General features: G+C 45.9%; 1 protein-coding gene, 1 long non-coding RNA gene and 1 pseudogene across 8 annotated transcripts; 2 read left to right on the top strand and 1 right to left on the bottom strand.

Annotated features, from left to right (window-relative positions):
- Positions 1–57,532: 57,532 nt before the first annotated feature.
- On the top strand, positions 57,533–172,168 carry NRP2 (neuropilin 2). Of its 6 annotated transcripts, none has more exons than XM_082657738.1 (17): positions 57,533–58,116; positions 71,819–71,996; positions 91,825–92,006; positions 97,805–98,035; positions 99,104–99,259; positions 101,122–101,291; positions 103,148–103,303; positions 116,544–116,688; positions 117,806–118,155; positions 120,227–120,371; positions 124,111–124,227; positions 127,130–127,270; positions 138,759–139,021; positions 140,582–140,678; positions 141,795–141,815; positions 166,603–166,653; positions 168,681–172,168. In XM_082657738.1, exons 1-17 carry the CDS (start codon positions 58,044–58,046, stop codon positions 168,983–168,985), a joined length of 2,781 nt encoding a protein of 926 aa, XP_082513864.1. In that variant the 5' UTR covers positions 57,533–58,043; the 3' UTR covers positions 168,986–172,168. The 6 variants fall into 6 exon arrangements, with proteins under 6 accessions (XP_082513864.1, XP_082513863.1, XP_082513866.1 ...); XM_082657737.1 differs by having other exon boundaries at positions 141,795–141,830; XM_082657740.1 differs by lacking the exon at positions 166,603–166,653.
- Positions 128,313–130,040, bottom strand: LOC309824689. Its single transcript, XR_014296963.1, has 3 exons — positions 129,914–130,040; positions 128,556–128,655; positions 128,313–128,424 (listed from the first exon to the last, which is right to left on the bottom strand). It is a non-coding gene; the product is annotated as an uncharacterized lncRNA (long non-coding RNA).
- A 1,707-nt stretch (positions 172,169–173,875) lies between the features above and the next one.
- LOC309825346 (mitochondrial import inner membrane translocase subunit TIM14-like) lies at positions 173,876–208,962 on the top strand (annotated as a pseudogene). The gene is made up of 3 exons: positions 173,876–173,927; positions 174,753–174,823; positions 208,437–208,962. The product of its transcript is annotated as a mitochondrial import inner membrane translocase subunit TIM14-like (transcript).
- Positions 208,963–224,757: the final 15,795 nt, after the last annotated feature.

Raw genomic sequence — 224,757 nt, 5'->3', positions numbered from 1 at the left:
TTGCCATGCATAGGGCTGGTATACACAGTGATCAAGACTTCAAAGAGTGTTCATTCCCTAACCTGTATCCACAGCGTTCATTTTCTTTGGAGGAACATCTTAGCATTTCAGAGGGATACAGAGATCTGGAGAGTTTGGTGTGGACAGCAATATGTGTCTCTAAAATTTTCATTGGCATTAAACTCTGAAATCCACAATGAATGGCCTTCAAATTGGTGCTAAATTGGGTAGACACCCTACTGCTTCGAGTCCAGGAGCAACAGAAAGTCCAGATTTAGCGCAATTAGGCAGGAGGGAGTTGGAGTCAGAAACAGCCCGCGACAGTATTTCTCTGCACTCCCGGTTCACGCCGACTTAAGTGGAAATGATGCCACAATGAGACCAGAAAAAGGAGTCTCCATAAGATATCGCTACAAAGTCACCTTTCTGATAAAAAGGAAAATGAAAGTTAGATATCTAAAATAAGCCTAGAATCTCATATGAAGCTACAACTTCTAAGGGAAACTCTCCCCCACGTCCTTAAATCGTAATAGAATCCCACACAGCCTGACTTTTAAAGGTGGGCTTCACTATCAACCCAGAGTGGAGCGCGAACTAACCCCCACGACTGTCTCCTGACTCAGCTCTTTCAGACAGTGTTATGTTCCATCCACGCTGACTGCAGTGCTATTTACTACTGGAACATAAAAACAAAACCTGCTGTTTATACAGTCACTTTTTCTAGGGTTTTCCTGTGCTTATATGATACCAAGTCTGTTCATAAGTTCTGAAGATAAATTATGTGAAATCATATTTTGGCGTAGGGGGTGGAGAATGAATTCTTTACAGACTTTTTAGGATGATCCCATTTTTACCACAGAAAGATTTTGGATATTGTTATATATGAATATATAAATTTTTCTTGTTTATTTTGCATCAAAATAAAGCTTTATTCAGTCAGTAAAAGTCAAATCTTGGTTTTTACCCACCACCGGCTTGTTTTAGGGTTTGATGAATGAATAGGTAGGGAGGTGTGGCCCTGCTCACCCTTGAATAGCAACCTCACAGGGCAGAGGACACAGGGAAAGAGCATCCGTCACATGCTGGGCTCCCCCAAAAGCAGATGCCGAGATGGGAATGAACAAGCGGGATGTTTATTTGGGCGTGCACTTGGGTTCAGTTCACATAGAAGGCAGGGGAAGAAGACAGGATGGGGCCGAGAGGGAAAGACTGAGCTGCCATGTGCTCCCAACTTGGGCTCAGCCAACTCCACAGGGAAACCTGGAGCTGCAGTGGCCCCATAGAGTCATCCCAAGTGGGGACAAGGGAGATGGGCCTTTATCCCACTATCTTGGTCAGGGGATACGGGCTACTTCTGGAAGTAGGGGAGACCCAGAACCAGGCAGTTTTCTTCAGGTGAGGCAATTCCCAAAAGGGCTGACAGCTGGGGTCATCTTGGGGCGATATTCACAGCAGCTGAGAAAATAGCTCTTCACTCCTGAAGTGGGATCTGGGCAATGCCTCACAGCACCCACAAATGCATCCATCACTGTTGACCCCTCTCTCCTGTTAGAAACGCTCTTACCTTGTCTAAAGAAACAGGATTCTAAGTTGGTTTTCCTTGAGACCATCCCTATGTTTCGCAAGCAACTTCACTGGCTCTTCTCAGCCCTCTCCACACTCTCCAAGTTCATCCGCAGCCTTTTAGCTACCACCCTGGACTGCTTTGCTCACAGTTTCCAGCTCTGATCTCCCTCCTGAGTACATGCATTTCCACTTTCCTACTGGACATCCCCACTGGGACTTTCCATAAGCCCTTTGCACGCAACATCTCCAAATTGAACACAAGCTTTCTCCAAAGAAACCTGCTTCTCATGACTCTATGCTGGCCAATCGCACCACCGTGTTCACGGTTACAAACCAGAAATCTGGAAATGATCCTTGACTTTCCATTTATAACCCTGCTCCTTCCCCACAACCATATCCATCTAAAGAAATGGAAGGCCAGCAATTCCATCCTGCAATTCTATCAAATATGTCCATGATTGCTGACATCCTACCATCACCTCAGTTCAGCGCCATCACCTCTCACCCACCCTCCTCAGTAACCTTCTACGTGATCTGCCTCTTACTGTGCTTCCTTCTGACCCGCTCTGTACTGTACACACCCCACCGCCTTTGGTAAATAAAATTGTACTGGAACACATACACACTGATCCACTGATATACTGTCTAGTACTCTTTCACACTACAGTCTCAACCTCTGCTCTATACTGCCAGGGGGACTCTTCTGAAATGGACAGCTTACCATGTTACTCTTCTGGAGGCAACATGATCTTGTTGAAAGAACACTGGCTTTGAAAACAGGCAGACCTGGATCTAAAATTAGGTTCAGCCACTAACTAGCTACATAACCTTGGGTAAAATATTTCTCTCTCTAGGCCTTAGTTTTACCATTTGTGAAATGAAACCCCTATACATCTTATGGGATTGTTTTAAGAATTAACTCACATGACAAACATAGGAGCTCTGGAGCGAGTTTGCACCAGCTCCCAGGAGCCAGTTGTCTCCATCTCTTCCCAACCCCGTGTTCAGTGGTAGCTTGAAATAGGTCATGTTGGAAGCATTCACAACACAGAAATTAGCATACCCTACAAATCAGGACTTTTTCCCCTCTAGAGAGCCAGTTGTTAAGGATTACCCGCCCACCACTGTATATAATATACCATTAGATGTTTACTAGAACACTGCTATGTATACTATATATAGTTGCCCAGCAGTCGAGGAAAATTAATCTTTGCCTCCATACACACACACACACACACACACACACACACACACACACACACACACACACACACACACACACACACACACACACACACATCCTCACTCCTCAAAGCCTTTCTGTGGCTCCCTAATACTTGCAGCTTAAAGTCTAAAGTCCAAAGCCCTCCAAAATCAGTCCACTGGGCCTCTCCCTCCTCATGTCTTGTCATTTACGTAAGACATAAGTTTTACATCTTATACCGTTGTTGTTTCCAATACTTTGTTTATTTGAACCAGGCGTGCATTTCACAGCTCTGTTCTGTGCCAATACGCCATAAACTCAGTAAGCACAGCCTCCCCTGCTCAAAATACCCTTTGTCCTGTGGATCCTCACTCCTCCTTCAGGTCCCAGGCCAACTGGCTCTTTCTTTCTCCATGAAGACTTAGATGCAGAAACAGGAGGTTGGCTCCCTCACATCCACCCCACCCTCTTGGAGCAGGACTTACTGAAGGCCAGAGACACAAGAGCTGGAGGCCACATTTCCCAGATTTCCTCACAGCTTGGGTGCCACATGAGGCCCAGCTTCTATCCATCCCACCGAACACTCTGGAAGACGGAACTGAGGCCCAGGCACGCTTCCGCCGGCAAACACAGTACTAGAGGCATTTGGCTTTACTCTAAGGGCGTCTGGTCTCTAGCTTCCTGGGGGTCAGGAGGCCCTGCGAGGGTCATCCACTGTGTTAGCAAGGATCACAGCTGAGGCAACAGGATTCTGTTGCCCACAGTTGCGGCAGTGGCTTTCCAGGGCCCTGACTTCCTGGTCGCTGAAGGGCAGCAGCTCCCTCAGTGGGCCAGTTCTGCAACATTCTGAGATTTATTCCCGGAAACCCTGCCTGCAGCCTGCTCCTCCACTCGTTCCAACACGTTTGCAAACAACCTAACTCCCTACCTTAAATCCCTTTCTGTTTAGCCAGAAGGGAGTCAGTTATCTGCAACGAAACCAACCAAGATACCTGCCACAGCCTCCTCCCAAGGCAGAGCTGGCAATGCTATCCTGTGTGTTACTGAGATCCTTTCTGCAGATCCTCAATAAAAATTTTATTACCTCTATTACAGTGATTGGTTTCCATGTCTGTGTGGCCTTCTGAGGCGTATTGTATTTGTGACACATTGCTTGGCTCTGATTATACCCTCAAGAAAAATTTGTTGAATTCATTTGAATGAAGAAATGAGGTGTGAGGATTCTTTTCCTGAACTGCTGCACTGCTGATGTTCAACCTCACAGCCCAAACCATAAATCTCAAAGTCTTTTTGTTAAAGATCGCCGGGTATTATTCTTGAGGTGAAAGGTGTTAGCTCACCTGGGCAGGCCAGGTTCCAATTTAAAGCACAAAGCAGACTAGGAGATTGTAAATGAAATGGGTAGTGCATTATCTAGAGAGTAAAGAGAGACTTAAGCAGAGAGAAAATGTATTACTCACAACCTACTAAGATGAAAATACTTTTAGTGACAGATGATTACTATTATTATTGTATAATTCCTTGGATTTTAGGCAAGTGCTTTGCAATCACTTGCATTACTTGTTCCTTTCAACAACTTTAGTAAGTGGTGAGTTGGATGGTTCCCTGACTTTCCATAAGGAAACTGATTCTTGCATACAATGGTACTAAAATAGATGTTTAATGAACACTGCTTAGGCATATCCAAAGCAACTAGAGATTACTTCCATAAGTGTCTTGACAATTGAGATTTCTTTTTTAGCGGCCATGTTTATACTAATTATTGTTTACAACATATGCTGAATGTTTCATGACCACAGTAATTTTTGCTTCTCATTCTCTGTTCACAGAGAACATCAGGTTCATTCTTATTTTACGACTGAAGAAACTGAGGCATTAAAAAGCCACCCAGGTACTCCAGGGCCACACGGGGGAGAGAAAGTGGAACTTCCTTTCTTCATTAAGTATTTTTCAAGAACCTACTATGTTCCTGGCATGCTTGCCAACTCCTGAGCAGGCTCTTTGCCATGTGGGTGGGCACCTCACCAGCTGGCATCGGAAGTTCCTTCCTCTACATGTGGCTAATGGGCCTCATCCCTGTACCTTCCAAATCACTGGGATCTCAGAGGTCATCGGTCATGGTTAAAGATGGCCCACGTCCTCTGGAAGAGGAGGAGAGCTGTCAACATTTAATGTTCAACTACCATCCTTTTGACTTGAACCTTTATTTGGGTGGTTGTTACTGACTCTCCCCACACAATCCCAAATACTGACTCTCCCCACACAATCCCAAATACCTAAGTTTGCCACATAATCATGAATGTGCACCACCATAAAAAATGGTTTAACTGGACCCTAACAACCCTTGACCATGTAGCTCTTCTGCCTAGCCAATCTAATAAGAAGTTCAAAAATAAAAAAGTGATTCAACTGTGGCCCAACAGATACTTCATATAAAATGCAGCAGAGGACCCCAGACATGGAAGAGCCATGGATTTTACCCTCAAGGACCTAAGAGTCAAGGAGGAGAGAAAAACAAGTACACAAAGAACCGAAACTCAAAGCTGAATGTAGAGAGTGCTTGAGGGAGGTATACCCTGCCAGGGAAGCCTGACTTTTCACTGTGGGTGTAGACAGAATCAGGGTAGGTCTTATGGAATATATAACGTCTGAAATAACCTTAAAGGATGGGAAGAATGCATACAGGCCGAGCAAAGGAGGATATTGGCTTTCCAGATGAAGAACAGAACACAAGCATCTACACAGAGACAGGAAACTTCCAAATACGTTTGATTGGGGGGAATGGAGAGGACAGACTGTGTGATGGAGGTGGGAAGGTTGTAGGTTAATAATTATAATAGCTAATATGATTCAGTGCTTAGCAAGTGCTAGATACTGGCCTAAATGTTTTCCATAGTTTAGCCCATTTAACCCTCAAACTCTATGAGAAAACAGAGCCTTAAATGAATTAAGTAACTTGCCCTTGGAATTTCAGACTCAACAAGAATAATTACTTAGGGGCTCTAGGGATTTGGGTACTTGAGAGAATTGCTCACCCAAATGGGTAAATAAAACTGGCCCAGATGAAAGCACTATGTGAGTTGAACTGGAAAAATTCATCAAATCATCAGCCCTTACTAAAAAGGGGAGGGCTAATATCTACTGAGTGTACAGGAGCCATGCTAGTTGCTTTCCTTACATACATCTCACTTTCTCTCCACATCTATTAAGATGGGCATTACCTCCATTTTACAGGTAAGAAAACTGAGGATCTAAAAGCATAAGAATCAGCTCTGGCTAGTAAAGTGGCAGCTCTGATCTCGCCTCCAGCTCTGAGTCCACAACGTTCCTTGCTACACCAGTGAAGAGTGGGGATTAAAAGTAAATCTCAGTGTAATTTCTTTTAATTCTTCATAGCTTACATTGTGATTACTATTTAAAGTGTGTGCAATGCTGAAGAAAATTCAGAACGTGTAAATGCAGATTTTGACATTTCAGACTCAAGAAACAAGCAGCCTCGTGTTAGTTCCACTATATATTAAATTATAATCTGTGTAGGCAGCAGTTTTGAAAGGTATCCAGGCAAGTAAGTTGTACTTTTGACTGAAGTCAGACAGGTAGATGAAACTTTGATGACTTAATTCCCCCAACTATTAAAGGTATAAGCAGACCAGGACCCTAAGTTGGAGAGAGGCTGCCAGAAGATTTATTGAGAGCAGTAAAGTGCAGGGCCACAATTTCAACAGGTTATCTTGCTTCTCTAGCTAATTGTTTTCCAAGGTTTCTCAGCTCAGAACCATTCAGCATTCTTAGCACCTGGGAAATGTGATGCTCCTTAGGATATTCTCCAGCGTGCAGCCACCTTTGTCCTCCAGTCACGGCTATATTTTTGCTCAAAGACCCGCTGATTAGATTTAAGAGCCGTCCCAGCCGCACAATGCTCAGTTTTGCTGATCTTCAGAGAGACGGTGGCATCACCTTTGATTCACAGAGAGTGCAGCTCAAACCCAGCCCTGTGCTTTATTAAAGCAGCTTTTAGTCATATTATACCTTCCCAGTTTCGAGCTCCAAAAGCCTCCACCACCTAGGAGTCAAAATCCCCTCGATAAACAGCATTTGGGGTGATTGGAAAGGGGGGCCTTTGCCTTGTACCCTCCCAGCATCTGCCTCCCGACCCGCCAGGTGTGAGATGGCAGGCGGGGAGGAGGTGATGGAGACCCAGGCAGAGCCCTGCTCTCCAGGTGGCCTTTCAATATCCCTCTCTCTCCTGACCCTCTCTTGACCTTCTCAGTGTGACAGTGTTTGGCCTGGGGCTGTGCCTCTTCATGGTGATTTTTTCCATTCAGGCTTTAAAGGGGAAGCCTCATAGAGGTGCAGCCACACTGCTTTGGGACCCACTTTCAAAGGATCCTGTTCTCTGGACTGTGTGCTGCAAAATCAAGCAACAGGATGCAAGCCCTCAGCAGAGAACACAGTAGAGCAACTAGCATATGGGTACCTGCAGGTAAATCAACTGTCTTATAGGTGTCAGATGTGTGCAACCTGGCTTTGTCCCAGAGCACAGAACTTTGCCTCTACTGTTATATCAGCCCCCTCCCCTAACACACAAACCAGGCCTGTGCCACGAAAAGCTGAGGGTGGGAAAACCTGAGTATTCTTGGCCGCGAGTGCCAGCATGCTCTATGGAAAAGCATGAGGCCCTTCCCAGGGACCTGGCATCAGGATATCCCCATCCTTCCTTAGAGGTGTCCCCAACTCCCTCCGGGGTCTTCGCTAAGACTTTACTGCTCTCTGCCACTCGGATCCTACACCATCACCCTGCCCCAGCCAACTCACCGGAGTGGGGTTGATGAGCAGAGTCACATTGGGCCAGGGTTGGGGTGTACTACCCGGCAGGTGCACCCTCCCCCCTCCCCCACTTCTCAGTCGGGGGATAGGCCATCCTAGAGGCAGGCACAGTGGTGGGTGTGTTGCGAGTGGCCCTTGTATTGACAAGCTGGGGGACCCAGCTAGTTACTGACCATCTCTTGGCTTCAGCTACCTGTTTCTAAAGTGGTGATGATCATGCTGACCTCATAGGATGACGTGGAGAGTACACGAAACAATGCACATGAGGCATTTATTATATCAGCCAATAGAAGCTCGATGTTATTTACCATTATTAGCCCTGATTTTTGCAAAGACTCTGACTCTAGTTAGAACTTAAATAGCACACCACCACCATGAGAAAGTATTCCTTTCCAATTCTCTGCTTCCTACAAGAAGCAAGACTGGGTCAGGTGCTTGTTTGTCTTCAAAACCCCTTTACAACTTGTTAAGCTCTTCTATTAACAGAGGGCCCGCCTCAGACTTCTGCGGGCTCCAGTTTGAACTTTATAACTTTGTTTTGTTTTTACTGTATTTATTATATAATTATCTTGTATTTAGTAAAAAATGATCCTGGGTTTTTTCCACTTACAGTAGTGAAGTAAGTTTTCATTAAAAGCAAAACGATTTAGGTAAATATTAAGTAGATAATGGCACAAATGTGTACAGTAACAATCACGGAATGTTTAAAAAAAAAAATAGTGATGTTCAGAAACACTGTGCTAAGCCAGTGGCGGTGCCCCAGGGGCCTCGGAGCTTCCAGAAGACAGGGCAACTTCTGTAGGATGCAAGCTGTTGGGCTGCATCCTAGGACCCCACGGTAAGTTACAGAGGAATAACAGGAAGCCAGAATGTTCTGAGATAGGGATTGTGCTGACCAGGTTGGTTTCCCTCAAGGGGGATCTTCCTCAGCCTTCAGCCCCTCCTTGTTCCTGGCTGGAACAAGGGACCCACCACGCCCCTATGGGTCCTTTCCTTTCTCTCCCTTTCCAGCAGTGGTGACAGCAGGGGCGTTCGGATGATTCTTCTCCTAGACCCAGAAACAAACCAGACTGCACCCAGAAAAGTTTTCTTCTCCCCAAACATCAGTGTTAGTGTAGACATCAATCCCTGCCTCCGTCATTACATGGCATCCTACCTGTGTGCCTTTGTGCCCAAATTTCACTCTTCTTATAAGTATGCCAAGCATTGAATTAGGGCCTACCCTAATCCAATATGACCCCATTTTAACTTGACTATACTGCAAAGACCCTATTTCCAAAGAAGATCCCATTCACAGGTACTGGAGTTCAGGACTCAGACATACCTTTTGGAGAGGCACAATTTAATCCACACACTATCCCATGTATAGAGGCTCTCCCCCTATCTCTGCACCTCCCACGAGCCTCCCATCAAAATCTTCGTCCAATGTGCGGCTAAGACTCATGCACACTGAAGTACCAATGACAGACTGCACAGACCCTGCTGGTACCTTCCTATGTTCCTTTTTCCCCCTTTTTCCTGAAGAGGTCACCATTTTCTTGGGACTGGGAATAAGTCAGCAAGAGATGGGGATGACGTGTGTCTGCCCATCCAGATTCCATAGACATTTCTCCAAAGAAGATATACAGACTGCCAACAAACACATGAAAGAATGCTCAACATCATTAATCATTAGAGAAATGCAAATCAAAACTACAATGAGATATCATCTCACACCAGTCAGAATGGCCATCATCAAAAAATCTAGAAACAATAAATGCTGGAGAGGGTGTGGAGAAAAGGGAACACTCTTGCACTGCTGGTGGGAATGTGAATTGGTTCAGCCACTATGGAGAACAGTATGGAGGTTCCTTAAAAAGCTACAAATAGAACTACCATATGACCCAGCAATCCCACTACTGGGCATATACCCTGAGAAAACCGAAATTCAAAAAGAGTCATGTACCAAAATGTTCATTGCAGCTCTATTTACAATAGCCCGGAGATGGAAACAACCTAAGTGCCCGTCATCGGATGAATGGATAAAGAAGATGTGGCACATATATACAATGGAATATTACTCAGCCATAAAAAGAAACGAAATTGAGCTATTTGTAATGAGGTGGATAGACCTAGAGTCTGTCATACAGAGTGAAGTAAGTCAGAAAGAAAAAGACAAATACCGTATGCTAACACATATATATGGAATTTAAGAAAAAAAAAAGTCATGAAGAACCTAGGGGTAAGGCAGGAATAAAGACGCAGACCTCCTAGAGAATGGACTTGAGGTTATGGGGAGGGGGAAGGGTGAGCTGTGACAGGGCGAGAGAGAGTCATGGACATATACACACTAACAAACGTAGTAAGGTAGATAGCTAGTGGGAAGCAGCCGCATGGCACAGGGAGACTGGCTCGGTGCTTTGTGACAGCCCGGAGGGGTGGGATAGGGAGGGTGGGAGGGAGGGAGACGCAAGAGGGAAGAGATATGGGAACATATGTATATGTATAACTGATTCACTTTGTTATAAAGCAGAAACTAACACACCATTGTAAAGCAATTATACCCCAATAAAGATGTTAAAAATAAATAAATAAATAAATAAATAACACTGTTATCTGCTTAAAAAAAAAAAAAAACTTGCTTTCCTACACTCTTCTTCAACATAGGGGAGGTCACAGACCACTGTTCCAGCCAATGAGAAGTAAGCAGAAGTAACTGAATGTACTTTGGGAAGTGTTTGATTTCCATATACAAATAGCACTCCTGCCTCCTTCTCCCTTACTTGTCTCTTCTCTTTCCTGCCCGGCAACTGAATGTGATGACTAGAAGCCCAACAGTGATCTTGCAACCATGAGGTGATAAGCATGAAGATATCAGATCAAAACCCAACATGTTAAGGATGGTGATGCAGAAATAATGTTTAAAAGAGCCAACAGTTACTGAGCATTTAATACCTACCAGGCATAGTTCTGGGCACATTAAATGTATTAACTCATTTACTCCATCAACCCCATGGGCTAAGTACGTTATTACCCCTATTTGCAGAGGATGAAACTTGTAAAAACCACACAATGGGCCACAGGGTCTATGCGATTAACTACCGTTGTATTCTCAGTCTCAGCAAAGGTAGAAAGAGTCTAGGATCCTGACGGCATCACTGAGCTGCTCTGTAGATCATTTCCTTTTAAAATAATAAGCCAGTGTTGGTTGGGGTTTATGTTACTTGCAGCTGATTGCATTCTTGACTGACACTGATATTACCTCATAGGGTCATCGAAAGGATTAAATGAGAAAATATGTCTGTGGTTGGAGAAAAAAACACCTACAGATAGTTAATATTGTCTAAAACACAATTCTCGACCAAGGTTCTCCATAAGTAGTTGGTTTCAACGTTTAACCATTATTTTAACAAATAATTAAGTCAATAACGTGGTAGGCAGAAGAATGTCCTCCCAAAGACGCCCTCATCCTCATCCCAGGAAACTGTAAATACCTCACATTATTTGGCAAAAAGGAATTTGCAGATGTGATTAAGGTTAAGGACCCTGAGCTGGGGAAATGATTTTGGGATCATCCAGGTGGGTCCAATCCAATCAATCGCATGAATCCTAAAAGCAGAGAACCTTCCCCAGCTGGAGCGAGAGCGAGAGCTTCAGATGTTGCTGCTCTGAGGTGTGAGTCTACACAGAGAGAGGCCTCCAGGAGCCACGAAACAGAGACCTCAGTCCTACAACACTTGGAACTGAAGTCTGCCAACAGCTGAGTGAGCCAATACACGGATTCTCCCCTAGAGCTGACAGAAAGGGACACAGCCCTGCCAGCCTCTAGATTGTGGCCTGGGAAGACCCATACTGGACTTCTGATGTACGGGACTGTAAGATAATAAATTTGCATTACACCATTGTTTGTGATCATTTGTTATAGCAGCAACAGAAAACTAACACAGAAAACAACGGAACTTCAGGCAACATCCAAAGCGTTAGCTTAGGGGCTTTAGAGAAGAAGCCGAGGAACTGCTCGCCAGGTCAGTGAGAATCTCTCCACAGCGTGGAATTAATCACCACGGTTTTTTTTTTAACATCTTTATTGGAGTATAATTGCTTTACAATGATGTGTTAGTTTCAGCTGTATAACAAAGTGAATGAGCTATATGTATACATATATCCCCATATCCCCTCCCTCTTGCGTCTCCCTCCCACCCTCCCTATCCCACCCCTCCAAAGGTCACAAAGCACCGAGCTGATCTCCGTGTGCTATGCGGCTGCTTCCCACTAGCCATCTATTTTACATTTGGTAATGTATATATGTCCATGCCACTCTCTCACTTTCACCACGATTTTTGTATGAAGTCTTCTGGCCTGGTGGTGTGACTGAGCCTGTTTTAATGCAGCCTGCAGGGTTCTTCCGATAAAAGATTCAAGGGGCACCACTCACATAGCCCTGGGGGTGGCACTCATACAGAACACAGTGTAAACAGTGCCTCCTACAGCTGTGCAGTGCGACAGTTCTGCTAGTGAGAGGGGCCGTGTGGGATCACAGTGAGAATAAAGCTAGAGCTGGGTGGGCCAGGGATAACCAGGGCAGTGTCTGTACAAGGCTTTGTACAGCGGCCTCTCTGAAAAACACCTGCTAGCCGTCCAGTGATTTTGGTATTTGATAATGAGTGTAAAATGCCACCTTGTAATGTCAAAAACTCCATTTAAAAAGGGAACAAAAAGGAACGCTTTGGGGTTTTCTCCTCTCAGCTGAGCCTCTGCAGTCAGGTGAGCTGGTCAGTGTGGGCCTTGTGTGGCCCCATTACTCTCTCAGTCACAGCTAATGAGGGGCATGCCTTGAGAGGAAGCCAGTTCGTTTTAAACCTGAAGGTTAAGTTGAGGACAAATTTGACCGTCCGATGACAAGAGTCTGCATTTTGAATAAAAATTTGGTGAAAGAAATATTCAAGATCTTGAGAAGCACCTGTCCAATTTAACCTTCTTCCCAGGGAAGGTGTGTCCTCCTAGTCAGAGATGCGGAAACGCAGCGGGGCCCACTTCCGGCAAGGATGCAGATTCCAGGGCTGCTGTATCAGATACAGTTCTATCTGCTGACAGGAAACCAGTCATGTAAAGACGCGAGAAATGGAAATGCTGCACCAATTTTCCGGAACAAAATCTGCCTCTAAAAAGGTGTAACTTCATGCAAAATACGCTTCATCATCTGAATAACAAAGTAAGATATGCAAGGAAATAAGACTTCTCAAAGAGCTACTGCATCCAGGTTACAGCGAGTACAAGGGATACGAGGAATATTTCTTGTACTATATTTTAAATGTCTTCTGAGAAAATAATGTGCTTTAGAAATGGAGCTGAGATAATGCCACAGACTTTGCTTTAGTGACTATCAAATAAGTTTCCAGGCTGTTTTTTTTTTTGTTTCTTATGGATTCCTAGAGGTAATGGTGAAAGCTGCCCATTAAAATTCATTAGATGAAAAGTAAACATGTTACAATTGATGACATTCTCCTCTAAATTGTTAGCCCTATTAGTGAGAAAACCTCTTGCCTGCCAAACTCTATCTATGGTGTCGGCTTCTCTCTAAACAGTTCTCTTGCGTTTTAATCTCAGGAATGTTCCTTCAATGTTAAATTTCTTCCATGCGCCATATACCACCCAGGGCGTTCCATGAACTGTCCTGAGATGCTCCCCAACTTTTAGAAACAGGATGCTGCGGTTGCAAGGAATTCTTCTAGCCTAGGCATCAAGGTTGGAAAAATTACTTAAGGATGACAGGAAGAGATTTTTTTATAGGTCCAGTTACTAAGGTCTGAAACAGCAATCCATTCAGCTGAAAAAATATTCCCGTGAGCTTCCCTCAAGGCACACTGAAGAGCCATTTGCAAGGCCGTTCTTTGGGTTCAAAGCAATTCGAGAGCAGCGGAAGTAGAGGGGAGGCTCTGCCTCTGCCTGCTTGATCCTCACTCCTGTTCTTTTGCAGTCAGACCCCTCCCTGCCACGCCTGCCATGGGTCAGATCAGGAGGAGACTAGAAAGTGACCAGAACTCACTGATGCAGTGACCCCCTGTTATAGACTGAATGTGTTTCCCCCAACTACCCACCTCCAAAATCAAATGTTGAAGCCCTAACGCCCAGCGTGATGGTATTTGGAGGTGAGGCCTTGGGAACTAATTAGGTTTCAATGAGGTCACGAGGGTAGGACCCTCACAATGCAATTAGTGTCCTTATAAGAAGAAGACAGACAAGAGCTCTCTCCCCCTCCCCCTCCCTCCCTCTCTCTCTCCCCGCCTCCCTCCCTCCCTCCCTCTTTCTCTGCAACGTGAAAAGGCAGCTATCTCCAAGCTAGGGAGAGGCGCTTTGCCAGAATCCTAATACGCCAGCACCTTGATCTGGGACTTCCCAGCCAAAACTCTGAGACACAAATGCCTTTTCTTTAAGCTGCCCAGCCTATGGTATTTTGTTATCACAGCCCGAGCTAAGACACCTCTCACCCACAAAATGTGGCATGATCATTTCTTCTATGGTCATTTTGTTTAGATGCTTGTGCTATGACAATCTGAAGAGTGATTTTCAAATCTGCAGAGTGCAGTTTGGCGAGAGAAATATTCTATGGGTCAACACTTTTCTCTAAAACATAACGCTGGCTCACAAAAATGCATCATTCGGCTTGGCAAGCCCTAAACTAACCGGCTCTCCTCATGGAAAAGCCAATTTCAAACTATCTTAGGAGAGGCAGGTGACACCAAGCTCCTTCTCTGTCCCCAAACCTGGCTGCACCAAGAACTGTAGGCACAGAAATGGAACAGAAAGGCTCTTCCCTGTTCTTCCATCTGCCTCCTGGCTTCACCACGGTGACTGGAGGGAATCGCCCAGCAGGCTCCAGCGGGGCAGAAAAGGTGGCGCATCAAGTCAGATGGGCGCGGGTTGAATCCCTGCTCCACCGCCAACTCACTGTATGACCTTGAGTAGATTATAAAAACTCTCTGAGACACAGAGTCTTCATTAATGAGGTGGTAGCCTCACAGGATGTTTAAGAAGATGAATAAGATACCTGTGTAAACATACCTAGCACAGCAGCCAGCCAGCTTTCTTCCCACTGCCCCTCCCTCCTTGCCTCTCTCAACATGGATTAGGAACTCCCAGAGTTGGTGTGGAATCTTATCCTGTACTACCAGCCCTCACTCTTTCCCAGACTGTATCTGAATGGCTCAGGGTTTGAGGCTATGTTGCAGAAGTTCACAGAGGCAAAACTAAACACCTGGATAGCCAGCCTCCCTCGAGGAAGAACCTAATGTTCATGGTGGGGCATTCATAGAAGACGTACCGGTCTCCATGGACCTGAAGTTTCGTTGTGGAGAAAGTGGCATGAATCTATACTACACTAAAGGGAACAAGAGTTGGCCAAACCAACTGACAACAACAACAAAAAAAACTCAAGCTCAGTTTTTTTCTAGCTTCAGAAAACAGAAAATTAAATATAGGTGAATCATTTCTGCAAATTAGAGCTTAAAGATAGTACTTTGCTTTCTCCCCACTGAAACTGATGAGCAGAAGTTTGGGCCCTTGGTATCAGCTTCATACTGGCAATAAACCTAGCATAATCTATTAATAACCCAGCTCTGAATCTCTTCCCCTCAGAACTTACAGCAATAAAATAATAATAATAATAAAACCAGGGAGGGAAGGGTGAAGCAATCCAACTTATTTCATTATCTTGGATTTTACACATCTTGTTTGCTAGCTTATTAAGGGATGCTATAATCTTCTATGATACCAACATCCCTTTTTTTTTGTGCTAGATGGTAGGGGAACTGCCCCCAAATTAATAAAAACCATATGCTGCGTTTTGATTAGAGATCACTTTGGAATAAGGATTGATCTGGTTTGGGAATGAGAATAAGTTTCTCTCGCTCCTTTTCTTTTTTAATCATATGGCCTTTCACAGTCCCTCTTGTCTCCTTCCCACCCCCACCTTTGCCTTTATCTGCAAAACCAGGGTAAGAAAATGGTCTTCTAAATCTCTGGTGTATATATTTGTTACCAAAACTTGCATTGTCATCTGAGCTATTGGCCCATCCAAGCCTGTCTCTGTTGCACTGGGGATAGTAATAACAGCACTTCCTGGTTGTGTCTGAATGTGCTGGGACAGCGATATATGTGATGTGATTGGTCCTCTGAGCATGTGATGTGTGGCGCTGGCAGGGACCCATCCCTCGAATCTCTAGAGAAAATGGGAAAATTCTTCATACAGCAGTAGAACGTAGAAAGTCTCCCAATTTGCTAGCCGCAACCCACCTAAGAGGATGTTCTCAAATTTTACGATGTTTCTTTTCAACAACACGAGTAATTGAAACCTACCAACAGCCAAGATGGTCCACTTTTGAAAATTCTTTCCTTTAGTCTCCACTTCAGAGTATGGGACTACTATGGAATACATAAAAATACCTGGGAAACTTGTTAAAACTGATGGATCCTGTCTCTAAAAATGTACTTTCACTAGGTTTGTGGTTGGGCCCAGGGATCTGCATTTTTAACCTGTGCAGAAGGTAGTTCTGATATAGATGGTCTCCAGACCACCCATGAAGAAACACTACCCTTACAAGGGACCTTCAAAATAGCTCAGCTGTGGGACTTCCCTGGCGGTCCAGTGGTTAAGACTCACTGCAGGGGCAAGGGTTCGATCCCTGGTCAGGGAACTAAGATCCCACATACCACACAGACAAAAAAAAAAAAAAAAAGACAAAATATCTTAGTTGTGTTTAAGAGCTTTCTCTCTGGAATAAAAAGGCACTAGGTACAAATCCCAGCTGTGCCATTTACTAACTATATGATATTGGCTATATATTTAGCTAACCACTCTTAACCCAGTCTCCTCTCCTAGAGGATAAAGATAATACCTACATCATAGTGTTGGTGTAAGGATTAAGTGAAATACTATATAAACAACGCTAAGCACTGGGCCTGGTGATTGTAAGCATTCTGTATAGAAAGCTATTCCTAAGGAAAAATGTTCCAAGGGGAGCATCAAAGAGTTAGCTGCTGTCCTGCTGTTAAGTTGATTTTATATCACAAAAACTATGGGAATAAACCAAGAGGAATATTGGTCTTACAGAGATTAGTGGTAGAGATTTGAAGAAAGTGAAGGTTAACAAATTATAAAAGAATGACAGTAAGATTGTGAAAGGTGATACAGGGAGTCAAGTTGTACAGATTTCACAACTGTGTTCCGTTGTCCGCTGGTGAGTTATATCGTGTTGGGTGGGAGCGTGACTTAGCTGATGTCTTGCTTTGGAGATTAAGTGTGATTTAAGGAGATGTGTATGGGTGCCACGTTGACAAGAAGTGGACTGTGAGAGCTTTCTGATGCATCAGCTTAGCTAAGCTACAGCCCCCACTTATTCAATCAAACGCTAATCTGGGGCTGCTGCAAAGGGATTTTATAAATGTAATTAAAGGCCCCAATCAGCTGACCTTCAATGAGAGAGGCTGTCCTGGTAGGCCTGGATTAATCAGTTGAAAGGCCTTAAAAGCAGGCTGAGGCTTTTCTTAGAGACAGAAGAGATTCTCGCCTACAGACAACAGTTTCAGCCTGTGGAGTTCTAGGTTATCTGTGATCTTCCCCTCCCGAGAGCCTGCCCTATAGATTTTTGGATTTGTTTAGTCATATCCGTTATGTAAGCCAATACCTTGTACTAAATCAATATCTGTATATCTATACATACACACATATTACACATAAATATACATACATATATAGTCCATCCATCTAAATCAATCCGTATGTATAAAACCTGTCCTTCTATCTATCTACCTCCCTACCTATCATCTCCTACTGGCTCTGTTTCTCTGAGTGGACCTGACTGATACAACTCTTTACCTGGTCCATGTTGCAGAAACTGGATTTAAAGTAGAATCAAATTATATGACTTATAAATAGACACTCTCCCCTGCCCCTCTGCCAGTGTCTAACAGGAGAGATGAGAAATGTCTCTTTTGCCTTTAAAGTGGTTTATTTTTTTCAAATGGTTTTCTAGAACCACAGCTGGGAATCCTGTCATAAGTACTAAGGAAATAACAAGTGCCTTGGATTTTTTTAATCACTCTGTCTCTCAGTAATCTAAAGATATTTGCAGATTTTATCCTAACACAACTCCGGAAATATCTCCGTGAGTGTGTTAAGGGCAAGCATTATTAGTTTCATCCTAGAGATAAAGAAACTAGAGAGTAGAGAAGGGACCAGCCTTTCTCAAGTTGACTCAGCAAGTCAGCAGGTGAGACCCAACAAAACCGGGGAAATTAATTGCCAAACCTGGTTTGTCACTGATTTATGAAGGCAAATTAGAAAAAGGAAGAAGCGGGGGGAGGGAGGACAAAAAGGTACCTCACTTTGCTTGAGGAAGCAAGGTTAAAAAGAAGTCACTCACAGACAATGGATTTTAAGGAGAGAAATCCAACAGGTTATCATGAAAATGTACACTACTGGAGAAATGTAGTTGCTTGAAGAGAATTTTCCAGTGCACTGTGGAGTTCTTTTTTTCTTCAAAATGTTAACATCTTATTAAAATTATGCTTCTGTCTTTTTCCCCTAAAATGCATAGGGGAAAACATCTGAAAGGGCCTACACCGAAATTGTAGGTGAATTTCATCTTGGTTTTGTTCCTCTGTCTTTTCTCAATTTCTCTATTGAATATATATATATGTGTGTTACTTGTATTTTTAAAGATTTGTTAAACAAATGTTCTATTTTCTTGTGATGCTTATTACTCTACTGCAATTCAAAGAAGGAGCAATTGGACATAGGGACCTAATACTTCAGCTGCTTCAACGTGCCCTGAGCATCAGCTGTAAGCTTGATAGATGCCAATTCCTGGGTTCCCCACCACTACCCCTCCAGAGCTTCTGATTGAAGAGGCCTGGGAAAAGCCGCAGAATCAACAGTTCTAACAAGCTCTCATGGTGATTCCATTATAGCCAATCCAGGGATACTTTGAGAAACGCTCTGATATCCATTACTCCTTATTGAGAGGACGTCTCTTCTAAGGTTACAAAACGCTCTATGTATTGAATATGGGTAAATGTGGGAAAACCAAGTGTCACCTTGGTCTGCCTCCAAATAACTGAAAGCATTTTTAAGAGTCCTGAATAAAACATGCCCTCACAGCTGTAGCCTCAGGCCCCAGCACCTCACTTCTGCATCTCTACATTTGTGCCAAGCACATTTTGCCATCCAAGGAGTGGTCCACAACCAGCAGCATCTTATTACCTGGGAGTCTGTTAGAAATGCAGAATCTCAGATCCAACCCCAAACCTACATTTTAACAGAATTCAGAAGCACTGGACTGGAAGACCTAGAGCCACCAGAAATGAGGGTCACAGTCCCCAGTTACAGACTCTCCAGACAGCCCCCTACTCAGAATCCCTGTGGACAGATTCTCAACGGGCACAGCAAATGCTCCTTGACCACCAAAGGGCGTGCTTGCAGGAGCCTGACCTTGGTCTGGGGTTCAGAGGCCAGGTCAAGGACATCCTTCCTGTGTTAGATGTGCCTGTTTTCTTTGTCTCAGGCCAGCCAACTTCCTCCAGTGGCCTCCCTCATTCAACCAGCCGGAGAGCCGAAGGACGCCCTTCAGAGCAAGGCCCTGTGACTAAGCAGGCTCAGTCCATTCATTTCCTCAGCCCCCTCCTTCCCGCCTTCTAGAAAAACTCAGACAGTTTAAGTCATCCTTACCATCACATGAATAAATGTGGCAGTGGGAGGGCAGAAACACAGGAAAAGACCAAGACAGAAAGAAAAAAACAAAACCCAACACCACACACACACATAGACACACACACACAGCACACACACACAGCACACACACAGTACGTACACGTACACACACACACACACACACACACACACACACGCACGCACACTCTAGTCTCTGCAAAGCCGGGTGTTTCTTTTTCTTGCCTAGCAGGATATGGCATCTCCGGCATATTTTTTTCCCCCTATTTGTGCTCTTTTCTCTTTTCCTTTTTAAATAGACACATTTCAAATGTCAGGGGGTGATAGGAGGGCCAAGTCAAATTGGATTCAGGAGACCGAATAGCTAAAGGGTTTGATCTTTGCAGCTGCCTCTTCAAGGGAGGCTCCGGGAGACCGGCCGATGGGGGAGAGCGGCCGATAAGCTCAAGTGGGCATTTATTGTGGTCACTCGGGCTCCCTCTCCGTTTAACCTTTATTTACAGACTTGAGCTGAAATGGTTAGACTTGAAAAGAAAAGTAGTCTTTCCCCCTCTTCCCCCTCGCCCCTTCCTCTATCCCCAGAGGGGATGGAAAAGAATCAAGGCAGAGGTTAAGTGAGGGAGACAATAAAAAAGGGAGTCCTTATCTAAAATCGGAGTGACTGACAGTGAGTGGCAGCTCTGTGGCCAGTTTTCGTTTTTTTACACCTTCCTCCAAAGATCCCAAGAGAGGGACTTATCCATATTGGTCCCTACCTTTCCAGGTCAGCCAAATGGAAATTAGACTCCAAACATGTCCCGGCCTCCAGAGGGGCCAAGGCTAATCAGATATCCTCTCAGAGGGACTGAGTGTCCAGGGACATCTCATATTTTAGCCACATAATTCAGACTTACTTGCCTAAAGCCTTACTGAATCTTGTCATCACAGGAGCCAAGTAAAAATTATATCTGCATGCCATGTGGAGCTGTAAATCCTGGGGCTGTATTCTCAGTCATTCCATATTTCAAAACAGGGAAGCTTATTTCTACAAGGCCATTAATAACCGAAGTGACTGGATAAGTAAGGGAAAAGTCTGTGTCTACCGTTGGTGCCCTCACAGATCCGTTCTGGGGACGGGAGGGAGCTTGTGAGGTACAATGTTTTCATGGGACTTGCAGCTGGGGCAGTGCTGCGATCCAACAGAATGTCCGCGGAAGGAGGCTCCAGCGTCCATGTCTGCACGGAAACAGGAGGTGCTTCTTCGTTTTTCAGAAGAGACTGAATGGCCTTTCAGTTTTAAAATGACCCTGGGAATCATCAAAGTTTGCCTGAGGGCAAAGGGAGCTGGAGGAAGGGAAGAGGACCACCAGGCCAGAGCATGTAACAAGGACGGAGTTGAAGATGTTAGGATCTGAAGAAAAGGCTAAGACTTCTTGGGTAGATCAGTAAGGCCAGGTGAGCCAGGCCAGAATACCGGACAAAAAGAAAGGTCTGTGTGACTCCGCCCAGCCTTCCCCAGACCCCGCATGGAGACTGGAAACCGAGACAGGCTCTCCCAAGGTCAGTCCCACACCCTCCTTGCCCCGCCCCCTCAAGACTCACAATGCTGAAGCCTCAGGAACGGCCAGATGTTAAGGAGAGGGTAAGAAAGAACAGAAGACAAAAGAAAGGCAGAAGGGAAAGAGGGGGAGAGGGAGAGAGAGAAGCAACAGAGGAAAAAAAAGAGAAAAAGATCTATTTAACTCGCCTAACCTGGGGCTTCCAGCTTTATTAGACTAGGAAATCATTTTCCCCTCGTAACATCTGTGATCATTACGCTGATTTACATGGATTTCACGTGAGTATCCCTAAGGAACCCACTTTGGGGAATTAATTCTGCATCTTATCAACATTTTTTCTAACATTTATTCTAAAAAGTATAGTGGAATATATCAATTTTATTTTAAGCAGGATGTGCACACTTATGTGTGTACCTTTAGGTCACTTAGCTCAAATTCTCACACAGTGTGTTAAATTTCCCCGTAACAACTGCTCAGTTAAATATCAAGTACTAACCAGTTTACATTAAAGTGTGAAATACATAATTTACATTAAGCTATAAAACACATTAATTAATGTTTCTGCATGCCCCATTTATTCTGTGTGTGGGCTATTTTCAAGGTTAAATGTTTAATTAAAGCTCTCTGCATTGACCAGAGGTGTTTCCCCTGAAAATGTTTGCTTAGCCAGGGATAGCAGACCCTGGCAGCTCTGGCCTAGCTTCTCCCACTCTCAAGCTGTGTGACCTCTGACAAGTCCGTTAGCGTCTCTGGGCCTCGGTTCCTTCAGTGGCAGGATGAGAGTATTGAACCACATAATCTCCAAGACCTATACAGCATCAACATTTATATTTCAAAACCCTCACCATAGCAAACCTCACTAACCATTACGGCCTCCCTATGATCGAAATATTAGACTTGTAAAATGTGAGCAGATTTAATTTACTGAAAGCCTCTAATCAAGACCAAAACCTTTTACTTAAACAATTACCAAACAATTAGCTGGGGAAATAAAAACAATTTTAATTTGCTAAATGGGCTTCCTCCCTCCTAATAGATATGGATAAGACCCTAACTAATGCTTCTGACCACATGGAAGCCATACGGGCATCGCTGAGTCTATGGGCAGAGGCGAGGGCTGGCTCGATTTTCTATTAGGGAAGTGAAAGGCTCTCACATTAACCTCAGTCTTTTTGCAGTGATTCATGTTTAAACATACGCCTAATGTTCTCGGGCCTTAGTGCTCCCTAATCATTGATCTATCCTGATGCCTACACACAGATGGATCCTGCACAAGCCCAAGACCATGCACACCTTTGTCATCATGCCTCTCGAACCACTGTGAACTTCTGTGCCTCTCCGCAAGACCAAACCCCCTGAACGTGCTTCTACGTACATTGCGATACCCGACAAGAGCCTTTTTAATTAATGCAATGTGCGAGCATCTGGCCCCAAATTCCAGAAAATTTCAGCTAGAAAATTGCTTGATTACATGGCGCTCAAAGGGATCAATCAATAGGCAAACCTTCCCTTTTCACCATTACACAATAGCAGTAATAGAGACTACACTTCATAAACTGTGTTTATTTAATAGAAAGTAATTTTTCTTTCAAGTTGGAACACAAAATGGAGTATTCTCCATTTTAGAAGTTCATTCAGGCAAGTTCCTCTCATTGTTTTCGTTCCTTTACCTCATCCTCTTTGAAGTACACATATTTTAATCTTGGGCAAGTCATTCCATCCCTCTCAGGGGCCGTACAGCAAAACAAAGATTTGCACCATCTCCATTTTAGAAGCTCTTTTAGTTTTCATTTTGCCTTCACTTATTCTCTCAAAATACACATATTTTCATCTTGGGCAAGTTTCTCACTGCTCTTGGCCTCAGCTTTCTCCTTGGTGAAATGAGAAGCCAGATTCTCTGGGACCCCTCAAGCTCTATGGAATAGAGTATGATAGAGTGATTTATCGTGCAAACATTGGGAGCTGGGAACTGGCTTGTTTTTCTTTTGTCTCCCTTTTTATATTACTTTTCTGCCCATTTCCAACTTTTCTTAAATTTTCCTCTCCTTTTTCTTCCTCTCTGTCCTATATCACAGATTGAGCTCAAGGAAGGCTAAGAGGGTTAACTTTGAATTGAGGCCACTCGTATGTGAAGAGCGGCTCTATAACTCACCATGCGTAGGGCCTGGAGCAAATCTCTGAGGCCCTTTGAGCCAGTTTCCAAGTCCATAAGAAGTAGTAATGATAGGAGGAGCACCTGTCTCCCAGAACCATTGGGAGGATTCAGTGGCTTAGCTCATACGAAGTAGTTAAAACAGTGTCTGGCTCAATAAATGTTGGCTTTTGTCATTCAGTTGGGACAAGACTGTTGGGTTGGCCATTGAGAAGTTAACTTGCATGAGTAGGAGTTCAGGAGAACTTCTTGTGGAGAGAGAAGGTTTGAGGGAGCCAGGGATGCATGCGTGGGAGACCCTCAGGTGGGGAGGTCAGCCAAGCGTCTGTTTCAGGAGTGGGCCCCTCAGTCAACCTCACAGAGGCCCATGGAGAGAGAGGATGCAGCCAGCAATGGGATGTGAGGACACACAGAGCTACTTTGAGGCTAGACAAAGCATGACACAGAGTGGAAGAAAAGGAAGTCTTCCTGATACTTCTGCACAGAACATGAAATTACTCTTGTGCAGTGAGGCCTGAAGAGAACCCAAGAAGGATGGACACCACAAGGATGGGAACTTGAGGGGCACCCTGAGAAAATTCCACCAGGACAGATATCAGCTCTCCCAGGGAGGACTCCACCCCGCCAGGGGCACTGAGGAACTACATAAGCAGGGACATCATGGCAGGCAGAAGCTGTATGTACATGAGCCAAGGGTGAGAGCAAGAGAAATGCTCCCTAAGGTCTCTCTGATTTTCAGGGAGGGGGGTTTTGCACAGGGCTGAAGTCCTCACATATTGGTGAGGGAGCACGGGTCCGTGAAACTGGGGCCCACGGGTGTGCATGCATCCATGAGGATGGGAGAATCTCAGGCAGCACTCGGGGTAAGAAGTTTGCTGTTCCTAAGCTAGACACACATCAGCTCATAAACTGCATACTAACTGTAGCCTTCACCACTGGAATCACAGCTCTCACTTTTTCTGAACTAAGTATCAGGATACCTGATGGAAATGTCAGCTTGCCAACTGAATAAAGCCAACTGAAAAACGTGACTTGAAACTGCAGCCAAGTCAGCTTGCTAACCTTTCACCCCTGAATTAGGCCAACATGACCTCCTGGGTGCAGGCAACCTCAGTGGTCTCCTACAGAGAGAACCCTCACCTTTGGGTGAGAGCAGAGCCATTAGGGATCCTCCTGTAGGCAGGCAGGTCTGAAGATGGAGGGGCTGAGCTGGGCATGCCTGGGTCCTTCTTCCAAACGTACTAATTCAGGGGAAGGAGAGAAACCAGGAGTGTCACTCAGAACTTTCTCCATGTAGAAACACGAAAGTAGGGAGGTGATGTGCTCCCCTTTTCTACCTGGGGTCACAAACTCAAATGCTTCCAGTGTGATAGTGTGACTATGTGAATGTACAAGAGTGTAAGAAGATCAAGACCGGCAGTGGGCAGAGGTAGGGTCTGGGAGAAGATGGGGCAAGGGCAGAGGTCATGTTTAGGGAACAGGAGTACCCAAGCCCCACCCAAGGTGGCACCCCTCCTCGACTCTGACCAACTGTAGGACCAGGTGTGGTTGAGCTTCTTAAACAGTGAAACTTCCCGATGGTTACATGATGACACAGAATTCAACCTCACACAGCCCATCCGAGAGCTGCCAGCTTGTGGCCTATTTTATAGCAACCAGGTAATGGCCTGGGAAGGGATGGATCTCAGGGATAATGGAAAACCAAGCCTGAAGGCATTTGCTCTCTCATATAAGGGCAGGAGAGAAAGGAGGGAGATTTCCTGAACAATAAACAGGAGGAGCCCAGGGCACTGGGGCCCAAAAACAGGGTCTCATAGGGACTACCAAGACCAGGGCATCTGAGAGACTGTTTTGTGGCCCCAGTGGGGGGATTATAGCCCTCGAACCATAATTATAGGAGGATGAAAGGGCTCCCATACAGGAAAGAGGGAGACCCTGCCAGAATCTGCCTTGCTCTCCAAGCCCACGCCCTCCACTGTTCTCAGTCCCTTCAAATGCCTACGGAGAGGCAAACCCAGCAGCCAAGTGAGTCACCCGGTCTGGAAGGACTTTTCTTCCATCCTTGCTTCCCTTTGGCTCCCTTCCCCTCACTAGTTGTTTCCAGGGCTGGTGCTGGGGGCAGACACCATCCAAAGACCTGCTCTGTCCCTCCCTCCCCCTCCTGAACGGGCCTCACAAGCTGCCCTGTGTTGCTAGTGCCCATTCATCTGGAACTAGCTGTTCACAGCCCCAGCTAAAAAGGCCTTTCATCCACTCATTATCCCTCCACCACAACCTCAAAGAGGAGGAGACTTCAAAGTATCAGGGCCGAGTTTGATTTCCAGTCTGCAGCAGCTCTCCCACAAGCAAAGGCAGGAGGGAAAAGCAGCCCCACTGTCCTCAGGTTCTACCTCGGCCGGCGGAGTTGTCATCTGTCCGTAGTAACACCCAGTGTGCTGTGTCCTTTCCCTTTTTGGATCCTTCCATGATTGTGTCTATTAGAGAAACAAAGGCTTCAAAGGAAGGCTCTCCCACAGTTCTGAACAGCCCCCTTGCTCTGTTGAGAATCCCCTTCTAGCAGCACGAGCTGAAATGTTCTGTCTTGGAGCTCCCAGCGAGCTGGGTCTTGAAACGAAGAGGCCCCCGGCACAGCTCCTGGATTTCTCCATCTTATCCTCCTCTTCCCCCTCTGATTTCATTTCTGATCAGAACCATATTTCTAAGAGCAGATCTAAAACAGGGCTCTGAACAGCAAGTAGAATGGCAAAGTGGTCATTTCCCCATCGTGATCTTAAGGGTCATGCCAAAGCCACCTGGTCTTTTTTTTTCCTGGTTTTTAAATTGAGGTTGGGATGTACTTTGTAATTTATGGATCTTTGAACATCTGTCGTATGGTCCTCAAGTCCCAGTAGAACCAAACATACACCAGGGTTTCTTCCTTACTCCTCATCACCACCTCACTTTCTTTAGTGAGAGATGCCCAAGTTGGTTAGCAATATTCCTAGACAGAAACGTATTCTCAGTTTGCCAACTGTCTAGACCAAACATTAATGAAAAGTCTTGAGAAGTTTTGAGCAGGTGCGTACAAGCTGTCCACAGGATGACCTTAGGCCTCTGGAATCTTAAGCAACCAATGTATGAGCTGTTTGGTAAACTGAGACTTGAAGGTAGCCAGTCACTAAGAGGAATTTACTATGTGCCCCACGAGCCAACTAGAGACTAGAACACAGACTTCTGACTTATTTAGTGTATTTATCCCCACTCCAACCCCACCCCATCCCCCATCCTAAATCTAGCCCTTACAATTTCTGCTTGGGAATACCCACTGAACGTGAATTGAATTATGTGGCTCTCTTTTGCCACAAAACAGTTGCTATTTACTTCTAGCACAAGCTAGAAATGCCTTGAATCCTTAGGGCATTCAGCACTATTACTCTCTGCCCATGGCTTCAAACCACTGGTGCTTCTCCATTAAAGATAGCCATTCTGTCCCTAGGAGTCCAGCCAGGCCCAAGGTGAAGGGAAGGTCTCCGTGTCCCCATCTACTGCTATTGCCTTTTCTCTCATACCAGCTTGGGTGATTTGACATAAGGTGACTCTAGAAGCCCTTAGCTCCAAGACTTAGATTGACAAGAGTGCCTCATTCATTTCATGAGCTGGCAATCAGTCCCCTTTCTCAGCAAATGTGTCCAAGCCAGGTCTAAACCATCATTTGATAAGTTTAGAGCTTAGACTTATGAGTGGGTGGGACTAGAGTCTATGTTCTCAAATAGGTGTGGAAATTGGGTGTTCAGCTCAGCGGTGGGTCTGGGGGGACACTCAAAATCACCAGATATACAGTGCACAATGTTCTGATAATTTTATTCAAAGACTTATTCTTGGAAGAAGAGTTCATTACAAGTTTAGAATGAAAAATGCTTCATGAATTTTTAAGCTAGAATCTGAGCCTTGACCAAAAAAGAAAACTACAGGCCAATATCTTTGATGAAGATAGATGCAAAAATTCCCAACAAAATATTAGCAAACCAAATCCAATAACACATAAAAAAGATCATACACTACAACCAAGTGGGATTCACCCCAAGTTCACAAGGATGGTTCAACATATGCAAAGCAATCAATGTGATATACCACATCAACAAAAGACAAAAACCACATGATCATCTCAATAAATGCAGAAAAAGCATTTGACAAGATTCAACATCCATTCATATAAAAACTCTTACCAAAGTAGGTATAGAGGGAACATATCTCAACATAAAAAAAGCTATTTATGACAAACCCACAGTCAATATAATACTGAACAGTGAAAAGCTGAAAGACTTCCTGCTAAAATCTGGAACAAGACAAGGATGCCCACTCTCACCTCTTCTATTCAACATAGTATTGGAAGTCCTAGCGACAGCAATCAGACAAGAAATAAAAGGTATCCAGATTGGAAGGGAAGAGGTAAAATTGTCATTATATGCAGATGGCTTAAAACTATATATAGAAAACCCTAAAGACTCCACGCAAAAACTACTAGAACTGATAAATTCAGCAAGGCAGCAGGATACAAGATTAACATACAGAAATCGCTTGCATTTCTTTACACTAACAATGAAATATCAGAAAGGGAATGTAAAAAAACAATACCTTTTAAAATCTCACCCCCCAAAAATAAAATAATTAGGAATAGAGCTGACCAAGAAGGTGAAAGACTTATGCGCTGAGAACTATAAAACATTAATAAGGGAAACGGAAGATGATTCAAAGAAATGGAAAGATATCCCATGCTCTTGGATTGGAAGAATTAATATGACAAAAGTGGCCATACTACTCAAAGCAATCTTCAAATTTAGTGCGATTCCTATCAAATTAACCATGATATTTTTAACAGAACTAGAACAAATAATCCTAAAATTTATACGGAACCATAGAAGACCCAAAAGTGCCAAAGCAATCCTGAAGAAAAGGAACAAAACAGGAGGCATGACCTTCCCAGACTTCAGACAATGCTATAAAGCTACAGCAACCCAAACAGCGTGGTACTGGCACAAAAACAGACATATGGATCAATGTAACAGAATAGAGAGCCCAGAAATAAACCCACACACCTGTGGTCAATTAATCTTCAACAAAGGTGGCAAGAATATACAATGGGAAAAAGACCCTCCCTTCAGCAAGTGGTGTTCAGAAAGCTGGACAGCCACATGTAAATTAGAACACACCCTCTCACCATAATAAACTCAACCAAAATAAACTCACAATGGCTTAACGACAAACATAAGACATGACACCATAAAACTATGAAGAGATCATAGACAAAACATTCTCTGACATAAATTGTACCAATGTTTTCTTAGGTCAGTCTCACAAGGCAATGGAAATAAAAATAAACAAATGGGACCTAATCAAATTTACAAGCTTTTGCACAGCAAAGGATACCATAAACAAAATGAAAAGACAATTCACAGAATGGGAGCAAATATTTGCAAATGATGTGATCAACAAGGGCTTAATTTCCAAAACATACAAACAGCTCACACAGCTCAATATCAAAAAAAGACAACCCAATCAAAAAATAGGCAGAAGATCTAAACAGACATTTCTCCAGAGAAGACATACAGGTGGCCAAAAAGTAAATGAAAAGATGCTCAACATTGCTAATTATTAGAGAAATGCAAATCAAACCTACAGTGAGGTATCACCTCACACCAGTTAGAATGGGCATCATCAGAAAATCTACAAACAACAAATGCTGGAGAGGGTGTGGAGAAAAGGGAACCCTCTTGCACTGTTGGTGGGAATGTAAGTTGGTACAGCCACTATGGAAAACAGTATGGAGGTTCTTCAGAAAACTAAAAATAGAATTACCATATGATCCAGCAATCCTACTCCTGGGCATATATCTAGACAAAACTCTAATTCAAAAAGATACATGCACCCCCATGTTCATAGCAGCACTATTCACAGCAGCCAAGACATGGAAACAACCTAAATATCCATTGACAGAGGAATGGATAAAGAAGATGTGGTACCTATATACAATGGAATATTACTCGGCCATAAAAAAGAATGAAATAATGCCATTTGCAGCAACATGGAGGCAACCAGAGATTATAATACTAAATGAAGTAAGTCAGAAGGAGAAAGACAAATACCAAATGCTATGACTTATATGTGGAATCTAAAATATGACACAAATGAACCTATCTGCAAAACAGAAACAGATTCACAGACCTGGAGAACAGACTTGTGGTTGCCAAGAGGAAGGGGATTGGGGGAGGGATGGAGTGGGAGACTGGGGTTAGCAGATGTAAGCTATTATATATAGAATGGATAAAGAACAAGGTTCTACTGTATAGCACAGGGAACTGTATTCAGTATCTTGTGATAAACCATAATGGAAAAGAATATATATAAAAAAAGAATGTATATATAACTATAACTGAATCACTTTGTTGTAGAGCAGAAATTAACACATTGTCAATCAACTATATTTCAATAAAAAATAATTAATTATTTTTTTAGAAAAGAATTTGAGTCCTGAAAGATGTTTTCTTGCCTGAAGCTGAAGACCCAAGCCAAACACTTCCACCTCGAGGCCAGCTCAGCTACTTTGCTTTGCCCCAGGGTTAGAAGTCTGGGAAACCTTGATAATCAGGATGAACATTAAAATCTGTTCCAGCTCTTGGATTCTAAATGTACCTTCTCCTTTCTTTCCTGGGGCACTTATTTTTTCAGAGATGAGGCAAAGATATTCCATTAGGTGAAAACTACTTCTCCCCATGTTCATGCTGGACCATCTAAACCAAAAGCCACCCTGATGAGACACTGTGAGAACTGTGGATTCAAGGACACATAAAGTCCTGGGTGGTGAGTGCCCAAGGCCACTGGAACCCGGGGTTCATTCAGTTCACCATCATCAGATACCGCTTCACGCAGAGCCACCACTTCCAGCTGTGTGACCTCAGGCACAACCCTTAACCTTGGCTGATCTCAGCTTCCTCATCTGTAGAATGGAGATAATGATAATAGAATGCACCTCATGTGGCTGTTAGAGGACTGCATGACTCTGTAAGAAGTGCTCAGAACAGTGCATACATCAAGTTCTATAAAAGTGTTTTGATGAGTAAATAAAATTTATTTTGGACCAGCTCCTTTCTCAAGATATTTTCAAATCTTTAGTTCTAATAAAAAGCCTGCCCTTATTTACTGCTCCCACCAGAATTCCCACAGCAATTATTATATGCATGAGTGGTAGGACAGAGTTCTTTCTCCCCGCTCACCATCTGCATTTTTTCCTCTCCTTACAGGTGGTGGGGTGGGGAATTTGCATATCAGCTTCTGCTAGTTATCCTAAGCAAGGCTGCCCATATTAGCAAGAGAAGGATGTGTTTTACTTATAGATGCTTGTGACAGGCCTGAGTAATGGCCTCCTAAAGATGTCTACATCCTAATCCCCAGAACCTGTGAATATGTAACTTTATACGGCAGATGTGATTAAGTTAAGGAATTTGAGATGGGGAGATTATCCTGGACGATCCTGGTGGGCCCAGAGTAATCACCAGGATCTTTATAAGAGGAAGGCAGGAGGTCAGGGAGGAGAGAAGATGCTATATTGCTGGCTTTGAAGATGAAGGGAGGGGCCACAAATCAAAGAATGGAGGCAGACTTTAGAAGCTGGTAAATGCAAGGAAACGGATTCTCCCCTGAAGCCTCTAGAAAAAGTGTAGCCCTGATTTTAGACTCCTGACCTCAGAACTATAAGATAATAAATTCGTGTTGCTTTAATACGCTAACTTTGCATTAATTTGTTACAGTAGCAACAGGAAAATAATACAATGCTCTATACTAAAGTTTTTATCCAGATGGAACCTGGAAAGTTCAGAGGCCCTGACCTTGCAGCAAGATGCCCAGAGTGAACCACAGCACAAGTGCAGAAAAACTCAAGAAGACAACTTTTTTTCAAAGAAAGATTCGGCATCATCCTCTGGACTCCGTTTCGTGACCAACTAAGAAAGAGATCATTTGCCCTCTGGTCACGGATTGTACCTGCAGGAGTTTCCAAACATAGCAGGAAATGTTTTCCTTAGAACATACTTGAGAACGTCTCATTTTTCCTTTGTGCCATTTCTTCCACTGTTTTTGTTGACTGTTACCTAAATCTTTTATTTACATTTTTACATATTTATATAACAGTACTGACAACTATCATGTATCACAGGCCTTCTATGTCTCAGGAACTGGCCAAAGCATGTACATGAATTCATTCATTTAATCTCCACAATAACCTTGGAAGTATGTACTGCAATTATGCCCATGTTACAGATGAGGAAACTGAGGCATTGACAGAATCAGTAACTTTCCCAAAATGGCACAGCTAGGAAGAGTGGGAGCCATCCTTCAAAACCAGGTCACGTGGCTCCAGAGTCCATGAGCCTAACTGCTGTGCTACCTTGTCCCTCATAACAACGAGCTTCCTCAGGGCCAAGACCCAGTCTTATCTTCGCAGTGTTTTTACCTCCCCAACTTCCACCCTGCCATGCCTAGCACACTTATTGAGCTCCTGTTATTGCTAACGCTGTGGCAGACACGTCCACTTATATTACTTCACCTAATCTCTACTATAACTTCAAGTGCCTTGTCCAAGGCCCTACAAATACTAAAGTGGAAGAACACCAACTCCATGCTCTTTCCAAACCACCATGCTGAATTAGAGAAACGAGAGCACGTGAGTGCTCTCTCTGATTGGAGCCTTAGCTCTTCCACTTATTACCAGCTGTGCAACTTGTGCCAATCACTTCACCATTTGGGCCTCTTACTTCACCTCAAAAAAATGGAGGTGATAAACCCTACCATTTCAAGCTCCTCCCAATGGGGCTTGTGGCACATCACAGCTGGGAGACAGAGCTGGCTCCCCCCAAGGCAGCAACAGGTGTCTGAGGCTGGCTGATGGACCAGAGCTCTGGAGGGCACTCTACCCTTTTCCCAGTGAAGCCCAGCTCCGGTCCTCCTTCCTTGCCTTCTCCAAAAGAAGCCACCATCCGGTTGGAGAGATTAGAGATTACTTCCTCCCTGGGAGCAGCACTGCATCACCCACCCCAACTCCCATAGCATTCATTTGATGCAAATGCTGTTTCTCCCTCCCTCCACCCCCCAACCAGGGTCTCACTGACACAGGCATCGGCAGCAATGCAGAGAGCCTCACTGTCAAGTGGGTATGGGGCAGGAGGCTAATGCCCTACGCGACCCTTTCCTTCACCATGGTTCCAGACACCTATCGAGGCACTGAAGGAAATTCGAAAATGAAAGCTCTATAGGACCTTCTAGTTTGAAATGAGGGAGAGGGTCCCAGTGCCTGGGAAACAGACATGCCACCAGTTTCTACTGCTTCTCCAACTCAATGACTAGGGAGAAAGGAAGCAGCCCAGAGCAACCTCCAACCTCAACTCCAGGAACCACGAAAGATTCTCAGCTACCTACCAAATTACTTAAAACATAATTCAGGAGAGATGAGCCAAAATGGCGGGGAGAAAGACCTAACCTCACCTCCTCTCACGGGCACATCAAAATCACAACGCAGAACCACCATCGATGAAAAAGACCAGAGCCGGGGCTTCCCTGGTGGCGCAGTGGTTGAGAGTCCACCTGCCGATGCAGGGGACACGGGTTCGTGCCCCGGTCTGGGAAGATCCCACATGCCGCGGAGCGGCTGGGCCCGTGAGCCATGGCCGTTGAGCCTGCGCGTCCGGAGCCTGTGCTCCGCAACGGGAGAGGCCACAACAGTGAGAGGCCCGCGTACCGCAAAAAAAAAAAAAAGACCAGAGCCTACCAGAAAAGATCTTCTACAACTAAAAACATAAAGAAGAAACCACAACGAGACAGGCAGGAGGGGTGGACTCATAATCAAATCCCTTTACCCCCTGGGGCGGGCGACACACAAACTGGATAATATATTGCAGAGGTTCTCCCACAGGAGAGTTCTGAGCCCCACATCGAACTCCCCAGCCCAGGGCTCCTGCCCTGAGAAGACGGGGCCCCCAGAGCATTTGGCTTTGAAGAGCAGCAGGGCTTACTTGCAGGAGCCCCACGAGACTTGGGGAAACAGAGACTTCACTCTCACGGGTGCACACAAAATCTCATGTGCACCGGGACCCAGGACGAAAACAGTAATTTGACAGGAGCCAGACCTACCTGCTGGTCTTGGAGAGTCTCCCGGAGAGGAAGGGCGGCTGTGGTTCACACTGGGGGCACTGGCGGCAGCCATATTTGGGAGCGCGTTCTTCCACGCGGATGCTGCCGCAAGCCAGGTGGGTTCCTCCTTCTCACTCATTAACACCAAATTAACGCCAAGACCTGGCGCTGCTCAACAGCCTGCAGGTGCTGGGATGCCTCGGGCCAAACAACTAGCTGGGTAGGGCAACAGCCACAGACACCTGCACACAGGTTGCCTAAAGACTTCCTGAGCCCACAGTCGCCTCTAGATATGGGCCTGCCAATGAGAGGGCCTAGGACCCAGCTCCACCCACCCGTGGGCCCGCAGCAGTCCCAGAATCCCCTGCGTCCCGGCCCTGCCCACTGGCAGGCGAACGCAAGCTTCAGGACACTGTCAACCCTGTACCCAGATGTGTCAGGAACCACACCCCACTCCACCCCCCCACCCCGCCCCCCACCCACCAGCGATCTGACATCAGCTCTGGGATCCCTGGGCCCTGCAGCCAGACTCCAGGAACCAGCTTGGCCGGCCAGTAGTGCGGCACCAACCCCAGGAGGGAGGGGGCAACAGCCCCAGAGTCTTCGGGACCCTGACTCCACCCACCAGTGAGCCAGCACTAGCCCCGGGGCCCGCTAGGGTTCTACAACCAGCCTCCTCGTGATCAGGCCCCACTAAACAGCTGCCAGCAGCATCCACACAGGGCAGGGCCTGGCAACCAACCAGACTAGGGGCCAACCAAGCCCACCAGACCACCCACATGGTCAGCCCACTACAACAGAAGGAGCCACGCAGACCTCTTAGGGGAAATCCCTAGAGCGCATAGCTTGAGAGATGAGAGGGGAGGGCACTGCTAGGATGCATAGCACATCTCCTACAGAAGGCCGCTTCTCCAAGGTTGAGAAACATAACTAACGTACCACATACATAAAAATACAAATAGCAACTTAGGCAACATGAGGCAGCAGAGGAACACATTCCAGATGAAGCAACAAGATAAAATCCCAAGAGAACTAAGTGAAGTGGAGATAGGCAATCTACCTGAGAAAGGATTCAGACTAATGATCAGAAAGATGATCAAAGAACTCGGGAGGAGAACGGATGCACAGAGCGAGAAGTTAGAAGTTTTTAACAAAGAGTTAGAAAATACAAATAACCAAACAAAGATGAAGAATAGAATAACTGAAATGAAAAATACACTAGATGGAATCCACAGTAGATGAAATGATACAGAGGAATGGATCGGTGAGCTGGAAGACACAGTGGTAGAAATCATGCCACAGAACAGAAAAAGAAAAAAAAATTTTTTTAACGAGGACAATTTGATACCTCTGGGACAACATCAAGTGCACTAATATTTGCATTACAGGGGTCCCAGAAGGAGAAGAGAGAGAGAAAGGGGCTGAGACCATATTTGAAAACATAAGAGCTGAAAATGTCCCTTAACCTGGGAAAGGAAACATTCGTCCAAGTCCAGGAAGCACAGAGAGTCCCGTACAGGATTAACCCGAAGAAGAACACACCACGATGCATTGTAGTTTTAAAATGACAAAAATTAGAGAATATTAAAAGCAGCAAGGGAAAAGCAACAAATAACGTACAAGGGCGCTCCCATAAAGCAATCAGCTGATTTCTCAGCAGAAACTCCACAGGTCAGAAGGGAGTGGCACAGTGTATTTAAAGTGATGAAATGGAAAACCCTGCAGCCAAGAATACTCTACCCAGCAAGGCTCTTGTTCAGATTTGATGCAGATCAAAAGATTTACAGACATAATTCAGGATTTAAAATTGTTTAGCTCTCTGGACATTATAATATGAAATCCTATGGCTTGCTTTTTGGACATTTTCCTTTTAAACACATTTTCAGTTCTCATTATATGTGAATTAAAATAGAAGACTGCCTCTACCATATCAGGTAGGTGATTCGTAGCTACTCGTGGACTTTACGAGGGCAGACTACAACCCCTTGGTTAAAACTGCTATAGCAGGAGCAATATCGTCTGGCTCAGTGTTTCTCAGTGCTGGCTGCGTATAGAATCACTTGGAGAGACTAAAGGAGGTATCAATGCCCAGATCCCACCCTGACTAGGAAAATCAGAAAGTCTGAGGCCAGGCGCGAGTATTTTTTAAAATTCCTCCACTGGTATTAATGGGCAGCCAGGATTGGAATTCCTGCTTAAGAGCTCAGTTTTTGGAATCAGAAAGACCCACATTATTACTCACTAGCTGTTTAGTAACAGGCAAGTCACCTGAGCATTCCTTGCCTTAGTTTATTCATCTGTGGGCCAATAAGTAGAGCAGCACTTCCCAATTTTTTTCATGTCATGGAAAACAGAGAAAATACAAATATTTGTAAGAGCATCCCAGGAACTCTAGGAACCAGTAAGCAAATAAGGGGAGGCGACCTTCTCAGGTGCTTCGACTCTCTCAAGGGCTGAGGGGATCAATAGGCTGAGTACCTATCCACACTCCGTCCCCTTCGAGGCATGCTGGTTGGGAGGCTTTGCAGAGAAGAGGAAGTAGGGGGATTTTTACCCAGTCATCCTACCACAGACTATTCAAGCTAAAAGGGGACCTAAGAAAATGATCTGTTCTAACTCCTTCATTTCAAAGAGGAGGAAACTGAGGCTACAGAAGTGGGGTGACTCACTCCAAGAGTATGCCAGATCTGTATTGGGGATTGCCCTTGGTCCAAATCCAACCCCAGCCAGGAGGTGCTTACCCTCCCTTTGATCCCAGGGCAGCCATGAAACAACGCTTCCATGTCTTGTCAGGGGCTCTGACTTGCATCACCCTGGCTGACTCACCACATCGATTCCTCAGTCCCACGCTCTCCTTGCAGCCCAGGAGGCCAGCTGAGAGACAACTGTCTTAAAGTGTGGGTGCCCGTGCAGAATGACAGCAAGCAAGTTTCTTTGCTCTTTGCTTTTTCCTTTTCGATCTGAAAAGCTGCAGTCAATGAATGTGTGCAGAATTAAAGCCAGGAGTACGGGAACAGAGGTATAATCAGAGAGCCACTCAAGACTGACAAGTCCACAGCTCGGCATGTTGAAATCATTTGTCTAGCTGGAGGACTGTCTTCCCCCTTCAGGTTTACTTCAGTGGCGGGATGGTTGGGGTTTGGGGGAGCTGTTTGGGACCTGACACTTGAGCTGCTTCTGCACTGCTGATTTGTAACAGATGCTTGATTCTGGAAACGCTGGTTGCCCGGTTTACATGCAACTCAGAATTCCATCCCCCGCCCACCCCCCTCAATTCCATTTCCCCATGCTGCATGGAGATGAAAACCCCGAATGCAGAATAGAAAATGTGCTGGTGACAAAGAAAGGCCAAGAAGCCACGGGTTACACAGGTTTGGAAGTGGAAGCCAGGTGCACCTCTCCAGTATGGCTGCAGACTGCCTTTGAAACAGATGTCACCCGCTCCTCTGCCATTCTCTCTGCGTAAGGGAGATGCCGAGCTCCAGAATGGGAGACAATAGGCATTAATATCCATTGGAATGACAGCTGTTTATGACTCGCTTTGCTCAGGACACGTGTCCCCCAAGCAGAATGATTAGCGCTCCGGCAGAATACGATATTTGTGGGTAATCAAAAGCGAATGGCAAATCGTTTGGACTAATGGGAAGCAGGGTCCTCATCAGCCTTTCTGGAAGTTCTCACCAAGAATAAATAATAACGTGAGCTCATAGCAGTAGCCTCCTTCCCACTTATAACACGGTGGATTTGTTTAGTATATCCTGGGGAAACTTGCCTACCTCGCCAGGGTGTTATGAGAATTAATTAATGTTTATAAAGTGCCTGGAATTCCACTGAAGAAATGTACCTTGTCGATGCAGATTATTATCATTCTATAGTGCCTTTCATCCCAGAATCTCAAAGTGCTTCCCCAACAATTAATTAAGCCTCGCTACACCCCTGTGAGGAAGGAGAGCGTCCTTCTGCCCTCGCTAATACAGCAGAGTTTCTGCACCTGAGTCACAGAGTCTAATGTTCAAGTCTCCCTCCAGGAGGGAGAGAGACCCCATTAGCAAGCATCCCTAAGTGCTTCATAATACATGACTTGCTAACAAAGCAAGGCAAAGCACTACGCCCGATTCTCATGGCCATAAAGACTTGTTTAATTTTATTTGGTCCCTAATCGTCTGGGCTGCTTGTTTTATTTTTTTCTCCCTCCCCTGTAAAGCAGTAAGGTGCTTTTCAGATGAGAGCCCAATTAGCAGCTGTAACGAGTTACAGTGTTCTGACTATACCACTTAACCCTGTTCCTTAGCCTCTGTAATTCCAGTAACAGTTTGTACCTGTCTCTCACCGTGCATATCCCAGAAGTTGACTTACCTTTTGCAAAAGATTTAATGGGATTATTAACAGGATGGACAGTCAGACGCCATGTTAGCAATCTAGAAGCCGCAGCCTTGTCTAACATATGAGCAGCTCAAGCATGTTCTGTGATTCCTTCTTCATTACAAGTGCAGTAATTCGTAAGCACAAATCTCTTGTATTGGCTCCTTTTAAAAGGGGCCTGGAAATCAAGTAAGCATGGGTAGCATTCCAGTGAGTGCTGGAGACAAATGAGCCTGCGGAGTCCTCACCAAATGTGTTTTGAAACAGAACTTCTGGCATCAGATCTGGACAGGTTTTAAGTCAGGAATTTCCTTAGGAGACCAACGTTCTAGTCATGAAAACCTGGGAGGAAAATCATGGTTTCCAACTCTAATCCTCTCTAAGGGGTTGAGTCGCTGTGTGATGTCAGAAACATTCCCTGAGCTCACATAAAACTCCCAATTTCTCTGATGTTCATCTCGGAGCTGTAAGACCTGGGTGTTCAGATGAGTTGACCACTTGCCAGGTATGTTACTCTGGATAAGCCACTAACCTCCCTGAGGCCCCGTTTCCTCATCTATAAAATGGGAATAATTATGGCCGTTCTATGTACTTTTCATGTTGTTGCGTGGATGAGATCATTTTTATGTGGAAGTGCTTTGTAAACCATGAAAACTGCACAAATGTAAGTGGCTGCTAAGAGCGGAAAGCACGTCATCATAAGAAACCCACAGCTATATGAGGACAAACGTGTTCATCATCATAATCACACAGAGGTAGCCATCTCCAGGTGTGGCACACTAACTATTATCCATGCTAAGCAGCCCTGATAAGGGAAATGGAAGAGCTCTAAGACTTGAAATCCTCAGGCATTGTCAGATGGATCGTAGCAGTTATGGTTCTGTTGATCTAGCTTCTTTCCTGCTACCCCACACCAACCGCCCTCATCTCCTAGTCTCCTAATTCTGTTGAGAATTCCTTCCCAGCACTGTGTCGTCATGGTGGGGCTTTCATGTATGGAGTCTCATCCTCACCCTCCTATGAGAGTGAGCACGTGACACAGGCTGGCCAATCAGAATGCTCCATCCTCTGGCCCAAGAAATGAGCATCAACTCAGGCATGGCTAATTAGAGCCTTTTCGACGATTGGTGTTCAGATGTTAGGAAAGAGAAGTCCTATTTCCATTGAGATTGCAAAGCTGGAAGGATGTGGGTTGCCTGCCACCTGAACAAAGCCTGTTTGGGAATGTTACCAAGCAGAAACAAGCTGAGGCAAGAGAGGAACGTTACACATAGTACATGTGTGTACTGCGGGGCAATGACAGTGCTTTGACCACATTAGCTGGGTCCTGGCCCAGGTGCACAGGGAGACTCCTGGTTTCCTGATTATATGAGCCAACGAATTCCCATTTTACTTGAGCTAGTTTGGGTTGGAGTGAACTTACCAATGAAGAACAGACAAGGACTTCCCTGGTGGCGCAGTGGTTGAGAGTCCACCTGCTGATGCAGGGGACACGGGTTCGTGCCCCGGTCCGGGAAGATCCCACGTGCCATGGAGCGGCTGGGCCCGTGAACCATGGCCGCTGAGCCTGCACGTCCGGAGCCTGTGCTCCACAACAGGAGAGGCCACAACAGTGAGAGGCCCACGTACCGCAAAAAAAAAAAAAAAAAAGAATAGACAAGATTTATCAGTTCACCCTTGGAAGGGAGGTGAGCCGCATAACCCCAACCTCTATGATTGGTGGAAGCAGGTGCTTTGTGAATCTTTTCACAGTACCTATAAAGTAGATAGAAAAGCGATTTGAAATGACCTTTTCATTTAAGAGAAGTTAACCTCCTCACAGGTCGGTTGCGCATCATGAGAAGTTTGGGGTCCACTCTCTTTGCCTGCTTCTTGCAATTGAAGCCATATTGTCAACCAGTAACTATTCTCCTGATATGAGGTCCTCTGTTTGGGCCTCCCCGTCTCTTCTGCTCTTACCCCGTCAGAAGTCTTTGTTCTCTCTGTTCTGCCATTTGCATCATATAATTCTCAATAGGGTTTGGTGCTGTCTCGTGACTAGATTGAAAGCTCTTTGGGAACAAGGTTGTTGCCCCTAAAAGTATACCATGCTGCCTGATACGTAGTGGGATTTTGCATTTATTAAATTGACATTGGCTGTGACATACTGCTCACTAGATTTAAGGGAAAGCTAAGGCACAAAAGAATGACTTGTTTATTCTGAGATTAATCTGATTGGTTAGACCAGTCAAGATATCTAAGGGTAACTGCAGTGTGTGTGTGTGTGTGTGTGTGTGTGTGTGTGTGTGTGTGTGTTTTAACTCACAGGCTTTTTGGTGACTGGATTGGGGTATATGTATACTGCATGGGTGCATGGTTATAAGCTCCATCTCTGGTTCCAGATGGCCTGAGTTCGAATCCTGCCATGCTGTATCATTTAGGGCTAATTATTGCCTCTCTGCATCCCACTCTCCTTATCTGTAAAACTAGGCAAAAAAATAAACCCACCTCATTATTGTGAAAATTAAATTGATTTGCACCAGTAAAGTAGTCGGAACAGTGCCAGGTCATAGCAAATATTTAATAAATGGAAGCTAGTATGAAGAGTGCAATCTGACCTGTAATACTCATTCAACTGTGGGAGGGTGTGTAGAGACAGAATCGATCAGCACCTCACTGCTACATACAGCGCACTGAATAGTTTCTGTGACTGCTTTGCCTGTGAAATCAGGTGCTTGTTTCTCCACACTGAATCACTGTCCTTTGGGGTTGGGCAGCAGGTGGCAGGCTCATGACAGCCTACAATGGTGTGTCACCACCATGGCGAGTCACAGATGGTGTCTGAGACGCGGTTCTGAAAACCAGCAAGAGGAGACGCATCAGGTTTCGGTTAAGAATCACAGAGCTCTTCTTTTCGTGCTTGTCAATGTTTTTCTGGCTTGTTCCCTTCGTGAACGTTTATTTTTCTTTATCATGTCCCAATGGTAAGTGTTCACTCTCTGTTTTGGACATACCACGTTTACTTTTTCGCCAGTTTCCCTCCTCACTAACACTCATCTGATCTGCATTCGCATCCCCTTGCTTGCACGAGAAACAGTTGTTCACGAGTGTCAAACAGACGAAACGATTCACAGGGAAAGTTTATGTGTCCTCGGAGGCCTCCCACAGGGTAACTTCTGACCCCCGTGCACTCTATTCACAGAGCTGTGAAATTTGTTCAGCTTGCTAACAAGTCAGACAGTATTTACAGAGGAGGGATAAGTCAAATGGGGACCATGAACAGATGAAGAAGAGCCAGTTGTTATGCTTCAAGTACATTTCCCACATTGGAACGCATGCGTCAAAGCCTAGCGGTATATACTGCATGCAAGGCACCCACGTAGGATAAAACTTGGTTAATTTACTACCAAGCGCTTTGTTTCTCCTTTGCATAATCACTAATGTGCCCCCAAAGAGACAGCTCCTTCCACTTTCCTGCCAACGCTCAGGGTCCATTCTGATCTGTGATAGGGACATACCTGATGCCACTCTTGTCTGTTGACTTGTCTTCCATGTACCTCACTGGTGAGGTGTGTGTGTTACTAGCCAGATTCCAGAGCAAGCTGGAGACATACAAAGGGTAACTGACCTGATGCCTTTGGGTGTGGAAGCGACTTCCAGCCCCGCCGCCCCATATTCTGCCTTCTCCCTTGCGAAAATCTCTGCTCTGAAAACAGAACTCAGTGCAGCTTGAGAAGGGCCTGGAGAGGACGACCCTTGCCGCATTTCCCTCCAAGGCCTTGCTGTTAAATCTCCCGTAAGCTCTAGGAGCCGATTATCAGCGATCCACTTAGCTGGGCCTAAACACCTCAGCTGCCTCTACTGGATGAGGGAAATTGCTTTCAGGGATAGATGCATCTCAACAAAGTTGGCTACCAAATGGATTTCTATGAAGAGAATTCCATTTTCTCCCGGCTTCCATTACAAAATTGGAAAATTTGTCACACTGGGGGGAAAACCCTCTCAGGAGACTAAAATGAACTTTGGGGGTGAAAAAAATTCATGTAAAGCCACAGCAATGGCATGTCTCTCGTTGCAATGCACCGGGGCCTGCTGTGAACCACCTAATGGTTCCCTGTTCCTTTGAATCATTGCCAGCATGTTGTAGAAGTGTTGGAACTCATGAACCACACACACACACACACACACACACACACACACACATCAATCTTTTTCCCTCCTCGCCCAAATCTATTAGAATTGTCCCCATGACTGAAGGTCCCATTTCCATGTTCTCGCACCTCTCAAAACTTGGACTGTTTGCTCAAATTAGTCTGAATGTGGCATTAGGCTGCAACATAAGATTTTATTCATTCATTCACTTATTTATACCCTGCTTCATTCCTATAAACAATTTGAGGTGGCTTGCAGGGATAAAGATGATAAAATTGTATGTTTGCATTTCAGATTTACTTCTACTTGTTTGCCCTAATTAAGTCAATTTTGACATTTTATTGTCACAAGTTATAGCATTAAATAATAAATATTAATCTATTTGAGTTGCAAGAGTTTGTGAGGTTATCTGGCCCTTCCTCCCTCCCAATAGAGCTCCTACCATAACTTGTCCAGTGAAATGGGGAGATATTTCTACCTACACTCTGTAATAGATGACTAAGAAACTGCACAATACTTTTCTCATGAAATGATCTATGAGAAGCCCTCATTTAGGACACGAAGCTTGGTGGGTTTCCTAGTGAGTGAAGAAAAGTTTGAGTCTATCTGGGAAGACTCTGTCACAAATAACCCAGATCATTTCCCACTGCCACTATCAGACGATATAGCATTGTTTTCTCTCGATAGCAACACCTGAGGCATTTCTAACTCCTCTTTCAGGTTTTCTTTCTTTTAAGAAAGTTTCCTGGAAAAGCAAATCTTTGCTCTCTGAACCCCAGCTCCACCACCATCCCCTGACGCCTGACAAAAACTGCTTCTCTCGTTGTCACCCACTCTCTGATTCAGTAGAATTTCCTGGACTCTGGCCACAGAATCCCCCTGCCCCAAAAACTTCCCCTTTTCTGGGTCAATTCTCCCAGTTATTTGAAGACTTTGTAACTATGAATAAGGTCCTTCTCTTACCACCTCCTGATTTCCCTGCCCGCTCTGTGGGCCAAGGACACCTCCTTCTGGCAAGGACACATCCTCCCTCAGAACTGTAGTAAAGCCCATCCTATCATGTTGTTCCAGGATCACAGGGGCAACCTCACAATGTACAGTGGATTTATATAATCCGAGTTCACTAGATTATGCTGTTGTCACCCCAAGATCTCCGTGACTTACAGCGCAAAGGTTTGCGTTCTGCTCACAGCATGCGCCAGCTCGTATCACCTGCGGCTCAGCTGTGCTTCTTGTGTCCTCTTCGTGCTGGGATGCAGGCTAACAGGCAGCCCTTCGCCGGTACCTGCCATTCTCGCTCATGGCAGAGGCAAAGGGCAGTGGCTGAACCTCACGATGGATCTCCAAGTGTCTGCTTGCAGGTGACATAGGTCACTTCCACTCTTGTTCCAATGGCCAAGGCACATTCATGGCTGAGTCTGATATCCAAGGGGCGGAGACATAACCACACCTTAGAGAAGGCACTGCACACCACAGAACAAAGAGGGATGTAACCCTTTCGCAGCAAACGAGGTGGATAATTGGGACCAATAATATAATGTCTCAGCTGGTGACATTAAAGCTTGGGGAAGGCTCCCACAGGGGCGCTAACTTGTTTATTCCAACTATAAAGTATCATGGAGTTTCACTGTCTAGCTTTTGGGGGCATCAGCTCACTGCTATTTCTTCAGGCAGCATCGCGTGTCCTCCACAGAATTTCTCGTCCCTTCTTTATGCCACACTCTTCACTCCCTCCCTCCTCACCACACACACACACACACACACACACACACACACACACACATGCTCCCTCCCCTTCATTCCCAGGATCTAGTCCTTCCTCAAGCCTCCTCCTGTGCCTTGGAAATCTTTAGGGGTACAAGGCACAGATGCTCTTGCCTGACCCCATTTCCTCTGTTGGATGAGGTAAGAAGAAAGCCTCAGGTCCTTCTGGTGAAGGAAGGAAGGACACAGTGTAGGCTGGACTCTAGGAGACAGCTTAGACAGCTTGCTGTCCTTCACACACTCCCTCTGAATGTCTTTGGTTATGGTCACTTTTTAAATAAATCAGATATCTCCCGCTGCAAGACTTTATCTTCTGCCAAAGGGTTTCCCTGAGTTTATAGATGAGACTCATATTCTCCCTGCTAGCAAAGCTTTTGTACCTTCTTAGGCTAAAAGGATACCTGTCTCCTTCACAACTTTGGTTACATAGAAATTACTTTTCTGTTAATTTATCCTTGAGAGATGTGCCCAGTAGTTGCACTTTTAAGATTTCTCAGTGTGTGTATGTGCATGTGTTCCTTTTTTTTTGCTCTTTGTACATTTTTTTTCAGCAGTAAATGAAATCCCTTCTGCCTCTTGGTCAAATGGGAGCCCAATGCAGGGACTCTTCCACATCCGTTGAACTGTCTCACCCCTCCACCACCATCACATTTTCTCCTCTCTGCCAAGAGTGCCACTATTTCTTTATACTCTTCAGGATCTTTCTCCTGCCCAGAAGGTGCAGGTACAGGTGAGTATCTTCAAAGTCCTGTGCCCACGGGTGCTTCTCACAGCATTGCACTGTTCCCTGTCATTCAACCATGACCTCACATCACTGGTTAAGACCCCACATAGTTTAGGCAAATAAATAGCGTGGGATTGTTACCACCCTCTGACACTTCTAAATCATCTCCAAAACAATGCATGTGTGCACCAGGACTTTCCCTTTTCAGTCTGCCAAATTATATTTCTAAAGTCACGTAAAGAACTCCAGCCTGAACACTGCTTACACCACCCAGTCTCCCCTGGTGCAGAGCCCTCTGTACCCGGAGTGGAAAGGGACCTTGAGACTGGCCCAGAGCAAGACCCTAGGACCACTCAGGTATGCGGTTGTCTCAGTTTCCATCCAGAAAGATCATGATCTTTGACCTTCATGATGTTTGCAGTCCTGCCCCTGTGTCTAATCCTGCTGCTTTGGGACAAAGAGTGCTAACCTATGAATTGCCAGGCTTTTTCTTTTAAAGGATGAACGACCATGTGAAATAATGTAAAGCCAACCACCTAGTGAAAGAACACACATGGAGAGAGGGCTGTTTATACAAATGTCCATTGGGCTCACGCTTTATGGACTCATAGAGGAGAAGGAAGGCGAATCTTCTAGGGAGACCAGTCTATTCCAATCCCCTCGTTTTATAGAGGAAGATACAGATACAGATGCACAGATAAAGCATTGAGTAAAACTCTGCTTGCAAGGCTGATGAATGACAGAAAGACTTCTCATCCCTTAAAGCAGCACTTTCTGCTTTACCATGCCTCCTCCTTGGGCTAATTTTTTCCAGTAATTTTTTTCAGCAGCAGGAAACCAACAAAAAGATATTTGAGATATTTCTATTTCTGAGACTGTTACGTGATAAATAATGGCAACTTGTTCCCATTTAGATAGGAGTCGGTTTATTTAACCTAGTTCCCAATGGAGCTAGTAGAAAAAGACATTCAGTGGTTCCCCTCACCCAAGCACACCCTATCTGCTTGTTCCTGGAGAGATCTGCCGCACCAACAGTAGGCAAGTTATCACTCGGGTAGGCGTGTGTATCTTACTATCTGGCAGGCCTGGGTCTTTCTCCGTCTTGCTCAATCTAACTCTGTGTCACGGATACCCTGAAGGACAAGCCGTCTCTTAGCATGGCCCCAACCAGGGAGCAATTAGGTGCTTAGTAAATGCTATTGCTTGGCAACATATTTTTACTACAGTGGTGATACTGTCTTTTTTAAAAAAATCAGCATCCTGGTGACAGACCCCGTTTGGCCAGCTGATGCTGATTTGCGGTATGTTGCAAGATTTCTTTTGGCATCTATCCCCAAGTTCTTTTGCAGGCGTGTGGGTAAACAGACCACGTGGAGAGAGATGGGGAGAGCCGGAGCTTGGACTCTGAGTGTTGCCCTGTGGTGAAAGTACAGAACTTGGTGTCAGAAGTTTAGAGCTTAATTTCCTGCTCAGCCAACAAGTCTTTGTGTGATAAATAGACTGGCGTCCCGTACCCATAGGCAGGCAGAAAGACTGTCTACACAGCTCTGGAGCAGGGGGATCTGTTGATTTTGCAATTAGCGAAAGGTAAAGAGTCTTGTCTGAAACATTTAGTAAGGATCCCAGACTTGACACTCCTTCCACTGACTGTAAGCATTGTCTTCCTCTTTAAACAACCCTCCCGCCACCACATTTTAAGAGAGCCTTAGAATTTTTTTTTTAATCAACTCTAACGAATATCACAGCAGCGTGTGCACACATTGACTTTTTAAAAATTGTTTTCATTGGATCTGGGTTTTCTCTGAACATGTTCCCCTTGAACAGAAAGGATCAAAATACAAAAGCGATGATAACCGTATTTCTGATGGAATTGGCCGGGTGAGTATTTTAAAAATAGTAGCAGAGGGCTTTCCTGGTGGCACAGTGGTTGAGAGTCCGCCTGCCGAGGCAGGGGACACAGGTTCGTGCCCCAGTCCAGGAAGATCCCTACATGCCGCAGAGCGGCTGGGCCTGTGAGCCATGGCCACTGAGCCTGCGCGTCCAGAGCCTGTGCTCCGCAACGGGAGAGGCCACAACAGTGAGAAGCCCATGTACCACAAAAAAAAAAATAAAAAATAGTAGCAGAAGAGGCTTTGATTCTTCCCATCACGATGTTGCAAAAGAGTTTAAATACAGCTTTACATTCGTTTAACTGAAAGCTGCCATTTCTCAGTGTTGGTTGGGTGTTGCATCTCAAAATGATGAGCACAGTTAACTTCAGTTACCAAAAAATATATATATATGAGTCTTAGCATATTTATGCGAGACTGTCATTGTTAAAATGATCCTATGAAAGATTCCACAAGGAGAAGATCTGCAAAAACTGGAATTTCATAGAGAAATGTATGGGATGGGTTTGCATTTGATATGACTTATATTTGGCAAAAACAAGAAACATGAATACATTGAATTTTCCCGACCTGGGAAAAATCTGTCATTAATAATGGGGGTAATAACAACAATAACAATACAAATAAAGATTGCCATAAAATGACGCAAAAGCCCTTCATGATTTTTACACCTTTTGATCTAAAAAGTAGTAGTTTCGGAGCTGATTCCAAGCAAATAGTTCCAGGTCAATCTATACTTATTGCACTGGGGTCCTTACTCACTTAAAAATATGGACTCCCTTCAAACAGTGTCTTCTTTTAGAATATTTATAATATACTTCGATTCACAAAAATGTGATTTCCTAAGTTCTAGCTCAAGAGCACGTTTTTGCATGAGGCAAGGTACCCCATGATAGAAACACAACCCCATGGCTGTTGCATTGGGCTGCCCTGGGTAAGCAGCTGAAATGTGACTGGGATGTCTGGGCGCTGATGTTTCTTCTAGGTATATGTGTGTCTGCTCTGCTTTGGGAAGGCGGGAGGGGATGGACACAAAAGGTTGGGTATAGCAATACTAAACTCAGAGTCAGCTTGCCTGGCCACGGATTCTCAGGCGATTAAGTAAATGGACTTGAAAATTAACTCATGGGCATGTGCAATGGGCCCTGTGCGGGTCCACTGGCGCTTGCCTTTCTTAAGGATGATGTATCATTGATTCCTCAATGGGATTGCCTCGGTCTGGTTCTCTCATCTCAAAGGATGTCAACTCGGGTTCCAGGCAAGGAAGGATGGAAGACTTGGGTCATCTATTTCCAATCAAATGCATAATTTTAAAAAATTATTCTGAGACAGAGAAGCCTACTACTTAAGCCACAACTAAGGAAAAAATAATGTGTGTAAAAGTAAGATTACTGCTGCTTAGAAAAATGTGACTTAAATGAAAACTCACAAGACTAGTTTTAGGAAGCCAGAATTATCTGGATCCCCAGGGACAAAAAATAGAAAAATTTCCCCACTAATTCTTTTCTTTCTGTAAACATCCTAAAGGTTTATTGAATTACAGTTATAAGTTGAAAGAAGGCAGTTTGCCCTACTTGGAAGAAGAACATGTTAAGCTTTTTTTTTTAAATTGTAACAGAGTTTCCGAGAATTCTAAGAAAAAGCAATTCCTAACACTGTAAGGGCAATATAAGTTTGAATTTGGTTTACAAGGTTGACATTTTGGAAAAATATAATAAATTATGTTGATACTCTGGTAAGTTATTTGGTAATTCATGTTGCTGTAGTTATTTTAAGACCTAGTGCATAAATATCATGTTTCCATTCATTCAAAAAGCATTTACCCAGCACCAATCATGTGCCTGAAACTGGGTTAAACCCTGGGATTCTCTGATGAGCAATACTACTATTTATTTGATAGAAAGTAAAATCAAGCAACAACTATGCTCCATTGGGCCCCTGCTATAAAAATTGAATAGAATCACAGAATTTGAGGGCTTGAAAATATTTTAGAGATCACCTAATCCACTGCAACCCACAGAAAGAAATATATTTTACACGTGACCTAGAACACATGTGTTTATGTGTGTATGAAATATATGTATATAAATGGAAACAGGTTTCATGAAACAATAAATGCTCTTATTTCATTCTGATCTATTGCATTTTTTAAAAAGTGTTGATCACAAATTTATAAGTTGATTTCATAACCCACTGATGGATCTCAAACTGGACTTTGAAAAACACCAGTGTAACAAAACTCCTTATCTTAAAGATGAGAGATTAAGCCTGAGCTAGGTTCCTTGCTTATTATAGAGTCTTGGTTAATGGAAAGACTAACCCACATTCCCTGTCTGCTGTTTATTGGTCTCTATCACATTATCTTGTTTTGTTTTCCTCTTAGAACTCACTATCACCATCTGAAATGACCCAGCTCATGTTGACTTGGGTGTTATCTATCACTCGTACTAGGAGGTAAATCTCCTGAGAACAGTCATCTTCACTGAGGTGCTCACCATTATTCCACCCATGCAGAAGTTGGCATATAGTACCTGCTCAATAAATATTTTTTGAGAGCTCTAAACTGGACCCTGCTTTAGATTCACCTGAATAGTTTGATAAGGCCATCACTTTGGAATAACAACATGTCTCTGATGAGTAAGGAAACAGAATCACTGAGAAATGAAACGATTTGACATAAAACACACATGGCATTAACAGAAAAGCAAGAACCAGAAACTAGGTCTCCTGACCCAGTTCAGAGCCCTGAGTTTCCTCTGACATGTCTGTCATCTTACATTGTTAATTCAATTATTAATGTTATTAGTCTGACTTGCCCTAGAATACTCCTCACCCCCAAAGCGCAACTTTTCTATTTTCCAAGGGCTAGGGTAGCTCAGTGTCGGAGAAGATGAGGCCTGTGTATAGGGTATAGCAACATGAAAACATGCTTCCAAATGTGTTGAAAGGTCAAAAATTACATTTCCTTCTTCTAAATTATGATCAAATCAAATGGGAAATCAAATGGGAAGTGTTTTTACATCCTAGATCCTAGTCAAATTCTAACAAAGAGACAAACTTGCTTTGTAATTTAACTTTGGGGGCTTGTTTAAAGGGAAGTAAATTGCTTCTGGTCAGAGAGGTTTTTGTTTGGCCAAGTTTCCAGTATGACTTTTAAAACTTGTTAGAAACTAAACTCCAGGACTCCATGTCAAAGAAAAAGAGAATGAGAGAGAGAGAGAGAGAGGGTTGGAGAGTCTGACTTTAGGCTACAGATGAAAGCCCAAATTCTGCCGAACGACCACTTTTGAAATAACTCACATGGCAACTTACCCCAACTCACCAAACCTCCAGTGCCCACTTGAGAAAACCCAGCTTCATCTGGCATAGGGTTAAAGGGCTCCTCATGTCAAGTGCACCCCAGGCTTTTTCTGAGTAACCCCAGCAAGCCCAAAGGGTCCCCTGCCCATCCTGGGTCTTCAGTAATTCAATGAGTCTAACATCAGAGGCGAGTGATTGAGAACAAGTGCCTTTGATCCTAAAAGGAAAGTTTCCACTGGATTTTGATGAGTGACATTGGGTGTAGGGTTTGGGACAGGCTGGGAATATTCTGTCTTCTGAATCAGACTCAGAAAATAATAAATACAAGATGCCAGGCATGCCATGTTTTATACAGTGACCCTAGACCAGGGTTTCCTCAAGTTTTTGTTGCCTATTTCAAAGTTGGGGAGGGGAAGTTTGGAGACTAAATGAAAAGTGATCATATTAATTGTGCTCTAGAAGCAATTTTCCATTTCATATTATCCCAGCATAAATGTGGCCCCTGCATTCCATTCACAATGAAAAACATCAGGGTACAGAGCTCCCAAGAGGGCTGGTTTCTGACTAATGTACCCAGGGGGAAAGCCTAGAAAACATTAAAGTGGTAGCTAGGAGTTTTAATGAAGTTAACCTGCTGAAACCAGGGGAGGTTTGCCTGAACAACACCTGAAAGCACTTTGATTATGGCATCGGCTTCAAAAGAAACGTGGTCCCTCATTTCTGAGCTCTGCTGCACTGAGAAATAGAATTGCACCTTTATGTTCAGGCTAATTTCGCTGCCTTGCTGAGGGCCAAAAGCATTCTTAAGCATTCTGAAGGGATGGGGGCTGGTCCTCTGTCCCCACCGGCCACGTCGTCACAAGCCCAAATGGACAGAGGGTGCTCTGAACCCCTCAGTTTGGAACAGGTCCTAAGAATGTAAAGTCCAGCATGATAAATGCCTTCCGGTTCAGAAGAAAATAACCTCCCACTTTCTGCTAACATTGAACCAATTCAGGTTCTACAGGTTGGCTTAAAAAAAAAAATTCAAATAATCCCTAGCCTTTATAAATTTCCCCTCTCTTAACACATAAACTCCCCTTAGCTTTTTAATATTACAACTTCCTGCTCCATTTCCTTTTATTTTGTGATGTGTTGCATTTGTTCAGTTCGGCTTTCTTTTCCATTTTTCTCTTCTGCTGGTCTCTCTCCTAAATTCCTTTCCTTTCACATCTCTTCCTCTTGGATTTTAGCTCTGCATTTGCTCCTATTGTTTTCTTTTCTGGTCACAGCTGCCCCCTAATGGTTTGGGCTGGAGAAGGGAAGCTGGGGAAAAATATAAAATGTGCTTTTGCTTTTAACTTGGAATGTAGTCTCGGTATCTCTGGAAGGATCCCCCAAACGTGTATCAATGGGGAGGTGAACTGTAGAGGTGAACTGCAAAACTGAGAGACAGGGTGGGAGGAAAGTTTAAGTTTTCATTGAATACAGTTGGCTTTAACTTTTTTTTTTTTTTTTTGCGATATGCGGGCCTCTCATTTCTGTAGCCTCTCCCGTTGTGGAGCACAGCCTCCGGACACGCAAGCTCAGCGGCCATGGCTCACGGGCCCAGCCGTTCCGTGGCATGTGGGATCCTCCCGCACCGGGGCACGAACCTGTATCCCCTGCATCGTCAGGCGGACTCTCAACCACTGCGCCACCAGGGAAGCCCTTGAAAAATTTTAAATGATGTACATGTATTAATTATTCTCTTTTTTAAGTTTAGAAAATAAATAGAATCCAAGTCTGGAGATGGAAACGGAGACCGCCTCTACAAATCATTTCTTGGTCCCTGCAGAAAGCAAGCATCATTCCAATCCCCCTCCCCATCAGGGATCTCATCCGGAAACTAAGAGTTGATTGGCAGCTCAGTAAACTGCATAAGAGTGAATATGAAGTAGGAGAGTGGGAACTAATGACTATGGTGGGTGTGAATTAACCCACCCTGGAGTATCCTCAATAGCAAAAGGTCAGCTCCCTGACACTTGCCTTTCTGTCAGGACTTTCACGCTCAAATTAGCAACTATTGCCATCATAATGTAACAATCACCTGACATGTAGATGTCCAATTAAGGCACCTTAAGTCACAAGCTTACAAATCTGAAAACAGCAATAACCAAAAAACCAAAACCAAAAACACCAAAAAAAAACCTTACAAATCAGTGGGACTTTTAAGAGTGTAGGTATGCATGTGAAGGAAGGAAAAGGAATGCACACTCATGGAGGCAGGATGCACGTTTCCAGGAATTTTAGTCTATGAATTTAGTGAGAGAATGGGAATCCTCAGCTCAAAATATGATTCTCCTTACTGGTAACACATTTCAGATCATAACCCTAAAATTTCCCATCCTATCACCTATAAATGCCACGAAGTTACAAATAAGTTATTGGCCTATGTTGGTGATTGTCAAGAAGAATCTGTATTTTTTTAGGGGCTAGGAAAGGCCTTTGTCCAAAAATCCAAAAATATCTCCTCTGAAAACCCTGCCAAGATGCCTAACATACTTACTTTCTCTTTGTGAAAAGATACCCAATATAAATACTATGAAAACAGAATATCCAGTTAAGCCCCATCCATGCATTTACATCTTCTTGGGGGAAAAAAGGTTATCAGTTTCAACTACTGATCTGTCTATGAAATTAAGACTAAAACTAGCTTTAAATTCATGAATGAGGATGAAGTGCAGGAAGGTCCCAAGCCAGAATACAAGACTGAAAAGGGGTGGAAGTCATTCAAACCAACCCTTTCATTCCACATGTGAGGAAACTGGTTCCAAATTGGTTATCAGATTTTTCAAGGGTGGGGGAGACCTAAGGCCCATCTGCCCTGCCCTCAGGTTTCTGCTGCCCCAACCTGCTTCTCTCCACTGTGGGCTGGAGCTGAGGCCAAGAGCCTGGAACACCGTGAAGGCGCTGATCCCTGGTGAGTGCTCTGGAAAAGCTGTCCAAGAGAGCAGAGAAGGGGCGCGTATAATACAAGCCAGCCCTTCTCTTCCACGCCAAACAGACACCATACATTTTCAAATGATACGTCTGCTAATACTGGGGTTCCCTTTTGGGTGAACAAGTGAGGTAGTCTCAGAGACTAACAAGGGTATGAAATTCTAGGGCTTCTGTGGGTAATCTCCTGCTCTGGTCTTTTGATTATCTAAACCCGAGCTGTCCAATACGTTCAATAGCCCTTAAACTCATGTGGAATCCTCTTTTTTTTTTTTTTTTGAGAGGGTAGGAAATTAAAATTGTTTAATAAAATTAAATACAATTTAAAATTCAGTTATCAGTCACACCAGGCATATTTCAAATGCCTAATAGCCAGACGAAGAGCACAGATACCTCCTTCATTGCAGAAAGTTGTACTGGAGAAAGCTGCTTTAAAGTGAAGGGTGGGGGCTTCCCTGGTGGCGCAGTGGTTGAGAGTCTGCCTGCCAATGCAGGGGACATGGGTTCGTGCCCTGGTCCGGGAAGATCCCACGTGCCGCGGGATCCATGCCCGTGAGCCATGGCCGCTGAGCCTGCGCGTCCGGAGCCTGCGCTCCGCAACGGGAGAGACCACAACAGTGGGAGGCCCGTGCACCGAAAAAAGAGTAATAAAGTGAAGGGTTGACAGGCTCCATTTTGAAGCACTGGTGCCTCAAATTGTATAAAAATGAGTGTAGCAGAGGAAGAGCTGCCTCATGCTTAAACCAGAGTAGCGAGAGCATTATGACTTCTATAGTTTTCTTTGCCAAGGATTTCAGGGACGTTTGAATGAATTTTGCACGTTTCACACGTTTTGGGGTTTTTTCCTTCTTTTTTCATTCACAAGTCTCCCTTCTACCTGATCTAGTGTCTGTGTCGGAGAAAGAGATGAGAGACACACACAGTTTAGAGTGAAGGAGATCTCAGCACTTTATGGAAATCTGCCAGGATTCTGGAAACCCACCAAAAATAATATCAAATAGAAACTATGAGGTGGTGTTGATCGTTTAAAGAGTGAGTAGGAAAAAAGCCTATTGACCAGAAACCTGGTCTTCAGCTTCAAACAAAAGAGAATAAAAAATGAAGACCTATTACATTTTAACTGAAGCTTTGCCTCTGAGACAGATGCAGCTAAACATTAACTAGGGCAGTGTAGTGAATTATAGATTAAGATGCAATTATGTCTCTTATCTCCCTCTTTCGGGGTGAGAGCTTGTCAATGTCAGGGCTCAGATAAGGGGAAGCACCATGTGACAGGTGGTATCTATTGTAGAAGTATGAAACTTCTGGAACTCTTAGATCTTGTGTTCCCAGGAGGCAAGACCCCAATGTCTTGCTTGCATACCTCCTGCATAGTCATGCTTCCACGAGCATTTAATAAGCACGCTGCAATAAACACAGATGGAAAACCACACCTGAAACAAACCTCTAGTAACAACCAATGGTTGAGTGGGTGGGTGGTGAAAGGGCTGGATCCGGCTCCATAAACCCCGCCAGTTGGTAATTTGAACATGTTTTTGCAAACCTCTCGCACCCATGAGGTGAGGTTCTTGGTGTTTTCCAAAGGCTCTTTGCTGTCACTTCTAAATAAATGTTACAAGGTAAACCTGGAAACACCACCACTCTGGCATTTTAAGGGACATGTTCTTAGGGGCTTTTCCCAGATACTTGAAACATCTGCTCCCTATCTGAAAAGTTCCTGGAGTGGAAAAGTGAAGAAATACTTGTCCCGGGGTCCTTCAATGGAAGGGCATATATCAAAGGTTATGTGAAAACACAGTGTCTCAGAACAGAGGTTCTCAATTCTGGCCTGATGAGCATTTACATCAGAATCACCTAAAACATGTGTTAAAAATACAGATTCCCAAACCCAAGGAATCTGATCTGCAGGAGGATGCTGCCCAGGGATCTGAATTTTTACCACTTTCCCTAGGTGATTCTGATGTAACCTTGGGTTGGGACTGTCGAGCTGGAAATGCCCATCTTTCCACTGGGGTGTGGCTAGGTTACAGCTTTCTCTTAGCATCTTTTACAAACCTGTTTTATGTTCCCCACGTCCCTTCTTGTCAAAGGAATGGAATATAGGATGGGATTATCTATTATTATTTCACAATGAAGGATAATGACGTAAAACGTCCTAGGTGAGTCAGTGATTCTGCCAGGAATCTCGACTTCACTAGTTAGCTGTTTTCTAGTCAGTTCAGTGTTTCTGTCAACTAGCCCATTGTTTCTGTCAATGCTACTAGTCTTTAGTAGGCAGGCTTCTCCATGGGACTCACACGAGTGAAAGATATGGACTCACAAAATAATGAAAAGTATGGTGCCTGGCTCCTCACCCCTGCACCTCTGGTCGAAACCAAACCAATTGTAGCCAAACCCCTGAGATTCCAGTCTAGACAAAAACTGGGGCTGGCAGGTCTGAGCCAGTCCCATTCTGGAGAATTTCCCTAAAGATTCGTTTTCCATAGGGCACAGGTGGGATTTGCGTTTAGTCCCCAGAGTTCTTGGAAGTCCTGAATTAAAGCAATTCTAAGTCCCCCTGAGTCCATGGGCTCTTGTTCAGAGTGGGCTGGGGGAGATCTGGTCTCAGTCTAAATCTTCCCTGGTCTGGTCTTAAAGGGCTGTGAGCTCCTGGAAGTAAAAGCAACGCCAGAAGTGCTACTTCAGGTACTGTTACCATTATTTATTGAGTGCTGCCCCCTAGAGGATTCAAAATGGTCTGGCCGCTGGGAGTCCCCAGGGCTCTGAACCAAAGACTCACCCTCTACCCAACTGCAGGAAATCAGGACTTGACTCAAGTGGACTGATTAGAACTCTTGCAACAGTCCTACTGAGGACTCCCAGGAAGTAAGTTAGCTCCTTCTTAATGACTCCTCTGAAAAATTAAAATCCATGATGCTGGGAATCAGGTCCAGGAACGGAACACTGAGACTGACCCTTCTCCCTACCAGACCAAAGACCCTTGAAGCATCCTGATAGGGACCTCCAACCCTGAGAACCTGAGGGCAGAAGTCCAGAGTTTCCTTCTTATGGTTTCCCAATGGGCTTCAGTTTACTTTTTCTTTGTCTCCCCGTCACCTGAACTCTGACTATAATGTTCTCAGAAACAGAATTCTTCCATGTTCGGCACTTGCTAGATGGGTTGGTGGTGGGGAGGTGATCCTAAATGACTCTCTTTATGAAACCTGTGTCACTGTAGATAATGTTATTTGTCCTTAAGTTAGTACCTTGGCAATGATAGAAGCCGAGATCACCATGTAAGTTTCAAAATCCAGACTGCCTCTTTACTCCATTAAATATTAGGGAGCAGTGGTCTTTCTTTACAACTGACATTTAAACAGGAAAAAAAGTAAACTTGGAGTTTTTAATAATACGGATGTGCTCTCAAGGCCAGGAAGGAAGGGGGGAAAGAAGGACAGGAGAGAGAGAGAGAAAATGAAAGGAGTGAGAGGTAGTCTTTAGGCCCGCCAGGGAACATGCTCACTGGAAAAACTCACCAGGCCTCGGTTAAATGCCCTTTAAAACCAGGCATCTAAGATTAACAGTGTGATATGCAGCCAGTGGATGTACACAGCACTGTAAAATCCTTGCACGGCTTGGCTCAACTATTTGCAAATGGCTTCTGATTCAATTTTGTTTTGGTTATCTCAGTGTAAATAACAGTTAAGTGGGAGTTACAGATTTTTCAAACACTAAAAGTGATAAACAAAGCTAATGGCAAGTCCAGATAAGGAGGAAAACCACCCAGAAGAATCCACAAGCACAAGCAAAGAAATAAATGGGAGAGTCAGATGCGTGTGTGTTTCTTGTCACCGAAACTTTATTTTTCTTAATCTGCAGAGTGGCAGAAAAGGTATCCGCAAAGTGTTATTTAGACTGTTCCTGTTAAGAGTCTGTATGATAATGTAGTAATAGGTGCCTAGTGAAGCGAGACAGTTTGAATCCACAAAGCCATCCCTAGAAACAAAGATACAAGTGTCTTCCCAACTGTTAGCTCGAGGCTCCCTCTAAACAGGCTTCACGCCTCCATTTAAAAATAGTTGGCATAATGCTGTTTTCCTTCTCTCGGCGTTGTGTCCACATCTCCGTGGGGAAGTGTGAATAGAAGTAGTTACAGTAGCATTTCGAGAAACCTTCATGTACCTGGACTTTTTTTGGAGAGTTGGGGGAATCCAATTTATTTACCTGAAAAATTTCTTTGAAGAACGTCTTTCCTCTTCTTCTGATAGTTACAAGTTAGGAGCGCAGGAGAAACTACATCCTCACCCAGCGAGGAGAGGAGTATGTTTGGGACACAACAAAGGATCCGAGTAGTAAACGCAGGCAGTGTTTGGGGTTTTATTCAGCCGGGGCTGACCGTGTGTGTCGCCGCCACGCACTGCTGCCTGTGCGAACGCATGGCTGAGCTGCCGCCTGGCTCCCTACTCCAAACACCGTACGCCACCCAACTCCTCTTGTAACGCCATTGCGCGTGGCATGGTGTTGGGTTCTACGTGTGTGGCACGGGAGTCGGGGAATCGGGGGAGAACAAGAATTTCCTCCGTTTCCCGCGGAGTCTTCCTCGGGCGGGGGCCAGGCGGCCAAAGGCAGCGCGCCCTGGAGGTGCCCGGGGGCTCTCCTTCTCCTGGGCATTACGCACGGGCGGCCCGGCACAGCCAGGCGCGGAGGTGCCCAGGGTGGGAGAGTGGTGGCCGGGTGGGAGCTGCCTTAACTTTGATCCGGCCGCGGCCGAGGGGGAAACCGCCGCCGCCCCGCCCGAGCCGGGTGCCGCCGCGCTCTGCTCTTCGCCGCGCGTCTCCGCGGCTGCCTCTTTAATCAGGAACACAGAAGGGGCGGGCCCTGAGCCGGCGCGTAATCGGATAGCTCTGCCGCGGCTCTGACATCCACCCGCTGCTCGGCCTGAAAAGGCAGGGGGGAGACGGAGGGGAAGCAGAGAACGCGAGCGAGGCAGCAGCCCGCAGCCCGCCCCCAGCACATCCTCAGACGCGCAGACACTCGGCAAGGCGCTAGGCGAGGTGGAGGTGAGGGCGGGCGCGAGCGAACTCGGAGAGGGGCTCGCTCGCTCCCAGGCGATCCCAGCCGGCGCCGCCGCCGCCGCCGCAGCAGCAGCCGCCGCAGCAGCAGCTTCCTTCCTCAGACTCCCCTCTTGAGGCTGGCCAAGCGGGTGTAGCCTTTGGGGGAGGCTCCCGCTAGAGGAACCCGGTGAGGGCAAGAGCTGGGCGGCCGCCTCCCGCTCGGGCCGTCGGGTGGTCTGTGCCTCCACCAGCGTGTCGGTCCCGAGTGCCGGGGGATGTGTGTCAGTTTACGCCTCTGAGATCACACAGCTGCCTGGGGGCCGTGTGATGCCCAAGGCAAGTCTTGGCTTTTATTTTTATTATATTTTCCTTTTTTTTTTTTACGCTTGGCTTACGGGAAATACTCGTGATGTTGTAGGATAAAGGAAATGATACTTTGAGGAACTGGAGAGGGCATAGATGCGTTTTGTTTTTAAGAGAGGAAACCCGTCCTCTCTTCCCGGCTTGCTCCCTCTTTGCTGATTTGAAGAGCTACCCTCCTCCTGGTGAGGTGGGGATCCAGCAAGGATAAAGGTGAAGACGGGCCGCCAGGACCCAGGAGGGAAACACTGACCAGTAGAAACCTTTGCAGAGGACACTGTAAGGAAGAACATAAGAGCGAGAAAAATACAAAGACTTGTAATTAAACAAGAAATCTACAAAAACAGCTCTGGAGAAAGCTTCCTTCTCCAAAATGGATATGTTTCCTCTCACCTGGATTTTCTTAGCTCTCTACTTTTCAGGACATGAAGTGAGAGGCCAACCAGGTAAGCCCCTGAAAGTTGTCGTTTTTTGTTTTTTCTATTCATTTCAATATGCCTTTACCTTTAAAAGCAACTGCTAATGCAGGGGGCCACACGCAATGGCAAAGAAGGAAGATCTCTCAATACTGAATAATTGAGAGAGAGATCCCAGCCGGCCCTCCCTACACCACCACCGCTGCTAAAACCCAACTTTTCTCTCCTGCTAGGAGTGTGTGTGTGTGTGTGTGTGTTTTGAAACATAGACAGAATTTGGCGGTGTTCAGATGTCACATATGGACTGAATCAAAGGTTTAAAAATACTACAAAGCTTTTGCATTACAGTTTTGGGGAATTTTTTCCCCCTGTCTTGAAGCAGAACACATCTCCCTTGAGTTTCTTCAACCTAGCCAGTGAAATATAAATCATTTGCGTTCCCTCCCCTTAGCCACATTGAGCAATGTTAACTGAAGGGCTTGGGAACTGCAAGAGTCTAGTTTGGGTTTTCCAGTGCTGTAGCTTGTTTGCAGAATGTGTGGATGGGTCTCAGGATCACTGGCCTTACGCTGATGGAGCAAGTGGTCTTGTGGCTGAGCTCGGGGCTTGGGGCTGGGCGCTTCTGGCAACCGAGGCGTTTGGTCATTCAACTCTCTTTCCTGCTGTATTTTCTGGGGAAGAAAATCATGTGTTCTTTTAAAAATTATTATTAGATAACACAAAGTATGTGGCCCTCAAAGGTCTCTCATTCTTGTGAAGTGGTCAGAAACTTTTGAGTGGAATTTGTTCTCACCACTGCCAAAAAGGGTGCGTGGACAGACTGCAGAGATAAGTACTGCAAGGCCCAGAACAGTGTGGGGCCAGTACTTGTGAGCTAGGGGCACACTCTCGGAGAAGGGCTGGTTCCAGGGAATCCAGTGGGGCATGTTCTTGCTTCCGCATACCACTCTCCCGGGTGAGCCTCTCTCCCCTCTGACAACAGTGTCGCAGTCTGACAAAACTCTTAAAAGCTGCTACAGGTGATTGAGAGTGGGGAAACCATGCCGGGAGGAAATGGGGAAAAGAAAGAGGAGAAAAAGCCTTCCTGAAGTGCCCTTACCCGCAGGCACTTCGAAGTCTGCCACTGCAGCGATAGCACCAACCCCTTGCAGCCTCCCGGGCCCTCCCCCATCACAGCGGGCTAGTGGGAGCCCGCTGTGGGGGCCCGGGACTCTGATTCTCACTCCCCAGCACTGGCACGCACCCCACTCGAAGCTTGGGTGATTATTTTAGGGGGAGAAAGATTCGCGAATGCCCTTGTTATCCAAATCCACACGTTTGCTGCGTCTTCTCGGCCATAACTGGTCTTCAAAGCAGTTGAAAATCGTATCAAAGAGGTGGGTGCAGGTCCCACTTGGGGAGATTTCCTGTGGCTCCCCATTCCCTGTTGCCTTAATTCTAAGTTCCCAGCTTGAAGCGAAGTTAAATTACCTCCCACAGACCTGAAAGCTGCATAAATTATGTATGTTTGTGTGATTCGCTGTGTGTATATATATGTGTGTGTGTGTGTGTGTGTGTGCGTGTGTGCCCGCGCGCGCGCGCGGTGAGGATGCCCACGGTACATTATGTATTCAGGCATGGACTCTGGTAGGCCCCGGCGCGCGAGCGCGCGCGCGCGCACACACACACACACAACTTCAGGTTCCGTGTGCTCTGAGGGGCGGGAGGGGTAGTAAAGACTCGGGGGCCATCTCCTACCCCAGATGTTCTGACATCTGTCCCCGAGCACTGCGCGGAGTGTGTACGTGTGTGTGCGACGTCCGCTCAAACCCACTCCCGCTCTGCCACCTGCCTTCCGCGCTCTCTGCAGAGCCCCCTCCCACCCCAGCCCCGGGCCGCGCTGCGTCACTTCTAGAGAAGCCCAGAGGCGCGGAGCACAGGGCTGGTCGCCCTCTGTGAGGCCTCAGGCAGCCTCGGACCCAGGGTGGGACCTCCTGATGGGACGCGGAGCTGGGACCCGCCCGGGGTGGGTATTCTCACCCGAAAAGGCGATCGCAAGCCGCGGGCCGTTCCGGCTTTCCGTCGGAGCAGCGGACTGGCACCGGGGGAGCCGGCAGCGGGTGGCAAAGGGCGAGGCCCAGCTAGACCTCTGACTCACCCGGTGCGCGCCGGCCGGGAGGGGGCCGTGCCGGGGAGCAAGTGAGCAAATAACCTCGTGGCCAAGGCGGGCAGCCTCTTGCACTGGCGGGCGGCTGGGAGGCCCAGTGGGCGTCGCGCACCAGGCTCCCCCTGTCCTTGCCACGCCGGCCGCCTTGCCAGCTCGCAGCGCCGCCGCCCGCCTGTCTCCCTCCTGCCCCGGCTCGGGGGCTCGGGGACTCGGGGCCGCTCGGAGGGCCCTTCCCGGAGCGCCCCCTCCTGCCTCGCGCACTCCACTTTGCGCTGCATTACCCCTGCTGCCCCCAGAGAGCCGGCTTTGAGGGGCTGGGGGCCCGAGCGCTGGACGAGCTGGGTGGCGGGAAGACTGGGTGGGATTCGGAGCGGAGGTTGGAGGCGCAAAGGAGGCAGCTTGAGCCGCGGGAATGAGAGCAACTTGCGCGGCCTCTAGTAGCGCTGCGCGCCGGGCGCTCGCGGGTGCGCGCGAACAGGTGAAGCGCACGCGGCGCGCGGGCATTCCACGTGGTGGGGACGTGGTGGCCCCCCAGCCTCCCCCCTACCCCGCGCTGTCTCTAACGCCGCATCGATTTGTTTGGGCTACGCAGCAGAAACAGAGCCGAGCGATCCATAAACATTCTATTAGGCAAAAATATTCCCAGCGAAAGCAAAACCGAAGCTCAAGCCTGGGCTAAGTGGGCCGCCTCCAGCTCCTGCAGCCTTGTCCCCTCCCCCTCCTGACTAAGGACACCTCCAGGGAGAAGCTTGCGGCATTTCCTCAACGCTGCCCATTGCCAGAAAGTTAAGTCGCCGCTGCGGTTCTCCGCCTGGGAGAAACCTCTGCAGTCGCCGGCGAGTTCTGCCTCCCCTCCCCCACCATCTCGCTCTTTGCTTTTCCGCTAGGGAAAAAGAAATATTCACGGCCAGTGCTTCATTTTCACTGATTGATTTCTCTTTAATATCAACAGAAGTTAATGGAGGCGGGGCACGCTGTGACTAAACGGCTGCCTCCAGCCTTCGCCTCGGGCTAGCGCACCTCCGTTTTTCCCACCAGGTCCCCGGCGCCCGGCGGCTGGATGGGGGGGCATCCACAAAGCTAATGTCCAGGGGCTGGCGGGGGTGGTGGGGTGGCATGAACCGCTCGCCCCTCCGGGAACCTCTGCGGTATGGGGGTGGGAATCAGCTTTCCGGGCCAAGCTTAGGGGATCTGGCTCAACCGTGTCACCGCTTCTGCGGCTCCGGTTGAATTTCTCTGGAATGGGAGGAGATCGGCGCTCTGGTTTACTGGCGTGTGCTCACCACTCGCCTCCCTCCCACCACCTCCCTTCCTTTCGGTTTCAGACGGAGAGGAGAGCCCCCTGGCGCTAGCCATTCCCCGGTCAGAGCCTGGCCGCGAAACTCCCCTTTGCTGGACTTAATCTCGTGGTCAGCGGGGGGACGGGCTTTTGCTCAGGAAATCATCAGGCCCTGACAATGGGTTTCTTCAGATAGTGGCAACTCCCAGCCCTAACGTTTCCGCACCTCCGGGACACACTGCTTGGGGCCAAAAGAGCCCGGACCCTGTAACCAAAAACCGCCCCTCCCTTACCCGCCCCCCAGCCCGCCCCTTGCCTGGAGAGCTTTGATCTGTGCTTGAGTTTAACACCATTGCCACGGACACTGGCAAACGCAGTCAATTCAACCTTCCGTCTGGACTGGATGATCAGATAAGAGGTGTAAATTAGCTGTGGGAGACAGGTCTGGTTCAAACAAATGCTGAAAGAGAAGCAACGGCAGTCTAGGCTCCGGATAAGAGTTTGAAGAGGGTTCCCTTTTTAGCCTGTCTCCACGAATGGCGGGATGGCTGTGGGCAGGCATAAAAATTTGCCAGCAGATCTATAAACTCCTGGATTCGGCACAGACAGCCTGCTCTAGGCTCTTGGGGACTGGTCCCGTGCCCTCATTCAGTGGGTACCCGGTCAACTTTATCCCATAAGCAGCCACTGGAGGTAGTGAAGCTAGCGTCAGTTGCCAACAGAGCACACAGTGCAAAACAGTGGAAAGAGAAGAGCTCCCCATGAGGGCTCCAGGGCAAGCTCCTTCTTGTCCAAGTTGTGCCTGGTAGAATTGTGTATGCCCAGGCAGCACCGCAGGTCTGGACTTTTCATGTCATGCCGTGGAGCCCTCAGATTAAGCCACAGAGCACCCAACTGGCAAAATGCAATGTTGGAAGGCTGCAGTGACTGAGAACCCCAGGCTATCCAGACAGGACTCCTGCTGTCTACTAAATGGCTCTCCTCTCCTGCTGTTGAGTGTATAGTTCATATTCTGCACCCAAAAGGTCAGTTCCTATCTTCACAGTGTAGTCGAGTCTAGGGGTTGAAATGCCAGTTCATATGCAATGAGGCATGAAAGCAAATAACAGCTGGGGAGAGGCCCCCGGGGGTCAGTGGGGAGAGACACCATAGACTGGATGGTCCTGAGGACCCTGTCTGGTGTTTTTCATTTGACTCAACTGCTTATTGAAGGAGCTGACTTTGGGTGACCCAAGTGTGAGACAGTTCTGAGTAGACACAATTCAGAGCCAGGTTCATCGGTAAAGAGTTTTCAGAATATATTCCCCCGAAGTCCAGTTTGGGAAGACTTTAGGAGCAGAAGCATAATATCTTTTTAATTTCTTGCACTGATGAGAAAAGACTTGAAAAGTGACATCTGGGCAGTAGTTTGTAGTATCATTAACATATTTGAGGTATTTTATCATCTGACCATCATTTGCCACTGGATAAGCTGTGAGGCACCCTCTTTGAGTGTCAGATTTGTGTTTGATCCCCGGAAGTTAGTCTTTGTATGGTTCCTTCCAGGTAAGGCATTCACTTTTTTTTTTTTTTAATTAACCCATTCCTGGTATTGCGGAAGTTTGTCCTAGAGAGCCTACAGCCTTTTCCAAAGCTTTATCTGCTTCGATGAGAAATGGCTGAAGGCTTAATGGTCTCATTACCTAACAGGATTCAGTGGGGTTGGATTCCAGGACACAGTGGCCTTGTAGCATGGCTGGCCCTCCAGGAGAAAGCATCTTCTAAAGGTTTAGGAAGCTGTCAAGTTTAGATAAGGCTGAGCTCTGATCCTAGGGGACCTTGGTTGTATTAATAAGGAGAAATTAATTTTTAACCACTGGGAACATTGCCAAATTATGTGACCTTTGGCAGACCAGCTGTGCGGTAAAAATAAATCCCCCATCTTTGAAAACGCTGCTCCTCTCCAGTAGAACAATACCAACGTGGAATTTAGGATGGGGAAGAATGGGGTTGAGGAGACAGGAGAGAAATGGCAGCTGCGGAGGAAAAAACCCTCTGATGTTGTGACACATAGTTTCAGACTTGAGCCATCTAGTCACACCCCTACCACACCCTCCCCCCAGACACACACCCTGGTTTCCAGGACCCAGGAAAGAGGGCCAGGATGACAAGCACCTGAGGTGCCGGGAGTGGAAACTGTGTTAAGTGCCTGCAGCTCGCTCACACCCCAGCCTCAAACACATCTCTCATTGTTCACACACAGATTCCTGGCACGGGGGAGAAAAAGGAATTTTCAAACAGGCAAAACATTTTTCTTGCCCTAAATGCCACTAAATAAGTTTGTCACTGAAATGTTTTGGGGAGACCTTCATCGGACTTCCCAGCATCTGAAGCATTGGAGCCAGACCACCTGGATTAAAATCCAGCTCAGCCACTTGACAGCTCGGCGATCCAGAATCCTTAATCTCTCTGTACTTAAGTGTCTTCATCTGTAAAATGTATTTGATGATAATAGCTGATTTCTAGGGCTGTTGGGCTATGTCAGATTACATAGAGTACTGTTTAGTACATGTTAAGCTGTCTAGGCAGAAGTCATTTAATCTTCAAAACAGCTTCAGTGGGGTTAACAGTATCTGGTGATCATAGAAAGATAGAAAGGACACTAACACCCATGTGGTAAGTTGATGTTACTTTTATGAGTTTTTTTAAAAAATAAATAGATAATTTACGCATTCTCAGCTCTTACCCCACTAAACCTTTGTCTGGTTTCATAAGCGTCAGATGATCTCTCGGCACACTGTTCTTCAGAGACGGATGTTCTCTGCTGGATTCTCATCTTAGATTTATGTCTGTTCTTTGCATTTTTTTTTCTCACCTGGGTTTTCTACTTTCAGTGTTCTCACCTCTACTGATTTTTTAAATCTCTCTCTTTCCCTTCCCTCCTCTTCCATTCTTCATCCCTGAAAGGGTGCTCAGCAGGGAGTGCTGCGTGGAAGGGGCTCCCTGAATGTGTAATAACTTCTACTCTGGCATTAAGGCCCCTCACCAGCTGAACTCAAAAAAGTCGTCATAAAGACAAAATAGCTTTTACCCAGCAAGATTCTTGATAATCCCATTTCCCTCTGGGTCTTCATAAAGGAGTCATGATCTAATCCAGAAAGAAAAGGGAGGAGGCTGGGAATAACAAAAGGAAGGCGTGCAGTGGGTAGGGCTACTGGCCAGCTGAATGCACACAGCCAGTGATACCCTGCTCACCGCCTCTCGAGATCCCGTGATAGCCAGGGATCCGGGTTCTGGCCAATCTTTCAGCGAAGAAGATAAAGGGAATTGCAAATTACTGGACCAAGCGACGATAATAATTGTTTTGATAAAGGGGAAAAATAAAACAGATGTGCCTAAAAGGCATATTGGGGGCCAGGGAGGGGAAGGGAGCCGGGGAGGGATGGGTAGAGAACTAAACTGACACCCAGCAAGAGTCTAGTGATGAAGCAGTAGTTTGAATCTTCTTGGCACTACTGAAAACAAATATCTAGAGCTTGCCTTTGGGAGGGTAGGGGATGGAGTGAGGGGGCAAGAAAACCCTCAGATAAATTAATTTTACCATTATTCGAATTAAAATGTAATCGCTTTTGAACTTCATCATTATTATCTGAGGTTATTGTGTCCTATGAGATATAGTTCACACTAGCTCTACCCTGATCTGTGACTAGGTATTATCCCAGACAAGTCCTCTAAACTCTCGGTTCACCAATAAAAAAACATTTGCATTTACTAGGAGCTGTGGGTTGGGAAGGAAGGGTAGTAGCTGGATAAGCAGAACAATTTGTGACGAGGCTTTCTTAGAATTTGTGATACCTACGGATACTTTTGGTGTTACGCCAGTCAGTTATTAATTCATCAAGCCTCATTGCGTCTGACTTTTGGGAAAGACTCTGGATTTGATGCTGTGTGGTTTGCCAAAGATGAACAGGTGGTCCAGCAGCATGGATAAGGCTCTCTCACACCTTAGAAGATGCTAAAGAGCTTCAGCCTCAGAGGTTGGGAAAGGTCACTCGTGGTGTGGGGAGATCAGGGAGGGCAGAGGTGCCGTGGGAGCCTGGATTGAGAGGATAGACGATTTAGAGCTGGGAAAGGCATACCAGGGGAAGGGGAACTGGGAGCAGAGAAGGGAACACTTCTTGTCTGGGGAATACGCAGAAACTGCAGTTTAGACGGTGTGGAGGCAAATAATTGCAAATCAGGTTGGATATAGTAGCTTGTGCCAAATGCAAGGCCCAAATTGCTGGGCCAGGGGGGTTGGATTTCATTTACTAACCAATGGGGAGCCATGAAAGTTTCAACAGAAGCCTTTAGTTAATCAAAATACATGAAAAAAATTATATTACCTTTTGGAGAGGCCCTAAAATTATTCTGCTTCTATTTCCTTCCCCAAATGTCTGTTGAAAGGGTCAGGAATTGTAATCCCAGATCTCTCATGATTGGCATCAAAATTGCATTTGCAGTGAGGGCTGGGAAAGAGTGGACATAAATATAAACTAATGATATTATATTGGCTGCCCTATTGGAATTGTGTTTGCTTATGATATAAGATGACAAATAACGAGGTTACCACAGGTGGCATGATTTGAGGTCAGGGAAGGTAATCACCTCAAACTACATTTTAACGATTAAATGAAGGTTCATTTTTCGCATCCAGACTGAGGGGAAGAGACTTCCCAAAGGCCCTATTTCCAGACCCAACTTCCAGTTCTCTCCTTGGTGAATTCATCGGAGGTGTTTCAGAAGAGGAAGTTTGCCTCATTCCCCACTTCTTTTTCCATGCTCATCTGCTGGCTTTCTGTCCCCCTCTCTGATTCCCTCCATCCTGCCCTCCCAGACGCTTCTTTTATTCAGATTTTGAACCTTATCATTGCAGAAGTTCATAGGGATTTGCATTTGCTGCGCCTTCAGGAGTGGATCGCTCACTGCCACCCAGCCCCATAAATTGAATAGATTGCATCCCTTCCCAGTTGCCTTAGGAAGTGGTCAAACAGCCGCATTCCTGGGCTGATGGATTGGCTCATTTCTTCCCAGCTTAAGCCAAGATACAGATTTTATGAGACTGTCTTGTGACAGGCTGAAGTCGCTTTGAATAAAACAAAATCCAGCCTCAGCCCACAGAAATCACTCTTTAAAAGCAGCTTATCCAAGGTTAGTGAGCAAAATTTGGTTCAAACCCTGAGCACAGGACTTAGATGATTTGAGTGAGAGATTGGAAGAAACTCTTTTTTTCTGTCTTTCTTTTCATGCATCACTGTTGTTGAGATGCTCACACACAGAACTGTGTATCCCTAATATTTATAAATATACAGCCACAGCCTCAGTTAAGAAAAGAAACCCAGGTCCGTAGAGCTAATGTGATTGAAAGAGACATTTGAACTCTCCATAATGCAGGACAGATACTTTCATCTGAAGAACCCTGGAGTTTTGTTTCAGGCTTACTAAGCAAATGAAACAGAAATTAACACCTTGCATAAATATCTTATTGTCTAGGAAGGTAGAGAATCTTTTAAATTTCGGGTTCATCTATGGGTTACAGGATTTTTGCCCCCTCCTCATTATACAGGCTTTGAACTTTAGAACTGCAGCTGACCTTTAGAACTACTCCCCTCAGTTTATAGATGAGAAGACAAAGGCTCAGAGTTGTTTACTAACTTACCCAAGGTCACACAGCTTGCCAGTGGGGAGACCATACTTGAATAGCAAGGCTTCTTATTAGTTAAGTGGCAAGACTTCTCTTTTGAAATCATAGAAAGAGCTGCTTCTTTTCCTTGCTACCAATAATTAAATAAAAACAATGCTGTGGAAATAGGAACAGGATGGGATTGTGTTGTGAACAAAGGATAAATTATAAAGTAAATAAAGCGTATTATTTTGGGGGGAAATGAGACTGCTTTTCTCCACCAAGTGCCCTCAGGTATATATATGAAATTGATGTCTTCTCATCCTTCTACTCTTTCTCTTTTCTGTGGCATTTTAAAGTAACAAGGAAACTGAGATTTAGTGGGTTTCAAACCCAGTTCCAGGAAGTCCTGATGTTCTTACAGAGAAGCCCCATCAGAGAGGAGGGGAGGGACTTCATGGCGGGGATACTGCACTGATTCTGGTCACCCTCCGTCCCCACACCCAAGAAGAGCTCCACTTTTAGCTGCTTTGCCCATTGGAGTTCTGGATAGAGTTCTGATCAAGGAAAACACAAACACTTCTAAAAATAACTTTGAAAACTACACACTTAATTCAATCCTCTCAATGAATTACAGTTTAGGAAGCTGAGACACAGGAAGGTCACAGGGAGTTGAGAGTCCACGTGCTGCATCCCCTCTTCTTGCTAATGTCAGCCCCCCTCCCCTCCTAGTAATCTGGTCCCCTTACCCCAGACCCACCTTTGACATCACCTGACTCTCCAGTCCCCTATCCAGCCAGCCTAAGTTTCCTGTTTTTGCCAAGGACTTTTACTTTCAGTTCAGCTAAAATGAGTGATCTGATTCTTCTCCTGTGGGACAGCCCACAGCCTGTTGCCTGGTGTCACCTGGTGTCTCTGGCCATGACGAAGTAAGCCATTGTAATCTGTTTATTTTCAAGTCCTGGCCATCCAGTGTTTCTTTAAAACAACTCCAGCTGAATTTACTTAGGAGGCAGACCAGATTTTTAAAGAAGATCTGTTACTCCTTCTTAATAACTACTTCCCAAATATCATATATTACGAAGGAACCAGTGCTTCCTCTTAAATTGGGTTCTATGGGAGGGTGAGTTCTTTCTGAAACTGGCCTTAGAATTGTAAGTGGATGGGTCCTGAATCCCTTTACCTGATCCCGGGCCAGGTTACCCCTAGGCAGCATCAGATGGTGCGTAGCTCACCAGCAAACAAGGGCATGTGAGAAATACAAACAAAAAAAGAGAAAGATAGGAAGGTCAGAAATAATCTGACCTTTTATATGTCAAATTAAAACACCTAAGTAGTCATTATGGGGGAAAAATCAAACCTTTGTGACTTTAGAACTTAGCATCCCCTTGATTTCAAATTATGTCTAGAGGTGTCACTTGAATCCTTTCATCCCTGGGCCTCTTTATCTGACCTGACCTGGCCCATCCCTTACGTTTCCTTCCCAGATGTAGGAGAAAACCCACTCTGAACCGTCCAGGCCTGGGTTTGCCTACTTCTGTTTGGGAAGTGAATTTGCCCCAGGTGAAAGGCTTTCACAAAATAGAGAAAGAAGTCAGTCGCTTGTCCACTTGCCAAACAGGCTCAGTAGCTAAAAATTCAACAGGGTCAGCTTCCCTTCTGTACGTGGAGATTGGCCTAAAGGCGTTTGCCCTTGAGTTCAGCCCCCTTTTGGCTGGGCTGGACTCCTCTGAAACACGATAGAGAGCACTTAGGCTGTTCCTTTTGGAACGCCACAGAGACCTCCCAAGCCCTGGATGGTGTAGCTCTTCAGAAAAAAGTCTAGCTCATTTCTATTGGGAGCATGTTTGTATTTCAGAAATGGAAGGGTTCCCAAACCTGGAAATGAAAGATCAGTGATTAAGAGGAAGTGTAGAAGGATCAAGCGTGTTTTCCTTACAATTTTTACTGATGAGAGATTTCAAGAATTCAGTTCTCTCCAAGCAAAATAGAGACAGAAATTCTAGTATTTATCTTGGTGGATATATGTCTGTGCAAATGATGTGTGATATTTTATGAGAGGGTGTGAAAGTGTGTACAGGACTAAAGTGTGAATTTCTAATATGTATACGTACCGGATATATGCTCGATATCTATGTTTGTGTGTGTTTCTGAGTGTGAGTGCCATCCAAACACGAGTGAGTTTATAAATGTTTGGATATTGAAAAGGTTAACAACACGCAAGCAAAGCAGATGTTTTAATGAGTTCTTAAATATTTTAATAAGTGCCTTGATTTTCTTCAGATAAAGAAAGAGCAGGAAAAAAGAAAGGGGTTACTCCTTTTTCCTTTGGCTAAGTGAGTTTTAACAGCCGAAAATGCAGACTGTCCGCTATGGGATATATATAGTTTAATTTTTTTTTAAGTGAGGAAATGATGACTCCTGGTGTGGGTGAGAAATGAAACCTTCCTATGAGGAAGTTTCCTGTCTTTATTGCTGATTATGTGTGCCTGGTCTAATGACTAAACGCTTAAACTTGGGGGGGTGGGGTGGAGGGGGCAGGGAACTGAGGGAGAGAAGTTCTTTCAAGAGTAATTGGAGGGAAGCAGGGAAGGGATAAAGAAGGAGGGAAGGAGTTTGGATGACTTGGTTACAAGAGGAGCTCAGCTCAGATTCCATCTGCTGAGTTCCAAGGTGAAAAATATGGTTTGGGGTGAGTTGGTGGCAAGGCTGCAGTTTTCAGCAAAACAGCTGGCAGAGGAGCTGTACCCAGCAGAAAGTTTCCTCTCCCGTTAGCTTGGTCCGAGCAGCTGGTGATGGGGAGGGGTGATCCCCACACCTCCACCTTTTCAGAGGGCCACCACTCTCAGCCCTATTTCGCGCCCACGAACCAGGAGCAACGGGCCACAGTTTGACTTGCTGGAAGTCGTTGGGTGCCCAGCATGGCGGAGTGGTGTGGACACCTGGAAAGACTGCGGGACTAGCCGCAGAGGAACGGGCGGCACCCGGCTCAACTGCTGGCCTCATCTCTGTCTGGGCGGGGAGGCTGGGCCCATTGTCCTCCTGGACTGGGGAGGGTGCGGGGTCATTAGTTAGAGGATGATGTGGTCTCTGCAAACCAGAGGAAATGGCCTGCTTTTGTTTTCCACCCAGTAGGAAATGGAACCTGAATCCATTAGATTCTGGGCAGTTCAACGCGGCACAGTTTGAGCTCTTAGAGGCGTGATGCCTAAAAGGCTACTTGTGTGGATTTGTGTGTCCCAACCATCACTGCGCAGTGTGCCCATCTTTTATGCGTTTAAAGCCTGTCAGGCTGGTAATCTAAAGCAGAGGTCTGGACGACAGTAATGCCAACAGACACGGGGAATAGGAGAGTGCACCTGTAGAGTTAAAAAATGCATGACCCTTTCCCTCAAAGAGCGAGCACAGGAGAAAGCCCCGTCCTGTGGGGTAGCTGCTGAGCCCGAATGCATAATTCACGGACCCCGTGCTGCTCCATGCAGATGGCGATATTAAATCGTGATTGATGCTAAGAGAGGCACACATCTTAGGAAGTTCTCCTAGAGGCTTCTGAATATTTCCAGGTCTCTTGTGCCTTCCCATCTTCTGTTCTACCGTGGTATTGAGCCAAACCCCTCCATTTCCCAGGAACCCCTCCTGGGGATGACAGAGCTTCACTCCCAAATATGAGATGCTTCAAATGTCATCACCCACCTCTTCTGCCTTTGAAGATCGCCCCCTTCCCTCCTGGCCCACATGAAGCTGTTTACCTCCAGCTGGGCACTGCTGAGGGGGAGGGGAGCAGCTACTCCCCTGCAGCCTCCTTTCCAAGGCTGGTCACCACTGGACAAAGCAGCAGCACACTCTGGTGGTGGTGACCAGGCAGGAGGGACAGCGGCAAAAAGCTTGCAGAAAACACAGGCGTCCACTCAACACAAAGCACTTTTGTCAAAACTCTGAGGTCAGAGCCAGTGGATTCTCTAATGCAGATTTTTCCACTCAGTGTATAATGAAATAATAAATCAAATTTGTGGTGTATTTGGAATTAAGTGTTTGGGGGCTTTTGCTTTTTCTTTCTTAAAAAAAAAAAAAAAAAGCTGAAATCACCCTCCAGGGTCTGTTCTGGCCCAAAACTGAAAATGCTTCCTCCGCATCACATATAATTGTTACCAGGCTCACTTGTGGGTCGGCACCACAAAACCACTATTGTCAGTTCCCGGAGTCTTTACTTCTGGCTCCCTGGACTGGGCTGGGGAACACCAAATAACATGAAGGATTTATGAGATAAAGATAGAGATGCGAGGTTTGAACGAGGAGAAGAAGATGGGCCAAGCAGGGGAGACAGGAACAGGCAGGGAGGCACGTTAAGTTTTCAGCTTTGTTGTTTTTTTAAAAATCTCAGACCATGTAATTGGGAATATTTATGAGCATTTTCTGGAATATTTTCGTTTGGCAAGAGTGTGTGTGCGTGCGCGCGCGTGTGTGTGGTTGGGTGAGTGGGGGTAGGATGAGCTGAAATAATCTCTTCCACTGAATGAGTAAGTAGGTTAGTCTTCTGGACTGCCATAAAAGGTCTGTAAAACTGTTTTAATCAGCCACTGGTAGAGAGGAGAAACAAGGAAAGGAAAAAAAAAAAACAGACTGTAACATATTTGAAGTTCTTTGCTTCGTGTGTCTTCTCTTCCAGACCAACCCTGTGGAGGTCGTTTGAATTCCAAAGACGCTGGCTATATCACCTCCCCGGGGTACCCCCAGGATTATCCATCCCACCAGAACTGTGAGTGGATTGTTTATGCCCCCGAACCCAACCAGAAGATTGTCCTCAACTTCAACCCTCACTTCGAAATCGAGAAGCACGACTGCAAGTAAGCACCATCCTGTGCCATGTACATCCACGAGACACACACCCCCCACCCGCTCCCCAGGCGTCTGCCATACCTGCCGCCTCGTGGCAGCTGCCCTGGCCCTAGGACCTGCTGAACAGTGGTGATCCTGGCCCCAGAGGGAAACCTCAAGAGATTTCTTTCTTTCAGTGGAAATAAAAGCCTAGTTGATCCCATAGTATGGAGGAAAGCGCCTTCCTGAGTGAAGAGTGTAAAGAATACACCCTAAATTCAAAGGCTGGCAGTGGAGGAGAATTCCACGTAGGGGCGGGGGGGGTGGTGGAATACACAACGCCAGCTCTTGACTTTAAGATTGACTTTCCCCTTGGAGATCTCCCCATTTCCACTGCCTCTCCCACATGTAGGAACCCCAGCAGCTTCCTTCAATAAAACAGTAGCCAGATTCCCCAAGTGGAGACTTCCTGTGTATCCAGCCGTGGAGGATCAGGCTGTTATTTTAGGAAGCAGCGGCAGGTTTCCTTATAGAGAGAGAGCTAAACAGCTGAGTCTATACCGGTAGGTCTAGATTCGCATTGATTCTTGGTATCGTGCTGTACAGGTTAGAGTCTCAAAGCAGGTGCTATGGATTTATTTAACAAACACTCTTCTAATTGCTTTGTAAATATCAATCCATTCAGTTCTCACAATGGCCCTGGGAAGTTGGTGCCTCCATGTTGCAGATGAGAAAACCAAAGCCCAGAGAAGTTAAGTCACCCGAGGTGACTCAGCTGGGCTCACAACATTGGCCCTGCCATCTTGGAAATGTGTGGCTTAGGAGAGACCAAGCAGACGTTTAGACACCTGTGAGTGCTTTAGAAACGCCATGTTGGGACTTCCCTGGTAGTCCAGTGGCTAAGACTCTGCGCTCCCAATTCAGGGAACCCGTGTTCCATCCTGGTCAGGGAACTAGATCCCACAGGCCACAACTAAGAGTTTACATGCCGCCACGAAGACCCAGCACGGCCAAATAAATAAATAAATAATTTTTTTTAGAAGAAAAAAGAAACACCATGTTAACACCAAGGTCCCTATAAGTTAAGGTGAGGGAGGAAGCAGCATTGCAATGTCAAGAGTGTGAATGCCCTTTGTACTGTCTAGTGGGCTCCATCGTAAAGTCTTTCCTCGCTGAAACCAAAGTGAGAGTTTTCTATACAGGATAGAATGCGCCAACGATCGTGTCCTGCTCCAGACGAGTGCCTAGAACATGCCCCTGCTCTGATGGGTGTTCAGTGGCCCCTTATGATGAATAAATAGTCTGAGCATTCCTTGTGAGCAAAGCATTGTGAAGGCTGAAAAATTAATAAAGGGATGAGCTAGCAGGAGACGTACAAGGGAGCAGGTCTAGGTCTGGGCCTGGCTACCTTGTGGAGGAGAACAAGGCTCCTCTTTAACCAGAGTTCGATCGGGAGGCACAGTGAATCGATGTCATTGTTATCCTCCTAGGACTCCTTTGCACCTTCATAATGGTTTGTTCCTAACAAGAGGTAGTCTTTGTTGAAAACCGAAGGGTTTCCCGGGTGGACGCCTCATGTGACAAACAGTCATAAGACGGAGTTATAATCCCAGATCCACTCTTGGCTCCGTGGATGACATAGGGTAACTCATCAGTTCCTCTTTGTCTCAGTGAAATGCACAGCCTGTGTATATGTGCACAGCGCCTCAAGGCTGCCAATTCCCTGCCAGTGAACTTGACCAAAAATTTCTGTTAGAAGAGCTTCTTTATAAGGTATAAGGCTTCTGGTGCCTCTGGCTGGGTTACAGAAGGTTGGCACAGACTGAAGCGTGATGTACTGAGAGCTTGGGTCTGAGCTCAGAGAACTTTGACTAATCACCTGTCTCAACAGAGGGCCAAAATCTGTTATGCTTATGCCAGCAAATCTCCCAGGAAAATTGCTGAGAGGTCATCTCATGTATATTCATAGTGGCAGAGAGAGAAGGCATGGCTTTGGGAAGGGAAAACTTAGGAACTGGTGAGCATGACTTAAAACATGTTGGAAGCACACAAGGCCAGGGAAGCATGTTCCTGCCCAGTTTGGGGCTGTGGCGTACCCCTTGCCCTCAGGACTCAGCCCCAGGGATGGAGCGAGCGCAAGGTCTCTGAAGCCACTGGGAACAGAGGAACCAAGACGTTGCCTCTGGCTGGAGTTGGAGTAGGGGAAGCAGGTAAGTTACAAGGTTATGCTGAAGCTTCTGGTGCTTACCGTCAGTACCAAGAAGCTTCCTGTTTTTCTCCCCACTCCCCCAATTCCATGCTTCCAGCGTGAACTGAAAAGTTCAGGGAGGTCAGAAAAAGATCTTTCTGGAGTCTCCTTGCCCCAGTGCCAAAGTGTCAGCAAGACGCTGTTGGGGTCACGCCTCTGCTACTTAACCTCATCCTTAGTTCTCTTAGCCTCCCCCATTTCTCCTCCACTCCCCATTTCTCTCTCATCCTCATTAATTTCTCTACTTAGAAAGACACATCCGGTTCTCTCCATCTCTCACCCTGCAAGGTATTTTTAACAGTCTTCACTGCCACCTGCATTCAGGGTTAAATGGGTTCCTCCTCCCCCACTGCCTTGTTTCACTTTCTTGTGAAGGGGACAGTCCTGAAGATTCTGTCCTGTTTCTCTTCTCTCCCGCTCTCATTTTCCTTCCAAGGGAGCTCCCGGGTTGGAAAGCACTTACTATCAGAGGAAATTAGCATCCTTTCTCTTTTCATTTCGGTGCGTGTTTCCAATTGGGTTTGGCTCTCAAGGCCCGCAGGGTAGACACGTACCAAGAGAAAACGGCCCAAAGGACCTTCCGAGGAGAGCATGCAGCAGCAACATTCCCTGCAAAACGAAATATGAGTAAGAACGTCAGGGAAAAAAAAAACAACCAGCCCCGCTGTGCAAAAAGGGCAGTGGTCAGCATGCCTGCCCTTTTCTGTTTTCCCCTCTTCTTCCTTTGTGCAGGATTAACTGCAAAGATGGCCCCATGACCTGGGCATGGGCCCTGCTATGAGAGGATTAGCCTGGCTGGTGGCCCCTAAGCCTTTGGCGGCTTGTCCCTCGAAATCCACATCCTAAAGGTGGAGCCCGTGGGTGAATAAACCCCAGACAGACAGACCTTTTCCCCTAACCGTCGCTTGCTAATTTTGTTCCATTTAAGTCTGCCGTCTGCTTGGAAACTTTCACTCACCAGCCCCGGTTTTGCCTGAGTCAGTACAGTCCAAGGCCACCATCTGCAGTGAGCTCCCAACTCCTCCCTCTGGCCGTCCGCAGGAATCCAAGCCCCAGCACCCACCGGCTGCTCTGAGGCCTAGTCACCGACTGCAGGCAGAAACCAGAAACCCCTGTGGACAAAAGGGCAGGACTCAGGGCCATCTGAGCAAACAGGGAGAAGCCACTTCATTCCCCGCGGTGGGCAGGAGGACCGTGCTACTGCCTTTCACTTGAGTCATCAGACAAGTGCCTGAACCTTAGGGCTTTAGAAGCACATGCATGCAAACCTGAGTATTCTTTTTTCCCTTTCTGAGATCTAAAGTATATGTATTCTTGAAAACACCCACCTGTGTAGGATACACAGCTTATTCACGAGCCCTCGCACAAGCCTAGCATCCCAGCCCATCCCGGAGGCCCAAAGAAAACCAGAATCAAGAGTCTAGGTCCTTTTAAGAACTGGTTATTTCCAGATGGATATCTTGAAAAACATGCTTCAGAAAGTGCGAAAACCACTAGGAAGACTTGACAGAACATTTCTTAGGCTGAAAAACCCACACAGAGACCTATACTGATAATTTGATGTGTACGTTCAGCACAACGAATCTCATTTACCATGCCTCATTGAAATTTCCAGATTCTCAAACATACTCCTCTAAAGTTGCAAAAGTTCCTCTTTAGAAAGACTTCTGATTAAGAACATTCTAAGTCATGTGCCGTGCTTCCTTGTCTTCTTCAACAAAATTAATGCTAAGGTGAGTCAACTCTTCCTCGACGATTCAGGCTTCTAATTCTAAACTTGACAGAGGCTGGGTAATTTCATGTTTGGGTCAGATAGATCTAGATATGAGTTTCTGTTGACATTTTAAACTTCCCAGGCCTCAGTGTCGTCATCTGCAAACCTTTGACAATGGTAACTGCTTTGCAAGATTTCAGTCTCTTGTTTACGTAGATACACAATAAATTCGCAACTGGGTTAGCGTCTTTGTACGTCGGGGGAATGTGTGACTTTTTTCTATCGATACTCTTGCTGTCATCTTCTGTTATGAGTATACCCCTCTGACCTCTTTTTACCCTTTTATTGTGGGTATGGATTTTGCTTCAGGAGGTTTCGGTGTCTGTTGGGAAGTGTTTAGTCCTGGGGTCTAAGCTATTGTCCCAGGCCAGTGCAGTCCCAGGGCCAGCATGTCTGGTTTGCTTTAGTCAGCCACGCTCATAGCAGAGTGCGTACTAGGGTGGTCTCCCGGGGACAGAGTGTGAGAGCATCAGTGCGTGGAGTCCTCGGCATTAGTTGAGCTGCTCACCATCTTTTCTTCTGAAACTATCCCCCCACCCCGCCCCACCCACATTCTGAATATTTGAGGTTTGGGGGGATATTGGGCCTCTAGCTAAGTGTGCTGGATAAACAAAGTGCCCTTGTGTTTATTTACGGCCAGAGGAGCTCTCTAAATCTTAGAAGATGCGTGTGCTTCTCCCAAAGTAGGGGATGCTGTCTTAGGAAGGGGGCACTTTCCCGGGTTGATAAGTTGACTACGGGCAACAGAGGGAACATACCAGACCTCAGTAATCTGGCCCTTCCCCAGCGGGCCAGCGAAGATTCCCTGTGCTCAATAAACGTCCTCCACATACAACCACATACAACCTTACTACATCTGCAGGAGACCCTGTGAGGGCCAGGGGTCAGACTCTCCTCCCTCGCCCCTCCAGTGCCCCACGGCACGCTCCCCTCCATTCCCCCTTGGAGTCCTTGATTCCTCCAGCTCTCTTTCAGGGCCCCCTACTCGGAACTCCCCAAGCGTTGCCTATTGCCCTGATTCGCTTGCTGTTTGTTCGTGCGTGGTCATCCTGTGTTCTGAGCACGTAAGTTCTCTAAGGGCACGGGCCACGTGTGTCTCACCTCTACCCTCTAAGGTGCCTAGTCCTAGAGGGGGCTGAGCAGGGGCATGCAGATGATTGTGTCAGTGAGATTTTTACATCTGGGTTGCCAGGATGTAAGTCAGCATGGCATGATCCCGCATTGGAAGGTCAACAGAGGTGTCTTCCCTAGTCGTCCATCTTGTGATGTGACATAATGACAGCAGGAAGGTAAGACACGGGATCACAGAAGTTACTAAGCTCTCTGTGACTTGGTCTTTCATCGGCAAAGTGGCAATAGACCTTTCATTCGTTCCTAGTTATTAAACATCTGCTGTGTGCCAAGCATGATGATAGCCTTGGGAATTCAGTGATGAGTAAGTAAATTGTACTCTTTTTTTTTTTTTTTTTTAAATTGTACTCTTTGACCCTATGAAATTTAGAGTTTGGAAGGAGGAAGCAAGTAAAAAAATACGTGGTTACTGATGATAAAGTTGCCACATGTGAGCCTGACACTGCCAAGTGCTTTACATACATCATCTCATTAGATCCTTGCAACAAACCGTGAAATGGAAAGTGGTTGCTACTCTTCCCATTTTACAAATGAAGAACCTTGGGCTCAAAGAAGGTAAGCAACTGGCCCAAGTTTGCACTCTTGAAGGTGGCAGAGAATGGGACGAAGTGAGAGAGTGGCATGGACATATATAAACTACCAAATGTAAAACAGATAGCTAGTGGGAAGCAGCCTCATAGCACAGGGAGATCAGCTCGGTGCTTTGTGACCACCTAAAGGGGTGGGATAGGGAGGGTGGAGGGAGATGCAAGAGGGAGGAGATATGGGGATATATGTATATGTATAGCTGATTCACTCTGTTATAAAGCAGAAACTAACACACCATTGTAAAGCAATTATACTCCAATAAAGATGTTAAAAAAAAAAAGTGCAGAGAAGGGATTTGAAACCAGAACACACTACTTTGCAACCTGAGCTCTTTACTCTCATGCTCTATTGCCTCCGCCAACACCATGCATTCTGACCGGGGACGTGATATGAGCCCTGGGATCTACCCTTGGCTGAGGAGATCAGGGAAGGCTCCCTGGAGGAGGCAATGCCTGCACTGATCCTGAAGAAGTTAGCCAGGCAAAGGGGATGGCGGTAGCGCTGGTGGCCCAGGCAGAGAGCATCATGTCAAAGGCAAGAAGGGGAGAGACTTTGATGTCTTCAGGAACCACAGTAATGTAGGGCCATCCTAGTGGCTTGTTGATACAAACCCCCTTCTCAGTGAAGAGATGACTGGGCAATGCTATTTAATTTTATTGCCTGGCCAGACAACTTCCAGCATCTCAGCGAGGGGCTGTGGTCAGGAAGCAGGAAAGAGTGAGATGATGGGGACTCTCTGCTGTCCCGCTCTCCCTGGTCAGAGAGTTTCTGCAGTTTCATACCCTATATCCAGGGACCATCCCCCCCTGCAATTTAATGCCTAAAAGTGGGGTATGGCCTGGGAAAGTCCGGGTAACACTCTGCATTAAGCTCCGCTCGTCAGTTTACTCCTACGCAAGACTCCCTGTGTACACACGTCTCTTTCCTACGAATAGAGGGCAGGAGGGCACAATGCCCAATTAGACGCGTGGCTTCAGCTGGTCTCTGGAACTCAGAGCAGAGTGAGAGTTCTCTGTGGTTCAAGAGGGTGTCTTGCACTCGGGAGAGATCCTAGGTTGATTACTCATGACATTGTTACAGATTTACTGCCCGCTTAGCCACAGAAATATTCTGATTCCCCCAAGGAACCAATGAGCAGCAATACTTTTCTGTATCACAGCAACCCTGCTAATGACAGAAACAGATCCCCTCCAGGTACGCGGTGCAATAAACGGGAACAGCCCTGCCGCCTCGAGCTCAGCTGGCAGCCAACCCCACACTCACCAGCCTTGACCAGGGACTCCACCCAGCAGCTTAGCTCGCTGAAGAAGTGGGGGAAAACACCGCAGATTGTTCTCCGCCTACCAAGGTTAAAGAGCAGTTGGGACAACGGTTATTTTGGGCAGTTTGTTTTTAAATATGCTGTGTTGCAATCGCAACTCTCCAAATGCAAGCTTCACTGTGGATGTCCTTCCTAACAATGCATTTTTATCTTCTCATTGAGAAAATGACTTGAGGTTTTCTAGTACACAATCCCACTTGTTCTGGCTCTCAAGCCTGGCACCTTCTCTGAACCCAGAGGTCCCAGAAGCCCAGCATCTCACCCCATGTAGCTCCATGTAATTCTCCCATCTAATTACACCGGGTGAGAGTCTGTCTTAAGAAATTCATTGGGAGCTCTGGGTGTGGAGGGGTAAACAGGAGAAGGAAATAGATGAAGTAGAGAAATTAGATTTTTCTAAAAAGGGATTTGTGTGTTTTCCGGTAGTCATGAGTCGTTTAGAAAAAAAAAAGTATTCTCTTTGTTTTGTCCTTTTTAGTGGCGGGGCAGTTGAAACCTTTGGATCAAGAGAAACTCAACAGAATATTTAATTCCATTCTACTTTTGCCTGGATAAATCATCCCAGAAAAAAAAAAAAATTAGCTGCCCTTGTCTTTCCTTCTAGAAAAGAGCTTCCATAATCGTCCTTCATTATGAGACCTGCGCCTCACACCTCATCTCAGCTGATTGCAGAGTAGATGGTTGTATTTAATTTACATAATCAAAACTTTTTTTCCTAGAAGGAAAATCCGTGAAAAATGTTAGCTGGTTCAAAGTAAAACTTGAAAAAGAAGAAGAAAGAAGAAGTGTGAGTTGGGCTTAAGTTTAGGAGGGCAGCAAAAAACTCCACGTTATAAAGGAAAATTCGCATGATTTTTTATGCTTTTTCCCTGGCTTTGTAGCCAAGCATCTTGGCAGTCTCTATAAATGTTTCTGCTCTGCCCCATTAGGGGCTCCATCGTATGTTTGTAGGTGGTATGGAGGGATTGTCAGTTGGACAATAATAGCAAATATTTATTCAGCTACTGACAGGTGTCAGGTGCTACTACACCAAGAACTTTCCATGTGTTACTCTCATAACAATGCTTTGGGGCTGGTACTGCTGTTATTCCCATTTAACAGATGGGGACACTGAGGCCCAGAGAAATCACACAGATAATAATGGTAGGGCTGGGATTTGAAGCCTGCTGCCCAAAGCTGCCTTCGTATACCTGTGTCCTTGTGCCTAGAGCTGTCATCTGCTGTCCCAAGGCTTAGGTATTTGGGGCCTCTCTGATTTCCTTAGATATACTTGACAAGTCTTTTCTTTTCCTTTTCTCTTTCTTCCTTTTCTTTACCTCTTCCTGCCACGTGGTCACCTCCGGGTGCCGACAGGGCAGTCAAGGAGGGAGAGAGAGCTTTCTGTGTCTTTAAATGTGAGCTGGAGGCCTTCCTCTCAGTCAGTTGTCTCTTTCTGCCTCTCTGTCATCCACCTCCGCCCCTGTCCCGCACAGCCCCCCTCGCCGTCTTCTTCAAATTCCCTGTCATTCCCCCATCACCTCACTCTCCGTCTGGAATCCGAAGATGTGAGGGCTAGTAATAGAGTGTCAGCGGAAGTAATTGATTCCTCACACAGAGAGAATTCTCCTGCCTTTAGTGTCAGTGGAGCTGCACCGGAGTCGTGGAGGGTGAGTGAAGCCTGTAAACAGCCCACGGCTGAGCTGTCAGGGTGAAGCCAGACACACTGGGGAGTGAGTGAGAGGGAAAACGGTGGAACAAATCATTGTTTCGTTGGAAAGGAAAGGAGTCAATAATACTTCAGCCCAGGAACTGGTAGTTTGAAAGAGATGGTTGAGACCGAGGAGCAGAGGGAATCCATGCGGCGGGTTTTAACGGGAGGATTTTTCTTGGTCTCAAGGCAGGAGGTTTTGTTCCCGCCCCATACCCCCTCCACCCCGTTATCATCATTATTATCATTAAAATAATTACCGTAACAATTACAGTTGATGAGACCTCGGGTTTATAGAGCACCTTTCATCTAAATGTTCAAAGTGATTTATCCCTGTGTCATCCCTTTGAGAGCAGTAGGAGGGTAAGAAAGTATCGTTATTGTTTTGGTCTTATCTGCTGGGAAACTGAGGTCCAAGCAGATACAGGATTTAGTCCCAGCCCCCGGGCAGGCCGCTGGGTTAAACGTCGGGGTACTGACTCCTCTTCTGGGGTGGGTAGGGGGTCGGTCTCTACTGCCCTACTGCCCGCAAGGGCTCTTCTCCTTGTGCAGCCCCCAGAGCTCTTCCCTGGCGCTGATGCTGCCTCCCCACGCTGTGAGGACCCTGCCGGCCACCGCAAGGAGGTGGCCTTCGCGCCAGCCAACGGCTCTGCACGCAGAGCAAAGGGCGCGCTCTGGCTGTGGGATAAATAGAAGTGCTTTAAGGTCTGACTCACACCGTTCCCATCCCGTGAGGAGACTTCCTGCAATCTGGTTCGCTTTCCTGCAGGAGCTGGTTCCTTTCTAGGCATCTTTCTTTCTGGTCTGACTGAGCCTTCAGCCAAGAGCATCCAACATTCTGCACCTTCACAGCTTCTACTCCACCCCACCAAACGGCAGCTGCTTCTTTCGGAACAGAGGGGCGTTTCCATGGTGGGGAGAGGCGAGCGCTTTCATGCGTCCTGCGTGGACAGGCCTGCTTTTGCTCTGACAGCCCCGGGGCCTTCAGAACACAGCCATCAGCGAAAGCTTACCAAGCGGCCGTTTGGAGAGGTGGAAGCAGTCCCAGCTGTCTGGCCCGCGAGCACTGGCCTCAGTCTCCACCCTGGCGTGGCAGCAGCCCCTTCCTGCTTGGATGTTAGTGCAGACCCATCATTTCCACACCACCGTGCTTTTTGCATTTGCACAGTAGTGACAAGTTTGCCCCTGGAGCCGGGGCGAACCTCTGAGCTCTGTAACCTGAAGCTCAGGGTGAATGAAATGCAAGGACAGGGCCCGTCGCACCTGCCACCTACTCCCCAAGCTGTCCCCTGCTTGCATTTCCGCATGGCACGTTTTTCAGACAAGTTTTGTACTTTCTGACTTTTGTTATGGAGGCTGGATGCCAGCAAAGGGGGATAGAAAAACGACTGGGAGCCTTGATCCCAGGAAAACACATAGAAGACTTTTTCGATGCTGTGATTGATTCCCTAGGCTCCCATTTTTCAGACAGATGGAGAGGTTATGATTCACTCCCACAATCAGACCCTCTGGGAGCCAGGGTTGGTGAGCACCTGTCCCAGAGGGAACTGTTCACCTGGCCAAGTTCAGGGACGCTGCCGGCACACCAGGCCGAGGAATGGTGTACTCTGATTTCCCCTCAGTGGCTTACCCATCAGCCCTGAGAGGCACAGAGGCATGGTCCCTGTAGCCATTTATGAGACGAGGCAAACTGAGGCATGTTCGATTGACCCAGGCCAGCTTAGAACAATTCAGCAAGTCTCTGGCCCTGCTGCAGTTCACCTTCCCATCTGAGCACCAGCCTAGTGGTGAAGGGACACAAATTGTGGGCTACTCTTATCTGCTTTCTACCCTATATTGTTACAGAATGCTAGCATGGGGTCCTCTGAGCTGACTGCAGAGGGTGAGGATTTTATAGATGCACAGAGCAGACAGAAAGAAACACTCAACAGTCCTGCTGAAAACAGCCTGCCCAAAAGCCTTAAACTTCACGTTAGCACCGGTTGCTTCGAAAATCCTTCCTTGCATAAGCAAATACGTCCCATCCAAGCCTGTCTGCAGGAGCAGAGGAGGTCTGTGGCCACAGGACCTGAGGAACGTGCTTGCTGGGGAGCCGGTCAGTGGAGGGAGTGGTGTTTGGCCAGAGGGTCAGGGAGAAGTGACGCCGGCCTTGCTGTGTGCCCTTGATTCTCTGAAAGTTCACCTACAGTGAGACTTATCAGACGCGGTGTCTGGAGCGGCCTCCTTCCTTACATTGCGAGGCGTTCTTGGCAGCCTGCTCTGCAGGAACAGTGAGACCGGCGGGCCCTCTCCATCATCCCAGGGCTTCTGCGGAAAAACCACCAGCAATTATAAATAGATGTTGTTTGTAGTTTCCATTTTCTTGCCTTCAAGGTTTTTTGGAATAACTCCTTCAGTTTGTTTTGGGTTGTTCTCTTTGCATACTTCCTTTGCTGGGTGGTCAGATTTCCTCACTTCTAAAGAGCCCTGGTGACCCTGGCTGTGAGGGGATTGCTAATAAGCTCAAAATATCAGAGATTCGGGATGGGAAGAAATAAAGGAAGCAAATGAAAGTGCTAACAGCTGCTATTAAAAAGGCACTCGGCACCACGCAAATACACAGACCGATGCGGTGTGTGAGTCCTTGGAGTTAGAGAGCAAATAATGGTAATAAGTTAGGTAAGACATAATAATGATATGGAGTCAGACAACACAACAAATGATGATAGCAGCAGCAGCAATAACAACTGACATTTATTTATTGAGCATTTACTATGTGCCTGGCCCCGTGCTGAGCTGTTGACATGCATTAACTCACCAAATCTAGGGAGGTTGAGTGCCTAGCTCTTCAAGACCCAGCAAATGGGAGTGGAGGTGGTTTTGAACCCAGCCTGGCTGGCTGGTTCCATAGCCTGGGTTCGGAAACATGAGACTGAAACGAATTCTCAAAAACTCAAGTGATGAAGCACTGTTGATGGGTTTGTACAGGAGGAGGATTTTTCGAAACCACCCTCTATAGCACTGAGGTTGGGGAACACTGAGACTGTCTGTAAATTTATTACTTTTCATTTCATCTTCACCTGTTCAGTTTCCAAAGCATCGTGTGTATGTAACTCTTCTCTCCCCCAAGTCTGCCATCCTATTTTGTAGAACCCAGGTAAGAATCAAAATGGCCAGTGCCTTGCAGGCACTCTCTAAGGCACCCAGTGCTGTGCTGGGCCTGTATATACCTTCACGAACCTTTCAACAATCCCACAAGGTGGGGCGTATTATTTCCATTTTATAGATGAAGAAACTGAGGCTCAGAGAAGATCAATGCCTTGCCTGAAATCATACCACTAGCATGTGCCAGGAACCAGCTGGGTCTGTCCACAAAACCCATGCACTGCATTTCCCAGAGTACGCACAGCCCTGTAGACAGATATGTTTCTGTGCAATTAAAAAAAATTTTTTTTTGGTCCCAGACCCCTTCCCTAGGAAAATGTGTGTACACACAAACACACAAAATTTCTGCGTAGGATTGTAGGGGTTCCCCAACCTACTGAGACTCATCTGTGGACCCTACTGGAAATCCATGGGCTGAAAAATATCTGCTCTAGATGATACTATAAGAGCGTATAAACACACAGGATACTGTTTTCTCACCCAATGGACCATATGTTCGCCTATGGGTATATATGTACTTATAAAAATACTTCAGTTACAAAAATTAATATGTTATCCCATCTGAACACTTACAAGCTGGATTTCTACTGGATGAGTCTTGAAACCGTGAATTCCAAATCGGTTCACTGCATCTATGGGTGATTTGTCTATTAAATTTGGCGAGTCCTACAGGCTTTGTTTAAACAAAACAGCTAGATAAAACGAGTGAGATTCTGTTAAGTCTCTAACTGAGACGGAGAGGTGTCTTTGCACCTGGCACCTTCTAATGTTACAGTGTTCTGGCAATCTGGCATTCCCACTGCTCTCCAATCTTCATGCAACAACGAGGCCAGAGGACAGAGGCGAGGTCCGTGTGCCCTGGAGTGAAACCGCCTGGGCAAAGCCTGCCTCTGGCCTTTCCTTGTCTTGTGACTTTGGGCAGGTCGCTTAATCTCCCTGAGCCTCAGCCTCTACATCTGCAAATGGATGGTAATCATATCAGGGCCTGGTGTGTATTAAGTGAGGATTGAATGAAATACTGTCTACATGGAGTGAGGATCTAGCCCACTGTGAATGCTCAGTAAATGGGAGCTCTTCTCATTGATATACCAGCTTCTTATAAAAGTGGTACCAGTGAAAGGGAAAAATTCAAGGCTATAAAAATGGCTTCTTAAAAAACCCGACCTGACAGCTAGCTGATTTCTCCATAAGAGCTGGATGTCCCTACTAAGCTGGAGACCAGGCGACCTGGCTTTGGGCCTGAATGGACCAGAAACTTCGGCATCATGCAGACCTACCTCACAGCCTCTTAGGCTCTCAGGCAGCTTCTTTGTTGAGAAAGTTGTGCATGACAGTGTTGTCTTTTCCTCCTGTTGTCCCTGCAGGTTTTAATGCAAGGATTAATAAGACAGTGTTTGTAGATGTCTTTGAGATTCCTGTAAGAAAGGCACTCCAGGAGGTGGTAAATTCTCTGGCCTGGATAATCTACTCATGAAATATGGAACTTTGAAAGTGTGAGAAAAATCTCAAATCACTTTGACAGCATTTTAATTATAGTTGATTTGTTTGCCGCTAATAGAGAAAACGCTGTCAGCACGATTTGAGATATTTCTTCCACTCAGAATGTTATATTTCATGTTTTCAAGTCACAAGGCAACATTTTGGTTTCCAGATACAACCAGAATAGCTGAGTGAGTGTGTTGGTGCCCAAATGCAGAGTGTAAAACGGACCGAACCCCTCAAAAGCAGAGTTCGTTCTTCTTAACATGTAACGTCAACCTCAGGTCCCTCAATCATTTATTCACTCCACAAAAAGTTAGTGAGCCCTCCTATGTGCTGGGCACCGTGCAAGTATTATAAATTCATCCGTGAAAAGGTGAGGTTCTTACCCTCGTGGTGCTTATTGTCTAGTGAAGGACACAGATTCTAAACAAAGAAAGTATATTGACAAAACCTTACAGATTATGGTAACAGCCAGAAAGGCAATGAGACGGTGGTGAGGTAGAAAATAAGGGCATGCCCGATGAAATGAGGTAACTAGGGCAGGCTTCTCAGAGGAGGTGACATTCGCACTCAGAAGAATGAGAAGTTACCAGACAGAGCAAAGGCTAACAAAGAGTATTGCAGGCAGAGGGAAGAGAAAGTGCAAAGCCCAGGGGCTGGAAAGAACTTGCCATGCCCAGAACGTGATGGCTTAAACATTCATGATGCAAATAGCATGAGAGGAGGCATTGCCTGGTTGGCAAAGTTTACGGCTTCAGGACTTGGTTGCAGAGGTGCTTAGATGTGTAGACAAATCCCATAGAATGGGCACAGCGTTCTTCCTTGGAGCAGCTAAGTACTCTGCCTACGATATAGAAATCCCCTCACAAGCAGTTCTATGTGACATCCGTAAAGGTAGACTCTGGATGGGGCTAGACATTATCCAGCCCTGGGAGAAGAGGCCTCCACGTGGTAAATCTTCCAGCACAGCCTCGGTTGGCTGACCCAGCCTTTGGTGGCCTGCTGGGCAGCATCAAGTGTGGATAGAGTTATGGAAAGTAGAAAGCTTCTTTTCATGTCTGTCTAGTGATGAGAAGAAGAGATGAGACTGTTGCTTTTTCATATCTCTCCTGTGGACTCTTATAATTAATTCCACCATCAAGATTCCCACGCCCAAAATGTGGATTTGGGGAGAGAAATTAAGACTTTGAAGTCAAGAAAGAAAGTACAGAAAGCATTCATTAGACAAATGCTCAACATACAGGTGTCGGAATCTGTGAAAAGTAAAAAGGTACTTGGGGAACCATTTTAGAGAGAAAAAAAGAACTGGAGTAGAGATGGCTACTTCAGCTTAGGAAAGTAAATAAATAAAATAAGAAAAGGTAGTGTTAAAGCTTTGAAAGGAATTTTTTCATCTGAGGGAGATTAGGAACAATGAAATGCAAACACAATAGTTAATATGTCTGTTAGCTGGTTTCTGTCTCCTTCCAGAAGATGAATAAGACGAATGGCTTTTCAGGTTATCCTGCATGACTATCGTTGGGGTGAGCTCTGAGTTTGCAGCCCAGATTCCTTTACCAAACAAATGCTGGTTATTAGATGCTAGATGCAAAGTCAGATCTATTCCAAGGCCACAAAGTTCCTAAGTCTCCGCTAGGTCTTCACAAATGAACCTGACAACACTGAAATTTCTAAGGAGATTTACTCCAGCTGTAGCAAATCCCCGATAAGAAAAAATTTCCCCAAATGAGTCAGTCACACAGGAGGTAAATGAGACATTCTGTGTGGAGTCAGCATGTCAGTTGGAATATGCCCTTCATACAAAAACGCCAGCCAGAAGACCTGGTGGTTAGCTGGGGCTTGTCTACAGGGCAGAACCCCGGCACTGAAGGGAAGGGCAGGTGTTAGCTGCCTAACTGTGACTGGTCGCTTTCCCCTCAAGCAAACTGGATAGGAAAATCCAGCTTTTCTAAGAAGTTGAAGTAAGGACTGATTATTTACTTCACAAAGAACTCACCAGAGGGGTCCTTTAAATAACAAGCTCAGAGGGCTTCCCTGGTGGCGCAGTGGTTGAGAGTCCGCCTGCCGATGCAGAGGACATGGGTTCGTGCCCCGGTCTGGGAGGATCCCACATGCTGCGGAGCGGCTGGGCCCCTGAGCCATGGCCCCTGAGCCATGGCCACTGAGCCTGAGCGTCCGGAGCCTGTGCTCCGCTAATGGGAGAGGCCACAACAGTGAGAGGCCCGCATACCGGAAAAAAAAAAAAAAAAAAAAACAAGCTCAGAGAGAAACTGTATGATATGATTAATTTATATAAACCTTTTCCAAAAATGCCTCTCTTCACTATATGTGTACGTAGTTATGTAAGGATGTATTTGCAGCTGGCCGCATTACCCAAAAGGATTTGGGTGGTATATCCGTTGAGTAAATTGAGGCAAGTTTATAGCTATGACATGTGCTGGGTAGCCTTGCTTCATCTCTGATTCTGTTAATCCCCTAGATTACTCCACAGGTGTTTAGGCAACCAGATAAAACCCTCCGCTTCTGATGAACAAGCCAGTGGGATGTCAGGGCCTTTTTTTGTCCTTCCTATAGAAATTGGCAACACAAACACTGGAGCTATCTGGTAGTCTGTAAAAACATTTTTTTAAAGTATTCACTGAGTGTGGGCCATGTCCCTGGTATTATTCTAGGTGCTCCAACAAGCTATGTCTTATTTAGTCCTTACGGTGATTCTGTGAGATGGGTGATGATTGTCATGATGATGATGGCATTTTTTGTCTGCAAAATTTTGAGAGCTGGATTATTTTTCTCAGCTCTTCTACTTTGGAAAAAATTCTTTATGGAAGTATCGTTATTTTACATATTTTAAAGAAATGCAGGCTCGCTGTAAACAATTCAGATAATAGAAGAAAGTAAAAATTACAAATTATCCCACCATCCATATATATATTTCACCACTGTTAATATTTTAGTCTATATTCTTTTTTTTCAATTTCTTTCTTTCTTTTTGGCTGCGTTGGGTCTTCGTTGCTGCACGCAGGCTTTCTCTAGTTGTGGCGAGCGGGGCCTGCTCTTCCTTGCGGTGTGCGGGCTTCTCGTTGCGGTGGCTTCTCTTCTTGCGGAGCACGGGCTCTAGGCACACAGGCTCAGTAGTTGTGGCTCACGGGCTTAGTTGCTCCGCGGCATGTGGGATCTTCCTGGACCAGGGCTCAAACCCGTGTCCCCTGCATTGACGGGCGGATTCCTAACCACTGCGCCACCAGGGAAGTCCCTATTTTAGTCTGTATGCTTTCAGACTTTTTCTGTATGTATATGCAAGGAAATATATATACCTATATATATTTTAAAGCATACTTTTTAAAAAATCTACTGTTTTTCAATGTAACAATATATCGTGGACATTTTTCCTTAAAAGCAAAAAAAAAAACAAAAACTAGACCTATAGCACTTTTACTATATCCAAAATTCATCTACCCACCACTGCTGTTGGACATTTAGACACAATGCTGTTTATAAACAGAGCATCTTTTCACTTTTCACATGCTTTTTTTTTTTTTTTTTGCGGTACGCGGGCCTCTCACTGCTGTGGCCTCTCCCGTTGCGGAGCACAGACCGGGATGCGCAGGCGCAGCGGCCATGGCTCACGGGCTCAGCCGCTCCGCGGCATGTGGGATCTTCCCGGACCGGGGCACGAACCCGTGTCCCCTGTATCGACAGGCGGACTCTCAACCCCTGTGCCACCAGGGAAGCCCGTTTTCACATGCTTTTTAAAATATATACACACAAAGATGCATATACATCTTTGCACAATTGTCTGATTATTTTCCTAGGAAAAAATCCTAGCAGTGGGATTGCTAGGATCAAAGGATGTGTACATATTAACTCTTTTCACATTTTTGCCAAAATGCCTTCCAAAATGTTTGAACAGATGTACATTCCCTCTTATACTGCATCTCTGCTCACTTGCTCTGTCTCTTAGAGAAAGTCGTTTCTGCACTACGGCTCAGCTGCTTGTCCTCTGAAATGTGAAAATACAAGAAATTCCCATGAACACTCATGAGGCACGTGCTGGGACACTTTATATAGATGATGTGGGTCACTTAAATTTCAGAAAAAACCCTAGGAGAAAAATTCTAGTAGCCCTATTTTGCTCTTATTTTCCCCATTTCTGAGGCTCAAAAAGGTTGAGTGACTTGCCTGAGGGGACCCAGCTAATAAGTCTGAGCTGGGATCCAAACCCTGTTCTGTCTAATTCAGGGATGAGGGTGGGCTAGAGGGACACTGGCTCCTCCAGGCAAGCTGGGTAATGTCTGCTCCATGGATATAGGTGCTTCTCCACCGTTGTGCACCCTGGTGAAGAAGGCATCACCAATACTCAGCTGAGAGTGACTGTCCAACAGTTCTTACCTCATCGTGGAAATACAAAGGAGGGGTTTTCCAGAAGGTTTGGGGGAATTTCCTTTGAGAACAAGCTAAGTGTCTTTTCACTGTTGTTTTGAAAGTGAGGAAGCACATTTTCAAAGTCAGCACCATCTCCCACACTGAAATCACAAGACCTAAACAGATTCCCCCACCCACCCCCGCCTTTCCCAATCTGTGTCCATCTCTTCAGAGCTCCTGGGGGAAAACCCTGCCATCTCCTCTTCTCTGGACTCTAACCAGCTTCTGCGATTCTTTGGACTGTAGGATTCCAGCCCTCTGGGGTTTAAGAATGAACTAACCCTGGTCTGCTCCATATACTCCCTTCGAAGGCCTATTTATTGGGAAGCGGCTGAGCCATCTGAAACATGGCTCCCAGGGGCGGTGGTGAGGCCTCAGGCCACTCCAGCTCAAACAAGCCACTTCTGCAGACCGCCGGCTCCCACAGACCCTGTGTGTGTGGCACATCCCAGGGAGGGTAGCCTTCCCGGTCCCTCTCTTTACCCCAAAAGAAGAGATTTCCGACATGTTGTTTTAACAGGTTGATGCAAAATAAATAAACAGGGAGAGAGAGGTAGATGGATGGTTTTCAGTAAATAATGGTACAGTGGCCAGCAATTTGAGGGAGCTGGTGGGGAAGAAATGTTCCACGTCAGCAGTTGTGACAGGAGTACTCCCTGGGAGCCCAGACAAGGAGCACAGACGCCGGACAGTGAGGATTGCCAGACCACACATTGAAGCTGAAAATGTGCCTCTGTACTGATGAAATGGCACAGTAGGTGCGCCGTCCCGTGGACCTAGCCAAGGGTGTCTTTGAGGTGTCTTCCCCAACCCGGGCCAGTTTGGTTCTCTTTGAAATGAACTCAGGCCTCAGGGTGGGGAAGGCAGCCCGCTCTGCCTCTTGCTGAGGCTAATAGTTATATGCTCAGAGATGCTGGGTCCCCAGGGACTCACCCCCTGCTTTTGGAAAAAGGTTTTTTAAAATTTTTATTTATTTATTTATTTTTGGCTGCATTTGGGTCTTCGTTGCTGCGCACGGGCTTTCTCTACTTGCCGGGAACGGGGGCTAGTCTTCGTTGCGGTGCGCAGGCTTCTCATTGCGGTGGCTTCTCGTGTTGTGGAGCACGGGCTCTAGGTGCACGGGCTTCAGTAGTTGTGGCACATGGGCTCAGTAGTTGTGGCTCACAGGCCCTAGAGCTCAGGCTCAGTAGTTGTGGCTCACGGGCTTAGTTGCTCCACAGCATGTGGGATCTTCCCGGACCAGGGCTGGAACCTGTGTCCTCTGCACTGGCAGGCGGATTCATAACCACTGTGCCACCAGGGAAGCCCCTGGAGAAAGGTTTTTATTGCCTTATCTAATGTGGTGCTGACTCCTTTTAAAAACATGTTGTTAACTAGATAGACACTGCTGTTGTGAACTTCGCAGAGTCATCTCAGGGAGGCAGGTGGCCCACGGTTGGGGAGTCTTTGTCACTAAACGTTAAAGAGAAGAGCAAATGACCCAGGAGAGAACTGAACTTGGGGAAGAGGCAGGAAAATAAACAAATCTCTCTGAAACAGCCCCCATGTGCCTGACTCGGTGCCTAGCACCTTCCTTACGTTTTTTCATTCCATCTCCATCCCAATCCCCTGAAGTGGATATTTTTATCCTCATCTTACAGATGAAGAAATTGACGCTCAAAGGGGTTAAGTAACATGCAGAGACACAGAGCTAAGAAGAAAAGACTAAGATTCAGAGAGATCATAATGGAAATAAAAATGGTGCTACGGCACAAAGAAAAAAATATTTGAGACATTTGATAGAATGACGCTACTGCTCTTATGTAAGCAAGAGACAAGGCCTTAAAGTCTAGCCATCCACTGAGGTGCTCGTTCTGTGTGGCTTTCAGAAAGCAATGCAACTTCCTATATCTATGTTTGCCAGTCTCTACAAGCAAACGTAAGTGCCCTTTGATGAATACGAAACACCTGAATGTCTAGAAGTGGATGGAGGTACCTGAGCTGGAGGGAGAAAATAGTCCTTTTCATCTCCTAAAACTGGTCTTTTCTCATATGTGCCCCTTTGTGCCATCCGTACCTAGGTATGACTTCATTGAGATTCGGGACGGGGACAGCGAATCCGCAGACCTCCTGGGAAAACACTGTGGGAACATCGCCCCACCCACCATTATCTCTTCGGGCTCGGTCCTCTACATCAAGTTCACCTCCGACTACGCCCGGCAGGGGGCAGGCTTCTCCCTCCGCTATGAGATCTTCAAGACAGGTCAGTGTGGTCATGGTGGAGAGAAGATGGGACTCCGCCCTCTGTGTCTGGCTACGGGGCGCTGTGTGCGGGAACTACGTAATAGTTATGTGCTCATAGATGGAGCCCAGTGGGTTGACACAGGTGGTAAGGGTTCTAATTTTATCCAGCCTAAGTAAGTTGATGGAGGGAAGAGAGGTTCAAGGTGAACCTGGAGACAGCCTGAGATGAAAAGCCAGTTTAAGTTACCAGCCAGTTTAAGAGGGCGAGCTGCCAGGTTAGTGCTTGGGTGCAGCATGTTGGGCAGATAAACATTGTTTGTGGCAACGAAAGAATAGGAGAACCTGTTACACAGAAAAACGCTTTTGGAAAGAATTTGATTTTTGTGTGTCTTTTTAAAAAAAGCACAATAATCTTCATGGTAAAAACAAAACTTGGTTAAACGTCCTCCTAATTACTTCATGATTTAACACAGCCTTTCTTTGGAATTACATGGGACGGAAGGACATCATCTTTTCAGTGTTAGGAGTCTAAAAATCTTACTATGACCCACCACCACCACTACCACCAACAAAGTCACACAGTTGCTTTTACACCCAAATATGGCTCCTAGGAATTCCCGTTGCTGTTCCACTGCATCACGTCTACCCATTGAACCCACACTTCCTAAATGCCGATGAAGCCAACACCCTGATAAAGATAGCAGAAAGAGAGGAGAAGCACATTGCCTTTCTTTTAAGTTGACCACTTGCTTTCCATTAGGTCCCCCTTAGATTACTTTAGATCCTGAGAATATGGGCCAGTGCTTAATATCCATAACTGGGTAGAGACAACTTTGATTCACAAGTCGCTGGTTCAGCATCTCCATGGAAGCACTCCAAGCAGCGTGCCCTTCCCTCCCATGTGTGAGCTCATTATCTTGAGGCTAAGTGAAGTTTATCCTCAGTTCTCCCTTCACCCCTGCCCATCCCCCCACCTCAGGGGCTCCCACCCCATCTACAACTGTGTTTCCCTCGCCAGCAGCCCAAGTTTTACAACTCATGGACAGAGTCTGCTGAAAGGGGAGGCTGTCAGCCTTGTCATCAAGGGGCCCAAGTCCGGCGCCTGTTGAGTTCAGTGTGAGGGGAACTATTCATATATATTTTCTTTTTCGCCAAACAATTCTTGAAAGGAAGTGGTAGCTGCTGAAAGCACTTTTTATATCCACTCTGTCTAAATATTTGCCAGATTTGTCTGCCTGAGAACAAGATCGTAGAATCCAGTGAAAGGTTGGAGCCAGAGTGGGAGCCGGGAGCGTCCCAGGGCACGAGTCCCAGGAAAGACCGTCTGCCCCGGGTCGTCATGCAGCTGACTACATGAGGTCACAGGGACTGACAGTCTGTGTGTCCAGTGGCTCGGGCTGGTGTGAGGCACCCAAATCGCCTCATCCACATTCCCCTGAGTCCTGTGTGAGATTCAGATCAGTCAGTGCCACTGGCACTGATGGACCCCTCATTATGCCATCCTCTGCTGGGGACTAGTGGGGAGAGAGAAGAGAGAAGGAAGGAAACGGGGTGTTTGCCCTCTTCTGATTGGGGAGACAGTGTGTAAACCCACAGCACAGAACAGATGCACAGTCTATGTTATTGGATGAATGTGTAAATTGATAGGTAACTTGCAAGGTAAACTATTGTTACAATATGAGGCAGAGTGAATAACTGTGAAGGTATGATTAACATGCTGTGGATGCGAAAATGAGGGAGCTGCTGAGTGGCTTGCCGGTAGGTTACCTGGGAAGTCTATTAGGTAGCTAGGTCCCCAGTGCTAAAGCTGCCATTCGGCTCCACTGTGCTGACCACGAAAGGAAAACAGCTCCAAGCAAGGGCATCCAGGGAGCTAGCCACCGGAAGTCAGAACAAGGGTGCGGAGGACCATTCCAGCTCATCTCTGTTTCATGTTTCCCAACTTAGTATTTCACAAAGGATGGTGCCACATCCTCCAGAAATCGACACAAAAACGTGAATGTTAGCTCTATCCATCACGCAAATGTGAAGAGTCGATCTTAAAAGCCAAAACACACAGAAGGTATCATAACTCAGCATTGCTCTTTTGAGGACAGGCTGACGTAGGGTTTTGAATGAGGCAGCAAGCCTAGAAACAAAGGAGCCAGCCAAGGAAGGTGGCTTGGGCATGGAGAAGTGGGGCAGTCTACTTTAAGGCCTGGGATTGCCTACAGAAGGAAGAAAAAGATTACTGCAGCAGCGGGAGGTAACAGACCGCCGACAACAGCCATTCTTCTGGGGAATGTAAGAAAGAGGTGAGAGCCCAGTGGCCTCGGCGCTGTTCACACATGCCATCATGCCCATTGGAAAGAATAGCTCTCAGCCTGAAAGTCAACCCTCGTAAAGCACGTATATGTGCAGGGGGCGGGGTGTGCCAAGTTCAAAACTGAGAAGTTTAGGAAGATGAGTATTCTTCCAGGTGCCACGTCCCACACCTAGATCTCCACTGTTGGAGCCCTGAGAGAAAACACGCCAAGTTATGTCATCCACAGAACATGAAAGAAACGCATGAACATCCTGAAGAAATCTAAACAGCACACAGTTGTGTTTGCTAGTCAGATTCATAAAGAGAGAGAAGGGGGAACTGTAAACAGATACACAACTGTACAGAGGACTCTGGAAGCCTTCGACAGCACATCGCCCAGGCGGGGCTCTGCTGCAGAGTTATACTGACAGAAATAAACTCACAATTCAGTACAGATGGGGGTGAGTGGCTGGAGAGGGAGGTTCGTGTCTGCCCTGAATGAAGTGGTTTATGAAAGAGTCTGTGTATGACCAGACGGTCCACATAGAAAAGGGTAAACCAAACAACTCGCTGACTTAAGTGATCCCAAGTCACAAATCATAAGCAGAACAGAGAAAGAAATTTTAAAATAACTTAAAAAGTAACATTGAAACTGAATCACTGGAAAATGTGGGGGGTTTTGTGTGTTTGTTTCCTGTCTTCTGACCAAAGCTCAAGATCAAGTTTTCTTTTGTGGTGCCCAGTGACATTTTGGAAACTGAAATGTCGGGTTCTTCACAGACAGAGAAAACCTGGGGTGCCCCCTACTCCCACTTCCTAAATTGAAGAACTGGATTTACCCTTGTGGTCAGCCTCAACTCATCTTTGGATAAATCCACCATGTTTTCAATAGCCTTATGTGTGCAGATTCTCCTTCTGCTTGCAGAGTTATCGTACAATTTACAGTGAAAAACCACGGAGTGGGCATTTTTCATACCAGAGTCCTTTGGTATGAAATCATTCACTGCAGCCAAAATCCCCCAGCTTCTATGGACAATTTTAGCATTGCATAAACTTGAGTATTTATTGACTGAGCTATTTTTTTAACCTTTACTCCTTTTAACACATTGCAGAAAAGCCTCTTGGATTAGGTAGATAACTGCAAGGCTCAACCCTTGTCCCAGGGATGGTCACCCTTTCCTGAGATCTCTTCTCCACATTTGATATTCAGCTGCCTGCCTTCTGACACTGACCATAGTCCAAACAGCAAGATGGTGCAATTATAGATGGATGCACGATTGTAATGGACAGGCTTGACTTTTCTGCATGAAAAGGATAAAACTGTTTTTCTACTTCATTCAAAATAAGCCACAGGATACACCCGTGTATAGCCATATGTCAGAAGATAGATACACACTTTTTTTTTTCTTTTTGCCTTAAGGACGTCAGATTGAAAAAAGTCTCTCCAGTCTATTACAGGACCACAGAACCTTGGAAACTGTGGGTACTTTAGAATCTCACATTCTCCAGGCCTCTCTTGGGCTTTCTAAGTGTCTTTGCGGAAGCGCCTGTCCCCCATGGATGACAAGGACTAAAGAAAGATTCCACTATAAATTCCCCACTCCAGGGGGTGGGGGTGGGGGGTGATTCCCCTTGCCTTGGAAAGGAATGACAATAGGGCAAACGCTAGGAGGGAGTGTCAGGATGCCTTTTCTAGAAGCAACTTGTGAATAGGGTTAATTTCCTCTGGCAAAGTAGCCGGGCAGCCATAAATGCTAACCTTTTCAAAATCCCTCTCAGCCACCTGAAGACCTGCCAGCTGGCTTGGCTTTGCTAAACTGCCTCATCCTGGACCATGGAGGAGGCTTTCAGAAGCTGGGGTTCTGATAGTAAAAACAAACTGGGGGAGAGGTCATCTCATCTCCTGCCTCCAGGCCTGGCTGCCCACTGGGCCACCTGGCCTCAGAATGATGGAACGCAGAGCCTCTGGGATGCAGCATTAGAGAACCTCTGAAGAAGAATCCTGAAAAGATTAGCTCTCGCCCCAGGTGTCCCAGGTTCCCACCCTGCCAAGGCTCTGCTGGCTGGAAGGGCGGAGGTGATGGAAGGGTGAGCAGGGATATTGGAACTTCCTGTCTGATGCTAAAAAAAAGTTTCCATCCCCTCCCCCACTTATTTGCATGGCACCTTTTCCAAGTCAGACATTTGCCACTTTCCAGAAAGCCATCATCAATAAAGAGACCCGTCCAGGGGCTGCTGCGGGAGCCACGGATAAAGACATTGCTGTGGGCTAAGATCACTGTATTGACATCACGCAGTTATATTTCAGTGGGATCCCCAGAGGACACTTCCTGCCAGTAAACACCTAGTTTATCTAGTATTTCTGTGTTTTTTCTTCATGCTTAGCGTGCCTATTATTCCGCTCATAAATCCTGCTCCCTTTTTCAATTTTAAAATCAGAACGTAGCGAGATCAATGCTAATTGGGCAGCATTTACATTCATCGCGTTAACTTGCAAAACTTCTGACTCCGTGCAGCTCCCTGGGCCCATGGTCTGGGCTGCAGTGTCCTGGGACCGTCCCAGGCGACCCTGGCAAATGGTGGCTGGGTTACAGCACACGAGGGCCCTTTTAATGTGACTCCACCTTGAGGCATTAGGGGAGACAGTGGCTGTAATCCTTTTACGAGCTCCCTCCCGCTGCGGTCCAAGCCTGCACCAGGATGCGAATGTGCGCAGCGTTTAATAAGACGCCTCCGTGAGCCCCAAGAAAGCAGACACAAGAGCTTAGGAGAGAAAAAAGGCCGTCCCCACCACAAAAGAACCAGAAGCCTTCCAAATGTCAATGCACTGCCACATTTTTTCCAAACTTGCTGCTGGAGCGGCCTTTAACATCCCCAAACCCTGCTGTGATCCACCAGCTACAAACCTCAATTGTTAATTGTCTGGCCACTACAGAGCCGCTAGTTTTAATATAGTCATGACATGAATGAGACCCGAGCTCCCCTTTGCCCCTCCCCTGAGGCACCTTGGATCTTGGAGGGAGTTGGGGGCACCAAGTTGGCTCTGGTACAATGGGGGCCAGTGTTGAGGTCAGCAATAAATAAGGGGTAACATTGTTTTCCCTGCTGGCAATCAGCAAGCCTTCCTTGAGGATTGAAATAACTTACATTTCTGGAGCAAGCAGCTGAGTAATTGAGAAAGAAGACTCTGTTCCTCTTTTCAAGAGAATCCATCTCTCTCTCTCCCTCCCTGTATCTCACACACACTTCTTTCTACACCACCCCCCTCCCAAATCCTCCACTGCTGCTGTTACTCTAATATGCAGAGCAAGCCTGCTCTACTCCCTAATTTCTCTCCTAAAGATGGTCTAGGCTTTATGGCTTGAAACGTTGATGTGAAAAGTATGTTGCTTCAAGGGCCACTCCAGTGGAAACAAAAACTTTGTGAGGAGGGAAATTTGGGCCCAAACATTTAAATAACCCATGTGACAGAGGCAACAGAGAAAGGCATCCTCTTCCGCTCTCTTAATGCTATGGTTCTCATTTACATACAGGCTCCGAAGATTGTTCAAAGAACTTCACCAGCCCCAACGGGACCATCGAGTCCCCCGGGTTTCCCGAGAAGTACCCACACAACTTGGACTGCACCTTCACCATCCTGGCCAAACCCAAGATGGAGATCATCCTGCAGTTCCTGACCTTTGACCTGGAGCACGACCCTTTGCAGGTGGGAGAGGGAGACTGCAAGTACGATTGGCTGGACATCTGGGATGGCATCCCCCATGGTGAGTGATGGCGCCGTCACCAGGCACTTCTCAGTAGCTTCGCCTTTGCCTGCTAATTGCTTTAGGAGCAATAAAAAAAAGAGAGAGAACAAAGACTTTAAAGTTCCTCAGGGTTTATCCATGACCCATGATGACTTTCTCTTCTTATCCTTCGCCAAGGATGACTTCAGAGACATTGTAGAAAGACAGTTTTCTCTCTTGGAGATATTTCTTTGGAGAAGGATAGGAGGAGACTGAGTAGATACTTGGATGAGGATGAGAAAACCTATAGGTAATGTTCTTTTCTGCTCCGAGTCATCAGGCTTGCCACAGAGAGTGACTCAGTGACCACCCTCTATGCCCAAATAGGACTCTAGAGCCAGACTGACTAAGTTTGAATCCTGGCTCTGATATTAGCAGCTCTGCAACCTTGGGCAAGTTCCTTAACCTCTCTGTGTCTTATCTGTATAAATAAGCTGCTATTATCATCACTGTAATTACTGTCATTTTATTATCATTTATATAGTCATAGATGCATAAAAGGTGCATCCCCCAAGGCCAAGAGGAACCTGTGCTTCTCAGGTGGAGACCAGCATAAGTCTGGGGTATATTTGGGATCAGCAAGGAAACCAATCTTTCACTTTCGTAGTCTTTCTAAGTATTTTGCACTGTAAGGAAGACTTGATGGCTAAGCAATTTCATTTCCTGAGAAAATCATAAGATTTAGTCAGGAAACTTGGGTTGGAGTCCCAGCTCTGCTATTCCCTAGCTGTATGAACAAAGAAAAGTCACGTGCCCTCTCCAAACCTCAATTTCTTCTTCTGTAGAACAGGCATTATAATGATACCTTTCCAGTCCATCTCCCAGGGCTGTGAAAACAGAATGAGGCCAGGTCAGTGAAAATACTTTCTAATGTGCAGGAAAAACATTAGCCATTGCTCTTAAAACAAATCTCTCGTTGCTCTTTTATGCCAAGGCTTCCAAAGCGGTGCTCCATTGAATGACTTGTGATTGTGGGAAGGGAGAATGTATGGCCAATGGGGTTTGGCATGTCCATTTCTGTGACCTCTCTTTGTCCTGCATGTCCAGTCGGACCCCTGATTGGCAAGTACTGTGGGACCAAAACACCTTCTGAACTCCGTTCGGCCACTGGGATCCTCTCTCTGACCTTTCACACGGACATGGCAGTGGCCAAGGATGGCTTCTCTGCACGTTACTACCTGGTTCACCAAGAGCCGCTAGAGAGTGAGTTGGGAACCTCTGTCCTGTCCTCCTATCAGGGCTGTGAGGGTGTGTGGGGAAGAGAGGCTGACCTGCAAGAGAAGGAGATGGGAATTCTCCAGAATTTGCAGTGACATCTGAGCTCAGGGGATGGGAGCTGTGTCCTCTTGCTAGGCAGAGATTAATGAAAATAGGATAAATGTCAATCTGGCTACTCATTTCTTTAAAGAAAAGGTATGGGGACTTCCCTGGTGGCACAGTGGTTGAGAGTCCGCCTGCTGATGCAGGGGACGTGGGTTCATGCCCCGGTCTGGGAGGATCCCACGTGCCGCAGAGCGGCTGGGCCCGTGAGCCATGGCCGCTGGGCCTGCGCGTCTGGAGCCTGTGCTCCGCAACGGGAGAGGCCACAGCAGTGGGGGGCCCGCATACCGAAGAAAAAAAAAAGAAAAGAAAAAGTATGTATACCAAGAATCAGTTATTCCCGTGGAATGTCGCAGGACCATCTCAAGGTTCAGAATGAAAGGGAGGTTAGTTAGGATATTTATATCGAGCCCCCTCCTGTGCTAACATTGTTTGAATCTGGGGCCATTTTCTTCCCTCTTCAAGCCTCAGTGACCATTGTCAAAAAACTGAGCAATTTTCAACCTCTCTCTATATACGTATGTTTTGACGTTAAACATCTCTCGCCCTGGCTAGAGTTTCTCTCACTAGGCTGGTACACTGCTTGGACTTTCAGTTCATTCTTCTAATAAACACAGTTTTTTGAGCTTCTACTATGTGCAAACAGAGAAAGTATAACCCTGACCCCAGTGGTCATGGAACCTGCTGTCTTTGAACCCAGACCATCACTCTCTTGCCCTGAGCTACGTCTTTAAATCAGCTCCTCTTGGACATGTGCTTAAGATGTGCTGCCATTTTCACCAAGCAGCCCAAATGATAACTTGAAGGACTAAAGGAACATTTTCAGGATGATTGGAGCTGGGCAAATCCTGCTATGGCTGTAGACAGCTTACCACATACATACCTGCAGACACGGCAGCCTGGCCGACTGATGGGTTTTGTTCTGAGTTTTGCTTTTGTTTTTTTCCTCAAAGAGCTCATGAAGATTGAGTGACAAGAAAACAGTATTGTGAGTTGCACCAAGTTCTGCAAATGGCCCGTGTGGTCACAGAGCTACAGAGTAGGTTTGATACCTGAAAAAGATTGCTGGTCCTTATCTGACACATGCACACACAAATATTGACCAGTGTCTGTGGAATCCATAGGAAGGACAGCAATTAAACTGACAGCGCAAGCCCAGGGGAAGTGACTCCTGGGTCCATTTGCCCAGACAGGTGGTGCAGGATAATACAGAGTGACACACTTCTGCTTACAGAGAGGTCTCCCAAAGACAGGTATTTATTGCTTTGTAACGTCTGTCTTCTGTGCCAGAACTCATGAGACAGTTGAGTGAAACAAAGAAAGAAACAAAAGTGCCTCCTGGGTGTTTATTAATAAAGCAGGCTTCCCACGATGTATCAGCCCACCCAAGTCTATCACGCGTTTACCTGTATTTCAATAAGAGTGCATCTGGGAACTGTGAGCATCCGTAGCCTGTAGCACTAACAGTTCTTGTGCTTTAGTTTGTATTTTTAATTTGTATGATGATTCTTATTTATCCAGAGCCTGATTTCTTTTAGGTCAAATTTAGTTCCTTTCAGACCCAGAGGGGGTGTCAATCTCTGTGACTTGGCGTAGTTGTTTTTAAAATGTGAGTGTATAATTAGGTCTTTAAGATGAGGGAGTGCCTGCAAGGACTCATCCCTAGAAGGGAGCAGCGTTCTGGGGGTCCCAGGGGTTTAAGATGGAGAGACCTAACTCTGCCCTTGACCATTTCCATCCCCCAGACTTTCAGTGCAATGTCCCTCTGGGAATGGAGTCTGGCCGGATTGCTAATGAACAGATCAGTGCCTCGTCTACCTACTCTGATGGGAGGTGGACACCTCACCAAAGCCGGCTCCATGGCGATGACAACGGCTGGACACCCAACTTGGATTCCAGCAAGGAGTATCTCCAGGTACTGACTCAGATACCAGAGGGTGTGCAGAGTGTGTGTGCATTGGTGGGCAAGGGGGCTGGCTCCTTCGCTAGAGTGGACAAAGAAACACAACATACTTGAGAACTTCTTTCATCCATCCATCCATCCACCCATCCATCCATCCATCCGTCCAAAGAAATCCATATTCCAGCCACAAATAGACTATACCAGGCACTGTGCTAAGTGCTGGGATAAAATAGCAAGTCAGATGGACACTGCCTCTGCCCTTGTGAAGATTACCAGGCCTTGGAGAAGTTGCTTGGCTGGGAAGCTGTTTGCACTGTCACTATAGTTATCCAAGGAACTTCCATAAACAGTTACAGAGCGTCCTCATTCTCAGCATAGGGAGGCATCAGAGACTTAGGGGGCATTTTTCCTAAGGGCAGGCATGAGAAGCACGGCAGCTTCTCATGATCTTTGCTGTTCGGAGGGAGCCCTCCCAGGAAGGTTTTGCCTATAGCTATCAGGAGAACACACGGGAAAATGTCACTGCCAGGAGTGAAACTCCAGTTGCTCCGATGCCCTGCAGCATCTTTTCAGACTATTGTTTGCTTTCCTTCTTTCAAGACTTGCAGCTCCTGTTGAGTAATCCTCCCTTGCACTACACACTGGTCCAGCTCTCATCCCCAGGGAAGAGCAAGCTGCTAGTTCCATGCTAGAGCAATGACTGCTTTCATGACACACGGCAGACAGCCTCGTGACCCACTGACAAGCCTGTCCTAGCTCTGATGCGACACGGCGACCTCTGCTCTGAGAAGGACGTCACAGAGCAGACAACAGGAAAGGGAGAATGACCACTTAGAAACTTCCAGGGAGTCCACAGAGGTTCTAACGCCCAACCCTAAGGCCATCTGTCACTATCTCTCCTCTGCTTCTCCAATAATGCTTCTCACCTTGCAGAGCTTCCAGAAAGTTCTCCTTTCTAGCCCGCATCCTGTTGATTGTAGTCCTCGTTTTGGGTCCTAATCATATACTTTCTCTGATTGCTCTCCACCTGTTTATGATACACATACACAGCATTGTGTACTCCTTTCGAATGCTTAATGGTGCTGAGCACATACTAAGTAGCCAATAAATGCTTACTGAATCAAATTTTACCGGTGTGTGCTGGCTAAATTTTGATCACGCAGAGATTGCCACTAAGAAACACTGTGGTCAGCAAAGGAATAACATCCAGCAATTTCCAAATGTGCTTGGTGTGGTGGGAGGGGAAGTGCCTCAAAATGTTGGCCCTCCTCATCGGGCAAAAGGTCAGGACGCGGTGCATAAGCTTAATTGCTTGGGCAGACTCTGCATGCCCTCTGACCCCTTGGTGACCTGAACCACTAAATACACAATGGAGTGAGGAACTGAGGGGAGGGGAAACAGCTCCGAGCTGAGACTTTGGCAACTAGGGCATCGAAAGTGAATTGGCTTGAATTGGACTGGAGCAGAGCGGAGTGGATTGGATTGGATTTAGCCGTTGTTCCTTTAAACCAGCATCCACTTTCACTATCCGAGGCAGGTCGTGGTTGAGTAAGAAGGGGTCGTGGTTCTAGATGTTCAGTCATTCCTTTAAGATAAACATAATCCTGTCTGTTCAGATTTGCAAAAAAAAAGAGAAAAGAAGAAAAAAAATCAAGTTCCAATTTCTAAAGGTGTCCAATGTAGTTCAAATATGTTGAGTTCAACTGTCCAGGGGACGCAAACAGATACTGATCACCAACACCTGTGAGCGAATCACAGACACGGGTTGTGAGCTGAGGATTACACGTGTGTCCTTTGAAGAAAAAGCCAGATGCAGCCCTGTGTCAAGAGAGTCAAGGCCCCCTTCCTTCTCCGCCTGTCTTCCTCAGGTGGACCTACGTTTTCTAACCGTGCTCACGGCCATTGCGACGCAGGGAGCGATTTCCAGGGAAACCCAGAATGGCTACTATGTCAAATCCTACAAGCTGGAAGTGAGCACTAATGGTGAAGACTGGATGGTGTACCGGCACGGCAAGAACCACAAGGTAAACCCGTTTCCCCGCTGCCTGGGCACGCTGGGGTGGGGCAGGAGGGCTGGCACAAGAAGGGCTGCAGAGCCAGCCCACGTGGCCAAGGAGGCCTTGTTCCCTGAGGCTCCAGTAATTGATGGAGGCATCGGAATGCTGGCCCTGCAAATATTCTTTCTTATGCTAAAGTGATTGGAAAACACCTTTGTCTCTCCGACAGCCTGGCTGCTGTCACATTGCACAGCAGAGAGAGAAAGAGAGCTTGCAGGGTGCTCTCTGACGGCAAATGAAGGAGAACATGTGTTCCCCGTCTGAGTCTCCCCATACAGGATTCATTGAGCATTTATGGCCTGAGTCCCTTCCACGTGCTGGGTTAAGAATCACAAAACGTCATGAAACTGCCGTTCGGGAGTTACCGAGGTCTGGGAGTAAAAGGGCACAGATCCTGAGAGGGAATCACAATGTCCCGAAGAAGAAAGAGGATAATAAGTAATGAGGGGAAATTCGGTGTGTCGGGGATGGGATCTGAACTGGCAGTCGTGTGGCAGCGAGGCCTTGAGTTCGCTCGGCTGGTGCCTTCAGGGTCTGGGGCTCTCGGAGGTGTGTCCGCACGGGCGATGTGGGGCTTTTGTTGTACATGTGGACGAATGTCTGGCACTCCGCTTTCCTAAGACACGTGGCACTCTGGCGGTGATCAGGCCCGCAGCTGGCGCCCGCGAGGTGCATACTGGGTGTTAGACTCAGCATATGGGGGGCTTATTGGAAACGGCTGGTTGTCTCACGTGGGCAGGGCAAGAACTCCGTTCGTTGTGGGTTGGCTCTCGGGTCTCAAAGGAGAGCGCTCATCCTTCCCAGTGGAATCGGGAACTGAGGGAAAGGGTCTCTCCTCTTACTGCCACAGTCCCAGCAGCCCCCTGGTCGGTCAGGTGTGAATTATCAAAAGGCGACACAGGTGGTCCAACCTGGAGAAGCCAAAGGTCTTTTCCAAACAGGGACCCCTTGGCTCCTGTCACTGCCCCAAGGCAGCTTGCTCTTGCTGGTGTAACTGGAAACTTTGGACCCAGAAAATCCTAAACTATAACATTGGCACTGTTTCACTTGGGAAATTTGAGTTTTTAAAGGAGTGGATTTTAAAAAATTAAGATCGCCATAGTAACATGGCACAATTCATCTGAAATCATGGCTTCTAGATATTACCAGGTGTCTCTCTCTCTCTCTCTTTCTGTCTCTCTCTCTCTCTCTCTCACACACACACACACACACACACATCCCATTTCACAGATAAAGTGAGAGACTTAGCAATTGAAAGACTTCCCCATCTTGACGAGTTGAGCCAGGGCTGGTTTCTCATTGCCTGCCTTTGTTTCAGGAAGAGTTACCAAATGTCACTTGGACATGGCAGGCTAGAGTCTGGCATGGGCTGCTGGGAGCACCCTGGACTGAGTCCTCATCCCAGCCTGCTCTGTTTCATACCCTTTCTCTCCAGCCTCCCTTTTCAGTAAGAAACTGGTAGAACCCAGAAGGTCAGCCAGGCGGGCGAGGGCCAGCAGCTGGGTCGGGGTGGGTACGGGGGAGGGGGAAGAGATTCCCCCAACCGTCTCCCTGTCTAGGCTCAATGACTAAGCACCACTGGCCGGAGGGATACTGTAGCATAAGCCAATTTTAAAAGCGTGCAGATGGACCGGGATGCTATTTAAAACACCATTTGCTGGAAATCTGCTTTTGGAAATACCTTAGCACTGCACATTTGGATAGAATGCTGTCCTCCCTGGCTTTATCCCTGGTATTCGTTCTGCAGGGAAGATATCCCTGAGGATGGAATTTAGCGCTCTGGGCTCCTTTAGAACCATTCTTCTCAACTTCTTCATATCAGTTACATCCTCCTCTCCCTCTCTCTCTTTTTTTTTTTAAATACATGTTACATGTTATTTTATTTTTTAATTAAATTAAATTAATTTATTTATATTTTTGGCTGCGTCGGGTCTTAGTTGCGGTATGTGGGATCTTAGTTCCCTTACCAGGGATCGAACCCAAGTCCCTGCATTGGAAGGTGGATTCTTAACCACTGGACCACCAGGGAAGTCCCCCTCTCTATTGTCTCTCTCTCTCTCTCCTTTGCCTCCTCTTCTCACCCGTGGCTAGATTTCTTTCCCTAGGAGCCAAGGGGTAATTTCATTTTTATTTTGTTGTTGTTGTTGTTTGGCTTTTTAGCGAATCAGTCCTGTGCACATAAAGGACGCCTGGGCAGAGGAAAAGCCCTTTCTGTCCCCATTAGAAATTCATTCTCTTGGTCCCTAGAAGGAGGCCGGAGAATGGAAAGCCTGACAATTAAGCATCGCGCCCGCTCCCCCCCTCCAGCCCCACATGCTCCCTCGTCCTCCCTCGGGTGTGGCAGGCGAGCTAGGAGACCTGCCAGGTTCTCGCCCCCGGGGGTGATCTCTGCTGCTCCTTCATTAGCAGATCTACTCCCAGCCGACTGTATTTCATGTGCAGATTCCGCACCGTTCATGGCGCGTCAGCGCGGCTCTCTGGCTGTTCGGGTTGAAATAGTTGAGTGAACCGTGCCAAATAGATTTGTCAAGTCTGCTGCAGTTTGATTCGATGCCATGAACGGGAGGCGGGGTGAGGAGGGGACTTGGGGGCAGTGCGGGGAGAGGCTTCGTCTATGCCCCGGGCACTACCACTGAGCTTCTCTTTGTAGCTGCGGGATGGTGGGCGCTGTGCTCGTGGTGCTCAGTGGTGGGCTTGAAAGCAGAATTCAGCCAGCAGGACCTGTGAGCAAAGCCCAGCAGAGGTGGAGGCAACAGGCTGCTCTACTCCGTGGGGCAGGGGGAGGGTTTGCAGACACGAACCAGGGCACAGGGCGTGAGGAGGGGATGGTGATGTTTGGGGCAGAAATGTCGGAACTTGATTTCAATCCCCTGGTCACTGTCAACACCAGTGCAGTATACCAAAGACCAGGGAATTGGGGAAGTCAGAGAAAAACACGATTAATGAGCACTCAGGGTAGTGGAGGATGGCTGTGCTATTCCCTTGCAAAACAGTATTTACAGTTTGGACCCAGACTGGGCTGAGGCAAGGCCTGAGCCTATGGGGGGAAGACTTCCTCGTGGCCGGGAAGCAAGGATGACCGAGGAACTCTTTTGCAGCCTCCCACAGCCTGTGAGCAGCCTCTTCTTAGTCTCTTTCCATCCAACAGGTAACGATGAGGCTGCCGATGAGAAAGGCATTACGCTGTGGCCGGAAGTGTTGCAGATGTCCTCCTGGCAAAACACAGCCCAGTTACGCAGGCCACATGTACAGCACATCTCCAAATCCTCATCCAACTCCACATGCCATAGAAAACAGAACCTATGGGCTTCCCTGGTGGCGCAGTGGTTGAGAGTCCGCCTGCCGATGCAGGGGACACGGGTTCGTGCCCCGGTCCGGGAAGATCCCACATGCCGCGGAGCGGCTGGGCCCGTGAGCCATGGCCGCTCAGCCTGCGCGTTCGGAGCCTGTGCTCCGCAACGGGAGAGGCCACAGCAGTGAGAGGCCCGCGTACCGCAAAAAAAAAAAAAAAAAAAAAGGAACCTATGATTTTCATTTGGGGGGATCCTCCTTACACGTATTTATGGAGTAACCACAGGCAGAGAGCTCTTCTGCCTGTTAGAGCCCATGTCCAGTCCACGTGCCCCCTTACATTATACAAATTGCTTCACATATATTTCTTCAGAAACCACAAGCATAAACTACTGCTTTGGTTTCGCCAGCTGTATTAATAACACCCCAAACATAGACATAGTGTTGTAAATACAGTAGTAGAAGGTTCGTGTGTGTGTCTGTAATTACAGGCACAATTATGAACACACGGACCAAGGGCGGGGTGTGGAGAAAGATGGGCGGAGCTGGAAGGCAGGAGGCCTTGGCCGAGGTCCTGCTCACCTCTGAGATGCTGCTTCCGTGAGTCTGCACTGGAGGCAGTGAGACTGAGGCTGGTGTCAGGGCAGGAGGATAGAGGCCATGCCCTTATATGTCTAAGCAAAAGCCCTTGATTTCGGTTCTCCTTTATTCGGTAGGCATGGGCATCTTTCTTGCTGACACTGCTCTGGTCACCTTGCTCTTAGTCACAGTGTTGCTAGGCTGTTCTGACGTATTTGGAAGAAATCCCGACTAAAAGAAAGGGTCTGTCGGATGCTACCTGTGTCCTGATGGCCAGATTGAGGATGGGAGGGTGAGGACGGAGATCAGGTAAGGTTTGGGTCCAAGAGTTTTCAGAATTACCCTGTAATGAGTAACAGAAATGCACTAAGGTCATCATATTAATGTAATGATGACTTCCAAGGGGCTTGGAGAACCCTCAGGCACTGGCCCATTTGCTTCAGAATTTAACAGCGTTTCAGACTGTGGAATTGAAGCTCTCAAGGCAAAGTAATTTGCCCCAGGGACATGGGGAACCGTGGAGTCCCTTGGAAGGCACCGGTCACCAGGCTTTGACTTCAGGCCGGTGTTTCCATAATCTGATCCAGGTCTGGCTCACCATCTTGCCTCCAGAGGGAAATTGGCTTCCTCCATGTTCCGTCCACGGGTCGAGAGGTGTGCATATTCATGGAGATCTGAAGTCAAGTCGGTTTGGTGGGCATGGCTCCTAGCACGGGCTCAGCATTTTGGATTTGGGGCCCCATCATAGAATCCTGAGATGTAGCGTTGAACGAAGCTGCTTTGCATTTGATTTGGCCACGTCCCTTCAGAACAAATAAACCCCCGCTTCAAAAATCCTCTGTACTACATTTATTTTCCAAATTAAAATGAATTGTTGTGAAAGCCATTTGAGAATTTAAAACCCTCTGTGAAATGATCAGAGACTTAAGAGGAGAGAGAGTGGTGTCATAAAACCACACCCCCAAACCAGTCGGCTAACAGTTAGAGCCACGTGGCCAGACCTTCCAGGATGACGCACTATGCGACCTTGGAAATTTCTCTTCCCAGCTCTGTGCCTCAGTGTTTCCGCCTGCCCTAATGGAATGGTGCTGTAGCTACTGTTGGCAGAGCACTTTGGGATCCATGGCTGGAAGGCTCTCTGCAGATATAACTAATGTATTAGACCCGCAGAGCTCTTCTTGAACAGAAGGAAGTTATCAATTTAAAAAGTAACAAGGGATCTCCCATGGGATATTTGCTGCCTCCTTTAAAGTCATAGGTCTGGAAAGGACCTGGTGAGTCATCCAGACTTCTCCCTGCATCTGATGGGGCCTGTGCTTGGGCTGCCTCAGATTAACGGTACCCCTCATTCTTCAGTTAGGAGTGCAATTATTCCTCCAATAGAAAATTTTTAGGTTTTCAAAAAATACCTTTTTTTTAAGCTTCCTGGTGGATGACTGGTTTTTCCTTTTCCTTTTTTTTTTTTTTTTTTTTTGCGATACGCGGGCCTCTCACTGTTGTGGCCTCTCCCGTTGCGGAGCACAGGCTCCGGACGCGCAGGCTCAGCGGCCATGGCTCACGGGCCCAGCCGCTCTGCGGCATGTGGGATCTTCCTGGATCGGGGCACGAACCCGTGTCCCCTGCGTCGGCAGACGGACTCAACCACTGCGCCACCAGAGAAGCCCCCTTTTCCTTTTTATTGTAATAATTTTGTTTACTGTCTATAAGATTAAGACAATGACTCAAACCATCAGCTAGCAGTGGGCATCAGACTTTAGAAGTCATGGATGTGATTGCATCGTCTAGGGTTATATATGTTTAGAAGAGGGCTGATGACCTTTTCAAATTCAAGTCCCCCCAGTTTATCTGTTCCCCTCAGTTATAACCAAGAATAATCCAGGGCCCTCGGTAATTAAGTTTGTCCCTTATCCATTTGCCATGGGATGAGCTCAGACCTTTAGCCTTTCCACTTAGGAAGCTCCAGGGAAATTTTCATTATACACAAGCTTGGAACCTTTTCTCCATCAGGCCCCCATGGCTGGCTTCACCCAACTCCCATGGGTGCTGAATCGTCTCCGGGAGCTGAGGCCAGCCTCCCTGGTGCTTACAGCCTTGATGCTAAATTCCTCGTGCTTCCCAGGCCAGTGGGGCAGAGCAGATAGCAGGGGATGTGGAACGGCGCCGTGATTTTGCTTGGGCTGTGAAAACACGCGCTTTGCCCTAACCTCAGCATCCCTAGATGAGCAGTGGGGTGAACACCTCTGCAGGTGGATTGTCAGGTTCTTTGCCATCACCGGTTCCCTGCTCTGTGCTTTCCTGAGATTTCACCCGGAAAAGGAGTGCAGGTGGCAGGTAGACTCAGCAACCTCATTCCCCGTAGCTTTTCTGCTCTCTTTTCCCCACCTGGAAGTTAAAGGTGCCTCCTTAAATAATGTGGTGGTGTCTTTGTAGGAGGTTTTCAGTGTGGAGACCCTTCCCACCCAGGTAGAATGTGTGTTTCTGCCCCACCTTCACAGGAGGACTTCCGGCCCCTCGTTGCTCTGATGCTCCACTCTCTCCCATACCATCTCTCCTCCAGCCCCAAATCCCTGAGCTGCCCTCCTCGCCTCTCCTCCCTCATGCTTTCCTGTCTCAAATCCTGAAACCCTGATCCTGTTAGTATGCTGTGTTCCAGGGCTCAGTGTCTCGTGGGGGTAACGTAATCCCACAGTAAATCTAACGGGCCCCGCCAGGCACACACAGAGGGGGATGTGCACATCCCAGCACCTCAGCCCCCACCCCCAGAAAGAAAGCGGTCTCCCTGCCCTACAGCCCCCGACCAGCTCCTGCTTGCTTCTCTATCACCTCCCTCACATCAGCAAAACTGCTTGATGACGAAAGCAGCCCTGAAGTGAAGGAGGAGGAGACAGGAGGGCATCATGGTCATAAACGAGCATTTGGTGGCTAGGGAATTTCTCTGCCCTACCCGCATCCCTTCCCTCCCTTAAATTCTCTCTCTCTCTCTCTGTCTCTCATATGTGTGTGTGTGTGTGTATATATATATATATATATATATATATATATATATATATATATACACACATACATGAGAGAGACATCCTTTCTGATTCTGTATCTGGCTAAGTTCCCACATTCACTCGAATAAGAGCAGCTTTAAAAAATTTTTATAGTCTTTAAGGAAGAGTTTTAAGAGAGAAATATCAGGACCATGATTTACAAACAGGAAAAAAAAGGTCCATTACCTTAGCATCATTTCCCGAGTGCAGCATTCACCCTCACCCACACCTGTTTGGTGCAACAAATTAATTAAACAGGATGGCATTCATTGATTAACAATTTATTTCTACGTGTAGACCCAATGGCTAGCTTTAGAGAAAATGCAAGGGGAGGAGGTGGGAGTGGGAGGGCTGGGACTAGGTTCTGCAGTGAGGATGAGTCGGTACCATTGTTTCTGAGACAGATTTTTTAAATGCGCTCCTGCTTTCCCCCGTCTCTGCCCTCGACTCCTGTCATCTCCCTTCTCTGCCTGCTTTGTTCTCCTCCTTCAGTGTCTGTGCCAGGGAGATTGAAAAGGAGAACTTTGGATGCGATGCAACATGTATTAGTGGAGAGAAATATTTATTCTTTAAAAAAGGAAGAAGAAGGTCTCCTGCACAATATCTACCTCAGGGCTCCAACACTATGCTGTCTTTGAAAAATTTCCTGCTTCTGTGCAATCCCTGGAGCTGGCCACGTTCAGATATTTACAGCAAAATAGAAATAAACTATAGGTCACAGCATAGGGAATGAAGAGACAGGCATGCGCAGGTGCAATACTGAAGCCCTATCAGGAGGGAGGCTGTGCACAGAATGAGGGCCTGCCTCGTGGCGGGAGGTTAAACAGCCGGGAACACTGTGAGGCTGCACCGTGTCCTTCCGCCAAGGAGCTCAAAGACTGACGGACATGGAGCATCTATACCGGCCTGGGCACCCGGATGTTGATGGCAGAGATGAACGGTGTATGGGAGAGGGATGTAGGGCTGGCAGAGAATTCCCCCACCTAGAGGCCTCCAAGGTAGGCCGTGAAACACTCACTGTTCTCAGCAGTGCCTGAGTCACTGCATACTCTTCAAAGAGGACTTTGGGAGGGGTCAGCAGGGAGAGGTGGTGTGACTAGAAATGGGGTGAAAGAGAAAAGATGCCCTCAGGGATGCTTTCTGGCTAGATGTTTCTTCTTAGAGTTTATATATTATTTTCTTTAATGTGTTTTTTACATAGTATTAGAGTCCATGCCTTACGAGCTCACAGGAGTGGTCACAACATGTTGATTTTCTTTTCCTGGGGGGAGAAGATGGCGGAGGGGGGTGAAGTTGTAGATAATAACCAAATTGGGATATTGGAAAGCAGCCAATTTAACTGGCAGATGCCCCCCTCCCCCCTGAGGTGCAAATCAGAAAATGCATGACGTGCTGCTGGTTTCTGATTCTGTCTTACTGAAAATAAACCAAAGGTCTCTGAAATCAATTGGAAAGTGTTGGATTATGTTCAGAATTCAGCAAGGCACCAAATGGATTATCCAAACCACTTCTTGTCCTGAATTGTTTTTTAAACTTGGTTTATAGAAGTGCACTTGAAGAAATCTTTATGTTCAACATAGCTTCATATATATATATATATATATATTAGTCATTACAACATTATCAACGCTATCCCCACCTCTTAAGAAGGTTAGGGTCACTTTGAGCACACCTCTGGTTTTCCTTTGGGCAGGAAAGCAACCATATTAACATTTCTCTTTTAAAGTTAACAAAACTGTATACCATGTGTGACATCCAGCTTTTAAAGCAGATGTTAAAATGTGATCACCACGTTTGATATACGTCTATCTGGGGACGCCATACGCTGACAGGCCGCTGAGTTTTCTCAGCAATATGGACTCCTCACTGCAAAGTCATGGCCTGAAAATTCCTCGCCTCGAGGTGGGACTTGAGAGTCAGTGGCTTTCAGAACTTGAACTTCCCCAGTTGAACAAAGACCTATTTATTGCTTGTGACGTGGCTTCCAGTCCAATATCTGTCCTTGGTATCGTGCAGGCACTGGAGCCAGCAGGGAGGGCTGGTAGAGTTTAGTGTCTACCTGCAAGCGTGTTATCGACTTTATTTTCCTGAAGGAGAAATCAAGGTATCTAAGGTTTATTGATTGGCCTATAGTGATTCAGTGAGTCGGAAGGGGATAGGGAGTAAAACCAATTCCCTGGCATCATCTCCCAAGCACACAACCCCTTACCTTGCAACGGCAGGACTGGAAGTCAAGGTTCCATCTCAGAGAATTTGATCAGAAAATATATGAAGGGTGATTCTGAAACCACAGAAGCATTGAAAAAGTCATAAAGATGTATAATGTATGATAGCATTTACCAGCTATAAATAGGGCAGTGCAAGGAGGAAAAAAGAGAGACCTTGGAAATCCATTGGGTCAGGAGAAATAGAAACTGCTTAATATTTCATTAAAAATGGATCTTCTTAAATTGCACTTTGATATCTTTGGGCGAAAGACGATATGTAAGAACTAAGGTGTTGTTATGTATGACTCTTCGTTATTAATCATTTGGACTGTTATTGAACTAAAACATCAACAAGATATTTTCTCCCTCTGAGTGGGGCAGTCACCATGTGTTTTGGGCACTGTTTGAAGTATATGAAAATCCACTTCCCTTGTCCACAAAAGCACTTAGGCTACAAGGGACAATGGTAACTAAAATGCCATGCTAGAAAGTGGACACTTCCGGGGCAGTTCTAAATGAGAAACTCTTGTGAAGAAAGCCTTAGAGTCTGGGGGCCAGAGCGGACCTTGCAAATCAGCTCATGCAATCCCCTCATTTAATGGAGGAGGAAATTGGGGCCTGGGGGAGGTACAGATATTTGCCCACACCTAGGAGCTAATTAACAGCAGAGTCTGGTTCCTGGTTCAGTGGTGTTTGGACTTTTTTTTCCCACTACACCCACCTCAGAGTGAGAGATATACAAAAAGTTTATTAAAATAAGATGGTATTCCTTCAGCCAAGGGTCCAGAGAGCAGAAGGCAGATATGAGCCCAAGGTCAAGAGCAAACAAGACACCAAGAAGGACCTAGGCTTGGAAACGGGAAGGATAATTTGAGGTCACATTGAAAGAGGCTTCATTGGGTTCCAGGGGTGGGAGAAGAGTGAGCAAAACTGAATAGCAGAATGAAGGTCAATTTGAGCACCAGGTGGATGTCCTCAGGGACATCAACCACGTGCCTGCCTCCCTTTCTGGCTGAGGCCATTGTAGACAGAGATCCAGGGGCTCACCCAAGCCTGTGGCCACACGCATCCGTGGGAAGACCAGCCCCTCCCCAGGTGTATACCCACACGTGTGTGCCCCCCGTGCCCACGGGCAGCCGGCCTTCCCAAGGCAGTCCACAGGCAAAGTCGTTTCCTTACTGAGGCAGGAGAGGAAAGGTTTCTTGGTGTTGTCCGCCAAGGCTGAGAAATGAAGGGGTCAGATAAGATAAAACTGGATATTAAAAACACGAGACGTGCTGTGTTTCTAAACGGCACCAGCGTGGTGTGTACGCTGTGGATTAGCAGCTGTGTTAAAGTTCAGAGCCACTCAACACTCCAATTATATATTCACGTGGAAAATCAAGCCCCCGCCCCTGCCCCCTCGCTTACGGACTCCTCAGCATCTCCTGTTGGAGGTCACACACAGCCACCGTCACCATCCTCAGGGAGTAGGCCGGTGGGGACCCACCGCTGCTCACAGCAGCCGTCTGAAATGAGCAGAGGGCTGCATTTGCTGCTTCCCTGCCAAAGCAAAACAAAACAAAACAAAGCAAAGAGCCTCTGCCTCACGCTGAATTCTCGCAGAACTGATTAATCTCTTTCCCTTGGATTCAGTTCCTCCATCCCTCTCCTCAGAGCTTCAGAGGAAGCCAAGGAACGGGCATGGCGAGGCTGAGGCTGAGATCGTGCTGGGCCCTGGGCCCTCCTGCCGGTGGCCCCTCCCCAGATTAGATCACAGAGGTTCAGGCGCCTCTCTCTTCCCTTAGGCCTTCTCCCAGGTGTCTGGAACTAACCCTCTTTCCTTCTGCTTTCGTGGCCCTTCTTCTTCCTCCGCTTTGTCTTCTCGCCCCTCTGTGTCCTCAATCACTATGCAGGAAGCAGCCAGACCGAAGCTGGGAGGGGTGGGTGGGCACACAGTCCCGCCTTGGTTCTCCGTGCGGTCCGCAGGGAGCAGAGGAGGAAACTGGTGGACTGGGACCAGGGCAGAGGCTCCCCAGGGGAGGAGAAGGAGCGGCAAGGCTGGTGCGGGAGCTCCCCTGGAATAAGTGGGCTCAACACCAGGAACGAGGGGTTGCAACTGAATACCGTGGTCCAGGGAAAACTTGTTTCCTCCTCTCCTTCCCTCTGTTTCTCTTAAACAGACCACTTCCCCTCATTTGGCAAAAGGTGTGATGGCTCTGAGCCTTCACCCCCACCATCAGTGGGGTGCTCTTAACAACTCTAACTTTTGACCTTAGTAAGTGGGAAATACAGAAGGTTCAAGGTTGCCAAATGGCCGAGTTCCTGGTTACAGTTCCTGAGGAAGCAAGGACCACGTTGTTCATTAGCTCTAAGCTTCTGTGCTGCTCTTTGCTGTTACTCGGGTCATTCTACGTTGGGATTATGAACACCCTGGGAGCAAGCACATGACTGAACAGCAACTCTACTTCCATTCCACACATGCTTGGGGACCTTAAGGGCTCCACGACTCCTAGCCACCAACATAAACGCTGCAGATGTAGACGAGACGAGAGTCAAGGGAGAAAACCACAAGCCTGAAATCTAAAAACGTGGCAAGGGCTTGAGATCTGGACAGACATCTCTGAGCCTCAGTTTTTTCATCAATAAAGTGGAAATAATAGTACTTACTTCCCGGAATGTTGTAGGCCTAATTATGTTTACACAGTGTCTGGCTCAATGAGATTCCAATATACCATTTTCCCCATTCCCCTTATCCCAGATCTGTCAGTGCCTAAACAGCTCGCATGTTATAGGTGCCAGGAGCTGAAGGAGCTTGTCCCCCTACCCAGGAGAAATTGCTAGTTGTTGCAGAGTTGCCTGTGAGTGGACTTACGGTCACATGGTTGTTAGAGCTATGACAGGTATGATCTAGAAGCGATGGTTAGTTGGTCTTTCCCTTCACTCTTATCCAGGGAAACCAAGAGAAACTTACATATACTTGTTGCAGCTACTCTTTCCTTTTTTAATGGAGAACACAAAAAAGCCCAAGGCCGTTATTGATTTGGGCCATCTGGTAAGCTAGGACTTGCTCCTACCATGTTGGATTAGAAGCTACTCTGGAAAGCCTTTCCTCCCATAAGAGGTGCAGTGGTCAGATGGGGACAGGGATGGATTTCATTACAGGGCAGGGTCTACAGTGAGAGAAAGCCAGAGCAGGGCTCCAGCGGCCTGTCTGCAACCCTGACCCTACAACAAAGACCAGAAAGAACCAAGCAAGTGTTGACTGACACGGGGGCACCGGGGGTGGACAGCTCCCACCCTCTCACCCCTCCACGGAGCAGGGAGACCTCTAGGGAACTAACAGAAACAACTGTGAAGCACTTTCTGATTATAAAATACCCGGAACTCTTCCTCTAGGCCTGAAACCTGAGGAAAAGGGAGAGTCAAGTTCAAGCTAGTGAGAGAGGTCCACAACCCTAAAAGATGACATTGTCGCTCCATTTTTTGTTTGTTTGTTTTTTGTTTTGCGGTACGCGGGCCTCTCACTGTTGCGGCCTCTCCCGTTGCGGAGCACAGGCTCTGGACGCGCAGGCTCAGCAGCCACGGCTCAGGGGCCCAGCTGCTCCGCGGCATATGGGATCTTCCCGGACCGGGGCACAAACCCGTGTCCCCTGCGTCGGCAGGCGGACTCTCAACCAATGCGCCACCAGGGAAGCCCTGTCGCTCCATTTTTAAAGGATATTCTACTTTCTTTTCTCTCTCTCTCTCTCTCTCTCTCTCTCTCTCCCTCTCCCTCCCTCCCTCCCTCCCTCCCTCCCTCTCTCTCTCTCGACTTCTGAAAGTGTTTTCCTTTCATGGTGCCTTCCTCTGCTGGCCCTCAGGCCCAGAGGCAAAATTTTCCTTCCCTCCAAAAGTTTTTGTGAAGACCATGTATTGCTTTCAACTTAGAGCAGTGTGAGAAATTACATTTTTTTCATGGTGTTTCTAAAACAGCACCAAACAACAAACCCACTGATTATTTCTAAGCTTAAGGGAAATAAAATTGAACAGACCTTTCCCTCTCCGTCAGAGGCTGCGTGGCTCACCTGCATATGGGGATTTTGCTATAACATGGATTCGTGTGTGATGTTACAGGTCTTCCAAGCCAACAACGATGCCACGGAGGTGGTTCTGAACAAGTTGCACTCACCGCTGCTGACACGCTTCGTCAGGGTCCGTCCACAGACCTGGCACTCGGGCATCGCCCTCCGCCTGGAGCTCTTCGGCTGCCGGGTCACAGGTGAAGTGGGGCTCCTGTGAGGTCGGGGGGCTCTGCGCCCCCTCCCAGCACTCTGCAAACGGCTTGATTGTACCACGTGACCTTACCAGAAGGCTGGCTTTTACCTGTAACTCCCTGTATGGGTACTGAATGCACACTGACTCTAGACCCTGCCTTGCCGGCTACCATTTCTTCACGCACACTCCACTCACTCATTCGCTGCACAAATACTTATGGAAGGCCCGCTGTGTGCCAGGCCACACATTGGGAGCTGGAAGTGAATAAGAGGAGGGAACGAGCAGATGGGGTCTCTGACATGCTGGAACTTTCAGGCAGGTAGGCAAGATAGATAATAAACAAATGTAAGTACAGGGGTAATTATACACTAAAATGCGTGTGTGAAGGAAAAGGACAGGATGCTCTGAGAGTGAGTGAGGGGACCTCACTGAGTGTTGATTGAAAGTGTGGGGACAGCCTTTCTGAGGATGTGACACTTAAACTCGGGGATGAGTAAAGAGTAGTCTGATGGTGACTGAGGGGAAGAGCATTTTGGGTAGAGGGAACAGCATGTTCCGGGATGCTGGCAGGACGCAAGGCAGTAAAGAGCTGTGGTAACACATGTGAAATTAAGATCTGGTCCCAGGAACGGTTCCATGTAGTTCGGGAAATAATCCCCTGAGCTCAGCCTAGCTGAGCTCCCCTGCACTCACTGCCCCTAGGAGGATCAGTAGGGACTGTGTCACCAAGGATGTGAGAGTCCTTGGCTAACAACATGAGACACTCGGCCATGCCAGGCACCACGCTGAGATCTTTTATATTGTAACTAACAGAACCCATGCAACAACCCCCAAGAGGTAAGTACTGCTGTTAGCCCTCCTTTAGGCCTGGGGAAACTGAGGCACAGAGCACTTCGATTATTTTCCCAAAGTCAAGCAGCTAGTAAGTGACAAAGCAAATGTGAATCCAGCTAGCCCAGCTGGGCTCTTAACCACAGCGCTATCCCACCTTGAAATGCAGAGAAATCAGTGCTGACTTCAAAGTGTTGATAGTCAGGTTCTTCGACAGTTCCCTACTGGTTGGGGGTACCCAGTTAGCAGGGTGCCAGCATGACCTCTTGTACCTTCCTCCCTCTCCGCAGACGCCCCCTGCTCCGACATGCTGGGGATGCTCTCGGGCCTCATTGCCGACTCCCAGATCTCTGCTTCCTCTACCCGCGAGTACCTCTGGAGCCCCAGTGCTGCCCGCCTGGTCAGCAGCCGCTCAGGCTGGTTCCCTCGGATCCCTCAGGCCCAGCCGGGCGAGGAGTGGCTCCAGGTAGACCTGGGAGCGCCCAAGACCGTGAAAGGCGTCATCATCCAGGGAGCCCGCGGAGGAGACAGCATCACCGCCGTGGAAGCCAGGGCGTTTGTGCGCAAGTTCAAAGTCGCCTACAGCCTAAATGGCAAAGACTGGGAGCACATCCAGGACCCCAGGACCCAGCAGCCGAAGGTAGGATGTTCCCGGAGGACTCCCTAACCTTGCCCCAAACAGGGAGGTTGATTTGGGGGATGTTGATTTCCCATCTAGATGGTCATCACCAACCCCTGCCCGTCAAACAAATATTAACTGAGAGATTACTTTGTGCCAAGCCCTCTGCTAAATGCCTTATTTTAGCCTTTACGACATCTCTAGAAGGTAGGTCCTTTCGTCCCTCCCATTTTAGAGGTAACAAAACTGAGGCTTGATGTCATGCCAGGGTCATACAGTACCTGTGGTAGAGCCATGATTCAGACCCAAGTCTCACTCCAGAGCCCAAATGCCTAACCACTACTCAACACTGCCTTTCTACTGTCTTGGACACTCTTTCTACCCTGTTTCAGATAAAGTGTCCTTGGAACTGGCCAGACATCCAAAGGGGATGTGGTTTTTGGAGGCTCAACTGTAGAAACTAGTGAATTACTTCCAAAAACAACTGTGTTTTTCTGAGTGTTGCTGCACTCCTTTGTATTTTCCTGGGCTTGACTACTTAGATCTTTCTTGCCTCTCACATGGAGGCTGGGAAGAGGCAAGAGAAACTAACTCCAGTCCAGAAGCGCAGGCCAGTGTAACACCCCCTTCTTGAGGTCAGCCCTCAACGAGGGGCACCGAGGAGCCCCAGGAAAGGGAGAGGACATCACAGCCCTGTCCCCCTCCAGGTTAATTGCCCAGTCAGCCAGGCGTTCCGATCCTCATTGCTAAGTTACTCCTCATTTTCCTCAGAAGAGCAGGGCCCCTAATAAGGAAGGGGTATCACATGTCTCTGTTTAGCAAATGTTTTCCACTCTTAATGCAGAGGCAAGGTCTGGGTTGGAGGTTTTGCAGTGCTGATGTAAACTCCCAGCTTATAATTCCAGCGGCTTGGAAAGGCTCAGTGCTTGGTAACTGGAACCTTCAGTGGATGGAGCAGAAGTCGGACCACTGGCTCCCCCAGGGACAGCTGACCCTGGCGCTTCTTTTTTTTTTTTTTTTTTTGCGGTATGCGGGCCTCTCCCTGTTGTGGCCTCTCCCGTCACAGGCTCCGGACGCGCCGGCTCAGCGGCCATGGCTCACAGGCCCAGCTGCTCCGTGGCATGTGGGATCTTCCCGGACCGGGGCACGAACCCGTGTCCCCTGCGTCGGCAGGTGGACTCGCAACCACTGCGCCACCAGGGAAGCCCCACCCTGGCTCTTCTTGACTATTCTGGGGGCCTTGGAAAGGAGATGATCTTAGCCAGGGTCAGAGCCTGCCCTCCCCGTGACAGTGCCCCCCTTTTGGAATTGTGGGCATCCTGCAAAATGAGTTGGCTCTGCCTCATTCCTAGATGCTAATCAGCTACAGCCCCTGGCACACCTGCACACCAACAGTCCCCTAAGTCACTGGTTCACAGGTACGCTCTGGGTTGGGTCCCCCACCCGGCTTCAGCCAGGGCAGCCCCACTGTCATCCATTTTATGAGGTGTGGCTTTAGGTGAGGTTTCTTTTGACAGAATTTCTTCCACTAAACCAAGGTTGGGAGAACACAGTCTTAGATTATCAGGGTGTGACCAGTGGAAATTGTCATTAGCCTAGAAAAGGGATGGTCACTTTCCCTTCAGCCTCTCAGTGACCTGGCATTTTCTAAACCTAGACTTTCAAGCTGGGACTTTCTAAATCTAGACTTTTAAGCATCTGGGAAAGAACTTCTTTTTCTAGTAAACCGAGAACTTCAGAACAGGCAAGACAGCCTAAATGCCCTTCACTCCTCTCCAGCCAAATCCAGCTTAAGACTCACGCAGAGCCGAATTCTGAGTCCTCAGTTTCACTCCAAGGATAGAGAACAGAACCCAGCAATTGCCACTTTCATCTGCTCCCCATCTGCCGTGTTTCTCCCAAATGAATAAAAACCTTGGTCTGAGAATGGGGCTCCCACGGACCAAAACGGGCAGTGACCATGAATTAACTCTGAAGCTGCCTTCCGGTTGGATGTGAAGGGTGAGGTGGGAAGGGGGGGAGGAAGGAGCAGAAGGGAGGAGTGAGGAGGGCTCCCACCTAAGAAGGGCTGAGCAGCCTGTCTCCCCTGCAGCTGTTTGAAGGGAACATGCACTACGACACCCCTGACATCCGGAGGTTTGACCCTGTCCTGGCGCAGTACGTGCGGGTGTACCCTGAGAGGTGGTCCCCTGCGGGCATTGGGATGCGACTGGAGGTGCTGGGCTGTGACTGGACAGGTAAGGCCCTCTTTCCACTGTGGGTCTCACTCACATGGTCTCATGACCCCGGCTTCCTGGGATGGCCTGGAGGAGGTCAGACCACGACGGGGATGGGGCAGAGGGGCAGCCATCCCTGAGGTGAAGCCCCATCAGTTCAAAACGCTGCTGCCTCCTGCCTGCCCTGGGCTGCACTTTGTTCTGCCTCAAACCACCGGCACTGCGGCCTCTGGACTCAGGACAGCTCCTCGAGGGATGTGCTTTGTCATTTTTAAAGGATCATTTCAGTCCTCCAACCCCAGTCTCTCAAAAACAAATCATAGCCACACACTGCCCACCCAAATTCAATTAGACCCTGACTCTTCAGGCCAGAGGGCTGTGGCTGTTGATTTAGGGAAGAAAAAAAAATGCTCATGATAATAAAGTAATCGGTTTATGTCTGAATCTGGCCTCCAGATGTCTGTGGCTAAGAGACTTCATTTTCATTTCGAAGCCACATCTGTAAAAGGCATTTATTTGCTCAGGAGGGACCCTGTTGCAGGGGAGCTGCCGAGAGCCCGACTTCTTCCCCGTGTGCCGCAGGAGGCTCGCTGGGCTCCACCCTGCGTCGCAGGCCCTGGGAGCACCTCCGAGTCTCCTGAACGAAGATGAGGCCCGCTGATCCTGGCCACCCTCCAGGTTTTCCGGGAAGCACCCCATCCACCCTTCCGAGTCGGGTCCGCCTCCCCTCCAGGCCCCGCCCTCCTCCCCGGGGCAGGGCTGGGACAGATCCCAGCTCAAGCGGGAGCCGGGGCCGGAGCCGGAGCTCGCTCGCTGCCTGCCAAACGGAGCTGGGGGTGGGGTGGGGTGAGGCAGCAGGCAGGACCCCAGCCCCAGGTATCTCCATTTTCCTGTCTGTGCCGTACCTGTCAGCAGCTCACCCAGCAGGGGATCGTGGAGGATTAGTAAGAGCATGTCGGAGAAGTGCTTTCGGCTCCCGGGGAGAAAAGTGCTGCCTGTGTGCCGTTATGATGGCGCCGAGGAAGTGTCCCGTTGAGGCACGAAGGCTGGAAATCGGGCCCAAATTAGCCTTTCTCACCTTTCAATGGAAGGCAGCCCCAGTGAACATATTTTAGTGGGAAGACACTTTACTCCCCATCACGGAGTGAGGCAAGGTTCCCTGCAGCCTGCTGAGTGTTCCTCACCTGTCCTCTTGCAGGCGCTGAAAACTGCCCTCCAACAGTGACACAAGCTGGCTTCTTCTGGCCAGAATCAGAGGCTTAGAGTTGCAGGGGACCCGAGGGCTTCTAGGCCAGTGGCTTTCAAACGTTTCTGACCACCATCCACAATTTAAAATAAATTTATATCACGAGCCACTCGACTTACAAGCATGCGTGCACACACACACGTGTGTGCTTATGGGATATAGTATATCATGAAGCACCTGGACTCGGGGGACAGATTGCCAAGTTCAAGTCCTGTCTCTGCCGATCTCGGTTATCCTAGCTGAAGAAGGGGGGGTGACCATAGTATATCTATACCCCCCAGGGTTATCATGAGGATTCAATCAAATAATGGATATAAAATACTTAGCCTGCTGCTTGGCACCTAATAAACTTGTTACAGTAAGTAAGTGTGACTGAAACAAAAGGTTCCCAAAGCGGTGCTCATCCTTGCCGCGTGAGTATACTCTGAAATATTATAGCCCCTATTTTAAAATGCTAGTCCTGACTCATGAAATTGATCTACAACCTGTTGACAAGGGTGACATACAGTTTGAAAAAAAAAATCACCGATCTAGGCCAATGCCTCCTTCACAGAGAGGGAAACTGAGTCCCAGAGAGAGCAGCCACTTGCCAGAGGCCGATAGCTACTGACTCATACTTCCCCCCTGTCCATGGTCCTCTGTGCCACGCCTCTTCCCAGGCTGGCCCTGCTTTATGACCGGCTGGACAATTGCTATTGGCCTTTTCCTCCTATTGCCCCCTGCCAAGCTGGCCCAAATTACACGGGTGATGGTCAGCAACAGGTTTCTCATTTCAAAGTCCTCCTGGCTGTTCCTTGGAAGATCAGAGTAGGGGCTCGATACCCTCCGCCCAGCCTCCTTCCCTTTGAAGTCTCTGACATCTGTTTTCAATTGCCGGGGAGCGTAGTTTGATGGGCAGTTAGCTCTAAGTGTCCAGTACAAACACAGTGGACACAGAGGCCGGCTACCGTTTCCTCACTTTCATTCACACGGCCTGCCCTCTCATTGCCTCACCCGCCCCCTGTGCCCCTGGATTTAACGTTATCTCTCTGCCACCCAGCTCACCCACTCCGCTACCTAACATTTCCAGGAACCTCTCTCCAGGCCACGTGGCTTTCTGCTTGTCAAATTTCCATTCATTTCTGTGACTCATCCTTGTTCCCTTCATTCCTACCCCAAAAGGATAACAGGGAAAATAATGGGCTGGGTTGAGTTACTGCAGCTAAATAATTTGACAGGGCTGCTGCACCTGTTCATTTGTTTGTATTTCAAATGATGACTTCTTGCCTTGCTGACCACGGTTTGCTTTACAACGGAGTTTGAGATTCTGTGGCACAGTAACAAATATGAACTTACAAGTTAGGACGCTTTGAGGTTATTTGCCCAGCCACGTTTGGTCACCTGCTACTTGTATTTTGAATAAGTTGCCAACATTGACAGGGCTGGAGATTTTCCCTGGAGATTTTGTTTGTTTGTTTGTTTCATGCGAGGGGAAAAAAAAGATCTTTTTGCAAGATCTGGCCACACTGGGCCACCTTGCCTCGGTTCCTCAACCTGCTGGAACCAGTCACGTGGTGGCCTCCTTTAAACCAGGTGTGCAGGACCCTTCTGCCATCTCCTGTCCCAGCCTTTACTCTCCCAGCCCCCAGCAGGCCATCCTCCCTTACAGTAGCAGTTAGCCTCCTAGAAGCATTTGAATTTGCCACACCCTGACCTAAAGGCACAGCCCCAAATTATTTCCACTGAATGGAGTCTGAGTCACTTTGAACCCGTATTCTTTTCCATCCGGTTTTGGGCAAACGCGAACAGCGATGTCTGGGGTCGCACCTCCCAGGCTGTCTGGCTTGGCTGTGACTTCAGCCGTTGTGCTTCTGGTTATCTTGTAATAGGTGGGCCCCCAGATCGGGTTAGCTTTGGTTCCGTCTGACTCAGAGAAGGCAGAGAAGAGAAGGCCCGTGCCACGCGCAAACAGGGCCCGTTCCACACGCAAGCAGGGCTGAGCCCGAGACGCGACAGCAGTCACCCAAGGGGCTGTGCTCAGACAGGTGTTTTCCACAGGACGGAAGCTCACTGCATTAACCCCGATTGTTTTCAGACCATTTTTGATGGGTGTCCTTCATTGCTTATGTGTGTGTGTCACCCACATCTGTGTCTGAAACAGGACACCCAGAGCACGTTGAGCCCTGCCTGTGGTCAGTGTCGCCCACATTCATTACTGCCTGGTGCGCATGGCCTTTTGAGCCGGCCTCAGGGCCTCTGCTGTGGAGTAGAGTGTGGGTTTGTGTTCTTGCCTCCCTTACGGCTATTTCTACAGCTTGGGACCGTTCTCCTTAACACAGGCCATGGTCCTGACGTCATCACAGCACACAGAAGTGACGTCATGGGTGTGTGTGTGTCCATCTTGGATTTCCTTTTTTCTTTCTTCTTGAAAGGCCCACCCTTGGAGAGGAGACTTAGTATTTGGCATCCTCCTGCTGGGTTTTGACACAGGCTGCTGCATGTGGTCTTCACTCCCCTTCCTTTGCCTTTCTGCAGACTCAAAGCCAACGGTTGAGACACTGGGACCCACCGTGAAGGGCGAAGAGACCACCACCCCGTACCCCATTGACGAGGAGGCCACGGAGTGTGGGGAGAACTGCAGCTTTGAGGATGGTGAGGATGGGGCCAGAGCCGTATTTCATCCAGGATGGTATGGGTGCCGACCAGTCGCAGTGGAGGCTGGCCCATGGCTGGGTCCGGGACCTGGAGGCCCCCTAGGTCAGAGGTCAGGGAAGTGTGGCACTTAGGGGCTTGGGGCAGTGGCTATTTCCAACCAATCTAGAAGCATTCAGATATTGGCACAACCAGTACAGCCCTACATCAGCTGAGACAAGGGGCCATCCAAAGAGGAGGCCTCCCTTGAGTAGTCTCCTTTCCTAGCCCTCACTTCGTATCTTTAGAATGCACAACTGTGATCGCCCCTCCTGCTAAGCTTGTCTCCGGGGCACAGTCAAGGGAAGATCTGGCTGTCATCTGGGTGACTTGGTCAGTGGAGCACGATAGGTTAACTCAGCAGTTAACCATGATTTAATTGCGTTGCCCTGTGTCTTTTACCACCACCGGCTGAGAACGCCTGACAATTAGGATTATAAAATAGGGCACCGCCTCCTCCACGAGGCGAGCACAGGTCAGTGACAAAGACAGAAGTATGAAAAGGCACCTCACCCCTTCCTCAAAACTCAGGGCCACCTATTTGCGATTAGTCTCTTCACATGGGAAATCGACTGCATTTTCATTTTATCTTCTAAGCATATCCAAGTTAGAGAAAAATAATAATTGGAAGAGCCCAAAAGGACATCACATTTTCAATCTTCCTGCTAAGGTCGCAGAATATGAGGACATTCCTTAACAAACTACAAAGTTTGGAACACCTGGCATTTGGGGCTAGAATTTAATGCTTGACAGCCTCAATTTACAGTAAATTACCGATCGTTATTAAACGTTCATTAAACCAAATGAGGGAAGATTGGTGAAGAGGCTTGGGAAGTGATGGAGACATAAAGACGTAGCGCCGAGTCGGTAGGTAGATGGTGAAATCTGTGGGTCCGCACCCTTAGCCACTTGACAGTATGAGAAACTGCAAGGATGCAGTGGACGTCTCCCCAACATGGCTACAAAGAAGAATGGGAGGGGAGCCAAAAGTAAATGCTGAAGTTGTGTGACTGCAAAATGGTAATTTAATGCATATGCTCTCAGGAATGTGCTTTTGTACATTGTGTGGGCCGGGGGACACTCTTGGTCAGGGATAGTTGAATACAGAATTCTGACATTTTAATGAACTTGTTTTTGTTTTATGAAGAGGAGAAAGAGACTTGGAGAATCTTCCAAGACATGTTGGAAAGAGTTGGAGAGCCAAAAGTGGGGCGCTCTCATTTACTGTGTGCTGTTGGATCAGCAGGGTTTGCTCGGTGCAGGGCAAAAGGAGGGGGTTTTGTCTAAATGGCAATCCAAAGGAAAATGTAAGGACTTTCAGAAGTTTAATATAATTTTCCCTTCTATAGTGGTTTGTTTCATTTGGGGTTTCTTTGGTGGTTCCTCCCCTCTCGCTTTTTTTTTTTTTTTTTGCCAAAGATCTCTTTGTGGAATTGGGTTCCTGAGATACAGTATGCGTATAAACATTAGAGAGGAATTATGGTATATTGAATTACTCCATATTTTTGAACGGAAAAATAGAAACTTAGAAGTTGTCGGGAAAAGGGGATGGGGAGGGCTAAGGGCTGACTTTTCCAAGCCACAGGTTGATGCTTCTGTAATAGATTCCATGTGTTTCTTCTCAGCTCAAGCTGACTTTGGCCAAGGGTGGGCAAGTATTAAATATTCTTTCTTGGGAAGGGGAGACACGAGCAGGACCCGGTGGCAACCTGCTGCCACGGCCAGCAGTGCCCTTCCCCTCAGAGGTGATCCGTCCTCGCCCCCCGGGGCGGGAGCAGTGTGTTTCCACCAGTCAACTGTTCCCTTTAGACTTCCTAACCTGCCTTCCCCACGGAAATTCCTCTCTGGGAACCCTGAGAAGGGAAGTGAAAAGGCCAAAGACCCCACTTCCTCCCTCCTACCAGCGTTAGCCAACACTTTTCCGCTGTCTCCGCAGCTACTGAGGACAAGAGTCCAAATCTGGGTTCCCGTTTCCTCTCTTTCCCCACCTCCACCCCACCCCGAGTTAATCACGTGTTCGGCACCAGCTCAGACTGGATTTGTAGAGCTGAGTGGAACCTCCAAAGAAACCCTTTGGGTTCGGTCTGTTCGCTTAGAGGTGAACAGCCGAGCAGACGGGGGCGAGCCATCGTGTGGTCTCTTAGATTTCCATTCTCTGCCGTCCCTGGAATCCTGGCGTTCAGGCACTCGGAGCCATGTAAAATTATTTTTCCTCCTGGTCAGCGCTGAGCTGGGCGGCAGGCTGGTCTGGTGCCCTCAATTTGCCCTAACATGCCAAATCGCCCGCCTGGCAGTGCCTCCCCCGGCGATGCTGAACTGACCCGGTCTTCTGAAACAAGAGGCCTGGCACAGGGAGGTGAAGGGCAAACAAGCCTCCCTTGTTTCCAAGATCACTTTCTCCTCCCTGGCCAGCACCTCCCGCATTTTGAATTTCAGCCTCTCCGGATGCCAACGGGCTGTCCATCACTGCTGACAGCCAGGTTGGCAGGATCCTGCCTTCCACTGAGGCAAGGGGGAGACATTCTTCTCTGGCATTTTAGGGAACAGCAGTTTCCACATTTGTCTGCTCTCCAGAGTGGACAGAAGAGGCCGATTAGAGCCTGAAGCCGTTTGGTGGCCTCATTTATAATCGCTTACTATGGGAACCGCTGGCAGCCTTGGCTTTCATGCCTGGGAAGGATGAGACCAAAGGCTGACCCTAAAGCCAGCCATCGCCAAGATGAGTTAAATGAATAAGCAAAGGGAGCCTCTTCTTTCTCTGCTCTCCCCTTAGGCCCTGCCAGCCGTTTAAATAGCACCACGGTGGCTGTTCTCCGAACCCATTTCATTTGCCTTGTTTCGGGGTTTATGTTTTCCCTTTTAGACAAAGATTTGCAGCTCCCTTCAGGATTCAACTGCAACTTTGATTTCCCCGAGGAGCCCTGTGGTTGGATGTACGACCGTGCCAAGTGGCTCCAAAGCACCTGGACCGGCAGCTCCGGGCCCAGCGACCGGACGTTTCCAGGTAAGCCAGCCTCGAGTTAAGCGATGAGAGAGTTAAGGCCAGCCTGCGCCATGTTTTTCAGCTCCACATTCCCTGACAGGCTTCATAACTTCACAGAACAATCCTCTGCTCTTTGCCTGCAAACCACCGGCCTTTACTGACAGTGTCACCCGACAGAATAGCTGGCTGGCGGTTCCTGGCCCTCTCTTGTGATCACAGAGCAGCCTGGAAGCTGGGAGGGAGCGAGAGAGGCCAAGATCAAAGAAGAGGAAAGAAAGAGCAATTAGGAGGTCCTAGGAGAGGGGATGAGTCAATGTCCCTTTGTTGCCGTAGCCAGCTCTCGATGCCACCATCACAGAGCCCCTTGTGACTCCAAGCTGGACATTGTTCCTAAAATGGCTCATTGGGAAACTCCTGGCCCCAAGTCTGACTGATACTTTCTGGAGGGTATCATCACTTCTGTTGAAAACCAAGTCGAGGGCCTGAAATGCTGCCACACCCATGGGTGTCTAGCAGAGCTGCCTGGCACTTGGCCTCCTGAAGAGTGTTGCTGCCAGTCGTTGGAATATTGTGAAGCCGCCCTCTTGGTGTCAGAGAGCCCGATTTCAGAGGCTCTCCTGGCACTGTTGGTAGAGAGGGGCTGCCTTTAGCCCTTCTAAGCAGGAGTTGTCCACTCTTTCCATTGTGGCATGCTTTTACAGTGATGTTCTGGTAAATGTTTCACGACCGGCTCTCCAGGTTTAAAAAAAAAAATCTGCTTTGTAATTAATGTTCGCCACTGTCCGTGGTGTAAATCCTCCCACTGTGGTTGAATGCAAGCTACCAACATGACATCATCGGAGGTGGAGTTGAGAAGTACAGCAGCACAGCCTTAGATAGTTTTTTTCCCTCACACAGATAACAGAGATATAAATAACTTCTGAATCACGCATACCAGTAAAATGTATTAAAATAATTAGGAAGTATTGCATTTTGAGAATTTATTTCCTTTCTTTTTTAATATACTTTATTTCATTGCAACTTTATAGAATTCAATTGTTAACAATGCTTGAATTTCACAGTAGGCTTGCAAACTTCCAGAAAACTCCACAATCGGCTCTCACAAGCCAGTACGTAGCATACGTTGCTCTAGCATGTCACGTGTTAGCTTTCAGTGTTCCTGGATCTTGGGCCCCCTGTAAGCGTTTGAGAGGGAAGGGCTTAATTCTGGAAATTAGTAGATCATATGTTGCCTGCCTAGAGAATGAAAGGGGGGAGGGACCTCCCCTTCTTCAGAGTCCCCCAGAGCCGCTCTGCTGCCCCTCACCCCAAGGACTGGCCGTGTCCCCTGTCTCCAGGGACGGCAGTGGGATGGACGCTCTCCGCGGGCTGCCTCCTGCGCTTGCTTTCCCGGAGGGTCACAGCATCTGCTCCGGAGAAAAACATTTTCATATTTCAAGTGTTTATCTCTTCAGGATTTGAGTGCTCAGAGAGATTAATATCTGAAGATCACCACGGCCTCAGGCAACAGGAGAGAACACTTACCCTCATCCCAGCGTTAATCACCCTCCCCCCTCGCTCACTGCAATAATGTTTAATTAATATAATGAGCCTCCTGCACGTTGGAAAAAAAATACTTATTTTTATAACCCAGCCTGGATTTTTCATTTCATTTCCTCTCCTTTGAGACTTGGCCCAATTAATTGGTTGTTTTCCCAACCTCCACTTTTTATCCAAACGTAAAGAAAATTTGCCGTGGGGGTGGGGTGGTGTACGTGTGATGTTTATGTGTGTTCATTTGTGTGCTGTGTGTGTGCGTGTGATGTTTATACGTGTGCATTTGTGCGCTGTGTGTGTACGTGTGATGTTTATGCGTGTGCATTTGTGCGCTGTGTGTGTGCGTGTGATGTTTATACGTGTGCATTTGTGCGCTGTGTGTGCATGTGTGATGTTTATGTGTGTGCATGTGTGATGTTTATGCGTGTGCATTTGTGCACTGTGTGTGTACGTGTGATGTTTATGTGTGTGCATGTGTGATGTTTATGTGTGCATTTATGCACTGTGTGTACATGTGATGTTTATACGTGTGCATTTGTGCGCTGTGTGTATATGTGTGATGTTTATACGTGTGCGTTTGTGCGCTGTATGTATGTCTTTCTTTCTCAAGGTATTTGTGGGTTTTGTGTGTACGTGCATATGTTGTTTTTATGTGTAGATCTTGTGTGTTTGTAGATATGTATATGCATGCGTTTAGTTTGTGTGCATGTATGAATCTGTGTGTGTGTCTGTATGTTTATGTTTGAGTGTGTCTGTGGTTTATATGCATGTGTATGTGTGTGTACATTTATGTTTGAGTGTGTTTGTGGTTTATATGCGTGTGTGTGTGTGTGAGGTGTTTGTATAAGGGGGCAGCTTGGCAAAGGCACGTTGAATAAAGGGATGCAGGTGATACAGCAAGGGGAGATTTACTGGCTCTTATTCAGCATCCATCCTCAGGTTCTTTCTAATTATTCCACTTCCTCCCTTGCACTCTTCTGAGCAGATTTTCTCTAAGAATGCCTGAGGTCAGCCCTGTCCAGACTCCAAGGCCACCAGTTAGCAAGTGACACTTCGGGGAGAGCTTAAGCTACTCTCCATTTGACGCGGTTCCCCTCTGCCCCCTCTTCGCCCAGCCCTCACCCTCACCTGATGCCCCGTGGGTTGACCCCGGCTACTGGCTGGGAATCCTCGTCCTGCCCGCGTTCCACTTGATTCATTACACCCTGCGGTTTGGGAAGGCTCTTCAGAGCAATCTTGTAGAGCGGGCAGAAGTCCAACCTTTAGCTGGCTGGCTGGGGACAGAAAGAAAATTAGGGCCATGAGGAACTGCTAGATCTAATGTTGTTTCTCCCTTAAGAAATCGAAAAAGAAAATAATTACTTTCCTGTTCCAAAGGAATCCCTGAAGTTAGGAAAAGTGGCCCTTGGATGTTGCCTCCAGAAAACAGAATCATAATGTTGTCTTCAGAGTCCTTCTGTCCATCCTCTGATGATTTAAAAATCATTTGCTGTATTTCCCATTGTCCTTCCCCTTACAAAACATGATACTGGACTCTAAGCAGGAGAAGATAGAGAGCCCTTTCTGTTCAGGGTGGTCCTTTCTTCTTCTTCAAAAAAATTGGAGCCCCGAGGAGAGCAGTTGGGAGAAAGGAAACAGCTGTGCTTGGTTAGGGGCAGGGCAAATGCTAACGGGTTCAGAGTCCCGGGACCTTCCAAGTCAAGCCTGAAAGTGCTGTGTCACCCGCACTTCGCCCCTCCACAAAGAGGAGACCACTCCACTCTTTAAGAAAAGTGTGCCATGTGTTTTATCTCCTTGTTAGGTAGGTAAACAAAAGTAATTACACAAGAAAGGAGGTGTCCTCACCCAGTGCAGAGGGAGAAGGGAGGAAAACAGGCAACAGCCATGTTGAAATATCCTACACAGCCTACTTGATTAGAAGTGCCTGTGGAAACTACTTACATTCCTTAGATGTTTTCTGATTTAGTTCTTTTCTCATGTTTTGTTTTGTTTTGTTTCTTTTCCTTTTAAGTAAGCAATTAGTTCTGTTCTTTTGGCTAGTGGTAATAGTTGCTTAAGGCTGACAAGACACCCACTGGTTTTATTCCACTGTTTTTGTTTTTCAAGATAGTCTTTCAAGACATTCAGAATTTCTTTTTTTAGCTCTTTGCTTGTGGCTTAGAAGCCTGGAGTGTGTTCGTACCAGCCCCTGGGGACCCTGTTCCGAATTCAGTGACCCCTGGTGGTTGCAGAGGAGCTAGTACCTTGTTCTCTGAGAAAGCACTTTGCCTTTGCTCTGTAACTACAATGACACAGAAAATGTCTCCCCTAGTGGAAGCAGCTGTATCTCCCACAGATATTCTTAAGTGCGTTGATCAGAAACAGAATTTTGAGGAAGATCGGATTCAGCTCTTTAAGGAACAGGCAAAAATGCCTTGAGATGCTATGGTGAGCCCGTGTGTCTAGACCTGCCCTGTGTAATACGGTAGCTGCTAGCCACACGTGACTACTTTAATTTTAATTAAAATTAAATACAGATAAAACTTCAGTTCCTCCATCACATCAGCCACATTTCGAGAGCTCAGTACCCACTCTGTGTGGGACGGTGCAGATAGAGAACACGTCCATCATCACAGGATGCTGTCTTGGTCAGCACAGCTGGAGCACCTTTTGGCGTGAAGAGTAACTTCCAGGGTGCTTGCTGACTCTGTTGCTCCTTGGTTTGGTGTAAACCAAGAGAAAATAATTAGGGAGATGTGCCTTCTCCATGATCCCTTGGTGGGAGTGTTCAGTGCCTGGCATTTTTTGTCACTGTCATTGTACGTCAGTGAGTAACATCATAAAGTAACATCCTATTAGACAGTATAGGAACTATTTCATTCAATCAAAAAGAGTAAATACGGGGCTTCCCTGGTGGCGCAGTGGTTGAGAGTCCACCTGCCGATGCAGGGGACACGGGTTCGTGCCCCGGTCCGGGAAGATCCCACATGCCGGAGCGGCTGGGCCCGTGAGCCATGGCCGCTGAGCCTGCGCGTCCAGAGCCTGTACTCCGCAACGGGAGAGGCCACAACAGTGAGAGGCCTGCATACCTCAAAAAAAAAAAAAAAAGAGTAAATACTAAGTAATAGCAATAATAGTAATAATTGTTGTATTTTTATTGTTGTTCTTGTTGTTGTTGTTGTTGTTGTTATCTTCAGGAAAGAGACAAGACTAGGGATAAAGGGTACTGTTCCAGGTCAGCTTCAGAATCCTCAAGTGTGTGGTCACCCTAAATGTGCGTTCTTTTATATATTTGTTGACCTAACGAAGTATGGCTACAATATTACTTCATTTCAGTAACTTCAAATCATGGAAGTGACATAAAGAAAACAGGCAAAGGCTATTTGGAATAGTATGCCTTTATAAAAGGACAGAGCTTTGGCTACCTAGCATTTATATGCTTATTGGGTTGAGAGACCAGAACCTTTACTCTGGGTTCAAAAACAAGTGAGAGTAAGTCAAGAATACAAGGTTCTGGAATATTCAAATTTTACAAATGGCGGCTCTTCCATCAGACGTAAGTGGTAGTCCTGTTGACTTTTCGTAGGGCTGTTTTGATGCGGATTGGGCCACTGAATAAACCCCATGAGAGTGGAGGACCAGAACTGTGGTTCACTATGGGACATACACACAAAAGGATTAAGTGTGAGTGGGTATGGTCAGTAGACAGTCACAAAGAAATCAGTGAAAGTGACTCATGAGTCAACTTGCTTACAGTGGGCTTGATTTTGGGCGGTGAGTTAGCAGGGACTCTGTGAATTAAAAAGCAACTCTCTGAACTCAAAAGACCTTCCTCATAGGTGGGACCGATGGCAGCAAACAATCCAGACACGGGATTGGCTTCAGCTTGAACTGCCTTCAGAAAGAGGGTGCTGTGGCGTGTCTGGGGCACAGCCACTACAGATAGGGAGACGGGAACTTCTCAGGCTTAGAGCAGGCTAGATAATTAAAGACCAGGAACAGCTGGGCTAAAAGAAAGCCATATTTAAGGAATAACTTCAACTGGAAAAGGAAAGCATAGAGGCCCTTCTTTAAGGAGCATAGGAAGGAAGACATCTCTGACTTTGTAGAAAAGACAGCAGTAGAGAGGAGAAGCTCTTCCTTTTATTCTGAAAGTCATGATTGGTTGAGTGTGTAAGATTGATAATGAAGGGGCAGAGTGATAAGAAGACTGAGTTGATTGCAAACCTTCATGAAAGCCGACATACCAAAAAAGCAGCTCAAGATAGACTCCTGCAAAGCCCAGGCCTGAAACCTCAAATGTCCACAAGATGGTCAGTCGCAAACCTTGAGCACATCCTGCCGAGTTCATCCAAAGCCAGTGTTTCCCTTAGCCGGTTGTTAATTTGAGGACCTTAGCAGAGATGGTCTGACCTTGGGAGGCCAGCTGAGGGGCTGACTCATGTCTTAAGCATGACCTATACAAAGAGACTCCATCTCCTGCAGCACTAAATATTCTTTCAGATGGTTGTTCTAGTAGGAGGGCAAGATGCTAGCCAGGAGATGCGTGTGTTGGACAGATGGTGTGTTTGGCTTTGCGATAGCCTGGAGGATCAGACTGGTGATTTATCTCAGGCTTTGGTAAGGTGTCGGCACCACTGATTCCATGGCTGTGGGGCCAGAAGTGGTCACGTGATCCGCTGAAGCCAGATGTGGTCATAAATCGCCAGGTGAAATGTCAGGAGACCCTTTCTAGAGACAGCAGCAGGTTAAGACGCTGAATGACCTTGTCCTCTGCACTTCCTCTCTGCCCTTTTGAACTGTTGTTCATTCCCATGTGATTGTTTTCCCTGCGTCATGGGCAACAACAGATGTTTTGAGTCAAGAACCTAGCAAAACGCCTCCCAAACAGGTCAGGTCTGGGGGGGAGACGGATTGTATCTCTGGAACATTTTTTCTTCATTCTCTTTCTACTGCTAAATGTATCTCCTCTGCATTGTTTCCCATTGGAAGCTATCCATTGCCGACATCACTGCCATCAGCTACAGAAACAAGAAGACAGCCTCCAGCAGGTAGAGCTGACGCTTAGCTGGCCATGTTTGGGGACCTCTTAACAATCCAAAGGGCTTTTCCCCTAAAGTCTAAGTAAATCAATAAAGTAGCCCACCCATGCCAGGCCAACCCTTTGCTCTATCAAGTCACCAACAGCCACTGTCTGTTAAAACTTCCTCTGTGTTTGGCAGTGGTAAGCCATACATTAGAATGTTCTAGAAGAACAAACTCCACTGATAGCACACGTGCTTCGCTCACAGCACGTATATGGGTGCCATAACTTCAAAGAACTGAAGCACTTAGCTTGGCGAAGGGTCAACGTGGAGACCTGCCACAACCAAAGCCCTGGATAGCGGCCATTTAAAGAGGCAAGGGTTGTGTTTCCTGAGGAAGTGAAGACCAGGGTCTTAATTCTTCACGAGTGAAAATGTTTCTAAGTCAGAGGACAGAAATTGGCTGCGCTCCGTCGGGAATAGAAGGAGGACATGTGTCTAAATGACAGTAGGAAAACTTAAAAATGAAGTTAAGAAGTTACTGACAGTTAGGGCTGTGACCCAGAAGACACATTGCCAGCATGGCCTATGGAAACTCCTCCTCTGGAGAATTTAAAGCGAAGGGTGGACAGCTGTTCTGTGGATGTTTTCAGCATGGTTCCTCTGGGCAGCAGGGCTGGCCCCATCTAAATGGTCTTTTGAGGTCCCGCTCTCATTCCAGAATCATGTATTATTTTATTTCATCTACTGTAGATTGACCCAAAAGCATGTGGTAAACAGTGTCTGATGTACAACTTGAGGCTGGCTGGTTTCTGGAGTTAGGATGGATCTGGGAACCATCTTATTCCAGAGAATATCTTTACTGTCCTTGAGCCAAATCTTCCTTCCTTTGAGTCTTGGATCGGTCCTCCCAGGTTATTGGTGCTCTTTGGACCCTTTTTCTTTCTAAAAGAAACAAAAAGGCCAGCACAGGAGGCAGTGGGTGTAGTGATGGCAGTGGAAATGAAGGACAGAGCATTTATGGAACGTTGTTCGTAGGCAGAGCACCTTACAAGGCTCTTTCCATTTCCTCCTCCTCACGACCCTATGCAGTATTGCTGTTATTATATCCATTTCACAGATGGGAAGGCTGAGGCTTTGAAAGACTAGCGAACATTAGGATTCCAGCCCAGATGAGAGGCGAGTTTCTGGCGATTTTTCTCAGTCCAGTCAGGGCTCAGATCTTACTTCCATCACTCTCTAGCAGTGGTCTGGGACACATGACTTCAATTCTCTGAGCCTCTGTTTCCTTTTTGGTAAAAATGGAGAACGTAATACTTAATTCACAGGGAAGATTACGGAAGGCAGCAAAGCCACCAGTGTGATATCTGGCACACAGAGGTGCTCAGGTCACAACAATTCTCTTGCCCCTACTCTTCCTCTCCCCGTCTCTGGGCTTTTCCTGGCCGAAGCCATTCCTTCATGATGTCCTGCTTCTAATCAGTCCCCTGTCAGTGACAGACAGGGACGTTTTGCAGCTCAGCGTCCCTCTGACTGATGTCTGCTGCTAATTCCTTAAATTTACATATCATCTTTCTTCCCTCGAGCTCATAGCACTTAACAGACAAGTGGGGAACAAATGATTTCACTAAGTGAAATTCAGAGGCCTGCTTGTCTTGAGATTCTGCAAACTAGTGGATTAGCTCAGATGTCAGCACTGAATTATGATCCTTCAGCTGCTCGTGCTTAGCATGCCACCAGCATTAACTCCCTGGTCTTCCAGTGGTCCTTTAAATCATGCACAGTGATTATCATCTTATTGTGAGAGAGAGAGAGAAGAGAGGAGAGGAAAGGGAGGGAGAGAGGAGGGGGCCAGCTCAGGTCCCCGGGAGAGGCAGTCTGCGAAACCTTTGGCCTCATCGTGCCTGAAGTTTTAGCAACAGGATGGGTAAATAAAACAGACCGGATAAAACCCAGCCAGCCCAGCTCTTTATACCTCCACACACATTTTACTTACTAAATTCTAACCATTATGCTATGATTCCCCTGCTGCTTAGGAATGTAAATTCACACAAGTGACAGTATTTCTGCCAAAGCAATTTTCAGGCAGCCAGTGGGTCTTATTTGTGAAACTGTGAAGGAAGAAGGCTGAATGATAAGTCTCTGAAATCTGGTTTCCTTTATATACGAGTGGAAACAGTAAAGGCTTGGAAATGCCTGGAGCCTGGGAGCGTTTGGGGGGTTCGCGCTGGTGGCTCAGTGGACTGGATGCTTCCACAGGTCACCCTGTTTTGGGATCTACCTATTGACTGTAGGTATATTCACTTTGCAAAAGCTATTGTACCTTTTTCTTTATACGTACTCATACTGCAGTATAAATGTTCCGTAATAAGAAGCAGAGCATCTCAAAAAAAAATCCCCTCACCTTTGAAAAAGGCTGTTGGCTCAGTAGACTGGGAGGGAACTGTGAGAGAAGATTATATGAACCTGAGGGCTTACCAGAGGCCAGGTGGTTCCCCCTCTGTTCTTGTTTCCAATGGGCAGCCTCACTGCATTCTTTATCCATGTGTTTGTCATTCATTCATTCATGGGAACAAAATTTTCCTGAGTGGTGGCACATATTTGTCACTGTCTGGGGACAGGGAGAAGAAGCATTATTAACCTTTCTATGTGTAAGGCCAGGACCTTACATCTAACCAGGGCAATAGGAAAGACACACACCAAACAGTTAAATTACAGTACAAGGCAGTGGGTGTTTACCCGCTGAAACACATGAAAAATGGTCTCCAGTCTTTTTTAAAGCAAGGTAAAATCAGTGGTGTGGTCAGTAGATGCTCGAGTTGTTGAGAGAAGAGAGGAATTAATGTTGAAATGTGCCAGAATGGTTAGGAGAAGAACTGGCAAAAGGGGTGGGATGGGGGTCGGGGAGCAGAGAATTACAGGTAAATGGAGAAAAGGCAACAGCGCTCAGCAGAGAAGCCAGTTTGCCTTGAATAGCATGTGATTGATTACACGGACTTGGGACAAGGTACTGGGGTCACAGCTGAAGTGAAGGGCCTACTGCGTGAATGTGGGGAAACCTGGAGTCAAGTCCAGCTGTGCTACTCACTAGCTTCTCTCCCTTGGAAAGTCACTTGAGCCTCTCTGAGCCTCAGTTTCTACATCTTGTGCAAAATAAGATTAGTAAGACCTAGCTCGCAAGCATATAGCAGTGATTAAATTATGAATGCATATCAGCGTGCTTTGTAACCTGTAAAGCATTATGCAAATAGGACTTAGAATTATTACCCTCAATAGTGGCAGTAGTGAGATCTGATAGGAGAAGCGTAGGTTCAGGAGTTGTTTGCGTGTCTGCTTGTGGCACCAGTGTCTCCTCCCTCAGCAGATCGCCATCATTAAAATGCTCTGCTCCAGACAGCTGCCTACTCATCTGTGCTGACTTTGGCCTTGAAGAGGTCCCGTGTTGTGGGATATTAGACCAACGTGGTTCTGGATGGTTAAGGAGTCCCAAACTGGAATCCCGACTCTGCATCCTAAGCTGGTCTAATTTGACTTCAGGGGAGGGTAGCTTCTAGAGCAATAACCCTGGAGAATCTAACCAGAAGGGACTTAGGGGAGACAGGGAGGAGGGAGAGACGTGGCCAGGAGGAGGAGAGTTGAAAGAGCTGTTTCTGGGCCACTGATGACTGTCACAGGCTCTGCTCTCACTAGAAAGATGATGTCAGCAGGAAGAGCAACAGCAAACCGGTGGTCCAGGAGCACCCTGTTGATTTAGCGCTCTGGAGTGCCCGCCTGTCCTCCCCTGATAAGCCCGGGAGGTTCACAGTCCCTGTTGAGTAAGAGAGCTCTGTGCCCGAGTCTCAGATTAACCTGATCCTGAGGTGTCTGATGTGCTGGGTACGTGGTGCAAAAGTGCCCCCGCCATCTTGCAGAAGTGTTCAGCATAAGATGTTTCAGGGCCCAAAGGAGGCTGTGAGACTTTCTTCTCAGATGCCATCCTGTTCTCCGTGCAAGTGGCCGGAATGCTCCTCCACGAGCTGGATTTGCTAGTGCGGGTCCCCAGACCTGTGTCTGCAAGGCATGGGGTCTGCCAGCAGGAACGGGAACTCGGCCTCCCACACAGTGCCTGATGTATCTAAAAGCTAATCGGCCAAAAGACACGCTCTTCAAACATTTGGATGGGTGAAACCTTCATTTCCCAATATGTGTATGTTCTCTGCTAAACACTTAGCCTTTGTTAGTGATGATGACAGCACTTGTTTTCATTGGGGCTGCGTTTGCCTGGCTCTCTAAGGAAGGCCAAGTTCAGGCCTCCCCAGGCTGGTCAGGGAAGGGATTGGGGTCTCAGGCCCCCTGAATCACCCCTGTGCTGCCACCATTCCCTGTTCTGCTTGAACAGGGATGTGAGTCTTCCGAGTTGCAGTTACTAGAGCCCAGGCACCATCCAGTAGCACCGTCGGAGACAGAAGCTTTTAAATGTCTTCCATTTGGACAGTGCCCAGCCAAGATGATAAAGGCTTGAATCATAAACCACCTGGCCAGAAACATCCTCTAGTCTAGCAGCCATGTCACCACTTTATTATCCAGTTCATTAGAGTGCACTGGCCCTTTGGGTAAGCCGATGATGCGTAAAACGTAGGTCTGGCCTCTCGGAATCTAGGGGGGGAAAGACAAGTACAGATACAACCAGCCACGATCTACGGCCAGCGGCGCCGGGCGCCGTATGTAAAAGGCACAAAAGAAGTGATGCAGGGAAATAGGCAGGAGGGACCTTCTTGACGGAAAGACCCAAGAAAGGGCTTCAAGAGGATGCAGCATTTGAGTCCGGGTTCCAGAGCCCTAAGAAAGGGACACAGGGCCTGGAGAACTAGTTCATAAGTAAAAGACACCCAAACTCTGCCCCAGCTTCCCCCCGGAGGGACCACAACTGCCAACTGGTGTCTTTCCCAATTATTTACTAGGAACCCCTGTTTGGGTTTGTTTCCCCCCAGATGACAGGAGTTTCTTGCGGCTGCAGAGTGATGGCGGGAGAGAGGGCCAGTACGCGCGGCTCATCAGCCCACCCGTCCACCTGCCGCGGAGCCCCGTGTGCATGGAGTTCCAGTACCAAGCCACGGGAGGCCGCGGGGTGGCGCTGCAGGTAGTGCGCGAAGCCAGCCAGGAGAGCAAGCTCCTCTGGGTCATCCGCGAGGACCAGGGCGGCGAGTGGAAACACGGGCGGATCATCTTGCCCAGCTATGACATGGAGTACCAGGTGGGGTGGCGACGGGAGACCGTTGCGGAGATCCGAGGGAATCGTTGTGATCTGTGTTTCAATATTTCAAAGGGCCGTGCCCATTCATCTTTAGGGAACGCGGTTAAGCGCCGCTGTTTTCATTGTGTTTCTCACGTTGCCATGGCAACTAAATGACACTCTTATTTATTATTCAGAATGTGCCTATCTCTACACCCAGACTTGGTTCTTTGTTCCTCCTATCACCTTTTATATTGCTGAAACCTTCTCCGACAAATGTTTCTTCTCTCCATTTTATTTTAGATTGCTATCAGGTAGGCTGACAAAGGGACGCAGAAGCCAGGGAAATAAACACAAACAAACCCTCCACACACAAGGGAAAGAAGCCTGTGGAGCCCCTCAGACTCCGAGGAGGAGAGGGAAACAGCCTCCCACCCCTGTCCCAGCAAGTGTAAACACGGGAAGGGGAGGGTCGCTGTTGGTGCTTAGTGGCCAGCAGAGCAGAGAGACTCCTAAGTGAGTGGTATCTCTCCCAGCAGCTCCAGGAGTTGAGTCCTATTATCTCTGCCCCACAGAGCAAGCGCCGAGGCACAGATGGGTATGCACAGCTGGGGCTGAAACTTGGGTAGGAGTAGGCATACTGTGGAAGAGGTGACTGAGAACCAGCCATAGCGTTAACCTGCTCCTCCCCAGACGAGAAACAGCAACAGATGGCTGGTGAGGCAGCCAACTGCTCGCTCAGCTTGCCAGAGGACATGTGCTCGTTTGCAGAGAGAACCTGGGGAGGGCGAGAATGAGGGCGGGCGGCATGGAGACCACAGAGCAGAGGCGCTCCTGTGTGCTGCCTGCAGTCACTCTCGAGCTTGTTAGGCAGCCTGAGTCCCTCCCCACCGCCCCCCCGCACCTGCCTTCCCACTTATAAACCTCAGTGCACGGTGTTGCGAGTACCTGTTGGCATTTTTGTGTCGCCCACTAAACGGTGAGATTTCCTGGTCAGAGGGTCTTCTCTTATTAGGCTTTGTAACTGTCATGGTGCCTGGCACGTAGTAGGTGCTCAGTAAACTAGTGGTGAAGGAAAATCACTTCCCTACTCTTGTAATAATGGAGCCATATGACAGTGTTACCCCCAAGGCGACACAAACCTGTATACTACATTTCTCACCTTACCCCCACCTGCTCGTGTCCTCTGAGTTTCCAAATACCTGGATCGGGCATTTGAAAGATTTATGAGAAAAAATATCAAAAATGGCTAGGGAAAGTTCGATTCTCCATTAAACGTGCTCTGATTGTGGTCCTTTTAGTCAGTACATTCTGGTTACTGGACAACAATATCCATCACTTTGTTATATATGTATTCTTTAATTACCTCAAATATGCATTTGATTTGAACCAACTCTTTTTAAATTAAGATTTCAAGCACCATAGCCATGTGGTCAACAGATGTGTACCAGGTGCAGTAACGCACACGCACACGCACACACACATACATTTTAAGCTGCAGTTAACAGAAAATTGGAAATCTTTGCACTGTTTGGACAAGGAAGCTCAGTTAACCGTGGCTCTTTTTCTTCCGGCTTCTAGATCGTGTTCGAGGGAGTTATAGGAAAAGGACGTTCGGGAGAAATTGCCATTGATGACATTCGGATAAGCACCGATGTCCCGCTGGAGAACTGTATGGGTACGTGAATATCTGTCTCTTTGTGGCTCTTCCAAGGGCTGGGATGTACAAGAAGAGACAGCACATCGTTTTCAAACACAGCTCTTACCCAGTGGGTGGGGCAGCTCCAGTCTGTGCGGGAGGCGAGGTGTGAGTGCAGTTATAGCTTGGGCTGCGTTCAGGACGGGAGAGGGGTGAGATGAGGTGAAGTCTTATATCCCCGTTCCCATTCAGAAATAGACACGCACTAAGTATATGAAGATTCAGGGTGCCAAGACCCCATCATCAGACTCCAGCTTTTAGCAAAGAAAATGCTAGAGGGCGAGAGCAACTGTCAGTCAGAATTACATGATGGAAAGGTTTGATGGATTTAATGGAAGCCTTCACTGGTGAGCGAAAATAGTACATATGTTATACCAGAGTGATAACACAATTACCCAAGTAGCTCTTTTACATGAATGAATTTCAGGGCAAGGTATGGCATGTGGAGTAAGAGTTTAGATTTTGCTTTGAGGCTAATATCTCTAATGCTTAAGATGCCAAAGTTGTAAGATTAAACATTGCATGCCAGGTGACCAGCATAGGAAGGACACTGTCACCTTGGACAGAAGTGCTGAGCACACCTAGTAAAATGTGTGCATCTCAGAGCCTTGGACATTCCCCAAAGCAAGAGGAAATCCTGACAAGGAACGAGACCTACTTTCAGTCTGCAGAGTAACGATAATAACTCACCAAGTGCTTTTCTTGGCACGTGGGTCCCAGGTGTGTGTGGGCCTGATGATGTCAGAGCACCTGGGACCACCCTAGTCTCTTCAGGCAATTCTCGGGGCCCCAGGCAACTAAAAGTAATCCAGGCTCTGAGAAAGTGATCTGTGGTAAGTGACTGATTACAATGCTTCAGGGACCCATTACTCTATAAAGGACTTTTTGTTCCAAAGCAACTTTGAGAATCTTTTCCCCACCTACCCGGCCCCCATGATGATGATGTGTTAGACATGGGCTAGAGCATGTGGAGGACATGGGATACTTTCCGTGGGATAGTATAAAAACCTTGATGAAATTCATCTTCATCATACCCTTTGTTCACCCTATTTCTTCCCCTTATCTAACTCAAACTTTTTTCTGTTTTTTTTCCAGAACCCATCTCAGCTTTTGCAGGTGAGAATTTTAAAGGTAAAAAAAGTTCTTTTTAAATTTCTGCATGCCTTTTCCTTCCCCACATGTGATACGAATTTGGTGGAGGCAATAAGCCTCCAAATTTGACAACGCTCACAAGAGAAAATAGATGCCACACCTTCTCACCGCTAGGTGGCGCCAACAACACCTGTAGATGCAGGGAAAGGGGGATTGAGATCCTCACTGTCTCTTCTTTAATTAAAGTTTAGAAACCTGTAATAGAGACAAATAGGTTACAGATAAACCTTTCAGCCTTGCACTGTCCAACAGAGAGCAATGAGGCTGAACATGCATGAGTGGTGAGAAACGAGAGGCTGTGGGGAGACTGAACAACAAAAAAAGTCAGTAGTAAATTAAAAGTGAAATGAGGTGGCCATGATTTATTTTCGCCTGAAGATGGTTTCTTTCCAGTCACAGGGTACCAAGGCAGCGGTCTCAATTAAACCCTCAGTGAGGTACACTGGTGGACAGTTTTGTGAGGGAAGAAAGTTAGGGGAAACACACAAGGAATGAAAATCCAAAGGGGGGAAAGTTGCAAAACTCAGGAGCTGGTGTCTGATTAAGGGAAGAAGGACTCTCATTCGGTGACTGGAGTTAGAGCACTTGAAATACAAGACGGAAGAACAGAAAAGGGCATTTTATCCCTAATAAGGTAAATAGAGAGCAGGGCAAAGAAAGAGGAATGTGGGATGCTTGCCTTATCCAGGGAGGGAAGGAAGAGCTCCAAACTTGGGAATGCTAATGTCTGTGCTGCTTACTGCAGTGCGTTTCACATTTCGCCCTCTTTGCAGTCCTCCTGGTTGACACTGCTAGCGTGTCCACCCGGCTTCCCATGCGAAGCATTTAGAAGCCATTCTATAAATGCTTCCCGTGAGTTGGCTGCGGGGGAAAGCGCACTCAGAGACACTCACCCTCACCTAAGGACGGAACCCGTTTTATGCAAATCATTGTGAGGGTTTCGGTGCCCTGTTTGTATTGGCTGGCCTTAACCCCACAGGTGACAGCATTTCACAGGTAAGGGAGGTCATTTTCGTGTCTGAAGTCCAGACTCATTGTCTTCACTCTCAGTAACCTGTCCAGCTCCTGGCTGGAGAGAGATGACTTCCTGGGTTGCCACCTAGATGTGCTCTGTGACTCCAGATCATCTCACCCAGTTTGCCACTCCTCAGCCACAGCCCTGAGACAGCAGCTGAGGAAGAGGGCAGCAGCACGGGGAACGGCAGACCTACCTATGTAGAATATCTTTTCTTTCCTTTTCACCTTCCCTTGCCTCCTAAACCCCATCCTCACTCCCCCCGGTACACATTTTAAAGTATTAAGAGTATTCATGTGCATTTGTTGGTGCTCCTTGGGTGTGAGATTTATGTTAATGTGAATCTAAAAGTATTGGAAGGAAAGCTGAGATCAAAACTGAACGGCTTGGAGTACAGTTGAATTCAAGTTCTAACTTTCGGGACCCAAGGTAACATGGACGCTCGGGCACATGACTTTGACTGACTGTTGAGACTCAAAGCTCCCAGGAAAGGCTGGTTACAGACTTACAGCCCGTGCTGCAGACACTGTGCTGTGTGAGCACACATGTCTGGGTCCGTGAATGACACGTACGGTGGCTAAGCACTTTGCTTCTGTAAAAGAATAAACAAACCAGGGCACATGTGCTGTCCCGGAGGCTGTGTTTACCATGTGCGTCACAGGCCAGTCATGTTCTCTTGTAAAAAATATATATATATATAAATAAAACAGCCTCAGAGCCGCAGTGCTCATTTAGCCAAAATAAACACAGGACTTAGGGACTCGAAGGTAAGAATTTCCAGTGCACTCCCGATGGGCTGCTTTGGGGGTTAAGCAAAGGCAGCCCACGAGTGGCATGGATTGGCCCACGGCTGTTGTCTTGAGAAATAACGAACATCTTTGGAAGGAGGAAACCAAGCTGTGGGGAGCAGAGACTCGGCTAAGGAGTCAAGAGCAGGATAGGAGTTGACGATGGACAGTTTCAATTACATCGGCAAGTTTTATGTGGAACTCTGACTTGGTAGCCAGATGAACCCAGGGCCAGGGAGGATTCTATTGGGTTGAGGCACCTCTGACCTCAGCAGGCACCTCTGGATTTTGACTTGAGCGAAGCCTTCCATTTGGGCGAGGAAAGCGGACCATTCGCTCTATCTAACCTACTCACCTCTCCTGGTCAGGGCGGCAGCAGCCCTCTCTCGCGGGGGGTGTGGATTCCTTGGGGCTTAAACCAGGCTTTCACTCAAAAAGAGAAACAGAGAAATCAGGTTTGGGCAAGCAGGATATGGAAAGTTGATGGTGAAACAATATTATCAACAGGCGTATATATTGTTAGTATGTTTTTTTGAATTGGAGTTGTTTTTCTTTTCCATTATATATTAACCACGAGACAGAAGCACTCTTATTCTTTAGGAGAGATCTATGTGTACCAGGTAAATCTTTAAGGAAATGCAACAAAAGTGGCCTCTGGACCAGGGCTTATTAGATAGTCTTAATCTTTTATATTTTGAAGTGTCTTTCATTTTCTGCCTCTTACTCATTTCTTGCCATAGAACATTTTCTTTTAATTCAAATCGCCTTGTGTCTTCTGCTTGGGGTGTATACTTTGATTGCATACTGAGGTATGAGTCAGTAGTGAGGAGAAACAAGCCACGGAGAAAAAGAGAGCCATGTAGAGAAGGGGCGAGGAGGAGAGAGTGAATAAGCTGTGTTGTCATGTGATGTCTAAAGAGACGTTTTTTTTGCTGTTGTTCTAAACAATGTAGCCTGGGTGTGCTTTTCTTTTTTCTTTCTTTCTTTTCTCTTTTAAATCACTGACTATAGACAAAGTGCCGTCATGTATCTTGTTCTAGAATTTGAGCTTTTAGAAATGAAAAACTGTGTGTAAGGGTCAGGGGATGGGGGAAAACCAAAAAGGGGTGTAATTAAGGTGATGGATTATTTTTTCTTAACCAACACTTTCTTCTTTCAATAAAAGTAAAAAGAGTAATGAGGAAGCCAGTAAAAATATATAAAGCCCATAATCAGAGTTCTGTCGTTGTTAACTAGCCAGTTATTTTTAGCAGGTCGCAGTGGAAGCAAGAGTTCTTATTCATGTTAGGGGCTGTGGGCTTTGAACAAAGCAGGAGCAGAGAGACAGAGTCTGATACCCTACCCGTCAGAGACCCATGGAAATCCCAGTCCCCGGGTGGGGGGGGCGCGGGGGCGGCGGCAGTGAGAGTGAAGGATTCAGAAGTGCTGCGTCTACCACTGATAGATGCTAAAAGGAACATCAGTAGCTCCTGTTCAAGCCTGTGAACATGGGTTTTATGCCTCAGACCAGCTCTGAGGGCTGTCGGGCCCATCTCTTGGGTCTCACCTTGTGCAGTCCTCGGCAGTTTTCAACCAGGTAAAACCAGGAGAAAGTGGACAGCACAGGCTATCTCCTGGGCATAGAGGGGGCCCATTTTGAGCTAATGACAGAGCTGGCTTGGGGTTGACCCTATGCATCAGGTTTTTCAGTTCTGTTTACTTGGTACCAACCGGCCCATCTCCGCCATTTCCCACCCCCATCTCTCTGTCCCCACCCTCATCCCCGGTCAATCTACCAGTGGGCTGCCTCCCAAGGCTTTGTCCCCCAGTGTGATGAGCCACATCCCAGGGTACAGGACGTGGGGTTGGCCTCAAATTCCCTCTTTCTCTGGCGTCCCTCCCTCCCACGGCTCTCTCCACTAGAAGCAGTTGCGAAACACATTGAGGGTTAATGGCGTTCCTGCAGTAATCCTCTGATGAGAGGCGGAGTATTCCTAAACCCTGCCAGGGCTCCAGATAGGCAGCTGTGGGGTGTGACTCCTTCTCCTTGGCCCCCTCCCCCTGATGCGCCCAGCTGCCAGATCAGGGCTGGGTATTGCTGAGCCGGGAAACCTGGAGATGAGAAGTGTGGGACCCGCTCACTGCCTAGCTGTGGCTGCTGGCCTGAGGGGACGCCGAGGCATCCTTTGTGAGGTTCAAGGCACAGAGGCCTGACGCGCTCCCTCCCCCGCACGTTTACCATTCATCTAAACAGCCGCAACGTCAGTTTCTCTAAGGGGAGAAGGAATTTCTTTTCGCTGGCTTTTCCTCTCTCCAGGAGCCGGAAGGACAAGCCTTAGTTTAAAAGAAGTAGCCTAGGCGTGTGCTTTGTGACCACCTAGAGGGTGGGATAGGGAGGGTGGGAGGGAGCCGCAAGAGGGAGGGGATATGGGGGTGTATGTATACGTACAGCTGATTCACTTCGTTATACAGCAGAAACTAACACACCATTATAAAGCGATTCTACTCCAATAAAGATGTTAAAAATAAATAAATAAAAGAAGTAGCCTAAGTGCCACCAAAGAGAGGACAAGCGTCTGAGACTTCAGCCAGCCACAGATCTGAGTTCAGGGGGTTAGACAGATGTGGGAGACCACCAGGTCTCCTGCTAACCGAGTGGAAACCTTCCGGCGATCCCCACACACACCGAGTGCAAGGCAACCCAGAAGGGTCATTTCACAGGGAAATTTTGCACTCTGCATTCTTCTTCCCAACAGATCAGTGGGTGTGACCACATTCTTCGACTCTCTTCTGTAAACTTGTCTAGAGGAGCCAGCCTTCCCTTTTGTTTGTTTAATCTCACAAATTACATAAGTCTTTCATCTGAAATGCCCCTTCACCAGCTCTTCGTTTTCAACCTGTGCATAAAAGACCGCAGACAGGCCGGGCCTGAAACAGTTCCGATTTGCAACGAGCCTTTTTGTTTGTTCCCCTCTGAGAGAGATGATTTACCTTTGGTGTCTTTCGAAACATTTCTTTTGGAAACTGGGTGACTCCTCCAGGTCCGGAGGACATGTCATAAACTTAGCTGTAGGAGATGCTGTCTCTTTCCGGTGATTCAGTGAGAACTCGACTGAGACAGTCCTCAGACAGCTTCCAACAGACGTAAGAGGCAGAAAGGGGGAGGGCTGCTTCGTGTTCCATCCCTACGTGGTTAGAACAGGGGTCTGCACACTTTTTCTATAAAAGGACAGATCGTGAATATGTTGGGCTTTGTGACACTCTGTGTCACCACTACTCGCGGCCACTGTAGCACAGAAGCAGCCAGAAGCCATATGTAATGAGGGTGGCCGTGTTCCAAGACGTGCGGAAATAGGCAGTGGGCCAGATTTGGTTATCTGACCTCTGGGCTCCAGCACAGGCGGAGGATTTGGTCCACGTGCTTCCCGTCCTGACCCTGCCACTTCCCAGTGGTGTGAGCTTCCTCTGAGGGCTCTGGGCCATCTCTAGGGTGTCACTGTGTGCTGCCCGCCCCCCTCAGTTTTCCTACAAGTAGAACTGGGAGAAAAATCACTTATCCTCTCAGGTTCTCAGCTCTCCCATCTGAAAGTCATGAAGAATAAAGATGATTCACCGTATAGCCCAATGCCCAGCACCCCGGAAGTGTCCGTTCATTATAGTTGTAGTTATGGTCACATTTCCCAATTGCTTATTCATTCTGTAACTCTATTTGCACAATAGGAATGGAAGAAAGCTACCGACAGTGTCATTTTTTCCCCATATTTTCCTTCCATGCATGGCTTCTTAGAATTTGTTTCTCAAACTTCAAATTCTCCACCTTCACATTACCGCTTTCTCCAGGTGACTCAGAACTTTGCAGGTGGAAGCCTGCTCAACCTTGCAAATACACTTGGAGTTACTATTTAAATTTCTGTTTCTCATTATCTCACACGATGAGAAAACTTCATGGAAAATTAGAAGGTAGAAATTAATGGAAAATAGAAGAGGCGTTGAAAGCAGTTTTCAGTTGGGGGGAAAACAAGGTATGTGAGTAAGTGGGGGACGTTAGAACAATCAGAGGGGACGTTCAGGTCCACACGTCACCGGTGCTGGGCAAGGTTGAAGTCACCTGCATTCTTTCTGCCATCCTGGGGGACGTGGCCCTGGCTCCTGTGTTGTGAAGCAAAGGCCCAGCCATCCCATAGGGCTGAGGGGGGCAAGTGGGGCTAAAATGCAGCCACTCACCAACCTGGGTACCTGGTGCAGGCAGCATCTGCCCAAAGGGGGCACCTTTTTGCAATTTGACACAGAGGCATGGTATGAGCTAACAGGATCTAACACTTTCCAAGAATAGCTATTCTATGAAGTACCATTAGGTCATCAACATTTTTTCCAGGGAGTCTGAATGTAGGTCCAAAGTTCATTCCTCCACTCATCTGTCCACTCATTCATCTAATCATCCACCCATCCATCCATCCACCCATCCACCCATCCATCCATCCATCCATCCATCCATCCATCCACCCATCAGACATTCCTGGGATCGCTGCTGTTATCTGCAAAGGCACTTTGAACGGGGATTTAACCCCTATTGATCTATCACCTTCCTTTTCTCTGGCTAGCAAACCACAGCCTCGTTAGCACACAGACCCTGAAGACTGCCACAGAGCCAGGTTCCAAACCAGCGAACCACCAGCCTGTGGGAGCTGAGTCTCTTTAGCTGGAGAATGTCCTAAGAAGCTCTGGCCCCGAACTGCAGGTCATCAAAAATTGCCTGAGGGGGGTGAGAGGAGGGCTGTTAGGTGTATCCTCTCTTTTCTGACTCCTTTAACAATAAAAGCACAAATTCATATAGTATGTTTTCTCATTTCTCCAAACAACTGTCCAAGGAAAAAGTTTAAGGAACCAATGTGACGTCCACCAAATGGCTTTTGTCTCTAAAATTTTCTACATGGCAATCATTTCTGGGGAGGCGAGTGTTAGCGGGAAAGGGGAAAAGGGCTTTATAATAAAGTGGGGTTTGTCTTCCAAAGCAGAGCAGAACTTGAGGCGAGGGGTCTATCTCTGATTCTGAACCTGGAATCCACAGAATGAGATTTCTTCTTCTCCAGCGGGTCCCCTAGATCCTCCCCACCGTGCCCCAACTTTGTCTCTATCATAAGCCACACTTTAGGAGTCACGTGAAGGCCCCAGCCCCGGCGCGTTGAGCCCTAGGGGATGTATTTAATGTTGAGAACCAGCATTTTGGCTGAGGGAAAGCAAACCTTTGAACCGAGACTATGCGGTGTTGGTGGGAAGGTGAGCAGTTGTGACAGTTTTCTGCTTGACAAAAATTTGTGCTCCTGCTTTGTGGTCTAGTCAGGCGCTTCTGAGGGGAAAGTTAATCCCTGCGGATTTACCGCCTGCCTTTCCTCTCACGGTGAGCTGCAGCCTCATTAGAGAATGGGTTTCACCGTGGAGAGGCGGTGGCACAGAGGAACTTGGAGCCCATCCCTGCACACTTTGCTGTTGCTCGTGCATTCTTCTGAGCCCACATGAAAATCCAATGGCAGGATGGTTGCCAGGCAGCAGATACTCTTGGTGACCTGAATAATGAGTTGACACCAGTTCCTTGTGACTCACGAGCTGGCCATTTCAAGGAGCCATTTTCAGTGCCTTGCTTTCTCTTTCAGTTTCTGTGCATAATTTTCAATATGGTCACAGAGAGAGAGAGGGAAGGAGGGAAGGAGGAAGGGAGCTTTCACAGATACAGTAATGAAATGATTAAAAGATGGAGGGCTTCCCTGGTGGCGCAGTGGTTGAGAGTCCGCCTGAGGATGCAGGGGACGCGGGTTCGTGCCCCGGTCCGGGAAGATCCCACATGCCGCGGAGTGGCTGGGCCCGTGAGCCATGGCCGCTGAGCCTGCGCGTCCGGAGCCTGTGCTCCGCAACGGGAGAGGCCACAACAGTGAGAGGCCCGCGGACCGAAAAAAAAAAAAAAGAGAGAAAGGAATCTTCACCTCAGTTCAGTCTTTTCATCACGAGCATTTATGGAGGGCCTTCTTGGTGCATACCCTGAGGTAGAAACCAAGACGAGAGCGAGTTCTTCTGCTTGAGAGCTCCGCGTCTCGTGAGGGAGGCGTGAAAATATAAATGAGGCTTGTCTGCATCTTGAGCAGAGATCCACCCACAGAGTAGGACCAACAGCGCACGGAGAGGGCAGCAGCAGCTCCCGCCCGTGGCTCCCACCTGGGGTATCACATGGATGGAGGCGATACATCTTTCTGGACCCCTACTTGACGGAGGCAGCTAGGAGGAATTTTTCATAGGTTAAGCATACACCATTTTTCAGAAGTAAGGATCACGTCTGGTTTTGGCAAGCTCAAAATCTAGTCCCACTCTGGGCCAGATTCTCATCTGATGTGAATGGTTGGGGGAATCAAGCTGTGGCACCGTTTTACATCAAATGGGACTCTAGCCAGTCGTTCCCCAGAGTTACCCTGGGCTTAAATCTACAACGTCATCTCCATGGCAACCAGAGGCTAGCCGGTGAATGTGGTTGCCTTCTAAATCCTCGGCTAGCTTCTCTTCCGTCCTCTGTCTTTTCCGTGATTAGAATGTGCTCTCACTTACTCTCGCTCTCACATACCTACTATCATTTTGCATTCACATTTCTTCGTTGCAACTTCCCTCCAATCAGTTTTTTAAATCCTCCATTCAATTAAAAAAAATGAAGATGCACTACTCATTGCTTGACAGTGGTAATTGACCTGTTTAGACAAGACCAGGCTGATTTTCAGTGGGCATGGAAGCCTTGGCAAACCAAAGTGGAATTCGCCTTCAAGTCTAGCCAGCCTAATTAATACATTGTTTGAGAATGCTGGCCAGCCAGACCAAATATTGTATTTCCGTGCATTCGGAGAATCACGGAATCCCAGAAGTCATATCAGCATCACTTACTTGCATGTATTCCTCTGTGTGTGTGTGCGTGTGCGTGTGTGTGCGTGCATGTGCGCGTGTGTGTGAATCATAATGCTTCTATATATTATACAGTAATTGTGGTTTAACAGAAAGAAGAAAAGAGTTTGGGAATCACACAGCTCTTGGTTGAATATCGAACTTCCCACTTACTTGCTGTATAACCATTCATTTAACCTCTCTGAGCCTCTATTTCCTCACCTGTAAAATGGGTCTGACAGTACCTACCTCATAGGGTTGTAAGTAGGAAATAATATCAATCATTGAGAAGTGCTTGGCACACACTACTCAGGACCATCTTATTCCCCTGTCCCCTTCCCTCTCCACTCCAAAGCATGTGTGTGTTTCTTTTCTTTTCTTTTCTTTTCTTTTTTTTAATTAAATTTGGATTAGTCTGCATGCTCTCAGCCTAGCAACACTCTTCTGTGTCTCTCCACCAGGGGGCACCCTCCTACCGGGGACCGAGCCCACAGTGGACACGGTGCCCGTGCAGCCCATCCCAGCCTACTGGTATTACGTTATGGCCGCCGGGGGCGCCGTGCTGGTGCTGGTCTCCGTCGCGCTGGCCCTGGTGCTCCACTACCACCGGTTCCGCTATGCGGCCAAGAAGACCGATCACTCCATCACCTACAAAACCTCCCACTACACCAACGGGGCCCCTCTGGCGGTGGAGCCCACCCTAACCATTAAACTAGAGCAAGACCGCAGCTCGCACTGCTGAGGGCCGAAGCAAGGACGGCACCCAAAACAAACAAGAAAGACTGCAAACACGTTGCCTCGATTTTGCACTTTTTTCTCCTCGCCTAGTCTCTGTGTGAACGCTCAGACATCTCTCTCTCGGGGCCCAAACCCTGTGCGCTCGTATCCATCCCGACCATTCTCCTTGGGTTCTTTTGTTTGTTTGTTTTCCTTTTGTTGATTCCAATGCTGCATCTTGGAATACGAGAAGAGATCCACCCCTAAGCACTTCACCACTCAAGGCTCAGCTGGTTTCCTTCCAGAGACTGGTTCCCTGTTTCTTCCCCTTGCCTTATCCCATCCCTCCTCTCAGTGGGCAGTCAGTCTGCCAGGAGACTTGAGGGGAGACCCGGATCTGTGTGTTTGTACATGGTATACATTTGCGCGTGTGACTAGCTCTGTGTGTGCATGGGTGTGAGAGAGAGACTGGCTCATTGCAAGGGGGGAGTGTGTGGGTGTGTTCAGAGAGGGCCCCCATTAACTCGTGTTACTTCTCCGGGGGTACATGTTCCAGAAAATAATATACTGAACTAGTTTTGTTTACTTGGAGAAGAGATTGAAGCTTTTTGTTGCCTTATCTAGCTCTGGCTGGGTTTCTGTTGGCTACCATTATCATCTCCAGGTACCTAAAAAACTAGAGGCCATGTGAAAAGAAGTGTGGCCCTTCTCATTCCTATCCCCATGCCCAACCCACCTGACCCAAGAGGAAGGTTCCCCCACTGCACTCAGACATGACCCCTTGTCCTGTCTCGGGCGTCTTTGAAGTCACATGACAACAGCCATTGGGTGCGTGTGGAACCATCTCTACTTCCAGCACTGAAGCAAATCTGTCTCATGTTGCCTTATAAAAGAGAAGCTCATAATGAATGTTTAGCTTTTATTGGTTAAGTCCAATCTTGGAATAAGTCATAGAGAATAACAAATCTGAGACTGATGTAGGAAAAGCAGTAGCCTGTTGAGAGCACGAGGAGATGGGGGAGAAGGAAGGATGAAATGTTGTCTTTAAAAAACGTCCTCACCCCTGGGCATTCATTGTGCCCTGCTTAGGATGGGATAGAGTAAGAAGGTTAAAAAACGTATTCTTTGGTGTCTTATTGATCATTGTAATAGCGTTTGTAAAATGTGGGGGGAAAGGGGTCATTTGCTTTCCTTTCATGGTGTAAATGGGTGCCTGAATGTATAGCCACTAAAATATATGGCTGTTCACCTGACTTATTTGAATATTATGAGAGAATAAAAAGTTATCAGTTTTCTAAAATGTACCAGTGTACTACCCCTTAAAGCGTTCATGGCATCTGGCAAATACACCCTTAGAGGCTGGCCTGGCATTTCCAGATGTTGCTGCATCGTCAGGAGAAGGTATAATGAAGATAAATCCTTTGCTGCCCATTCGTCCTCTCTAAACAGCGCAGGGAGAGGGATATTAGAGATAAATTGCCTAGTGATATTTACGAAGGATAGATTCGATAATGAAGTCAATTTCATTGATAGAAAATGTGTATTTTAACGAGATTCTCAGTGTACTGGGCTCAGCCTTGGGGGTGTTTATTTCTCACCTTCCTGCTAGGAATCCACTGAGGAAGTGTAAGATTCTCTCCAAAGATGGTTGCCTGGGCTGAAAGCCTCCAGGTACCTTCTGAGAACAAAATACTAATGATTATTTTTTTTTGGGGGGGCTGCTTGGGAGAGAGAGACTCTTAGCATTCTTTCGGAATATCCACATAGATCCCTCCAACACACACACACTCACTTTTGCATCTGCTTTGTTTCATCCTCCTGAAAGAATGGTGCTCTCCCACTCTTATTCTATTTCAAAGAGCTGGTCTGTCTCAACCACAGCAGCCCTGCCAGGAAAAAAGATGAAAGGCTAGAGCATGAGCTACCTTGAGATTTCAAGAAGTGTCTTACCCCAGCTGAAGATGGAGAAAGAAAGACGGAGTGAGGGAGGAGGGGTGGCAGGATACCATGGATACCTTGTGATGACTTCCATGCCAATCACTAAGGGCTTTTTGTCTCAGGTATCTGTATCCAGTGATGCATTTGGGGTCAGGCATCCCTTGAAATGATTGACATCCCTATAGGCACCCCATGGAGGCGTGGTGTCAGGATATTCCGAAATTACACCTGGAAAGTCTAGCCAGTGTAGGAACTGTCTGAGTTACCATACACCCTTGAGGATTTCCCTTCTTTAAAAGAAGATGACAACAACTTTGTGAAATTTGCTGTATCTTTATCTGATGCCCCATGTGGCATCATCTTTATGTACATGCTGTCGTTGAGAATATGAGACTGCTCAAATCTCTGTGACTCCCATGATGCACTTCAGCTGGGGATGTCACACTTCTCTCTCTGTCTCTCCCTCTCTCTGCTCTTGCAGCCCAAGTGACTTTCATAGTATTATCCAGGTACTATGCTAAAAGGGAAGCTCTTCTATTAAATGTCATGCCTTGCAGCTTTAAAAAGCAAAATCTGTATTTCATGGAGGGAGGGAAGGGTCCCTCTCTTCCAAGAAAAATAGACCGGACAGGTGAATGCATGCATGCATGTTTAGAGCTGCTTCTCAGAAGACAAAGAGGTGATGGCAACTATTAAAAAATTACGGAATGAATGAATTGAAGGTCTAGCTCAGGCTGGTACAGTATTTGCCTTAGTAGAGCTTTCGTGTTAACAGCTCCAGGAGGGGAAACCCTTACCTCCGGGTTAAAAATCCCTTCCTTAGTATTACGCTAGCAATTGCTATCCCCTAATTGCCAGTGAAGGCAGAAGAAAGAATAAAAAGGATCATAGCATTGCCATTGACAAAACAGAATGCTGAAAATAAATTGTCTTTTCCTTTGTCCCACATTTTTGGGATTAAAGCCAGGATAGGATAGGAAATCCAGTAATATTTCTGAGGTTGATACCCCATCTTTAAGAAGACCCTGTCTTTAAAAATGAAACTAGCAGGCAAGTAAACACCTGAATAATCGAAAATTACCAAAGAACAACAACAAAACAAGAAAACTTAAAGATTTTTACTTCCTATTCTTATCCCCTCGCCCTATAACTGTGACATCTCTTGCATTGCTCAGTTGCCTGTGTGTCAAAATAACTTGTGGACGTTGGAAACTATTTGAATGTGTATTGTGTGGAATGTAATAAAGTGATGATATTTTTATACAAACATCTGGGGTTTTTTTTCACCTTGGCTTGAGAGAACAAAGTTGAAATGTAGGCTGTGAAAGAACTGATGTTTCCACCGTTTATACATCGCCTTCTGAGCCACAGGCCATTTCTATGGGAGGTAGGTTCTCCTTGAGGCTGAATGCCAGCTTCTCCTTCTTTTATTTTTTATTACTGCTTGTTAGGAGTTTTATCCAATTTGTGCAGCTGAGCCAATTTTTATGATTGGTGTGGGATTTTGCAAAAGTTGCTAAGTGCTAAATTACTCAATGTGATTCCACAAAATTTCTCTTGATGGTAAATCCCCGGAGATTGGACTCTACTTTCAAAGGGCCCCCGGGGGGGCAGGTGGGATGAGAGAAGCTGAATCATGTACTCATCTCTGCAGAGACAGATAGCTTCCTTTGGAGAAGAAGTAGTGACGTCTCACGCCTTGCCTACCAAATGATTACTTCCACGGGGACGTCGATGTCCAATTTATGAGCACTTTCCCAGACAAAATGGGAACTTGTAGCGTGTTCAGGCTCGAAGATATTCCAGACTTTGGAGCAAGTAAGGAAGATAATAATATGATTACTGTGAACCTGGAAATAGCATGGCAGAACATTTTATAAAAGGAACAATTCTATGACAACTTTGAGGAGGGGGACTTGGGGAAACTTACTCAAAAGCCAGAGCTTACTGACGAGTATTTTTCTTTTCGGTCTCTTTCTTGAGTAGTTAGTGATATAGTTATATAAAATAGTTCTCTCTGAGGGTATTAGGGGCAAAAAATCTAGGAAAGACAGCCTCCCAGCTATTCAGTGTTTCTAGGTGGTGGTCAAAAGAGGTGGTGGAAGAATTTTCCATCACTCCCTATTCGTGGGGTGTATTAGAAGCATTCCATCAACCCAGGAGCCTTCCTCGGAGTCTGAGAACATCCCTAAAGGTCCCAAGAAAAGGGGCTTGTCCAGGAGATCCTATTTCTGTCAGAATCCTGCTTTTCTTCCTTTCTAAACCTAGATCCAGGAAGGAGTACTTCTTACAGCTATAAACCTGCCCAAGTGGTGGTAAAGGAAACAGGCTTCTGGGTTTTCAGATCTTACAGGAAGTGTTGCCAGTACAGATGGCTCAGTCTAGATGTCACTGTCTGTCCTCTGCAGGAGAAAAGAGCAGAATGTCCATGTTTAGAGCATTGTTTGTTCCTCTAATGACGAGCATCATTACCCATTTTGTCTACATAACATTTGGCCATTCTTAAAGCCATTTGTTCCCATTAGCAAAAGATGAAATGAAAGCATCTCAGAAGCGTTTATTTCCGGCAAAGAGCCAGGCTCAGTCAACATTTTCATGAGCTGTCCTGGGACCACACTTGCCCGAGTGAATGAGATTAGCCATCGCTTATGCTTCGTTAGCAATACTGCCTTGGGAGCCACCTTTGAGAATTTCATCATTGCTTTTCCCACCTTGGTTCTGATCCCAAGGCTTATTCTACGTGCACTCTCTCTTCCCCAAAATAGCAGACTGTTACGATTCTGATCTTAGGTGTCAAACACAGCGCTGTTATCAGTATGGTATTTCAGACCTAACCCAAGCATAAATGTTACAGAAATTGTATTTCCATGGGTCATAAACACCAGATGTCAAGGCCCAGGATCGTCTGTCTTGGCTCCTACCTGGCCTTATGATAGTTTAAATGTGCGTTCTTGCGGTTGAAGCAAGACTCTGCCCTCCTAAGCCCAGATACCTGCAGCCTGGCCAGTCGGCTGTGTCCCTGTGTTTGTTTTCATCACCTCTCTTCACTGACTCTGCAGTTGTTTTGCACGAACATTGTTGGCCTTTCTGTAATCTCTGATGAAAAGAGCTTCATTTTTAAGTTTTAATTTGTCCGTGTTATGGGCTCCACATCTGAGCCGAACTGCAGATCTGTAGGTGCGGCTTGTTTTCTCTCTTTGATTGTGTGCATCGCTGGGGCTCTTGCAGCTGTAATTTGCCTTTCATCCACTTCAATGACGGCCCAAAGAAAACACAAAAGAAATCCAACCAGAGGAAAAGGAGGGGAGAGGGAAACACCAGCCAATGGTCTTATAATCAGCAGGGGAAAGATCGGCTTATATAAATAAATTAACAGCTAGGAACAGTGTAGGATTTAATGAAGCCTGACACAGATCAGGTGCACTGGAGTATGTCTCGAGGTTCGATATAATCAGAAACCTGCGCCTTTAGAAGGCGTCAGGCCACAGGCCTCAGCCAGACGACATTTGCACTGTGTGGAGGAGTTCCTTTTGGCCCCAAACTTAAGCATGGAAGAGATGCAAGATTTGGGGACTTGCCAAACAGAAAACCCCCTTTTAGCATGGTTTCTACATGGCACAGGGCAGAATCTTGGTGTTTCAGGGCAGACAGCAGAAACCATTCTTGCCCCAAGCCCAGTGGACAGGACACCCAGAATCCTTCTGTTCTCTTTCCAGTAAAGTAATTGTTCTTGGGCTTTGCTGTCACTGACTTCCAAGCTCCCAATAAAACTGAAGTCCCACAGCATCGGACCAAGAAATAGGAAAGGCCATTTGAAGAGTCAGCAACAGACGTGCTGGAGGCAAGACTGGCCCCGGGTGGGGAAAACACCTATTCTTGGAAGCTCATGACCGGAGTCATTATGATACTGAAAAAGGCCGTTGGGGAAAATTTTAAGATGGTCTCTGGTTAGGTTTCTTTTCATTTCTTTTTAACTTACAAGTTATACGTGACTATATCCTCAAAAAGTGCAAATAATTTTTCTAAAAAGAAGTTCATTTCATTGCTAACCAGTCCCAACCCCCTCCCCAGAGGGAACCATGAGAAATTGTTCGAGGTATATATTTCCAGACCTTGGTTTATACCTTTACAAATGTATATGTTCATGTCTAAGTACGCAGTTTGCTTTCGTTGGGGTTAGTTTGGTTTTGTGTAAATAGTATCAACATTTGCTCACTGTGCTGGATAACCTGCTTCTTTCCATTTGATAAAGGTCTTGAGGATACTTTGTTGCACACTGACAGGTTTACCCCATCCTTTTCAGATATTGTCTAGCATTTCGTATCATGTCGCTGTACCGCAGTTTATTAACTGTTCCCCTACTGGTGGTCATTCAGGTTGTGTCTAGGTTTTCTTTCTATGATAAACAATACTGCAGTGAACATCCTTGAGGTTGCCTCTTTGTGCAAGTTTCTCTGGGATAGAATATCTGGGTCAAATGGTGTGCCTGTTTACATTTTAATAGATGCTTCAGGTGGCTGAGTTTTACCTTTAAAATGAACCTGCCCCCATTTGAGAGGGTAACAAACCAGCGGACACCCTGCATTATATCCCCTGTCATGTGCAGAAGCCACATAATCTCTGTGACTATCTCTCTCTCTTTCTCTAAAGTGGGCGGAGCGCTTGCAAGGGAAGACTGAGGACAATTTTAGTTGAAGGGAATTTTAATCACAGGGACTTCTTTTAATGCTGATTTGCGGAGAATGTGAGCCTGGCTATAAGATGCAGCTCGCTGGAGCTGTGGCCACCGTAGCCCGGGAGTTAATTCTATCCCTGGTTCAGCAGGCAGAGCCCTGTTCTCCATGATTAATGAGTTCCACTTGGTTTCTTCAAAGAGTGACTGTGCTGTGCCTTGCTGTTATTTATTTATGTTTTCTACTAAAAAATTTGTGTCAAAAACATCCTTTAAGGTCAGTGCACGTTATTGTGCTGCAGACAAAAATATTCCAACAGCCACAAGGAGGCCCACGTGCCAACAGAAAGTCCCTAATCCTGTGGCCTTGTGCCCAAGGGCCCCATAACGGCCCTGAGAAGAGCAGGCCTTCCTGGCTGAAAGGAGGCACCCAGCTTCTTTCTGAGGAGGGTCAGGGCTAATGCGACCCGAGGAAAGGTAGTAGGAAGTGCGGTGGCTTTCCAGTGGGAGGTTTCGATGTGCAGGCAAAGCTGCTAGCCCCAAGTGGCTCCAGAGAGGAAGGACAAGTAGAAGAGAAGCCAAGGGAGCCATTAGTTCAAAACACCGTTTCTTCTAAGAGTTGCTACCCTTGTTTCTACTGTGCGTTTAGACCAAGGGGTCAAAGTAGTGTGACTTTGACGCTGAGCGTAGTGGATAGTGTGACGGCCATATATGAGCTTTGCCAGCTTTCTCCAACCTGCCAGAAATCCAGGACTGCTGCCTCTAGGGCTTGAGACTTGGGTATAACTCTTGGTGGCTCAGGGGAAAAAGCACAAGAGTGAGGTGTGGGTGAGAGACACGGGCGTGCACACACACACAAGCTTGTTTTGTCTTCTATGTGTAATTGTGCGAAATTGAACGCTTTTAGTATCATTGACTGACACACCCAAAGGCAAAGGCTCTGATCCAGAACGGGAATGGTAGGGACCACGTCTTGGCTTTCAGCAGCAGCAGTTTCTTTCTCAGGCGTCAGGACTCATTAACCGGATGCTGGACTGGATTTCGGAACTCGCTAGAGAGCAGCCAACTCCAGTAATGAAGGGAATGCGGAGAACGCTTTGAGCCTGAGGTGGCCTTGACCGAAGTCCTATTCTCAGTCGGCCTGCTGGTTACTGAGGCTCCTTTCAGCACAGTCTGTTACGAATCTTTTCCTCTCTTTGCATCTCCCTGCTGCCACCAAGGGGCTGGGAGAAGGGATACAAGGACCCCGAGGGCCGTGTGGTCTTCCGTATCGCTTCTCTGGGCCACCTCCGACAGCTGGTACCGAGGTGGCAAGATAGTCACTAGGACGGAGACTGGGGCTGACGTGGGTTGTCAAAGGAGCCCCCAAGGTGCCTCATCACCTCGGCCAACTGCACACCAGGATCGCGAGCTCGGGAATGGCGTCCACGGGAAGCCCTGAGCTCTCACCGCCGTCATCATTTCCGGGCTCTGAACTCCTCGCAGGGCCACCGTCCCCTCCTCTTTCCCCAAGAAGGACCTGTTTCCACCTACCTGTCTACCTCTGGGTCGGGTGTGGTTCATCTTCAACCTCCACCCTCCCCTTTCTGCAGCTGCCCCCTCTCTCGGTGGCTCCTTTTCTTCTCTCTGGCATTCCTGCACTTTCTCCACCTCCCTGCACCACGGCCTCCTGCCAGAAGAGCCCGTCAGATTCCCAACACAGAGGCTTCATTGCTTGCTTCCTCCAAGTAGTTGCATTTTTACAGGAGACCAAACCTAAGGTCGGAGGAATTACTCTCTTGTGTTATAACCGCAGTTCTCAGCCACCAGCAAACTTTTGGGGGAAATCATCTCTTGAATGGGCAGAGAGAGGTACCTCTTTGGAAGCCCTAAAATCTCATCACAAGGTCATGGATCCTTGTGTTCAGAAGAGCCCAACTTTTAAGTAAAGCAAACTCTCTTGGTGAGATACATGTGTGTAGAGAGTTTTTTCCCAAAGACCTACAACATAGAGGGACAATCTTTAAGAAGACATTGCTTTTCACATTGGAAGTGCATGCAGTTTTGTTTCTCCTCCATCCTTCCACTGGTCCCAGGTAATACCACACCTCTCCACCTGTGCAGTGTTTCCATTTATGCACTTCTTGAGCCTTGGGACTGGAGGAGAGGAGAAATGTGAACGCCTATTGGCAAACGCCCTGAGATGTGAAGATACGAGACTTTTTTCCTAACATCTCAGGAAAAACATCAAGAACGCAGTGGAAGGGGGACACTTTTCTCCGAACTTTTCTTTTTCCCACCTTCATACCCTCAGAGAAGGTAGCCAACAAAAGAAGGCCCTCTTTCTTGTGGACATACCCACTTACAGTAATGGAGACTATCTCTGATTTCTCAAAGACCTAGAGCAAAGCAAAGATTCCAGAACTTTCCTCCCTCAGCCTTACTGGTTTTTTCCAGCCTGCACAATCATGAAGCCTATGTTTATAACTACACACTTCTGTGGCGTCTCCTTTTTCTTATTTTCACGCCATCGTTGGGGCTCAGTGGAGCCATTCTGGCCTCAGCTGCTCATCTGCCTCTGCACTTGGAAGTATTATTAGGTCATTTCACGGCCTTCTCATTTGCAGTCAGTATTTCCAATTCTTTTTAGTGTTTCCTCCTGATTCTTCAACTAAAAATAATAGAAAATCATGTTCAAAGTCTTCTGGTATCACAAACCGAGCCCCCTTTTCTTTTCCAGCTTGAAACCATTTGAAAACTTAAAAAAATATATACTTTTTTCCATGACTTTGCATAGATTTGGCTATAGCCCAAGAGATAAAAAACCCACGATAAAGGATCTTCTGGTGGTGTTTCTAAACTCAAGCCAAACCCAGCACGGGATGAATGGCTCTCATGTAGCCTGACTCTAATGGAGGAGCTTTGGCAAACGTTCGATCTACATCTGAACTTTTGGCTCCTTCTAGCAACAGGGGATGAACAAACTGAATTAGGGAAATTAAGTGTGGTAGGGAGTAGGAACCTTCAGCCAATACTAAATATTAAACTGAATTAAACACGTTGAAGGGCCAAGAAATATCTGCTAGTCCTTCATGCGTTCTCATTTATTGAGATCACAGTGTTGTGTCTCCTGCTGGGATCAGAACAAAGTGACTGAGAGAATTTTCTGAAGGCTACTCCCCTCTGAAAGGTCCAGTGTGATTTAGTTGGCTCGGGGGGTTCGGGAACTTGGAATCAAACTCAACAAGGGCTCTAAGTGGCCAAGAGCTAATCCCAAATAAATCACAGCCCCAAACAAGGTGTCGAAAAGGTGGCTGACTCTCAGTTCTACTGCCGAGCTCTTCAATGACTTACTGCATTTTTCTACCCTCCTTCCTCAATTTCTTCCTCCTTGAAGAAGACGCGATGACCCCTGGTATCCTTGAAAGTGAATGGTTTCAGTGATTTCCTCTGTAGGCATCTCTTCAATCCTTGCTTTAAAGGCTGGTTGCAGTTTGGTGGGTTGAGTGGACGTGTGGGTTAACTGGCTTCTCACCAGGTCTTGTCAGCCCTGCCTCAGCTAAGGTGGAGGCTTCAAACTTGGCGAACCATTTACTAGCTCTGTCAGTTCCTCAGTTGCCCCTTAGCAGGACTGGTTCCTAAGCTAAATGAGCAAGTATGGAAAACATGGAACCTCAGGGCTTCCTTTCACCTGTCCTTTGCATGGTCTTCTCCTTCCATGGGCACCTTAAGGTGGATGCCTTCAGGTGTGACCACCTCCAAGTGAGGACAGACCCGGGGTGAAGACGAGTGGCGAGCCCTTTTCTGTTGAAGTTGCCTTGTCTACAGCCAGCCGCCCTTTTCAGGCAAGCCTCAGCAGAAAGGCCATCAGAGCTTTCTCATTTTCTTCCTGTAAAGATGAGTTCTCAAGCAGGAAGGAACATCAGTGCTTACTTTACAGAGGAGCAAGCTGAGACCCAGGGAGGGTCAGAGACTCGTCCCGGCTCTCACACCTGGGCGAAGTGGCAGAGCTCAGGGGAGAAGAGGAAGCCTGCTCCCAGTCTAGCGCTCCTCCATATTCCGTGCTGCTCCCCTTCGGGTACCGGCCTTAGAGTGTGTCCGCTACACATTCTGGATGGCCAGCCTGTCATCAGCTTCCACCGGGCCTCTTAAGCCACTGCTCGGAGTTGGCCTGGATGGGACTCTTCAGAGAAAGCCAGCATGCGTTGGTGTCCTGATGGGTGTGCCAGCGATCCAGGGACGGATGGTCTTAAATCATTTATCTAAAAGTAGCCAGTGGTTTGGGGTACACTCCTCACTCTCTTAACTATCTTGTGAGGCTCTTTTTTTTTTTTGATGTAGAAAGTAAACAGAACAATGTCAATGAAAATATACTCACAGCAGCCACGGCATAGGAGATGTGGTGAAAGGGAAGGTCGAAATTTTTCTGTAACTGCAGAAAAGCAAACTAACCCCAAAGGACCCTAATTTAAGAGAAAAAAAGAGAAGAAAATAAGGGAGAGAGAAAAGATAAAGTGTGTGTGTGTGTGTGTGTGTGTGTGTGTGTGTGTGTGTGTAAAGAGAGAGAGAGGGTGGGAAGGAAACTCTAAATGAGAGAGGGCATTCTTGTTTTAGACCTAAACCACACTCGGGGAATTTTCCGTTTACAGGTTGGAGTGTCTGGGGCATTTGTCTTGCATGGCATGTGTGATCTTACAGTGCCAGGCAGTGCTCCAGACCCTTCTGGGAGAATCACATCTTTTTAGAGTAGGCAGAGCTCATGGCTGGGTATGGCTGTTCCCCATTTGTACTGTAGGGTTGCAATGTACTGACAAGGGTGCTGGAGAATATTTGACTTGTGAGCGGGCAGGGCAATCTCTGAATGCCTCAGTGGATCTGATAAAAATGAATACAAGCCCCAAACCAAGAGATCAGTGTGCGAGTAAACAGGCTCGGGTGCCGGGCTTGAGGCCATCGCCATCCCTCGCAGCAGCCTCCATTCCAAAGCTGTCTCCTCCTCCCTCCCACATTTTTTCCCTGCCTTGGCACAGCCTCATCTGCCCAATCCCTGCCCCAGACTCGTCAGCACTTAGAGTCCCCTCCACAGCACCCCGCTTTTTTTTTTTTTTTTTTTTTTTGCGGTACGCGGGCCTCTCACTGCTGTGGCCTCTCCCGCCGTGGAGCACAGGCTCCGGACACGCAGGCTCAGCGGCCATGGCTCACGGGCCCAGCCGCTCCACGGCATGTGGGATCTTCCCGGACCGGGGCACGAACCCGTGTCCCCTGCATCGGCAGGCGGACTCTCAACCACTGCGCCACCAGGGAAGCCCCACCCCCACTTTCTTTTATGCTATTTTGGCATGGGTGAGTCCTTGCTTCCCAATCACACTGAAGGGCCTCGATCGTGGACACCGGGTCCCGTACATCTTCCTTTCCCAAACTCCTCCGTGTGGTTTCTGGGCACGTAGTCAACCCTCTTAATAAGTGAGGGTTGGTTGATCGGTTGGTTAGTCAGTAAGTGAAAACTGCCATTTGGAGAACAATGCAAATCAGCCTTCCCTGTCTGGGGATCATGGAAAAATGTGAAGTCCCAAATTTCAGATCACGGCATCCTCACGTTCGTGAGAAGTCTCCGTGAGTTCCCATCCAAGTGGTGAGCCAGCAACGCAGGCAAACAGCCAGGGGCTGTGTATCCAGCCCACTAGGATGGAGACAGGGCGCACCCTTGGGATGGGTTAGGGATGATAATGGGGGTTTGCCTGAGTGCACACCTGCGGGAGTCGAGGGGAGAGGGTGTCCTCTGGCCCTGATACAATACTGAGTGTCGGAATTCAGATTTTGGAGTCAGACGGATCTGAGTTGAAATCCGAGCAGGTGCCCAGAAGGAAACAGGGTCATGTGAGGACGAAGGTTGAAAGTGGAAGTCTGTGTGGGTGGGAAGATCCATATTCCTGATCTGTATTCTCTTAAAGGTGGGGCTCCTTCCATTCTCCCTCACCCGTCTCCCGTTCACAAACACACCCACCTACTAAAACAGAGTCCTGGAAGGTCCTCTCCAAGTTTTTCCTCATTAAAAAAAAAAATTTAATTCCACGTCCCTGGTCTCCACAGTCTTTTGCCATCTACCTCACTTCCCCAGCCAGGTCTCCATCCTGTGGCTGTCATGTCCCCTTCCCAGGGAGGTGCTGCCTCCTCCACTCTTTGCCTTGAGCTCCTGGGTCACCCCTTCTCCGTCCAACCCGCCCTTGCCTTTTTTTCACTAGAACTACAGGGACCCGGTGGACATCCACCCTCCCTGCCAGCATCCTGAGGAAACAGGCTGAGGCTTACCTCCTGGGCTCAACAGAAAAGGAAAGTGACCCGTGCAGGGCAAAGAGGCTTCTGAGAAAGAAAGCTCTTAATCAAACACAGATATCAAGAATATTAGCAAGGGGACTAGAGAAAATTGCTATCAAAGTAAATTGCTTTTTGTACAAATGTTCCCTTTACTGGGGTTTTCCCCAGTGTGTCATTCTTTCTTTAAGGCTTCGTGAACAGATGCTCTTTTGAAAATGTTGATTAACTTATCCTTCTTTTGATCCCTTCCCACTCACCCAAACTCCTGGGAGCAGTGATTATGCAAAAAGCCAAGTCGAGCCTCTAAAGTGTTCTTCACCTGAAGTAGGCTTTGATCCTCCAGGGGCAGAAATCTCAGCCACATCTGGGCAATCAATTTCATAGAACCTTAAAAATGGACCTATTCTTGGGAGGTCATCTCATCCAGTCCTCTGCTCACAGAGCCAAGAGGCTGTGATCTCCTGGGACAAAATGTTCTCATAGTCATTACCATCCTCTTACCCGTTTTCCACTGAGATCAATGCCACATCTACTCCTTTCCAGCCCATGATCAATAGTGTCTTGAGTTCTTCCCTGAGGGTGTGAGATGGAGCAAGGTGGCGTTCTAGCCTCCAAGAATTTGTCACATCCTTGGCAAAGACTGAATCCCTAAAAGCAAGAACAGGATTAGGCCCAAAAGTCACTGGCAGGAGCCCCGCAGTTTTCGTCCTGGGCTAATCCACATATTCTTATCCAATGTTCTGCATCTTTTAACCGTGAAGCTGTTGACATATGAGCATCCCATAAAAATGATTAATTGTTGGAAATGTGATGGTTTTCTTCTGTGTTTTTTTTTTGTCATAAGGTTAAAAAAAAAAAACAACTCCAGGTTGATTTCCACAAGCCAGATTTGATCCCTGTGACAGACACCACCTGCCTCTTGATTCATTTTTACATCTTCATTCCAAGGACACAGCCTGCGTTGTAGAGTCCTGGAGAATAACACAGGGGCTGGGCATTGAGGTGGGGAAGCTGTCATGGCCTGCAGGTACCAGTTGTTGTGCTATAAACATGCCAGGAACAGGCTGGATTTTTGGAGGATTGGTGCCACGTGGCAACCATCTTTTCAAGTAGGGTCTTAGCAAGTGGTTTTCCGCATCCCTTACTGGCGACCAAAAGGATGAGAATGTGCTTTAGCACTTTGGCCAGGAATGAAGAAGACTTCGAACATGATGAAAACCACTGTCTGCAGGGCAAGACTGAATGTCAGGTATGGCAGTGATGGATTGGTCCTCAGTTCAGGTCATAGTCAAGTAGATCTTCCCCGAGGTGTTGTGCAGACGAGGGAGAAGTTCAGGCTGGTCTGAAGTTCTTGTATTCCTCTTGTTTGATACTCTAGCGGTTTGGAATTTGAGGTTTGTGTTAAGCCTTGATTTTTTAAATATAAATTTATAGTGCTGACATTGAGGTAGTTCACCTGACTTGGGGTTGAAACTCCTGAAGGGCCACATACATTCACTGGAGGCATTTTGACCTGACAGCAGACACAGGTATAATTAACTTGTGAGACAGGAAGAAATGATAAGACCCTTTTCTTCACCACATATTTGATTTTCTTTTTTAGTGTTTTACCATTTTAGGCAGGTAGTTTCCATTGGCTCTGATTTCTGTAAGATGGACAACATGGTGAATAGAGACCTGAATTATCCTCCCCATTCCCCAAAAGATTATCATAAAAAAAGAAAAAGATAGACAGTGATAATACTGGAGAAAATTCAGAGTAAATTAACTTAGCTCTGTTCAAGCCTGGGCGAGTCAGATTGGATGCCCATGTTTGATCTATTCTACACCGTGAAGAAAGCCAATGGGAAAAATAGACTGGGCAGAAAAGAGAAGGGATATTAGCACAGACGTGGAGGTGGACAGGCGTTATAACATTCTTTCCAGTTCTAGTTCTACATTAAAGAATGTAATGATGAAATGTGATTTCCTTAAATTACTTTACATTTATTTGAAATCCAGAGGAGAAAGACTCATACTTTGTGCCCACTTAGATGCATGCACATGAGGAGGGGCAGTTTGCTATCTCAGATGAACGTCGCAGTCATGGCAACTGATGACGGACATGAGAGGCCACTGAAGGTCCCTTAGATAAAACTCAGACCTACGTCGGTTGTAAACAACAGTCACTATAAAGACGCACGGGAGCATTTACTTGGCGCTAGAGGCCTTTCTTATTGTTTCTGTTCTTCTGGTTATCATTGGAAGTAAAGACAAATCATTTGAAGGGGAAAGAATCCAGCAATGTACATGATAACTGACCTGGAAGCAGAAAGTGACTCTAGCTGCCTGCAGTGCTGGGGAGTCATCTCAGCAAGGTAACATCTCTGCCTTTTAGCCACGGCAATAGAACTTGTTATAACTTGATTTGTTTTGTTTTCTCTTCTCTTACAGTGGACATCCCAGAAATACATGGGAGGGAGGGCTACGAGGATGAAATTGATGGTGAGTTGCTGTGATTTAGAAGATAATCATGACAGTCAAGTTTGGCTATAAAGACAAAAACAAAAATAATGTCCGGGGTATTGGAGGGCCAGAATTTAGAACTATCGGCCAGGAATATAAGTGAAAATGAATCCAGAGAGGAGTGAAGAAACTATCAATTGCTCTCTCAAGGTCAGATTTAGCGATTTAGAAAGTTTATTGAGTTCCCTCTGCCTAATCGGAAACAGGTCTCCTACTTTGGGCAACTTTCGACACTGATGAGCTTCAAATCTGAATAAGCCCTTTAGAAGTGAAAGCCGGGCTTCTCTACACATGTCTCTGCTTGAACCCACTGACCTCCTTCCAAAAAGGGCCGAGTGAATGAGCGTCACTGTGAATATTCTCTCAGGCCTGCTGTGGTTTCCAATTCCATGGCTTTCAGGAACCCTTCTCACACTGTCCATGACTCCGAGTTGGGGCTTGTTGCAGGATTTAGGTTTCTTGTCCACACTGCCCGTCTCATGTTATCATATTTATTCCAAGCTCGATTTTCCTACTTCAAATACACGTACTTCATAAGGCTGAAGCAAGAGTCCTGACTGGAAGGGCACTGAGCAAACACGCAGATGTGATACCTTCCCTCGACTCAGAGCAACGCAGGTCTCTCTGGGAGTCTCTGAGTGCCAGAGTTGATCCCCAAGAGAGATCACCAAGGTTCCCCTCAAAGAACAGCTTTAGACCAAGATTGATGCCTTTAAGAAGGGCAGTTTATAGAGCAGCTGTTTTAAACCTGACCTTAATCAAACACTTCAAGTGTAGCTATAGAAACAGAGTGACTAACCCAAACAGCACCTTGTTAACTGATTGCAGACTCTCCCTGCAAAGCCCGGTCTAACGTTCCTATTATGGGCAAAACTGCACAACTGGCCTTCACAGAGAGGCTGCAATAGATCAAGCAGCAGAAGCCCTAAGATGGGGTGGAAAGAGTGAAGGATGTGGATGGAGAAAGCCTGATTTATACTCCTAGTTTAACTGCTCGTTAACTCTGGGAACTCGTGGTACCTACTCACTTCATCTCTTAAAACCTCTGTTTCCTCATCTATTTTTTAAAATTATAATATCACCCTGCCTTCTTCATAGGATTATTAAGAAATCCCACAAAATTCTCCATGAATATGGTCATGCCTTGGCCACACTATAGAACTATAAGTATATTAGTTTGCTGGGGTGGCCATAACAAAGTACCACAAACTGGGTGACTTCAACAACAGAAATCTATGTCTCCAAATTTCCCTTTTTTATAAGGACACCAGTCATACTGGATTAGGGCCCACGCTAAGGACCTCATTTTAACTTGATTCCTTCCATAAAACCCCTATCTCCAAATAAGATCACATTCTGAAGTAAGGGGTTAGAATTCCACATCTGATTCTGGGGTGGGGGTAGGTACATAGCAGTAAGGTTAAGATTTAGGTCGAGAGGTCTGGTGGCTCAAAAAAACCTGCTGCTTGGATGGCCAGGAATGCTAGCTTGGGAAACTCTCTGTGTGAAAATAGCCTCAGCCTGTTCTTTGATTTAAACTGAAGCAGTTGGAAGTCGGGACGAGGAGGCAGAGAAAGAAGGGTGCCCAGAACACAGGGCCGCCCCAGGCGCTCCAAGGGCTCCCTGAAGCTTCTGTGAAAATCTGAGCTTACCTAATGTGAATCAGATTCTTTAAGTATCTAATCCTTAGACCATACTTACTATGTGCTGGTCACCGAGCACTTTGCAAATATTAATTCATTTAAACCTCCTAACAAGCCAGTGAGGTTATTAGTAACGCTATTTCGCAGACGAGAGAACTGAGGCAAAGAGAAGTTAAATAACTTGCCCAAGGTTACAGAGCTAGGATGAGGCAGGCCTGGGCTTTGAAGCCAAGCCATGTTGCTCCAAGAGTCTACAGCTTAGTGCTGGGCTCTGAAGAACCTCTGAGCCAGGCTGGGGGAGCCTCAGTTATTTCACCCTGAAAGAAACAGTGCATGCAGTCTCTCGTGTCCTTTATGTCCTAGATGAGTACGAGGTGGACTGGAGCAACTCTTCTTCCCCTACCTCCGGGTCTGGGGCTCCTCTGGCTGACAAAGAAAAGAGCTGGCTCTACACCCTGGATCCCATCCTCATTACCATCATCGCCATGAGTTCGCTGGGCGTCCTCCTGGGGGCCACGTGTGCAGGGCTGCTGCTCTACTGCACGTGTTCCTATTCAGGCCTGAGCTCCCGCAGCTGCACCACGCTGGAGAACTACAACTTTGAGCTCTACGATGGCCTCAAGCACAAGGTCAAGATGAACCACCAGAAATGCTGCTCAGAGGCCTGACGGATTTGCACCCAAATCGCATCTGACGTCTCATTCCAGCAAGAGGGACTAGTGAAGATGACAATTTTTTTTCCTTTGGAAACTGAATGCCATAATCTTGATCCAACCGATCCAGAATACTGAAGGTGTGGACAGAACAGACAGGCAAGTCGAGGGAGGAGGGGAGATGCAGCCTTTCAGGGGGTTGTGACCCACCTAGGACCACGTGGCTGAATCATTGCTGGGATAAAGACAGGAGCTCATCTCTTTGGGGGTCACAGTTCTATTTTGTTTGTGAGTTTGTTATTATTATATTTCTTTGGTCTATGAGCAACTCAAGAGGCAGAAGAGAATGACTTTTCCGGTATAGAGCAGAGCAGGGATCAATAGTCTCTGCTTTCTCTTTCTAATCAACACTTGGAAAGCAAAGGGTCTTTTCAGACTTTCCATCTCTAGAAAAACAAATTCCAAAACAAAGCCGTTCAGTTTAGCCCATCCTCTGATCGTCTTATGACTTCCGGGATTTGCTGTGGTATAGCTTCTGCCAGCCAACTTGACAAGCTGCCGTTTCCAGTCCTAGCATTTCAGTAGGATGTTGTTGCCTTTAACTTTTTTTATCCAGGGGAAAATTGCCATTTGAGGGTCAGCATGAACAGCTCTTTCTTACATGAGATTTAAAACAAACCAGAAAGGAAACTTCACACGTCAAAATCCATAGACGCGCCTCCGTGTTAGAAGCGGACAAGCCTTAACGTGCTTTGTGAATAGGAGCCATTCATTCAATCTAGACCCAGAATTTGTGGCTGTGAGGCTACTTTGTGGGGCCTCTGGGGGTGGTTTTGCTTTTCCTTTTCCTTCCTCCTTGTTCTTCTAAACATACACACATGCACACATACACACATGCACCATACGCACACACACACAAGCACGCACACATATACACACATGCACTCATGTGTCAGGTCTCTAAGCCCCAGGAAACAGCATTATCTGATATTCTCTGAGATGGGGCTGGGGAAATATAGGCTACTAGTATGTTTCTCCATCAGTGAGATGTAACTGGCGACCACTGGCCGGAAAGGAGAACAGTGGAAAGAGCAAAACAAGTCCATCCTCTGGGATTATGCAAAGGCTGAGAGGACCGTAAGAGACGTTGTGATAAATCCGTCTCTCCGACAGGCTGGTAAACACTGACTTCTCCTTGGGATGACAGCCACCACCTCAACCTTTCAGAAGCATCAGAACTAGGATGTCCGTGAGCTGGTTGTGACCAGAAGTCTGCAAGCACTACGGACCAAAATGCTAATTCTGCTTCAACCCCAGAGAGACCTATGTTCTTACACACACACACACACACACACACACACACACACACACATTTATGTATTTTTTTATTAAGTGCCTTGAAAGAAAATGAAGAAAACGTATTTTCCTTCTACGTAGAAATCAGTGAATACCATACAAGCTAAGGCATTCCTCTGTTCCTCCTCCCTGACCCAGCGGCTCCACGCCCAGTTTCCCCCGCATAGCTGATCCTCCTGATGGAGTAAGCCCTGCCACCCGAGTGCTAGTCATAGCCCTAGATGACTCTCAACTGCTCTAGAAGGGGAGGCATCCGGAATTGCATGAAACCGTGTGAAGGATAAGATTGTCCATGTCAGGATCCAAATCTTGACTTTGTAGTAACGCCTAAGGATTGCCTGCGTGCTGGAAGTACATTTGAAACCCAGACAGTGTGCCCAGCCTATTGCTTATCAGTGGTTAAACTGTCGGACCATTTTTGCTGCTATGGTCACCCACAATTTCATTTGTCTCATACCCGGGTGAAAGGGGAAGGTTCACCTGGCTGGTTCCTTTACATGATAACTTATGGAAATGCTAGTTCAGGTGGTAATGTCACAGTGTTCTGTATGCAGAGAGGGAGAGTTCATGCCGACAGCTATTTATTCATATGTGTGTGTGTCTTTGCCAGCCCTTGAGTTCTCTGTATCTACTGTGTATGTGAATGGTCACGTGGGACTCAGTGATGTTGTTGTGACATTGACCTAGGGCCCGAGAGTCACCGCTGATCTCGGCACTCATTGGCACAGTGGTAGTTAGAGGTGAAAAGTAAAGCTGTCAAGCCCAAGGACTTAGCTTCAGGGCCCCCCTGAGCTGGGCGTGCGGCAGAAGCAAGTTCTTAATTAGCCCACCTTCCTCTTCGGCTTTCCGTGTAACTCAGTGTTCAGGAAGCTAGCAAGCCCAGGGGGTTCCGGAGTTAGCCTGCAGAAGAAGAGAGTTCAAAAGCTAACACGGGGTGGGGTGAGGGGTACTTCCCTTGTGGTCCAGTGGTTAAGACTCGGCACTTCCACAGCAGGGGGCGCGGATTCAACCCCTGGTCGGGGAACTCAGATCCCACATGCGGCGTGGAGCAGTCACACACACACACGCACACACACACACACACGCACACACACAAAGCCGACGCCGGAGGTCCTGGCCCTCTCATGTCCCTTGGGCCATTGTACAACTCCCCAAAGACCAGCCCCGCCTCTGGCCTGCAGTTCACCTGTAAGTTATGTACAACTCGACCTGCATTCGTCTAAAGTCCTGTCTCCATACTCACCATTGGCTGGTTTGAGGCCCCGCGTGGGCTCTAAATGCTGAACAAAAGCAGGGCATCCAGGGCTACGTGTAGATACCTCACCAGCACTGGAGGCTGGTCTGCTGGAAGACAGAAGGACAGTGGGGCCTGATTATAACCTGACCAGGGGACACCCCGGTGCATTTGTTGTCTCTATCTGCAAGTAGGCTAGCTGACCCCTCTCCTTGAGTCCTTCCCTTTGGGAAACCTACTCACAGTACTGATCTCCTTTTTTGCCTTGTACTGAATGACACATTACCTCCACGCTCTTCCGGACTAGGCGGTCAGCAGGGCCACAGGGCTGCTTCCTCTCTTAGGTGGAAGTGGGGAGTTGACAGGGATGAGAGTCCGAGGAATGAGCATGAATGGCAAGAAAACAAGGGAAAAAGTTAAACTGTCACACAGAAGGTTAACTTTTCCAAGGTCTGCAGTTAAAGGTATTTGACCGTTCACTGGCTGAGCCAGACCAAGGGAACTTGAGAGCTTCTACTGTGATTCGTCAATGTAAGAAATAAACAACCATGTCAAACTGTGTTTATATGATTTGTATAAAGCCTTTTTAAGATTACTATTTAAATAAACATTATACCAGAGATATTTTTCTGCGTGTTTCTTTATTGGAGACAAAGAGACTTGGGTTCTGGGTGACCAAATCATCCCAGTTTGCCTGAGACGTTCCTGGGTTTTAGCACTGAAAGTCCCGTGTCCCGGGAAACCCCTCAGTCCCAGCCATATCAGGATGGTTGGTCATTCTCTTGGGACAATGTTTCTCAGCACTTTTATGTGAAGTTAGTAGGTAGATTGGCTAGCTGGCTTTTTTTTTTTTTTTTTTTTTTTGCGGTACGCGCGCCTCTCACCGCCGTGACCTCTCCCGTTGCGGAGCACAGGCTCCGGACGCGCAGGCTCAGCGGCCATGGCTCACGGGCCCAGCCGCTCCGCGGCATGTGGGATCTTCCCGGACCGGGGCACGAACCTGTGTCCCCTGCATCGGCAGGCGGACTCTCAACCACTGCGCCACCAGCGAAGCCCTAGTGGCTTTTTATAAGGTGAAAATATGATGTAGATGGGTAACGGACTACCTGGCCAGGTGGGCTACTTTAGCTCAAAGCCTTGCCTGGTAGGTTTCCGAGACTGTGATCCCTACAAACATTCCTCCTCCGTAGACATCGCCAGTCCCTTGCAATTTTTGACTCTGCTGCTGCCTTCCTGCTCAAACGTTTGCTTGTCAATATCTCTGGTAATTTCAAGGTCTATAACATTGCTTCTCAAAGTGTGGTCCCTGGACTTGCAGCATCAACCTCACTTGGGAACTTGTCAGAGGTGTACATTCTCGGACTCCACATCTACTGAATCAAAGACTCTGGGAGGAGGACCTAGACATTTACATTTTAACAAGCCCTCCAAGGGGGTTCTTATGCACCTTCAAGTTTAAGAACCTCTGGTCTAGGAGAAAGGAGAAGTAGCCTGGCTTCACAAAATGATTAGGGACCTTCTCACCTATGGGTTGTTGAATGCAAAACAAACTAGACTTTGGCCAGAGAAAACTAAAGGAGGTCAAGTACACTCTTAGGTCGTACAAGTTTCCAGAGGATGAGGAAGGAAAAGCCTTACTGTGAACTTCCCACTACCGCACACACGGGAGACTCAAAGCTGTGAACCAGAGCGGAATTCGCCCCCATCCGGAAGTTCTGTTCACATTTGGTTCAATCGTGTATTCAAAAAATGTTTTTGAGCACTTCCCGATTTTGTAAGCTCTTGGAGCTTATACTCCAGTGAAGTGGACGGAAAGCAGACAGCCAAGCACAAAAGGTAAGGATTGCTTATGGTAAATTCAATGAAGGCAATAAACACGTAGCTCTGACAGAGAATTACTAGATATTAAAGGTATAATATTTGTGTCACTTGAGTTCATATTTGCAAAACATGGCTATTTATTACTGATGTTACAGGATTTGGGTTAATAAATTAAATACAACTTACCCGTTTTATAGTCGACAACACTTATCATAATGAAACCTAATGAATCTGATATAATATCAATACAATATATCTCTTGGAAACTTTTTTAAAAAAGAATTACCAGGGTCACTCCCTGTAAACGATTGATCAAGGAAGACCTCCCTGAGTAGGTGATGTTTAAGCTAAAACCTGAAAAGATAAGGAAGTCAGCTAAGCAAAGTAGCTGGGACAACTTTTCCCAATTGAAGGGACAGCATATAGAGATCCCGCTTTGGGAAAGAGTCTGTGGTGTCCCTATGACCACAAAGGAGAGCAATGAAAGAGGAAGCATGATCAACGGCGGGGGGGGGGGGGGGAAGGGTGTCGAGATCGGAGAGGCAGGTAAGATTCTCTAAGGCAGTGAGGACGTGCTACCTTGCATCACTCGTTGGCCTTCCTTAATTTACAGAAAAGGCAGCCCTCAAGTGCACCCCGTCCCCATTCCTCACTGGCCAGTAAGGTCACCCCATTCATATGGGGCTTCCCTCTCAGCCCCTCTTGTGATCTTTATGCTATCACGTGTCTCCTGAGTTGCCTGCTTCTATCGTTTTACTGACCCTCACGACAATTACAGAGGTGAAAATGAAAGCAAATTCCTACTTTCCTTTAGTTGAGTTTGTGGATATTTTTAAAGCCCTCATAATCTAAGATCTCCTGGTCTCTAGCCATCTAAGGTTTACATACGATCTTTTTTTTCCCCCCCTTATCTGCATCCTTCTGGAAATGTTTATAGAATCCTCAGGGAAGGCAGTGAAATGAAGCTGGAACAGGCCCATCCTTGAGGGAAACAGGACCCATCTGGATGCCGAGGCGCTTTTGCCCCTGCAGCGTTAGTGGTGGTGATGGAGGTGGGGAGCGGGGCGTGAAGAAGACATGAAAAGATGAGTCCATTCCAGTCCTCACAGGCTTCAGCATCCAGTCGCAGGCTGAGCTAAACAAAACTCCTAAGGAAATGTTTCTGCAGTTTATCCAGAGAATGATGCCTGTGTCCCCTCTCTTCCCAGCCAGAAAACCCCATAGGACAATTTTGTGTGCGGGGAGCGCTGTTTCGGTCACAGCCGGCTTCCAAGTGCAGCCAGAGAAAGAGACCCTTGGCCGCAGGTGAGCGGTCCCGCATCCCTCCTCCTGCACACTGGCGCCAGGTGAGCAGGGCCCCTCTCTCCACAGAGGTACCGCCCGAGTCGGCCTCGCCCACGTGCACACAGAGGTGCCCGGAAAAGTCCTGCACCAGCAGAGAGGTAAAGCCCAGGCCCCTTGCCAAACCAGCAGGCCCAGGCCGCTGTGGTCAGGCGTGGCCCCTCCTCTACCCTAATTCAAACAAACCTCCCCTGGAAACCCGGGCAGTTCTGTTTGCAAAGCGCTGGCTGCAGCCTCCGCGGCTGCCCAGGCCTCTCAGAACCGTCAAGAGCCAGGTTGCCGTGGTTTGGAGCACAGCTCTGCTAATAAATTCCCATCCCCAAGCCCTTGACTGCCTCCACTGGGAGCTGAAGCCCAGCCTTGCCGAGCGCCCCCCGGCAGCCCTGCTGCATCGCCAAGCCTTGACTCCAGGGCCCTGGCAGGCGGCCTTTCTGGATGTGCCTTTTTTCTTCACCTTTCTCCCTCCTCCACTCCCTCATCTCACCTCTACTTGAGCATTCACATTTCTATTTCCAGTCAACTGATTTTAGAACCTATGGGAGTTCAGAGAAACCTTTAGAGGGTTTTGCAATCCACCGGTGCTCCTCTCCCCTTGAACTTGGACATGCTGAGGAGGTGGGAGAACACTGGTCCCAGAGCTTGGCACCCAGGGTTCTCAGTTCTGCCTCTAGCTCTGTGAACTTGGGAAAGTCATGCACATCTGGCGTTTTCCAGGTGTGATGACCTATATATACTATCAAAAGTAAAATGGATGGCTAGTGGGAAGCTGCTGCAGAGCACAGGGAGATCAGCTCGGGGCTTTGTGTCCACCTAGAGGGGTGGGATAGGGAGGGTGGGAGGGAGACGCAAGAGGGAGGAGATATGGGGATATATGTATATGTATAGCTGATGCACTTTGTTATACAGCAGCAACTAACACACCATTGTAAAGCAATTATACTCCAATAAAGATGTTAAAAAAATAAACAATAATAATAAAAAAAAAAGTGAACATTTGAGTTAAATGAATTTTGAGCCCCAAACTCTACCATCCTAGCCGATGGAGTAGTTCTTTTTGGTCGTCTGAATCTGTGCTGTACAAAGCAGTGAGGATAAAGCTTTGCAGATGCCTCCCCTGTGCAGAGAGGCTGGGAGCGCATCTTCGGGCTTGATCCTACTGTGGAGCTGGCTCAAGTCCAATCCCTCGCAGCAGAATTGCTCTTTGTCCCATAGCCCTTCACTAATAGCTCTTTACATAGAAACTGACATGCTGACTTGTCTATCTCCCACTAACTCTTATGGGAAGGATACATGCATGCATTCATTCATATAATCAACGTGTTTTATATTAAATGCCCCCTATGTGCCTTGCTAGGTGCCAGGAGACAATGATATGCATAACAGATGTGGTCCTTGCCTTCAGGGAGCTTACAATCTAGAGAGAGAGACATAGGTAAAGCCAATAAGCACACAAATCTGTCATGACAATCACGGCGGGAGCTATAAATTGAAGTTTAGAGAGCTGTGAGTGTGTGAGAGGCTCCGAGAAGCTGCCCCTGAGCATCGCGACTGATGGGAACTGAAATCCCAGGGTGAGTCGGAGGAGTAAAGAAGAGCAGAGGCTGGGCTTCCCTGGTGGCGCAGTGGTTGAGAGTCCGCCTGCCGATGCAGGGGACACGGGTTCGTGCCCCGGTCCGCGAAGATCCTACATGCCGCAGAGCGGCTGGGCCCGTGAGCCATGGCCGCTGAGCCTGTGCGTCCGGAGCCTGTGCTCCGCAACGGGAGAGGCCACAAGAGTGAGAGGTCCGTGTACCGCAAAAAAAAAAAAAAAAAAAAAAAAAGGGCAGAGGGAAGAGCGTGTCGAGCAGAAGGGCCAGCAGGTGCAAAGATTCAGAGGCAGAGGGAAATCTGGCGGCAGCAAAAATGAGGGACAAGGGGAAGCATCTCACTCACCTTTGCATCAGGACCCCCAACTCATACCTGACTCTTACTGTGCAAGCTCAAAAAATGTTTGTTGAATGCATGAATGAGTGAATGACTTGTATAAACTCCCCTTTCTGACAGACGTCAAGCTGCCTATTTTGTACAGACTAAAAGATAAATGCATCAGTTTTTCCTTATTGCTATTGTGCTTCACCATAGTGGAAGTAAGTTTCCTAGAGTCTGAACGACAGATTATGCCCACAAGTTCCATGTGGAGATGGGTACTACTTGTTTCAATGTGATAATTTAGGTTAAATATATACAGATTAAAATACTGTTGGAAGGTTGGAGAATCGCCAGATATAACAAATAAAAATATTCCATGAGCCACTGTGGAAAACGGTACGGCAGGTCCTCAAAATGTTAAACACAGAATTACCATGTGATCCAGCAATTCCACATCCAGGAACATAGACTCAAAAGAATTGAAAGCAGGCAATCAAATAGATACTTGCTCACCCACATTCATAGCAGCATTATTCACAGTAGCCAAAAGGTAGAAACAATCCAAATGTCTATCAGCAGATGAATGGAAAGATAAAAAGTGGTACGTACATACAATGGAATATTATGCAGCCTTAAAAAGGAATGACATTCTGATACATGTTACAACATAGATGAGCTTTGAAAATATTATGCCAAACACAAAAGGAACACTAATATGAGATACCAAGAGTAGGCAAATTCAAAGAGAAAGTAAATTAGAGGTTATCAAGGGCTGGGGCAGGGGGGTGTTATTATTTAATGGGTACAGAATTTGGCACATTGAATAAGATCTTGAAGTGGAGGGTGGTGGTGACGGTTGCACAGCATGTGCACGAACTTAACTCTACTGAATCGTACTTAGGGTTGAAATAGTCAATTTTATATTATATAAATTTACCACAATTTTTTAAAAGCACTTTTCCTTCAAAGAAAAAAACCCATGTAATACTTGGGACATGCGTAAACTGAAAATGTATTTATTGTTTATCCAAAATTTGAATGTAGTTGGGCATCCTGTATTTTCTCTGGCAACCCTAATTGAGAAGCTTCCTGTTCACCATGGGCTTCCTAGAACATTTCCAGGTTTCAGGAACCATCCTTTCAAAAGCAAAAATCAGTGCTTGTGGTCTGATAAGAATGAGAGTACAAGCCAGGTGCAGAAAATCAGGGGGGTGCCTGCCCTAATCATAGACTCAGCCCTAGACACAGGCCATGAAGCGACTCCCTCAGCCCTCGCTCACTCCATCAGTGAAGAAGTGAAGATTAGAAATCTTTGTTGGGTTTCCCATCTGTTGTTTAATCACCGTGATCCACAAATGCAGTAAAAGCTGGTTATAAAGCCCTCTTACGATTGACCACGTGGCTAGAATTACAGTTGCAGATGGCGACGCTCACATGATAGCCTTGTCCCCCACCATCAATGCATCTTCACACCAGAGTTGGTAAGAACCCATGGGGTGCCCAGATGCCTAATTGTACAATCATTTGCACCCATGCCTTCTCAATGAAAGAAACAGCTCATCGTGCAGCAAGAAACAACAGGTGTAAAAGGCAAAGGCCACTTTGGAACCATTTGGACCAAAGAACATGGCTCAGCGTAACAAGAGCACCCACAGACTTGGCACGCCTGCGCTCATCTGCCTGCGAGACGGGCCTGAAATCAGACCACAGCGCGGAGTCTACGGCTGCTGTTCCAGGTGGTCCCACCCACTCCTGCTCTCAACTGAGACTAAAGGCAGCTGGGGAGGGCACGGCATGAAGAGATGGGTCGTGTCCAAGTCATTTTTACTAGGTGCTGACGAGTCACCGCGAACGTCTGGAAATGGCGTCGCACGGCAGAAGCACACAGGTCACGACGCACTGCTGAATGATTACTAGAGGAGAAATTCATTACAGGCTGCTCTCAGCTCCCGTCACATAAGGAAGTGTTACATTAACAAGATGGAAGGTCCCTGCAGTCCCCTCCCCAACACAGCCCCCCACCGCCACCGCCTGCCACCCCACTATTTCAGTTTGTGTTGCATGGAGGGAGGGGAGCCCAAAGGCAGGGGGGAGTTAATTCAGCTACACTCATCAAAAAGGGGGTCACGGTGGCAGCCGAAGCCAACGGAAGCAGATTCGAGCTGCATGCCCCAAGAGGTTCTTTCCTTGCCGCCTGCACCAGCTCTGACCACTGCAGTCTGGCAACGATCTATGACATTAAAACAGAATGTCTTTTTTTTTTTTTTTTTAGCTGTTCATGTCACTTGCTTTCCATCCTGGATGTGTGTGTTTCCCCGTCCATGTACCTGGCCTTGTCTCTGTTGGCCCCGAGGTTGCCTGGTATTTCTAATCTTTCCTGGTGAATGACTATCAGAGGAGAAATTCCTTAGAGGCTGCTCTCAGCTAGACACAGGCAGATGTAAACACAGACAGATGTAGGACGTGGTGGGCGCCAGCCTAGAACCCGCACTGGAGACTGCGGAAGACTGGGATGAAAAGACATGCTGGCTTTGGAGCCTCTCTGGATCAACACGATCTGGGGCGATGGGCACAAGAAGTCTCCCTTTTGTGGCAGCCAAGAGGACATTATAGATGGAGTGGCCTTCGAGTCCTTGGTAGTCAGTGTCACAGGCCGTCATTGTCTCGTTCCTCTTTCTAATCTCTTCTCCAATGACCACTTCCCACGTTAAAGAATCACAGGGCACAAACGGAAGGTCAGCAGAGAGTCAAAAGCATGCAGACAGTGGGGTCAGTAGTTCTTCTTTAATGAGATTTCTGCTCCTTCAAAATGCCATTCACATGCAGAGGGGCCAGCCAGCTGAACCTGCTTTTTTTTTTTTTTTTTTTGCGGTACGCTGGGCCTCTCACTGTTGTGGCCTCTCCCGTTGCGGAGCACAGGCTCCGGACGCGCAGGCTCAGCGGCCATGGCTCACGGGCCCAGCCGCTCCGCGGCCTGTGGGATCTTCCCGGACCGGAGCATGAACCCATGTCCCCTGCATCGGCAGGCGGACTCTCAACCACTGCGCCACCAGAGAAGCCCCGAATCTGCTTTTAAAGTCAAATGCAGAGCCAGGCCCGGAACAAACAGTCTCCACCGGTGCCCTCCCTAGGAGGCCAGAAAACTCAGCACCTTGGCCTCGCCCCCGTGCCAAGCCCCTCACCACTCAGAGGCCCTGCCCGGTTCCTGTTGCAAATGTTAACCTAAAGCGGGAGAGGAGCCCCAGCGCGCCCGCCAGCCCATACGATGTTAAATATTACACCTCCCTGCCTGGGCCTGGGCTGAAAGCCGCCATCTCGTTATGCAGCTTCCTCTGGGTTAAGGAAAAAAGAGCACGCCTCTCCCAGATGCGCCCCACGGAGACCCGCCCTCAGTCTCCCCAGCGCTCGGCAAACCTTCAAAACTGTTCAATTTGTCTAAGCCCCATCCATCTTTAATGTCAGAGTCAACATTTTCTCCTCTCCTCCTTTTTCAAAGCAGCCAAAAAAGAAAATGTCACTGCATTTGGGGCCCATTCAAAAGTCAGGCTTAGACGGATGTTCTGTTTCATTCTCCCCGTGTCTTTATCTCCCACGGAGTCTTTAGGGGCTGCGTCTCGATCCCCCCCTCCATTCCTGTGTTCATTTGGTGTCTTGATGTCTCCCCTCTCTCATATGCTCACTTGCCTTCTTCTAAAGCATCAGCGTTAGAACTCACAAAACTCTCTGTGACTGCAGCCCCTGCTAAGAGGACATCATGTTGATTTGGGGGGGGGGGCTGTCACCACCCCTATCAACATCCTGCCAGGGATTTGGAGGTCGAACAGCTGATGTAGGTAAGTGTCCTCAGTGCTGCCTTTTAGAAACCGGATTCTCCAAATTTGTGCAAAACACATGGAATCACCCCAAGCTGTGACAGTTTGGCTGGGAACGGTGTCTGCGCCTCCTCTCCCTGTATGCCTTAGAAAGACCCTTTAAGCCATGAAGGGCAGGCGGCAGTTCTGATGAAGATGCCTGTCGGAATGCATCTCTGACAGCCCCGGGCTCACCCAGGAGTGGGGAGCTGATGCGCTGATTGATACCTGGGGGCGAGGCTGTCAGCTGGGAGGGCACAGGAAGGAGATAAGGGACTCAGTCAGTGTCAGACCATCCTGACACACGTCGCTGTAAATCACTTTGGGGAAACATTCTAACCTGCCAAGAGCAGAGAAGGGCGAGTAGGTAATAAAGAAACAGGGTGAGAAGCAGCTGTGTGGGCTGCTGGCTCCGGGATGGACCCTGGCCTTGGCTCTAGATGGAAATGCACAAAACTCACAGAACTCCATCCAGCCATCCTCAGCCCAAGCGGAGGTACAGCCCTTAGTTCATTGCAGTGGGTTAAAATAGAATGCAGGGCGAATTTTAGAGTATATAAATTATGCCTCAGTAACACTGCTATAAATATAGATATTCCAACCAGTAGCCCAGGATGACTGCAGTAAAAATCCTCCGTCCCCACCCCTGCCCCCTGCCACCATCCACCGCCTGCAGGAAGGCAGTGGAGACCACTGTTGACTGTTCTCACCCTGCCTTTGCCCACTGATACCTGGAGTGAGAAGTAGCCCATGGTGAGCTCTGAGGAAAACAGGCCTTAAAGGTGCAGCGTTTTGATGAGAAAATGTTCCTCCAATTCCAGAAAGCCCCAAGACTGCACTTCAGCGTCCCCCAACCATGCTGCAGACGTGATTAGCACTGGCCAAACCCATTTAAGAGATTGTCTTTCAATGTGTTTTAACTAGACATTTAAAAATAATAACCTTATTATTTCGTCCAGGGGACAGAGTTGAAAATAATGAATGGATTAGTGATTAATTAATTGCTGGCAGGTGTGGGGAGAAACCATCTATGGCTTCTTAGCATTTTCTCCCTTTCTCTCTTAAGATCATTCTTTCTTATTTTAATTAATTTTTGCCACTGCAGCACTTCTCTTATCAAATTTTCAAATAAACTAAGCAAATAGAGTGTACTGAGACCAAAGTACTCAGTGTGACGTTTAATTGGAATTGCAGCCTTGCTTTCTCCCGGTGGAATCTCAGGGCACCTGGAAGCTTGCCCTGGCAGTGGAATTGGACTCCAAAAGCGCATTGTTAGCATCTAGTTCATCTTCCTTTCAGGTGCCAAGGGCATGGCTTGATTGAAGCAAGGAGCCGTAAGACGCTGGGTGTTTGTGGTACTCTGGTGAGGAACAGAGGCAGGAATTTAACAAGGCTGTGGACCTTCTCCCACCCACCTGCCTCACCATTCACTTCTGTGTGTCTGCGCTGCATGAGTACACACCCGTGGGTGCACCTTCCAGCTGCTGGAAGGGTCAGGGCCCAGTGGCAACCACGTGCTTCTGTTTGCAGCATCTCTCTGGGCTCTGCAGGAGGGTTCCCATCATTTATCACTCACACGGGAACAACTAGGTCTGATGCAATGATGCTGAACCCAAGCCAAGGGCAGAGGACGGGTGACAGGCAGGACCTGTGCTTGTGTACAAGGCCCCGAGCACTAGACTCTCAAGGAATGTGGGCTTCATATGAAGCTCTGTTCTTTCCAAAGGGACAGCTGCTCAGAAAGGCTACGGCGAAGTACACTTCCGACTCTGCAGAGCTGTTTCCTGAAAGAGTGAACAGGCACCTCTAACTACCAGAGGGGATTTTGGGGATGTAGGTCTGTAATGGAGACTGAGCTACTGGCTGCTTCAAAATAAGTTATGAGTTTCAGGACATTACTCTGGTGCCTTCTCACCATTGGGAGATTCCTGAGGACCAAGGGCCTAGGCTGTCTTCTCAAAAGCAGGCAAATTGTTGAGCCATGACCATAGATTTATCCAGAAATGATGATTAGGAGAAATAGAGAAGGAATGGAAGGGGAGTTTTAAAAGTGGGTCTCTGGGACTTCCCTAGTGGTGCAGTGGTTAAGAATCCGCCTGCCAATGCAGGGGACACGGGTTCGAGCCTTGGTCTGGGAAGATCCCACATGCTGTAGAGCAACTAAGTCCATGCGCCACAACTACTGAGCCCGTGTGCCACAACTACTGAAGCCTTTGTACCTACAGCCCGTGCTCCGCAACAAGAGAAGCCACCGCAACGGGAAGCCCGCACACCGCGACAAAGAGTAGCCCCCCCTTGCCCCAACTAGAGGAAGCCCAAGTTCAGCAATGAAGACCCAACTCGGCCAAAAAAAAAAAAAAGGGGGTCTCTGATGGCCACTATGTCCTTCAGCCCAAAGTATTTGTCTCCAGATAGAGGCAAAGATAGAAGTAGTTTGCTTTGACTGATGGAGCCCAGATGATGCCTTGTCATCAAGCATTTCAGTAACTGGAAGTTGAAAGGTAAAGTAGGGAGGGGGTCACAGGGAAGGAGCCATGGGGGTGGGGACACTGCTGGCCGGGAAACTGGTAAAGAAATGAGAGGTGCTTCTGAGGGCTTCTAAACCATGCAGGCGGAGTGAGGGACCCAGCCAGAGGGAAGATTCTCTGGTACTTCTCTCAACACATCTTTTTCTCTCTCCCAAGTTTGGAAGCATCGAAGAACTGGAAAATTGGGATTGGGATCCCTAAGGGGTTTTCTAAAGTAACCAGGTATATAGTCTTTTAAATCCTCACAGATAGACCACTGGGCAACCATAAGAAAAAGGAGGTGGAGGAAGAGGAAAATTCTTTATATATAAATGTGAAAAGATCTTTAAGATCTTAGGAGTTCCCTGGCAGTTCAGTGGTTAGGACTCTGCACTTTCACTGCCGAGGGCCCGGGTTCAATCCCTGGTCAGGGAACTAAGATCCTGCAAGCCGGGGAAGAAAAAAAAAAAAAAAAGATCTATAGTTAAGCAAAAAAGCAAAGTGAAGAACCATGTCTAGCACGTGGGACAGGCTCTATAAGTTGCAGGGTCCAGTGAAAAATGAAATTGAGGGGGTTCAAAATTTAAGAATTTCAACAGCGCAAGAGCAGACATTAGCCAAGCGCAGGGCCCTCCTACCCCTGGGGCCCTGTGTGACGGCGGCACATTCGCTCTCCACACCCATGAAGCCAGTCGTGCTGGGATGCTACCATGCAGTAAACCTGAAATGTTGCATAAGAAATAAATAATGAGGTTTACTTATGGAGGTGGTGAGAACTAGTAGGAATGAAGAAGGAGGAAGGAGAATTTCCACTCTATGCCTATTTATACTTTTTAATGTGTGAGCCAAGTTACCAAGTCAAAAAATGAGGGCTTCCCTGGTGGCACAGTGGTTGAGAGTCCGCCTGCCGATGCAGGGGACACGGGTTCGTGCCCCGGTCCAGGAGGATCCCACATGCCGCGGAGCGGCTAGGCCCGTGAACCATGGCCGCTGAGCCCGCGCGTCCAGAGCCTGTGCTCCGCAATGGGAGAGGCCACAACAGTGAGAGGCCCGCGTACGGCAAAAAAATAATAAAAAATAAAAATAAAATTTAAAAAAATGAAATAATTTATAAAAGTCCTCAGGGCTGTAAAGAACCGCACGCAGACTAAGCAATACATGGGTTCCCATTCGCATTTCTCAGTGATTCCATGTTGCTACGTGGAGGTCCTGGGGATGGGAAGAAGCTCAGAGAACAGAGGCATCTGACGGAAGCCACAACTGTCCTCTTTCTCACCATTCACGCGCTTGCCACTGGACTTAGATTTCTAAGAAGCCAAATAAAGTGAAACATGTTATCTCCCTCTGTGATCTGTGAGGCTCTCTTCAGCCTCCTGAATGTCACTAGGCCTCAGGCACATGAGCCGGTGGCTACTTTCACAGCTGCCTTGTAGGGTAATAAGTGCTATTCTTGTGAGCAGAGGGACTCCAGATCTCTTTAAATGCACGGTTGCATGAATGTATCAGTAATAATGGTAGTCATCAGTAATAACAACATGTTCCAAGTTTAAAAAGACACCTTATGTAAAATAGATAGCTAGCGGGAAGCAGCCGCAGAGCACAGGGAGATCAGCTCGGTGCTTTGTGACCACCTAGAGGGGTGGGATAGGGAGGGTGGGAGGGAGATGCAAGAGGGAGGGATATGGGGATATAGGTATACATATAGCTGATTCACTTTGTTATACAACAGAAACTAAACACAACATTGTAAAGCAATTATACTCCGATAAAGATGTTAAAAAAAAAAAAAAAAGACACCTTCATGTGTCTCCAGAATGGTGCAACCCGGAGAAATGGAAGCAGAATGTGAAATACTCCCGAACTACAGACAATCATAATCGTTTGCACATACTGGGTATCTACAATGTACTGAAGGAATTATTCATTTAATCCTCATGATTCCCCTAGAGGCAGGTCCTACTATTTTTCTCATTCTATGGATAAGGAAACTGAAGTCCGAAGAGGAAAAGTAACTTGCCCAATATTACCCTGTGAAGAAAGGATGGAGCCAGACTGGAACAAGGACATTCTGGCCCCAAAGCCCACACTCTTCATCATTAACCACATAGGAGGAAGCCCCAATTTTAATGTCAGTGATCTATATAATATTGAAATAAAATGGAATAATTCTTCTCAGCTGTTTTACCAACAGAATCTTCCTCTGTCCAGAACACAATAGAGCCAATTTGGAAGTAAGGGCTACCTACTAGGTTCACCATTGTTTAAGGCCCACAGTAGTGCTCGGTATGGACTGCACCCCCTTTTTCTTGGAAACATTTCTTAAATTTTGACAACTTGACAGCTCTTGGGAACAACTCTCTCAAGACTTTCCACAAGCTCTCCAAGTGATGTAAGAGGTTGAGGTAGTTAAGAGGAGTGATGAGGAATTACTTCCAAGAGTACCAATAAATCAATAACCCAGAGTCACAGAAGGTCAAGACCAGAGGCAGATGTGGGCATTCCTCAACTGAGAAAAGAAGACTCCAGGACTCAATTCAAATTGGCTGGAGAAGTAGTATGAAAGTCAGACCAAACCCCAACATTCCCTTGGGAACTTTTCCCCTTCTGAATTGCCTAGGACACCAGGAACCAAGTATCTCTGTGAGAGAAGTGTATCGATATATACATGTGTACCTTCTATCTTGTTTTGCATTTATCTTCCACTAAATCATGGTGATTACTTTCATGGAAAAGCCAATTTCAGACATATCTTTCTTTCCCAGAACCTAAAACACTACAAAGAAAAATAAATCCTTGATATACGTTTGTTGAAATGATGAATGAATGAATGAATGACTCATCAGTCAGCTGAGGTACTTCCATATTCCTTAATGGCCAGGTTATATAAGTAATATCTCATCATGACAATCCAACCCCTCCCTGCAGCCAACCAATGATTTCAAAATCATATGAAATATTCATATGATTTTTATTTTGTTGACACTTTGTGATAATTACTAGAAATTCTTTTCCCAGTAGGCAGAAGCTGGAGATGAAACAAAACCAATATTAAATTTCTTCATCAAGAATTGGAAAGTGCTGGGCTTCCCTGGTGGCGCAGTGGTTGAGAGTCTGCCTGCTAATGCAGGGGACACGGGTTCGAGCCCTGGTCTGGGAGGATCCCACATGCCGCGGGGCAACTAGGCCCGTGAGCCACAACTACTGAGCCTGCGCGTCTGGAGCCTGTGCTCGGCAACAAGAGAGGCCGCGATAGTGAGAGGCCCGCGCACCGCAATGAAGTGTGGCCCCCGCTTGCCACAACTAGAGAAAGCCCTCGCACAGAAATGAAGACCCAACACGGCAAAAAATAAATTAATTAATTAATAAACTCCTACCCCCAACATCTTCAAAAAAAAAAAAAAAGAATTGGAAAGTGAAAACAAAATGTCTTGAATATAGTAAAAGAGGGACATTTTGCAGAGCTGCTTAATATATTGCCCTGGAATGCCTGAAAGTATTTGTGTGATATTGTCAAGTAACTACTCAATAAATGCTTTAAAGCTTGTTTGGCTTGTTCAAATTTAAAATACTAAGAGTGGGACTTCCCTGGTGGTCCAGTGGTTAAGACTCCATACTCCCATTGCAGGGGTCCCAGGTTCGATCCCTGGTCAGGGAACTAGTTCCCTCGTGCCACAAGGAAGATCACACATGCCGCAACTAAAGACCCAGCACAGCCAAATAAATAAATAAATATTTAAAATACTAACAGAGAGAAAAGAGGTTTGGTTGATTTTTACAAATTCAATATCCAAAGTAGTATGGAAGGAAATAAAACAGCTGGGATTTGTGTAGTTGCTAATTTAGCTGAAGAATAATCATCCAGCTAAGCAAAAATAATTCCTCTGCCACGTCTGGAGGAACCAGTTGCAGAAGGGAAGGTGTGGTTTGGTTGCCAAAAGGACATTTTCCTTCCTGGAAAAAAAATTCTTAATTTTATGCAAATTACTGTTTGGTCTTATCCTTATTTATTTATGTATTTCTTTTTCTGCTTCAAAGTGATGAAACATAAGAAGTGGGAAGGTGGTCTCAGGACTTTTATGAGATTAATAAAGCCAGGATTTCTTGGGAAAGAGACTGGCTGAATCTTGGCCAGGTGATGAGATACTATAAGGAGGTCAATGTCCTCAAGTTTTCCAGTAAAAGCTGCAGGATGAGAAAGACTGCCAGTAGCTTGTGAGGAGAGGCCAAGGGATTTGTCTACAATCTAAGAGTAATTGAAAATCGGGAAGTTTTGCTTAAAGGGAAAAAAGGAAAAGTCAAGTTACAAATAAACAATGATTGATAATAATCAAAGTCTAGTGGGACAAAGAACTTAACCCGAACATAGATTTTTTTACAGTAGTTCTGTGGATGTTGTTCTAAGTTCTCTACAGAGTATCACTTTCTATATTGCCTTCACTATTTTAAGAGTTATATTTAGATTTTCTTATTTGCATTTCTGTTTTTCTCAAAACGAGTGATTCTTTTTTTTTTTTTTTTTTGCGGTACGCGGGCCTCTCACTGTTGTGGCCTCTCCCGTTGCGGAGCACAGGCTCCGGACGCGCAGGCTCAGCGGCTATGGCTCACAGGCCCAGCCGCTCCGCGGCATGCGGGATCTTCCCGGACCGGGGCACAAACCCGTGTCCCCTGCGTCGGCAGGCGGACTCTCAACCACTGCGCCACCAGGGAAGCCCAAAACGAGTGATTCTTGAAACTTATCTGCGTCAGAATCACCAAGGAAGCTTTTTAAAAATGGAGATTCCTGAACTCAAGGTCCCAAAGAGTCTAATTAGGTGGATATAGGGTTGGGGCTCAGGACTCTGTGTTTTAACAAGGAAATAGGCCCTAGGTAATTTGATGCAAGGAATTCACATCTCACTTTTGAGAAACTACTCTTATGATTTATGAAGCAGGTAATGTCCTGGGTCTATGCATCTGGAGCAAGGAATTACCACCAGATGGAAATTTATCAAAATTACAAGCATAATGGAAAGGAGAACTCTAAGAGGTCAGAGGGTAGTGATTTTATCATTTAAACATGATGTCGTCAAATAACTACTCAATAAATGTTTCAAAACTTAGTTTATTCAAATTTAAAATATTATGAGTTTAGAGATTTGGATGAATTTTACACATTCAGTACCAAAAGTAATGTGGAAGAAATATAAGCAGTGGATTTGTATAATGGCTAATTTATTAGAGTTTGAAGTCCAGGACACATAGAAACAGAACCCAGAGAGAAGGCTGGAGAGCTACAGAAACTCATTTTACCTACTTTTCAATTCTGCCAGGCTCTCTCTAGAAGTAATGACTTGATAATAAACTTCAAACTAATTTTTAATGCCCACAATTTAGAAATCACCATGTGGTTGCGAATTCACCTTCCTCTCCAGGTGAGGCATGCCCAAATCTGCCTTACAAGTTCAAAGCATGTTCTTCTGATTTCATTGCAACCCCTCCCTCAACTGAAAAGACAGGGGAAGAAAACTGAATTGAATGAAAAGGAACCTAGCCCTGGACAGCATTTTGCCTCCTCCCAAATATGCACATGCCTCCTTCTCTCCCTCCTTCTATGAGTATGAGAGTTCCATGTAACAGTACAGTCCCAATACCAGGAATCTTTGTAATTTTCCTTTGTGGAATACCTGGGCTACTGTAGGTCAATAGAAAAGTAGGAAGAGTGGCTTCTTACCTAGATTCTGCAGAGGAAGATCTATTTTTCACTGACCCATCAGGATACCCATTCACCCAGAGAAGTAACATGAGCTGAGACATACTAAGACACATCCCTTCTTAGAGAAGTTCAGCCTGCACTGGCTCTGTAGAATCAAAGGTTTCTCAGAGGGCCCGTTTCCTAAAGCTTTTGTCATTTCAGAGGCTCTTCTGGCCCCTCTCTCCAAGGTCTCCACCTCGGTCATGCAGCTGTTAGCACCATGACAGCCATCAAAGAGTACATGCTTTGGGCAACGCAACCTCCTGCAGTGGGGAAGTGTTTGACTCAGAAAGTCACAGTCTTCCATACGGATCTCTCGTCTTCCCGTTTGTCAGTGACAGCAGATGGTACAAGGCATCAAACCCTTGCAGGAAGCCGCTGCCCTACAGCATGGTACGAGAAAGCATGGAGTGTCGGGCTTCAGACACGAATTGCCTGACCAACAGCAAATCACTTAGCCTCTTAAAGCATCATTTTCCTCCTCTATTAAAGGGGTATTCCTACCTTCTGGGTTTGTGAGAATTTGAGATCATGTATTCAAAATGCCTGGGATATAATAGTTGATCAATTAATGGCAGTTATTATTTTATGCATGAGCCTTAGGCTAAGGTATGCGTGAACATTTAGTTATTAATTAGAAGGTAAATGAAAGCTGGCTGGAGGGAATTGCATTTGACCTTTAGCAAATTATTTCATGTAGATGCACTGATGCAAAAGTATCGCATCTTATGAAGAAAGACAAAAATAAATCTGGCTGACAAAAGATATTTTAATAAATACTCAACGTCCCACCAACATCACATGACAGTCTATGGCCGCCCCACTGTAACTTGTATGCCGTTTGGGGAGGTTTTGTGCCTTTCCCTCTCTTGTCAAAGTCTGGCTGATTGGGGGCCAGATTCAGCTCGTAAAATCTTTTTTGAGTGCCTGCATCTAGTGACTGCTCCAAAAAGAGGTACTCGCGATGCTTTTTCCCTTCAAATAAGCTTGCCACCAAATCAGCTTGAGTGTATGGGGTTGGTAGAGTCTCTCTAAATTATTCCCACACTGAGATCAGTTCAGCTGGTATAAAGCAATGCAGGAGCCTGACGTACCCATCCTTACGTGTCCCATGTTATTGACAGGCAAAGAGAACCTGCCGCAGTCCATATAAAGTAGTGATACCTTATAACATGGGGGCAATGTTATGAGATTTACTTTGCTTGCAGAACTATGGTCTATTACAGGGAGAACAGCATAGCTGTTCCAGCTGATGAGAGAAAGGGAGAAAGAAGAAATGGCCAGGGCTTGCTACAGACTGGAAAAAGAAGAGACACAGACGCATCATGACCTTATCTTGGAAATCTAGAGACTAGATTGATGAGTGAGAAAAGAAGGAGTGTCCCAGGGAAGGATGAGGATCCATGAAGGCATTTCTGGGGAGGGCAATGCACAAAAGAAGAGGTTGAGGGGGATAAAGAGACTGGGGCTGCCATTCTTTGAAGAACAGTCAGGGACAAAGAACTGACTGGCAGCCTTGGGGAAGAATGGAGCTAAGGCTACCAAGCTTAAAAAAAATAGAACTAGAAAAGAAAAGAAAGGGGAGCTGTAAGAGGAATCAATTACTGATACTATTCTGTTAGAAAAGACTTCAGATCCCATGACTAAAAGAAAAGAGATTTGTGTTTTTCACGCGCAATCCTCTCATGCAGAATCACATGTAAATGGTGTTATCGGGGCCTCATCTGGAGTGTCTCTGCCTCTCGACCTACCTACCTGGGATGAGGATGTGTTAGAAAGTCCAACCCAGTGAATTCTGCAAAAGGGCTCTGATTAACCTTAGAAAACTCCGACTGTACAAGCAGCCAATATAATAAGCTCGTATGTTGTGACTGACTACGCCTATTACCATTCCTGCATATTTCTGCCTTCTAATGCTCACAGAAGAGCGGGAAGGAGAGTTAGGCAAACATATTTGGGGCTGGTTTTATTAGGCTAATATACCACGCATTGCCCATTTTGCATCCTGAGAAGCCATCAATCGCTTTAAACTTAGCATTTTCATTCGAAATCATCTATTTTAAATAATCATACAGTAAATCTTTGAAGTGCTTTTTATCCCAGGACCTCAAAATACATTACTATTGCTGCTTAATCTCAGCATTTGGTAGATAGTATTACATTAATTTTCTAGATGGTTAAACTAAAGCATCTAATGGTGAAATACAAAATCAGCTATAAAGGTAGGAAAAGAGTTCAGAGCGCTCTGGGCCAAGCGCTTACCATTCACCTATATAACTGTGCTTATTGATACACGCTGCTATCCAGATGCACAATTATGATCTAGGGGCAAGCGAAGACTCTGACCGTCCATTTGGAGAGGACATCAGTCATGTTGGTGGCTGCCTGACATGTCTTAGATATGCTTCTTATGTTTGGGGAGCAGCTCACTTTCCTATCTCCCTTGCAGCTGCAGGGAAGACATGTGACCTGGGCTCTGCCAATCGGATGCACTGGTTGAGCAGCAAGTCTAGTTCCTGGTGCAGACGTTCAGCAGAGCAGATTACAGTGTCAAGTGCACGGTGGTGGCAGCACTGGCTTCCCCATCAGACCAGTCTGAAGGCACAGCTGTAGGCATGTTTCTGGAAGTTTAGCCTCTAGCCTGGTTCTTTTGTCCTCTCAATGACTGTTTGAATTCCCCTGTACACTTTTAACAAACCCCTTCCCTGAACGATAAGCCAGACTCAGTTTCTGTCACTTGCAGCTAAAAACCCTGACAAGAATTCCTTTACATCCTATGGAAAATAGAGGTTTGCAGACTTCCTTTGCACTTTTAGAAAGGTTGATAAAAAATTATTAATTCTTTTTCGAAATTGAATGTCAATTTACTCAATTGATATTTGGTATTTATAAATACCTAATATTTATTGAGCACTGACTAAGTACAAAACTCTTTGCTAAGTATTACAGGAAATATTTGCTGAATGCCTACTATGTGCTATATATCACACTAAGGGTTAGGGATATGAGGAAAATAAGCAAAAGCAGATGTGGCCACTACTCCTCAGGAGTTGACAGTCTACAGGGAAAGGCAGACGATAATTGAGGAACCACACTCAAAACTGTGAAATTGCTACAGTGATAAGTAACGTGAAGGGCTGAGAAAGCAACCCTGAGGGAAATATACGTTAGCATGAGAATGGAAGGGAAGTGAAAACAAATGCAGACAGACCAGTTAGGAGGTAGTATTAGTTACTCAGGAGGGAGATAACGGTAGCCTAGACTAGGGTGGTAGGGGTAGAGTTAGAGAAATAAGGACAGACTCAAGAGATATTAAGGTGGTAAGATCAAGAGGACTTAGCAATGGACTGGATATGGGAAAGGAGGTAAGGTCATAGATGACTCCAGGTTTCTGACTTGAGCCACTGGTTAGATGGTGGTATCTGTCCCTGGGAGAACACTGGGAGAAAATCAGGTTTTATAGGGACAACATGAGCTCCATCTCACGTGTGTTAAATGAGTTGCCTTTAAATCATCCATTAGGTCTGGAGCTCAGAAGAGAAGACTGGGCTGAAGGCATGAAAGAGTCCTTGTGTAATTGAAGTCATTGTATGAACGGGATTTCTTAAGGAGGAATATAGCCCAAGACCGAAGGGATGGCCTTGGTCCTCATCTTAAGGAGTGTCAAGTATAGGTCTAAAAATTCAGGAAGCCACCCATCAATGGTTAACAAAAGGTAATGATAGTCTGCCTAGAAAACATCAACAAGGTGAAATCCTTAATCCAAGAAACACATCTAGATTCTCTAGCTACAAACTCCTCTATGACAGGGATCACACACTCAAGGGCCTGGCCAGTCTACTGCTCAGTTAAGGGGCCAAGCAGGGGCTGTGGCGTATAGTAGAGGACATGTCCCATCTAAAGTGGGCAGTTTCTTCTAAGCTCAGGCAGGTTATTCCCAGGTATGATACCTGTATCCATGAACCTCTGTTGAGTCTCCCACTTTTTAAAATACCTATTGTGGCTGATGCAGGGGACGCGGGTTCGTGCCCCAGTCCGGGAAGATCCCACATGCCGCGGAGAAGCTGGGCCCGTGAGCCATGGCCACTAAGCCTGCGCGTCCGGAGCCTGTGCTACACAATGGGAGAGGCCACAACAGTGAGAGGCCCGCGTACCGCAAAAAATAAATAAAATAAAATAAAATAACTATTGTGTTTTACATGAACTTGAAAGGACCTTGACGGAAACAGTATTTAACCAGATTTCTAGAGTCAGAACCCAATTCTCTGCTTCTGACTTGGAAACAATGTTTAATTACTGTAAATAATTTTCCCAACTGAAATTCCTTATCTTTCCCTTTCCAAATAGCATTGATAGTCCCAGAAGACTATTCTCCTACCCCAAACACTTTCCCTGGCTATTAATACTGTTCCTAAAACTATTTTCCACTGTCTAACACTCTACCATAGTTGGTCCTCCCTAAAAGCCCCTCTATTATTCAACTCTATCCTGAAGATAAGGGTATCACGGCTATCACAGCCCCATGGTGTGGGATGTAGGGATAACTGAGCAGATGAACAAAGACGAATCCTCTCCTGCCACTATAGAAAAGCTTGGGGTCGGGACCGGGAAGGTAGGCTAGCCCAGGTGAAGGGACAGTCTGGAAGCCAACGACACAACTGAAGAGTTCTGGAGTAATCTTGAAGATGACCTAGGACAGAGGGAAAAAAGAGAGAAAAACTAGAGAAGAATGGGAGACACTAGCTCTCAATGTTAATTAGTTCTGGCCTCTGATTTTTTATTTATTTATTTTTGCCACTCAGCTCCGGTATATCTACCTGCAGTTCTGGAAGGTATTTTCTATTTATGGGCGTTCAGGTTTTTTTTTTTTTTTTTTGCCTTCTCAATATTCCTTTGCAGTGATACATTGCATGTGCTAATTATAACTGCCAGCTATTGACTAAATCTGATATGCAGATGAACTGGATTTATTTCTTAGATTAGTATCATCACCCACACACATAATCGCTCACACAAAATCAAAACCTTCCTTTCCCATTCCTACATCTCTAGCCCCAAACCGTAATTATTATTATTGGTTTTTTTTTTTTGCGGTACGCGGGCCTCTCACTGTTGTGGCCTCTCCCGTTGCGGAGCACAGGCTCCGGACGTGCAGGCTCAGCGGCCATGGCTCACGGGCCCAGCTGCTCTGCGGCATGTGGGATCTTCCCGGACTGGGGCACGAACCCGTGTCCCCTGCATTGGCAGGTGGACTCTCAACCACTTCGCCACCAGGGAAGCCCCCCAAACCGTAATTATTAAACAAAGAAACATGAAACAGACCATCAACACGTGTGTGTAGTAAAGCAACTATTGGGATTTGCTCTGCTTCATCACATACCAGGTGAGTCAACCACACACCTTGCTCTGTGTTGCAGCTCTCAAGGTGAATCTCCTTTGGGAGACATTACACAGCACCTGAAACAGAACCACTGTTGGTATTTGCTAAGGTATCTTGGTGTAGGTAAGAGCTTCCCCCAAAATTCCCTTTCCGTCAACATTTGGCAGGACTTCTGTCAACAAAAATTACAACAACCAACACCTAACAGAGTGTCTGGCACATAGCCAATACTCAATACTTCTTTTTAAATCACAAGACAATCAAATGAAAATGAGCCATGTCTAATCTGACAATGAGTGAATATAGTAACGCACTTAGTGCCAAACACATAAGTACTATATAAATATTAGCTATTAGTGTTATTATTATTATCTAGAGCCACTGTTGCCTCTTGTTCACATTATGGGAACCCAGAAGGGCCTCTCCCACTTTCTTCTCTCACTCCATGCCTCTTATTTAAATACTACCAAAACTTTCAAATTTAAACCACCCCTCTTTCTCTCCCTCTTCCTCTCCCTCGCCCTCTCCCTCTTTCTCTCTCTCCCTCCCTCTCTCTCTCTGTCACACACACACACACAGTGAGAGTATGTGGTCTCTCATGCATTGCTGATGGAAGTGTAAGCAGCACAGCTCCCACGGAGGGAAATTTGGACACATCTATCAAAATTACAAATACACATACTTTTCAACCCAGAAGGTCACACTGGAGAATTTATCCTACAGATTCACTCATACCCAGGTGATAAACCATACGTAAAATGTTATTCATTTGCAGACTTGTTTGAAATGGCAAAATGGGAATCAAACCAAGTGTCCATCAATAGGGAGCTTATTAAGTAAACCTTGGTACAAGCATAGAATTTGAATACTATACAGCAATGAAAAATTTTAAATGAGGAAGATTTCCATGTACCTTTATGAAATGATCTCCAGGATATATTGCTAAGTTTAAAAATAATAAGGCAAAGGAGAACAGTGCATAAAACATTCCAGATTTGGCATAAAAGCGAGGGGGGAGTGGATAAGTATATATACTTCTATTTGTTTTACATTAAGAAACTCTGGAAGGGTATGGAGGAAAATAAGAGGAATGATGGTCATGGCAGGGAATGGAGAATTAGGCAGGTAAGGGAGAGAGGAAGCAAGGAATGAAGGGAAAATATTTTACTATAATATTTTTAATTGTCTATTCAAAATAGATATAGATAGATGATAGATAAGTGATAGATGCATGGATAGACAGACAGGTAGATAGGTAGATATATAGATGATAGATAGATAGACAGGTAGATAGGTAGATATATAGATGATAGATAGATAGGTTGATAGATAGATAGATAGGTATAGATAGATAACCCACCTTTCTTTTAAATGAAAAGAAAATCTGGTCTTATGACTATCTAAGGAGTAGATTCACCTGCCAGTGCTCTGTAGTTGGAGTGGATGCCCAAGAAGTTCAGCATCTGGAACAGTCTGTCCCCTCCCCTCCAGGCTGCTTCCCCTACCTACTGTGGGATGATGGGGACTTTGAGATGGGTAACTGTGCCTAGAAAGCTGGACACCTGTATTGGTTAACTTAATACAGTCTGCTGGGCTCTGGCCCTGTTCTCACATCTCTATATTCCTTCTGGGACATAAGAGTATAAATTAAGAAGAATCTCTAGGGTCACAGACTCAATATTATAACTCTTCATTTCTTGGTTTTCATCAAAAGTTTAAATTCAGACTTTTAATGTGATTTGCAAATAGCTTTGTGTGATATGACATTGGAGGTCAGAGGACTTCTCAATCCATCTGAACATACATAAACACACTGCAACAAAAATCCATTAAAAGTAGAAATAGCTAATCCTTTACATGGGGTGAATAAATAATGCACCTCCAGGCTCTCCCGCCATAAATCAGCTGTGCCGTTATCAGATGCCAACGCTGGAATAGGAAAGCAAAGCCGCTGTATTAAACTTTGACGATAAAAAAAAAAAAGAATGGATAAAGTGGAGATGAACCGTTTGTTTCCTTTCCAGGTAGCTGTCTAAACAGACTATGTAATGAACCAGCTGGGGAGAAACCAGTGACTTAATGCTCTTCTGATGAAAACGTTTCCTGATTTTGTATCTCAGGTAAAGGACGGATCTGATTCACACTTTAAGGGCTCCAGTAGCGGCACATGCCAACAATCTGATGTGACTCAGGCACCTACACAGGCTCATCCCTGCTCCAGTGAGAGACCCACTGGCAACTAGGCTCCCTCAAGCTCGGCTGGAGGAGGAAGGGAAGGCGCAGGGACAGATTAATGCAGGACTCATTCTACACCAAAAAGGCCTAAGGAAGAGAGGCGCTCCCATACCTCCTGGAGTCAGGAAAAGTCAGGAAGGCTATGGAAGAGCTTTAAGGATGAAGAGGACCCAGGCAGGAAACGAGGCTCAAGTCAAGCCAGCCACGTCCATGCAGATGACCCCTTACAGCAAGACTTCTTAAAATTCAGTTAGCAAATGTTTACACGGGGCTTGCTTTGCACCAGGCACAGTTCTAAGTGTTTCAGACACCAATTCCGTAAATCCTCACCACATCCCCTTGAGGTAGGTTCTATTGTTAGCTCCATTTTACTGGGGAGGAGATGAAGGTACAACATAATTAAGAAACCTGCCCAGTTTTATTCAGCTGTGGATGAGGAAGCCCAAGGAAAACAAGTGACTGGAGATATGAGCCTTAAGGTTAACAGAGCCACCCTGATAATTATCGACTATTCACAATAGCTAAAAGGTAGAAACAATCCAAATGGCTATCAGTGGATAACAAAATATGGTATTTCCATATAAAGTAATATTATTCAGCCATACAAAAGAATGAGATACTACATGTCACAACATAGATGAATCTGAAAACCATTATGCTAAGGGCACAGAGTGTGTAATCCCATTTACATGAAACATCCAGCAGAGGCAAATCCATAGAGACAGAAAGCAGATTCGTGGTTCGCAGGGCCTGGGGAGAGGGAGGAAATGGGAAGTGATGGCTTAATGGGTTTGGGGGTGTTCTTTTGGAGTGATGAAAATACTGGAACTAGGTAGTGGCGATGGTTGCATATCTTTGTGAATGTACTAAATGCTACTGAATTACATGCTTTAAGACGGTTAAAGTGTTGAATCTTAGGTGACTTTTACCTAAAAAAAAATACCTCAGTGGTTTTATAAAATAATTATTTCTTCTCAGTCACATATCTGTGGGTCATCTGGGGGTAAGGTGATCTAGTGTGAGCTAGGCGGGGCTTGCTTCTGGGCTACAGGTTGGATCCAGGTCACTTCATATGTCTCTCCTCCTCTCACCAGTAGGCTGGACAGGGCATATTCTCCTCACAGTGACAGCAGAAGCTCCAGAGGGCACCCCAACACTCAGACACATTTAAATGGCTTGCATCCCCTTGGTCAAAACAAGTCACACGGCTGAACTCAAAAACAAAGGGCAGGGAAGCGCACTCCACTAGTGGGGAAGGGAACTATCGATACAAAGATGAGTGACAACATGGGTGAACCTGGAAGACATTACGCTAAGTGAAATAAGCCAGACACGGAAGACAAATACTATACGATCTCACTTAGATGTGGAATCTACAAAAGTCAAACTCATAGAATCAGAGAATAGAATGATGGTTGCCAGGGGCTGAGGGGTGAAGGAAATGGGGAGATGCTGGTCAAAGTGTACAAGCCTTTGGTTATCAGATGAATAAGTTCTGGGAATCTAATGTACACCCTGGTGATTACAGTTAATAATGCCATCTTGTATACATGAAATTCACTAAAAGAGTAAATCTTAAGTGTTCTTACCACAAAATAAAAGGTAACTATGTGAGATGATGAATGTGTTAATTAACTTGATTGTGGAAATCATTTCATAATAAATGCGTCTATTAAATCGTCACATTGTACACCTTTAAAAGTCACACTGTACATCCTAAATATATACAATTTTGACTTGTTAATTATACCTCAGTAAAGCTGGAAATAAAAAAATAGGAATGATTTTTTAAAAGTTGAATGGTAAAACACAAAGATAAAGAAAGGAGTAAGGAACTGGGAACTTGAACGCAATCTACCTCAGCTTTTTCCCTACACAGTTGACCTCTTCACTCTTTACTCCTAACTGGCAAGAATTCCTCCATATCTTTTCCACCAGCTTTCATGATTTTTTAGAGCAAAAGTCCTCCTTCTAAGGAATGTGACCCATTTTCACTCAAGGTCCTCTTATTAAATTGTACAAAACACAGATCAAAGTGAGTGTTTATAATTCAGCTGAGCTCTTCTAATGTTTAGCAGATGGAATGGATGAGCTCCAAAGCAGTTATAGGAGCCTTGGTATTAGATAGCACATTTTCAGGTGTGTGGATCTCCCCACCATACTTAGTGGCATATTTAAAATCCCACCATCAGTCACGGGGAAGAGAGAGGACATGGGGGATTGTGTAGGAATTTCATGGGCCAGTCCTAGAAGCAGCAAACAACACTTCTACCTACATTCTACTGGCCAGAATTCAGTCATATGGTTGCAAATTTCATAGGTGCAAAGGAGACTGGGAAACGCAATCCAGCTATATGCCTAAGAGGACGAGAGAACCGGTAAAGTGAATAGTTAGCTAGTCTCTGCCGTATTCTACATTAAGCTGTCTTTATTTGAATGTCAAACCATCTAAAGTTGGCTTCAGAAAAATGCGAATCTCTTGTTTGTGGGAGTTTAGAGGACCACGTCTCCAAGGCTGGAGGAATAAGGGAAAGTCTGGCACCAGGTTTGAGGACACTGCCCACGCAGCTAGAGAAGCAGGGACCACAATAGCATGAAAAAAACTCGGCTCAAAGAAATGTAAAACTGTACCAGAACTTGAAGAAAAAGCATGTGAGGCACCAATGACCTTCAAGATTCCAATGCCTGGAATTCAAACAAGAAAACTAAGTGAGTTCTTAGAGGCAAATACCATTCAATGACAAAAGCCTTGATTTCATTTCACTCAAGTCTGCCCTGGGGAAGCAAGACTTCCGTATATGTTACAGATATCACCATTCCGTTGATGGCTTGCTCCCTAGACTTATACTGTCACCCGAAATAAATCGAAGCTTGAACAAGCAATGTAATCAAAATGATTTGGACACAAAAGTCTTTCTTTCCCACTCCTTTTGCCCACCTCCCCCCTCATAACAGCTGACCTGAAGGAAGTAAAGGAAAAGCGAGACTGAGGATGCTGTTAACACCTCCAAGGCCAATGAAAGACAAAATGAATTCAAAAATTATACTTCCAAAGTACTCATCATGCTTCCCCAAGCTGGCAAGCTCCTTCTTTCTAGACAATGACGCAGGCTTCCCCCCTGAAATTTCAAGCCGGTTGCTGTTTCCACCTCTCTCAACTGGAGGCTTTATTATCTTAAGGTGAGAAAAGCTTCTTCAGCAGAAGTCTGCCTGGGAGAGAAATCCGAGTGATTTAAGCAGTGCTGAAGTGTACTGGAGATGGAAGAGAATCCCCAGCTGCCACACCAGAAAGAAAAACTGTAAACTCAGATGCATTCATTAAGGTAGGTTGGATATCTGTTCGCCAACCCTCTTTTTTTTTTTTTAACTCTCAGATACTATTGTAATGAAAGCCACCACAAGTTTTCAGCAAATCACAGCTTCGAAGGAAAATGTCAATCCCTATCAAACCCCGGTGAATTGTTGCAGCTGCTGGAAATCTAAATTCATCAGTTACTTTCCCCATTTCCCCCTCCATCCGCTCCAACCAACTGCCTCCTCCTCCAAATCACCCAAGAGCGCAGGACCAGAGATGCAAATCAATGCCTGCGGGACATCCCATCAGACAACGGGAAGGTCTAAGGAAAGGTTAAAGCAGAAAGGGAACGAAATTTATAGACTTAGCGTTAAAATCTTAAAGGACCTTAGGAACAGCAATGAATCTGATGTTAGGAAAGGCAGGAGCTGCCAGAGGCCATGGCAGGAAGGCCTGACACAGGCCATAAATCTAAGCTTAGGAACAGAAAAAATATAGCCTTCTTTTCAGGCTGAGGCAGCATGATGCAAAGATTCCAACCTGGACTTGAAAAGAGGCAAGGCCACAGAGGCATGGTGGGGAAGAAGCGGACCGGGGACTGCAAATAAGGAACGAAAAGAGCAGCAGATTGTGTGCGTGGGAGCGGGGAGCCAGCTCGGGCCTGCAGAGGCTGGCAACAAAGACACCAGCAACACACATCTGGCTGTGGGGGGAGCTTGAAACTGATCCCCAAAGAAAGAAACAGAAAAGCTGTGGTTGCTCCTTGTTGCATCTATGAGATGGAATGCAGACTAACCTTGTAAGCGACCAGAGTCAACAAGAAAAGCCAGGCAGCTGGGGGCAAAACAAGGTTGTGGAGGGGTCAGAAGATTGGGGATGGGAGGGTCGGAAGATTGGGGGTGGGAGGGTCGGAAGATTGGGGGTGGGGAGGGTCAGAAGATTGGGGATGGGAGGGTCGGAAGATTGGAGGTGGGAGGGTCGGAAGATTGGGGGTGGGGAGGGTCGGAAGATTGGGGGTGGGGAGGGTCGGAAGATTGGGGGTGGGGAGGGTCGGAAGATTGGGGATGGGAGGGTCGGAAGATTGGAGGTGGGAGGGTCAGAAGATTGGGGGTGGGGAGGGTCGGAAGATTGGGGGTGGGAGGGTCAGAAGATTGGGGGTGGGGAGCTTGGGAAAGGCAGCAGTATCCAATGGTTATGACACAAGCTGGGCAGCCAAGAACTCCCAGGCTTGTCGTGAATTTTCATTCACTCATTCTATGTATTTTGGGGTTTTGTTTTTGCTTCTTTCAATTATGCCCTCTGGGGCCCAGATATACTACATTAAGACACTAATTAAAATGTATAAAACCACTGCAACTGAAAATAACATACCATGAATTATTACAAAAATGCCAAGCTCCAAGTGGCCTTCGCCCTGGGACAGGGCTCACTGGAAACACAAAGTTGGTACCACTTTGACTGCCAGGGCTCACACCAGCTTCACCCATTTCCTAGAGTGAGGCATTCTTTTCTCTGCCTCAGTTTCCCCCAGAGGACGAGAAGTAAGGAGATCTCTTTCACAGTTCACAATCATCAGGAAAGGACTGATTGAATTAATATCTTCACAGTACATTTCAAACCTTTGAAATTAAGTTATTGCTAATGTTAAATAAATATATACCCAACTCACTTATGTAATGTAACACTTTCAGTGTTTTAAAATATAAAAATCAATATGGCTCTTCCATGTCTTATATCCCTCTCCACTCCATTTACTTTCTATATTCTGCATTTCTTCTTTTTGGCTTTCCTAATGGCTTTCCCCTACTTATCAAATTTGTGTCCACTTCTCTTTCCTAGTGTCCATCATGTCTCTCCTTTCTGCCATTCGACTCTCCTCAATTTCTCACTTCTCCTATTTGTCTTGGAAACTAGAGTGCCCCTCATATGCAATGTCATTTCATAGGTGAGTACATATGGTCATTAATATTCATTAGTTTTCTTAATCTCTAGTAAAAATAGATTAAAACATGCTACCTTTCCATGTGTCAGACTAGCTGATTACCAGAATATATATTTAAAGTATAAAACTCTCCTTCTGGAGAGAACCTAGAGGTCAGAAAGCTCTGGGTGGTTGGTGCTTTCCTTGGACCAACCAAGAAAAAGGGAAATCAGCAAAGTTAAGAGATAATCTCGGGGGAGAAATGTAAGCCTCAAAGTGATCAGCATAACTAGAGCCTTCAGCAGCGAATTCACCTAAGTGATGATCATCTTTTCACATCTTAGACTCACCGGCAGATCAAAGGGATTTCTGCAAAAAGTTAAGAATCTTAGACTCTAGAACCTAACCTGCAGTGTTTCATGTTGCCTGAAAAAAGTCAATGTGGATCAGGAAAAACCTGGCTCTTATGACTCACACCCCGCATGTACTATGTTAAAACCCAGAAAGAAGCCAAAATGTCTTTGTAAAAGATAAAGGCTGGGGCTTCCCTGGTGGCGCAGTGGTTGAGAGTCCGCCTGCCGATGCAGGGGACACGGGTTCATGCCCCGGTCCGGGAAGATCCCACATGCTGCGGAGCGGCTGGGCCCGTGAGCCATGGCCGCTGAGCCTGCGCGTCCGCCGCCTGTGCTCCACGACGGGAGAGGCCACAACAGTGAGAGGCCTGTGTACCACAAAAAAATAATTAAAAAAAAAAAAAGATAAAGGCTGTGTAAAGAGTAAAAAATAAAATAAAGAGATGGAAAAGTAAACACTATCTCAGATGTAAGGATATTCAGATATTTAGGACCTCCCATAAGAAATAACTTCTTTTTTTTCTTAAGTCAATGGAGCCATAAATAAATGAACTTAATCTGACTTCTAACTAGCTCATCTGGTGAAAAGCTAGTGGACTAGAAGTTTATTTGCAGAACTGGGATCTTTCAGCAGCTCAATAACAGGCTTCCTGTTTGACTTCGGGCAAGTTATTCAACTACTTGATATCTAAAGTTACTCATCTGTAACACGAGTAGAACAATATGATAGCCATGTTATTTTTGGCTGCTGGGCTGCTCCCAACTTTGAATGTGTAACAGAGGAGTTTCACAAAATTAATGAATATCTACAAATGCTGAAGGGCCTCAGGTCAATGTTGACTTCATGGAGTTATAACTATAGAGTAGCTGTTAATAGCCCTGGTGCCACCACCCTCTCTCCTAATCATTACTATTTCTGTCTGGTGTGTCCCTTCTGTTTAAGGATCCATCTGTCCCTCCCCTCCTAGAAGACTTTCCCTCCATTCCACCATCCATCTGAGCCCTTACCACAGATTTCCTCTAGAATGCATAAGAGACCTTGACTTGCCTCTGCTTCCTCCCTCTGTAACACCTTATAAGCTGGCTTCTGTCCATCACTCTATACGGTTTTCTTTGTGTCAAACTCAATAGTTCCCCGATGTACAAATTTTCCTACAAAGATGTGTTCTTCTCACCACTTTTTCTGGTGCTGTGAAGGTTGATGTCTAGACTTCAGAGATGCTTCCATGTAGTAGATCACCTCCAACCTTTCTGGTGACTCCTTGGCCAATTCTTATTTCTCTTCCTGCCCAACGATCATCCTTTCTAATTCTTTCTAATAAATGGCTTACCTAATCATGTACTTTTTCTATTAACAGAAGCTGGAGCTTCTGTTCTTTATCTCTTTTAGATCTGCAGCATGAATTCTGTTGAAGATACATGTGTCACTTATCCACTGTCAAAATAGTAATGCATAACAAACCACCTTAAAATTTACTGGTCTAGAGGGGAGACCTTCAAGATGACAGAGGAGTAAGACAGGGAGATCACCTTCCTCCCCACAAATACATCAAAAATACATCTACATGTGGAACAACTTCTACAGAACACCTACTGAATGCTGCCAGAAGACCTCAGACTTCCCAAAAGATATATATATTTTTTTCCTTTTTCTCTTTTTGTGAGTGTGTATGTGTATGCTTCTTGGTGTGATTTTGTCTGTATAGCTTTGCTTTTACCATTTGTCCTAGGGTTCTGTCTGTCTTTTTTTTTTTTTAGTATAGTCTTTAGCACTTGCTTTCATTGGTGGATTTGTTTTTTGGTTTGGTTGCTCTCTTCTTTCTTTATTTTTTTAAATTACTTTTTAATTTTTTATTTTTAATAATTTTAAATTTTTTATTTTAATAACATTATTTCTTTTTATTTTATTTCTTTTTCTTCCTTTCTTTCCCTTTCTTTCTTTCTTTCTTTCTTTCTCCCTTTTCTTCTGAGCATGAGGCAGACAGGGTCTTGGTGCTCCCGCTTGGTGTGAGGCCTGTGTTTTTGAGGTGAGAGAGTCAAGTTCAGGACATCGGTCCACAGAGACCTCCCAGTTCCACGTAATGTCAAACAGAGAAAGGTCTCCCAGAGATCTACATCTCAACGCTAAGATCCAGCTCCACTCAACAACCAGCAAGCTACACTGCTGGACACCCCATGCCAAACAACTAGCAACACAGGAACTCAACCCCACATAGTAGCAGAGAGGCTACCTAAAATCATAATAAGGTCACAGACACACCAAAACACACCACCAGACGTGGACCTGCCCACCAGAAAGACAAGATCCACCCTCATCCACCAGAACACAGGCACTAGTCCCCTCCACCAGGAAACCTACACAATCCAGTGAACCAACCTTAGCCACTGGAGGCAGACACCAAAAACAACAGGAAGTACGAATGTGCAGCCTGTGAAAAGGAGACCCCAAACACAGTAAGTTAAGCAAAATGAGAAGAGAGAGAAACACACAGCAGATGAAGGAGCAAAGTAAAAATGCATCAGACTAAACAAATGAAGAGGAAATAGGCAGTCTACCTTAATAAGAATTCAGAACAATGATGGTAAAGATGATCCAAAATCTTGGAAACAGAATGGAGAAAATACAAGAAACGTTTAACAAGGACCTAGAAGAACTAAAAAGCAAACAAACAATGATGAACAACACAATAAATGAAATTAAAAATCCTCTAGAAGGAATCAATAGCAGAATAACTGAGATAGAAGAACAGATAAGTACCTGGAAGATAAAATGGTGGAAATAACTACTGCAGAGCAGAATAAAGAAAAAAGAATGAAAAGAATTCACTACAGTCTCAGAGACCTCTGGGACAACATTAAACTCACCAACATTCGACTTATAGGGGTCCTAGAAGAGGAAGAGAAAAAGAAAAGGATGGAGAAAATATTTGAAGAGATTATAGTGGAAAACTTCCCTGATATGGGAAAGGAAATACTAAATTAAGTCCAGGAAGTGCAAGGAGTCCCATACAGGATAAATCCAAGGAGAAATATGCCAAGACACATATTAAGCAAACTATCAAAAATTAAATACAAAGAAAAAATATTAAAAGCAGCAAGGGAAAAACAACAAATAACATACAAGGGAATCCCCGTAAGGTTAACAGCTGATCTTGCAGCAGAAACTCTGCAAGCCAAAAGAGAGTGGCAAGAAATATTTAAAGTGATGAATGGGGAAAACCTAACACCACAATTACTTTTCCCAGCAAGGATCTCATTCAGATTCGACAGAGAAATTAAACTCTTTACAAACAAGCAAAAGCTAAGAGAATTCAGCACCACCAAACCAGCTTTACAACAAATGCTAAAGGAACTTCTCTAGGCAGGAAACACAAGAGAAGGAAAAGACCTACAATAACAAGCCCAACACAATTAAGAAAATGGGAATAGGAACATACATATCGATAATTACCTTAAATGTAAATGGATTAAGTGCTCCCACCAAAAGACGTAGACTGGCTGAATGGATACAAAAACAAGATCCATATATATGCTGTCTACAAGAGATGCACTTCAGACCTAGGGACACATACAAACTGAAAGTGAGGGGATGGAAGAAGATATTCCACACAAACGGAAAACAAAAGAAAGCTGGAGTAGTAATTCTCATATCAGACAAAATAGACTTTAAAATAAAGTCTATTACAAGAGACAAAGAAGGACACTACATAATGATCAAGGAATCAATCCAAGAAGAAGATATAACAATTGTAAATATTTATGCACCCAACATAGGAGCACCTCGATACATAAGGCAAATGATAACAGCCATAAAAGGGGAAATCAACAGTAACACATTTATAGTAGGGGACTTTTACACCCCACTTTCACCAATGGACAGATCATCCAAAATGAAAATAAATAAGGAAACACAAGCTTTAAATGATACATTAAACAAGATGGACTTAATTGATATTTATGGGACATTCCATCCAAAAACAACAGAATACACTTTCTTCTCAAGTGCTCATGGAACATTCTCCAGGATAGATCATATCATGGGTCATAAATCAAGCCTTGGTAAATTTAATAAAATTGAAATCATATCAAGTATCTTTTCCGACCACAACACTATGAGACTAGATCAATTACAGAAAAAATCTGTTAAAAATACAAATACATGGAGGTTAAACAATACGTTACTTACTAACCAAGAGATCACTGAAGAAATCAAAGAGGAAATCGAAAAATACCTGGAAACAAATGACAGTGAAAACACGACCACCCAAAACCTATGGGATGCAACAAAAGCAGTTCTAAGAGGTAAAATTATAGCAATATAATCCTACCTCAAGAAACAAGAAAAAACTCAAATAAACAACCTAACCTTACATCTAAAGCAATTAGAGAAAGAAAAACAAAAAACCCCCAAAGTTACCAGAAGGAAGGAAATCATAAATATCAGATCAGAAATAAATGAAAAAGAAATAAAGGAAACAATAGCAAAGATCAATAAAACTAAAACCTGGCTCTTTGAGAAGATAAATAAAATTGGTAAAACATTAGCCAGACTCATGACAAATAAAAAGGAGAAGACTCAAATCAATAGAATTAGAAATGAAAAAGGAGAAGTAACAACTGACAGTGCAGAAATACAAAGGATCATGACAGGTTACTACAAGTAACTCTATGCCAATAAAATGGACAACCTGGAAGAAATGCACAAATTCTCAGAAAATCACAACCTTCCAAGACTTAACCAGGACGAAATAGAAAATATAAACAGACCAATCACAAGCACTGAAATTGAGACTGTGATTAAAAATCTTCTGACAAATAAAAGCCGAGGACCAGATGGCTTCACAGGTGAATTCTATCAAACATTTAGAGAAGAGCTAACACCTATCCTTCTCAAACTCTTCCAAAATATAGCAGAGGGAGGAACACTCCCAAACTCATTCTACGAGGCCACCATCTCCCTGATACCAAAACCAGACAAAGATCTCACAAAGAAAGAAAACTACAGGCCAATATCACTGATTATATGACAAACCCACAGCCAACATTGTTCTTAATGGGGAAAAACCGAAACCATTTCCTCTAAGATTAGGCAAGGTTGTCCACTCTCACCACTATTATTCAACATAGTTTTGGAAGTTTTAGCTATGGCAATCAGAGAAGAAAAAGAAATAAAAGGAATCCAAATGGGGAAAGAAGAAGTAAATCTGTCACTGTTTGCAGATGACATGGTACTATACATAGAGAATCCTAAAGATGCTACTAGAAAGCTAAAAGAGCAAATCAATGAATCTGGTAAAGTAGCAGGATACAAAAGTAATGCACAGAAATCTCTTGCATTCCTATACACTAATGATGAAAAATCGAAAGAGAAATTAAGGAAACACTCCCATTTACCATTGCAAAAAAAAGAATAATATACCTAGGAATAAACCTACCTAAGGAGACAAAAGACCTGTATTCACAAAACTATAAGACACTGATGAAAGAAATTAAAGATGATACCAACAGATGAAGAGCTATACCATGTTCTTGGACTGGAAGAATCAACACTGTGAAAATGACTCTACTACCCAGAGCAATCTACAGATTCAATGCAATCCCTATCAAACTACCAATGACATTTTTCACAGAACTAGACCAAAAAAATCTCACAATTTGTATGGAAACACAAAAGACCCCGAATAGCCAAAGCAATCTTGGGAAAGAAAAAACAGAACTGGAGGAATCAGGCTCATTGACTTCCGACTATACTACAAAGCTACAGTGATCAAGACAGTATGGTACTGGCACAAAAACAGAAATATAGATCAATGGAACAGGATAGAAAGCCCAGAGATAAACCCATGCACATATGATCACCTTATCTTTGATAAAGGAGGCAAGGATATACAATGGAGAAAAGACAGCCTCTTTAATAAGTGGTGCTGGGAAAACTTGACAGCTACATGTAAAAGAATGAAATTAGAACACTCCCTAATACCATACACAAAAATAAACTCAAAATGGATTAAAGACCTAAATGTAAGGCCAGACACTATCAAACTCTTAGAGGAAAACATAGGCAGAACACTCTATGACATACATCACAGCAAGATCCTTTTTGACCCACCTCCTAGAGAAACGGAAATAAAAACAAAAATAAACAAATGGGACCTAATGAAACTTCAAAGCTTTTGCACAGCAAAGGAAACCATAAACAAGACCAAAAGACAACCCTCAGAATGGGAGAAAATATTTACAAATGAAGCAACTGACAAAGGATTAATCTCCAAAATTTACAAGCAGCTCATGCCGCTCAATATCAAAAAAACAGGGGGTGGTGGTGTGAGGAATTGGGCGATTGCGATTGACATGTATACACTGATGTGTAGAAAATTGATGACTACAAAGAACCTCTGAGACATATATATATACCAAAAAACAAACAACCCAATCCAGAAATGGGCAGAAGACCTAAATAGACATTTCTCCAAAGAAGATATACAGATTGCCAACAAACACATGAAAGGATGCTCAACATCACTAATCATTAGAGAAATGCAAATCAAAACTACAATGAGGGTAGTAGAGGTGTAGAATTGGTGGGGTGGGATGAACCGTGCTCCTGGTGGAAGCAGAAGAGTCGAGTGGGAACCATTGCCAGTACAGTGGTAGCAGTTGGACTGACCATTGCTGCTGCAGGATTTGCAGCCCGTTACACTTTGCAAGACTTGAAGCATATGGAGCCTCAAGTGAAACAAGTTTTTCAAAGTCTACCAAAATCTGCCTTCAGTGGTGGCTATTACAGAGGTGGGTTTGAACCCAAAATGACAAAATGGGAAGCAGCATTAATACTAGGTGTAAGCCCTACTGCCAATAAGGGAAAATAGAGATGCTCATTGACAAATTATGCTTTTAAATCACCCAGACAAGGGAGGATCTCCTTATATAGCAGCCAAAATCAATGAAGCTAAAGATTTACTAGAAGGTGAAGCTAAAAAATGAAGTAAATGTATGATGAATTTTAAGTTCTTACTCATTTATGTATATGAGTACCAGCTTTTTATAATACAATGCCTCAAAGCTACACATTTTAAAAATTGGCATAAGCTAAATCAAAGCCTTCATATAAATTTGAGGATTTAAAATCAGATTATAGAATATTTGTAGGTTAATACTCAATAATTATGGATAAATGCATGCCATTTGAAGTGTTGTTCATTAAAAAAAAAATACGACAATGAGGTATCACCTCACATCAGGCAGAATGGCCATTATCAAAAAATCTACAAACAATAAATGCTGGAGAGAGTGTGGAGTAAAGGGAGCCCTCTTGCACTGTTGGTGGGAATGTAAATTGATACAGCCACTATGGTGAACGGTATGGAAGTTACTTAAAAAACTAAAAATAGAACTACCATACACCCAGCAATCCCACTACTGGGCATATACCCTGAGAAAACCATAATTCAAAGAGAGTCATGTACCACAATGTTCATTGCAGCTCAATTTACAATAGCCAGGACATGGAAGCAACCTAAGTGTCCATTGACAGATGAATGGATAAAGAAGATGTGGCACATATATACAATGGAATATTACTCAGCCATAAAAAGAAATGAAATTGAGTTATTTGTAGTGAGGTGGATGGACCTAGAGTCTGTCATACAGAGTGAAGTAAGTCAGAAAGAGAAAAACAAATACTGTATGCTAATACGTATATATGGAATCTAAAAAAAAAAAAATGGTTCTGATGAACCTAGGGGCAGGACAGGAATAAAGACGCAGAGGTAGAGAATGGACTTGAGGACATGGGGAGGGGGAAGGGTAAGCTGGGACGAAATGAGAGAGTGGCATGGACATATATACACTACCAAATGTAAAGTAGATAGCTAGTGAGAAGCAGTCGCATAGCACAGGGAGATCAGCTCGGTGCTTTGTGACCACCTAGAGGGGTGGGATAGGGAGGGTGGGAGGGAGATGCAAGAGGGAGGAGATATGGGGATATATGTATATGTATAGCTGATTCACTTTATAAAGCAGAAACTAACACACCATTGCAAAGCACTTATACTCCAATAAAGGTGTTAAAAAAATCTATAAAAAAAAACTTAGTGGTCTAAAATACTAACCTATTTTTATTGCTTGTGAGTATATGAGTGCTCTGAGTAGTTTTGTGGTGTGGGCCTGACTTGATTGATCTCAGTTAGGTGTGTTCATACATCTGCCATCTTCCCAATCATTCTACCACAACACCTCAGCATAAATGTCCTGCTGTCAGATAAGGCCAAGCAAAGAAAAAGATAATCTTTTTGCCTGGTCTTTTGGGCAACACTATCGTAATTCCAAGACCCTAAGCTCCCTACACTTTAGAAATTTAAAATCATCATTCAGCCTATCTCAAAATTTCAGCATTATCTCAATTTTTGTTTTCTCCTTATCACATCCTGCCCAGGCTCTTGGAATCGTTTCTTTACAAACCTCCACATTTCCAGGGATCCATCCTCCCTACATTCCCCTCCTGTGAGAGTCACTTTGATCCTCTTAGTCTCTTGTAAAAATCTCTTCTCTTGCTCCTGTCCCTCCACAAACATTTACATACATATGCACAGGTTGGTGTACCACATCTTAAAATTAGAAGGAAAAGGGAATCAATAGCAGAATGTTTTCAAAAATGAAAAATAAAAAATTTAAATTAAATGACACAATAGTTGAAATCCATTTTATCTATTTCTTCCAATTGAGCCAAATCCTGGAAAACTCTGAAAATGACATATTTACCATCTTCAGTCCATTCACTCATGCTGTATATCCATCGCTGACTACTTATAATAAACATACACGATTGTTGGAAAACTCACAAATCCAGACCTTGTTGATATGGCTACTGTCAAAATTAATCATCTCTTCTCAAGCAACATAGTTTTCCCTTTGTTAACTTCATTAGAGCCCTTAAGCAAAATAAAATGTGCCTGGATTTTCAAAAGTATGTCTGGAAATTATAACAAGACCCAAAGTCAGTCAGTAATTTCTGGATCTAAAGCCTGTAGTTGAGGTATGATGTCCTATTTGGCTAAAAAAGGAATCATTTTTCATGAATTTGCTCACATTTATTTTCACTCCTTGCTTGCTGTCTTGCCAAAATGGCTGCATCTCTAACCTTATCTCTTTTTAAGCCCATTTCTAGAAGGCATGGGCTTAGTCCTCACCACACTTCTCTTCTCCAAGCTTCCCCACAATGCGTGGCATGTAGTTGGAACTTAATAGGTATTTACTCTTTATAATGATAGTGTGGAGCTCATTTCAGACAGACCGCCCTTTTGTCAGTGGACTTCACAAAAGCAGAAGCTTATAATAGAAAAGTGCGGTCTTTTGAACATCTGGAATAAATGCCAAGACGCTGGTCTAAACACTCTTCTCTGGAGATTCAGATTTGTCTTTCTTTGAAGCTTGTATGTGTGTGGTTATAGCTATTGTTCTTGAAAAGCCAATGTCTGATGCCTTTTCTTTGGATTTGTTTATACTCATAGCCTTAAACTAAATTTAAAACCTTAACAGCTGCTCCCTATTCTTTGTTTGAAACTTCAATTCCCTTTACACTTTAAACTTCTTCACCCTGTGTCTTTTAGAGCCTTATCTTCCAGGTCTCACGGCCAACACTGAAGATCCTTGGAGGGAGGACCCCTCATCCCACTGATTTTGTTTAGCATAAGACTAGCTCTTTGCCCTCTTTGTTTTCCATGGCTCAGTCATTCTAAACCATCATATGTCATCGTAAACACTGCTTCCATCTATATACTTTCAGGTACCCTGTGTCCACTCTTGGGGGACCACTCAATCCTCTGGTTTTCTTCAGTTACTGAATCCGGCCATTGATATTTAGTTTTCTCTCCTGTTGTCAGTATGGAGCCAATCAGACCAGAGAATTCATATTAACCAAACAAGAGGGTAGCACCAGGGTTAGAAAGGGCTGAAGTTCTCAGGTTGGTTTCCTTGAAGCCCCATATTTTACAAAGTTCCCTCTGACACAGTTCACCTCAGCGTTCTCCTCTCCTCTTTCCCACAAACTCTTGAGGCCCTAGAAAGTCTTCTTTCAATCCATACAGACAAGCAGTTCCACTTATTAGTTTGATCCAATGCCAAGTTACTTTTCTGAAACACTTTCAGTCTGCATCATAAGCCAACACTCCCACGAGAGCTGGCCTGCTGCCTTCCCACACTGATGGTGTGAGGGGGGAAAAAAACACCCCGCACATCAGAGAACAATCCCACTCAGGTCTGGGATTGTTTGAGAGATAAGATAGGGTGTGGTTCTGAGTTAGCTGCTCAGCTCTTCTACCTATCCTTTTTACACTACAAAGTGGAATAAATGATGAACAGGAAAATTAAGCAAATCGAACAAAATGAATGAAATGAGCTTGTCTGTCCACATGCTAATCCGCAAGGTGATAGGGAACAATTTCAAATCAGATGTGAGCAGTAGCCAAAACTATTAGTAGGTTGGGAAATGCAGTGCATCAAGGGTCAGATTTATAAAACAGTACTCTTTCGCCAAACCTCTGAAATTCTAAACAAAAATAACACTCAGATACATTGAAAAGACCAACCCAAAGCATCTGGTTTCCTTAGATGGTGTACATAGCAGGAGAAATGTTGGCAGAACATTTGATTACCATAAAAGAGACAGTTATGCAGAAACCACATTAGAGTAAACTCAACCAAAACAAAGTCAAATGTTTGAACTGTTCTGAATAAATTATGGTAGAGACTTAAAAAAGGGTCTTGCCTGGATTAATGAGAAATGCAAATGAACTGGCTCAGAAGCAAACCGGCTTCCCCTGTGTTGTGACCCTTTGCCCCTCAGATCTGGGGGTGAAGTAAATACCTGTCATCTATAGAACTGCTCAGAGGCACATCACATCCACATGACGGGTGGCTTGAGCCAAGCATGTTAACCGTTTCCAGAGAAGTGATAAGCCAGCCTGATGCTGAAGTGTGTCTGCTGATCCCCCTTAACTGTCAGCTCCACGCCCCCTATTCCTTTCAATGAAGAACTACATGGACAATCTGGTTTTGATCATTTCATCCATGGCAAAGACTGTGAGAAACACATTCACTTGGGTAACACAACGTATATACATTTACACATATATATTTGCACACGTTTTTTCTCTGGGTCGTATATATGTCTATTTATTGTCTAGGGTTGGCCATAGCCTTCAGTCAGTCTTTCAGAGTGTCCTCTTATGACAACAAAACCTTCCCTAATCTAGGATCTTGGCAGCTGAATCCAACCACCATTGGAAACAAAACTTCTGGGCTTTAAAAAGCCCAGCTCATCCATCTGGGCTTTCCAATTAGCAGGTCATGGAAAACGATACAGCCAATTTTCTAAGGGACTCTGATGATTCCTGGAGACCCTCCCCTTTAAGCCCCTCTTAGCATTACTTTGCTAAAAGAGATGATCGAGAAACTAATACTATCTTGAGAATATGTGAGTGGTTCTCATCACACTCTCCAGATCCTGTCTAGAGTAGGAGCAAAGACTCAGTGATTTGTGGGCTTGGAGTTTCAATGAATCAGAAGAATCTTCCCTAAACTGATGTTAACGAAAAGAATAGAGGAGAAGTATGAAATGAGGTTGACAAGATGACTAGGAGTCTTGGTTATGGTTCTGCTTTGTGGTCAGGGGAACAAGCTTTGAGTCATAACTTTGCTGAAAGGGAGTTGTTTTCATGAGGGCACTTTAAGTGAGCTACTCCCTCTCCCCAGATAGCCAGACTGCCTCATGCCAGGGAGCCAGCACCACCCCCGCTACTTCTGCTGTCCAGTGCCTGAGGTTGAAAAATGTGAGGCAGCTGGGGGAGATGAGAGCCAGGCATCCTTCTACTTATTTGTTTAACTACTCTGCTGGCCTGGGTGCAATCACATGGTTTTCCATTTACATGATCTGCTAATTGGAAAGCCATACCTGCCCAGCATTGGTCCATGCTTAGAGGCCCTAAATGCTGGCCCTGGCTATTTCATTCCAAATATGCCCTGGATGTCAAGAGTGATCAGGAAAAGCATTTGAGAACAGTGTTGTCAGACGTTAGCATGCAAAAGTCTGGTAAACTGGATAAAACACACATTCTCAGGCCAACCTCAAAAGATTCTGATTTAATAAGTCTGGGGTAAGGTCTGAGGATCTGCATTTCTGAAAAGAAGTTGCATTTCTAACAACAAAGTAATGCTGATGTTGTTGGTTTGCAGATTTTACTTTGAGTAATGTACTGCCTTCGAGAGAGTTGCTATAAGAGGTCAAGTCATTACTTTCTTTTCAATCAAGTCAATAATAGATGTTAATTGGAAACTAACTTCCCCAGGTAAGAAGAAAGGAATCTGTGGTCCTTCACGTTGAGATATTTTTCTTTCCATCTCACTACTTATCAATCAAGGCCTGGGTTGAGTGCCTCTGGACCCTCAACCAGATGCTCCAACCTACACTAACATCTTCTTCCTTATCTAAACTTCTATTACACTTCAACATAGGAGTGCCTACTTTTGTTCCTAATTTTTCACTAATTGTTCCTTGTATGTGAATTTTGTCATAAATCTAAACTCTAATGCAATTGGACAAAGGCCCTCTCAACACTCACAGAGCAAGGAGAAGACATAATGTTCTTTAAAATAAATTTCAAAAATCAAAGCAGAACTAAATTAGTGTGCCTGTGAATGTAAGAACAGGTAACACTGGAGAGCTGTGATCATAAAGAAGTCATCAGATCAATTCATCACCATGTCATTTTGGCTGTGGTTCTAAATTATTTCTGTTCAAAGTGTCTGGCACAAGATAAAGACTCTGCTGTGTGGAACAGTAAATGACTTACCTTTTCTGATATTTTTTTCTAGACAGGAATTAGTTTAAACTGTGTCCAAGATGTTCCCAGATTGGATGTTGCTGCATGAAACAGATTAAAAAGTAATATGGTGAGGTCTATGGAATGGCCATTTGAGGAGTGCCAAAGACCCTCTCCCCAGGGAAATACCATTTAACTACTAAAAATTATAAAAGAACAGCCATTTAAAGTCTCTGAAAATTTTCCTAAGGACACACACCAAATGGAGAGACAGCCATTTAAAAAAATCTACTAAATCTTAATATAATATATGTATATTGTAAGTCCTAGAACAACCACTAGGAAAATAATTCCAAAAATATAGTTAAAAATCATTAAAGGAATTAAAATGTTACACTAGAAAAGATTCATTTAATACAAAAGAAGGTAGCAAAGGAGAAACAGGGGAACAAAAATATGTGAGACATAAAGAAAGAAAAAAGCAAAGTGACATAAATCCAAACATATCAATAGAAACACTAAATATGAATAGACTATACAAGCCAATCAAAAGGCAGAGATTATCAGACTGGATAAGAAACAAGAGTCAACTATATGGTGTCCACAGGAAACATATATTAGATTCAAAGATACAAATATGTTGAAAGTAAAAGAATGGAAATACAGTGGATGTATCATGCAAACAGCAACCATGAAAGAACTGGAGTGGGTGTACCAATATCAGAAAAAATAGACATTAAAACAAATAATGTCACTAGGTTATAAGATTAAAGATGTATTTTATAATATGTATCATTTATAATATAAAAGGGTAAATTTTATAATGATAAAATTATCAATTCATCAAGAAGATATGGCAATTATAAACCTATATGCAACTAAAAACAATGCCTCAAAATACAGAAGCAAAAGTTAACAGAATTGGAGGGAGAAAGATCATTCAACAATAACAGTTGGAAATTTCAACACCCCAAATTCAATAATAGATATAACAACCAGAGAGAATATTGACAAGGATATACAAGATTTGAACAACACTGTAAACCAACTAGAACTAACAGACATCTAAATAACACTCCACCCAATCACAGAAGAATATATATATTCTTCTCTAGCACACAAGGAATATTCTCCAAGATAGAATATATGTTGGGCCATAAATCAAAGCTTAATACATTTAAGGGGATTGAAATCATACAAATTGCTTTCCAAACAAAATGGAATTAAATTAGAAACCAATAATATAAGGAAATTTGGAAAAATTTATGAATATGTGGAAATTAAATATACACTGCAAAATAATCAATTAGTCAAAGAAGAAGTCATAAGAGAAATAAGGAAATACTTTGAAATGAGTGAAAATGAAAACACAACATGTGGGAGGCATCTAAAGCAGTGTTTAGAGGTAAATTTATAGCTGTAAAATGCCAATGTTAAAAAAGAAGAAAGAGGGCTTCCCTGGTGGCACAGTGGTTGAGAGTCTGCCTGCCAATGCAGGGGACACAGGTTCGTGCCCCGGTCTGGGAGGGTCCCGCATGCCACGGAGCGGCTGGGCCCGTGAGCCACGGCCCCTGAGCCTGCGCGTCCAGAGGCTGTGCTCCACAATGGGAGAGGCCACAGCAGTGAGAGGCCCGCGTACCACAAAAAAAGAGAAAGAGCTAAAATCAATAACCTGGCCTTCTATCTCTAGAAACTGGAAAGAAAGAGAAAACTAACCCAAAGCAAGAAGAAGTAAGGGTATGATAAAGAATAGAAAAAAAATCAACAAACCCAAAGGTTCGTTGAAAAGAACAATAAATTTGACAAACCTTTAGCTAGACTGACCAAGAAAAGGGATGAAGACTTAAATTACTAAAATCAGGATTTAAAGAGAGACATCATTACTAATCTTAAAAAATAAAAATAATTATGAAAGGATTTATGTTACACCATTAGTAACGTGTCACAATTCTTAGACATTCTGTTCCCATTTTTTACATTCATTTTTATCTTTACTTTCCAGTTTTGGAAGTTTCTATCTTCTAGCTCTCTGGTTCTTTCCTCAGCAATGCTCAGTCTACTGATGAGCCCATTCAAAGGCATTCTTCATTTCTGGTATGGTGTTTTTTTTACTTTTAGTATTTTTAAAATTCATTCTTAGAGTATCCATTTTCTCTGTTTACATTACCCATCTGTTCTTGCATGTTATCCACTTTACCACTAAATCCCATATTAATCAGTTATTTTAATTCCCAGCCTGATAATTCCAAAATCTTGGCCATGTCTGAGTCTGTTTCTAATTCCTGCTTTGCCTCTTCAAGCGGTGTTTTTTGCCTTTTAGAATATCTGATAATTTACTTTTGAAAACCATACATGACATACTGGGTAAAAGGAACTGAAGTAAATAAGCCTTTAGTGTAAGGCTTTATGTTTATCCCGCTAGAAGTTAGGCTGTGTTTACTGTTTGTTATGACAATAGGTACAAAAGGCCAACATTTCCTTTAGTGTCTTTGTTTTTGTTCCCCTGCTGTCTCGAGGTTTTCCTAGACACTGATTATTAGAGTCTGAGCCTTGAAGTTCTTTTACCTACAATCCACTGTTGTTACACAGGAGCCTGATTCATATAGTGCTAAGGTGTGGTGGGAAAGAAAGCATTCTATAATGCCATGATTTACATCCGTCTTTTAGTGAGTCTGTGTCCCTGGGCTGTGGGGTTCACAAGTTCTTCTCAGGTTTTTCCTTACTTATAGGTAACACAGGAAGGCTAGTGATGGCTGGAGTTAGCTATTTCCCTTTCTCCACATCAAGGGCTAAGGAGGCTAGAGTTGGATATTTCTCTTTCCTCAGGTTGACTAGACTCTGGCAAAAATAGTTTCTTTGGAGGACAAACTTTTATAAAGGAGCACAGAATGCTCTGGTCGTATTTCAAAATGGTTACTTTTTCCCTCTCCCTGCTAGAAGTAGAAGGAAATGTTCTAATATTCACCTCTGAAAACCTGGTGAGGTTCCTGAAGGTAAAACTCATAACAGTGTGGAGACCTCCATAAGAAGGGGCCCCTAGAGTTTCTAACTCGCAAACTAGTCCACACTGAGCCTACAGAAATTCATCAATTACTATTTCAGTTTTCCCTCCTGTACTGGCTCCAGTGGCTGACTTCTGCTTCTGAGCCTCTTCTCCTGGTAAGCTGTGATTCTTGGTATCTGCCTCTCTCTCCAGTTTGGGGGACAGTGGTTTCTTCTATGACCTCAATTCTCTGAAGGATGAAAGAAGAGTTGCTGGTTTTCAGTTTGTTCAGCTTGTTTGCTTTTGTGAGGATGGCAGTGATGACTTCCAAACTTTCTACATGTTGGACTAGAAACTGAATCATAAGGAAAAATTGTAAACAACTGTTTGCCAACAAAATGAGATAAGTTAGACAAAATGGGCAAATTCCAATAAAGACATAAACTATCAAAACTGACTCAAAAAGAAATAGATACTCTAAATAAACCTATAACAAAGAGATTGAATTAGTAATTTTTAAACCTCCCACAAAGAAAACCCCAGCTCAGATGGCTTCATTGTTGAATTCTACCAAACATTTAAAGAAGAATTAATACAATTTTTCACAAACTCTTCCAAAAAATAGAAAAGTAGAGACCCCTTCCCAACTCATTCTATGAAGTCAGTATTAACCTGATACCAAAACCAGACAAAGATATCACAAGAAAATACAGCTACAGACTAATATCCCTTATAAATATAGATGCATAATTCCTCAACAAAATACTAGCAAACCAAATCCAGCATAAAATGAAAAGAACTACATACCATGACCAACTGGGATTTATCCTAGGAACACAAAGTTTGTTTAACATCTGAAAATCAATCAGTGTAATAAACCATATTAATAATGAACAAAATCCACATGAGCATCTCAGAAGCATTTGACAAAACCCAAGAGCTTTCATGATAAAAACATTCAGCAAACTAGGAATAAAAGGGAACTTCTGCAACCTAATAAAAGTATATATGAAAAACCACAACTAACATCATATTTAATGACAAAAGATTTAATACATTTCCATTAAGATTAAGAATAAGACAAGAATGTCCACACTTGCCATTTCTGTTCAACATCATACTGGAGGTTCCAGCTTACTCTTGTATATAGAAAAGACTAAAGAATCCATGAAGAACTATTAGGATGAATAAGCAAGTGCAATAAAGTTGTGGAATATTAGATCAATATGCATTGATAAATATCAGTTGTAGTTCTGTACACTAGCAAGAAGCAATCAAATATAAAAATTAAGAAAACAGTTCCATTTAGAATAGCATTGAAAAGAATAAAATACTTAGAAATAAAAAGCAAAAGATGTAGACACTCTAAAGTATTTAGGGGCTTCCCTGGTGGCACACTGGTTTAGAGTCCCCCTGCCGATGCAGAGGACACGGGTTCATGCCCCGGTCCGGGAAGATCCCACGTGCCGCGGAGCGGCTGGGCCCGTGAGCCATGGCCGCTGAGCCTGCGCGTCTGGAGCCTGTGCTCTGCAACGGGAGAGGCCACAACAGTGAGAGGCCCGCGTACTGCAAAAAAAAAAAAAGTGTTTAGAAAACATCATTGAAAGAAATTTTAAAATATGAAAATAATTGGGAAGACATCTCATATTCATGGATTGGAAGACTTGATATTTTTAAGATGGCAATATACCACAAATTGATCTAAACTTGATATAATCCCTATCAAAATCCCAGCTGGCTTTTCTTGGCAAAAATTTAAATTGGTAGAATTTTGGCTAAAATTCATATGTACTCAGAATAGCCAAAACAATCTTGAAAACAAAGAACAGATTTGGAGGACTCAATTCTTCCTAATTTCAAACTTACTATAAAGCTACAGTAATCAAGACTATGATATTGGCAGAAGAATAGACCTACAGATCAACAGAATAGAATTAAGAGTTGAGAAATAAACCTTATATTTATGGCCAATTGGTTTTCAACAGGGGTACCAAGACAATGAAATGGGGATAGAATAGTCTTTTCAACAAATGATCCTGGGACAACTGGATATCCATACAAAAAAGAATGAGCTTGACCCCCTTCTTTACCTCATACATAGTAATTAACTCAGAATGGATCATAAACCTAAATATAAGAGCTAAAACTATAAAACTCTTGGAAAAAACATAGGAATAAGTCCTCATGACCTTCAATTGGGCAGTGATTTCTTAGATATCACAACAAAAGCACAGCAACAAAAGAAAAATAGATAAATAGATTTAAAATATCCAAGCTAAACACTTTCATGCTACAAATGATTCCATCAAGAAAGTGAAAAGAAAATCAACAGAATGGGTGAAATATAGTCAAATAATAGATCTGACAAAGGACTTGTTCTTAAAAAATAAAAAAAGAAGGAACACTTACAAATCAATAAAAAGCCCAATTTTTAAAATAGCCAAAGGATCTGAAGAGACAGTTCTCCAAAGAAGATATATACAAATGGTTAACAAGCACATGAAAATGCAAATCAAAACCACAAAAATACCTGCCATAATGGCTACAGTCAAAAAGACTGACAATAATAAGTGTCAGTGAGAGTGTGGAGAAACTGGAATCTTCAATGCATTGTTGCTGGGAATGTAAAATGATGTAGCCACTTTGGAAAACAGTTTGGCAACTTTTCAAAAAGTTATTAAACAGAGAGAGTTACCACATGACATAGAAATCTCCTTATATACACTCCTAGCTCTATACCCAAGAGAATATACATCCTGTAGCATGGCTGGATTCAAGTGCTCCCACCATGTCATCAGGAATTTCAATAGATGGATATATGATTGATGATAGATAGAGAGATAGAGAGATAGGTAGATAGACAATAGATAGATATAGGTAGATAAATTGGATGTATCCCAGTTCTGCTTTCCTTTGTGTTGACCGTGCTCTCTGCCCCATCAAGATGACCACCAGCCACTCTAGGCCTACAGTCTTACAGTTTACCCCTTTACCCACTCCAGTGGAAAGGGCACCTTTCTCAATACTTACAGACAAGTCCACCAGACTGCTTCTCAATGGCCTGCTTGGGACACTTGTCCATCACTCAGTCAGTAACAGTGGCATGGACACCAGACTGATTGATCTGACCTGGCTGTCATGTTCATCTCTAGGTGTGCGATGGGGAAACTCAGCTGAAACATGGACTGACATGCACTGTTGGTCCCCCTAAGGAACCATGAGATGCTGACAACAAAGTGGGTATGCGCGTTGGGATCCAACACAGTAGTAGAAAGTATAATTTAGAGCAAGTTGTTGTTAAACCTTCTGAGCTTAGGAAAGAAAAGGCCTATTACGATCACTGGAAATGCTTTTTAAACCTATCTGAAAAAAAAGATGTGCCCAAGTTTGAATAACAAACTTTAATTTAAATGCCCTACTGCACAGATGGTGCCTCTTGAAAGAAATTTTAAATGATAGCAAACTTTAGAAGCCCTTTATGGTTTCAGCAAATCTAGTCTTCATGATTATATGGCTGGACTTGGTACAATTTTGACATATAGTATCTATTGGAAACTTTCCATTTCATCATACTATACACATAAGCTTGACTTCAATGGCAGAAAGGGAGAGGTGGAGCAGTCCAATCTCTTCCCTAAATAGAATGGGAGGTTGGGGGAGGGAGGAGGACTGCAAATACAAGAGTGTTTAAGGATATTGTGTTACAATGTTTCCTGGTGCATAAACCACAGAGCAAAGCAGGCTCATGTCTCTGTCTGCTTCACACTGAAAAGTTGCAGCTTGGGACCAGTCCCAGAGTCATTTTCTGGGTGGTTGAGTTTCAATCTGGCTTCTGTGATCTTAGCATCTGTAATCTTTGTCATCTTGGTGTAAGACTTCCAGGAAAGTTTTTTAATTAACATTTTATCAAAAACATACACATAGAGGACTTCCCTGATGGCACAGTTGTTACAAATCTGCCTGCGAATGCAGGGGACACGGGTTCAAGCCCTGGTCCAGGAAGGTCCCACATGCTGCAGAGCAACTAAGCCCGTGCTCCACAACTACTAAGCCTGCACTCTAGAGCCCATGAACCATAACTACTGAAGCCCATGCGACTAGAGCCCGTGCTCCGCAACAAGAGAAGCCGCCACAGTGAGAAGCCCGTGTACTGTAACAGAGTAGCTACTGCTCACTACAACTAGAGAAAGCCCGTGCACAGCAACAAAAACCCAACTCGTCAAAAATAAATAAACTTATACATAAAAAAAAACATACACATAGGTTCCTTAAGTAGCCTAGTACTGATCAACTGTTCGGGACTTTTCCATAGCTTAGCTTTTTTTTTTTTTTAACATCTTTATTGGAGTATAATTGCTTTACATTGTTGTGTTAGTTTCTGCTGTATAACAAAGTGAATCAGATATACGTATACTTGTATCCCCATATCCCCTCCCTCTTGCATCTCCCTCCCACCCTCCCTATCCCATCTTCTAGGTGGTCACAAAGCACGGAGCTGATCTCCCTGTGCTATGCGACTGCTTCCCAATAGCTATCTATTTTACATTTGGTAGTGTATATATGTCAATGCTACTCTCTCACTTCGTCCCAGCTTACCCTTCCCCTCCCTGTGTCCTCAAGTCCATTCTCTACATCTGCGTCTTTATTCCTGTCCTGCCCCTAAGTTCATCAGAACCTTTTTTTTTTAAGATTCCATATATATGTGTTAGCATATATTATTTGTTTTTTTCTTTCTGACTTACTTCACTCTGTATGACAGTCTCTAGGTCCATCCACCTCATTACAAAGAGCTCAGTTTCGTTTCTTTTTATGGCTGAGTAATATTCCATTGTATATATGTGCTACATCTTCTTTACCCGTTCATCTGTCAATGGACATTTAGGTTGCTTCCATTACCTGGCTATTGTAAATAGTGCTGCAGTGAACATTGTGGTACATGACTCTTTTTGAATAATGGTTTTCTCAGGGTATATGCCCAGTAATGGGATTGCTGGGTCATATAGTAGTTCTATTTTTAGTTTTTTAAGTAAATTCCATACTGTTCTCCACAGTGGCTGTATCATTTAGATTCTCACCAACAGTGCAGGAGAGTTCCCTTTTCTCCACACCCTCTAAAGCATTTATTGTTTGTAGATATTTTTGATCATGGCCATTCTGACTGGTGTGAAGTGATACCTCATTGTAGTTTTGATTTACATTTCTCTAATGATTAGTGACGTTGAGCATCCTTTCATGTGTTTGTTGACAGTCTGTATATCTTCTTTGGAGAAATGTCTACTTAGGCCTTCTGCCCATTTTTGGATTGGGTTGTTTGTTTTTTTGATATTGAGCTGCATGAGCTGCTTGTATATTTTGGAGATTAATCCTTTGTCAGTTGCTTTGTTTGCAACTATTTTCTCCCATTCTGAGGATTGTCTTTTCATCTTGTTTATATATATATACATATTTTTCAGATAATATAACTTTTTTTTGAATTTTTGAGTTTTATTTTTTTATACAGCAGGTTCTTATTAGTCATCAATTTTAAACACATCAGTGTATACGTGTCAATCCCAATCGCCCAATTCCTCACACCACCACCCCCTGTTTTTTTGATATTGAGCAGCAAGAGCTGTTTGTAAATTTTGGAAATTAATCCTTTGTCAGTTGCTTCATTTGCAAATATTTTCTCCCATTCTGAGGGTTGCCTTTTCGTCTTGTTTATGGTTTCCTTTGCTGTGCAAAAGCTTTGAAGTTTCATTAGGTCCCATTTGTTTATTTTTGTTTTTATTTCCATTTCTCTAGGGGGTGGGTCAAAAAGGATCTTGCTGTGATATATGTCATAGAGTGTTCTGCCTATGTTTTCCTCTAAGAGTTTGACAGTGTCTGGCCTTACATTTAGGTCTTTAATCCATTTTGAGTTTATTTTTGTGTATGGTGTTAGGGAGTGTTCTAATTTCATTCTTTTACATGTAGCTGTCTAGTTTTCCCAACACTGCTTGTTAAAGAGGCTGTCTTTTCTCCATTGTATATTCTTGCCTCCTTTATCAAAGATAAGGTGTCCATATGTGCGTGGGTTTATCTCTGGGCTTTCTATCCTGTTCCTTTGATCTACCTTTCTGTTTTTGTGCCAGTACCATACTGTCTTGATTACTGTAGCTTTGTAGTATAGTCTGAAGTCAGGGAGCCTGATTCCTCCAGCTCCGTTTTTCATTCTCAAGATTGCTTTGGCTATTCGGGGTCTTTTGTGTTTCCATACAAATTGTGAGATTTTTTTTGTTCTAGTTCTGTGAAAAATGTCATTGGTAGTTTGATAGGGATTGCATTGACTCTGTAGATTGCTTTGGGTAGTAGAGTCATTTTCACAGTGTTGATTCTTCCAATCCAAGAACATGGTATAGCTCTCCATCTGTTGGTATCATCTTTAATTTCTTTCATCAGTGTCTTATAGTTTTGTGAATACAGGTCTTTTGTCTCCTTAGGTAGGTTTATTCCTAGGTATATTATTCTTTTTTTTGCAATGGTAAATGGGAGTGTTTCCTTAATTTCTCTTTCAGATTTTTCATCGTTAGTGTATAGGAATGCAAGAGATTTCTGTGCATTAATTTTGTATCCTGCTACTCTACCAGATTCATTGATTAGCTCTACTAGCTTTCTGGTAGCATCTTTAGGATTCTCTATGTAGAGTATCATGTCATCTGCAAACAGTGACAGCTTTACTTCTTCTTTTCTGATTTGGATTCCTTTTATTTCCTTTTTCTTCTCTGATTGCCATAGCTAAAACTTCCAAAACTATGTTGAATAACAGTGGTGAGAGTGGGCAACCTTGTCTTCTTCCTGATCTTAGAGGAAATGGTTTCATTTTCTCACCATTGAGAATGATGTTGGCTGTGGGTTTGTCATATATGGCCTTTACTATGTTGAGTTTGGTTCCCTCTATGCCCACTTTCTGGAAAGTTTTTTTTATCATAAATGGGTGTTGAATTTTGTCAAAAGCTTTTTCTGCATCTATTGAGATTTATCATATGGTGTTTATCCTTCAATTTGTTAATATAGTGTATCACATTGATTGAT

The sequence above is a fragment of the Grampus griseus genome (assembly GCF_964374135.1).
Source record: "Grampus griseus genome assembly, chromosome: 7".
Lineage (NCBI taxonomy): Eukaryota > Metazoa > Chordata > Mammalia > Artiodactyla > Delphinidae > Grampus > Grampus griseus.
Note: the sequence above shows the minus strand (reverse complement) of the source record. Positions and strands in the feature narration are given on the sequence as shown.

Coding starts and splice junctions, on each gene's coding strand:
- NRP2 (XM_082657737.1), top strand. CDS start 58,044: ATGGATATGTTTCCTCTCACCTGGATTTTCTTAGCTCTCTACTTTTCA. Junction 71,997..91,824: donor ATCGAGAAGCACGACTGCAA/GTAAGCACCATC, acceptor ATCCGTACCTAG/GTATGACTTCATTGAGATTC. Junction 141,831..166,602: donor TGCAGGTGAGAATTTTAAAG/GTAAAAAAAGTT, acceptor CTTCTCTTACAG/TGGACATCCCAGAAATACAT.